At 44.7% G+C, this 279,010-nt stretch overlaps 6 protein-coding genes and 1 pseudogene across 24 annotated transcripts in view; 4 read left to right on the plus strand and 3 right to left on the minus strand.

Moving 5' to 3' along the window:
* Nucleotides 1–13,443, plus strand: part of NGEF (neuronal guanine nucleotide exchange factor) — a 102,469-nt gene extending 89,026 nt beyond the window's left edge. For 6 of the 7 annotated variants that reach the window (XM_073877047.1, XM_073877068.1, XM_025889373.2 and 3 more), the window contains 10 exons: nt 1,769–1,929; nt 3,219–3,371; nt 4,581–4,710; nt 6,961–7,035; nt 8,649–8,738; nt 9,760–9,923; nt 10,136–10,291; nt 10,992–11,071; nt 11,795–11,899; nt 12,458–13,443. In XM_073877047.1, coding sequence (XP_073733148.1) covers nt 1,769–1,929; nt 3,219–3,371; nt 4,581–4,710; nt 6,961–7,035; nt 8,649–8,738; nt 9,760–9,923; nt 10,136–10,291; nt 10,992–11,071; nt 11,795–11,899; nt 12,458–12,648 — 1,305 coding nt within the window. In that variant the 3' untranslated portion in view covers nt 12,649–13,443. The other variant, XM_073877062.1, reaches the window with a different exon arrangement.
* Nucleotides 13,444–15,308: 1,865 nt separating this feature from the next.
* On the minus strand, nt 15,309–22,754 carry SNORC (secondary ossification center associated regulator of chondrocyte maturation). 2 transcript variants are annotated; one of them, XM_025889390.2, is made up of 4 exons: nt 22,351–22,754; nt 21,882–22,013; nt 15,564–15,746; nt 15,309–15,476 (listed from the first exon to the last, which is right to left on the minus strand). In XM_025889390.2, the coding sequence occupies exons 2-4, from the start codon at nt 21,952–21,954 to the stop codon at nt 15,367–15,369; spliced, it is 366 nt and encodes a 121-aa protein (XP_025745175.1). In that variant the 5' UTR covers nt 21,955–22,013; nt 22,351–22,754; the 3' UTR covers nt 15,309–15,366. The 2 variants fall into 2 exon arrangements, with proteins under 2 accessions (XP_025745175.1, XP_073733188.1); XM_073877087.1 differs by lacking the exon at nt 22,351–22,754 and having other exon boundaries at nt 21,882–22,094.
* An 11,741-nt stretch (nt 22,755–34,495) lies between these two features.
* Nucleotides 34,496–172,852, minus strand: GIGYF2 (GRB10 interacting GYF protein 2). Of its 10 annotated transcripts, none has more exons than XM_073877099.1 (30): nt 172,725–172,779; nt 168,814–168,883; nt 166,953–167,018; nt 144,259–144,342; nt 133,186–133,315; nt 132,175–132,270; nt 125,057–125,168; nt 120,359–120,470; nt 119,457–119,497; nt 93,938–94,117; nt 90,365–90,582; nt 90,110–90,272; nt 89,838–90,026; nt 87,169–87,365; nt 86,028–86,187; nt 78,982–79,148; nt 75,772–75,863; nt 74,210–74,317; nt 73,094–73,194; nt 71,151–71,251; nt 68,479–68,640; nt 66,613–66,771; nt 63,556–63,792; nt 49,971–50,093; nt 46,809–47,012; nt 46,482–46,687; nt 45,164–45,318; nt 43,398–43,600; nt 40,806–40,953; nt 34,496–36,339 (listed from the first exon to the last, which is right to left on the minus strand). In XM_073877099.1, the coding sequence occupies exons 4-30, from the start codon at nt 144,297–144,299 to the stop codon at nt 36,272–36,274; spliced, it is 3,873 nt and encodes a 1,290-aa protein (XP_073733200.1). In that variant the 5' UTR covers nt 144,300–144,342; nt 166,953–167,018; nt 168,814–168,883; nt 172,725–172,779; the 3' UTR covers nt 34,496–36,271. The 10 variants fall into 10 exon arrangements, 9 of the variants coding, with proteins under 9 accessions (XP_073733200.1, XP_073733203.1, XP_025745205.1 ...); XM_073877102.1 differs by lacking the exon at nt 172,725–172,779 and adding an exon at nt 171,305–171,464; XM_025889420.2 differs by lacking the exon at nt 168,814–168,883 and having other exon boundaries at nt 90,365–90,564; nt 172,725–172,852.
* Nucleotides 57,368–58,061, plus strand: LOC112837274 (probable ribosome biogenesis protein RLP24 pseudogene; annotated as a pseudogene).
* KCNJ13 (potassium inwardly rectifying channel subfamily J member 13) lies at nt 105,096–113,586 on the plus strand. The gene is made up of 3 exons (XM_025889457.2): nt 105,096–105,209; nt 110,721–111,196; nt 112,964–113,586. Exons 2-3 carry the CDS (start codon nt 110,737–110,739, stop codon nt 113,584–113,586), a joined length of 1,083 nt encoding a protein of 360 aa, XP_025745242.1. The 5' UTR covers nt 105,096–105,209; nt 110,721–110,736.
* A 12,794-nt stretch (nt 172,853–185,646) lies between the features above and the next one.
* EFHD1 (EF-hand domain family member D1) lies at nt 185,647–229,114 on the minus strand. 3 transcript variants are annotated; one of them, XM_025889479.2, is made up of 4 exons: nt 227,797–229,114; nt 205,416–205,563; nt 196,559–196,693; nt 185,647–186,944 (listed from the first exon to the last, which is right to left on the minus strand). In XM_025889479.2, exons 1-4 carry the CDS (start codon nt 228,090–228,092, stop codon nt 186,810–186,812), a joined length of 714 nt encoding a protein of 237 aa, XP_025745264.1. In that variant the 5' UTR covers nt 228,093–229,114; the 3' UTR covers nt 185,647–186,809. The 3 variants fall into 3 exon arrangements, with proteins under 3 accessions (XP_025745264.1, XP_073733271.1, XP_073733268.1); XM_073877170.1 differs by lacking the exon at nt 227,797–229,114 and adding an exon at nt 226,576–226,694; XM_073877167.1 differs by lacking the exon at nt 196,559–196,693.
* On the plus strand, nt 202,877–203,647 carry LOC112807918 (small ribosomal subunit protein eS1-like). The gene has a single exon (XM_073880893.1). It carries the CDS (start codon nt 202,877–202,879, stop codon nt 203,645–203,647), a length of 771 nt encoding a protein of 256 aa, XP_073736994.1.
* Nucleotides 229,115–279,010: the final 49,896 nt, after the last annotated feature.

Consider the following 279,010-nt stretch of genomic DNA (forward strand, 5'->3'; position numbering starts at 1 on the left):
GGGCCGCCAGCGAGGCCGGTGGGACGTGCTTTCTGTGGCTTCGTCCGCTAAGTGGACCAGGCCGCCGTGACTTGGGGCTGCGTCTCCTCTCAGCCCAGGTCAGGTGCAGACCCTTGGGCACCTGGGAGACTCTTTGCTGCGGTGGCCCAGGCTCTTTGATGGGTGGACGACCCCTGGAGTAACTTCCCTGTGAACTTTGTCACCGTTGCTGGGCAGGCTTATGCTACCGCGTGTCCCCAACTTACAAACATGTCCCTTCTTTCTCACGGGGCAGCGTGGTGCTCGGGAGACCCATGGGCTGAGTCTCCGCTCTTCCATCATCCATGGGTGACTTGGGGGGCATTACATCGCCCCTGCATCTGGTTCCTGTGGTGAAACGGGAGCTCCTATATGCCCTTCCTGGGGGACCTGGGAGGATTCCTATTGAGTTTGGAACAAATGCTAGTCCCTTCCTGTCTCCTTCTGCCCGGCCTTCCAGAGCCCTGGAGTTCCAGCTTTCATTGCCAGAGCCTCGAGCCCTGCATCAGGGCTCTGGCCAGTGGCGGGAGGGTTGCAGTGAGATGTGGGGTGGTTGGGGCACGGGGAGGACCAGAGACCCGGTGCTCCTCCCCCTCCTGCTTCCACCCCTCCTCCGGCTGTCTGTGATCGTTTCCTGCGGCCGCTGTAACAAATGCATGGCGGGAGCCTCACTGCCCCCGAGGGCTCCGGGGGGCCGCTTGCCCCTTCTAGCTGCAGGTGGCCCTCGGCATGGGGCAGCGTATCCAGCTATGCCTTGTCTTCACATGGCCTCCTCCCCATGCCTCCGCGTCAGATGTCCCTCACGCGTCAGATAGCTCTCTTCTAAAGATACCTGTCATTGAATTTAAGAGTCTCATGCTCTACCGACTGAGCTAGCCGGGCACGTTAGATACCTGTTATTGGATTTAGACTCTCGATCCCCGGCGGTGTCCTTGACATCCTTCTGTAAAGTACTTGTTTCCAAATAAGTTCACATTCATAGGTGCCAGATCTTTTGGGGGGGGTGTCCACGGTTCACCCCACTACACGGTCCCTTCTGGGCAACCACTGTGGGACCCGAACCCGCCCTCAGGAAGGGTCGTTGCTTTGCTTGTGAGCAAGGGAGGAAGGTGAGCCGGAAGCTAGCGCCCTCACTCCAGAGAAGCTCCTCACCGGAGAGCACGGAGGCTCAATGATCAGGTAGCAGTCATGATACAGAATAAGGGTGCCTCCAAAAGGCTTATTAATTCTGGATTTCTTTTTCTTTTTCAAAACAAAAATTGTTTTATCAATTACATTATAAAATTAGACCGTGAAAGAAATGATAGATGCTCATTTTTCAATTTTCAGACAAGTTAAAGATACAAGTTGCTCCCCCTGCTGATATGTGTGGTTGACATCGTGGCCCGTGGCCCTCCAGCCGGCCTTGGGGGGCGTCCCCCCATAAGGATTTTCACACCCATTCTGCGCCAGAAGGCCATCTGCATCACCCTTAGCAGTTGCTGGGGCTCTGATAGATGACTGACCTCTTGGGTTTTCACCTGCTCTGTGTTTCGGGCGTTAGGTGGTCTCCAGTGTTTGATACGGGGAACCATGAGCACATTGTCTCTACCTTTTGTGCAGACGGGGGCTTGCTGCCAGTGTGTGGAAGCGGCCGCACGCCACGTGCCCTCGCACACACGGGCCTGCCTCTCTCTGTGTCTCTTAACTGGGAGCGCGGTAGACACCCCCTGCAAGGTGACCCCTGGCCCTCCTCTTGCCCCCGACACAGGCCATGTTCGAACTGGTCACTTCCGAGGCCTCCTACTACAAAAGCCTGAGCCTGCTCGTGTCTCACTTCATGGAGAATGAGCGTCTGAAGAAGATCCTGCACCCGTCCGAGGCTCACATCCTCTTCTCCAACGTCCTGGACGTCATGGCCGTCAGTGAGCGGTGAGCCACCTGCTCTGGGCTTTGTGGGGCCTGGCTTCCAGAAGCTTCTCCTCACCTGGGGCACGGCAGAAGCTGGTGGCGAGAGCTCCTTACACTGGCTTCTCTGCTTGTGTGTGTCTGGAATTATCTATAGTAAGACACAAACAAACACGTGAACCCAACCATCTGCCACCCCTCCCAGCAGGGCGGCAGATCATGTGCCCCTGGACAAGCCTGCTACCCGCAGACCCCTTCCCATCAAGCACAAGTGCTCCACGTGTCCCCCACCGTCAGACAGGTGTGTGGCGGGCGTCCTGACCAGGTCCAGGGGAGTCCGTGTGAGCTGCTCTTTATCCCGGTGTCCTAAAACCCTGGCTTGGCGCGCGCAGGGCCCCAAGACTGGACTTACGCCTTCTCCCTCCGATTAGATGGTGTTTGCAATAATTTGTGGCAGTGGCTTTGGAACCGTGCTTAGGTTTTGCCTGTGAAGGATGGGAGGAGCTTAACTGAAGGAGGAATAAACAACCATTCATCCATTCTTGCAAAGAAGAAAGGGACGCCAGTCATACTCTTAGGATAGAACTTACACTGACCATTTCCCGCTGGGCCACGGAGTCTGCGGCTCAAAGCGCAAAACTCAGCCTTTGGGTGCGCTGGGCCAGCCGCGCACGTTCAGATATGAAGCCGCGGTGTGGCAGGAGGGGTCCCTCCACCCCTGGGGCGCCCCGGGCACTCTGTGGGCCCCCCATGAGTCCCTCCTCCTCCTCACGGACACCCACCTCCTCCTGGCAGCCCCACGCAGTGGGCTCGGGCGCACGGTTGCCGAGAGATCCCTCGGCCTCTGCCACTTCACCCCGCTGGGGAATGGGAGTCTTTTTATTTATGCGTTTATTCATACTTTATCGTGGAGAATTCCAGACACGCAGAAGCGGAGACACCAGTGTGGCGAGCCCACCGCCAGCCCGGCGTCTGGGTCTGCCTGCGTCCCCACCCTCCCCACCACCCAGGGGATCCCGCTGAAGCGAATTCCCATCGTCACCTCCTCCGTGAGCACATCAGTATGTGCGTCAAACATAAGGCCCCTTCCTCTCTCTTTGACAAACACTCCTAATGCTGTTACGCACCTAAAAACACTGGACGAATAATTCCCTGATGTGACCAAGCGCGCCCTCAGTGTGGGCATCACGTCCTGCCGCGTCTGTGGCTTTGCCCGAGCCCGGCCCGGGGGCGGCGCCGTGTCCTGAGCGTCCCTGCCCAGGCGTCCTTAACCTGAGCCGCTGCCCCCGCCCCCCGCCCCTGTCCCGCCGCAGGTTTCTCCTGGAGCTGGAGCGCCGGATGGAGGAGAACATTGTCATCTCGGACGTGTGTGACATCGTGTACCATTATGCGGCCAACCACTTCTCGGTGTACATCACCTACGTCAGCAACCAGACCTACCAGGAGAGGACCTACAAACAGCTGCTGTGAGTGCACCCCCCCCCCGCCGGCTGCGGGCTGTCGCTTCTCCCTCCGGGACACCGAGCCGCCGTCCTGGGACCCCTGCTTTCCCGGGAGAGTCTCCACGCCTGGCACCTTCCAGGGGCTGCGGGGTCACGAGAGGAATGTTGACCCCAAGACCACCAGCCACGGCGCCCACCAGACCCGTGTCCGGAACGTCTGGGCTGAGCTCTGTGAGGCTTAGAAAAGAGAGTTTGAGGCCGGGAGGGCCCCTCGTGGCCCAGGAGGTCGGGAGGACGGTTTGAACTAGAGCCAAAGGCAAGGGTGGGGCCGGGGGGCGTGTTTGTGGCGGTCCAGCCACACCCTTGACTTCATTACTTATCTGCCCACTTGTCCGCCTCCCTGGGGTTCGGGTAGATGAAGTGATTTTCCAGTCAGTTGGCCTCTTCTGACTGCCTCACGCGTGTGTGCCACGCTCCGGTGACAGCTGAACCCGGGATGTGTTCTTAGCTGCGCTCGGGAGCACCAGAGGCCTCCCTGAGAAGTGACATCTGAACGTTCCACTCCCCCGGGCCTTGCCGTCCAGCCTCGTCGCTAATTGTGGAGGTTTTAAAACTTGAGCATTCGGGGGTTTGGTGTTTTCCGTCCAGGGGTTGAAAACTGGGACTTGAGGGAATCAGGACGCTAGCTCTGAGGACAAGCAAGCAGACAGGAGAACAGGATGCCGGCGTTGCAGGGCCGAGGGTACATGGTGCGCCTCTCGAGCGCAGGGTGTCTGGGCCCCAGGGGACGGCGGCGAGCCGGTGTCCCTGCTGACGTGCCTGGAGTCTGCGTCAGGGCGGCCCCCGCTCCCCACTGCCGAGCCACCGGCTCGTAGGTCTGGCAGGAGCGGCGCCGGGCCCTGCGGCCATTGTCCCCAGCCTGCTGCCGCTTCTGTCACTACGTGGGTTCACCTTGCCACGGTTCCCTGCTGGGTAAATCACCAAATGCCACGTCTGAGTCATAGACTTGGCCACACGAGGAATTCTTACCTTCCTACACACAACATATTTTTGCTAAGTTTTCACGGGCCGGGCATGTGAAGTCACTATTGTTATCTGGCTTGCACGTGAACAGTTGATATTCCATTAAAAGACAAGAACTCAACGTGTGTTCCGTGCCCGTGGGCTGTCTGGTTCCTTCCGATTCACGCCGCCTGTGAGCCAGAGACCCACTCTCATGTCTGTGTCCCCCAGCCAGGAGAAGGCAGCCTTTCGGGAGCTGATTGCGCAGCTGGAGCTGGACCCCAAGTGCCGGGGGCTGCCCCTGTCTTCCTTCCTCATCCTGCCTTTCCAGAGGATCACGCGCCTCAAGCTGTTGGTCCAGGTACCAGCTTCTCCCGCCCGACGTGCAGACCGGGCTCACGTATGCTTCTCCCGCTGCAGACCGTTTCCTTTGGTCGTTCCAGCTCTCTGCTAGCTTTCTAGGAAGTCCATTTGTTCCACAAACCCTAATGAAGCTCCTACTGTGTGCCAGGCAGTGGGGGACTCAGCCCCTATTCCCGGTGAGCCATAGTCTGGGAGAGAGATCGACAAGCACACACAAGTGAGAAGTGGTCATGGCTGTGAAGACAGTGAAACCGGGGGGGGGGGGGGGGGGGGGACGCACTGCCTGGCCACCGCCAGTTGGGGGCAGTCAAGAAAGATTCTTAGACAAGTGACATCTGAGCTGAGCACTTGGCTGACAGAGAGGAGCCATTCGGGTGACAGGCAACTGCTTATGCAAAGGCCCTGGGGCCGCCAGGTTCACAGGCGGGAGGGCCAGTGGTGAGCTGAGAGAATTTGACAGGAGTGCAGAGACATGGTGAGGCCAGTTGAGGCCCCGAGGGACCAGGTAAGATGCTGGCTTCATTCTTCAGCAGGATGGGGAGTCGCCTGATCGGACTGCCTTCGGTGAGCGCACACAACGCTGCCTGTGCAGAGTGACGGGCAGGAAAGCAGGAGGGCAAATGGGAGAACCGGTCAGGAAGCTATGGGAGAAAGGCAGTTTGGCCTGGGGGAGAGGCGGGGAGGGTGGGAGGTGGGGAGGAGGGGAGATCCTGGAGGGAAATCAGAATTGAGATGCCCACTTGCTACTCCGGGGAAGAGGGAGAAAGAGTCTGAGCTGGAGCAGCGTGAGGGATGACGCAGCCCCCACGGAGGCGGGGAAACAGGCTGGGGAGCATCAGGGTTCCGTGTGACCTCGCTGAGCTTGAGATGATGAGCCAGCGAATCTCCAAGTGCAGAGTTAAAGGGAGAAGTCAGCGCGGGGCCTCTCGGCATCCAAGTGGCATTTAGTGAAAGAGACCATCAAGGAAGGAGAGAAAGGGCTCCCAAGACCCAGCCCTGGGACACAGTGCCCAAGGAGGGGTAGGGGGAAGGAGGAAGCCCAGGAGGGCTGGGGCCAGGGAAGCCTGGAGAGGGGGACATTTCCTGAAAGGGGATCTCGTGCCTGCCACAGGCTAAGGGGCTGGGGGTTGGGTCCACCTGGCAGAGGGAGTGGATGGTGTGGATCTGGCCGTGGCTCTTTGGGCGATGAGCTGACAGGGTGACCTGGGAGCCACAGTTAGGGGAGCTCAGAGGTCGTTGGGGGGAGGCCAAAGTCCTGGGGCAGCTAGCTAATCCCTGGCAGCAGAGTAAGGAGGAGAGGTCCCAGTAGGGGAGGGGGGTACCGGGCCCAGAGGCCTGAGACCAAAGAGAGGGGCGTCAGAGGAAGCAACCCCCACCCCCTGGACAGCCCGGGAGGGCGCTCTTCGAGAACTCAGGGAGCACGAACCCAAGTCACAGGACACCGGTCAATGAAGGGATGTGTGTTGTTTTTTTTTTTTTAACTTGGAAAAACTGAAACAGAAGACAGGGGGGAGCATTTAAGAAATCATAGGAAAAGTGCATATATGGATATATAAAAATCTTAATTTTTATACAATGAAAACCAACAAAAGTAAGATCAAGACCTAGCTTAATGTGTTGAGGAAGCATGGGGGCGAGGGGAGGCCGGTGGCGGCCTGGGGCCGTCAGGGAAGTGTTCCGAGGAAGCGAGTCTGAGGCAAAGGTGATCAAAAGCCTCATTTTGTTAATTCATGAGAATCAAACAGTTGGGAAAAAAGCATTTTCATCAGTAAGACCAGAATTAACAAAGTCTCAGGGTCACTGAGACTCGGCTACAAACTGTAGTCCTAGGGGCCGGGCAGGGAAGCCCGCCCCCGTCCCATGCCCGCCGTGAGTGTTGTGCGCCCCCTGGGGCCAGGGCTGGCCTGAGCATGCCCGTCGCCTCTCTGGGGCCACCTCACTGGCGGGCCACCCCGCCAGCATGGGGCCACTGGCTTCTCTCTGGTCTCCTTGTTGAGCCCCCGGAGGGCGGGGGGATCTCGGGCTGCAGCTTAGCCTTCATGGTTAACTCTCTGCAGGAACCTGACTTGTGGTCACGGTTTTAGAGCCAGGCCCCCCCCCCCCGTGTGGGTCAGGATGCTCGGTCCTGGGCCTCCTGTGGGTTCTCCTGCGCCCCATTGGGCTCTTCGTTGTGCCACTGCCGCATGGGGGCGGGGCGGGGAGGAAACGCCACACAGGATCCAATTAATGCAGATTTTCCTGTGCTCAGAACATTCTGAAAAGAGTGGAAGAAAGGTCTGAGCGTGAGTGCACTGCCTTGGATGCCCACAAAGAACTGGAAATGGTGAGCTGTGCTTCCTCCTTCCTTTCTTCCCAATGAATGGTTCTCCTTGTCCGGACACCTGCCTTCTGCCCCCGCCTCCTCTGTCGCTGTGTCTTTGGAAATTGCAAATTCATTTTTAATATCTGCTTTTGCAACTGAAAAAGGTCATTGAGGGGCGCCTGGCTGGCTTGGTCAGGGGAGCAGGTGACTCTTGAGCTCAGGGTCACGAGTTCAAGCCCCATGTTGGGCGTAAAGATCACTTTAAAAAAAGAGAAAAGAAAAATCACTGAGTTCCCAAAACAGGTCAGGGGTGGCCTGAGCAGATGTCACTGTGCCAGGGCCGGCCCAGGCCGCAGCCGTGGTGACCTCTACTGCCCCCCACCGGCGGCCCCACTCTTGCCCTTGCCTGCTTCCAGTGTCTTCCCCCCTGTGACGCCGGAGGGGGCTGGATCTGGCTCTTCCTGTGCCCCGACATAGCCCCGCCCTGTGCTCTCCTCCCCACGCCTCTCCCCAGCCCCAGGCTGCTCCCCTCCTGTCTGCCCTGGGCTTTTCCTGCCCGAGACGGAAGACGCCATGTCCATGGCTCACCCTTGGAGAGGTGGTTCCTCCTGGGGGTCGCCAGCAGAGTAGGGGACGTGCAGGGGTCGGCATGTGTGTCCGTCCTCACTGCGAGCCAGCTCTTGGCAGAGGGGCAGGGGCCGCTCTGTCGTGCCCGTGACTGTGCCGGGCGAGAGCCTGGGGTTGGGGGGCCCTTTCCACTTCTTGTACCAGAGGCGGCAGCTCAGTGAAAGGACGGGCCTCAGCGGCCATCGGATGCCAGTTCTAAGCCACTTGGAGCCATGAGGGCTCCTCCTCACAGTTGTCTCCCCGGCCGGCCGCCCCCCTGTCCCTTACCAGTTGGCCACCTGATCAGGCGGGGGTTCATCCCAGCCCCCACTGGGCCCCAGAGGGTGAGTCCGGTGACCGTCTCCACCCACGAGAGGCCCGTGTGCGGGGGGCCAGGCTCTGTTTCTTAAGTTCTTCTCTGCTGTCACCTCCCTTTCTTTCTTGTCCAATGAAAGCTACACTTGCGCTTCTCATAGCTTACCTTTTTCTTAACAGAGGTGGATTTTTAGGGGCACCTGGCCAGCTCAGTCGGTAGAGCATGCGATTCTTGATCTCGGGGTTGTGGGTTTGAGCCCCTTCTTGGGTGTAGAGATTACTTAAAAAATAAAATCCATAAAAAATAAAGGTGGATTTTTTTTAGTTTATAAAAGTAATTCATGTTCAATACAAAAAAAAAAAAAAAGAACTGAGCAAGTGCCCAGAAGTAAAAGGCAGAGGGTGAAGACAGCCAGTCGCGTGCACCTCGCTGGTGGCGTACGCAGGTGCCGCCCTCGCACACCTGCTCATCCCACTGTAATCTTTGCAAAAAGCGATTGTGGTTTCCAAGCTGCTTTGCTCTCCAGTTTAGTGCATGTAAAATTATTGCAATTTTTAATGATCTCCCCCAGAATGGAGGGCCGTAGCGAAGAGCAGGCCAGCCAGTCTCCCTGCAGACGGTGTCCGCGCACTCTGGGGCCTGAGTGGACGGAGGCGGTGGCCGGGAACAGCTGGGTGCCTCTGGCCTCACGTGTTCTCCCCTCTTATGCCAGGTGGTAAAAGCGTGCAACGAGGGTGTCAGGAAGATGAGCCGCACAGAGCAGATGATCAGCATTCAGAAGAAGATGGAGTTTAAGATCAAGGTGAGCCTGCGCCCATCCATGTGTCCCCAGCCCAGCTGGGCTGGCCGGGGGCATCTCTGTCCCTGGTCGAGTTCCGTGATCGGCCACCCTTGCGTCTCAGTGCAGTGGCACCTTCGTTGACATCTCTCCTGGCACCCCTCGCTGCCCCTGCCTGTGCCCCCCCCCGCCCCTGCTGCCGTGACCACGCCGTCACATTGGCCTCTGCTTATCTTCTGAGTGTGCAAGGACCCTGGAGCTGCCTGCTCTCGTTTCTTGGCTGTGTGACCTTGAGCAGTTGACGTGAAGCATGTGACAAGGACCGTTCCAGGGATTCTTACATGGGGGGCGGGGGGGACTGAAAATCTGACAGCACTGACCAACCTCCCCCGACTTTATGTCAAGCTTCAGGCATCAGTGAGCCTGAAGGGTCCCTGGGGCCTGGTTTCTGGTGACATGAGCACACTGGGCCCACTGAGGGTCCCTGAGGTCCGGCTGTGTTTAGGAACTGAGCCCCCAGCTGTGGCCTTCTGGGCTCCCCCCATGTCTCCACCTGCTGCGCCAACCACTGGGTGCCAGGAGCCTCCCCCTGAGCCACGCAGCGGGTGCCTGCAGACTTGGCTTGCTTGTCGCATGGCACCAGGTTTTCTCCTCTCCCCTGTGAACTTGGCTCCCCCTCTGATTCTTCAGGTGCCGCCACATACACACACACACACACACCCGTGTAGACACAAGTCCACATAGACACGCTTAGAAACAAGCTCATACACGGCAGACAAACACACAGCTGCACCCAGGCGCAAATCCACCCAGCCACACACATGCCCGTGTACATGGGAGTGTGCACCCTCATGCACGCGCGCGCGTGCACACGCCCTTCCGCATTCGCCTGGCACTGCTCCATCCCCCCGTGCGGCCCCCCAATGCTGTTCCTCCAGTTAGCACTCCAGTGAGGCCAGGGGAGCCTCGGGAGGGAGGCAGGGGCGTGGAGGGACGCCACCGGCCTGACGCCGTCCCCCCCCCACCCCCACCCCCGCCCGGCCAGTCGGTGCCGATCATCTCCCACTCCCGCTGGCTGCTGAAGCAGGGTGAGCTGCAGCAGATGTCAGGCCCCAAGACATCCCGAACCCTGCGGACCAAGAAACTCTTCCGGGAAATTTACCTCTTCCTCTTCAACGACCTGCTGGTGATCTGCCGGCAGATCCCCGGGTGAGCGGGGGCTGCCCTGGGGGCTTGCGTCAGTCTAACCCCTTGGTCACCGTGGGAGGCGGCAGTCTGAGGGGCCGGGGGGACCGGTGTTCAGGTGGGGGGCTTCCAGGAGGAGGTGAGGAGTGGCCAGAACAGGAGGGCCAGCAAGACTGGGAGAGCCTGGGGCCTCCTTGGGACCAACACACCCACCCTGCCATCCCGGGTCCCCCCAGAGACAAGTACCAAGTGTTTGACTCGGCCCCACGGGGACTCCTCCGCGTGGAGGAACTGGAGGACCAGGGCCAGACGCTGGCGAACGTGTTCATCCTGCGGCTGCTGGAGAACGCAGACGACCGGGAGGCCACCTACATGCTGAAAGCGTCTTCTCAGTGAGTGCCCCGCACCGCCGGCCCTGCCCCTGACGCCCAAGGTGCCTCCGAGCCTCCTTCCCAGGTGGAGCAAGGCTCCGGGGCTCGGCACACGCCTGGGGCTGCCATCAACTGGGGTGTGTGTGTCTGCATGTGTCCCCTCTGGGTCTTGGGCTTTGGAAGGGCCTCTCCTTTCTGATGAGATGTAGAGCCCTTGGGGCCACGCTGACCAGTGCCCCACATCCCTGGGTGGTCCCAGGGCCATCTTTTCACCCCTCTGAGCAGCCAGGCCACCTGCCCTGCAGCCCCAGGGCTCTGGGAGGGACAGCCAAGGTCAGTGTGGACAGAGGTTCTGTGAGCCCCGTGTGATGCCCTGCACTTGTCCCCACTGGACGGAGCTCAAAGGTCACGCCCCCCATCTAGGTCCAGTTCCTACCACCCAGATGAGGACAACGACAGCCTTCCCCGGTTCCATGTCTGAGAGCCTGCGGCTTCAGGGCTGTTGGGGGTGTCTGGCGGGGGCGAGGGGCTCTCCCTCACCAGCTGACCTTCACGCGTGTCAGGGAGATTCTGTAGGGTTCCCCATGCCTCTCCCCTGGATTCTGGGCTCCCCCCCCAGCTGTCCTGCTGTGGCCTTGTGGGATGCCTGGCACCACGCCGGGGCGGGGGGCGGGGGGGGGGTTGCTCTGTGGTTTCGGCAGCGTCCTCCTCCATGTCCCAGGAGTGAGATGAAGCGTTGGATGACCTCACTGGCCCCCAACCGGAGAACCAAGTTTGTTTCCTTCACTTCCCGGCTGCTGGGTAGGTGCCCTCAGAGAGGAGGAGGCCGTCTGCGGGGGCGGGGGGGGGGGCGCGGCGGGGGCGGGGCGGGGCTCTCTGCGTTCTGATGGGGCAGTGCCTACGAGCCGGCTGTCCCAGAGGCCACGTGGCTTCCCCTGCCCGAGGGGCCTTGAACCAACCCAGAGGGACAACATCGGTGTAACAGCTTCACAAACACGTGGATGCTTAATAATGAAATAAGTCACTGGGTCTTAAGTGACAGGTCCCACAAGGAAACCAAGAGGAATTTGGGCCCAGAAGGCAAACGCCAGTGTTCCTTTGGGGTTGCCAGCTGTCTGAGAACCTTACAAACTATTAAAGGGTGCCGGCCCACCTGCCTCCGAGAGAGGCTGCTAGGCTTGCCTGTGCTTTCCAAGTCCTGGCCCTCCCACAGCTGCTCCCAGCACCACATCCCCGTCGGAGAAGTGCCCTCTGAAGTCCGACATAAGCCCCTCCTGGCCTCTTCATCCCTTTATGCATAGATCGTTTTTCTTCAGAGCCCCTGGCTGTTTTTCAACCACGTTCGCTCTGGAGCCACACCCCCTTCTCCCTCGAACAGGCCCTTTCCAGTTGCTGGGGGAGTCTGCACTGCTCTGTTAGGCGTGCCTGCCCTGCTGGCCGGGGGTGTCCAGGGCTTGCCGGGTCCGGAGCAGGACGGGCGACGGGGGGATGAGGACGTGCCACCTCCCTCTCTCCTGCCTTCAGACTGCCCCCAGGTGCAGTGTGTGCACCCGTATGTGGCCCAGCAGCCGGATGAGCTGACACTGGACCTGGCCGACATCCTGAACATCCTGGAAAAGACCGAAGACGGTGAGGCCTGGGGCTGGGTGCCTCTCCCACTCGTGCCACCCCTTCCCCACCCCCAGGACTCTGCACCGGTCTGAGGGATGGGGGGGGGTGCCTGAGCCCCATGGGCAGAAGCAGACATCACGAGGCTGAGGCTCAGAGACAGGCTGCCCGGCAAGAGGGTGATGGTGGCATTCCAGACTCCCAAGTGGTCAGCTTGGATACGTCTCCCTTTTGGGGGCGGCCTTGGGCAAGTCTCCTGGCTTCATGCTGAGAGGCAGACAGTTGCCAGGGGCTCAGGAATGGGTTCCAAAGCCAATACGTTTGGGACACACCGTGGCGCCCCAGGACCGCGTTCCCCAGGAGGGGGTCCGGGCAGTGCTTTCCCAGCTCCTGGGGAGAAAAAAATCCAAGCGTCTCCAGCAGCAGTTCTTTGAGCAGGTGCCCTCTGGAAAGGCCAGCGGGGCTCCTGCATCTCCCTCACCGCTACTCCCCGCACAGATGGGAGCCCTGGCCAGGACGGAGGCTCAGCCCTCAGCCTCACCCCCACGGCCTGACCCTTCCCGACCCGTCCCTACACAGGGTGGATCTTTGGCGAGCGTCTGCATGACCAGGAGAGAGGCTGGTTCCCCAGCTCCATGACTGAGGAGATCTTGAATCCCAAGATCCGGTCCCAGAACCTCAAGGAATGTTTCCGAGTCCACAAGATGGACGACCCTCAGCGCAGCCAGAACAAGGATCGCAGGAAGCTGGGCAGCCGAAATCGGCAATGACCCCCAGCCCGGGTCACCAGCCTGGCGGAAAGACGCGGGTGGACGGGCCGGAGCAGCTCCGGGCAGGCAAACCCCGAGGAACGGTGGAGGGGCTCTGGGGGGAGGCAGGCGCCTTGTGCAGGAGCCACCCCCACCCCCTCCCTGCCGCGTGCTGAGTGCTCATGTGTCTTGGCCCCCTCGCTTGCAGACAACTGGAGAAAGGGTGCCTACGTCTTTGCTGCATTTATAAACGAGAAAGGGTATTTTAAACAGTATTCTCCCACCTGTTCCTCTTGTCTCTTAGAGGGGGTGGAAGTGGACTGGCATGCTCCAGGGGCCTTCCCAGGCACTGGAAGAGGCCCCACACCCCGGGGTGTCCCTGGCCAAGGACAGGCTGGAAGGATTGTCATGACCCCCTGCACATGTCCTTCTCTACCCTGGAAGCCATTAGAATCCACCAGGCGTGCAGATGGACCGCCTTTGCCTGAGCTTGTTGAGCAGCCCTTGGTCTCCGATTCAAAGGACCGAGAGACCAAATGCCTCTGTCCTCCCCCCTCCCCAAGCCTCTGCCAGCCCCTGGCTGCACGGCCAGGCCCTGCTTCATGGCAGGCCTACCAGAGCTTGGCCGAGGGCCCATGCCACCTCTGGCTCCCTGACAAGCTGGATGTAACTTGTGTCTTCTGGCCCCTTCAGGAGCCCAGGTGTTGTGAGGAATGAATTGGCCACTGCATCCTGTATCGGTTTTGGTTCCGAGAAAAGCAAATATCATTTTTGGCTGCATTAAAAGAAGCATCATATATAAAATAACGGAGATGAAGCTCTGTTCTTTATTGCTCTGCTGCACACAGGAATGAGGCTTTTGGTTCTGGGCAGGGAAAGAGGAACTCCTTGCAAGGCCAAGGGAGTAGCATGTCCTGAAGGAGGAGGTTGAGGTGGCTTCCAAGACAGGAAAAAGCCAGGGTTAGGACCTCAGGGTGGAAGATTTGGACCTCAACTTGTGGAAGGATTCCAGAAACAGAAGATGCTCTTTGAGGGAGCTGGGGACACCCTTCTGCTGCAGTGGAAGTGAGAACGCAGGTTTGGGAGACCACAGTGCAACAGAGGTTGTCAGTGGGCAGTGATCCCACAGGAGATCTAAGACCAGGCATGGGGCCGGGGCTGCCTTCCTACCTTGGACACTTCATCCCACTTCTGGTGCTAGCAAGTTACCCAAAGACTGCAGCTCCTTGCCCAGCCCAGGTAACCCTCACAGATACCCCACCCCCACCCTTGATTCTGTCCTGAAGTGTGGAGGGTCTGGAATCTGACCCTGCCCAGCCTTGCATGCTTGGGACCACACTCTTTCTGCCAGGACACTCTTTCCTCCATGCCAGAACAGGCCTTTCGTTAGAAGCCCAGGATTTGGGTCAAGTGGGACTTTGTAGCGTCTTCCCACAGGCAACATGACTCCTGGCATCCTTGAGACCTGAGACCCTGTGAGAATTGGATGGATTTCTGGAAGATGCATACATGTGCAACACTCTGGCTCGACAGTGAGGGGCTGATGCTCATGGGGCCTCTGTGATACACCCCCCGGGGAGTACCCATACTTAAGTCCCCCAGCAGTGGGGGCAGGGGGAGAGGGGCCATTCCTGAGCCCTAAGCTGCTCTTGGGGGGTTGGGGGGGACGACCCTGGGACAAAGGGGAGGGGGTGACCACTGGTCCTGGCCCTTGTCCAGTTTATCTTCTTGAAGCTGGTAAACAGCATGCTGATTTGGATCACCTGCTCTAACTAGGGCTTTGGTTAGCAGAGGTTATGTGGAATGAAATAATTTAAACAGCTTCATGAGAACTGGTCAGTTTTAGAACAGTCCTTCCTAAGTGGAAACTTATAAAGCTCATGTGTTTGGGGCTCATCTGGAGAATGCAGGAGGAGAGAACTGGTCTTAGCTGGAGCAGGAGTGGTCAGGCACTCAGGGAAGCTAAGGAGGCCAAAAGAGTTGCTAGAAACAGTGAAAGAAGAACAGCTTCCCTCCACCGGCACCCACACCTAGGCCCAGGGTATCAAACCATCACGGGGTGTGCAGACAGTCCCTCCTCCAGGTCTCCAGTCTTCTTTTCCACTCCAAAGGGACGCAGTTCAGGCTTCTTCCCTGCCATGCCCTGAGCAGCTCAGCCCCTATTTTAAATCTCTCTCTCTCAATCATAAAAGCTAGGCTTCCCGGGAAGTGTGCAAAACGACATGACCTAGAAGGGAGAGCCAGGGCCAAACGCGGGGTTGAAGGGAGGCTGCCTGGGACTGTGGTCCGGTTGCTCCTGGGGCTCCCTGGGGTGGAGGGGTTCCCGGAGTTGCTGGAGAGACGGGTCTGGCGCTGCGAGCCCGCAGATGGGGCCTGGCTGACCAAGTCAAAGACGCCTCCGCCCCCCTAAACCTCCCCCGCGCCGCAAATAACGCAGGCTCTCGTTGGGAGCCCCCACGGCTCGGCCCGCCTCTCCTGCGCTCGCGCGGCCGCGCGTTAGTCTGCGCCCGAGCGCAGGGGGCGGGCCCTGGGCACTTCGGGGACGGGGGCGTGGGCTGCCGTGCGGGGGGGACCCCGCGCGCACTCGCGGCTCCCGCTGGCGCCCCCGCGCGCACGTGTTGCGATGTCGCCCGCCCCGCTCGCCCACACACGCACGCGCGGACACACTCGAGACACGGGGGCGCCACCGGGGGTGCAGCCGAGTCGCGCCGCGGTGGGGGCGCGGCCCCTTTATTCGCTTCAGGAGGCGGAAAACTTTCTCAGCGCGACGACCACGAGCGCCAGCACCACGCAGGTGGCCAGCAGGGCGGCGATGACGATGGCCGCGATGGCGCCGGGCCCCAGCGAGCCTGCGGAGGACGGAGGGCCGGTCAGCCCCGCGACCCCCGCCCGCCCGCCCCGCGCCCCCGCCCCCCGCCCGGCCGGCCCGCGCGTACCGCCGCCCTGGTCCAGACGCTCCCGCGCCGTGCTGTCCTCGGGGCTCGGCGCGGCGGTGGGGGCCGGGGGGCCGGTGGCCGCGGGCTCCCGGGCGGGGCTGGTGCTCTCCACGGGGCCCTCTCCCGACGGCAGCTCGGCGGGCTCGTTCCACAGGGTGGGCGCGGGCTCCTGCGGGCCCTCGGCTGCAAGGCCAAGGACAGGCGCTGGGGCGTAGGCCGCAGGGCCGACAGGGACGTGGGCCCCGCGGTTAACCGGCTGCGGGACTATGGGGTCAGCACTGTACCAGGCCTCCCGTTTCCCAGGCGCTCCAGGGTATCTACTGTGGCCAGGCTGCTCCCGAGCCCGGTGAAGACAGACTGATGGGGGGCGGGTGGAGACCAACAGGTTCTCCTAGTAAACAGCTGTGAGGACCCTGCGCTGGCGACAGAGCTTCGGGACTGCAGGGGCAGGGCACTTCACTCCGGCCCGGCCCGCCGTCCCTCATCTGAACTGCTGGGCTCTGCAAGCCTGGGTGAGATGCCTGACGCCTGTCAGAGACCCCTCCCCCTGCAAGGCAGGCAGGTCAGCCTTCACCCTGCAGAAGAGGCCAGGAAGGTGAGGCAAACTCTCCCTTCGGGAACCAGGGTCCCTGCCTACCCAGAGCCCCATGAAGGGACTACTCCCATGAAGGAGGTGGGGAGGAGAGGCAAACTCCTCCTTTGCCCCCCCTCCTTTGGCTTAATCTGGGCAGAGCCACACAGCCCCCAGGACATGGGGTCCAGCACCCACACATAATCCATGTTCTGAGGCTTAAACCCCAAGGGGACTCTATATCCTAAGAAACTGATGCCAGCATATTGCTGCTTCCAGACGGAACAGGGCCAGAGGGATGGGCAAGGGTGTCTGCGGTCAGTGCTAAGGGAAGCCCCAAGAAAGGGACGATGCCCCCCCCCCCGCCCCGCCGCCACAAGCTGGGGCTCAATGAGCACATCAGTCCCTGTGCAGCATTTTCTGCATTTCTGCTCATGGGTTGGGAGTTAGCAAGGTTTGGAGTACCCAGGGGCCTCAGGGAATGGGGGCAGGCTAAGACTGAGAGGACTGTGTGTTGGTAACCCCAGCCCCATACTGCTCCCCTCCCCACCAAGGATCCTGGTCTGAGGAGCCCCACAGCACTACCCCAACCCTGGACCCATCCATCCTTCCCAGACAGGAGGTCCCAGCCACCCAGTTAAAGTTCAAGACCAGAATGGCAGACAGTCTCCAGGCTACCCCTCACCGCCCCCGGCCCTGGCCATTGGCTTTAGCAGGGTCAGGGCTCCCCAGTGCCTAATCTCAGTTGTGATCCGAGGATGCTCAGGCCCCACGCAGTCCCTAGAATGGGCTCAGCGGGCATCACGACACACCATCTTGTTGGCTCCAGCTGCTAGGAACTCTTGTATCCCTGCCTCAGAGTTGAGAAAACCAAGGCTTGGCGGGGACACACACACACACACACACACACACCACACACACACACACACACACCACACACACACACACACACACACACACACACACACACACACTTGGCGGGGACACACACACACGAGTGCTGCTGGGACTCTAAAGCCCCCAGACGATGAAGTAGCAGGATACACTTCCCCAGAAACCGCCAGGGAAGTTGTGTCGTTCCTGCAGCTCTAGCCAGCCTGCCTACAGGTGCCTGGGGCACATTTCCCTCCACAGGCTTCACCCCTGAGAGCTCCCTCTGGCCCAGACAAGCCAGAGCCAAGCTGCTTTCGGACTTGCCGGCTTCCAGAGAGGGGCTGTTCTGGGAAGACACAAAGGGACTTCTGGTCTTTCCTGCTAACAGCGCCCACCTGGGGCAAATCACAAGGAAACATCAGCTAAACCCAAATTCAGGGTCAGTCTTAAAATAACTCTGTGCTTTCAAAAACATCCAGGTCAAGAAAGACAAAGAAACGCTGAGGAACTGTTTCGGATTAGAGACCGAGGAGGTTGAAGGCAGCATGTATTCCTGGATGGGGGCTGGGGGGCGCTACGGGGTTTACTGGGGAAGTATGAATATGTAGCTTAGATAACAGTACTATATCGATGTCCATGTCCTCATTTGGATAACTGAATGGTTATGTAAATATCCTTGTTCTTAGAAGCACTTAGGGGCCAAAAGGCATGAGGTCTACAACTTACTCTCAAGTGGTCAACATTCAGATGGGTCAAATGGGGAGACAGAGAGAGGAAGAAGAGCAAATATGGCAAAGGTGAATCTAAGAGCCTGCTGGAGTTACCGGATTATTTTTGCAACTTCGATGTAAACTTAGAATCTCTTCCCAATCAAACTCTCCAGGACTCCCCAGGCCCTGCCCCTGCAGCCTCTCCCAGGCCTGGGCTGGATCAGTTCTGAGGCTCAGCTTGCAGGCAGGGACCCCTGTCCTATTTCCCAAGGGTTACCCCAGCTGGCATCCCTTTTCAGAAAACAGACCTGGCAAGGAGGCCTCCCACGGGCAAAAGGTCCCTGGCACACAGTGTGGGGGAAGCTTTCCGCTAGTAGGGCCTGAAGCTGAACCAAAAGGTTGGTGTCTGGGGGCCACCCTGGCCCCCCACCAACTGCGAAGACCACCCTGTCCTCTGTTGTCCCTGCCTGGGAAGGCAGGGGTCTGCAAGCCTCATAGCTGCTATGGAAAGTGCCAGGCCCCAGACATGCCTGCCTCAGGCTCCCAGGGGCTGAGCCAGAGAAAAAGCCTGAGTATGTCCACTACTGGGCCCTGCGGTCTGGGGCTCACAGACTGCCGCCTGTCTTCCCAGATAAATGGACACGCCACTGGCCCCCACTTGCTCCCCATACACCCACGGCAGGGAGGCCACCACAGGGCTACTGGGTACCAGAGCCAGCCAACCTGGGTAGCATTTGGGGAATCAGCTGCCTGCAGCAAGCAGGGCCCAGGTAAGCATCTACCTCTGCCCTTTGCCAGAGCCCAGGAGCCATCTCTCGGGGAGAGTGGGCCACCCTCTGAGCAGGGCAATTGGGGGCGCACCCAGGCCTTCTCTCCTTCTCCCCCCTCGTGACCCAGCCTTACTCTGCTGCTCCCCACAGAAGCCTGGATCGTCCCTGCCAGACACAGTGGCTCAGGCCACCTCATCCCTGCTGTGTGTGCCCACCTCTAACCCTCCTCCAACACTCAACCAGTCCCTAAAGCTTGAGGGGCCGAACCTACAGGCTTCCAAATCAACACAGCTGGGTCCAAAGCCTGGCTCTGTCACGCTGTCACCCTGGGACCCCAGCAGACTGACTTCGCTCCCACCCTCCCCGACTTCATTTCCCAACCTGTGAAATGGAAGTTGGCCCATGTCTCTCTCGGCCCACAAGTAGTAACTGTGCTGTCACTGCCACCGTGAGCTGCTGCCTCGGCCCCAGGGCCTCTCCAGCCGGACACAGGCCAGCTGGATCTGTGTGCTGTGCAATCTGCTGCAGCTGACCATCACGGGAGACCCCCAAGGCCTCATCTGCACCCAAACAGCCAGGGCCCCAAAGGCCTGCCAGCTCCCTGCAGCTTATGCAGCCCCGAACTGCAGCCTGGACTCAGCCACCAGCCTTCCAGCAAAGGAGGTGCAGGTGCCAGGAAGAGGCCAAAGCCTTTTCTTATCCTCATCTACATGTCTCTGTATTTTCTCAATTTGCTGTAATAAAAGGGGAAAACAAAGTTTAAAGGCAATAACCCACTTTCCCCCCAAAATCTGCCTTGGGGAGCCCTAAACAGAAGCAGTTGTCAGGGAATTTGCCAGCAGGAGGGCCCGTCTGAGCAGGAGTGAAGATGAGGGAAGGAAAGAAAGCCAGGCAGAGGGAGCAGCACAAGCAAAGTCAGGGAGGATGGAGCCCACGGGCATGGACGGTGAGCTGTGAGCCCCAAGGGGGATGTTGGGTGCGGACAGAGAGGCGGGTAGGACCAAGGAGGGCCTGTGATAGACCTAAACTTAGAGGACCAGAGTTAGCAACATCCTGCGACTCTGACCAAGCAAACCAGGAGAAGTGGAGGGCCCGTGACACTGCCACAGGCCCAGGCACAGTGGGCTCTTCCCCAGCCCCGCCGCCTCCAGCCACCCTGCCTTTCAGTAAATAGGTTTGTTTAACACTCCCTCTGACCGCGGGGCCCCGAGGCCAGGCACCCGTGCTCACAGACTGCCTTTGTGCCAGCCATGAAGGGCCTTTTTATCCCTGCCCTGGCCTCCCGCCTGCTCAACCTGGCCTGCTCCCCCTACCCCAGTAGCTGCAGCCACAGGCAACCGACAGGGAGGGCAGCAGGCCAGGCCTGGACCTCAGCCACGGGGCCACTCCTTCCCTGCCTGCCTGCCTGCCTGCCTGCCTGCTACAGGACCCCAGCCCACCAAGCAAAGGGCAGGGGGCCTGCTAGACCTTCTACACACCTGCTCAGAGCTTCTAGCCCAGAGTGGGGTGGCTGAGGGCCTCCCAAACATCCTCCCTCCCAGAACGGCAGGAAGAACCACAGCCAGCCAAAACCCCAAAGACTCCGGGGTGGAGTTGACCTGCCTGTTCTCGGTAGGACACATGGAGGGAGGTGAGTCCAGGTGAGGTCCTAGAGGCGCCAAACACGTCCCCAAACATTCCTGTGGCAGCGGACAAAGCCCACCCACCCAGGCTGTGTATGCACAGTCTGATCCAGGCCTCTGGCCAGCATCCTGGGCTGGACGAGCTGGCTACTCAGGGAACGAGAAACTGCACAGAGCTCTCCAGGCGGCCCCAGGACCTGGGCAGCCAGGCGCCAGCACCTTCACCTCTACCCACTTTGACCACCAGGCAGGGGTGGAGTGGGGCGTAGGGTGGGGTGTGGGGGATCTGCAAGGACCACAGTCCCAAGATCTAGTCCATAGAAGATGCCACCCGATACTCAGGTCACTTTCCCAATTCCTGGGGCATCCCACCAGCCCCTCGTCTTGCCCAGCTGGCACATCTCCCACCTAAAGGGAGGCTGGGCACTTTCCCAGCCTATATGGAGAGGTGGTTCTGTCCCAAGACCACCCTGCACCCAGAGGGGCTGGGGACATTTATTCACGTTCCCCCAACATTTACTGAGCGCTCCAGGATGCCCGCCCCACCCTGAAAGCTCATGTGTCTGAATTTGGTAGGCCCACAGTCCCCCACAAGGGAGGCAGAGCTACTGACTGTGGTTATCACCATGATACAGATGAGGAGAGGTACAGAGAGGCTGAGACGCGGTTAGCAGACAGAGGAGCAAAGCCAGCCTTCTTCCCAGGGCGCCTAGAGGGGCTTGCACACCCGCAAGCAACTCACCGCCCCCCGTTTCTTCCTGGTGTTTGTGCCTGTGTGGCTGTCCCACCAGGCCTCACACCCCCAGCAACTCTCCCCAGGGCCATGCTCAGGTGGCTGGCATCCAGTTGCCACCCCTACAGATCCACAGACATTCCCCCAAAGCCCATGCTGCAGAGAAGGTCTCCAGGGGTCTCCCCACCCACACCTCTCTCCAGCCCCAGGACCCCCCCCCCCCCCCCCACCCACAGGGGCCCTGAAATACTTCTCCTACAGCCCACCTCACAGCCAACAGAGACTGCTTTCTTCTGGAGAAAGACCATCCACGACCTGTCTGTGCTTTTTCTCTCTCAGGCTTTGAAGCTGGCCTGGGCCAACCCCTCCCAGCAGAGGGCCCTAGAGCTATGCCCAGGCCTGGGGCTGAGGTCCAGGGAGCCTGCCATCCTGAGCCTATTGGGACCTTCCTTCTCACTGGACCCCAGACCCAGCCATTTCGACATCAGTACTGAGGCTAAGTCCAGTGTCCTCATCACGGTTTTGCTAAGGAGTCTCAGGCCCTGTGCTGCTCTTTCTGGAATTCTTCCTGGGCTGGGAACATAGTACTTGGGTACTCACTCTGGAAGGTCATTTCAGAAAGCCAGCACAGAAGGGCTTACAGGGTTAAAAAGTGAAACAGCAGGGCTCTGGGGCTTTCTGTCTAGGAGCCCAGGGCCTCTGGTCCCTCAGCTGTTTGCCCTAGGCCTAGTGCCCCCTCCTGACTCCCAGATCTGGAAGCCTTCAGATTTTAGCATGCTGGGGTAAGCCCCGTGTCCCCCAGGCAGCTAACATCCCTGGCCCTGCTCCCTACATCACCCCCCTGCTTCAGGGGCCATCGTCCCCACGGCTAGCAATTCCCAGGACATCGACTCGGCTCCTGGCAGCTGATCTCATAGGAGCCCTCCGCAGAATCACCCCAAACGGCGGCCATCTCCTGGGAAGGGCTTCTACCCAGTGGGCCACAAGGTGCTTCCTGGCCCTGGGCGGCTGGTGGCAGCAGTCAAGGGAGCACGCTTACCTGTGAGCACTGCAGGGGCCAGGGCCCCGGAAAGGAGCAGCAGTGCCATGCGCAGGGCCGCACGGAATGCCATCCTGGCCAGTGAGGGAGCGCGGCTGGAGAGCGGGATGCACCGAGGACTGAGCTAGTTAACTTCAGAGCGGTGGGAAAGAGGTATCAAAGGGCTGGGAAGGGTTTTCATCAATGCAAACTCTGTCCTCCTGGGACACCGTGCCCGCCCCCCACACATAAGCACGCGCACGCGCGCGCACACACACACACACACACAGTAGAGCTTACAGAACAGACTGCTTTCCTAACTCCAAAGTAGCCCCACCCTCAGAGAGGGAATAAAGAGGAAATTGCTCTTTCCCTCTCTCCCTGCCCCCAGCCCTCACTCTCTCTCTGTCTCTACCCCGCCCCCCGCAAACACACACTCCTCAGCCACTGGAAGTAAGATTCTCAAACTTCAATGTGCAAAAAGACTCACGCAGGGAACTTGGAAAATACAGATGCCTCCAGCACTCTGTATCCGAGGGTCATGGGTAGGCCCAGGGGTCTGCATTTTAGTACCTATGGCCCTGGCTCAAGAGACTGAAGCCCAGGCAGTCAGCACTGCACAGTCTGCTCACTTTGGGGCTCCCGATGCCTGGTGGGGAGACAATACTCAACAGACCTTGTTAATAACAGAAGCACTTTTAAAGCAGTTTCAGTCCAAACCCTCAGCAGCTCTATTTCCAGAAAAGCTCATGTCATTAAATGCCCTGTTTCTTCTTCTTGCTCTCTGTTCTCCCAGATGCCTGAGACTTGAAACACCACCTGTGTCCTCCTGGCATCTGTGTCCAGCCCGGGTCTGGTGCAGAACTTCAGCCCTACCACCCACGGCCTCCCCAACAGCTCCATGAGTATCTAAAAAGTATGTCCAATTTAATGTGTCCAAACCGACCTTGACTCCATGCCTCCCTAGTCCTGCTCGGTCAGTGGAACCCCAGCCCCTGACCTTCCACATGTCCTAGCCACATAATTAAAAGTTATCAAAGGTTTCTCTCTCCCTCACTCGTCTAATCTCTCAGAAAGTACTGCCAGCACCCCTTACCTCACACACTTTGTGCCCCCCAACCCCCCACCCCCATTCTTAGAAAAGCCACCTTAAAGGCTTGCCTTGGCCCTGCTCAGTGTTCCAGTCCACTGGTCTTGAATAAGTTCCCCCAACACACCAAACGTGGTCCTGTCTCAGGGCCTTTGCACTTGCTGTCCCATTTCCCAGAAAGCAGTTCCTCAGCTCATTACGTGGCTATCTCCTCATCACCATTCAGGTCTCAGCTCTGATCAGCCAGCTTCCCATCTACCCATCACATCACGTACTTTCTTCTTAGTACTTATATTTACGTAAAACTCTCATTTCTTTCTTTTTTTTTTTTTTTTGGTGAATTTTCTGAGGAATAACATATATACTGTGAAAAGCACAGATCTTATGTTTACAGCTTGAGGAACTTTTATGCGTGTATACACCAGGGCAAATATCACCCGAATCAATATGGAACATCTCCAGCACACCAGCCGGGTCCTTCCTGCCCCCCAACCCCGTCAGTGACTCCAAAGCATGATTCTGTCTTCTGTCACCATGGAGGAGTTTGGTCTACTCCTGAACTTCAAATACATAGAATCATAGGCTATGAACTCGTTTCTGGCTTTTTGTTGTTGTTGTTGTTCAACATCCTGTGAGATTCATCCACATTGCTGCATGTAGCTGCTCATTTGTTTTTATTGCTGAATAGTATTCAATTATATGAATTAACCATTCTTCTATCCATTTTGCCATTTATCTGTGTCCATATGGGTTCTTCCTAGAACTTCTATGAATCCAGCTACTGTGGATATTCTTGAACATGTCCTTTGATGAACATATCCACTAGCTTCTCTTGGTTATAAATCTAATGACAGAATTGCTAGGTCAGAGGGGAGGCAGAGTGTTTAGCTTCTGTAGATGCTGCCGAGCTGTCTGCCCAAGTGTTCGTTTATAAAGTTTATACTTTATAAGCAGTGTGAGCGTTCCAGGGGCTCCACATCCCCACCCACACCGGGCATTGCTAGCCTTTGGTTTTCTAGTCATCCTGATAGGTACGTAATGGTGTCTCATTGCAGATGCATTTCCATGACTGACACAGTTGAGCACCTTTTCATATTTAGTGACCAAAGGATATCCTCTTTTGTGAATGGTCTGCTCAGTTTTCTTTGCCCATTTATTAGAGTGGTCTTTTTACATTTATTTTGTTTGGTGTGTGTATCCAAGATAAACATCCTTTGTCAGATATAGGTAATGGTGCCGTTAGATGAAGTGTTCATAGATTACCTATCCCCACCCTGTGACTGTAAATTCCAGGATGGCAGGGGCTGTGTTTTATTCACCAATGCATTTCTAAAACCTAGCACCACCGTGTCCAGTATGCAACAGGAACTCAATATTTGGATTCAACCAGTTGGGATTTCTGGGATAGAGTTAACAGGGAGCATCTCCTCACTTGTTTATTCATTTGTGTTGCTTTTTTGCTCCCAGTCCCCCATCCTCAACTTTCTGTGCCCTGCAGTGTAATGTAGCAACATAACCCAGTCAGATCCCTACATGACACTTGAAACTTCCGTCCTAGCTGACTTCCTGTTAGCATCTGCCAATGGGAGGCGCTCTTGTGAGATGCAAGGCGGGAGGGGAGAAGTGACCCTTTCTGACAGCTAAGAACATCAGGGACTCAGGGTCAGGTGGTGGCGGCTTCAAGGGCAGCCACATCAAGTTGGAAGTCCAGGCTCTGGGTCCTTGCCAGGAGCCTTAGTTGACAGTGCTATGACCTCTGAGGAATCTTTCTCCAGTCCTGGCTGATGTCAGTTGCGTAGGTGCAGCTGTCAATTTATGAGCAACCTTCCCTTCCCTTTTTTGCTCCTTTAGTCCTTTAGACATCCTAAAACATATCCCTGCACTAAATCTCTTCTGTCTGAAATACCTAGAGTGAGCTCTGTATCCAAGTCAGATCCTGACCAATACTGAGCTTTGCACCTGGAATAGTCCTGAGAAACAGGCCCTCAAAGATGTGTTTCTGAGTTTGGTTCACAACCATGTTTGAGCTTGAACTGCAGGAAAAACCTCATTGCCAGTGGAAAATCTGATCTGGAAACGTATGGCACGCCATATGTTAAGACTTGTGGTTGTTTTTGTATGAAATGCCTATTGAAGACAAGGCTTAAGAGACCAAGTAGATAATGCATTTGATGTTTTTAGTGGTGATGATGATCAACAGGATAGTGAAATGAACTGGCTACTTTTTACTTCACTGGGTGCTCACAGAAAACGGTAAGTGCAGGCTTTAAATTTGAAAGCCAAGTCATGATCAGAATACTAGACTGTGGCAGTCTTAAAAAAAAGATATCTTATTTCTTGTGGATACAGGGCATAACTGGCTGCAAACCAGGCTCCAAGTTTGTGTGAGTTGCAGAACTACAGTCTTGAATTCACAGCTGTGCCAATTCTCTTAGGTGAAACCTATGACACTGATTGGAAAGGAGTGAAACCTTGAGATGTGGAATGGGGATATTTGGGTAGACTCAAACAAATCTGACTCTTCCACTCACAAATCCTCAGGCCTCCCCTGCAAAAGCAGCAGACTCCTTAGAGAAATGGCTAATGCCAAATCTGGGAAAGGAAAAGTAGATGATGAGCGTAGAACATCTCATGCCAAAGAAAGGAAGTGCTCAAAAAAATGATGGGGACATAGCGAAAGGACACAAAAGACAACTTGGAGGGGCACCTAATGAACAATCTGTGCATGAAAAATATTACCAAATTGTAACCTATAGTGTGTGTGTGTGTGTGTGTGTGTGTGTGTGTGTGTGTATGGAAAGCTCTTCCTTAGAGTGCTAATAAATATAAAAGGAAAGTTTGGCAAGTATTAATTGTTCAAGCAAGAATCAATGGCTGCTAAAACTAGTGGATAAAAGTCTGATGAGGAGGGGCACTTGAGCGGCTCAGTCGGTTCAGTGTCTGTCTTCGGCTAAGGTCATGGTCACAAGGTCCTAGGATCAAGCCCCACGTTGGGCTCCTGATCAGCCAGGAGCCTGCTTCTAACCGCTCCCTCTCCCTCTGCCCCTCCTCCCAACTCATGCTCTTTTTTTTTTAAGATTTTATTTATTTATTTGACAGTGAGAGAGTGAACACAAGCAGGGTGAGAGAGAGGGAGAAGCAGGCTTCCCGCTGAGCAGGGAGCCCGATGTGGGGCTCGATCCCAGGACCCTGGGATCATGACTTGAGCTGAAGGCAGATGCTTAACGACTGAGCCACCCAGGCGCCCCTCATGCTCTTTATTTAAATAAATAAAATCTTTAAAAAAAAAGTCTGATGAAGGATATTTACAAAGTCTCAAAGTATCTCCCATTTAAAAAAAAAAATCATTACAGTGGAGAAACCTGGAAGACACCACCTTAATCAAGTGATTAAAATTAACATCACCAGTAATGGTTCAAACCAACATCATCATGATATGGTACATCAAAGACATAACATCACTTCTGTATTATTCCTGCCCAATTGCATAATCTCAACCAAATCCTGAGAAAACACCAGACAACCCCAAATTGAGGGCATTCTACAAAACAACTGTCCTGCACCCTTAAATGTCAAGATATAAAAGACAAAGACAGAGGAACTGTTCCAGATTAGAGGAGACTCAAGAACATGACAACTAAATACAAAAAATAATCATGGATGGCATCCTGCATCTTGTTTTCTCCTTTTAAAAAATATTAGCGGAACAATTGGTGAAATATTAATGAAACCTGAATATTTAGTATTATATCATGTATTTCCTAATTTTAATAATTACACTGTGGTTATGTAAGAGAATGTCCTTGTTTCAACGAAACACACCCTGAAAAGGGGTAAGGGATATAATGCCTGCAGCTTGCTTCCAAACAGTTCATAAAAAAATAGTTACGGAGAGTCATTATTGAGAAAAACGGATTATCCAAAAAAACTGATAAAGCAGATGTGGTAAGATGTCAGCAGATGGGAGTGAAAGTCATGTTGGAATTCTTTCTACTGTTCTTGTAAGTTCTAAGTCTTGAATTATTCAAAATAAGGTCCCCTCTTCCCCTCAAAAGTCACTATTTTTCAGTGACAAATGCAATAATAGGACCTAGACAGTGACCACTGAGGAATGTTAAAACTGCTACATGAATGGTCAACAGAATGGTTATAATGGGTAAGTCAAAATGGACAGCCAGGCAATACCGCCTGCTGATGTGACGTGACCGTCGGGACACAACAGGATGTACACCGTGCAAGCAGCTAAGTATTCCTAGAGGGGGAGGGGAGAATCTGAATGTAGTCAAGCCTCTAGATCTGACTCCGAATTTACAGAAAACATGAGAGAGATGAACAAATGGACACTATAAAGATGCTCCTTGCTAACCCAAAATACAGGATGTTCCATGGATAAATGACCCATTTTTTCAACTTTGTTTTTGAGGAGGAACTAGATTGCACCAATGCAATCCATGACCTTCATTTTGATTTTGATTCAAACTTTTGTAAAAAGACACCTTTAAGGACGCCTGGGTGGCTCAGTTGTTTGAGCGACTGCCTTCGGCTCCGGTCATAAACCTGGAGTCCCGGGGTCGAGTCCCGCATTGGGCTCCCTGCTCAGCGGGGAGTCTGCTTCTCCCTCTGACTCTCCCCCCTCTCATGCTATCATTATCTCTCTCAATAAATAAATAAAAATCTTAAAAAAAAAAAGACACCTTTAAGACAATCTGAGAAAATCATATGGACTGGGTTAAGATATTATCAACACTGTTAATGTGATAATTGTATGTAGTCTTTTTATTCTAAGATTTTATTTGACAGAGAGAGAGAGAGTGAGCACAAGCAGGGGGGAGCAGCAGGCAGAGGGAGAAGCAGGCTCCCCGCTAAGGAGCCTGATGTGGGGCTCGATCCCAGGACCCTGGGATCATGACCCGAGCTGAAGGCAGCAGCTTAACCGACTGAGCCACCCAGGTGCCCCAGTACTCTTCTTTTTTTAAAAGGCATCCTTATCTGGGTGCCTGGCTGGCTCAGTCAGAACAGCATGCATCTCTTGATCTTGGGGTTGTGAGTTCAAGCCCCATGTTGGATGTAGAGCTTACCTAAATGAAACTTAAAAAAAAAAAAAAAGGCATCCTTATCTGTTACCATGCACATTAAAATATGTGACATATCTAGGATTTCTTACAATAGTCTACTGAAAGGGGCACCTGGGTGACTCAGTTAAGTGTCTGACTCTTGATTTTTGGCTCAGGTCATGATCTCAGGGTTGTGAGATCAAGCCCCATGTCAGGGTTCACACTGGGCATGCAGCCTGCTTAAGATTCTCTCTCCTCTCCCTCTGCCCTTCCCCACCCTCCCTCTCTTAAAAAAAAAAAAAAAGGCTAAGAAGAAAAAGGTGAAATAAAAACTGGTAAAATGTCAATTGCTGAAGCTAGGTTAGGTAGGAGTTTGTTACACTAGTTGCTTTACCTATTTGTGTCCCCCAAAGTTCGTATGTTGAAGCACTCACCCTCCAGTGATGGTGCTTAGAAATGGGGTCTTTGGGAGGTAATTAGGGTTAGATTAGGTCATGAGTGTGGAGCCCTCACAAAGGGAAAGATGATTTTTAAAAAGATCAAAAGATAATAAAGGATTAATATACAAAAGGTACAAAGAATTTTTTTTTAAAGATTTATTTCTTTGAGAGAGAGAATGAGATAGAGAGAGAGAACACGAGAGGGGGGAGGGTCAGAGGGAGAAGCAGACTCCCCGCTGAACAGGGAGCCCGATGCGGGACTCGATCCCGGGACTCCAGGATCATGACCTGAGCCGAAGGCAGATACAACCCAACAAATGGGCAGAAGACATGAACAGACATTTCTCCAAAGATGACAAGATAGCCAAGAGACACATGAAAAAATGCTCAAAATCACTCATCAAGGAAATGCAAATCAAAACCACAATGAAATATCACACCTCACACCTGTCAGAATGGCTAGAATCAACAACACAAGAAAAACAACAGGCGTTGGTGAGGAGGCAAAGAAAAAGGAACCCTCTTGCACTGTTGGTGGGGATACAAACTGGTGCAGCCACTGTGGAGAACAGTATAGGGGGGGGTCCTCCAAAAATTAAAACTAGAACTACCCTATGATCCAATAATCGCACTGCTGGGTATTTACCCAAAAAATACAAAAGCACTAATTCAAAGGGATACATGCACATCTGTTTACAGCAGCATTATCTACAATAGCCAAATTATGAAAGCAGTCCAAGCAGCCATCAATACATGAATGGATAAAGATGTGGGTGTATGTATACACACACAATGGAATATTATGCAGCCATAAAAAATGAAACATTGCCATTCACAACAACATGGATGGAGCTGGAGAATAATGCTAAGTGATGTCAGAGAAAGACAAATGCCGTATGATTTCACTCATGGAGAATTTAAGAAACAAATGAGAAAAGGGAAAAAAAGAGAGAGACAAACTAAGAAACAGACTCTTAACTAGAGAGAACTGATGGTTACCAGAGGGGAGGTGGGTGGGGGCATGGGAGAAATCGGTGAAGGGGATTAAGAGTACACTTATTCTGAACACTGAGTAATATATAGAATTGCTGAATCACTATATTGTATACCTGAAACTAATATAACACTGCATGTTAACTCTACTGTAATTAAAATAAAAATCTTAATAAAAAATAAATTTTTTTATAAATAAAATCAAAAGGTGGATAGACAGAAAGAGACATGAGATCTCTCTGCCACCCAAGGATGTAGCAAGAAGATGCCTGTCTGCAAACCAGTAAGAGGGCCCTCACTAGACACAGATTCTGCTGGCACTTAGATCATGGGACTTCCCAGACACTTCTAAAGACACTAGTCTACTGCGTACGTTTGAAATTTTTCATTAAAAAATAACCTAGGGGCTCCTGGGTAGCTCAGTCGTTATGCGTATGCCGTCAGCTCAGGTCTTGATCCCAGGGTCCTGGGCTTGAGCTCCGCGTTGGGTTCCCTGCTCCGCGGGAAGCCTGCTTCTCCCTCTGCCTGCTGCTCCCCCTACTTGTGCTGGCTCTCTGTCAAATAAATAAAATCTTAAAAAAGAAAAAAAAAACTAAACTAAACTTGGGGGGAAAAGCTAATTAAAAACAAAAGCTGCAATAATCTCAGGACCATTAAGGACTCAGACCCCTCAGGAATGAAGGTTCAGGTCACCCCACGGGAGCAGAACATGGAATGGGTAGTATGGAAAGAAGTTGTACAAATACCACCCACAGCCCTGTGAGCTGTCCAAAACAAGAACTGTATATATTTTATTTTGTATGTATATTCTGTATGTTTTATTCACTGCTTATTTTATGTATATTTTATTCACTGTATGTATATGTATATTTTATTCACCGCTTATTTTAGGTGGTATTACCCTCAAGAGGGTTTACTTTTTTAAGACTTTAAGTAATGTCTACACACGACATGGAGTTCCAACTCACAACCCCGAGATTAAGAGTTGCACTCTCCACCAACTGAGCCAGCCAGGGGCCCCTCTCCTTGCTTCCTTTATATATATATTTGTAGATATAAACCAATTTTTCTATTTTTCCATATTCATATTCATACACACACACAGAGTATCCAGGTGAGACTGTGTAAGTAAGTGAACTGGAGAGACATTAGGATCAACCTAGAAATGGACGGAATGACTGATGGGATCACTGGATATGGTATTAATGGTTTCCCTCCAATTACTGATCGATCCTTCAGTAACTTTATCTTTTCCCATTTTGCTACCAACCTTTTCAATACCAACTTTTTTTTTCATTTCTTTTGACTGAATATTTAGGGTGGTTTCTATTTCATGACGGGACCCTGCTCCGCTTAACGCTTAATTTCATGTTACCAAAGAGAGTCAGAAAATCAGGTAAGTGAGGGCTCAGTTGTTAAGCGTCTGCCTTTGGCTCAGGTCATGATCTCAAGGTCCTGGGATCGAGTCCCACGTTGGGCTCCCTGCTCAGCGGGAAGCCTGCTTCTCCCTCTCCCACTCCCCCTGCTTGTGCTCCCTCTGTCGAATAAATAAATAAAATCTTAAAAAAAAAAAAAAAAAAGAAAATCAGGTAAGTGACTGTGCCCTATGAGTCTCACCATACTTGCAATTCAGCTTCAGTCTTCTTCAGTAAAGTGCGAAGGATGATTATCATGCCTCATCCAGAACCCACGCTGGAACACAAGTGCTAAATCTGAAAACACACTGGGTCAGCGGTATGCTGCAGATCACACTGACATACTCCGGAGGTCAGAGCTGAAGGAAACCTCACAGATCATCAGGTAGGCGATGCTTCCCCACTCAGACTGTCCTGCCAGACACAGCAAGGCTGGGCCTTTCAAAACTGCTCTGGGTTCCCAGCTCTGCACAAGAATGGAAACAGAACCTGTTCTGGGAGCCTCCTCATTGGAAAGGCTGAGATTCTCAGTCCACAGGCCAAATTGGGGTAGTTGTCAGGATTCCTTTCCCATGGTCAACGTGCACAAACTATCCCAAATCTTTGCAACTTCAAAACATAAGACTAGAGAAAATTAGCATTAGAGACTGCTAACCACCAATATCCATTCTCCCCAGTTCTTAGAAACAGCACCCCAATGGTATTTGGGGTGGTAAAGCAGTCAACTAAAATGCTGAAATTTCCAGTCTTTCTTGCAATGAACTACAGTTACATATTTACGTTCGGACCAATAAGACTTAAGATGTTGGATGGGGCTCCCAAAAAAGCCCCTTAGAGGGCTGAGTAAGCAGGGAGGAGTGCTCCTTTGGCCCCACCCCACTCCTTCCTCCTCCCTGGAATACAGGGTTTGATGACTGGTGCTCTAACAGTCACCTTGGACCACGAATGACCGTGAGTATGGAAGCCACAATCAAGGATTTAAAAAAAAGAACCCAGGCCCCGGAGCAATATGCCAGCAATTCGGATTTTACTTGAGAAATAAACCATCTTGTTTAAATCCCTTTTTTTGCTTTTTGTCTTACATGCAACCAAGCCTAATACTGACCCACTGACAATTTTCAGGACCATTTCTCACACTAAAAGAGGAATTCAAAGGAAAAAATAATTTTTGGTCAAGGGACACTAATCTACCACTCCTACACCTGGGGGGACAAGTATACAATCTTTAAGAGATAAATGATGGCTCTGCTTAAGACCAGCTGGACTGAACTGAGTATTGAAGCTATTCTGAGTTTCATCCTCGTGATGTCATCCCTTTGCCAGCAACGAAATGGGGGCAGTGATAGATTTTAGGCTACAGAGCAACAATGAGGGAAAGAGCCCACTTCTCTTCCCTTGCTTCCCGGCATCCATGTGCTGTTCCTCCCATACAGTGAAGCATGGCTATACTGTTTTAGTTGCAAAACATTCCCACTAATTAATCTCTGGAGGGAAACCCTCCTCTCAAAGGTTCCTGGTCTGGAACTGGCACTACCAAGAGCTGTATAGGTTCTTCATTCCCAGGACATCCAATGACATCCCTAAAGTAAACATCACACATCTGGCTGCTTCCAGGTTCCCAGGCTCCCTACTGTCCCAGCAAGCAGTGCAGCTTCCTCATTAGAACTGCCTGCACTCAAGCAGGGTCAAAGCCATCTCCAGAGCTGGGCTCTTTCTTTTTCTCCATGAAACCTATCAACTAGGAGCCCAACTTCCATATGGAATGTGCTCCTGGCTGTAACACACTCTTTGGAATGCGCATGCCTAATGCTCCCATGAGGCAGAGGGAGTTCTACTTCCCACACTAGAAGCACAGGAGAGACTGCTTCACTCCACGGTAGCATTTCTGTCAGAGACTTTTTATTCTTATTAATAATGCAGAGGGCATTTTGCATAAAACAAATTCCAAATTCTTTATCTGATCAATTTAAAAAATAGTGTTTACTGGGCCCCTGGGTGGCTCAGTCGGTTAAGCCGCTGCCTTCGGCTCAGGTCACGATCCCAGAGTCCTGGGATCAAGCCCAGCATCAGGTTCCCTGCTCAGCGGGGAGCCTGCTTCTCCCTCTCCCTCTGCCTGCCTCTCTGCCTACTTGTTCTGTGTCAAATAAATAAATAAAATCTTATTAAGACTTATTTATAAAAAAAAGTTTATGAAAGGACACACTAATATCTCTTCATAAAATGGTTGCCTAAGAGAAATTAACTAAGATAAAGCCAGAGTACTATTATCTATCCTGAAATTAAAAAATAATCCAACTTATAACCAATGGAGACTGAAAACTCCTTGATGTACATGCATAAACTCATCTTATGCAGATAATTCCCCAAAGTGGCTGGCAACAACATTCCCCCACCCCACATGCTCTTCCTACAATGTGACCTTATTTCTTTCATCAAGGATGGAGAGGGTCCCATGTTCCCAGCCTCCTGAGTCTCAGTGGGTGTGTGGGGACTTTGACAGAATAAAAGTATCACAGAAGTGACACTATGTAACTTCTGAGTTTAGGTCAGAGATGGTGATGCAACTTCTGCTTGGTTCTCCTCTGGCGGGGAGCCAACTGCCACCTAAGAAGCCCACCTACTCTGAAAATATCATGCTGAAGAGGAATATATAGTTCCTCCAGCCATGAACCCAGCTGAGCTCCTAGCCAACAGCCAGAATCAACTGCCAGTCATATGAGTGATCCATCTTGGCCAGCCAACATTATCGAACTTTCCCAAGATTATCTGACCACAATCAGAGGAGGCCCCACAGGAGAACTGCCCAGCTGAGCCCTTCCCCAAAATCATGACTCATAAAATTACCAACAAAATTAAGGGGTTGCTTTAAGTAAGTTTGGAGTGGCAGCAAGAGTAACCAGAACACCAACTATCTAGGGGAACGTCTCCATAATCAAGCTATCTTGTTTGGGTATGTTTAAGCCTCCACATTAAAATAAGTAAAAGCAAACCACGTACAAAACAAGTACTTTAAAACTCAGAAAGAGTTAAGATAATTTGCAAGTAAGTTTACAGAAAGGGACATAACGTGGTGGTTGAAGTCAGTGAACAGATGAGACTGTGAAAAAGAGCAGGACTGAGACAGAAGAACATTCCTAGGGAAGAGTGGTTTCTTTCCACTAAGTGGGAAATTCCTCAAGGAGAAGCAAGGTTCTTGGTTAAGTAAATGGAATGTTCCGTGATAAAGATGACTTTGCTACCCCAAATCCACCTACCCCACCCCAAATGTGTGTTTTAATTTTGTATTTGTTTTTATTTTTCCGGCACAAGCACACAGTGGAGTCTAGTTTGGAAGGTGTGGGAAGGCTCTGGAAGGCACATTCAGAGGGTGTGTCTGTGGTATGAGGGCAGGAGACGATCCACGAGTCAGCAGAAAGGGACAGTGAAAGGAGTAAAGACATTTGGTCAAACTTACCCGTTGTTTATCTTGACCTCCACACTCCCAAATACAGAACCAGCCAGTGTTCCATAGGCTGGCAGGAAAAACCATGGCTGCCTCCATGTCTCAAGTGCTCACGTGTTTGGAGCCTCTTCATGGTGCCGAGAGAACGGTTTAGTGCAAGACTTAGCCTTGACAAAGGTGAGTAGAAGAGGTGCGCTCAGACAGGATACCACGTTTTATTTAAGTTCTTTTTTATTTTCCTCCACACTGGCAAAAGTTCCGAGGGAGCTTAAAGTTTTGTAAACATTTTAACTATCCCTCTTCCCCACCCCCCACTTTTGAATTTACAAAGCAAAGGAGAGCAGGAGTCCCAACTTTTAATGGTTCCCCATCTCCTCATGCTATTTGATCCAAAAACTATATACAAGTTTGTAGCAGTCTCTGTATAGTTATTGTACATGTTTGGGAGGGAGGGTGGGAGGGGGGCAAGGAGGGACAGGGAAAATGGTGATCCAAAGAATAAAAATAGAAACCAAATACAATCAGCCAAAACCAAAATGCTCTCAGAGCAACTCCAGCCTTCTTCAGGCAATGATGACAGAGAGAGAAGGTGCTCTACCAGGAGCCACCCGGACCACAGCACTTCTCACACAGGGACGGATGGTCCAATGGCTCCAGACCAAAGTGTGACTGGCGATTCCAGAGTGATGTTCTGCAGGGGCTGGGAGAGGCAGGAAGAGTGCTGGTCTATAAATAGGACTTGAAGACATTTATGACTGAAGTGAAGGGGTATTAGGAGGCCATGATCAGAAGCCAGAAGCAGGCTTCTCTTCTCCCATTCTCTCCCATCCCCTCCATCCCACTGCATTCTCCTGTGTAGTGGTTTCCATGGATGAAGGTCTTAAAGATGGTTAGGTTTTGTATGCTTTCTTTTCAGAAAAGGCAAGCAACTTGCCATTCCAGAATCTTTAAACAAAACCTTTTGGGGCCACAGCAAGACACACACGTAATGCTCTGAGGAACCAGATGAAATTCCGGGCTTTTATCAGAAGCAAAAGTTTATCCCTATCCAAAATGAAATTATACAAATTCATACATATGGTAAAGATCCTAGCTGCCTCTTAAACGAGACAAATATTCAGCAGAAAGGCCCAAAACAAACTGGTCCTAGTCCTCTGAAGTAAAAATATTTATGGGAAAAATCAGTTTTTGTAAGAAAGGAAAAATTAAGAATAAGTCCTTCTCCCAGGCCATAGGGTTTCCTCTGTCCAATCAGGTTGGAGAATGCCAAGGGAGAAGTCAGCTTGCTTGGAAGTCACTATCTAATGAAGAAAAACATGAATCCTTTCTCCAAAAGGATGCTCAGAAAGAACAGGCGAGGGGTGTGCAACATCAAACCAATCCAATCTAAACTCCACCCCACTCAGGGCCTCATTGATGCAATCCCAAAGTTAGCAGTGGCAATGCAACCTTCAGACTGGGGGCGCTCTGTCTTGTCAGACACTCAAGTCACAGTCCGTGGCATGGTGTTGCTGGTCAATGTCTGTTACCATTAACTCTCTTCATGACTGCACCAGTTAGACCCCTTGCCCTTACCGGGGGTTAAAAAGAAGAAGAAAAAGAATATAGAAAGGAAAAAGGTGACATAAGAAAGTAAATAGCTATTGGCAGATCCCAACACACTTTCTGGGACACAGTAGATGAAATCACGGCACAGTAAACAGGTGCTGCCCAAAATCAGCCTTGTTGGGGAGTAATCCCAACTGCCACCCCCAAGACACAGGGTCCGGTCCACTTATCTACAGTCTGAGATGCTCACCAACAAAAACAGTTTAAAGAATCTTGGACACAAAGGGCTAGAAGAAAAAGCCTGAGATGATCGGTTCTGTGATTTGTTGCAGAGTGATAGAGAGTAAATGGTGAGTAAGTGTTGTGTCCAAAGGTGGAGAATCCATGGTCAGCAGAGAGGAGAAGGAAGGCCAGTCCACTGGCAGGTGCTCAGTAGTCATCCAAAGTCTCGATTTCACCCATATTGAGTCGCTCTGATGAAGCATTGACTGAAAACCCTGCCGGAAAAAATTGGCAATGAGTGACCACATCCAGACAACCACGGGGCTCAAATTCCAGGCAGTGGGCTGGGATAGAAGTCTCTCCTGCTTTAGCCATATAGATACTAAAGGAAGGAAGAAGAAGGAAGGATAAAGGTCAGAGAGTGGTGTTCTGCTCTTCTAATGAGAGATTCTTTGTTTTTATGTATTTCTTAGGGTTCTGGTATAATTAAGTAGGGAGGGGAAAAAAAGAATTCCGAACTAGTGCGTTAGGGATTCCTGAGAAGAATCTGGGCTGTGAGCACATGTTAAAGCCAACTGAGGCTGGCCAGTGGGGAAAGTTCATTCGGGAGGTGAATCTTAACAGAGGTGGGGGCAGGGGAAGGACAGGAATAACACATACCAAGCACTTTATAACTACCTGACCATATGACTGTGAAATCTAAGTGGGAGTAATACTACTTCAGTCCCACTAACTACTGGGAATACATTTTTCCCCCCTCATTGGGTCAAAAACCTTTTCAAAGTTTTGGCTTTTGCTATTCGAGGGTAGGAGGCTTCAGGGAAGATCCACTACCAGATCCTTATAGCCCTCAGATGTTTTGTCACAGGGTAGACAGCACAAAAAGATTAAAGTACTTTGTTCAACTCAACCTATTACAGGTAGGCTTGCAAAGGAAAGGATTTCAGTTAGCCATATTGACTAACCAAAATGGAATCTGGTTTAGAGAAAGCAGTATAAGCACCACCACTGAAGGCGAGAACAGTAATCACAAACACTACTAAAGTTGAAAACCTAATCCCATCAGCCACATGTATGTAATTTTTCTATAACTCCATAATCAAAGATTGATAAAAAGCATTAACAGGGCTTCCTTGGAATGAATGACTCCCAAAGAGCTTTCAGTTCATCCACTGTAAATGAAATCTCAAACTGTTTCAGCTGCTATTTGAATATCAAAAAGTAAACAGGCAATGCTCTCCTATCTAAAAGCAGTTAATATTACTTGTGTTCTGCCCCCTCCTTTTTGCTCTTTAAATGTTCAAGTTTTCAAACAAAGACACATTTTAAATGTACCAATAATAAAATCCTATATAATAAAAATAGCTTATTTATATTATATTCTTGACTCAAAATATCATGATTTGAAAACATAAACGTGACTATTAACCAAGGAAGCTATGGTACAAGCTGCTTAGCAGGCCTAAGACTAGGAGAGGCCAGGGCTCCTAACCCCAGCCTCAGCTCTACCCATAAACAACATTGCCACAACCCACAAGACCTTTTCCCTTGAAAATAATGAAAGGCTTAGTATCCCTATTTGGAAATAACAGTTTAATTAGGTAAGTATTAAAACTTAAAAACCAAACAGCCTATGAAATGAGCTATTACTCTATTCTGAAGCAAGGTTTTGACTTCACATGTATCTCAGGAACAGATGAACTGTGATAAAAACGAGCTACATGTGATAAAAGTAGAAATGTAATAAAAACACAAACGGGGCGCCTAGGTGGCTCAGTTGGTTAAGAATCTGCCTTCCGCTCAGGTCATGATCTCAGGGTCCTGGGATGGAGCCCCGCATGGGACTCCCTGCTCAGCAGAGGGTCTGCTTCTCTCTCTCCCTCTCCCTTTGCCCCTCCCCCCTGCTTGTGCCCTCTCAAATAAATAAAAAAAAAACTTAAAAATACACAAACAAACTTAAATTTTAATCATGCAAAGACAGGAAAAAAGCAGCAGCCTGGGCCCCCCCGCCAAAAAAAGTTACTTGTTCATGACGACAGTATGTTGCTTACTGGGCTAAGCTTTTAGCAGACACAGTCTCACTGACCGGTCATAAAAGCATGTCTACTCCGCATCTGACAGACAGGAAAGCTCTGGGATCCACGAAGTACAAGACAATACAAAGGAGGTATTTAAGCCCACTTTGCCTGGCTCTAAGCACTACATTCTGTTAGGATCAGAACTGACTACGTCTCACTCGCATGATTTCTTAAGGTCTGAGGGGCTGTAAAGTATGACAGGAGGAAAATGCCATTGTGTGTGGACTATTTATCATATCCAAGTAATGGACGCTGGTTCACACTGGAATCTGGTAGCTCTAAAAACTACAGAGAAGACACAATGGAGGTGATGGATCATTAAAATGATGCTGGGCCTCTCTGATCGTCTGTTTTAAAAGCAAAGTTCTCTTTCGATCAGTGACTACTTTCTCAATGGATGCTTTCAGATCAAATTAGAACTGTCTCATTCTATGGTTGGCAAACTGTGACTGGTGGACATTTATTAATTTTTCCTCAATCTGTAAATCAATTAAAAATAGTAATAGGTAGAAATGAGTAGGCAAGGGGCAGAAATTAGTAATTATCAGAGAGAGATCTAGTTGAGCAGAAATTTTCATAAAAAGGTCCAAGCCTAGGGCGCCTGGGTGGCTCAGTTGGTTAAGCGACTGCCTTCGGCTTAGGTCATGATCCTGGAGTCCAGGATCAAGTCCCGCATCGGGCTCCCTGCTCAGCGGGGAGTCTTCTTCTCCCTCTGACCCTTCCCTCCCCATGTGCTCTCTCTCTCTCTCTCTCAAATAAATAAAATCTTTAAAAAAAAAAAAAAGGTCCAAGCCTACACAAGTGAGTTTTCTCAATATTCTGTTGAACTTTTACTTCCCTTTCTCTTATATATATATTTTTTTCTGTTCCTTCAACATATATACATTCCTTAAACTCTATTCCTTAAAAAACCTCTCATTCCCCTGAAGAGTGTTTTAAAAGAAAGTCCCTTTCTTTCTGGTGTCTGTAATAGGGATGGAGTTAGATTGAATATTCAACTCACAGAGCTTTACACCTCATTTTCAGAGGAACCTTTTCCCTGCAGCCTACCCTTTCAGTGCCACAGCTTAAGAGCAACAAGGAGCTTCTTGGCTAGAACCCACACCCAGAATTTCAGGGACACTTGTAAATCTGTATTTACCCACTTCTGTCAAAACTGGATAAAATGTTAGGCTGGTTCCATCTACTCTTAACATAAATTTCTAAGACAGGCAAAATAAATAAATAAATAAATTACAATTCTGAGGCAGAAGAAAACAGAATTTCACCAGATCTCTCTCTGTTCCCAAGCCAGCTTTCAGGCCCCAGTTCCAAGGGGCAATCCTCAAAGTTAGGTTTCTGTTACTGACATTTTGTTTTCTCCAGAGTAGGAAACCTATGAGAGAAGGCAGGGACCCTATGGAGGGCAGGGTAGGATGGCAATCCCCCTCCTGCTGTGCTCTCTTCTCTTTCACAAGGGCATCTCCACTTGAAGTCTCATAGGCATTTCACACTGGACCCACCCAACATACTTCAACTCCGTATCATTACCCCATAAGCCTGCTCCATCTTCCAGGGCTCATCCTTTTAGCAAGTGGCAACACTACCCATCCTGCTGCCCAAACCCTTCCATTCCTCTTGTCTTGCCAATTCAGTCTCCTAAGTTTCTAAAACCCATCTAATTCCTCCCCATCTCTAATACCAAAACCCTATTCTCCAGGCCACCAGGATCTTTCACCTGGTCTACATTGCAGCCTCCTAACCACTCTGCCTCCTGCCTGGGCCAACATCCCAACCTGCCATCTTTGCCAATATAATCATTCTACTCCAGACAGCATGGTTTTTAATACTCTACATTCATAAACAGAAAATCATTTTAATTTCATCATTGTCTGTGAGGCTGTTGGGCCAATTTAAGAAACTCAAACAGCCTGCATCTGCTTTGCCTAGACTGTTTATTATTCCAGAAACACCACTGTCTGTCCTTCCCGCCAGTCTTTCAAAGCCCCAATTCTGTTGTCACCATTTCCATGAAGCTGTCTTGTGTGAAGACTCTGGTTCTCAACGCTAGACGAGAATAGCTGTGGCTAACAGAAGAGTGGAAAGAAAACAGGCCTTCTCTGAAATCCCAGCCCCACTGCTGAACAGCTGGGTGACTTTGGAAAATGTTCTAAACCCTCAGGGCCTTGGTTTACTCATTGGTAAACTAGAACATGATCTCATAATGCAGAGTGACTCTGAAAATCACAGGTATATATATATACACATATGTAATGGGTTATCAACAAATATTAGTTGTTTGAAAACCTGATTGGATTTATGGTCAGCTTCTATACAAATCAGCATTTAAATTTTTACAACTTTTCCTTTTCTCCATTAGCATTATTTTCCAACTAAACTGAAAGGCCTTCTAGGGAAATTCATATTATATATGAAATAAGGCTTCAAAGTTTAAAGCACCACAGAGTATAAGTAATTACTTTTCTTGTTCCCTATAGCAATGAGGCATCGCTCTTGTACTGATGGGCCCAGTAAATATTACCTATTTCAAAGTGGTTTAAAAAATTAATTTTATATAAGAAATATTTCCCTTTATGAAAAACATTCCACGAGGAGACTCACATATAATACTGCTATAACCTGCACACCTCCAACACCCACCTGAGACTTTAGGCTTTGCTCACCTAATAAACTGGGATCTGCTCGGACCATCTTCTGCTTTTTCTTCTTCTTGCCACTTTGTACGGCCTCAAAATTGGATTGTTGGTTGTTGCTTTGATTGGTCTGAAATACTGAATGGAGTGCACTATGGTTCATTCCCCACACAGAGTCCTGTGGGATAAGATGTCACAACTGAGGTTACACAGTGGATGCAAGTGTGGCCCACTCTAAGAAAATGGTTGATTGGCCCTCACTTTATCAAGTATAAGATTAAAAACAGAAGTCTTATCATGGATTCTGGTAATAATGAAACCAAGGGGAGTCCACTGAGCCACCCTTTCCCTTCATTTAGAGTCAGACACCCCACTTAAGCACTGAGCCTCCAAAAGGCCCAACCTGGTTGCTCCAGGTTTTCGTCCCATTGTGACAGCACAGCTGTCGAAACCTCTCTGGTATACACGGAGTCCGTGCCATCCACTAGGAAATTAAATATACCGCAAATAATCACAACAGACCTCTGTACTCCAGCATAAGGTTCCTGTCTCTGAGCCCTAGAACAGGACAGCCTGCACACGAGCTGGCAGCACGTTACCAAACAAAACTAGGATCATGTGCTTTATTCCTATGGGCAATCCTAGAAGAAATCTGGTCCCCAAATATCCATACACTTGCTACCAACTGGTTCAACTATGAAACAGTCTACCAGCCATTCACACTTACCTGTTGCTCTTATTAGAGCAATTCATTTTAAACTGGGATCAGATTCAATGAGCTAGTTGCAGGCACAGGTAGTGGCAATGTGAGGAGGAGGAGTGGAGAAAGCACTGTGGAAGGACAAGCCTGGCTGCAGGCACATGCGCACGCATAGTGGGCCCCAACTTCCAATTTCAGCACACAGGGGCAGCTATTTCACAAACGTAAAAACTTTCTGTATTGCTCTACGATGTCTTCCCTTCTGATTATTTTTCCTAGTGCTGTTTATATTGACATTTTTCACTTAATCCCTGTTAGCCCATCTACTCAAATGAATTTTATTTATTTTTTTTAAAGATTTTGTTTATTTATTTGACAGACAGAGACACAGCGAGAGAGAGAACACACGCAGGGGGGGGTGGGAGAGGGAGAAGCAGGCTTCCCGCGGAGCAGGGAGCCCGATGCGGGGCTCGATCCCAGGACCCCGGGATCATGACCTGAGCCGAAGGCAGACGCTTAACGACTGAGTCACCCAGGCGCCCCAAATGGATTTTAAATGCCATGTACTTCACTATATCTTTTATATCCCCAGAAATGATCGATATAACAAACATTATCTCTAGCAGAATTATAGAATTAAAGGATATGAATATTCTTCAGCTCTTCATGAGCTTTGCCACCTCATCTGTCAGAAAACTTGTACAACTGATCCTCATTATTCACAGATTCCATATTTGCAAACTCACTTACTGGCTGTAATTTATTTGTTAACCCCAAAATCAAAACTTGCGGTGCTTTTATGGTTTTCCTGAACACGCAAATGTCCAGAGCAGTGAAAAATCTGAGTTGCCTGAGGAACACATTCCCAGTTGAGGTGGAACAGGGCAGTATTCTGCCCTCTTGTTTCGGTTCTCATATAGTAAACGAGCATCTTTTTCAGTCTCCGTAGTGTACTGATGTTCACATTTTATGCTTGTTGGTGCTGTCACTGTTTAAAATGGCCCCCAAGAGGAGCACCTGGGTGGCTCAGTCAGTTAAGCATCTGTCTTCAGCTCAGGTCATGATCCTAGGGTCCTGGGATCAAGCCCCAGGTTGGGCTCCCTGCTCAGCAGGGAGTCTGCTTCTCCCTCTCCTTCTGCCTCTGCCCCCGCTCACTCTCTCTCTCTCGTGTGTACACTCTCTCTAATAAATAAACAAAATCTAAAAAATAAAATAAAACAAAATGGCCCCCAAGTATTAAGTGCTGTCTGGTGTTCCAAAAAGGCTGTGACATGCCTTATGGAGAAAATGATGAGCTTCACTCAGGCGTCAGTTCTAGTGCTGCTGGCCATGAGTTCAGTGTTAAGGAATCAACAATATATTAAATAAGGCATCTTAAACAGAAACACACATAAAACAAAATAACGTATTGACCAGCTGACAAAAATGTTGTGATCAGAGGTTCCAAAAATCTAACTGGATGTTTTCCCTGGACCAACAGTTCAGTATTCGCTAATTCAGCTTTAGCAGCGACTTTACAAAACATAACTACCACAAATAATGAGAACTGACTGTACCTTTTACATCCCCATCAACAACATTTGACATGTCTGGCATGCTATGGTATTATCAATAGTGGGTACAGTGCATCCTGAGCACTGGAGATTTAACATTTGTAGGTTTTAACTATCCAAAAAAACGTACGGGTCTGTGACAAGTTGGAATTTGCAATTTGAAGCACATATACGAACCAAGGAAAATGCAACTAGTATGCCTAACAGAGAATGATTTCATTTGCTATTTGGGAAATTCGCAGAAGTCTCTGGACATATCATTTGAAATCTACCACATTTTAAGAAGCTACGGTCATCTGACATATAAAAACAGTATCTTTTAATTTTCATTTCTCTGGCTGCTCAGTACTTCAAGGTATTACTACTCACTCGCAGGGCTACGGTGCCAACACCACTGCCTCGTACCTGCTGCTGCTGCTGCTGCCGCTGGGTGGCTTTCTGTTTGGCGCGGCGCTCGAGGAACTGCTTCGCAAACTCCTTGGCCTCAGAGGTATCTCCTAAATAGGCCCTAATATAATCATGGACTTCATAAGGAGATTCTACTTCTTTCAGGAAAGAAACAAAAGTGGGAACTGCAACATGAGAGGGGAGAAGACATGAAGAGTAACAATGAAATATCACATGCAAAGACTCAGCTTCAGTTTTTATTATACTGTCACACCTACTGCCGACTCTAATGATGCAAACTTGAAAGGTATGCAGCTACTGTGTTAAATATTCTTTAACCTACTCTGCAGAGGACAGAAAAAAAAAAAGCCCACTGTCATTGCAATGCCCCAAATTATCTCAATAGCACAGTCAAACAAAGACACATCACGCATGTTTAGTTTCACTAAATGTTATGTTGATAAAAACTGCATGTTACGTTGACTAAAAACAACTGCTTGCCTACGACAGAAGTCATCTGGAAAGTCATTCTTTCTTTCTTTAAATTCAATCAATATTTATTAAGTGCTATGATGTGTGTCAGGCACCATGACAGATGCTAAAAATATAGCCGTACCCTCCGGGAACTTTCACTTTACTGAGATATCATATGTTTAGAGAGGGATTAAATGGAATATGCAAGTAGTGTGGTACAGCAGAAAAAGCACAAGTATCAGAGTTAGACAGACATGGGTTAAAATCCTGACTCTGAAATTTGCTCGCTGTGTGACCTTGATGAGTTATTTAACCAATCTGAGCCTCTGTTTCCTAATTTATAAAATGGGGATAATACCATCTACACTGTAGAGGTATCTTATGAAATTACCGCAAAAATTAAATAACTGGAATAACCTATGCTAACTGCTAGAAAGTGCCCAGCACATGATAGGTGCTTAATGAATGGTAGCTGGCCATTATTTATTATTTATTATTTTCCCCCTGGCTCTTTCAGACTGTAAGATATTGTTACAATGCTGCAAAGGAATTCTTCCATTCCTTTACTATTCTGTTTTTATAAGATTCTTGGTTTTAGTTAAGACATTGGAAGTGGTAACTTCAAATCAGCCAATCAGTTACAGGAATCCAAATCTTCCACACCAAGCTGACTGGTCTCTGGTTCAAACATCTGGGGTCAGGGCAGGGACTCACTTCCATCTAAGGCAGAGAATTCTCTTTGTGATCAAGTAACAATTAGCAAGTTTTTCTTCAAATTGCACTGAAACCTTCTCCACTCACTGGTCCTAGTTTCACTGTGCACAAAATAAGTCTACTTGCTCTGGCACATGATTCCCACCCCCACCCCCAAAGGCAGGAAGGGAAAGATCACCTCAGCCTTCTCTGGCCCAGGATGACCTTTGTCTCCACCATGAGTTACCTTTCTTTGGACTTGGCCTGGCTGGCAATGTCCCCCATAAAATGACCTATATGGAACAATGACCTCCTCTGTCCTGCACATTTATTAAGACAGCCTGAGATACCATTTACTTTTTGGCAACCACTGAGAACCTATTTGAGTACAGTATTACAGGACTTTTCTCACAAGTAGTACTTATAATACCATTAAAGAGTCAAGTTCTTATGGTAGATATAGGATTGGATCTCCATTAGCTTTCACCTCCTGAGTTTTGGCCCATCATTCCAATCTGTCAACCTCTTTGTGGGTCCTGCTCTGCCATTCCACATGCTGGGTTTCCCTCCCCAATTCTTACCATCCAAGTTATTTGCCGTATTAAGGGCATGAAGCATCTGTTCACACCACTGGGTAAATCCATCTTGGGCTTTATTTACTCCCTGAAAGAGCTTCAGCAACTTTTCTTCTTCTTCTACTTTCTTATTCTGCCGGTTAGACACACCTACAGATTTACTAAAGCAAAACAATAGGGCGATATTATATTCCCAGAAACTGTTACTATATGATTATACTACAACACCATAAACAGATAATGTCTTGGCAACACTGGATGGCTGTCCAGTAATCCAATGCTTGGGTCCAAAAACGAATTTAAAAAAAAAAAAAAAACTTCAAATATTTGGATTGGGGATGGGGGAACTTAATACCCTCTTACAAACTAGCCTCAGCTAATACATTCTCATTTGTGAAGATAGGGCTTCTTGCCAGAGAAATGATTCAATTCTTCCAATGTGCCCTTTGGTGAGTTTTTAAATTTTGCTAAGCCTCAGTTTACCCATCTGTAAAATGGTACTAATACTTCTCATAAGGAATCAAGATACTGTATGCAAAGGCCTGGCAAAGATGCTCAATAAGCTGACAGTTGTTTGGAGTCCTATTCTTAAAACTTTAGACCGTCAAACAAGAAGAAACAATCTGACAACACTACCATTTATTAAGTAGTTACTATGTGCCAGGCACTTCACTAACCACTTCGTGTGCATTCAATCTGTCCAACTACACCCATGAAGTCATCGTTATTATCTTCATTTTACAGATGAGGGAACTGAGGCTCAAAGAGTTTCCCTCTTGCCCAAGGTCACACAGGTCACACAGCTAATAAGTGGCAGTGCTGGGAACTGAGTTCACATATTTATCATTAAAACCCATGCTCATTCATTAACATTGCATACTGAGGACAGAAAGACAAAGGTAAAAGTGTAACTAATCTGTCATAAAAATATACAGGTTTAAGGACATTAGAGAGGTGTTTATAATACTGTAGTCTAGCTAACTTAAAAAAATATAAATTTCGAGAAAAATGCTAAGATCTAGAGAGGATCTTGGAGAAATGTTCAACAACAAAAATACACTATTCCTAATATTTATTAAGTGGTTACCATGTGATAGGCAATGGATTAAGTGCCCAGCAGTACAGAGCGCCCCTAGTAATAATACAGATGTGTTTCCATGGGGAAGAAAGCAATCACCAAACTACAATCTCCCATGCTTGGACACAGATGAAAATAAGCAAAAACTAAAGAACTATCTTTCCATGCCCACCCAGTACCCCACTCCCCACATGCCCCGTCCCCCAACCCTCTAAGAAGCGTAGGTTTGATCATTTTGAGCCCTACCTGAGACTGGCGTTGTTTTTATTTTTATTTGTAGGATTCCTAGGTCCCACCTCTTTCACTGCATCATCCCAGAATCCCATGTTGGAGTTTTTAGTGTCAGCATTACTCCAGATACTACTGACTAGGTCAGATGCCCACTGGTTAGGCGGACCAGTATTTATAGAGCCCCAAACAGAATTCCCAATGCTGGTGTGCAGGTTGGAATGCTGTTAAAGAAGAAGAGACAAATGATGCAGTTAACAATACTAAAAAGAGAGTCCACCAAAGTCAGAAAAGAGAACTTCTAACACCAACCCATACAATGAGTGCTTAGGAAGAAGAACCCACCGTATTGTTCCGGGCTCTGTTTGGCTGCTGGTGCTGCTGCTGCTGCTGCTTCTGCATCTGCCTGGCTTCTTCCTGCTGTATCTCCAGGAGCGACTTGGCAGTGCCTGCAGGTTTGCTGACAGTCCCCCAGCCAGACAGCTTCTGCTGCTGCTGCTGCTGCTGCTGCTGGAGAGCTTTCATCAGTTCCCTCTGCTGGCGCCTCTGCTGTTGCACAACAGTAAGCTAGCTTAACATTCTGGTTTTCAAAAATACTAGTTACTACTGTCCGGTATGGTAAATGGAATGCAAATACGTAAGAGCTATATGAAGTTAAACACGCAAAAGCGTTAGCTACTTTGCTGCAAATAAAGATGTAAACTGCCAGAGGTACTAAGAGAGAATAAAAAGATCAAATGCAGAATTACGTCTCAAAAATTAAGTAGTATTGTTGGTTAGGCACAGAAATGAAATACATATGAACTTCCTAAAGCCTTACCAAAATGACAGGAAAAAATATACTGTTATAAAGTATAAACCCATAAGGACAAAAAGAACAGAATAGATCCTAAAGGCTGAAAAGCAGAAAAATAACAGTACACAAGGGAATAGACCCAGTAAGTTGAAACCTAAGTAAAGGAAGCTCAGAAATAGGCCAATTCATCTAGAAAACTCAGTAATTAGAAGTGTGGGTAATAGAGGGAAAACTGCCTGAAAGTCTATAAAAAGTAGCAGGAAGGCCCCAGACTGCCTCCGTAACCTGATGCAGTTGGGATGCTATCTATTCCTCTCCCTAGCAGAAAACTGAACATTACTCTTTAGAGAGACTGAGCCAGATCGGTGATTACTGTGTGGGGAAGGTGACCCCCCAGCACAAAAGAATACACCTATAGATACGAAGAGATGGGAGGACTCCCCCAACAGAACAGCTCTGCCAGAGATCATTACAGCGGAGCCCATCAAGGTGTTGGATATACAGAACCTCTAATCCTATATATGAACAAAGAGCTCAGGATCAACAAACATTTGACCTGAACTTCTATGATGAAAGCCAAAGACCAAATCAAAAAAATGAAATTCGATGGAAAAAGAAACAAGAGAAGGGAAAATGGGGACTAGCTTTAAAAAAAAATATTAGTAATTTTAGAGAGGTAAGACGTGAATTCAATGAAAGAGTAAGAGGCTATAAAATGAAACACTAAGAGAACAAACTAAAGACTCAGAGAAATTCCAAATAAGATCACATACATTACAGTTCAAGAGAAGAATTAAAACATAAGATCGAGGAAATACTCCCATCAAAAAAGGTAAAAAGACAGAGATTAAAAACAGAAGAGAAAGGATGAAAAAATAAAAATCAGTCCAAGAGGCAACATGCATATGGCAAGAATTTGAGAAAACAGAACAGCTGTGCAGCAAACTAAGACCATCCAGATTTGAACAGGTTAGGGACTCATGCAAAGATTACCTCCAGGAAAAGAATGAAATACAATTAACTTAGGTTTCCCTACCTAAGAAATATCTACTGAGTAGCATTTTCTACCTCTTGAAGAGTATAGGAAAAACTTAACAGCTGAAAGAGAATTAATCAAATGAAAATACAGAGGTGATTAATCACTTTTTTTTTTTTTTTAAGATTTTATTTATTGACAGACACAGCGAGAGAGGGAACACAAGCAGGGGGAATGGGAGAGGGAGAAGCAGGCTTCCCACCGAGCAGGGAGCCTGATGCGGGGCTCAATCCCAGGACCCTGGGACCAGGACCTGAGCCGAAGGCAGATGCTTAACGACTGAGCTACCCAGGCGCCCCTCTTTTTTTTTTTTTTAAGATTTTATTTATTAGAGAGAGCGAGCACAAGCAGGGGGAGCAGCAGAGGGAGAAGGAGAAGCAGACTCCCCGCTGAGCAGGGAGCCCAGCGCAGGGCTCTATCCCAGGACCCTGGGATCATGACCTGAGCTGAGGGCACACACTTAACCGACTGACCCACCCCGGCACCCAAGGTGATCATTCACTTCTGACAAAGATGAACAAGCCAAGACCCGGAATTCCAACTCTGATGATCACTAGTATTTTTTCATTCAGCGGAGACCAGAAATATTGGAACAGTTTCTAGTCTTGAAGGGAGTGGTTATACCCTGCTCTGCATCTACTTGTTGATAGATAACCTTTTAGAAAAGAAACGATTTCAGAGAAAGTGGTCTCTTTTTTTAGAGGGTGGGAAATAAGGTAATTAAGGTGAAGAAACAGTATCACCCATTGGTAAGGTCAAGCATACTATACAGTGAACATGTACAGACAACTCCCCCTTCTCTTTGTGTAGCCATGGCCTTCAGTGAACCACACCACTCAGATCCAAAAATGAAAACTTGCATTCTCAAACAAACTGACTGCTCTGCCGCGAGTCATAGCCACATAACACACTTTCTGCAAGACTCTGCTACCCCATGCCACCTTTTCAGAGACCTTCCCAGATCACACTACCTGAAACTAGACAATCAATCACTACCACCAATTTTTATCCATCTCCCCTCAACCCAAGGGCAGGCTTCAGAGAATTTTGTCTGTCTTAGGACTCAGCCATATCCTCTGACTATAACTGAGCCGGTGTCAGCAAGTATGTGATGGATAGATGGACAGATGAATTAATATGGTACCTCAATGGCGTGCTGAACCAAACCATTTTACTTATTCATTTTCTTTTGTCAAGAACTATATTCTTCCTTTTTCCCCCTTTATTTCACTCTTCTATATCCTTCTTATCCTAATGATAAGCTACAGGATATAGACTTACAAGCAAAAAGACTTTATTTGTCATATTTAAGTTTTTCTAGCTAGTCAGAAAACCCAATATCCTCAGAGGGAAAAAAATGTTTTCTGCATTCTAAAAGTCAAATTTACAAGAAGGATATCTGCATAAAAACCATAAATCTGAAAAACCCATGTCCTTTTATTTATGAGCTACTTCCTCAGGAGCTTCAACAAAATGTTTAAGGTAAAGGAACATTCATGTTACCTAATCTTAATGTTATTCCTATTACAGGCTCAAGAGTTTAATAATGAATATCTAATTCAGACACACAGCAATTCTGACAATAATCATGATCTTTACTAACCACTCACCCATGATGCACACCAACTATTCTGGAAGACTGTTTGACGAGACCACTTTTACTTTTAAAATTTACCTCTTCTCGAAGCTGTCGTTCTCGTTCCTCTTCTAGTTTTTGGATTTCAGCCAATGACAGCGTTGCCTGGGACTGACACGCTGTTGTATTGGACTGCTGGCCCCACGTGGAAGAAGAGGGAAGCTAACAAAAAAGGAAGGCAGAAGAGTTTGTGAGGAAATGTACTCAGGAAACAGAGGCAATATTGCACATTTATGTACAGGCAGAATATTCATATTTCCTTCAACTCCTTTTACAACAATTCAAATTTCCTCCTACAATCCTTTTGCATTTTAGAATTCTCCCAGTTTGCTTTTTAAATTTTTTTTTGTCACAAGAGGCACCTGGGTGGCTCAGTCGGTTAAGTGTCTGCCTTTGGCTCAGGTCATGATCCCAGGGTCCTGGGATTGAGCCCCACATCGGGCTCCCTGCTTAATGGGGAGTCTGCTTCTCCCTCTCCCTCCGCTCCTCCCACCCACTCATGCTCTCACTCTAATAAATAAAATCTTTAAAAAAAAAATAGGATTTTTTAGGGCACCTAGGTGGCTCAGTCAGTTAAGCGTCTGCCTTTGGCTCAGATCATGATCCCAGGGTCCTGAGATCGAATCATGCATTGGGCTCCCTGCCCAGCGGGGAGTCTGCTTCTCCCTCTGCCCCTCCCCACTGCTTGTGCTTGCTCTCTCTCTCTCAAATAAATAAATCTTTTTTTATGAATAAATAAATTTTTTTTGGTCACTATCCCAAACCTAAGATTATTTTAGAACTTCAAATATACACAATACGCTTTTATTTGATCCTACCATTTTGGGATTACAAATTTGTTACATCCGGCATTGACACATACAGCAATATACAGATATAAAGAGAAAGAAGTAAACAAAAGAATCATTAAATTCTTAATGCAAGGAGGCAATAAACATTATATGCTACTTTCTACTGAAAGGTTGAAGGACAAGATTTCTGAAGGGAAAGCCAAGGTGGGGAGCTAATGGAAGGTGCTGAGCATAGTTCTTAATCAGTCTTTTATGAAAAAGAATCACTGTTAACCAGGCTGTAGCTTCTAGTCATGAGAACTAAGCTGTTTTTAATCAATAATTCTATTTTTCCTATCCTTTAAAATTACTGACTAAAACAGAGTATAAATATTTGGGTCCTGAATACTTTAATGTTCTCAAATCCCTGATTATTCTAAGGGAATCTCTTGGTCTTCTAGGCCAGAAAAAGATACACTTTAATTTTGAAATATCCAGTGGCTCTTAACAAACAAACAAACAAAACTAACAAAAACCAAATCTAAAAAGACTTGAAATATGTTTAATAAAAGAAAATATGAACATGGATCGAACAAAATGCCCAAGAAGCCCAAAGAAGAATGGCTCTACAGCAGAAATCTCCTAGTAAACCTAGAGCTAATCAGATAAGGGCACAAACAGTTTAAACTGTCACTAATATTACCAAATAAGTACTGATATTATCTTCAGCACTATAGAACATCATCGATCCTTAACATTTGGGGGCTAATACAATAGAGAGTAGGTGCATGTCTCTCAAAATGCACCCCTGCTGTAACGGGGGAGAGGTGAGGAGGGAAGCTGAGAAAGACTGGGGACTAGGTAAGCAAAGTCGAGCATAAATGAACCCCTATTATCCACAGGAAATGACACACTGGAAGGCACTATCAAAATCAAATAAGGCAGGGGCACCTGGGTGGCTCAGTCGCTGAGCGTCTGCCTTCGGCTCAGGTCATGATCCCAGGATCCTGGGATGGAGCCCCGCATCAGGCTCCCTGCTCAGTGGGAAGCCTGCTTCTCCTCTCCCACTCCCCCTGCTTGTGTTCCTACTCTTGCTATCTCTCTCTGGCAAATAAATTTTTTTAAAAATCTTAAAAAAAAAAAAATCAAGTAAGGCAGCAGATCTCAAACCTGGCAGCATCATCTGGCAGGACCTGTAAAAATGCAGATGGGTTGGTCCCACACTCAATGAATCAGAAGATCCAAAGGTGAGGCCAGATAATTTGTATATTTTATCATTCTGATGCAGACATGCAGCCAGGAGCTCCCAATGTTGTCTAAAAGCCCAGCAGATGTGTCACCCTAGCCTACCCCAGGAAACAATCTGCAGTCCTCTTCAGAACCTCAGCCAGCAGCAGAAAGAGATGCACCTCCCCCCCCCCCCAAAAATGGCCCCTTCCCCTTTCAGGTACCTCTGAGATCCTTCCCACTGCTATGCCAAAATATACTTCACTGTCCTCTCCCCTCATGACTCACAGGTCTGCTCTTTGGAATAATGCAGAACAAATCTGTCTTCCTCACGTGACAGACAAATGTTTGCAGATAGCTATCATTTTCCTTAAGTCTTGTTTGAACATAGCAAACAATATCCCATTGTTCCATAAACACTGCCTCAGAACATTTTCCAATTCAACCAACATCTTGTACTGCCCAGAGAACTGCAGTTTATCAATCATACTTTTCAGAACAACTCACTCCCAAATCAGAAACAAATAGGGAGTTTGGCACATTCTGTATCCCCTGAATGCCTAATATCCTTCAGTGATTTAAGAAAATTTACTACTTTCTTCTGCCCTCATATTGCTACCGTATTTTCAGCACTATTTTTTATTTTGAAAAACAACTGTTGTACTTCTAGTATGGCAGCATGAGGTGCATTGTACGCCCCCTCTCCCCAGCAAAACTGGTGAAAATTATTTTTCAAAAAATTATTTAGGGGCGCCTGGGTGGCTCAGATGGTTAAGCGTCTGCCTTCGGCTCGGGTCATGATCCTGGGGTCCTGGGATCAAGCCCCACATCGGGCTCCCTGCTCAGCGGGCAGTCTGCTTCTCCCCCTCCGCTTCTCCCCCTGCTCATGCTCTCTCTCTCTCTGTGTGTCTTGAATAAATAAAAAAAAAAAAAACAAAAAAAAATTATTTAGGGCGCCCGGGTGGCTCAGTTGGTTGGGAGACTGCCTTCGGCTCGGGTCATGATCCCGGAGTCCTGGGATCGAGTCCCGCACCAGGTTCCCGGCTCGGCGGGGAGCCTGCTTCTCCCTCTGACCCTCTCCCCTCTCATGCTGTTTCTCTCTCACTCTCAAATAAATAAATAAAATCTTTAAAAAAAATTCTTTAAAGCCTCTGGAAATGAACATAAGGGAATATAGCAATGAAGAAACATTTCTTCAAGACAACCTGCTAAAACTCCATAAGAACTGAGAGTCTGTGGTACTTGTACCAAGATCTACTCTCTTGGGACGCCTGGGTGGCTCAGTCGGTTAAGCATCTGCCTTCGGCTCAGGTCATGATCCCAGCGTGCTGAGATGGAGCCCCACGTCAGGCTCCCTGCTAAGCAGCCTGCTTCTCCCTCTCCCTCCGCGTGCCTGTCTGCCTACTTAAGATCTCTGTCAAATAAATAAATAAAAATCTTAAAAAAAGATCTTCTCTCTCAATTCCCAGTTCAACCAGACCAAAACTCCACTCCAGATGACTGTAGCTAAGAACACAGGTCTCCCTCTCCCCATCAGCTACCAGTCAGTGGGCTGGCTTCCCACAAAGAGCACAACATCAGCATTTCCCATCCAGGCCACAGCTAACTGTTGCAAAGACTAAGTTACAGGCAAGTAAGGCTGAGAGATGGGGGCTCCCTTCTTATGCCTAGCCCCCAACTTGTGGGATGGAAACTACCCCGAGCACAGTACTACTGGGACTACTAGGGCCCTGAGTGCCACTACCCTAGCTCAAAAGGAGAGGTAAGCCAAGAAAACCTGAGGCTACTGCCCCTTCCCCAAGGGCTCAATTCCTAAGCAGGAGTACCACTCAGAAAAGCAAACCACTGTTGCCAGAGCCAGAGCTGTGACTCAAGAGATTTTTGCCTTGGGATGGAAGTGAGGGAAACAGATTGGAGTATGGTCCCTAAAGGATCTGACTTTATTTGTAACAGTGTGTGGACAATGAGGAGTCCAAGCCAAAGGGCACTTTTAAAAAACAGCAGAGGCTGGGTGAAAGGCAATTAGGAGATTGGTAGATTCACTGGAGATACAGGTTAAACTGCAGGCCGCAACTTGGTCTCAGAGAACCAAGGAAAGAACTGAAAGAAGTTCTCCTAGGGTCAGAAACAATCCCAAAAACAGACCTCAGGAAGTATCTCTTCAAAGAAGCTTGAATTTGACTCTATCGGTCTGTGAAGCAATCTGTGCTCCAGGGCACTTCTGAGAACAGTAGAGCAAGTCAGGTAGCAATTAGTGGAGGTTAACAGCTACATGTAGAAAAAGATAATCAAAGACAGTCCTGCCAAAAACAGTGATCTGAGAGTGACTGTGGGCAAACCCAATGACATACCTCGCAAAGGAGCAGAAGCAGCAGAGGCCTCCCTGTTAGGGAGGTAGGGAGAGAGGGGGACTCTACCGAATTAATCCAATCAGTCACAAAACAATGCTGGGGCGTGCACTACAATGTTATCAAAAAATTCCAGGTTCCAACAAAATATTATGAAACATGTAAAGTAACAAGAAAGAATGGCCTATATACCAGGAAAAAAGTTGGCATCCACCTATGAGAGTGACCAGATGTCAGATTTAACAAAAACGTCCAAGTTTTATAAATATGTTCAGAGAACTAAATAAAACCATAATTAAAGTAGTAAAGGAAGGCATGATGACAATGTCACATCAAATAAAAAATATCAATAAAGAGACAGAGATTATTTTTAGACCAGAAGGAAATCCTGGAGTTTAAAAGCCCAATAACTAAAATGAAAAATCACGAGAGGAGCTCAAAGTATATCTGGACTAGCCAAAGAAATTAATGAAACTTGCAGATCAATAGAGATTACACAATTCAAAAAACAGAGAGAAAGAATGAAGAGAAACAAAAAGAACCTTAGAGAAATGTGAAATACCACTGAGTGCACCGATATGCGCACACTGCAAGTACCAGAAGGAGAGGAGAGAAAGGAACAGAAAAAATATATGAAGAAACCATGGCTGATATTTATTTAAAAACATTAATTTATACATCCAGGAAGCTTAACTATAATAAGATAAACACAGAGATCCACAGACATTACCATGATAAAAATGCTGAAAGCCAAAAAAGAGAAAATCTTGAAAGCAGCAAGAAAAACAAATTGTCACTTACAAGGGAATCAGCATAAAATTAACAGTTGACTTCTCATCAGAAACAATGGAAGCCAGAAAAGAGTGGGATAAGATATCCAAAGTCCTCATAGAATGAAATGATCAACAAGGAATTCTATATCCACTAAAACTCTTTCAAAAATAAAGTTGAAATAAAGACATTCCCAGATAAATTCAGAGAATTTGTTGCTAGCAGACCTGCCTTACAAAAAATATTAATGAGAGTTCTTCAGGCTGAAAGCAAGTGACCCCAGAAAGTAATCCGAATCCAATAAAAAAACAAAGAAAATGCACAAAAACAAATGTGTGGTGTGTGTAGAGTGTGTGTGTGTGTGTGTGTGTGTGTGTGTGTAAATATAAAACTTGTGTGTGTGTCTAAATAAGTAGATAGGCCAGAAGACAGTTGGGTTTGTAACAGAAATCTAACATGTTTGTCAAAAACAGCACAAAGGAGGTGAGTGGGAAAGAAGCTGTACTGGGCTAAGTAAATGACTCCATATGGTAACATGAATTCACAGGTACAAATGAAGAAAAGAAGAGATGATAAATAAGGTTATTTAATAAATATATAGTGATTTAAATCATTAAAGAATTAAAATGCTGCAACAGGAAATATTAATGTAAAAAAAAGCAGCTGCAGTAAAGAAAGAATAGAGGAACAAAAAAGGCATAAAAAACAAAGTAAAATGGCAGACATAAATCCAATTATATCAATAATATCACTAAATGTAAAAGGATTAAAGAATCCAATCAAAAGGCAGTGATTATAAGACTGGATACAAAAATAAGATGCAACTATATTGTCTCAAAGAGACACTTCACATTCAAAGGTACAAACAGGTTGAAAGTGAAAGGATGGATAAAGATGTATCAGGCACACAGAAAAAACAAGAGAGTTGGAGTTTCTAAATCATTATCAGACAAAATATACTTTAAAACAAAAAAATGTTGGGGGCACTTGGGTGACTCGTCAGTTAAGTGGCAGCTGACTCTTCTTCTTAGCTCAGGTCTTGATCTCACGGTCGTTGAGTTCAAGCCCCATGTTGGGCTCACAGTGGGCATGGAGTCTACTTTAAAAAAATGTTATTAGACATAAGGAGAGACATTTAAGTATAATAACCAATCCAGCAGGAAGACAGAACAACTGTAAATATATATGTGCCATACAATAGAGCACCAAAATACATGAAGCAAGAAATGGCAAAAATTAAAGGAGATGTAGACAATTCAGTAGCTTGACAATATTTAGACAATAATACTTAAAGACTTCATTACTTTAATACTCCACTTTCAATAATGGACAAAACAATAAGGTAGAGATCAACAAGGATCTAGGTGACTTAACAACACTATAAACTGGACCTAAAAGACATCTATATAGAACACTCTAGTCAATAACAGTAGAATATACATTCTTCTCAAAGAAACATGGAACATTCTCCAGAACAGACCTAAGGAAGGTAAAACGGGACATAAAACCAACTTCAATAATTCATTTAAAGGGAAAAATAGGGGCACCTGGCTGGCTTATTTGGTAGAGCATGTAACTCAAGCTCAGGGTCATGAGTTCAAGCCCTACACTGGGTGTGGAGCCTACTTAATATTAAAAAATAAAGTAAAAGAAAAGAAAAAAAATATAAAGTATATTCTCTCTGATCACAATGAAATGAAAGTAACAAAGAAATTTTGGAAACTCACAAATAAGTGGAAATTAAACAAAACACTTCTATATAACCAATGAGTCCAAGAACAAATCAAAACTTATGGGTGGCAGCTAAAGCAACACTTAAGAGGGAAATTTATAACTGCAAACGTCTATCCTGAGAAAGAACTCAAATCAATAGACTAACCTTCTACCTTAAGATACTAGAAAAAGAGAGCAAAGTAAACTTAAAGCAAGCAGAAAGAAATAATAAAATTAGAGAAGAAATTAATGAAACAGATAAAATAGAAAAAGATCAATAAAACCAAAACCTGGTTCTTTAAGAAGATCAACAAAATTTACTTAGCTTGACTGTCCAAGAAAAAAAGAGAGAAGACTCAAATTACTACAATTAGGAAAGAAAGGACATCACTACTGATCTTACAGAAACAAAAAGGAATATAAAGGAATACTATAATCAACTGTTTGCCAATCAGATAACCTAGATGAAGACAGACTCCTATAAAAGAGACAAACTACCAAAAACTTACTCAAGAAGAAACAGACAAGCTAAACAGACCTTTAAGAAGACATTGAGAATTCCACTCAAGACTAGCATCTGGTCAGTGGGAACCCACACGGTTTCAACATGTGTACTGAGAAGTGCTATTTCTGTTCAGGGCCCCTTCACCCCAGCCATGGCATGATGTTTGTCTGCAACAACTGCAAGGTACTCAGATTCTGTAAATCCAAGTCTCATTAAAAACTTTAAAAAGAAGCGCAATCATTACAAGGTCAGATGGAGTAAAGCATTCCATATAGCAGCTGGTAAGAAGCTTACAGTGGATAATTCATTTGAATTTGAAAAACACAGAAATGAACCTGCCAAATATGAGTGAGAGCTACGGTATAAAACTACTGATGCAATGAAGAGAGTTGAAGAGATCAACCACAAACAAAAAGCTAAATTTATAATGAATAAATTAAAGAAAGATAAAGAATTACAGAAAGCTCAGGACATCAAAGAAATCAAGCAAAACATCATCTTATCCAGACCCCTTCTGCAGGCAAAGGAAAGCAGCTGGAAGAAAAAATGGTGCAGAAATCACAACAGCATGTGGACATGGAAGATATTTCTTAAAAAATCTCACTAACCATTTCTATTAAGTGCTTTTGAAAATCTCCTTAGGAGACTAAGAACTTCTAAATTATTAATTTTAAATAAGGTCACTCAAATGAAAGGTAATTAAAAATACATCTCCCCTACACTGCTATCTGCAAAACATTAGATATTATGGATGTTAGACTGCATCTCCACTGTTAAGCCTTCACTGATAGTTACATTAATTTTTTTAAAGATTTTATTTATTTATTTGAGAGAGCTAGAAAGCATGAATATGCACACGTGGAGAGGGGCAGAGACGGAAGGAAAGGACAAGCAGACTGTGATGAGCACGGAGCCTGATGCGGGCAGATCCCGTAACTCTGAGATCATGACCTTAGCCAAAATCAGGAGTTTGATGCTCAACTGACTGAACAACCCAGGCACCCCCTATAGTTACATTTATGTAAGTCATGCAAATTCTCTTTGTGAATACAGAAGTGAAGTGTGGACATAAAATGGTCCTGCCATCTGGATAATGGCACCAGGCAGTATTTATGTAAGAACTAATGATAAAAATTAATGGCTAGTGATCTGTAAAATAAATTTTCTTTGCAGTTAAAAAAAAAAAAAGTAAAGACACTGAATTAGTAGTCAAAAAACCATCCACAAAGAAAAGCCTAGATGGTTTAACCACTGAAGTCTACCAAACATTTAAAGAAGTAATACCACTTTGGGGCGCCTATGAGGTTCAGTCTGTTAAGCGTCTACCTTCATGATCCCAAAGTCCCGTGTCAGGCTCCCTACTCAGCAGGGAGTCTGCTTCTCCCTCTCCCTCTGCAGCTCCTCCTGCTCGTGCTTTCACTCACTCTCTCTCTCTCTCCCCCAAATAAAATCTTAAAAAAACAAAAAAAAGAAGAAATAATACCACTTCTTCACAAGCAAGTCCAAAATATAGAAGAGGAAACGTTTCCCAACTATTCTTCAACGCCAAGCATTACTGTGACACCAAATCAGACAAAGACATCACAAGAAAGAAAAAAATTACAAGAAAGACCAAAATCTCTTATGAATAGGAACACAAAAATCCTCACCAAAATACCAGCAAAACAAGTCCAGCAACATATAAAAATAGAATTATATGCCAAGTAGGATTTATCCCAGGAATCCAACAGTGGTTCAACATCTGAAAATCAATTAATGTATTACACTATATTGATAGAAACAAAACAAAACAAAACAAACTACACGATCATCTCAACAGACACAAAGTATCTGACAAAATCCAACACCCTTTCAGGATAAAAATGCTCAACAAAGAAGGAATAGAAGGAAACCTCCTCAGCCTGATGAAGGACATCTGCAAAAAAAATCCACAAATAACATTAAATTTAATGGTGAAAGACTGATGAATGCTTCCTCCCCCAAGATCAGAAACAAGACAAAGATATTCAATTTGCTATTTCTATTCAACATTGTATTAGAGGTTCTAGCCAGGACAACTAGGGAGAAAATGAAATAAAAGATTGGAAAGGATGAGGTAAAACCATCTCTATTTGCAGATGACAAAATTTTGTGTACAGAAAATCCTAATGAATCCATTAAGAAATATTAATAAAGCAGTTCAGCAAGATTGCAGGATACAAGCTCAATATACAAATATCAATTGTAGGGGCGCCTGGGTGGCTCAGTCATTAAGCATCTGCCTTTGGCTCAGATCATGATCTCAGGGTCCTGGGATCAAGCGCCGCATCGGGCTCTCTGCTCCACGGGAAGCCTGCTTTTCCCTCTCCCACTCCACCTGCTTGTGTTCCCTCTCTCGCCGTATCTCTCTCTGTCAAACAAATAAATACAATCTTTAAAAAAATATATATCAATTATGTATCTATATACCTGCAATGAACAATCTGAAAATGAAATTTTGAAAACTCCATTTACAAGAACATCAAAAAGAACAAAATACTTAATAAGTTTAACAGAAGTAACACAAAAGTTATACTCTAAAAACTGTAAAATACTGAAAGAAATTCAAGAAGATCTAAATAAAAATCATCCCATGTTTATGGATCAGAAGACTTAATATTGTTAAGGTGGCAAAGCTCCTCAAATTGATCTACAGAGTCAAGGCAATCTCTGTCAAAATCCCAGCTGGCTTCTTCGTGGAAATTGATAAGCTCATTCTACAATCCATATGGAACTGAAAGAGACCCAGAATAGCCAAACAATATGGAAAAAGAACAAAGTTGGAGGACTCACACTTTCTGATTTCAAAAGTTAAACAAAGCAATAAAATATCAAGATGGTGTGTTACTAGCATAATGACAGATGTATAGACCACTTGAATAGAATTCAGAGTCCAGAAATGAAACCACGTGTCCATGGTCAACTGATTTTCAACTAGAATGTCGAGGCCATTCAGCAGACAAAGAATAGTCTTTTCAACAAATGGTGTAAGACAACTGGATAGTTAGTCACAAGCAAAAGAATGGAAGTCAAACCCTTACCTCATACAATTAACAAAAACTAACTCAAAATGGATCAAAGACCTAAACATAGCAGCTAAAATTACAAAAGTATTGGAAGAAAACATTGGAAGAAATCTTGATGACCTCAGATTTGGCAATAGTTTCTTAGATATGACATCAAAAGCTCAAACAACAAAAGAAAAAATTGAACTTCATAAAAATGAAAAACTTTATGTATCAAAGGACACCATCAAGGAAGTAAAAAGACAACTCAAATAACAGAAAAAATATTTTTAAATCATGTATCTGATAAGGGACTTATAATATCTAGAATATATAAAGAACTCTTATAATTCAGTAAGATAAACCTAGATTAAAAGCAGGCAAAGGATTTGGATAGACATTTCTCCAAAGCTACATAAATGGCCAATAAACACATGAAAAGATACTCGACATCATTTGTCATCAGGGAAATGCAAACCAAAACCACAAGATATCATTTCACACCTACAAGGGTGGCTATAATCAAAACATCAGATAATAAGGATTAATGAAGATCTGGAGAAATTTGAATTCCCATATATTGCTGGTGGTAATGTAAAATGGTACAGCCACTTTGGAAAACAGTCTGGTAGTTTCTCAAACCATTAAACACATAGTTCTCATATGGCCCAGCAATTCCACTCCTAGTTTATACATCTACATAAAAGCTTGTACATAAATATTTATCTATAACAGCAATACTCATAACAGCCAAAAGACAGAAACAGCTCAAATGTCCATCAACTTAGGAATGGATACACGAAAGCTGGCATGTCCATATAGTGGAATACCATTCAACCATAAAAAAGGAATAAAGTACTGATTCATGTTAGAGTATAAGTGAACCTTGAAACCATTATGCTAATTCAAAGAAGACAGTCACAAAGCACCACATATCATATGACTGTATTTATGTGAAATGTCTAGAATAAGCAAATCTAGACAGAAAATAGATTAGGAGTTACTTTGGGCTGGGGAGAACAGGGGGTAGGGTGTGACAGCCAGAGGGTGCTTTGCAGGGCCTAGGGTGATACTGAAAATGTCAAAATCCACATGGTGACAGTTGCACATATCTGAATATACTGAAATTATTGAATTGTCTACTTTAAATGGTCCAATTGTATGGTATGTCAGTTCTATCTCAATAAAGCCCTCTTTAAAAAACTTTTTTCAGGGCACCTGGGTAGCTCAGTCGTTAAGCGTCTGCCTTCGGCTCAGGTCATGATCCCAGGGTCCTGGGATCGAGCCCCGCATCAGGCTCCCTGCTCAGCGGGAAGCCTGCTTCTCCCTCTCCCACTTCCCCTGCTTGTGTTCCCTCTCTCATTATATCTCTGTCAAATAAATAAATAAAAAAAAAAAAAAAAAAAAAAAAAACTCCCCCCACCCTGCCCCGGAGAACCTTTAGCAATTCCTCATAACCACCTCAAGTTCTTTATCTTCATTCAGAATGTTTATCTGTAAAATATCTCCACAGTCCTGTGGCACCTGGGTGGCTCAGTGGTTAAGCGTCTGCCTTCAGCTCAGGTCATGATCCCAGAGTCCTGAGATCAAGCCCCACAGTGGGCTCCCTGCTCAGCAGGGAGTCTGCTTCTCCCTTTGCCCCTTCCCCTCTGCTCGTGCTCTGTCTCTTGCTCTCTCTCTCAAATAAATAAAATCATTTAAAAAAAAAAAAATCTCCCACAGTCTTTATTGGAAGGTAACAGGTCAAAACCAGACACACAAAAGACAGCCAGAGAAGCTAGAGATCTGGAAGTTACTTGCGCCTTTGTCTTCCCCCTTTATCCCCATAATCTTATCAGTCACCACATTCTATGACGTGGCCTCTAAGAACAGTCTTCTGACAGCCTTTTCAGGGCCCTGGAGCCAAAGATACATGGGTTCTAACACATGGCTCTGCTCTGAACTCTCAGCTGGACCCAAAGCAAGCTAAAACTAAGCTCCTGAACATTTTTCCTCTTTGGTAGAACATAGGTATCCACACTTAAGCTTTTAACGATGGTTGTAAAGATGAAATGATGTAACATATGAAAAGCTGTGGCCCAGTGCTTGACACAAAGCAAACACTCAATAATTACTGCTATCTTCAACTCCACCTTTCCAATCCTACTACCACCTTCCTCTCCTTCACCTGGACCACTCCCCACCAGCCCCTCACAAGCACTCTGCTCACCTCCAGTCCTGTTCATTACAAGTCCATTTAGTTCTCAAAGTGATAAATATTTGCTCCTGCAATCGGACAATGCTATTTCCTAGATGAAAACACTTCAGTGCCCCACTCTGTTTTACACACCTTTAAGTCCTAATTCTTTAATAGAGTATATACAACCCATGGTGACACAGACCCTGCCCACACTTCTCTCAGACCTCACTCGCCAGCAGTAGTAACTCACTTTTTAAATTCCCCCAAACACACCAGTGTTTCTGAACTTCATTCCTCTGCTTACACCATGTCTCCTCTCTCAAAAACCCCCTCCATTCTCCAAACTGCCTATTTAGCTTTTTCTTGTTTTTCATTTTCCCTCCCTAATGACTCAGTATAGAAGTTACCTTTTTCTAGGAAGCCTTTCCATACTTCCCATGTGGACAGTGTTCTCACATTTTAGAGCAAGCAGAAGAATGCCCTGGAGGCTTTGTTCAAACACAGATTACTGGGTCCCACCACCAAAAGGTTCTGACTTAGGAAGTCTGGGGTGGGACCTGAGAATCTGCATTCCTAACAAATTCCCATGTGCTCACACCCTGAGAACTGCCACCTCTCTCACTATACTCACCACTTTGTATTCACATTTCCTATTTATATGTCTTTCTCCCATGAGCTCCCTGAACATAGGGGACACTAAACCATACTGCTAACCACAGATCACATGTAAAGTTCTTGGGACCCTGCCATAAAGCTTCCTAATTACTCCCATTCCATCACTAATGCCACGACTTTATGGTCACCAAAGGCTTACTACCTGGCAGCCACCCCAGCTCTGTCTTTGTCCCTCAGATCCAGTCACTAAGTCTTGCTGGCTGCTTGGCTTGCTCAGTCGGTAGAGCATGCGACTCTTCGTCTGGGTCGTGAGTTCAAGCCCCACACTGGGCATGGAGCTTACTGGGGTGGGGGGTGGGGGAAGTACTAACATTCAGTACTAAAGAAAGCACACTGCTTTACTGCTACTGCCCCGACAGCATCTACCTAAAACTACCAGGCAAGGAGCCCCTGCGGCTGTGCCGAGGCTCTACCTTCATCTGAGCCAGCTGCTGCTGCTGCTGCTGCTGCTGCAACCTGCGGAGAGCCTCCTGCTGCTGCTGCCTCTGGCGCAGCAGCTCCTTCTGCCGCTGGAGCTCCAGTTCCTTCCTCTTCCGCTCCTCTTCTTCATGCCGGATTCGGGCTGCCTCCTCTTCCATCCGCAGCCGGTTCTCCTCTAATCGACGCTGGGCTTCTTCTTCTTCCCGAGCCCATTTTGCAGCCTCCTCTTCCTTCCCAGAAGAAAAAACAAAAGAATAAAATTTAATTGTGTTTAAAAAAAAAAATCTGAATCACTTTAGAAGGTTTCTGTCAAAAAACTATACAAGTACCAGAGAAAACAGAAACTCTGTTTATGATGACAAAAGGCAGAGATAAGTTTTCTTTTAAAATATATTTACAGTAGCTACAAAGGCTTGGCCTGCTTACAGGATAAAATTTCAATTTATTTGCTAAATTCTCCATGAAAGGAATGTCACTTTGAGTATCAGTGGTAAGCACTGATCTCTCTTAAGAGATCACCACCAACTGCAGCAAAGGTTCTGGAGACTGTTCCTATATTGAGGCAGAGCTAGCTTTTCAGGGTGCTGAACTTGAAAAGTTAACAAGACCTTGCAAGGACAGATTACCAGGAAAGCACCAACCAGTTCTGGAACCAGAGCAACCTTACAAGACCACTTAAAAATTCCATCCCTGATTCATACCCCTTGTGGCCCAGGAGTCCTTTGGAACATCTCTCCTCGAACCATTGTCCATCCCTCTACTACTCTGTCCTGTACCTTGGCTCATTGTCCTTCTGCTTTCCTTCTACAAAACCATTCCAGTGGGCCCTCTGGAACTCTCCTCACCCTCCTTCACAGAGTCTGCTTACTGTACCTACAATGCTGTGTTTTATTCAGATAGCCCATTCCCCTCCCTTCATTCTCCAGAACTCAGCAGGTATCAACCACTCTACGAGGACTTCCCTAGCCCTTAGGAGGTAGATTTCCCCTCTGCCATTTCATTTTGTCCAATTATACCTCGTCCTCTGTTTGCTCCTAGTCCACCCGTGGCAACAACTATTTCCTATCCAAAACCCATTCCTTTCAGGCTTCTTCCTTGGGGACAGAGGCTCTGTCACCTCAGACATCTAAAATGCCAGATTTCACATTTTAAAAAGCTTCCAGGGACGCCTGGGTGGCTCAGTCGGTTAAGCAGCTGCCTTTGGCTCAGGTCATGATCCCAGTGCCCTGGGACTGAGTCCCGCATTGGGCTCCTTGCTCAGCAGGGAGCCTGCTTCTCTCTCTGCCTGCATCTCCCCCTGCTTGTACTCTTGCTCACTCTCTCTCGCCCACACTCTCTCTAACAAATAAATTTTAAAATGTCTTAAAAAAAATAAATAAAAAGCTTCCAATGTAACTAGGGGCACCCATGTGACATGATTTAGGCCAAAGGAATGTCTGCTGGGAGGCTTCTAAGGAAGGTATTCCTCTGAAACAAAAGAAGTGTAAGAGAAGGAACATTCCCTTGCAGGCTGTACAAGGGCATGGTACCCAAACTCCTAATCATGAAGTGAAAAATCTGAAGTCAAAGTAAACCCACCAAGAAACACTAGAGCAGAATTTTGCAAAGGACCTGGATCCTTAATGATAGCACTGAGTTACCGCCTTATATCCTTGATATGGGATCTGTTGTTTAAACTATTTTTAAATGAATATTTTCATTGTGCACCTGAAAGCATCCTAACTGTGGCATTTATTTCTTGTACAATCATCAACAACACAGCCAGTGAGCTTCTTAAGGACAGAAACAATTTCTTTAAAACTTTCATACTCCACCAGGAAACAAGCACAATAACTGGCATATAGTAACTTAACTAAATATGTTAACTGTCAAATGAATAAGCCAAATGATGAACTGACATACAATCTACCCTTGAGGTCTATCTACCTCTAATATTATTTAGGTTGCTCAAAGAGTTTCAATCAAGAACTTAGGCAAAAGCAGGTAATGTCCAGCTTGTGTCAATCTACATGTATAAGTATGGACTGCCCACAGTGATTTCCTTCCAAAGAGCACAGTACATGGGGAGAAGAGTAACATTTACAGTGGAAAAACCTGACAGGCACTGCTGCAGCCAAGTGACCAGGGTCTACACCAGCAGTCATTAGTCCTGTTGAAAATATGTATCCTTGATATAGTGTGATGAAAATGGCACTTTGCCTCTGTGTGATTTACTTTCCAAACCCCGTAAGTCCAGTTTAATTGTAAGAAAAACATCAGATGAGTTCCAAAAGAGAGTTACCCTATAACATACGGACCATTATACCTTAAAACTGCCAAAGACCCTCAAAACAAGGAAAGCCTGAGAGACTGTCAAGTGAAGAAGCTAAGGAGACAACTAAATATAATATTTTGGATTTGGGATCTGGGAACAGAAAAAAAAACATGGGGGAAAAATTGAGGAAATGTGAAAACAAACTATGGATTTTAGTTAATAATAATATATCAATAATGGTTTAATGTGACAAATGTGCCATATTAATATAAGATAATAATAGAGAGAAAACTGTATTATCATCCAGATTTTTCTGAATATCTAATACTGCTCTAAAAATAAAGTCTACTAAAAAAAAAAATTCTAAGTTCTTAAACATTAAAAGGAAATGCTTTAGGGGTTCTGGCTGCCTGTAAGTGGCAGAATGACCTGGTTGGACTAGAATTAGATAGTGCCCATTGTTACACAGCCTATGAAAATACGAAGTAGCACTGAATAGTGCACTTCAGAAAAGTGAGAGTACCCTCAGGCAAAAGTGGTCAACTTGCAGATCTCTCATTTGGTTTTTTAAAGGGTAGGCCTTCTTTAGATTTCTCCCTGGTATTCTGGGGGTTTTTGGTTCTTTGATATTTTGTCCAGCTTCTGCAATTACCTTTGGGACAGTCATTACAAAAGTAGTAAGAGTCAGGTCTCTTCTAATAATTTTCAGTAAATAAGCTATCCTCCTATCCAAACACTTTCTAATCACAAATTCCTAGCTTCAAAGAAGCCATGAGAAGAGCAAACCATCTGTCACCTGCTTGCGTAACAACTCTTCCTGCTTCCGCCTTTCCTCCTCTTCTCTCCTCCTCTCTTCCAGTCTCCGAAGAGCTTCTTCTTGCTGTTGTCTTTCTTCCTCTTCTCGCTGTCGCCTTAATGCAATTTCTTGCTCCCTTTGGCGTCGCAGAGCTTCTTCCTAAATTTAAAAAAAAAAAAAAAAAAAAAGGTGTGTGTGTGTGTGTGTGTGAGAGAGAGAGTGAGAGAGAGAGAGAGAGAGAGAGAGAGAGAGAGACACACACACAGAAAGAAACAAACTCTGGATCTTGATTTATATATCCCATTATAACCTGAAAAGAAACAGACTATGTGCTGCTAAGGCTCTGTCAACAGTAAATATAAAAAGAATATAACCAGGATCTAGAGTAAAAAGAGTTGGGAAGTAAACATATCAACAATTAAAATAATTTGTATTTAAAATAGTGGGGCACCTGGGTGTTCAGTCGGTTAAGTGTCTGACTCTTGATTTTGGCCCAGAGGTCATGATCTCAGGGTTGAGGGATCGAGCCCCATATCGGGCTCCACACTGGGTGTGGAGTCCACTTGAGATTTTCTCTCTCTCCCTCTTCCCCTCCCTGCTCCCTTTCTCTAAAAAAAAAATAATAATAGTAAATAATAATAAAGATTCTCCCTCTCCCTCTGCCCCATCCCCACCACCCACCCATTAAAGCACACACACGCTCTATTCTCTAAAAAATAAACAAATAAAAATAAATAAAATAAAACAGCAGCAGTTAAATAGCACTACACTGAGAGTCCATCCTAGTTTCTACATTAGCTACTGCATTTACTAATTAACCCCAGAAAGGGCTACAGGAGGCCTGAGGCTTTGGCTTCTCTTTGGTACCATTAATCCTTATTTACCCACCCCCCCAAATCAACAGAGAACCCAGAACATAGGTCAAATCAACATAGCAACCAAAAATGCCTGGTGTGGTAGAAATAAGCTCTCTTGTCAGAAGTACTGAGCAAAGTTGTGTATTCTAGAATGTGTTCTGAAGAACGAAATCCCCCATGTCAAGTACAAAGAAAAGGGTCTCTGTCGCCTGGGTGGTTCAGTCGGTTAAGCATCTGCCTTTGGCTCAGATCATGATCTTAGGGTCCTGGGATGGAGCCCCGCATCAGGCTCCCTGCTTGGAGGGGACTCTGCTTCTCCCTCTCCCTCTGCCCCTCCCCACTGCTCGTGATCTCTCTTTCTCAAATAAATAAGTAAAATCTTAAAAAAGGGGAAGTGTCTCACTGTCAAAATTTAAGAAATACTGAGCAACACAGAAGTTAACTGATTTCTTTACTGCAATACTTCTTAGAGCCCTTACATGCTACTGCTGAGTGTAACCCTAAGAAATATTAGTAGTTCTAATCTAATCTCAGCAGGGACCCTTTTGTTTTCCACAGAGTACCTCTTGCGGCCAACAACGGGTATGAAATGTGAGATAAAGTGGACTTTGGGTCCATTACAGAGTGGATTGTTTCAAATGGGATTTGTAAAAATCCCAACAGAAAAATGGGTCCTGCACATGAACAGAGAATTCCCAAAAACGAAATATAAACAGCCAAAGTCCACAAAAACTGTTCATCATCACTGGTTATAAAGCAAAGACTCAGTTACTTCCGAAATCTAACTGAGAATATTCAAAGAAATCAACTCCGGTTATTTACCAGGACTGAAGCTACCCACCAGGGGCTGCTACTGGGTCACAGATATTTCTTCTAAAGGAAGTGAATCTCCTAAGGCTCTAATCCCAATCCTGCTATTAACTCCCTCTCAACCTCAGAGGGACCATGTCCCAAGAACCATGAATGCGGTTCAGGGCTAATTCTGGGGTCCGTGTTCTCCGAGGTGTACCTGTTTCCTTCGGGCAAGCTCTTCTTCCTCCCGCCTCTTCCTTTCTTCCTCCTGCTGCCTCCGAAGGATTTCCTCCTGCTGTCTCCGCAGTTCTTCTTGCCTCTTCCGTTCCTCCTCCTCCCGTTTTGCCCTCATTTCCGCCTCTCTTCTCTCCTGCTCTAGCTGTGATTGCAAGAAAATACTCTTAAAAACCTGAAGCCAGGGGCGCCTGGGTGGCTCAGTCGTTAAGCGTCTGCCTTCGGCTCAGGTCATGATCCCCGCGTCCTGGGATCGAGCCCCGCATCAGGCTCCCTGCTCGGCGGGAAGCCTGCTTCTCCCTCTCCCACTCCCCCTGCTTGTGTTCCCTCTCTCGCAGCATCTCTGTCAAATAAATCAGTAAAATCTTAAAAAAAAGGAAGAAGAAAAAGAAACCTGTAGCCAAGCAGAGAAACACTCCAACATCACCAACCTGTACCATCAGGAGAAGCTGGAAGATGCAGACACTACACCATTCACAGTTGCTTGTACTGCAAGTGAGTGATGAAACCAGCTCTGTAAGAACTCAGCTCTGGTATGTCGCAGTAGGCAGAACAGTGTCATGCTCTCCTAAACTGAATGGGCTCTCCCCCGACGTTTAGCTACCTCCTCACTCCACACTACCACATCCCATCTCCTAGACATGGGAGAAGGAGACCACCAGGAGAGTAACATCAGAATTCTCTTGGGGTGGCACTCTGCTCATCCCTACAAGGATTTTCTGATTCAAGATCTAACAGTGTGTCTACAAGGTTTTAATAGCAATGCTGTAAAGCTGCTAGTGTGAAAAATCACAGACTTCTTTAAAATTTGAAGACCAACCACTTAACAAATTCTATCATTTATAATTCCTAGTTACTAGTCCAATCCAGCACCTCATCTCCTTTCTCACTGCCACACGTACAGTTTAGGCTTTCACTTTCTCATCCACATTTCTAAAAGTCCCTTACTTGGTTTCCCGGCATCTGTTTTGCTCACATTCCCCAGCACATCTTAAGTTCCACCAAAAAAATCATTCCTGGCTTACACAGAACACCGTCCCTCACCCTGAGATAAATTCTAACCCTCTACCAGGACATGTGTGAGGCCTCATGACAGGCTTGCCTCATCTTGGCCTCCTCGCTCTTCACTTATCCCTCAGACACACGACGGCTCCAGGCCAGACCAAATTATCTAGCTGCTTCCTGAGCCAGTATGTTCTCATGCATTTCTGAGCCTTTACAGGAACTGTTTCCTTCAACTGGGTTAATCCTACTGTTCTTCAAGTGAAAATTAGTGCAGGTATTACTGCCCATCAACAGTGTCACCCAATTCCTGACACCCACCTCTCCAACTGGGTGAGAATAGCTAGCCCATGTGCTTTCCTGACTAACCTGTCACTAAGTGTTACGTGCCTGTGTGTCACTGCCCCCACCCACTTACACACACACACACACACCCCAGACACAAAAGATTGCAAGTTCCTAACCCTCCCTCATCATCTATGTGTTCCCAGCACAAAGCACTACAGTACTAGTACACTCTAAAGAATTAGCTGAATTATGGTCTCTTGCTCATTTATGGAGACAGACCATGAACCCTTTCTGTGCACTCTAAGGAGACTGTCGCTACCTCAGATGATAAGAATACATTAAGTATAAAATAGGAACAAGACTCTCCCAGAGGCATGAGAATTCAGAATCATTACAATGACACTAAGTGTTGATAAGACATCCTCAGCTGGAAAGTACTAAAAACCAAAATTCAAGATTCCCTGCTCCTCCAGAAGATGTGAATGGAACATGGGATCTAATGTTATGTTGAGCTTTTCAACCACATGTCTGGGGATAGTAAGAAATGTAAACTAAAACCGCTATAAAGGGGGCGCCTGGGTGGCTCAGTTGGTTAAGCGACTGCCTTCGGCTCAGGTCATGATCCTGGAGTCCCGGGATTGAGTCCCACATCGGGCTCCCTGCTCGGCGGGGAGTCTGCTTCTCCCTCTGACCCTCTTCCCTCTCATGCTCTCTATCTCTCATTCTCTCTCTCTCTCAAATAAATAAATAAAAAATCTTTAAAAAAAAAAAAATAAAAAAAAATAAAACCGCTATAAAGATTCAATGTGGTGGGTCTGCCTCCTGCTCAGGTCATGATCCCAGGGTACTGGGATCGAGTTCCGCATCGGGCTCCCTGCTCCATGAGAAGGCTTTCACTTTCTCCCACTCCCCCTCCCCCTGCCTGTGTTCCCTCTCTCACTGTGTCTCTCTCTGTGAAATAAATAAATAAAATCTTCAAAAAAAAGATTCAATGTAGGAACTCAAGCCACAGATCAAGGGTTTGATAAGCAATGCAGTGTATATTTTCCTAGGTCTTAGAATTTATAACAAGTGTTTATACCATGAATAATGTAATTAAAGTATACATCTGATCATAATCATTAATGTGTCAACCAACCAATCAATTTTAAGTGATTTAATTTAAACTTGTTAATTTTCATTGTTTGAGGTCTTTTTTGGGAAAAGCGGGAACAGTAAGGATAGAACATGAATGTGCTTATACCAGCTAAGTAACAGTAAACTAATAGGAAAAAGCAGAGTTAGCCAGAGAGAGACATCGGTAAACAAATGCCTATGTCCTACAGATGGAAAGTATGCACTGCTATGGAAGAAGGAGTTTCAGACCTTTGCAGCTTTGGCCTTCTCCATTTGCTGAAGCTGTTCAAGGGCAGGTCCTGGAGTTGTGGTGTCAAGGGGAAGATCCCATACACTACCACCTTCCCAAACTATAAGACAATAAGGGGAAAAGTGAAGGTTATCAGAGCTTACATACATGATCACATATCCACAAGCATTAATGAAAAAGCTGTTTCCCTGTCCCTGAATAAGCTCCATCATACATATCTGTGCTGCTTTTAGGTAGACTAAACTGCCAGTGGGCTCTGGTTTAAATCAATATCCTTCAACACATCTAGAAGGAAAGAAATTACCAGGCATTTGCTGGGAAACTAATTTCATCCTCAAAAAACCCTATAAGACGGGCACCTGGGTGGCTCAGTCGTTCGAGCATCCAACTCGAGCCCTGTGTCGGGTTCCACACTGGGCATGGAACCTGCTTAGGATTCCCTCTCCCCCTCTCCCGCTGCCCCTCCCCCACCCTCTGCTCTCCCTCTCTCTCTCTCTCTCAAAACAAACAAACCCTATGTTCATATCCCCCATCTTTACAGATGAATAAGCTACAGGTCAGGGGTAGTTTCATAACATTCCCAAGGACACACACCAAGCACGTGGCCATGACAGGATTTAAATCCCAGTGTATTAGATCCCAAAGCCCACAATATTTCCAGAAGCCATACAACCTCTTACTGCACGCCCAACAGAGAGTGGGGTCAAGAGAGGTATATAACTGTGAAACTAGAGAGCACTAAGTAGTTGCATAATATTGTGAATGTATTAAATGCCACTGAATTGCTCATCTAAAAATGGTTAATGTTATGTTATATGAATTTTACTTCAAAGAGAAACAAAGAGGTACAGTTGGAGCTGGGGAGGCCTCTGGAAAGGCTGGGAAGGTCTCACAAATGACAACAGGTCCTACTGACCTGCAAGGCACCACAGAGTCAGATGCAGGAGTAAATAAATAGATAAAGGCTTCTGAGTCTGCTTTCCTACTGCCAGCACAAGGTTTGCTGATACCACTTTCCAGCATTCTCTACTCCCTACAGTATTTCTATACTATAAATTATTGGTTGTATAAAAAGAATGGACTATTTGGTATCATACCCAAAGAAAGAAACTGTTTAATAAGGTACTTATAAATAGTCCCCCCAAAATTGGAGAATATTTTAACATCCGAACTATAAACGGCTACCAAGAAAAAATAAGGTACACAGAGCAGGGAAAGTTGATGAGGGATGATAATCAGTCCTTCTCCTGCTATAATCCCCAGGATCAGTGTTAGCAAGAGACTACCACCTGACAAGCTCAAGTGCTCTAAGAAAAACCCATCAATGCCTATGGTTCCTGAGAATTGTCAACACCAACTATAACCTCTTTTAAGGACTATCCATGGTTCAAACTACCTACCTCTGCAGGTATCAAACCTTAAAATCCATCAGTGTTCCACCAATATCAAGACTTTTTAAAAATCCCAGACCCAAATTTTCTAATTAGATGCAAAACGATCAGAGAATGAGATAGGGTGTTCACTTTAAAGCAGGCTTTTTTCATCCCAAAACTTCTGGGTACCTATAGTGTTAAGCTATATATTAACCCTTCACTCAAAAGAACAGATGTTTTTACTTAAGCTTTTTTTTCTTTTTCCACTCTGGCTGGCAGAAGAAGTCAAAAAACAATTCATAGGACTTTTCCACACTGGTTAGAGCAATATAAAGAGAGAGGCTGATTCAAATTCATGAAATTTATCTACTAAACACTTCTAGCAAATCCTTAACAGTATATTTTCAATAATATTTTCAATCCTTTGCTGGGGTCTATTAAAAAATGAGATTATTTGTTACTATTCAACATAAAACGGTTCAAAAACTGACACATTTTAAAAAAATTGAATTATAAAGTAAGAGTCTAAATCTTTGGAGTTACACTGAAGACCAAGCTCCAATTCTTACCTGTAGGCTGTGAGGCTGCTGGCTGAAGCTCCCAGATAGAACCAGTATCTGGCACCGACACAGACCTAGTTACTGAAGGAATGATGTTCTGATCAGATATTCTGCAAAAGGGAAATAAAAAAATCAACTTGTTCTTGTCATTTGCAAAAACAGATAAAGAGGAATTTCTACATTTCCAGGCTATTTGTCCAGAAAACTCCTTCATTGTTTTAACTAAACCATAACACTACCAAAATGTTTAGAGGAGGAACAAAGATAGAGGCCCAGTCATCAATACTTCTGAATCAAGGTATTAACAAATGTTGATTTCTAGATAATGCATATACCTATGGTCTTAAAAAACTCAGAATATGTCAATAAGAGTAAAAGAGGCAGCATGTTATAATGAAAAACCCATAGACCATAAGTCAAAAGGTCTTCATTTTAGTTCTGTCTCTGAAGTTCTCTGTGTATTATGTCAACTGAGTTCTTTAGCCTTTCAGTGTATCAGTTTATCCATCTGTAAACTGGCACCTTACCGCCTAATGTGCCCACCTCACTCGCTGGGTTAGGACTGAAAAGAGAAATGTGGAAGGTTTTGGTTAAATCGGACAGTAAAGTTTTTAAGACAGTCACGGATACCTCTGAAGGAAGTACAGCAAGTACTGCCCTGAATGATAATCTGAAACTACAGAAATTTAAGACTTTTAGCATAATTTCCTTTTCCTCAGACTTATCTTAATGGCTTTTGGGTTCTGAAAAATTTTTACTCTGTGTGGCAGTGTATCTTTCTTGAGATCTCATGGGTGAAAAGGAGATTAAACATCTAGACTATAATTTTTTTTTGCTGGTTCTGTAAGAATACATTGCTTTCCCAATATTGTCATTATTCTGAGGTTCTGATTTGAAATTTATCCTCTATAAGTAAAAAGATCAAAAATGTTTTATTGCCAGCTTAATTACTATTTTTAAAAGCTATATTCTGGTTTTACACACAATACACACATATGTGTCCTGTGTGGGTATTTTGATACCAGAGTTCACACATTATACTAAAATTTCCTTTCTTCTCTTTAACACACACACACACACACACACACACACACAGATACGACACATCATGGAATGACCACCTACCTCATTTTCAGAGCCTGGAACTGTTGGAGAAGAAGTGCCAACTGTTGCTGCTGCTGCGAAGACAGGGCTGCTTTCTGCTGCTGAGCCAAAACCTGTGCATATTGTTGTCTTCAAAAAATAAAATAAAGTGTAACCTGTCTATGCACATTTAGTACACTTTACTGATACTGAAAGACAAAGGTCAGTCCACCACCCCCCAAAAACATCATTAGAAATAGCTATCAAATAAATCTTAAAAATTCTTCATGATAAGGATAGTTACACAGAAAATTCTCTACTTCATTCTAAAAAGAACTGAACTTCTAGATAACATGCTCAAAGAGGACAGCAAAAAAAATTTACAAAATGTCAAAAACTGTCAAACTCCCCAAAAATATCAGAAAGCAAGTGAAAAACAGATTTGAATAGCTTCTTTCACATGAAGCACCTTTCGCAAAAATAAAATCACTTGTATAAAAATTCTGAAAATTTATGTTTCAGCTTGGAAAATTTTAGGTTAAGACTTTTTCTCACGGGGCGCCTGGGTGGCTCATTCGGTTAAGCGTCTGCCTTCGGCTCAGGTCATGATCCCAGGGTCCTGGGATCGAGCCCCGCATCGGGCTCCCTGCTCAGCTGGAAGCCTGCTTCTCCCTCTCCCACTCCCCCTGCTTGTGTTCCTGCTCTCGCTGTGTCTGTCAAATAAATAAATAAAATCTTGGGGAAAAAAAAAAAAGATTTCTCTTTCCCCAACTGGATGAGAGGTAGAAAAATTTTTTTCTGTAAAGAGCCAGACAGTAAATATTTTCAGCTTTGCAGGCCACATGCAATTATTCAATTCTGCCACTGCCGTGCAAAAGCAGCCGTAGACCACACACCAACAAAAGCGTGTCGCTGTATTCCTATAAAACCCTGCTCATGACAACAGAGATCAAGCCGGTTTGCCAATCTTTGCACCAGATGACAGCAAATCTTACTACTTCTACCAAAGGGACACATAATCTAAGTGATTCTGCCATCATTCCACACCAATGCTAACAGTATAAATTTTTACTTCTTTCCTGCCCTCTCATCTATGTTTTTTCACTGTGGCATTCAAAGTTGAGCTATTTAGGAGGCATTTAATTCTTAAAATGCTTTTGTTTCTTGCTTTAGGAGCTAAAGAGCGAAATTCTAGTTATGTGTCATTTTCTGCAAATTTCTGGTATTTAAGAAGGTAAGACCAAACTCCAAATATATAGTGGTAACATGTCACTAGCTAGGTGACTGAAGTATCCTATAAACTTTTAGTTCTCTGCTGTAAAAGGTGAAACTTGGGAGATTTTATCTAAAGGCACTTAGGGGCTCCTGGGAGGCTTAGTCGGTCGAGCATCAGACCCTTAGTTTCAGCTCAGGTCATGATCTTGGAGTCCTGGGATTAAGCCCCCATCAGACTCTGCACTCAGGGGTGATTCTGTGTGTCCCTCTCCCTCTACCCCTCCCCCTACTCTTGTGCACTCTCTCTCAAATAAACTCTTCAAAAAAATGTTTTTTAAATAAAGACACTTTGAATACTGCAGTGCACCCTACTGCGTTACTGCTCTTACTGTATTAAGAACTGCTGGTACTGAAGGTGCTGCATCTGGTACAAGGCTGTGAGCTCCTGCTGCCTGGTCAGTCGTTCCTGGTCCAACTCTCCCTAGGAGTGAAGGGGTAGGGGAAGAAACACCCTGAACAAATTGCAAAGAGCATAAAAGCCATTTACCACATATTATCTGAAAGCAAACTGAATCTCAGACCTTCACTTCCCACCTCCCCTTTACTCTCCAAAACACTCAACTATTACAAAAACTCTTAAAAAACTAAAGAATGCCATCTAGTGGAAAAAGGTGGTGTCTGCATTATAAGAGATTCCCTAGGGTGGGAAAGGGATCCTTGTTTCAGGGGCTGTTCTCTCCTCCTACCCTTGAAGTTAAATGTTGTACTGTACTCCAGAGTCACTACAAAAAATGTATTATTTCTCAGTGTTAAAAGTGGGTGGCTCAGTCGTTAAGCATCTGCCTTCGGCTCAGGTCATGATCCCAGGGTCCTGGGATCGAGCCCCACATCGGGCTCCCTGCTCCGCGGGAAGCCTGCTTCTCCCTCTCCCACTCCCCCTGCTTGTGTTCCCTCTCTCCCTGTGTCTCTGTCAAATAAATAAATAAATAAAATCTTTATTTAAAAAAAAAAGTGATCTGTAAATCTGGAGATCATGCAGAAATTAAGAGACTTAATTGTCTTTTGTCCCGTGACAAAGCTTTCAGAAAGGAGTAAAATTATCTGAAGTTAACGTTACAGTAGGAATTTGACAAGGGCCCATAATGAATATAGACAGCAGCGTAGAAGTATGTCTTGTTAAAGATGCTGAGAAGTTTTACATTAACAAAATATGAAAGAGCTTTGAAAATTATAACTTTCCACCCCTAAATTAGGTGTTTCTATTGCTATTAATGTATCATGAGTTAGAGGGGCGCCTGAGTGGCTCAGTCAGTTAAGTGTCTGCCTTCGGCTCAGGTCATGATCCCGGGGTCCTGGGATTGAGCCCCGCATCGGGCTCCCTGCTCAGTGGAGAGCCTGCTTCTCCCTCTCCCTCTGCCTCCGCCTGCCACTCTGCCTACTTGTGCTCTCACTCGCTCTGTCAAAAAAAAAAATCTTAAAAATATGTACGTGTGTGTGTGTGTGTGTGTGTGTGTGTGTATGAGGTTAGAAAAAATAAATTTTAGTTTGTGTTTCAAGTAACATAGCTGGAATTTAAATTCTGAAAAGTTAAAATTGGGAAAAGAATGAAAGGTGAAATGGAAGATAATAGAAATAATAAAAGCATAAGGGTGACACAGATTAAGGCAAATCATTAGTGAATAGTCTGTATCTTTATCGTACATAGACTATGCTTTGGAACAAAACACTGGATATACAATTTCTTGGGGTGGAGATCATTTGAAATTCGGGGACATTTTTCTTTCCAATTAAATACTGGAGGATGGAAGCTACACTTGGTTAATCTAAAACTTCTACATTTCCGGTGCCTGCGTGGTTCAGTCCTTAAGCCTTCGGCTCAGGTCGTGACCCTGGAGTCCCGGGATCGAGTCCCACTTTGTGCTCCCTGCTCAGCAAGGAGTTTGCTTTTCTCTCTGACCCTCACCCCACTTGTGCTCTCTCTCAAATAAATAAATAAAATCTCAAAAAAAAAAAAAAACCAACTACATTTCAAGGTACATTCATCATAAAGGTGAACTCTCTTCTTATCAGTGCCATTCAGGGCAACAGCAATAATAGCTGACAGAAGCAGAGCTTGCCATGGTTCTTCCCATAACTGAGGCTCAGCCCCTATAACTAGAAGTCAGGAAATGGGCTAGGGCAAACATGACAAGCTCCAAGGGATGAACTTTCAGCTCTGAAACATGCACGATAACTCATCCCAATTTCAGAAAAGGGAAATAGAGCTCAAACTTGGTATATAAGTTAAATATTTATACAAGAAGACACAATTCATTTTTCTTTGGATTTATAACAGAAATGTCAGAAATAATTCCCCTCACTGAGGAATCATCACTGTTCTCCAAATTATAGGAGGTCTCAACCCACCAGTGGATTGTGACATCAATTACTGGGTCAAGATCAACATTTATATGGAAAGGGAGGAAGGGAGGAAGGGAGGGAAGAAAATATGTGCATGGCAAAAAATGCTTTGTGAAACTTGTTTCACAAATATACACATAGAGTTATGAATGTACAGAGTAATGATATAAAACTCACTTATTTTACTACAGGCTGTGGCCAAACAAGTTTGATGCCCACTGTTCTTACCTATGAACCCCTATGACCATAAGAGAGTTTGTGTCCTATTTACCTTGATTGTATAAGAACCTACCACAAGGCCTAGCACAGGCCTTAACTATGTAGCTAATGAATAAATCAATGGTGATTGCTGCTGCAGTGACCCAGTGTTCACACTAAAGGTGTCTGGCTACGGCCACTTCTGACTATAGCAGCCACCCAACACTCCAACCTGGAGAAGGAAAAGTAAGGCACCCACCCATCCAAAGCCCTCCAAAAGGAACTCTATAGGGAGAAGCCCAGACGCAGCTGCAGAGGAGTAAGATTTCCCCTTCAAAGGTATTCCAGTGTCAGTGTACAAGGGAGGTTACATTATGATCCAATTTTTAGTTAAAATACCAGTAACTTATATTTAAAAAAAAGAAAAGAAAAAAGTATTCAATTCAAAATATTCCAAAGCACTAGAATTTTTTATTAGGAACATTTATTTGCTTTAAGGTAAACCTAAAATTTAGGAACTTCATGAGTCAGAAAACAAGAGGCAAAAAGAGGTAAGGGAAGGGAAGGAGAGAAGACTGTGCATCCTAATTAGAGGCAAAAAGGAACTCTAAAAAGTCAACTTAATTGAAGCACAGTAGATAAAGGTAAAAGCTCGAAGTGAGCTTAGAAAAATAAGGAGCCAGAACATGTAGGACCTGATAGGCAAAACAGGATAAGATGTTGTTTTTTATTCTATACCTGCTGAGAAGCTACTGAAGGATTTTGTTTCTTTAGAATTTGGGGGGGGGAGGTGGGGGGAGTGGGGTTGAACACAGGTATTTGAGTTTTGAAAAGATCGTTAGAGCTAAGTATGCAGTCTACAATCCAGACTGCCCATTGCCGTCTCAATTACTTTCAAAAAGTGCAGTTTCTTTCTCATTAGATGCAACATCTGGGTTGTGTTTACAAAGAGAAGCAAGGGTTTCTTCGTCTGTGTTCTGGGTGAGCTGTAAGGTACTTACCATATGAGGAGGGGGAGCTGGACCGGGAGAGAAGGGAACCCTTCCCCACATTTTCATGATATCACCAAGAGGCTGGAAGCTTTCATCACATGCTCTCTTCACCAATAAAGACATAGTAAAATAGCCCGCCTGAAACCATTCCGCCATCTCCTGATTATTGAAGGGACCTATAATAGCACCAATTAAACAGAAGGGCAATAAAAATTCTTTCAGACTGAAGAGGAAAAAAATATTTCCTGAATCTGATCCTTATCCAGAGGTACAACTTGTTTCAGGTGACACCTGTCAAATATTTTGTATGATATTTGAATTTAATCCATCTCCAAAGGTAGTAAAAATAGGGCTTCTAACTACTAATAATAAAACACAACAGAAATTGTTTTGAAATAAGATTTCTGTCTATACATCCCAAATTCTCTGTGGGCTTTAATTATTTTAAGGAGCATAATTGTCTACATCTCACTCAATCTCTACAAATTCATTTATCAGAAAAGTATAATAAAACTGAGAAGAGTATGTTTGTTACTTTACATTACTAAGGCATAAAGAATATAAACATGTAGGGCTAAATGTGCTTTCCTCTAATTTTCATTTTCTGCCAGATTATTAAAGGTTAGCAAAGTATAAATAATAATCTATTAAATTAAGATAATTTACAATTGATTTACCCAGGTATGACTAAATCCGGCCAGAGGCAGGGGTGCAATGACACTCTCAAGATGTTTTTACAATTAAAAATCAAATATTTTATACATAAAATTAACAAATGCACTCTGATCCATAACCATTAATTCATTCATACAGCAGCTATTTACTGAACACCAATTATATGGGTCTAGGCAGTGAGAATACAATACTAAATAAAACAAACCCCTAGAATGTCCAATCCTAGGAAGATGGAATAGATGTACTTGTCCCTGCTCCTCCTGCTAAATTCAACAAAAAACCCTACACATTATATACAAAAGAAGACTCTGAAGAGTAGGGAGAAGGCAGACTGCCTAGAACCTTGGGGCCTAAGAAAACACATAGTGGTGAATTCCCTGACTTTTCATTTTACCTCATGTATCTCAGATTTGGAGAAGCCAGTAACAAAAAACATGACTCAATATGTACAACAATTATATGTTATGTACAAGAAAGTCATTTCAAATATAATATAGGCAGCCTGAAAATAAAAGAACAGAAAAAGATATATTATGCAAGCGTTAAACAAAAAAACAAAACAAAACAAAAAAACAACAAAAAAAGAAGACTAGAGTGGCTATATTAGTATTTGATAAAGCAGACTTCAAAGAAAATTACCAGAGACAGAGAGGGATATTATATATCAATAAAGGGTCAATCCACCAATCCACAAGAAGACACAGCAACTGTAAAAGTGTATGCACCAAACAAAGCTATAAAAATATATGAAGCAAAATCTAGTAAAACTGAAGACAGAGAAATCCCCAATTACAGCTGAAGACTTCAACACCAGTCTAATGACAACTGACAGAACTAGACAAAAAACCAACAAGATTATAGAGCTCAACAAAACCATCAATCAACAAGGTCCAATTGATATTTATAAAACGCTCCAAGGACAGCAAAATACACATTTTTTTCAAGTACCCAAAGAACATACAGCAAAAAGAACTACATCCTGGGCCATAAATAAATCTCAATACATTTTTAAGAACTGAAATTATATATCATGTGTTTTTCAACCACAATAAAATCAAGCCAGAAATCGTTAACAGAAAGGTAACAGGAAACCAAACGCTTGGAAACTAAACACACTTCCAAATTATCCACGAGTAAAAGTGGAAGTCTCTTGGGGGCCTGGCTAGCTCAGGCAGAAGAGCATACAACTTTTTTTTTTTTTTAAAGAATTTATTTATTTATTTGAGAGAGAGAGACACTAGCGAGAGAGGGAACACAAGCAGGGGGAGTGGGAGAGGGAGCAGCAGGCTTCCCGCCGAGCAGGGAGCCTGATGCAGCCTCAACCCCAGGACCCTGGGATCATGACCTGAGCTGAAGGCAGACGCTTAATGACTGAACCACCCAGGTGCCCCAAGCATACAACTCTTGATCTCAGGATCTTGAGTTTGAGCCCCACTTGGGTGTAGACATTACTTAAATGTATTTTTTTCAAAAGGAGAGGTCTCATGAGAATAAAAAGAAATACACTGAACTCGGGGGTGCCTGGGTGGCTCAATTAGTTAAGTGTCCAACTCTTGATTTTGGCTCAGGTCATGATCTCAGGGTTGTGAGATCAATCCCCGCGTCAAGATCACATGCTGTGCGTGGAGCCTGCTTAAGATTCTCTTTACCTCTCCCTCTGCAACCCCCTCACCTCTCTAACTTTAAAAAAAAGAGGAGGGGGGCGCCTGGGTGACTCAGTCGGTTAAGGGGCTGCCTTCGGCTCAAGTCATGATCCCAGGATTCTGGGATCAAGCACCGCATCAGGCTCCTTGCTCAGTGGAGAGCCTGCTTCTCTCTCTGCCGGCCGCTCCCCCTGCTTGTGTGCATGCTCTCTCTCCTCTGACAAATAAATAAAATCTTAAAAAAAAAAAAAAAGTACACTAAACTGAATGAAAATGAAAATACATGTATCAAAATTTGTGGTACACAGTTAAGTGCTGAAAGAGAAATTGATGATACCAAATGCTTACATTAGAAAAAAAAAGTCTTTCAAATCAATACTATAAGCATGCACCCTCAAGACCCTAGAAAAAGAAAAGCAAAATAAACCCTAAGAAGAAGGAAAGAAATAAGAGCAGAACGCAATGAAACTGAAAACAAAAAAACAGTGAAAAAAATCAATGAAACAAAACTGATTCTTTAAAGAGATCAATAAAATTAACAAATCTGTAGCAAGACTGACAATGACAAAAGAGAAATGAACAAGTCACCAACATCTGGAATAAAACAGGGGCTATTACTACAGAACCTGCAAACATCAAAAAGAGAATAAGGGAATACTCTTAACACATAGATTTGACATCTTAGATGAAATGGATGAATTCATCAAAAAACACAAACTACCAAATCAACCCATATTAAATCAGTAATTTAAATAGCCCCTGTAACTATTAGGGATATTGAATTTGTGGTTTTAAAATTCCAAAAAAACGGGGCATCTGTCTGACTCAGTGGGCAGAACATGTGACTGTTGATCTCAAGGTCGTGAGTTCAAGCCTGGCCCATGTTGGGCATAGAGCCTACTTTAAAAAAAATCCCAAAAGAGAAGTCCCCAGATGGTTTCACTAGGGAATTCTACAAAACATTTAAAGAAGAATTAACACCAATTGTAAACAGTCTTCCAGAAAAAGAGGAGAAGAACTAATTCCCAGTTCATTTTATGAAGCTAATTACTCTGATACTAAAATGAGACAATGAGGATACCAAAAAAACTACAAAGCAACATCCCTCATGAACACAGACACAAAAATCCTTAACGTTACCAAATAGGATCCAGCAATATATAAAAAGAGTTATACAGCATGACCAAATGGGGCCTACTCCAAGGATGCAAAGCTGGTTCAATATTCAAAATGCAATCAATTTAATCCACCAAAGTTGCTAAAGAAGAAAAATCACAGGATCCTATCAACATATGCAGAAAAAGCATTTGAAAAAACCAATACCCAAAATCTCAAAAAATAAGGTACTTCCTCAACTTCATAAAGAGCATCTATAAAAAGCCAGCAGCTAGTATTACACTTAATTATTTAAGACTGAATGTGTTCCCCTTAAGATAGGAACAGAGGAAAAACAAGGCAAGTATGTCCGCTCTCACCCATCATATTGTTGGAATATATAAGGCAGCAAAAGGAAATAAAAGGCATAGATTGGAAATGAAAAAATAAAACTGTCCCTATTTATAGATGACAGTAATGTCTACAAAGAAAATCCTATGGAATGTAACAACAACACACTCCTAAAACTAATAAATGAGCTCAGCAAGGTCAGAGACTAAAGACAAACACCCAAAATTCAATTCTATAGAGTAACAATGAACACAAAGACATTGAAATAAAATTTACAATTACTCAAAAAAAAATCAAGTAGACATAAATCTTTTTTTTTTTTAATTTTATTTATTTGCCAGAGAGAGAGAGAACACAAGCAGGGGGAGTGGGAGAGGGAGAAGCAGGCTTCCTGTGGAGCAGGGAGCCCAATGTGGGGCTCGATCCCAGGATGCTGGGATGAGCCAAAGGCAGACATTTAATGACTGAGCCACCCAGGAGCCCCTCAAGTAGATGCAAACCTAATAAAGCATGTGTAGAATCTATGCTGAAAACTACACAAGTTCATACACTGGAAGACTCAACATGGGAAAAATGTCAATTCTCTTGAAAATGATAAAGAGGTTTAACACAGTTCCTATTAAAATCTCAGCAAGATATTTAAATACAGGTTTTTGAATACATTTATATGGTAAATATAGACAAGACTATTCTAAAATTTATATGGAAAGGCAAAGGAACTAGAAAAGCTAAAAAATGTTTTTATAAAAATAAACTAGGAGAAAAAAAAAACCGGGAGGAACCAGTCTACCCAATTTCAAGACATTATATAGCTACAGTAATCAAGACTATGATATTGGTGGAAAGAGAGACACACAGATCAGTGGAACAGAGGAAAGAACACAGAAACAGACCAACATAAATATGCCCAACTGAATCTTGACAAAGGTACAAAAGGAATTCAAAAGAGGAAAGATGGCTTTTCAACAAAAGGTTCCAGAGCAACTGGACATCTATCAGCAAAAAAACTTTGATCTAAGTCCCATTCATTACACAAAAATTAATTCAAAATAGATCACAGAGTTGGGGTTCCTGGGTGGCACAGTCAGTTGAGCAGTCTTGGTTTTGGCTCAGGTCATGATCTTGGGGTCACGGGATCAAGCCCCACATCGGGCTCCCCACTCAGTGTGGAGTCTGCTTGAGACTCTCTCTCTCTAAACTAAATAATAAATAATAATTAATTAATCTTTCAAAAAAACGATCACAGGCTTAAATGTAAAACAAAAAACTATAAATTATTTTGGAAAGGAGATTTTGGGATCTGAAGCTAGAAAAAGAATTCTTCTGTCTCAGACCTAATACCAAAAACACAATCCATAAAAGGGAAAAACTGATCAACTGGACTTCATCAATATTTAAAACTTTTGATCTGTGAAAGACTCCGTTAAAGAGGATAAAGAGATACAGACTGGGAGAAAATATATGCAAACTACATATCTAATAAAGGACTAGTATCTATATATAGAAATCTCAAAACTCAAAGGTAAAAAAAGTAAACAATCTAATCAGAATACAGGTTAAAAAACATGAAGAGGGTGCCTGCATGGCTCAGTCGTTAAGTGTCTGCCTTCGGCTCAGGTCTCCCTCTCCCACTCCCCCTGCTAGTGTTCCCTCTCTCACTGTGTCTCTCTCTGTCAAATAAGTAAATAAAATAAACTATGATATACCCATATCAGTGATGTACTTCTCAGTTAAAAAAAAACAAAGAAACACAGGGGCACCTGGGTGGCTCAGTCTTAAGCGTCTGCCTTCGGCTCAGGTCATGATCCCAGGGTCCTGGGATCGAGCCCCGCAACGGGCTCCCTGCTCGGCCGGAAGCCTGTTTCTCCCTTTTCGACTCCCCCTGCTTGTAGTCCCTCTCTCACTATGTCTCTCTCTGTCAAATAAATAAAATCTTAAAAAAAAAAAAAAACACTACTAATATATGTAACCACCACCTGTATCAATCTCCTGAGAATTATGCTGAGTAAAAAAAAAAAAACATTTTTCCATTTGATGGAAATAGATTCCATTTATGTAACATTCTTGAAATGACAAACTATAGAAATGGGGAATAGATTAGTGGTTGCCAAGTGTTAAGGGAGTAGATACGGATGGGAAGGAAATGGATGTGGCTATCCAAGGGCAACATGAGATGGAAATGTTTTGAATCTTGACTATATCAAAGTCAATATCCAGGCTGGATACTGTACTACAGTTTTGCATGAGATTACCAGTGCGGGAAACTGGGTAAGTAATACATAAAATCTCTATTATTTCTTACAACTGCATGTGAAGCTACAATTATCTTAAAGTAAATTTAATTAAAACACACACCCATGTGTTTTAATTAAAACAGAGTCCTCAACTTGGAAGCACACTTTGTCTCTCCAGTTGCAATCTCTAAAACATCAAATAAATGCTTTTGCTTGTTTTACCAAAAACAAAACAAAACAAAAAAACTCACACACACACAGTCCTGATCCCATGCACCTTACATTCTACAGAGATGTAAACAGATCATGAATAAATATATCCAGAGCCAGGCGGTAATAGATGCTATGAAGGAGAATAAAGGGAAAGGGTAAGGGGACTGAGTGTGGAAAAGGAGTTAGTATGCTGGAAAGAAGTCACAGGGTACACTTGGTAAAACAGTATCATGAAACTGACACTAACATAGTCAACCAATTTCACGTTATAATGAAGATTTCAAAAGCAGAAATGAAGAATCAACAAATGTCTTTTATAGCATTTTCTCCCCATTCTAATCTAACTTGTATTAGATTAACTTATAATATGTACAATCCTTTCTCCCACATTTTTAACAGGTCTTTATCATTTATGATGTCAACTCCACTTCAGCAAAACATTCAAGTAAGGTCTTCCAAGACCGCTGCCATCACCTTTTTATGGGAGGGAAACTGAAGTACAAAGAAGATAAAGAATTCAGCTGCCTAGTTAACCAGCTGGGTAGCCAGAATTCAGGGGTCTTGAGCATTTTGTTTACATCCCTATTATATTAGTAATCAACATTCCACCTTGTATTCATCAAATGATTTCCAGTGGACTGCCCTCCCCCCTCCAAAATTGTAAAGTACCATGGGAGGAACCTATAGAAATGCCATACACACACACATACACACACACACACACACACACACACAAAAACCTGTAAAAATGGACTGTTTTCAACTACTATGCAAATTAACATTAAATAATGACCATCTTACAGAATCTAGAGGTAATGGCTTCAAGTAGAATGGAACAAGCTACCTTGAATTTCTCCCTGAGGATCTTTGTAATACCACTTCTGCATTGCTTCATGCATCAATGGAATTGAGACTCCCTTAGCTCTGTGCTCTTGCAGTTTAGATGCCAGTCTCTCATCATCTAGTGCACTGTCTTGAAGATAAGCCACCATCTTCTCAGCTTGCTAATAGGGGGAAAAAAAAAAAGGATTGAGGAAACAAATGATCCCAAATTAATACTTGAACACATAATAAAAATGCCTACCTTTCTTGAATGACTTGACCTGTGAAAGGTTATTACTGTGCAAGAAATATGGCAGGCAACCATTTATTTCTTCCAACAAGGTCATATAATATGTACTGTCCCCATTTTATGGAGGGGGAAACTAAGGCCTTGGGAGGTCAAATCTTGCTTCAAGTCTCAAAATTATTAAGCAAACCAAACTGAGATTGAAACACAAACTGGTATGGATGAATGCCCAGGCTTCTAATCAACACACTAGTAAGATTACTTTTTAAACTAATAAGCCATTGGTAAATCCTGAAGCATATAAACTAAACCTGTCAAAACATGGGTGTGAATACAACAAAGACTCAATACAGTTACAAATAAAATCAAGTTTTACTGAGACACTGCCCTCCTTTCTTTCTCTCTTCAAGCATTTCCTGCCACCAAAAACCACCCCACCCCGAAAGAAAGAGAAATTCTTCTATAGAAAGCAAGCTATCATTTACTTTACATATAACAAAGGTATATCTAATCTTAGGAAAATCTAGAGACATAAATAAAATGTTAAAATCCTGAGTTTAACTATTTTCCCAGTTATACTTTAGGCAAAAAATGCAGAAGACGCTATGCCCATCCACAGCTGCTTGTATTTGCCATTTTTGGCATTCCATTAATTTCCAAAAAGAAAAAAGAAAAGCAAACAGCTAAGGGCAACCTCAGAAGAGAAAAATAACTTGACACAATGACTACTACATAGCAGAAACTTATAAGCATGAAATGATTTGAAAGACAATTACTCATACAAAAAAATACTAGATTTACAAACAACTTTTCCAGTACATAAAATCTAGCAAACAGAAGTTCCATTTCTGAACATTCATTTAATGCTTCCAAATTTTATGGCTGCTTGAGAAAAAAAGGGGTACATGATTTTTACCTGCTCCAAATGTTTGAGACCCTCTTCATCATCTGGCTCTGTGGAAACACTGCCCATCCCAGGCGCACCTACGACCGGCGTTTCAACTGGCCGGGGGGCAGGATTAGGATTGGGAACAGGCGGTGGAAGTATGAGGAGAGGAGAGGCTGTATCGGAAGGAATCTGTGACAGGGGCTGCTGGACATCAGAAACCAATTCTAAAGGAAGAAAACACAGAAAGATGAAAACCCTTTAAACTGTACAGACTCCTATGAAGAATGTATCATCAAGTTGAGCCATTCACTAAATGGGCTCAACAGAACTATGAATGTGTCAGGAACACTGCCGATACTGCTTATGGAGAAGTGTAATATTTCTCCCTACAGTGACGGAAGTACCTCTACAGAATGACACAACCTAAGGATTAAAAGGTATCTACAAGGTCCTTCTACGGTGCCCGCCTGTGTCACTAGAGCATCCGCCCAACAGTTAAACGTCTCCCCCTTGAAAACAAACAATCGGTCTAATCCCTTCTTTATAATAAGTCTCCATATAGCAGACCATTAACAAAGCACTGCAAATCTTCTCAAAAATACCGTAACTCATCATCAAAACTTTGCTTACACATATCTGCAATTATCTTGAATAAATACCTATTTCAGGTGATAATTAATGTAATTCAATACAGTACACTCTTTAGGATAATGAAGAGTATTTGGGAGTCAACCTGGACAGTGCAGGAAGTTCTTCTCAGTAAGAACACAGGCTGCAAAAGAGGTTCTGTGCTGGTCCCTATTTCTAGCCTCTCAGTATGCGGGCTAAAGAAGGGAAAGGGGATGGGAGTAATTAGATACAAATGCAGTTTCCCCTTTGAAACCTTGTTCGTTCAATTACAGACAGCTTCTCCAAATTCCTGTTCCTGTCCGGAACTCTTTCCTTTCTTTGCCAAACTTCTTAAAAGAACAGTCAATATACCACCACCCCCCACACCTGCTACACTAGGACTTCCACTTCTACCCTCCCAAAGAGAACAGTGCCTTAAAGTCCCCAAATCCAATGGCTTTTCCTAGTCCTCTTCATCTGACCTCAGCAGCCCAATCCTAAACTGAAACCTCCCTTCCTTACTATCCCTTCACTCTAGGCCACTCTTGCCTCTGAAGATTTTCCCTGGCTACTCTTTACCTACCCTCTAAAAAAAGGAATTTTCCCCTAGATGACAAATATACACATGCTTTATCTCCCTTCCATTCTTATCAATCTGGAGCTTTAATCTTTAATGCATATCTATGAATACACATTCTGGACTCCATCCTAAAATCTCCTAGAATAAGGTCCCAGGCATCTACATTCACGAGAATGAACCACAGGTAATTTGGGGGCACATCATAACTGAAAAATGACTACTAATATCAAACAGGTCTCAAAATGGACAAGTCCCACAGTGCCTGACAGACATTCAAATACTTGAATTCACTCACTAAGCTTTGTTCTAGACATAAAACTCTGAAAAGATATCCCTGGTTTAAGCCCTCAAAATATTAGTCTATTAGGCAAAAAAGATAATACAAGCATATCTTTATAATATTGTACTGCTATACCAGGAATGGTGCTGGTTGTTTAAGAAACAAGAGAAGATCGCTAACCTAGCTTGGGAACTTGGGGTGGGATGGAGTTTCAGGCACAGAGAACAGCATGTGCTAAGGCAACGAGACAAAAAAACAAGGCACATTTCAGGACCTAAGAGGCTGTGAGGCTGGGGAACAGAGTACAAAGGAGACAGAGATGGCACTGAAACCGTACGGAAGCAGGCAGATGCCAGGTCATGCAAGGGCTCACGTGCCATGTTAAAGGTGTGATTTCCTATGGTGACTCAACCAATTAACCCTTCAACATCAAGCATTACAATGTCATTTTTAACTATGCGCAAGAAGAAACACGGAAGTAAACATTAAAACTGCCTACTAAGCTATATGAGCAAATTAAAATCAAAACAGTATCATTGGAGAAGGCGATATACTTTAAGCTTATTCTCTAGCAAAGATGGTAGGACTTCCACAGATCCATCCATGTTCTTTTTGGCCTCTTTTGGAACAACAGCAATTTGGTATGCCTTCTGGACACACATCAACCACTATATGAAAGGAAGATACCTGTCTGATGTGGGGATCAAATTACTGCAGAGGATCCTAAACCCTGTCTGCTCAACTGATGCCAAGGTGGCTATGTCATAACACCATAGGAAGTAAGATTCCTGAGTTGTACCCTTGCTTCTTCTAACTCTGTTTTGGTGAATTCTGGGAAGAACAAATACGTGGGAAACACCATCTGACGGGGTTTACTGGTAAAATAATCTAATCCAATAATTTACCAATAGGAGAGGTTCTACAAGGCATAAACAGAAGCCCATCTTATCAGTGATCACTGGCCTGCCTGAGGAGAATCCTGTTTTATTTTTTTTAAGATTTTAAAATTTATTTACTTGACAGAGAGAGACACTGCGAGAGAGGGAACACAAGCAGCGGGAGTGGGAGAGGGAGAAGCAGGCTTCCCACTGAGCAGGAGCCCGATGCAGGGCTCGATCCAAGGACCCTGGGATCATGACCTGAGCCAAAGACAGACGCTTAACTGACTGAGCGACCCAGGTGCCCCCAGAATCCTGTTTTAGCTTGTCTACTCTCATAAATACATACCATCCCCTCTGCTGGGCACTTTGGTTGGTAGGCTAGTTTCCGTCTGACTCTCTTCCTCAGCTTTTTCCGTTTGCTCAGTTTGGGGTTCCTCTTTCCTCTCAAACTGTGGTGCTTCCTGAGGCTGATGGTCTGAAGGAGTACCTGGTCTAGCAGACGATGAGGAAGTCTGGGATGTTTCCTCACTAGCTTCTGTAACGTGAAGTATTCTTAAATTAACAACTTAGGAAACTTCTGGTTTGAAGAAGAAGGTAAAAGACAAAAATGAGCCTTACCAACTCCTACTCTATCTGTCTTCTCTCCCTCTTTCCTATTTGTCTTATCGGGTTCTTTGGCTTCTTCATTATGGCTGCTCTCAGAGTCAGAGCACTCCCCACCTTCCTCTACAGGCCGGAAGTCCATCTCCTGCTCTTCTGGAATCGGCTCTTTCTGTACTTTCTGTATCAAGAAAATAAAGCCAAAGGTCAACAATACCTTTGGCTTTGCTGGCAGGTCAGTGCCTGTCGTAACATTTACAACAAATTTCTTACCTTTAAAGAGAGGAATGCTCCAGAGGAGTCAAATGTGCCCATCTCTTCTTCAGCATCCTCTAAGCACCACTCAGGCAAACTATCCCGGTCATCGTCTATGCTTCCACTGCCAGAGCGTACCCGTCGGTAACCCCGTTCATCATCCCGATCTCGAAAATCAAACTCAAACCTTCGCCGTCGCTCCATGTGTTCCCGCCAGCCTGCAGAACGAGGGCCATCTGGGATGAGGAGGATACAAACCTTAGGAAATTTTTATGACAGTATTTGAGAAAAAAAAAAAATCACGAATACGAAATAAAGAAGAAAAGTATGACTGGCTGTGAATTCAAATGATCAACCTACTAAAGAGAAAATTGGGCAAATTAACTGAAATTCAGAGCTCAGCATACGTATGACATCACTAAGTGACAAGAGTGGTTATCTTCAGTAAGTACTGAGCCACACAACATACTCTAAAGCTTTGAAAGATAATTTTACACAAATCACTTTTAAAGGACACTTGATTCAAAGTATACACTTTGAATAAGCTTTAGGTATCTGATTGGAATGTCGATGAGTCATTCACATGGCATACTCCTAGTCCAGGCTTATAACACTAGATATCTCTCCACACTGAAGTCCATGCCTTCCCTCTGGCAGGCCTTAACACATTTCTTTCTTCTCATGAAAATATCATTCTTGATGTATAAGACCAACTCCCTGTGGCAAATCCTAATATCAAACTCATCATGCCTATTTGCTAGTGCCAAGATCCCATTTGTAATTCTGATTCCCAACAAAAAGGCATAGAATTACAGCACTGGCAGATGTCAGAGATATTATATAGCCCCACTATTCTAATTTTATAGTTTAAGAAACAAAAACTCTGACAGAAGTAACTTGCATTGTAGCAAAGCAGAACTAGAATCTAATTCTGCATCCTCTACTGCTTTTTCCACAATAGCATGCTTACTTTCCTTTCCCTTTACTCTCATCTCTTAATTCTCCCTAGGGAGTTTTTATTTCTGTATAATACCCCCAGGGACATTCCAAAATCCACCCCAGCATACTGTTTATTATATCTACTTTCCAACAGAAAAAATACTGCCTAAGAATAAAAGATGCCAGTTAAGGTATTTTGTTTTTCAAGAAAGGGGAACTCTTGTTAATATCTGACAAACCTGAGTCTAAGAGAGTCTTAAAAAGAGGCAGGTTTTAACCTATTAAAATTTTCTTTGACTGCTTTCTCTGTGGGAGATACACAAAAGAAATGAGCCAAAAAATTCAATGTTCTTACTACTGAGGCCCAATTTGCTAAAACCAGCAATCTAAAACTCAAACTGAAAATGAGAAGGCAAAACATTAAAATGCCCAACAGAGGTAGCTACTTATAAATCACTCACAAAAAAAGGTAAGAAAACATTATTCCCATCCTCCCCCATCTTTTACCTACAACAACTATTATATACTTCTATGAAAACTAAAGAACTTTATATCCAGATTGCTTAAATGCAAACCTAGAATCATCACTCAAAAGAAGTACTCATGATCAAATGCTGAATTCCAGAGCACTCCCTCTATTACTATCATTTCTAAACCGTCTGTTAAGTATGCACCATGATAGGAATCTATCCTTCTAGGCATCTGGCTCATGCTTTCCTCTTACTGAGTTTCTTAAGTTCAGCTCCCAGAGTGGATGCTTTGCTGTCCTTAATCGTCCCATCTCCCATACATATCCAGTTTTGAGCCCCACTTAAACCAAATGTAGAAGACACATCCCTAGCTTATGAAGACTAACCACTGCATTTTAACGTCTTACAATATCAGAATAAAAGTCTGCTACAATTTTTATAATATAAAAATTAGTAAAACCATATTTAAACATTTATTAATCAAATCATAAAAGAATAACTATAATCTAAGAAATGTTAAAGAGTAATTTATAACAACTGATATAATCAGACTTAACTTTTAAGATGCTGGTTGAAAAAACAGATGGTATTCTTTTAAAAAACGCTTATTTCCACTGTTTCTTCAGCCCCATATATTACATACCCCAAACTGTCTTTTAAAAATATATCAATAAAAAATTGGGGGAAATTGTTAAGTTAATAACAAATAAATCAGACATGGAAATTGAATATCAGAGAGAAAGATTTAAGAAAAAGAAAACATATGTCCAAAATCTAAGTTGTTGGGGTGAGGAAGGTCAGTGGTAGAAAATACACTAAAATTTTACTTTGTTTAACTAACTCTCTTTAATAGAATCGATATCAGACATTTGGGCTCACAAACACTGTTGGTCTTCTAAAACATTCACCTTGTTTGTTTTTGATCCGCTGGAACTTCTCTTCTCGCTCAGCCCATACCCTGTCCATTCTTTCACTGAATGCTTGTTGGGAACATAGTCTACAAACCCTTTTGCTTACAGGCAAGCTCAGCACAAAGTGCCGTGATGCCTTGAAGAGAACTATAACATCTGGTTGCCCAGCACACAGACTCATGAGAATTGCCTAGACAGGTGTGATGTGAACAATGCCCACTCATGACAGAAAACTCACCCAAGAGGCAACCATGAGGAGTTGGGGTAAAAGCATCAAAACTCTATATAAAGATTAACTTCACCATGTTTCTACCTATCCATAACTACCTAAAGCACTCTGAATGTTTTTATAATGTTTACTCAGGCTGAGACTAGTGATTTTGCTAATAACTTGATTTTAAAATGTAAATGAAAACAGTTTAATTATGATTTCTTCTACTAAAAGTTAGCTTCTTTGGCATATGGTTGATAATGAAAATAGTGTTATGCACATGAAATTCATAAGGCAAGTATTATACACTCTCTGTGCACTTCGGTTCTGCATGACCCCACGATTCAAACTACAGTGGCATCTGATTATCATGAGGCATGGAATCAGCACTTTGGTAGGGGATGAACTTTGACACAAAGCACCAGTGTCTTCAATTACCAGCATATCTAATGTCAGGGAAGAACAGTTTGAAGCATTCTTAAGAGTCAAACAGAAGAACTTACAAAACCACTAATCACTACTATTCTCTCTCCTTTTTCTAAAGTTAGGACAAAAGAATGAACTTATGATTATGTTTTTGACCTGGGTTTAGAGTTTATCCTTCAAATAAGCATAAATCACTTTTTCAGGACAAAAAAAATTGAAAGAATAAATCTTTTATTATACAGGAAAAGTACCCATTTTAGGGAGAGCACATATTCCTTAGTGAGCATATAATTACACATTTATAAGTTTTAAAGCATGCTGAAAAAAATACAAAGATTTAGTGTTAGGCAAAACCTGATGGAGACCCTCTCACATTTTTTGCAGTTAAAGACAGGTGCTTCCCATTAAACCACACTATCTGCTCCAGAAAAACAAAAATGATTTTCATAACTGAAGAGATACAGGGAATCTTCATACTGAAATTTTTTTGTAGTAATAAGACTGAGTGTGAGAACATAAATAATTGAGACCTCTCTTTTGTTTTAACCTGTTCATCTTTTCTGCTTAATCAGTAACAATTTCGACCAAATACTCCCTTATTTTGGTCCCTGCGCTCACTCAGCAGGAGCCTTACCAGGGCTGTGGGGCCGCCACCTCTCTCCATCCCGTCTCGGTCCAGCTAGCCGCCAACCTCCATCTTCATCCTCTCCATTTTGTTCTTCTCTAAAAATACGCCAGTTTTCACTTTCTGATCGTATAAATTCATGCTTTCTTCCCACCGATGTTGGTCCACCTTCCTCAAAATTTGGTCTCCCTGTAATGAAAATAAGGAAACATGTGCCTCAGCCAATAAGGATTCTGAAAGCAGACTGGAAGGTTCAGATCACGCTTTTGTGCAGATGTGCCTACTCCAATGCTCAGGAAGTGTGAATAACAGAACTGCTGCAGACATATTCATCTAGTATTGGACATGTTTCTTAAAGTGCAACATTCAAAGACTGGGCAATTCTTTTTTAAACAAATAATATGTGCATTATAAAGAGGGGATGCAATGAAAAGTGAACCAACCTACCTTACCAGCACATACTACTGTTTTTAAAGTCATACAAGAATTTTCAATTATATGATGCGTCTTTATTTATTTAAAGATTTTATTTATTTGACAGAGAGACAGCGAGAGAGGGAACACAAACAGGGGGAGTGGGAGAGTAAAAGCTGGCTTCCTGCGGAGCAGGGAGCCCGATGTGGGGCTCAATCCCTGGACCCTGGGATCATGACCTGAGCCGAAGGCAGACGCTTAACGACTGAGCTACCCAGGCGCCCCATGTCTTTCTTTAATTAACTTCTACTGGTGATTTTCTGCCCAAATAGGTATCTATAAAATTCAATCTATCTTTCATCCTAAAAAACACTGTAAACTCAAAAGTAGACAATGTGAACTATAATTTTTCATTTTCATTTACTCTAACATCTATTACATTATAGGCATACAAAAAATTGCTTCTGAACAGAATGCAAAACTAAGCTATGTGTAACCTAATGCCAGTCAAGAGTTCCATTAACAATGAAAGACAGCCTGGTATACCAAATGACTAAATTGGTACTTCCAAAAGATTAAGATAATTCCAAACTGTGCAAACAAATTATTTCTTTACTCACCATCCCACGTGTGCTAACATACACAATTCGTAACAGATTATATAAAATCTCACATTAAATTAGTTGAAAATCCAGAACATACACTGATATCTTCCATTTATAACCTATAGTTACCTATACTTCAGTAACAACCTCAATTCTTTGTACTAAACCACCATGAAAGTGAAAGAAAGTTGTACAGTCGCATCTGAAAATGAGGGAATTCTAATTTCTGGTCATCCTCTTATATTCCGTTTCATATGTATTAAGATTCAATATCCTGTCTGCCCCAACACTTACTAGGTTGTTACCACATATTATTCTTTTGAAGGATAAAATATCTGGAAATTTGCTGGGCAAACTACTACCTGCTTTCTTAATACAGCAGGCAGCCTCTAAGATAGCCCCCAACAAGCCCTGCCTCCTGGCTATTGTGTAAATTCCCTTGCCTAAAGTGTGGACAGCACTTATTGGCTAGCCCCCAACAAATGGAATACAGCAGAAGTGGTAAGATGTCAGTGCCAATTAAGTTAGAAATGACTGTGACTTCCATCTGGGATGCTCTCTCTGTGGCAATCCAACTGCCATGTCATGAGGCAGCCCTGTGGAGAAGCTCACATGGCACAGAACTGGGGCTTGCCAACAGTCACATCAGTAAGCATGAAAGCGGATCCAACCCCAGTCAAACCTTCAGATGACTACAGCCCTGGCTGACACCTTAACTGCAACCCTGCAGCCTCATGAGAGACCCAGGTCACAGCCAAACAACTAGGCCACTCCTTCTGACCTACAGAAACTGAGATAATGTTTGAGGCTACTAAGTTTTGAGGTATTTTGTTACACAGCCATAGATAATAAAAACACTCATCAAAAAAAAACAAAACACTCATTCATCCCGTTTATTCTTCATAACAATCCTCAATATTTGAAGTTATCTTGGGGCACCTGGATGACTCAGCTAAGTGTATGCCTTCGGCTCAGGTCATGATCCTAGGGTCCTGAGATCAAGCCCTGCCATCAGGCTCCCTGCTCCCCTGCTCAGCGGGGAGCCTGCTTCTCCTTCACTTGCTCCCCTTGCTTGTGCTCTCTCCCTCTCTGTCAAATAAATAAATAAAATCTTCAAAAAGAAAGTATTTGGAGGCACTGGGTGGCTCAGTTGGCTAAGTGTCTACCTTCAGCCCGGGTCATGATCCTGGAATCCTGGGAGTAAGCCCCATGTGGGGCTCCCTACTCAGGAAGAGCCTGCTTCTTCCTCTCCCTCTGTCCCTCCCCCTGCTCTTTCAGTCTCTCTCTCAAATAAATAAATAAATAATCTTTAAAAAAAATTTGAAGTTATTTTTCCTATTTTATATAAACTGAGAATACTGAGGCTCAAAAGGATAACATAAGAGAACTGTCCAAAATCACACTATTTAAATGGCATAGACAGGATTCAAATGTTAATCTTCTGACTCATTCAACAAATATTTATTGCACATTAAGTGCCAAGTTTTATGAATTCAAATACAGATATATGCCATGTCTGCCCTTGGGTTCAGAGGCCTTCCAGGTTCTCTTGCTCAGAATAAGAAGGGCAACCCATTTTACAAAGTACCACATCTATTATATGACTTGATGAAAAATGTAACTATACTCACAAAAAAGAAGCAAACTTAAGGAAATCCCTAATACAGGGGCACCTGGGTGGCTCAGCTGGTTAAGCATCCAAGCATCCAACTCTTGATTTTGGCTCAGGTCATGATCTCAGAGTCATGAGATTGAGCCCCACATCAGGATCCATGCTCCACAGGGAGTCTGTTTGAAATTCTCTCTCTCCCCTCCCCTCTCCCTCTGCCCCTCCCCACACCATGTTCTGTCTCTAAAATAAATAAATCTTAAAAAAAGAAAAAAAAAACAAAAACAAATCCCTAATACATAGAAAGATAAATAGAAACATACACAGATAAGTGATGGGAAATGGCTTTTAATCCACCAATCAATCACAAGCAATATGTGCCAGGTACCATGCAACGATTTGGGAATACAGTAGTAATCACATGATGGATGAACTAGACAAAACACTTTCTTTCACCTACTTTTACACTAAGCCTTTGAAAAACTAATGACCATAGCAAAGCAAGCAAAAGAGCACAAATGGCAAAATGCTTAACTCATCAAAAACTGGTCACTATAATTTTTTCTAACAGATGATACACTGCAAAAAATTAAAATTATTAAAGATAAAAATACTAGTAATCCCTCAATCTTAGAAACAGAACTCTATCTGTAGTTAGCTTTTACTTTACTTTTTTATAATTGCAATCAGTATGCCTACTATTTTGTATAGCAAATTCTTCTCTGTGATTAATACGGGTATACCTCGCTGCTTCAGTATAATCTACTACATTATCCCCCACTGGACATTCACTTTGTAACCAATTTTTGTGAACTACAGATAATGAGACAAGAATACCTGCTTTTCTGAACAATGTCTTCTGAAAAAAACTTCAAAAGACTGCAATTACTAGGTCAAAAGACAAGACTTCGTCCACTGCCTTTTTCCCTCAAAAAAAAAAAAGGGTCAAATCAACATACCATTTCACATTATTGACACTAAGTGCTGCTATCCTTTTAGAACTTTTACTACTTTAATAGTTGTAAAGTGCTACACTAATGTGGCTCAAATACGAATTTTTCATATCAAAGACTTTTCGTGTTGTTTAGTGACTTTATGTTCCTTTGTGTAAAGTGTTTATATTTTTTTCTAAACTAACAGCTTCTTTACCTTTGGACCTATCAGTACTACATATATTTTTCATATTAGTACCTAATAAGAAAAATATAAAAAACAGGATGGGGCAGGGGCACCTGGCTGGCTCAGTCAGAAGAGCATGTGACTCTTGATCTCAGGACTGTAGGTTCAAGCCCCACACTGAATTCACTGAACGTAGAGATTACTGAAAAATAAAGTCTTAAAAAAAAAAAGAAAGAAAAGGGCAAAAATAGGGAAAATATAGGAAGAAATAAAATCTGACTTTCCTACTTATTGAAAACTATCTTGTAATTTTCAACCCATACCTCATAATGTTTGAATGACTACGCCATACCTTGTTCCAAAAACGATCTGAGACCAGTATTTTGACGATAAAGAAGAATACAGTACTAAACAAAGAATAAAAATCTTGAAGTCACTACATCTGATTTTAAATTTTGGCCCCAATTTTGATCTATACACCATGACTTTAAAAAAAAAAAAAAACATTTGCAACAACGTGGATGGAACTGGAGGGTGTTATGCTGAGTGAAATAAGTCAATCAGAGAAAGACATGTATCATATGACCTCACTGATATGAGGAATTCTTAATCTCAGGAAACAAACTGAGGGTTGCTGGAGTGGTGGGGGTCTGGGAGGGATGGGGTGGCTGGGTGATAGACATTGGGGAGGGTATGTTTTATGGTGAGCGCTGTGAATTGTGCAAGACTGTTGAATCACAGATCTGTACCTCTGAAACAAATAATGTAATATATGTTAAGAAAAAAAAAAAAGAAGAAGAAGATAGCAGGAGGGGAAGAATAAAGGGGAGTAAATCGGAGGGGGAGACGAACCATGAGAGACGATGGACTCTGAAAAACAAACTGAGGGTTCTAGAGGGGAGGGGGGTGGGGGGATGGGTTAGCCTGGTGATGGGTATTAAAGAGGGCACGTTCTGCGTGGAGCACTGGGTGTTATGCACAAACAATGAATCATGGAACACTACATCCAAAACTAATGACGTAATGTAAGGTGATTAACATAACAATAAAAAAATTTTAAAAAAAGACCCAATTCCCAATTTAAAAGTGTGTAATCGGAGGGGGAGACGAACCATGAGAGACGATGGACTCTGAGAAACAAACTGAGGGTTCTAGAGGGGAGGAGGGGTGGAAGGATGGGTTAGCCTGGTGTTGGGTATTAAAGAGGGCACATTTTGCATGGAGCACTGGGTGTTATAGGCAAATAATGAATCATGGGACACTACAGCAAAAACTAATGATGTAATGTATGGCGATTAACATAAAAAAAAAAGTGTGTGTGTCTTGAGGTAAAGCTGCCTAAATTTACATGAACACCAGCCCATTTTAGTTCAAAAATTCAGTAACAAAGTTCAGATTTTGTTACTGAGTGCTCGTTTCCTCAACTGCAATATACTTTTTGATATGTCAAATATTACATAATTAATAACTGCAACAGAAAGATTAAGGTGATAACTTCTCCAGTAAACCAGGAAAAGCCAGAATAATATAATTCTAACATGCAAAACACCCCACATATAAGTGTAATGTAGGTGGAGTTCCACCTCAAGGGATCACTGTCATTTTTTTTTTTTTAAGATCTTATTTATTTGAGAGAGAAAGAGAGAGAAAGAGAGCACACAGAGGGAGAGTGAGAGGGAGAAGCAGACTCCGAGCTGACCAGAGAGCCTGACATGGGGCTCGATCCCAGGACCCTGAGACCACGACTGGAGCTATAGGCAGCCGCCCACCCAACTGAGCCACCCAGGTGCCCCTGTGCCCCTCTCTGTCATTTTCATAACAAAAGGGTGAAACGAATTCAAGAACTTTAAAGTGGACTTCATTCAACTCCTCCCCCTCCCTTTATGAAAACTTATTCCTGAAGTAGAACATTCTTGCCAAACAGTATATAAATCACAAATGTATAATTCAAAGAGTTTCCATAAAGCAAAAATGTCCACATAACCAAGATATTAAAAAAGAAAGTATCTGGGGCGCCTGGGTGGCTCAGTTAGTTAAGCTCCCTCAGCTCAGGTCTTAATCTCAGGGTTGAGTTCAAGCCCTGCACTGGGCTCCACACTGTGCATGGAGACTACTTAAAAAATAAAAAATTAACAGAAATAAAAATAAAAAAGAAAGTATCAGGAGCACTCAAAAATCTTCATGTCCCTCCAGTCAACCCTTTCCAAAGCAAGCACTATTTCTGACTTTCATCTCTGAAGATTAGTTTTGCCTTTTTTTAACTTTTTTATGCAAATGGAATATTCATTTATGTCTGGCTTCTTTCACTAAACATTATGGGAGATTCATCCACAATGTTACAGAGAACAGCAGCTTGTTCTTTTGCACAGCTATACAGGATCTCATTGTATGGATGGACCACAATATATTAATCTGCTGCTGATTTAGGTTGTTTCTAGTTTTCTGCTATACGAATTGTGCTGCTATGAGCATTCCTGGATACGAAATTTAGTATATGTTTGTATTTCTGTTGGTCTATGCCTAGAAGTGAATTTGCCAGGAGTGAAATAAGGTATAATCAACTTTAGTAAGCACTATCAAATATTTTCCCAGAAAAACAGTATTGTTTACCATTTTTTACCTGTTTTACTCAAACCTCTAGCAAACATCAACATGAGTGCTTCCTATATAGACAAACACAATTAAAGACGAAGGATTAAAAATAAAGAGGAGACTTAAGACATAGCATCCACCCCCCAGGTCCACAGCCCAGACACACACATGTAAACAAATGCATCCATTTATCTCATCTAATCATCATTTTAACCACAAAAATTAAGTTAAACATTACCATCTCTATTGTTCCTATGAGGAAAGGGATACCTGTAGGGGCAATTTCCCAAGGTCACATAGCTGAGTAGTGACCAAATCAGAAAGAGAACGTAAGTGTTCAAACTCCTAATCCTGGGTTTACTCACAAATTTAACCCACTGGAAGAAGGAAAAAAATTCTAGAAAAACTAATGGAGAAAGAGGAAGCTCTGGGATCAAAGTCTAAGAAACTCTAAAAGGGCAACAGACATACTATGCATGGTACAGCTTATAGACAAAGACTACCAACATCTCTATAAGGGGAAGATGGAAATAAATGTATTAATCTTCCAACAGAAATTATGTCAAGGGGCGCCTGGGTAGCTCAGTCATTTAAGTGTCTGCCTTTAGCTCAGGTCATGAACTCAGGGTCCTGGGACTGAGCCCCACATCAGGCTCCTGCTCAGTGGAGAGTCTGCTTCTCCCTCTCCCTCTGCCCTGAGAATGCTTGTGCGTTCTCATACATACATACATAAATGGAATGATGTCAAGATATATACCCCTGGAAAAAATGTTAAGGCCAATTTCTTCACTATAAAAATTTTATCCTAGAAATCATTTTGAGGGGGAAAAAATGACTTCAAGCACCATCTAAATATACATTTCCAATTATTACTAACATAACTAAAAATTACACCGCATGCAAGAACTGTTCTAAAACATCAAAATAAATCCTTTATCACCTAAGTGATTACAGTGTATTTAATTTGTATAGATTTGATGGGGAGTGAAAATGTCAAAGAGAATTAGATCTATATGATTTGTTTAAAAAAACACATATATTTGTGTATTACTGATATAATTTAAAATAAAAGCTAAATATTGGGCGCCTGGGTGGCTCAGTTGGTTAAGCGACTGCCTTCGGCTCAGGTCATGATCCTGGAGTCCCTGGATCGAGTCCCGCATCGGGCTCCCTGCTCAGCAGGGAGTCTGCTTCTCCCTCTGACCCTTTCCCCCCTCATGTGCTTTCTCTCTCTCTCATTCTCTCTCTCTCAAATAAATAAAATCTTTAAAAAAAATAAAATAAAATAAAATAAAATAAAAGCTAAATATTAAGTCATTCCCAGGCAATTTAGAGGATGCTGTCTAAAGTTTCTTTCATGTCTACAAACTCCAGAATTCCACAGTGGCTAGTGAAGGATACCAACATGGCCCTTCTCAGCATTTCAAACCAAAGTCCTCCTCCTTCCGTAACACCAGCAAATAAAGTTGAGTAACCAAATATTTTAGTTTACTTCTTAAATTCTTAACAGAATAACTTGTAAGCAAGACTGAAAAGTAAATATAATTGAATAATTTACAAATTTAATGCCTGACCCAAATATTCCTAACCTATAGTTCATAAATGAACTTGGGGGCTATGAATACTTGAACTAGAAGCACATATTATACTGGCATGTTTTCTTTTATCAGGGAAAAGGGTCTAAGGTTTTTTAAGAGTCTTAAAGGTATCTATGACCTCCAAAAGATAAAGAAACACAAATTTAAAATATATTTTCTTCTATTCAATATAGCAAACATGACCATTTTATAATCAAACTCTACTATCTATATAATACATGTTCTTTTATCAACAGTAACTGGAAAAGTGTAAAAGGTGCTAAAATGCAAATGTACGACATAAACATTTTCCCAATGGCAGTAAAGACTTGGTCATTTCTGACTTAATGTATTAAGTATGAATAGGATTCTTCTAAAAATAAAATTAAATTAAAATGTAATATTGGTTTTAGTCTGGTCTAATTGAGTAGACTTCCTAAGGAGAAAGAGCAGTAAAAGGGCACCTGTGTGCATGTTTGACTCACAGCCAAAAACGGTGTTTATGGAAAACTTCAGATGGAGCAAAGAGGCACTCAGCCAATAAAATCTACAGCTGTGAGACTTGGAACTTACAAGTGCCCAAACTCCAAAAGCAAAAGTGGAATTATGGGACAGACTTTGAAGCTTGTTTATGTGCAAATTTTTCTAGTACAAAACTTTGTATTCCTCTATTCGGATATATAGTCTCTGATCAACACTAAAAATATTTTCTAACACCAGAGAAAATAATGAAAGGAAATCCCATCCAAGTGTTGGTATTTACTTTTTTTCCCTACAATCAACTGTAAATAAAACTCAGGATGGCTAGGAAGGAGAAGTTTCAATCTTATATCCAGAGATTTGTAACTTTTCTCCCATCCTAACTCCTAAGAGGTTACAAACTGCTCCACTCATTAACATTGGTCCTGAAAACACAACAGTTCCTGGCTGGAAGAGACAGACTGAAGGGGCTGCAGCATATCAAAATCTCCTTGAAAAAATACCTCTTGTGGTTTGAATATAGCCCATATCCTACAACCCTCATGTTCAGTCATCTGATGGTATACACCCAGACGCTGCCTCAAATCTCTGGGGAAGAAGATGATCAGTAGATGGGCTTGAATGCAGAACTGGAAAGGGACTAGGCATCTTCTAAAGAATGCGAAATATACCATGTAAGAAAGAATACAGGAGACGGGGCTGAAGTTTTAAAGCTGGGAGATTATTCAAGTACATAGGTAGGACTCTACACTCCAACTACAGCATCTGTTATTCTCAAGTACAAGTTGGTACAGTTATGGACTATATACTAGATTACTTTAGCCAAAAAGAAAAATCAAACACCTTTAAGGGACAGAAATTTGAATTTAATAAAGAATAATGTATCTGGTCTTGGCACGTTGCTCAATCATAATTTTTAATAAAAAATAAATCAGAGAACAGTTATCTAGCACTTATGTTCATTCACAGAAGAAATGTTTTAGAGCCATCTCCAACTGAAAGCAGTAACTCTGTTTAGATAGAAGGGCCCATGTGTTTTAGGGTGAAGTTTATATACCATCTATACCAATACAATTTCATCTCAACTAACCTGGTTGAGGTTTCAACCACAAATGAACTAAACTGCTCAGGCTATTAAAATGGGAGTACTATGCTCCTGAGTGGACACTCCAAAGCTGGTCTACAATGTCCATACAATTAGCAACTAGCAATCACTGTCTAGAGACCATAGCAAGACTTTCAAATTGTAGAAACAGAGAAACCAGACCCTTCTTCACTTGAGACATTTCTTTCTTGACAATCATTTTGCCAAATCATTTTTGCCTTAATATATTCTGAAAGAGTATATTATGGAAAGAGGCTTCTAAGTTTGGTAAAATCCTTCACCATCTTGCTAATTATAATGTTGATGCAAGACACATGGCCAATACACTCCCATACTTTCCGAAAGGCAGTGTCACACTGTATTTGCTCTGGCTTTCTCTCCCCCAATCCATCAATTGTCAATTGATACAAAGTATAATTCCCTACCAGTGTGTGTAGGGTATAAGCATCACATCACAAGTCCCTACTTTATGCTTTTACCTTCTCTAGTTCTGAAGGTCAAAGTTTCCAATGCTGTGTCTGAACTTGTATTGAGATGTTTGGCATTAATAAAACAAAGAAAGAATTAATACTTTTTTTAATTTGGGGGGAGGGGAAGGAATCTACAAAGGCGGATTTCACCTTCTAAGTAGCATTATATTGGTCTACATTAATAATTTTCCCAGCAGGCCTTCTTCCATGATTTTACTTTGAACAATCACAGCCTTTGTTTCTTAGATCCTCTTACATGTGACATTTGATCAAAGTTTTAAAATCAGCAGCTAACGGAGGTGGAGAAAAGTACTGCTCAGTAAAGGCATTACACAAAGCCATCCCACAGCTCATTTCAAGGTTGCTACAAGCTGGATCACAGACATTTTCTAGCTAAACACTATTTAGACGTTAAGTTAAATTTTCTGTACCCTGAACACTACATCTTACTGCACATTACCATAATGCTTCTCAGGAAACCATCCCCTAGACATTACTAAAGCATGCTTTAAGAAAATTCTTCAGCTCCTTCACTTAGGTGTGTTTTTGAAAGATAAGTGCAAGGTACCAAACAATTAAGTTTATTCTTATTTAAGATCTCTGCATATAGCCTTTAAAAAAAAAAAAGCCTGCCTCCTTGCCCCTCCCCGCCAAAAATTCAGGTAACTAAATTACCTATATTACCAGTTCTAGAATTAGTGGTAGTCATCCTAGTGAGATGGAATATGAAAAGAAAACTAATAAAATCAATTAATTAATTCATGCCTAGAAGTCCTTATCCAAGGAAATCTTCCCCAAAGATATGGAGGGAAAAAAAAGAATAGTAAAGGCAGTATCTCACACTTCAACATGCTATATAAGGAAAGACGGCTGAAAGGAAATCTTGCAGGGAATTTTATCCCTTTGAACTTTCAAATAAACTCTTAAGTAAGATTATGCAAACTTACTAAAGACCGGTCCTGATTAGAGGGAAAAAATGCACCCCTTCTCCAAGTCAGTTCTGGAGGCTTTCTCCAGAATTGTTAAGGTTTGTGTTGGGTAAAGAAAGACCTCCTAACAAACCAGCATTCTTTTCCACATGATCAGAGCTAATTGGCCCCCCTGCAGACTAAGTGACCAATCACATCAGCTTCAGCTGAAACTAGCCCCCACGACATTATAAACAGAGGAATGTGAACTGTAAACCCAGTCCAAGAAGAGAACCTACAAGCTAGACTTGTAGATTAAAGTTACCTTATCGAAAAGACAGACTCTGCAAGTTTCCTCAAGACCTACCTGTGCACACACAGGCTGACCCAGCAAAAGAACTGGTGAGTACATGAAATAATATTCATTCTTATTTCTTTCCTTAAGGGGAACAGATAAAGAAATTGAGTGGCAAATAGGGACAGAGCTAGACATCGCCAACAGATTTTTAAAACAAAGATATTACCTTTACAGTCATACACTAAGGTTCTTCATTCTTTTTCCTTAAATTCTGAAAACGGAATAACAGCCCTACTGAAAGCATTACTAGAAATTTTCCTGTTTTATTAAATGCATACTAATTCCACATTATAATATAGAAATGAGTAGAAAGGCCTTAGAAAAAATTTAGTGGCTTGTTTTTACCCCCCTTCCTTGGCTTTTTTAAATATATACAGATATCTTTCTTTTGGAAGGGATAAAAAAAAAAAAACCAAAATGAGCGTACAAGAACAAATGACCCCCCCCAAAAAATTTTTAAGCCACAAAAAAGATGAATACCTAATTTTAAATGTCTTTTTAAGCACAGAATTATTAACAAAATTAGAAGATGCTTCTATAAATAAGTTAAAATATAAATGAATCTCTGACCTTATATAAGAGAGTTAGAACTCATACTGTTTGCCCCGATTATAGAAGGTAAGAGAAATGATTCTAAGATTCTATACAGTTTTTAACACCACTTGTAAACAAATACACAGTAATACTGTGATCATTTAACATTTGTATTTATAGCCTATTAACTGTTTAATATGAACTACACTACTACCTTACAACACAGCAACAGAAAAGACATAATTTTAAGTGCTACAAATCAAATGAATAAAATGAATCCATAACCTTGACAGCCACTGAAGCAGCCAAACTATCATTTTTATAAAGTAGTGTTTTTTTCCACCAAAGTCTGTAAATGAGCAAATACTTTACAGCCCACACACAGAGATACAAACAAACCTTCCCAAGCTTCAATTCTATTTTCTGTTGGGATCAGTTAGTGAGAATCATATAAATACAAACCAAGACAAAATACATTCAATGAATATTTGTATACCTGTGAAGATATAAAAATTACTTGGAGAGAAAATCTATATGTATCAGGCAACAATGTAATTTTTAAAAATCATACAAGCAGATGTAAAACCACATAAGAGAAAAAAGAAAAAAATCATCTAAAAAACCTCTGTCAGTTGAGGGAAATGGAAATAAATTTTAAAACTTGTAGAGTTTTAAGAGATCGTGTATTTAATTCCCTTCTATCTCTCTCTTCTTTTAATATAAGAAGCCTGGCCAAGGGGATTGGGTGGCTTGCCCAGCTGACACAGCTATGTAACCAACAGAGCCGGAGCATGGTTGGCTAGATTCCCCACCTTGTCTTCATTATACTAAACCATACTTCTACATGAATCCAGAGATGGACTCATTCAGGGTAATCCATTAAGTGGAGATTGAAATCTTATTCTCTCAACTACTCCACCTCCCAACACAATCTAAACAAAATTGAGTAATGGCTTATATATAAAAAGGAAATTGCTTCACTGTTTTGATATTAGCCTTGACATTCCTGTTCACAGGTTTTTCCATGTATTTAGTTAACTGCAAGAGAAAAAGAATGAAATTGTTGAAGCCTAGAGTGACTGTTACAATGTAGGTAACAAGTAACAATCCTGAAAAAGCCCAAATAATAATACTTTTGTTACCTGTAATATATACAGAAGGCTATCTCCCTGGGTAATGAGTTTTAGAACGTTATGAAGTAGGTTGAAAATCAAGAATCACGGAATTTCCCCCCCCAAAAAAACTACTGTGAAACAATCAGCAATTAGTAGCATTCACCAGGACAGTGGTTCCCTAATTGCAATAAGCACGCGGGTACAAGGTAAATGATGGGCATTTTCACACAGGCAGGAAGCAACGAACAACAAAAGTGAAACTAATACAATGTTACACACCAATTTCACCTCAAAAAAAGAAAAAAGAAACCATAAAGGATAGTGCAGGGGTTCACAACCTTCCTGAAGGCAGCCTACTACCGTTCCTTATTACATCCTTCTTCCTCTTCAAGTGTCAAAATGCCTTTTCTTTTATAAAATTAGTATGATATATTCTAAAAATTATTTTCTCACCTGGCAAAATGGAATTTGGCAATGCTATGTAAGAAGTCGCCTCTCCACATTTTGTTTTAATTTGTACTGGTTTATAATATACAAAAGATTACACTATGTAATAATTGTGGTTGTGCTGATCTTCAAATATTGTCTTCTTTAACTGAAAATATATTTCTTGCCTACAAATCATAGGTCTAAACCTAAACATTCCTAAAGACCAAATATTCTGTAATGACTCAAACAATTAACTAGTCCAATGGAATGTAGTATTGTTCACAAAGGCTAACCAGGATCAGAATGTCTATTTTTGAAGCAAAATAGCACTGACTCTGGACTTGGTATGGGATTCATTAACACTTACTACCTTTGGGATCCTAGGAAACTCACTATGCCTCAGTTTATCTCTAAAATGGGAATTATAATGGTACTTACTACAGTGAAAGTTAAGGAATATTATTAATAATAATAATAAAGCAACCAAGACTGAAAGGTTACTTTGCACCAAGGCATTGCCTACTGGCTTCAAATGAGTTAACACAAGTGTTTGGTATAATTCCTGCCACATAATAAAAAATATATACTGGCTAATATTATTAATCATTACTGTCATAAGAATCATGTATGGCGTTAACAATGATTTAAGACAGATACCTGAGATAATTACAGGGACCAGAAGAATATCTACTAGAAGTGCTAAAAATATGGCTGTCAAAGACTATCTTAGGAATATAATGCCAATCATCTTGGGAAAGACTTTTTCACCAAAATTTCTAAATAGCTTCTTGTAGTAAGAAAATTAACCTGTAAATTTAGCCAGATGTGGAGAATAATACAAATAATCTAAGGCCCCCATCTGCCTAGTGTTTGTTTCTTTCATCTCTCTATCCCTTGGCGACATCTGAAAAACAGGGTAATAATGTCTATCTTGCTGGGGCCCCTGGGTAGCTCAGTCAGTTAAGTGGCTCTTGATTTCAGCTCAGGTCATGATCTCAGGATCCTGAGATCCACCCCTGGTGTGGGGCTCTGTGACCAGCAGGGAGTGGGGGGATGGGGTCTGCTTGAGGATTCTTTCTCTCCGGCTCCCCTTGCCCCTCCCCCCACTCAAGTTCTCTTCCCTTCTCTCTCAAATAAATCTTAAAAAAAAAATATCTTGCTGAGATACCAAAGAATTAGAGATAATGCAATATAGAAGGTACCTAGCACAGTGCCTATGAAAATTTTATTACTGCTGTTTACTTTCAAAACGACAGAGATAAGGTCTCCTAAAACACTTAAAGACTCTAGCAAAATGAGTCATTAAATAGCTGTGCTGAGAAAAAAAATACCCTAAATGATAATGACCACTTGTTAGAATTATGAAGCATTAATGACCTAAGATTTTTTTTAAGTTTATAATATGAAACTAAAATGGTTATCCACTCTAAAAAATTTGAACCATTATCTCAGTGGATCCTGTTCCATCAGTAATTAAAATCTGAAGAAAATACAAGAGAATGTCTCTAATATCACCAATACATGTTAAATTAGCCTCAGGGAGGAAGGAAAGTATATACTCAGCTGGCCAATGTCCAATGACAATATCACAGGAAGGCAGTCTCCACAGCCCCAAAGTCTCTAGAATGCGAAGGACCCAGCAAACCCAAGCAACAACCTAGCTCCAAATGCCTCTAGTCCCCTTCTTAAGTGCCACTGTCATTCGAAAGGTAGTAAGGGAATAATGCAATACTCTCAAGAGCATCTACTTCTGAGGGAAGCAGCTAGGCAGTCAAATATAAACTCCTAGCACTGCATTGTGGCAAAAAGAAAGGGAAAGCAAAGCTGCACTTCCCATTCTGTTCCTGTGAGGCTCCACATAAAAGTTTTAAGACACTTCTGATATAAGCAAGAATCAACACATAGAAAGCATACCTTAGATTTCTTCTCACCACACAGAGAAAAGCATACGCACTGATTCATAGTTTAACTGTTTACAGATAAAAAACTGTACTAATTATCTTTTAAAAACTGCCATTTGGGGGGTGCCTGGGTGGCTCAGTCAGTGAAAGGGCTGCCTTTGGCTCAGGTCATGATCCCAGGGTCCTGGAATCAAGCCACACATCAGGCTCCCTGCTCAGCGGGGAGCCTGCTTCTCCCTCTCCCTCCGCCCCTCCCCCCACTCCTGTGCACGCACACAGACGTGCTCTCCCTCTTGCTCTCTCCAATGAATAAATAAAATCTTTAAAAAATTTTAAAAATTGCCATTTGCTGCCTTAATGGTTATTTTAGTTCATTAAACTTGAAGTTTTTTTTTCTGGCTTACTTACTTTCAAAACTAGTATTTATCGGGATAACTGGGTGGCTCAGTCGGTTAAGCGTCTGCCTTCAGCTCAGGTCATGATCCTAGGGTCCTGGGATTGAGCCCTGAATCGGACTTCCTGCTCAGCTCCCTCTGTCTCTTCCCCGGCTTGTGCTCTCTCACCATCTCTCTCTCAAATAAATAAAATCTTAAAAAAAAAAAAACCAAACTAGTATTATCTAGGAATCTCTGCCTAGAATTTATTTTTTTTCAAGAAAATAATTTTCTCCCCACCCCACAATCTAACCAGAATCTAGAATATTCAGATGATGGCAATCCATTAGACAGGGAAGGAAAGAATCCATGAAAATGGCCACAAAGTGACAAAAACAAAGCTATTCATAAAACTTTCAATAGGTTAATTAAAAAGCATATATTAGAACTATGGATCTCTAAAAGCTTAACTCTGTCCTAGCATGGAGTTTAGCTTCAAAACATTTGCAGAGTTTAACACTACATTTCCCTTTTTTTTTTTTTTAAGATTTTTTATTTATTTATTTGACAGAGAGAGAACACAGTAGGCGGAGTAGCAGGTAGAGGGAGAAGCAGGCTCCCCACTGAGCAAGGAGCCGGATGGGGGGCTCAATCCACCTGAGCCAAAGGCAGTTGCTTAACCAACTGAGCCACCCAGGCGCCCCTAACACTACATTTCCAAATGATTTCTAGTTATTTACATAGAGGAACACATATATTTAACTTATTTCCTTAAATTATGAATTATCCATAATAATTAATTATGAAAAGTTATTATTTACACATGTTTAGTCAAATCAGTACTTTATGCCTGGATTTGTGCAAGAAAGAGACAGGGGTGTCAAAGAGACATGAACCAAAACCCCAAACTTAAGGGATTTTGAAATATACTTGGAAATATTAAAATGCCAAAAAGTATTTTAACAGTCATTCCAGGAAACAATAAGAGATATCCTGAGGCAAGCCATGATTTGGTAGCAAATGAATGGCTTAGTCAATAAATGTCCCCTTGCATGAAGAGAAAAGAGAGCTGTCAGACCGGGAAAGCCTGCCCAGTAGCCAGGGAAGCATTCCAAAAAAAGGAGAAAGTGAATGAGGTCTCAGAATTTATTAATATTAACTGTAAAACAGTTAAGAGCTTATTAATTTATTCTTGGTTTCAGAAAATTACAGCCTGAGATGGATGGCAGTAATTGCAAAGTTATTGCTCCTCTCCTAACTCAGAGATACCGGAGGATGGTCACCAAGGATGGCCACAGCACACTTCAAATGGATGGTGCTCAAAGAGGTCTTGCATATCTGCGAGATGCTTGGGGAATCCTAATGGACATGCGCTGGCGCTGGATGATGTTGGTCTTTTCTGCTTCTTTTGTTGTCCACTGGCTTGTCTTTGCAGTGCTCTGGTATGTTCTGGCTGAGATGAATGGTGATCTGGAACTAGATCATGATGCCCCACCTGAAAACCACACTATCTGTGTGAAGTACATCACCAGTTTCACAGCTGCATTCTCCTTCTCCCTGGAGACACAACTCACAATTGGTTACGGTACCATGTTCCCCAGTGGTGACTGTCCAAGCGCAATCGCCTTACTTGCCATACAAATGCTCCTAGGCCTCATGCTAGAGGCTTTTATCACAGGTAATTGTTTTTGTTCTTAAAAAAATTGCAAGTGGTTTGGAGAGGGGATAATCAGTTATAAGCAACTGTGTTGTAGATTAATTTAATTTGCATCATTAGCAGGTAATATCGAAGACTGAAAAAAAAAGTCTATGGGCAAATGAGAGGTGAAATTATGAGAAACCTGACTTACACTTAAATTCTACCTGTTGGAACGCCTTAAGAAAAAAAGGACCATTATGACACTAACTTGCAATAACATCTTACACCAAAAAAATATTAACAAAAGGTCTAAAAGGCATTTTTCAGAGAAGCTAAATACTTTGTCAAATAAGTGGATAAATACGCTCAATGCATATTTTGACAATCATTTTACCTAACAGAGGAATTTGATTTTTTTCTCTTTACTGGGTTAGAATTTCCTCCTCTGAGTTTATCTGTTCAACATTTACTCATCATCAGTGAGCCTAGAGTACAATAGTCAGCATTATATTTAGAGATCAAGTAAGTATACACATCCTTACTGGAAATGTGGCCACAAAGATTATGAAATTTTATTTATAAACCTGATAACACGTAATCCTCTAAGTAAGTAGGGCTAGTGTCATTTTTATAAGTGATATATATAGTTTAAAAATCAAAAAACAAATCGAAAAGAAAACCTGGCTTTAACACACTATGCAATAATAATCTGAAAAGGTAAGTAAAGGGCCAAATGAAGGGTGATCTGGAATGAAGTCCAGTGTGCTGCCAACTGGCTCTATAATCTGTAACAAATCACTTAACTTCCCTGCAGGAGTTCTTAAACTGGGTCAGTCATTAGATAAAATTCAGGGGATCCATGAACTTAGGAAAAACTTGCATCTTTCTTCACTAGCCTCTAACTGAAAATTGCCATTTCCTTACACAGACAACAAAAAACAGCAATATTGGTTTTTACTGGTATCAGCAATATTGGTAACTTTGATACAAACAGAAATCAGATATTTTCCTATCACACTACAGTACTTTAAAAGTACACTATTAAACCCACCACTGTATTTTGTTTAATGCATTAAAAAAGCACATATGGTACTATAATTTTTTAAATGTTCAACTCAATTTCAGTATATTTGGATTCCTTCATTATGTATTTTATTTTTACGCATTTAAAGCATAATTCTGATAAGAGGTCCACAGATCTCTCCAGCCTGCCAACAAGATCTGTGGCACAAAAGTCGTTAAGAAATCCTGACCTACAGCTTAGGGGCACAAAGAAGATGCACTTTGAAAGGTACACTGAAATCACCTTAGAGCCAGAGCCTTCTAAAATAAAAAGGAGAGGAGGAGCTATATAAGTTTCAAAGTTAAAAAACTCCTCAATGTATTACCCTCCCTACCCCAAATCATTCTACTCTGAATCTAATTTCTACTTCAATTTGAAATAATCTCATTACAAATGAATTTCATTTATTTTGTTACTTTTTTTTAAGTGCAGGCAGAAATGTAATAAATGACCATTCTTTGATTTTTATAAGAAATGAGAATACAAAGTTACATTTCTATGTAACAAAATGAATTCTGCTTAACCCTTCTGAAATCATAGTTTTTAAATAAGGATGTATGTACATTTTGAAAAATTCTTCAGGCAAATGAGACTACCCAAATTAATGTGCTCATCAATTCTTGACTCACTTGGAAGGCATGGCACCAAGAATGTATAACTATTTGATACACCCTTCTCATTCAGAAAAGGTATTCATATTTCAAGTGTTTGTTCTAAAAAAAATTCAATGATTTCTAATTTAGGTGCCTTTGTGGCGAAGATTGCCCGGCCAAAAAATCGAGCTTTCTCAATTCGCTTTACAGACTTAGCAGTAGTAGCTCACATTGATGGCAAACCTAATCTAATTTTCCAAGTGGCCAACACTCGACCTAGCCCTCTGACCAGTGTCCGGGTCTCAGCTGTACTCTATCAGGAAAGGGAAAATGGTGAACTCAACCAGACCAGTGTGGACTTCCACCTTGATGGCATCAGTTCTGAGGAATGTCCGTTCTTTATCTTTCCGCTAACCTACTATCACTCCATTATACCATCAAGTCCTCTGGCTACTCTGCTCCAGCATGAAAGTCCTCCCCACTTTGAATTAGTTGTGTTCCTCTCAGCAATGCAGGAAGGCACTGGAGAAATATGCCAAAGGAGGACATCCTACCTACCCTCCGAGATCATGTTACATCACTGTTTTGCATCTCTCTTGACCCGGGGTTCCAAGGGTGAATATCAAATCAAGATGGAAAATTTTGACAAGACTGTTCCTGAACTTCCAACTCCTCTGGTCTCCAAGAGCCCAAACAGGACTGACCTGGACATTCGTATCAATGGACAAAGCATGGACAATTTTCAGATCTCGGAAACAGGACTGACAGAATAAGACGTCTCCATTACACCCTATTTTTTAATGTATTAAATATACCCAGCCAGTTATGCAGCTACTTTTCTTTCATATCTCATGTTTTCTCTTTTTTTAAATGCTGATTACATCTCTCTGATTACATCATGGTAATCAAGCCTATGCCCATAAAAATGGCTGAGCTAACAATACACATTCTGGAAATATAACATTCTACCTTACAAGTCTGTATCTGTGGTTAACTGCTGAAATCAATGCATCTCAACATGACAGATATTTATTACAGAAATGTTGGTGGATTTATTATAAGGTGGTATGATACCACTAATGAAGGTAAAACAGGACAATTAAGTTTAACACAGCCGAACTCTAAAATCAATCACAAATCTCTCATTTCATCTGTAAGTTGAAGAAACAATCTAGTCTTAAACCTAGCTCCCTGGGTAGAATGATGATTTCACAATATTTAATGAACATCCTTTTAAAACTGTTATTTTTTCAAGACAACAAAGATCATTCCTCTGGTTCTTCGTACTACAAAACTGAAGTATTACCCCCTTATTTTTTAACATCTAAGAACAAAAATTCACACAAACACACAAAAACAGCAAAGTATAGATTTATACATAGCTCTAAATGCATCTGCGCATGATATCCGAACACATGCACATGTACATGTATTTGATCAGATCAAGTAAGAGATCCAGCCTGAACTATGAGGTGGTATTTTTGTAAGGAGATGCAAAATTCTATCTACTAAAAGCTACCTTGCACAATAATCAAATCGTGATTTAAAAATTATAATCAACGACTCATCTGAATGGCTTCTGACCTAAGTAAAAACATTCCCTTCTTACCTATGATCTATTCAAAGGTATAAAAAAACATGACACCCTAAATAACTCAAAAATGCAAATATATTTAAGTTTTTGTAGATATAAAGGTTTAGTTACATATCATTCAAATAGGAAAAACATCTCCAATAGATAAAGCAAAAAAATTAGGCAACAAAGTATTTTCAAACCCAAATTCCTGTTTCCAACTTCAAATAGTTTTTTCTATAAACACAAAATGAGTGTTTATTCACCAGTAGGAGGTTGGACTAGATAAACTCTATTATTTCTTACCAAGTCTAATACTCCATGAAAATTATGCTCTCTCTGCTTCAATTTTTATTTTACATATACTTAGATGAAACCTTACCCTTACCTCCAGTTTAACTTAAAACCATTCTCTGCGTACTTTTCATTTCGATTTAAAAAACAAAAACAAAAAAAAACTGTCCTCAAGGTAAACAAAAAACAAGACACCCTATCAGAATTCAAGTAGATTCGTGGCTGCTCTTCTTTTCTGAAATTCCCCTTATTCAGGTTTAATAAGAAAAGTGAAAGATTAACCTCCCCACTGGTAATGATCCAGCCAGGAATCATCCCATGAAATAAACACGAGCCTAGTATAGGCAATCAGTCGTGAAGAGTAGGACAGAGCAGTAAGTCACATTTTTCTACTCTTTGACCAAAAGGAAAAGAAAATGAAGAACTCTGGAGTGGTCTAAGAGCAATACAGCAAAAAAATATCAAGGACACAGAAACTTAATTATTTTAAACGTTTGCTAATTGGAAACTTTAGGCATTCTTAAATGCTAGACCAACAGACTTTTTTTCCAACCCAGGACTGTCATAATACATACAGACAGCAAGAATTCTTATTTCTATAATAAAGTAACCAGATTCACCTAACTTGTGAAAATAAAGTAGTATCAAAAATTTACATGGTATGTTTTTTCCTAAGAGCTGTACATCATTTACACAGATCACAACTCCACCAGTTAAGTGAAGCTGCTCAAAGTAACACAAGTGAGCAAGATCTGGGATGAGTCTCCCTGCAGACACACAGCATGTTCTCCATTCAAGTCGCAGAGCTCTCAAAGTACACCATGTATGTATAAGCTCTGCATCTGGAAATTAGATGTGACTTCTAGAACTACACACACCCCAAAACAACTCTGTTGGTAAACTAATGCTACTTAATAAATGTTTCACAAGTAGACAACTAAGAAATGCAATCAAAAACTTCTGTCTAGGTGGTTGAAAGCTTCTGAAAGCACTGTTCATGATTCTTCTTCCACTTACTTCAGAGAATCACAGCTTCTACATTAAGGATTAAGTTTTCTGCCAAGATATCATTATCCTTTCAGGAGAAGGAAGTGCAAATTGAAAGAGGGGGAAAGTCCTGGGAGGTGGGAACAGCGGCTCTAATTCCTGGCTGCATAGCTCACTGACCTGGGGTACCTGGGAGTCCAGTGATGCTATCTTGGATACATGACTAGGAAGACCACACTGGAATTAACTTTAGAAGTGCTTTAGAAAACCAATATAGATAGCATAACAATCCCAACAAACTAGACAAGTAGTTACTAAAAATCCTAAGGTCTAGTTTTATATATGTGTAAGCCCATAATACCTACTCCTGGCAGCAGCCTTATAAACAAAAGCTGCTATGTCTACTTTAAAGTATTTCACACCAAAATGGACTAATTGGTATCACATTGGGCTGAACCTACTGGTATCAAATGGATCAATTTTTATTTCTTAATGATCTTCCAATTTCATCCTCACAGAATCATACTGTAGATCATCACTGGACCTGATCTCCCCCTCTCCAGCAACCAATTCTTACTGAATAGCAATTATAATTCCAGTGTTACAGGCCTTTTCCACCTCCACACTCTCCCTTATTGTGTTCACAGGAAATATGCAGGATCCCTGCCCAGATGTCTGTAAACACACCCATTTCTCTCCATATAAGAAGCAAATATATGATATGAACCAACTCTAATTTTAAAACCAACAAGTCATTCTGGGACCTTTAATACTCAAATTATCTTAATTTGGTATCACAGAACATCTCACAACTGACAAATATATCACTCTGTCCCAACAAATTACTTAGTACTGCCATTCTTGAAGAGTGCAAGATACAATTATGAGATTTCTTTAATCTATAATATTTTCAACGAAAGTGGATTACCTATAAAAAGAAAGGCTCAGAATTATCAGCACAGTTAATACAACCTAAAGTAAGCATCCTGTCAAAAAACATTCAGTAAAATTCACTATGATTTGAATATATATATGTGAAACCTGCCCTCATATTTTAGTAGGAAAAACTCTATATTCTTAACCACTTTACATACATTTAGCTTTATGGAACTCATCTTTTCAAAGATATACATATAAGGGCAAAGAAAAAAACCTATTTTTTAATAGAGAGTGGGGAAATTACCCAGACTGAATTAATATAGTTAAAATAATGATGAAAAGGGAACTTCACATTCTATCCAAACCACCCAAGTATGACTATGTGCTGAACAGTTCAAATCAAGCTATTGTCTTAACAGGGAAAACACTGCTTTCCCAGGTAACCCAAGTCATTTTCAGACAACTCTACCAGACCTTTTTAAGATTGTGTTGAGTTTCTGCCTCCTTAAACCTGCCCTTTAGATTCACACAGATCAAGTTTAATTCCTCTTTTATGATTGTTAAGTAAATATTTGCAGAGAGTAACCCTAAAAATCCTCCTCCCCACCCTGTCCTGTCCACAGTCTTGTCTGCTGTGTAAACAGCCCCGTTTCCTACATGCATCCCCCATCACAGGGGGTCAAATGCCCCAAACATCCTAATCCAACATATGGATCCCTTCCAGGTGTGGCCCCAGTACTGCACGCAATACTTAAGCTGTCCTGTGTCAACATAAAAAGACAGCGGGTGTCCCTAGCGCTTGCCTCATGAGGACACTTCAGTTCTAGTAAATGCTGCGCTCGGCACCGTCCTGCTGCTGGTTTAACATTGAGCCCGCAGTTAGCTGAGGAGGCTGTGCTTTTCCCCAGCAGGATGCTATGACACCATTACTACATATCTTCAATTCTAGAGTTTATGAGAGACTTCCTTGGCATTTTCTGCTGTTAAACCTCCATTTGATTAGATGTGATCTCTTGTTCCATCTTAATTCTTCTCTCAAGTCCCAGTTGTTCCACTCTACAGCTATCCCTCTACATACTGAACGATTTGAAAATCTGATCACACACCAACACTGTCATCTAAAGAAAAGGAATATTTATATAGCACCTTGCACAAGGCTTATCACAGGAATAGGAATTCAATAACTGTTGAACAAATAAATGAGTCCATATACTCTTATTTAATCCTAAAAATTCTGTAGGGCATTCTTACCTCCATTTATTATAAGACTACTGAATATCTGAGAACTTAGATTACTGGTTATCTTCTGACTTGAAACCCTATACTCTCTAAACTACCCCTCATTATCTCTCCATATTCACTGGAAAAAGTACTGAATCAGACAAGGATGGGAGAAGTCCTAAAAAATATCCCAAGATAGCATTTATCCAATAGTCTACCATACAAGTAAAGCCACGCAACTAACAATAGGTTATCTACCCAGTCTTCCAAATTTCTTTGTGCTACACTCATTTAACAACTTTTCATTATTATAAATACAACTGATCATTCCCGATGCCATGTTAATAAATGAGAAATTTCAATTACTGATATGCTAAAATGAATCTGATATGAAAACAGTGATGCAAAGTTGACTGTTACAACTACTAGTGTTAAAAAGAATCTGCAAATCGGGGCGCCTGGGTGGCTCAGTTGGTTAAGCGACTGCTTCGGCTCAGGTCATGATCCTGGAGTCCCTGGATCAAGTCCCGCATCGGGCTCCCTGCTCGGCAGGGAGTCTGCTTCTCACTCTGACCCTCCCCCCTCTCATGTGCTTTCTCTCTCTCTCTAATAATAAAATCTTAAAAAAAAAAAAAAAAAGAATCTGCAAATCAATCTGTGAGTGATTATTTACATACTTAACATATTTCTGAGAAATGTTTACTCTTATCAGGTGTAATCATGCTCTAGAGAACTTTTCTGGTACTTCTGGGAATTTGGAACTTGCATGGTGATTTTAATAACTTCAACATCACTGTGAATCAGCATTTCTTTTTCCTCTCATACATTAATACCTACTGGCAGTTTGGAAGGTAGTACCTTTAATCAGTCAGAAAGCCCATCTTAACATTTAGATTCTTTAATATAAACTGATTAATTCATCACAAACACTGAAATCTTGTTCTCTTACGACGTAACTTTTAAGTCAGTAGCTACTTTAACTATAATTTGACTGCTCTCATCTCAAAACAAGGGGAAAAAAAACAAAAAACAAAGATAATACATCAAAAAAAACAGATGAATAAAGAACTAAAGTAACTGGGATGCCTAGGTGGCTAGTCAGTTGAGCCTCCGCCTTCGGCTCAGGTCATGATCCCAGGGTCTTGGAATTGAGTCCCACATTGGGCTCCTTGCTCAGCAGGGAGGCTGCTTCTCCCTCTGCCTGCCGCTCCCCCTGCTTGTGCTTACTCTCTCTCTCTTTCTCTCGCTCTCTGACAAATAAAATCTTAAAAAGGGAAAAAAAACTAAAGTAAGAACATCCAATGCTCTCTGATATGAAAACAAACATTATTAGCATTTTCCCTATTTCTTCTCCCCCTGTGAGATGTATCTACATTGGGAACAGGGAGTGAACAGACTGAAAATTCAGTTCACAAGATAGCCTTAATAAAGAACATATGCCTTGCAAAGAACAAACCTAAAAGTTAAACAAAGGAAATCCTAATGGTTATGTTCATCACCCCTGGTTTTATACAAAAGAGCCCTCAAATAACCATGGAATTATAAATGCAAGTAATGTTACGACCCCATCTACTGGAGAAGGTGCAGGTAACTGAGTCAACTTCTAAGAAATGCATCCTTGAGCCTTGTTACGAACTATTATCATGGAAATCCAGATAAAAATACTTCAAAACAGTAAGCAAGCCTTACCTACATCTTTTCGTCCTGGTTTTTCAAAACGTCTGTCACCTCTAGAAAAGATAAAATAAGTTTTCAAACAAGACTTGAGAGTAACAGATTTCCCATCTGTGACACCCACTGCCCTTTGTCTAATAGCATTACTTTCTTTTTCAAATTATAAAACAAATGCATGTTTACTGCCTAACATTTGGAAAATACAGAAAAGCACAAAGATGAAAACAGAAATTTCCACTATCTCACTTACCAAAAGCTAGCTTCTATTAACCCAGAATTGTTCTTTTTGTTTTATATATTACAGATTTTTTAATTAGATACATGATTTATTTTAGATACACCCTATACGTAGTTTTATATACTGCTTTTAAAATGCATTTTTCCACATCATTAAATATTTTCAAAATCATCCTAACTCTAGTGGTTATATAATATTCTATTGTGTGGATATACCATTCTATAAGAAACCACACTGATATTAAGCTGTTTTGGCTTGTTTCTAAGTACATTATAAACATCATCACAGTGGCCATCTTCGTACAACACAAATTTGTGCAACTGCCCTCCCTCATCAATAGACGTCAGATAAAGTCACAAAGAACAGAGAAGATGCTCTAATAGCAACAAACAATAAAATGTCAATTGTCAATGCCTCCCACTGAATGCTAATCAAACAGCAAATCTGATTAACTATGAAATATCCATGCTGGCACTAATATTTGAACCTATTTATCTAGAATGCTTCTTCCTTTAAATAAGGATCATTTAAAAATTTCTTAAAGCTTGATACTCAACTAGCAGCATTTTTTTAAATGAAATTGTATAACTAGTGCAGAAGTATCTCCTCTATAGAAAGCAGAAAAACATGTTTTTTACACCAAGAAACCTTTAAAACAAGATCTGGATCTTTTAGTTACCTTTCCTCCCAGCTCTGTGACCTATGCATTTCCCTGCCACCTCCTCGACCAAACACACCCTCTACTTCATCAAAGCTTCTTTGGTAGAAACCACATTCACCTCTGCCTCTGCCTGAAAATAAGAAAACAGAAAAAATGATACTCAGATGTCAACTGTGGCACAAATTCAACACCAAAGATTAATCTTTGAAGTTCTGTCGCTACACAAAGAGGTCTACATTTAAACATTTAGCAAGGCCTGATGGATCTTTACCTGAGAAACCAATAATGGCACTGAAGAGGCTAGACCACAGGAGGTTGAAAGAAACACGTTAGAAACAGATGTAAGAGTCCCAGTCCCAATCCTGAACAAAAAATAGTATCAACATTCAGTTCTTTAATATAAAGGTTCAACAGTAAAATTCTAAGAAGATCAATAAACTATTACTACAAATTGGACCTTTTATTGGATTATTTTCAACAAAAATGAGAGATTTGGAGAGCTTGGGAAGAGAGCACATAAAGTATAAAAGCCAAGCATAAATGTTAAAATAATTTATCTAACTCCAAAGAAAATATAATTTAATAGGGTCTATTAACTTTGTGAACTAACTCCTTAAAGGATATTCCACAGCAACAAAGGCACTCTTTCCACTTTGCTCAAGTCTTCAAGTAAGAAAAGTATCAGGACTGAATATGAACCAGAGGGGCTGGTGAGAATGTGTCAAACGCAGGGATTGAGAGGCTCTAGGTGTTCAAGTATAAACTGGCCTTTACCGAAGACAATGTGGTTAGATCTATCAAAATTTGACTCAACGATTCTAACTACAATTCATCCTAACAGAAATACATGAATATGCAAATACATTTATATGGAGTTCGTTGCAATCTAAAACACGAGAAACGACCTAATCAATCAATCAATTAATTAATTCTGATAAAACAATTTGGGAGAACACTATGAAGCCACAGAAGACAAAACACTGACATTAAAAGAAATCTACATTATCCTACTGAATGACAAAAGCATGCTAAATAACAATACTTATAAAAATAACTCCACCTGTATAAATGATAGAACTGCACAGTTAGAGTCTGGAAATCCAACTGCTAGTCCGGGGGCAGAAAGCAATATGAACTTTTAGCTTTATACTTTCTGTGCTATGTGAGGTTTTCTCGACTAACGTGCACCATTTGTATTCAACACACAGGTCAGAAAACCGGGAAAGGGTGGGGAGTCCAGGGCTGTACTTCGATGAAATCTTAGCCATCATCCGTAGCTCAACTTCTTTAACAGTGTAAAACCACCCAAAGAAAAATGAAGATGAATCTCAAACAAAAGCATGAATGCATTCTAAAGCTAAAAACTGAGTTAAATAATTGTGGCAAATATCCAGTAGGATTTTTACTTTTTGCTTAAAATTTATCAACCTGACTCAGAATATAGTTGTACTTTATACAACCTTATATGAAATGCACACAATTATATGTGGGTAATCTTAGGAACAATGGGCACCCTTTTAACTAATCCAGATAATCCATTTCTTCATCTATAAAATGGAAGTGAAGACTAGGCTTGACTATAATAATCTTAAAGTTACCTTCCAGTTTTGTCAATCTAACTTTACATCAACTTAAAGTCGAATCCCAGTTTCAGTACCTCTCTCCTTAGGAAATGTATACATTTTATCTAAAATCCTAAAACAGTATAACACAAACATAACAGTGTGGTGATCTCCCACAATGATGATTTTTAGGGTGAAAGTCCCCTCTTCTAAAGAGAACAATTTTCTCAGGTAAACCATTAAGTACATGACATCTTGAAAACGAGTTTTATTTTTGAAATCTGAATATGAAAAGTAGCCTTCAGGTTGCCAGAAAAACAAGCAAACCACAGACAAAATATTTTCTGCCAGTTTTATCTAGCATCAGTACTGGTCCTCCTTATCAGACTAAAGCTTTATGAATGGGCACATAAAAAGAATCAGATTCCAGAGCTCTCCAGTTTGTAAAACATAAGGAACAATCTTCAAAGTACAGGGACCATAATCATCTATAAATATAGTTCTCATATAAGAAAAAGCAAGTATACATAACATGATGAATCTTTCATACAGCTAAGTATTTAAAGAACTGCCCTACTGCCTGAGATTTCACCAGATTACTTTGGGAGAATAAAATATACTTCCTTTAAAAAAAATACACACACACACACACACACACACACACACACACACACACACACACACCCCACTTTGTTTTAATGATGATGAAGACAAGTGGCTAACAACTGTGTAGATCTGCTATATTATTAAACATCTTAACCAGATAAAATAGAGAGATGACAACTTTGTTGGGGCGTTGTCAACAAGGGAACCGCTGTTTCCCCACCCATTTGTTTCAATTTTACTAGTTCATGATATTTAGAAGTCTAGAAGTCAGTCAATTATCACATCAAAGTTTCCTCAAGTTAAAATAAAGAGCCAAAATAATCATGTAATGTTAGCCCTGCCCATGAAAAACAAAGCAATAATCATTACTTAACCAACAAGTTAAAATTAAGTGCTAAGTGAAAAAAACAAAACCAGATTAATGGTCTTATGAAATCATTAGAAAAGAAATCAGAGTTCGGACAATGGTGTTAGAACTGTTTTTCCCAAAGTCAGTTCATTCATTTGCCTAGTTTCATGCCATTTGTTCACATCAATTTTAATTAAGTCACCACTTTTCTCACAGTATCTATCTTTTGCACATGCCCTGTTTAAATTCTGAATGTAGGATAATACGTGATAGCCCTCTACTTCAAAGAAATCACAAAGCAGGGAGAAATTTATCAATCTTTGTTTCTCGATACAGAATTTTTTTAAAGACTGTTTGGAGAGGGGCGCCTGGGTGGCTCAGTTGGTTGAGCGACTGCCTTCGGCTCAGGTCATGATCCTGGAGTCCCGGGATCAAGTCCTGCGTCGGGCTTCCTGCTCAGCGGGGAGCCTGCTTCTCCCTCTAACCCTCCCCCATCTCATGTACTCTCTCAAATAAATAAATAAATCTTTATAAAAAAAAAAAAAAGACTGTTTGGAGAGACTGGTTAGCATTTGCAGCACACAAAGTTGGTGATGACTTGAGGCACATAAAACGGCTGGTTTGGGGGGCCTGGGTGGCTCAGTCGTTAAGCATCTGCCTTCGGCTCAGGTCATGATCCCAGGGTCCTGGGATCGAGACCCGCATTGGGCTCCCTGCTCGCTGGGAAGCCGGCTGCTCCCTCTCCCACTCCCCCCTGCTTGTGTTCCCTCTCTCACTGTGTCTCTCTCTCTGTCAAATAAATAAAATCTTTAAAAAATGTAATGTATGGTGAGTAACATAATAAAAAATTATTAAAAATAAATAAAATCTTTAAAAAAATAAAAAATAAAACAGCTGGCTTGTGGGCCACACTTCTTGAGTAATAATCTCTGTAGGACTTACCCTAAAGAGCGTAAGAGGCAAAGCTGCCTGAGTGTAACCTCTCCCTGCTGCCAGCCTACCGTAGAAAGACACAGGAAACACCCAAGTAGGAGGCCAGAGCCATCTCCAAAACACCACTGCACCACCAAGATGCAAAGATCAGATGAATTCTGGACCAATGGAACCTAATTACATGGGGGAATCTGCACAGCCTGGGGAGCTTCTGAAGGGCATACACGCCTAAATCTTACCACCCAGTATTCTGTTGCAGAAGTAACTGCTGTTCTAGAGACTGACAAATTCAGAAGGAAAAACCATGTATACCTTGGTAACAGTAGCTAGCCTACAAGTGGAGAACTTTAGTTAGCCTCTTCATTAATTACCACACCTGCATTCCCACATTCTGAACGGATGACTGAAAGCAACCTCTTCACAGAAATGCATAATCTAATACAGTCTCTGTAAAGACTAGGTGTAAATTACTCTATTCATAAGGCATAACTTTAAGAAAAAATAATTTAGATATTCCACACTCTTGATCATGCCAAGCTAGGTGGTGCAGTATGTGGAACAATGGCACCTAGCTTTGTAGAGACCTAATTCTTCCACTTCTAAAGCACCTCTTCAAAAACTTACAGGATATGTTTAGGCTACTACTATGATTTAACCACCTTAAGAGGTAAATGCTAAATATTTATATTACAAACATCCTTATGGTGCAGAAAATCAATGAACATAAAACAGCAGACAGCAAAAAAAAAAAAAAACAGTATCAAAAAATAATTATTCTTCGGAGACACAAATCTATAAAATATAGGTTAAATAAGTGACTGCTTATTAATATTTGATCTACCTCTAAAATAGCCCTAGTACTGATGAGACAGCTTTTACTAAAGCCCGTTGCTGGAACTGGCACACCGCCTTATACAGAAACCCAGTGTCATGGAAGCCTGAGGGGACTTCAGTGCTGCGCCAGCAGCCAAGGCACTTCTAGGAGCTATGGCAAAGTGCAAGGTTCCCTGGGCATGAGGAATATGGATGAGGTTTTGCCAAAGTTAACTAGGCCATCCAGAATCCTCACACTCAAGAATTCCCTCCTCAGCTCCAAATCAGCGGGTATGGAGCAGATACACTGAGAGATGGTTCAGCAAACAAATGTTCAGGACACTTAGTATACAGTTAATGTCAAAGAGCAGTTTTTTAAAAATCAAGTATTAAAATATGTTTAAAGTGACTTCTCTCTCCCTCCATTATTACGTTTTCCGCACGAAAGCTCACCTCGCCCTCTTGAAGAACTTCGACCTCTAGGAGCCCCCACCACTGTTCCTCCTCCTCCTCGTCCTGTCAATCGCAGGACAGCGGCACTATTTACAGACATGGAAAAGTTTCTCTGCCAAAATAAAAAAGAAGAAAGAAAAGAAAAAAGGAAAAAAAAGTGGATGAAACAGATAAAACTGTATGGTGCTCTTTCCCATCTCCCGTTTCAACTATAAAATGCATCTCATTACTACAAGCAATGGGAAACCATAACTACACCACATCCTAAGATGATCCAAAACCTGATTTTACCTGTAAATCTCAAATTAACATTTCTGATCAACACTGACCACCAATGCGTTATATTATACTAGGTTCTGTGAGGAAATATTAAATAATCCTCTAAACACTGTATGTATCCAAAAGCAAATGGGGTAAATATGTGTTGTAATAGAGAAAACTTGGTAAAAGAAATCCAGTTTGAAAGGATTCTTTAACTAGTGAAAGGTGGAAACAAGAGATGGTCACAAAAAGTATGAATGAAGCGTAGCATGATAAGGAGGAAAAGAATCATTTTTGCCTCAGTATGATCACTAATGTGAATTAGCAACTCCAAGTAGTATTTAACAGAATGACAAGAATCATAAATAAGAAAGGGCCAAATAAGAATCAACCACCTTAATGGGGAGGAGAAAGGAATGCTTGAAAAAAATAAAAACCCCAATCTCTCAGTCATAAGCCTGAACCTGCACCCACAGCCAATCTGCATAGAGTCAAATACAGTACAATAGGAGTGGGAAACCTTCAAACATGAAGAGGAAGACACAAGAACATAGGAAGTCTGGAGGTGAAAAATGTTTAGTTGACATTTGTGGATAAACCGAAATACAGAGGTCTTAGGAAAAGGTAAAGAAAGAAGCAATTTTTAAAATCCTGAAAATGATCCATAAAATGTAAAAATCCAGGGGTGCCTGGGTGGCTCAGTCAGTTAAGCATCTGCCTTCGGCTCAGATCATGATCCCAGGGTCCTGGGATAAAGCCACACGTTGGGCTCCCCGCTCAGCGGGGAGCCTGCTTCTCCCTCTCCTCCCTACTCGCTCTTGATCTCTGTTGCTATCTCTGTCTCTCTCTCAAATAAATAAATAATCTTTAAAAAAATAAATAAATATAAAAATCCTGGCTATTTGAAGGAGAAATCTTCAATAGCATTTTAAACTCAGAGAATGTTGGAATATATGCTTACTTGAATACTTTCTGTATCCTTAGAACCTAACAGACATTTGTGCAAAAATGAAGAGCTGTGGTATAATGAAGAAAATGCAACTTCTGCATGGCTGTAGCTAACAGCCCTTCTGGCAGAGGGGCAAGAAGTGAGGCTTAAGAGTTGGATGGAGGGGGGCGCCTGGGTGGCTCAGTCGTTAAGCGTCTGCCTTCGGCTCAGGTCATGATCCCAGGGTCCTTGGGATCGAGCCCCGTGTCGGGCTCTCTGCTCAACAGGAGGCCTGCTTCTCCCTTTCCCACTCCCCCTGCTTGTGCTCTCTCTCTCGCTGTGTCTCTTTCTGTGAAATAAATAAATAAAATATTAAAAAAAAAAAAAAAAGAGTTGGATGGAGGGGCAACTGGGTGGCTCAGTTGGTTAAGCGTCCAATTCTTGATTTCAGCTCAGGTCATGATCTCAGGTTCATAAGTAAGAGTATGAAGTCCCAAAATCTAGATTCATATATTCTAACACTGGAAAAACAGAGCTCAGGGCTAAATGCATTATGTATGCCAGGATCCCATGCAGTTGAATACATTACTGAACATGTATAAAACTCAAATGTACCGATCAATAGGGTGCAGGGAAACTTGCATATGCTTTCCTATACCCTCACACAATGCAGTTGAAAGTGCAAATTTCTATCACCTCTGGAAGACAATTTCTCAAAGTATATTTAAATGTCTACACCCTTTGACAGAATTCTCTTTTAACAAATGTGAAAAATCACAAAAGCAGAAAGATCTTAAACTGCAGAACTGTTTGTAAAATCAAAATTGGGAACCACCTGAGTATAAACCAATGGTAGCTCATTTAAAAATCATGGGGCGCTTGGCTGGTCAGTCCGTAAGAGCATGCTTCTCCTGGTCTTGGGGTCATGAGTTCAAGCCCCACATTGGGCAGAGACCTGACTTAAAAAAAAAAAAAAAAAAAAAAAAAAGGCACATGGCCATCTACATGTGGAATTCTACAGAGCTGTTTAAAAAAATGAGGCAACTCTATTTATTAGATTGAACCATATGAACTCGCTTATATTCAACCAATTCTGATCCACAAAAACTGCAATTTCGTATGGTCAACCAAATGTATAAAGATATAAAGCACAGCTGTAGTAAGGAGCACAGAAAGGCCAGATTGCCTGAAACTGAATTTTTGTTCCTTTATTCCACTTCTCTGTGCTAATTTTCCTCATCCAGATAAAGTGGATAGAACAATATTTACATCTACTTCATGGGTCGCTGCCAGCACTTAACACATGACATGACAAGTGCTTACAACAGTGTCTGACACATTAAAAGCTAAACAAGTATTTGCTATCATCTCAATAGATGTTTAGGTGAAAAGAGTGAAGTGTAGAACGTTATGCACAGCATGCTGCCATTTATGTCTATGTGTGTTTTTAGGAATAAATATGTAAGTAGTTGCACACTTACTAACTACCCCTGAGAGAAAACACAAGAAAATGGAAACTGGCTACTCCTGAGGAACAGTAGGTAGGCAGAATTAGGGTGATTCACACAATTGCTTTTCACTATATGTGCTTTTTGAATTTTTTATATATATACATGTACTACCTATTCAAAAATTACATACAGTAATTTTCTTTGATGTCAAATAAATAAAACACAACAAACAATCTAAATTAGGTAGCAGCTACTAAAGAGTCATGGCTCTCAAACTAAGAAATATGTTCAAGGGAAATGCCAAACCAAAACAGTGACTGGATGTTTAAGCATCAACGTCGTTTTAAGAAAACTTTTTTCCAGGGCAGCTGGCTAGTTCAGTCAGAAGAGCAAACGACTCTTGATCTCAGGGTTGTTGAGTTCAAGCCTCACAGTGGGTGTAGAGATTACCTAAATAAACTTTTTTAAAAACAATGTATTTTTTTCCTAGCTCTATTTTATACACACATGCAAGCACACACACATATATATACAAAGAGGACAAAATTAGCTTGCATTTCAAAGATAAAATATCCCTTCAGGAAATTTAATATATGCAACAAGAAGCTATTTTAAGTTAGTAGAAATATTCACCGCCCCGATGAGGGTCATGGGGTGAAAAATATGCAAAATTCTAGTCTTCAAATATCTAAACAATCCCTAAAGGGGTTGCCTGGTCATCCAAAGGACAAACATCAAAATGTTCATTAATCTTTTGCCAGCTTTAAGCACTGCTCTACTTTAGCATTTTTTTTTTAACATTTATTTGAGAGAAAGAGCAGGTACATGCGTGCAAGTGGGGGGAGGGGCAGAAGGAGAGGGAGAGAATCTCAGGAGGACTTCCTGCTGAGCACGGAGCCAATCTCACCTCCCATGAGATCATAACCTGACCCAACATCACAGAGTCTGAGGTATAACCAACTAAACCACCCAGGTGACCCTATTCCAGCATATTTTATAAACAAAAGATACCAAAATCTTAAAATAAAAAAAAAAAAAAAAAAGGGCGCCTGGGTGGCTCAGATGGTTAAGCGTCTGCCTTCGGCTCAGGTCATGATCCCAGGGTCCTGGGATCGAGTCCCGCATCGGGCTCCCTGCTCCTTGGGAGCCTGCTTCTCACTCTGCCTCTCTCTCTCTCTTTCATGAATAAATAAATAAAATCTTAAAAAAAAAAAAGATACCAAAAAAGTGTCAGGAAATTCAAAATGATACATTTTAAATGAGTCCAAAAATAGACCCTGATGATCTCCTGTAACTACCATAATCATAGTATCTATCCAGATCTTATTAACACCTTAAAATAAATCTTTCCATTATAAAAGCAGAATGAAGATTTACCCCCTTAGTCATTCCACAACTACTTTCGTTGTGTAGGTATAGTCCAAACCTGACTCTTTTCCAAATTGTTAACCAAAGGTTCCCAACAGCACTTATTAATGAATAATCTTTGCTTTTTCAAAAAATTTATTTGGCACTTACTAATTTCTTAGAGGTGTTACAGGATGTTTCTGGATGAATCAATTACTCATTCTGTTGATTAAAATGTCTATCATGTTTTGGTAACTAGAAGCAAGTCCTCCTCCCTACACATTAAAAAGCTTTTCTGGCCCATTTAATCTCTAAGAAACCTAGGAAATAATTAAAAGAAAAATTAAAAGAAATTATTAAAAATGTATATAAATATCTTAAAAATCACAAGATAATCACAAAAGATTAAAACCGGTAAACCAAGGCAATGGTCAGAAACATGGCAGGATGTCCACTATCACAACCATTGTTCAACACAGTACGAGAAGTCCTAGCCTCAGCAATCAGACAACAAAAAGGAACAAAAGGCATCTGAATCAGCAAAGAAGTAAAACTCTCATTATTTGCAGATGATATGATACTTTATGTGGAAAACCCAAAACATTCCACCCTAAAACTGTGAGAACCCATACAGGAATTCAGTAAAGTGGCAGGATAGAAAATCAATGTGCAGAAATCAGTAGCCTTTCTATACAACAAGACAGAAGAAAGAGAAATTAAGGAGTCGATCCCATTTACAATTGCACCGAAAACCATAAGATACCTAGGAATAAATCTAACCAAAGAGCCAAAGAACCTGTACTCAGAAAACTATAGAATACTCATGAAAGAAACTGAGGAAGACACAAATGGAAAAATGTTCCATGCTCATGGATTGGAAGAATAAATACTGTGAAAATGTCTATTCTACCTAGAACAATCTACACATTTAATGCAATCCCTATCAAAATACCATCAACTTTTTTCAAAGAAATGGAACAAACAATCCTAAAATTATGTATGGAACCAGAAAAGACCCCGAATAGCCAGAGGAATGTGAATAAGAAAAGCAAAGCTGGTGGCATCATAATTTCGGACTTCAATCTCTACTACAAAGCTATAAGCATCAAGACAGTACGGTACTGGCACAAAAACAGACACATAGATCAATGGAACAGAAGAGAGAACCCAGAAATGGACCCTCAAATCTATGGTAAACTAATCTTCGACAAAGCAGGAAAGAATGTCCAATGGAAAAAAGGCGGTCTCTTCAACAAATGGTGTTGAGACAATTGGACAGCCACACGCAGAAGAATGAAACTGGACCACCTCCCTACACCACACACAAAAGTAGACTCAAAATGGATAAAAGACCTAAATGTGAGACAGGAATCCATCAAAATCCTAGAGAACACAGGCAGCAACCTCTTCGACCTCGACCACAGCAACTTCTTGCTAGACAGGTCTCCAAAGGCAAGGGAAACAAACACAAAAATGAACTATTAGGACTTCGTCAAGACAAAAAGCTTTTGCAGAGCAAAGGAAACAGTCGACAAAACCAAAAGACAACCGACAGGATGGGACAAGATATCTGCAAATGACATATCAGATAAAGGGCTAGTATCCACAATCTGTAAAGAACTTGGCAAACTCAACACCCAAAGAACAAATAATCCAGTCAAGAAATGGGCAGAAGACATGAACAGACATTTCTGCAAAGACGACATCCAAATGGCCAACAGACACATGAAAAAGTGCTCAACATCACTCGGCACCAGGGAAATCCAAATCAAAACCTCAGTGAGATACCACCTCACACCAGTCAGAATGGCTAAAATTAACAAGTCAGGAAACGACAGATGTTGGCGGGGATGCGGAGAAAGGGGAACCCTCCTACACTGTTGGTGGGAATGCAAGCTGGTGCAGCCACTCTGGAAAACAGTATGGAGGTTCCACAAGAAGTTAAAAATAGAGCTACCCTATGACCCAGCAATTGCACTACTGGGTATTTACTTCAAAGATACAAATGTAGCGATCCGAAGGGGCACCTGCACCCCAATGTTTATAGCAGCAAAGTCCACAACAGACAAAGTATGGAAAGAGCCCAGACGTCCATCAATAGATGGATGGATAAAGAAGATGTAGTGTATGTATACATATATATATATATATACATACACAATGGAATACTACTCAGCCATCAAAAAGAAAAAAAAAGAAATCTTGCATTTGCAATGACGTGGATGGGGAACTAGAGTGTATTATGCTAACCAAAATAAGTCACTCAGAGAAAGACAATTGTATGATCTCACTCATATGTGGAATTTAAGAAACAAAACAGGATCATAGGGGAAGAAAGGAAAAAATAAAACAAGACCAAATCAGGGAGGGAAACAAACCATGAGACTCTTTATCACAGGAAACAAACTGAGGATTGCTTGGGGGTGGGGGGGATGGGGTAACTGGGTGATGGACATTAAGGAGGACACATGATGTAATGAGCACTGAGTATTATATATGACTAATGAATCACTGAACTCTACCTCTGAAACTAGTAATACATCATATGTTAATTCAATTTAAATTAAAAAAAAAAAAAAGAATGGGGGCACCTGGGTGTCTTAGTTGGTTAAGCAACTGCCTTTGGCTCAGGTCATGATCCCAGGGTCCTGGGATCAAGCCCACATTGGGCTCCCTGCTGAACAGGGAACCTGCTTCCTCCTCTCCCTCTGCCTGCCGCTCCCCCACTGCTTGTGCTCTTTCTCTGTCAAATAAATCAATAAAATCTTAAAAAAAAAAAAAAATGCATTGGTGAGAATTCAGGTTACCAATTACTTCTGAAAAAACAATTTTTCTGAAAAGGCCCTACCTCCCAAAAATACCTATCTACTCAAATAAATTATAAGAGATGGTTCCCATTGTCCTTAAGGATCTAGAAACATCTCCTTACCTCTATATAATACTCAAAAAGCTTCAGAACTAAAGCAGATTCTCATCAACTAAGACAGGCATCCACACTTTCAAGTAAACAGAAAGAAGAAAGCAGACCTGTGGGAATGGAGGGCCTTAGGGCCTAAGTAGTAACTTCCTATTTTCATGACTCGGTGGAAAGGAACAAGGGTTTGACCTAAGGCTCAAAGATAGGCACAAACCTGTTCTTCTTCTGTAAAGGGTACAAGAGCCAACGGAGGCAGGGGCTCCTCCTGTAGGATAGGCAGAAATTCTTTATCCAGTAGGTCTGAAGGTATCTGTATGACCAAATACATGACCATGAAATTAATGCTATCCCTCCAATTACAAAAATTAAAATCCAAGAAAAAACACTCCTTAGTCTTTATCTTGGTGATTATTATAAATATGGAGTAAAGCTTATTCAACAACAATTACCTTTAGTAGTACTTACATACTCTAAGAGGGTCAAATATTAAAAACCCCAGGCACCTTCCTCTTCCTCCCATCAGACCACCACTTTCAGATTTGATATACAGCACTAACTCTGGTATTCCAGAGTACAGAGCGGAAGATTAAAAATCCTCACGTTTAACTAAAGGCACAAGGTACTAAAGAGAGTTTCATGAACAATTTTATCTGTCCTTAGCAACCATCATTAAAATTTGAGATCCCCAATCCATTAATAAAAGTAAAAACAAAGTATATTTTAAAAATACAAAATACCTCTCACTAGTCAGACAGTAAGTGTACTTTACACTGTTTGGGTTTTGATAATTTATAAATCACACAAATATATATTTTAATATGTTCTCTCAACTAAAAATTGTATATATTTAATACAAAAAGGGAATGAAGAAGAGAAAGCTCCTCTTCTAACTTCTAACTGAAGAGTAAGAGGTGCAACAAAGAGTCTTCCATTCTCAGCCATCAAATTGGGATAGAAATAGACATGAAGGAGGCATTAAGAGGAAATTAAAGTATTAAGTACTGAATATTCTCCTGCTTCCATAAAGCTTTCTACTCCCGTAACAAAATCTTAGGTCTTCTCTAAAAACTACAGAGCTCCTTACACTTACAAGATGCTCTGTCAATGACTGCCGGTTTCAAAGCAGGAAAAAAGAGAAAAACCATGGGTACTTCAACTATCAATACATCATTGTACATACCCTGAAATCACATTCATAATTCTGAACTGTTTACTTTTCTCTTACCTTGTTATCTTTAAGGAAAAGTGCTAACATTTCTTCTCGACCATAACGATAGTCTGCTAATTTATACTTCGGCAAAGCTGGAGAAAGAGGAGGGGACGTGACACTCCCACCACTGGACAGAGCTCGGAGCCTAGAATAGAAGAGACATAAACTATAAAATGGAAGTGTCAAATATTCTGGCACTAAGAACTTTTATTTTTATACACTATGAAAGTGTTCATTTTAGTTCTTTAAAAGAACAGAAAGAAATCCCATTTTCTCAAGGTATCTAAGATTTTAGCTTTAACATAACCTGTTGTCACAGCACATTAAGAGAGCAGTTCACTGAGAAATAACTAGACAACCATGTGGCAACTCCTTACCTAAAAGGTTATCATGGCATGTCCCTGAGAAGTCTGGGGGTGAAGAGGTGACACTTTTTCAAAATCATAAAAGGAACATGATTAAAACAAAGGTGAAATATCACCTTATACCTATTAGATTAATAAGAATTAATAAATCTGACAATACCAATTAATAAATCTGGAATACCAGTTGTTAGTAAGGATGTAAAACAATGGAAACTTTCAAGTAGTATCTGTGGGATTACAATGGAACCACCACTTCAAAGAATGACCTGCTAACGTTTAATAGTAATATTTGTTAAATAACAAAGTATGCTTATATAAAAGAAAAAGCGAAACATAGAAGCTTATAAAAAAGATATACATGTAAACCTGCAAATAAATTTATACTGTTTAAGAACACATATAAAATGTAGCAAAAGTATAAAAACAAACATGAATTGACAAACACAAAATTCAAGATAAGGTTCTATCTGCAAAAGGAAGGAGAGTATAAAGGCTGTTTTAATTATACCTGCAATGACTTATTTTCTCAACCATGCTGTATAGAAATGTTTGTTACAATTTTATACTTTTATGCCTATAGTATTTCATGGTTCATTTTTACTGAAGGTAATTAATGATCAGTATACTGAATTTGAAAATGCAGTGAAGGGTTAAAATACAAGAAAAAAATTTTAAGTTGTATTTACTTCTAGGAAAAAATAAAAATATACTCCAAGAGAAATGGAACTGGGGAAAGAGGAGCATTTATAAGATTCTTTTATTTAGGAAAAAAAAAAAGTTGGAGGAACCTCAGCAAAAAATTGCAAAAATAAGATCCCACTGAAACACTGTGTCAAACAGCAAGTAGCAAAACTACTATCAGCAGTAGCTCATTATCTGAGGACTGTCTGAAGTTCTATAAAGTAATTAAGTATCAAGGGTAAAGGGGACCAAGGTATTTTACTTCAGTAGCTTAGCCTAAAGGAAAATTCAACAGAAGCATTAAAATATATTCCCCAAATTGCTAAGCTTTATTCACAAAAGCAAAAAAAGGAATGATCTACACATTTAAAAAAATATGAAGGAAAGCAGACATTTCTTGCATGTTATTCAAAGTTATATATGCATAAATATAAAAATGTGTTTACATGTACAATGTAATACCAAAAATAAAGGAGGGGGACGTATTAATAAACTCAAGACTGTTAGGGCATTTTTTCAATGTTTCGATCTTCTCTTTCTACTTAAACATTTATGGACAATTTTGAACATATATAAGAGCATCAACAATTACATAACAAACTCCCACATACCATACTCACCCAGCCCCCAAATCAATAAGCCATGGCCAATCCTGCTCCTTCTACCACTCCATCTAACCCTCCTCTGATACTATTTTGAAGGAAATCATATGCTTTCAAAGTTTTGAAGTAAATTGTTTTCACGATTTTTGCGGGAAAGTTTTGAAGGGAAGTTTTTCATCAGTAAATACTTCAGAATGTTCTCTCCAAAAGAATTTTTTCTAGTCTGGACTTTGCTGATTTTATCTCTGTGATATAGCTTAACACGTTGCTCTGTTCTCTGCATTTCATGTACATTGGTGACAGGATGTAAAGACCTGATCAGCTTTGAAAAGACTTCTTCCATGTAGTGGTGTGTTATGCCATCAGGAAGCACATACTGCCTGGTTGGTTTTTTGAGTCTAGCAGTCCCTGACGAGCAATGCAACCAATGCATAGGTCCCCAAGTTCATTCACTAAGGTTACAAAGTAACTTTATTCTATCATTCCTTCTTTATTTATTAGCTGGAGTATTTCTACAAGGAGAAACTTCTCTCTTACACTATTTGGTATTGTTACCCAATAGTATAGTTCATATATGAAAGAAAAAAAAGGTCTTGATTGTTTTAGTTTTCAAATTAGGGACTTAATTCAGTAGCATCTTCCAATGATAACAAATTTTCTTTTTAAGATTTTATTTATTTATTTGACAGAGAGAGACACAGTGAGAGAGGGAACACAAGCAATAGGACTGGGAGAGGGAAAAGCAGGCCTCCCGCTGAGCAGGGAGCCCAACGCGGGGCTCGATCCCAGGACCCTGGGATCATGACCCAAGCCGAAGGCAGATGCTTAATGACTGAGCCACCCAGGCGCCCCAACAAATTATTTTTAATTAAGGTATTTCACCGTAATTATTCTTAACAATATTCAAATTCTCACCTTTTAAGTAGGCTGCACACCTAATGAGGGGCTTGAATTCACAACCCTGAGATCAAGAGTCACACGTTCCACTGACTGAGTCAGCCAGGTACCCCTCAAATTGTCTCTCTGACCAGTGGGAGACTCTTCAGGTTGGCTCCTAAATCTTTCTGACACAACCCTAGCAGTCTTTAACAGCTTTTTTTCTATCTGGTATGTCAATATGTTCCAGGCATAGCTTGTATTATTTCTTGCCTCAGACCTAGAATCAACCATTTCTCCAGGGAGCCTGATTCTGTTTAATACATATTAAAAGCGCAATCTGGGTGCTAGGAGTGCTTATTGCTATTAGGCTGGTCTTTTGTTTTCTTTCCAATTATTCTTAGACTTAGAGGTCATTTAGTCCAACTCCTGTAAGACAGGTTGGACCAACCAGGTAAGAAAACAACATACACATGAAAAAGTGATCCAACCACTGCTGAAGGACCTTCCAGGAAACTACTTTCCATCAAATTCATGTAAAGTTGGGCTTTTTCCTGAAAAAGTAGAATTAATACCCACTGAGAACTGAGGCTGGGAATTTTACACATGAATTACCTCATTTCATTTAATTCCAGCTTCACAACAACCCTAGTAACAGACGAGGGTTAAACAACTTGCCCACACTCACAGCCAGCAAAACAAAGATTCAAACCTAGGTTTTCATGACTAAGAAGATCAAAACCCAAAATTTTATTTAAAATAGGCAAGGTTTGAGATGCCTGAGTGGCTCAGTTGGTGAAGCATCTGCCTTCGGCTCAGGTCACAATCCCGGGGTCCTGGGATCGAGTCCCACATCGGGCTCCTTCCTCGGGGGGAAGACTGCTTCTCCCTCTCCCACTCCCGCTGCTTGTGCTCCTGCTCTCGCTATCTCTGTCTCTGTTAAATAAATAAATAAAATCTTTAAGAAATAAAATAAAATAATAAAATAAAATATTAAAAAAAAAACTATGTTAAAGTATTTTTCTTATACTAAACCAATATGCTTGCCAATAGTTCCTACCACTAGAGGGCACATCTAGCTTGCTCTTTGAAGTGAAAATCATTCCAGTACTGGCAAATAGTCAAGATGTCTCGAGAGACTTTCCTTCTCCTGGCTCAACATTACTAATTTCTTTATCTGCGCCTCACAAGGTTTCAAATCCACTCACCACTCTGGTTCCCTTCCAATGGACCCTACTCCCACCACCCAAGGATTGAATGTCCAATGTTGAGGACTGAGTATTTCTAATAAGCACCAGACCTATTAATAACATAACTAGAGTGCATTCTCAAGAGATTCCTCCAGCTACTGTGAAGAGAACAGACAAACCAAGGCAAACTAAGATAGTAGCCTGAGTAAGGAGAATTGTGCATTACTCAATAATTGGCAAATCCTGTTCCAAGTCCCTCTCCACCTACAGATATTCATAAAAGCTAAAAACATACCTAGGTAATATCCCTCCCTAAAAACCCACCAGTGATCTTTAACCTCTCTTGGATCTTGCTCCATACAACCCTCTCTTCTAAAAATTTAATCCCTCCCTATCTGCTTTCCCCTCAGTCTCTAAATATATCTAACAGTGATTTAAAACCCCTTTAATGCAGCATCCTCATCTTTCCTCTTCATTTCGGCAACATCTCCACAGCCATACTTCCGGGCACTTCAAAACCCAGCGCAAAAAAGAAACAAAAAAACACACTGGCAAAATCTGGCTTCTCCCCTACAACTCCACTGCTCCAGTAAAGTTCATCAATAACCTCACACAAATCCAAGGGACAATTTCCTATCTTTGTCACCTTCTTTCTGGTCATATTGAGATGTGTTTAACACAAGAGGCCCAGTTCTAATATGAGTAGTAAGAACTGATGGGTAGGATTAGAGGACCTTCTAAAACCCCATGTTACCCCAAAATCTTCACTTATTGTCCCAAATCCAAACTTCAGCTTATGAAAGCAATTTTGAGTGTCAATGTAGATGTGTGAAGCTGTAGGAATCAAAAACCATTTCTGGGTAAGCTCCTGATTCTCAACTCCAGCTCTAACCTCTTCCCTAGAGTTTAAGGCTTCTATATACAATCACTTAGAGCCTCTCAGCTTTAGCTTTAATATGCCCCAAAGCCTACTCATCAGTTTATTCATCCCAACCCCCTTCATCACCTTAAGGCAGGTAAGGACACTACCATCTACTCAACCATCTCCCATACCCAATTACCACATCCTACCAGTTTTAGATCCTAAATCTCTCAAACCATCCTGTGGATCGACTAACCCATTATTATCCACACTTTTCTTTCCTACCTGGACTGCTACAACAGCATCCTAAGTGATACAACTAGTCATCGTTCATCCTCCACATTACTACAAATGTATTTCAAATGCAAACCTGAATAAAATGTTCCCTGATTAATAACTGCTCATTGGCACACAACAATCAAATAAAATCCGGAGCTTCTTAACACAGAAAGGCTGCCTCCAAGCTCATCTCTCCCACACTTCACAGTATAGTAAAGATGTCTCAGAATTCCTCTCTTAAACTTGCTGTTTCCCACCCCCTTGTCTTTAGACACGCCTTTCCTGCTATCAGGAAAATTTTATTTTTTCAAACCATTTTCACTTATGGGGAGGGGAAGACTACTGGGGGAACAGAGAGGTTAAGTGGAAGGAGGAGAAGGAACAGATGAGTCAGAATGAAGAGAATGAGGAGTTGAAAAGAGAATGCAAAGGAGAAAAGGAGAGAGAGCAAAATCTTCAAGACCCTGGCTAGACACAAGTACCTGCTCAGCCCTCACAGAACTAACTGGCTAGTGGAAGAAAAAGCTAATAAACAGTCATACAAAAAGACATACAGATATTGAAGGATTTTGGAGAAAAACTTGACCCAATTTGTATCTTAAGATTGCTCTGGCTGCTGAACAATGAGAAGAATGGAAGTCAGAAAACATCAGGCCACTCTTGCAATCAATCGTTTATGTCAGAGATGGTGGTGACTTATACTAGGGTGACAGCAATGCAGGTGGAGAGAAATGAACAGATTCAAGAGATATGTTGGAGATGAAACTGACAAGGCACTATGATCAACCAGATGTACAGATACAGAAGTAAAAGAAATAACCAGGATAACTCCAAGACTTTGGGATTGAGCAAATGGGCACACTGTGGTATTTAAGATTAAATAAAAGAAAAAATTTAAAACAGTAAAACTCAAGCTCAGTTTCAGAAAAGTATGAAGGGGAGCGCCTGGTGGCTCAGTCGGTTAAGCAACTGCCTTCGGCTCAGGTCATGGTCCTAGAGTCCCGGGATCGAGTCCGGGATCGAGTCCGGCATCGGGCTCCCTGCTCGGCAGGGAGTCTGCTTCTCCCTCTGACCCTCCCCCCTCTCATGTGCGCTCTCTCTCTCATTCTTGCTCTCTCAAATAAATAAATAAAATCTTTAAAAAAAAGAAAAGTATGAAGGCTAAGATGTTTATAGGCATCCAATAAGCAGCTGAATATCCTACACTTCACTACACTTCCTTTACATGTTGACATTATAGTGAAATTATTTACTGTCAGCTTCCCCACCACATAATTCAAAAGTAGGTACCATGTCCTTCCAACTTTGTTGCCTCAGCACCTAACACAAGACAGAGAACGTGGGAGGTACGTGAGAAATGTTTTCTAAACAAATCTTAATGTTCTCTTCTAAGATACACCCCTAGGGGGCGCCTGGGTGGCTCAGTAAGTTAAGCATCTGCCTTCGGCTCAGGTCATGATGCCAGGGTCCTGGGATCAAGCCCTATGTCCGGCTCCCTGCAGCAAGGGAGTCTGCTTCTCCCTCTCCATCTGCCCCTGCTCTCATGCCCATGCGCTCGCTCTTTCTCTCACTCTCTAATAAAATATTTAAAAATTAATAAAAAATACACCCCTGGATAATACCAAATTACTTATCCCTTCAGACTGCACGGATGTCTTTCACTCTTTTTGAAAACTGGGATGATTTATGCATCCCATTCTCCAAAACTTCCCTCATTTTTCCCACAAGCCCACAAAGATACCTAACCCAGCAATGTCAGGTTTTCCTTCTTTGCCCTCACTTCTCCCCATTCCCATGAGACTTGAATGCCTTTGTTCAACATTTACTAAGTTAGCCTATGTTCAGTATGCTAGGGTAAACAATGGGCTTACCAAAATTGAGAAATACAGTGCCTTTCTTATGTTCTTTTCTGAGTAAGGTAAACACGGAGACACAACACAATGATGTAACTATTTTCACACTGGTATAAACAAAGTGCTTTGGGGGAAACAAGTGCCTCACTTTCTTGCAAGGAAAGACCTGGGAAAACCTCCTTAAGACCACGAAGATGAGATAGAAGAAAACCTAAAGGAGATTCCTCGGCTCCTTCCCCATAAAGCCAGGTGACTATCTGCAATTATTTCCTGTATGATAAATTCCTTTATCACCTACATTTATCTATTTACAATCCTCAAAAAAAAAAATCCCCAAATAAAAACAATAATGAATTTGTTTTGTTTTGTTTTTTAAATGTCTTTAAGTATACATACAAATATTTACAGGAAAAAAGAAAATAGGAGGATACAAACCAAAATGTTCACGATGGTTCTCTGGATGGTAGGATTAAGGATAACATATATTTTTTCTTTTTGTACTACGGTTTTCACCAAGGTTTTCAAGAATAAGCATGAATTGGGGCACCTGGGTGGCTCAGTCGTTAAGTGACTGCCTTCAGCTCAGGTCATGATCCCAGGGTCCTGGGATCAAGCCCCGCATTGGGCTCCTTGCTCCGCAGGAAGCCTGCTTCTCCCTCTCCCACCCCACCCCCTCGCTTGTGTCCCCTCTCTCGCTGTCTCTCTGTCAATTAAATAAAATCTTTAAAAAAAATAGAATAAGCATGAATTACTTTGCTGCCAAAAGCAAACAAAAAATTCCAAAAAAAAGAAAAATCCAAAAAACCTAAATCTACCACATTTAAAACAAAAAAAAATTTTTTTCTTAAGGTAGTACTTAGTGTTTTGTCAAGGGTGAAGTAAAGAGGCAGGGGATGCGAATTAAATTCACACAACCCTTCAGGTGGTCAATCTATCCATACATCATCCAAAGCCTTAAAACTGCAATTTTTGATTTAATAATTCCACTTCTAAGGAATTATTCCAAAATAAATACTCAGCAATACTAACAAAACTGTTCAAGGATGTATACACATATTTATAATAGCAAAACATTAAAATGAGCTTTACTTTCCAACAACTCATTCACTCACTGAATATTTATTGAGCACCTACTATAATGCAGGCACTAGAGATACAGCAGTGAACTGTACAAAAATTGAGACCAAAGTACCTGCCCTCAGTGGAGCTCACAGTCTAGTGGGAGCTGGAGGATGGGATATAAATAATAAAGAGTAAGTGAGTAAAATAGTTGCCATATTCTATTTGGGTATAGACCATTGAGAAAAAATTAAGCAGAGAAGGAGAATAGGAAATAAGGGGTAGGTATTATATATAGAAGGCAGTAACATTTGAGTAGAGACTATTGTTTTATTCCTAGAAACTATTTACTCCTCCGTTAAATCACACCTTTTTAAATTGCTTCGGTGATTATGTAATACGTATCTTTATTCTAAATACAGAGAGAAGCTAAGACCTAATGATTCCACAGACCTACCTTAAAAAGTCCATGTATATGGTCATTCATGGTCTGTCTCTATCACAATTTTCTTTTTTAGGATTTTATTTATTTATTTGAGAGAGAGAGAGAGCAGGAACACAAGCAGGGGGAGTGGGAGAGGGAGAAGCAGGCTTCCCGCCGAGCAGGGAGCCCGATGTGGGGCTCGATCCCAGGACTCTGGGATCATGACCTGAGCCGAAGGCAGACGATTAACGACTGAGCCACCCAGGCGCCCCTCTATCACAATTTTCAACATTCTTCCATCTTCACTACATTCCCAAGTACCAGTAAATCTGTTCATTTCATCCAACTCTTATTGAACATTTATGTTTTACATCATAAAAATGATCTCAGTAAATAGAATAAAGCATCACTAAATTAGTTTCTGTATGGTTCAGAGTTACACACTGATGGAATGCAATCACTCTAAATTCTGATTCTCAGGTATTCTGGACAGAGCTCCTTACCTCAAGTTCCACAATGAATGTAATATTACATGCAGAGAAACACAGTAGCAGCTTCTATTCATATTGCAGCTTCTAGCTCAGGGTTACCAGAGTTACTTCAGGGTCTCATATATTCCCTTTGCCAGAAAAAAATTTGATAGATACGACAAAGGCAGTGTGCCTACTTAGACCTCCACTCCTCGGTTTAAAAGCATTTCAGATGACTAAGGGAAGGACCCTAAGTTCTCATAATGCCTGCAGGGTAACAATTAGGTAAAGCTATTGTTTAAGCATGGGACTGGTAACTGTCCTCTACTAAAGTTACTTCACTTCAAATTCTGTATAAAACCTGGGCTGATCAAACTAAACTTCAGAGTACCAGTGAAAAAATGTGTATAGTGCTACTGATAGACTGGGTCAATGACACAATGAAATGACTTTGGGAGCCCATGGTTTAGGGCAGGGGCCAAAAAACTTTTCTCTGCAGAAAACCAGAGAGTAAATATGTAAGCTTTTTAAAGCCAGATGGATGGCCTCTGCTTTAACTACTCAACTTTGCCACTGTAGTATGAAAGCAGCCAGATAATACGGAAACAAATGGGTGTGGCTATGTTCCAATAAAATTTACTCATAAAAACTTTATTTATAGTCCCACAGGCCATAATTTGTCAATCCATGGTATAGGGCAGCAAGCTTAATGTGTACTGACTCTAGAACATCTCCAGCAGTTTTTCCTTTTGTTTAGGTTAAATTCCTAGTTGTCTCTTTTTCTTAAAGAGGGGGGGAGGCAACTTCCTTAAGTTAGCTGAAAAGTTTAATCATGTTTTTACAAAGAAAGTGTGTAAATACAAAAGAGAAGCAGTTACAAATTCTAGGTAAAGGCAGAAGAGTTACACACAAAATGCTTTACAAAGTGAGCTATAGGATTTAAACCCACCTTATAAAGAAAGTCAGTAAGATGTGAATAAAGATTTAGCTACAAGAATGTTTAACATAAATATTTTTATAATAATGAAAAACTGAAAACAGCCTATATATGCTACATCTAAAAGACTAAATAAATGATGGTACATCATACAATGCAACCATTTAAGATAATAGAAAACATTTATTGATAAAAAAAGATACTTTTGAAGTGGTTATTTTTTAAAGCAGGTTACAAAGCTGAATGTACAGTATGATCCCATTTTTGTGAAAATAAATGTACATATACACAAATAAGCATACATAAAACCACCTGCAGAGATAAACTAACCTATTTACAGTGGTTATATCATGGATGATAAAATTATGGTGATTATATCTTCCTCTGGCTTACTTGTAATCTCTAATTTCTTTAAAAACATATACTAATATGGTAATAAAATTATTTTTAAAATACAAACTAAGAACTAAAACAGGTACAGCATTACTTAGGTCAACATTTTCAAAATAAATTCTCAAAGGAGAGAAGCTGCATCAGTTCTTAGAACTTCAAGTAGTGATTTCTCCTCAGTCTCCAAATGCTAGCTATAAGGGCCAAGAAAATTTAGGAATTACATATAAAAAGAAATGCATAAAATAAGTTAATAAGTGTCTTCAAACAGAGAGTTACTACAGAAGTCTGCATCATTTTTCACCTGAACAATCAGGAATGTTTAAGACACCTATCTACTTTATATACTGCCTCTGCAATAGAATAGAAAAAGCAACTATTCATGCCACTGACGAGAGGATCTTCAATCACCAACATTGGGGGGAAAAGAAGAAGAGGGGGGAAAAGTCACACTACAATGTGATGGATCTCAAAATTCCATGAGAATTCCATATTCAGGGTCCAAACACATCTGTAAGAGACTCAAAGGTCAATTAATTGTTATTATGGCAAATGCTATCCCAATCTTAGATGAGCTACAGTTAATAGCCAGTATAATTCTGGACCACCTGTCTAGCCCATCAATAAAATAAAATTCAAATAATAATTCAATAAGAACTATATTTTCAAATAAGTCTATGAATAGCACTCACAAAACAGCATTGTAGCAGAAAACATACACAGATAAAAATGTTATAATTATATGTAAAATTTTATATACACCTAGACAAGGGCTCAAATGAAAAAGCAAGTAATTTGCTAGGGTGGTGGGACTGCAGGGAGTCGATTATCATTACATAACCATTATCAGTAAAACACCAGACCAAGAAAATTCCATTATCATTACAAAACCAGACCAAGAAAGTTTTTTTAAATACAGAATGCAGTCATTAACCAAACAGTAATTTATTCCTAGATAAGCTACACTGATTTCAACTAGGCACAAAAATCAACGTCTCAAAAACGTACATTTATAAACCACCCAACATCTGTACAAATACCTTACTACTATACTAGTAGTATATCCAATATCAAATAGGATGAGATTTTGGAAAACTCACCATTCAGGCCCAAAGTTCAGTGTCTGCGTTTCTGCTGCCATTATTTTCCGTATTTTTACAATAGATTTTTATATGTGGAGAAACCTGTTAATGAGAAAAATATCTCCATACAGTTAATCAAGAGTAAATGCAGAATTCCAGCCCACAAAGTCTATCTAGGGTGTTCTACTTATTCCCTGGCTCCATTTAACCAAAACCAACAGAATGAGATTTTTTAATCCCTGTTTATACCAGGATAGCAGGCAAAGTGAAATTCATAAACCACCTTACATTTCAAGTCACCATCTTCTTAAGTTTATCTGGGGAAAGTAGGCATGGTATAAGATGAAGCCAATGAGATAGGTAGGAGCAGACCATGCAGGGCAACAGGGACCAAATTAAGGACCTTCTTCATTAGCCACCAAGCAAAAGGGAGTGAATGAAGGGTAACAGACTTACATTTTAATATATATCACTTCCTTGCTCTCCCATCACCATGAGGTATATTAAAGATTCTTAAAATAAGCATCCCCCTTCCTACAGCACAGCTTCCACTACAACTCTCCCCACTTTCTGCTTAGTATTTTATACACTAGTGATTCTTTAAAAAAACTATCTTGAACCATCAAGTTAAAATAATTCACTAATAAATTTCATGAGTGAACTTTCAAAAACCATTTTAAAATATCAGAGCTTAAAGTGAAGTCAGACAAGAAAAGACAAATACTGTAGGATATTACTTACATATTGAATCTAAAAAAAAAAAAAAACACAAACTCAGAGAAACACAGAGTACAGTGGTGGTCACCAGGGGCTGGGAGGTGGGAAAAGGAGGGAGGTATGTGGTCAAAGTGTACAAAGTTCCACTTCTGGGGATCTAATGTACAGCAAGATGATTACAGCTAATAATACCATATTATATACTTGAAAGTTTGTAAGAGATTAGATCTTAAATGTTCTCACCACAAAAAAGAAATAATAAGTATGTGATGGAATGAGGTGTTAGCTTTATGCTATGGTGGTAATCATTTTGCAATATAGAAATGTATCAAATCAATACACTACATGCTTTAAACTTATACAATGCTATATGTCAACTATATCTCAATAAAGCGGGGGAAAAAAGAGTATCACTGCTTAAAAATGGAAAATACTGTAAATACTATAAATATACTGTAAATATCTCCAAGATAAATTCACATCATCCTTTTATTTCTGTTTAGAAGATCTAAAAATGATTGACTAGAAAAAAATGCCTCGCAGCACCTAGCTGGCTCAGTCAGTAGAGCATTCAACTCTTGATCTCGGGGTTGTGGGTTCAAGCCCCACGTTGGGTACAGAGATTGCTTAAAAATATTAACTAGAAATTGGTCAAAAATGCAGAAAAGGCAAAGTAAAACTATGTTAACATCCATAATCAGCTATTAATTTATCTGCCTTCTGGGAAAAAAAGAAAAGGGGGGAAAGCCTAGCGGGTGGGGAAAAATACAAAATAAAAGTAAAAAGTAATTTATCCGCCCTCCTTCTGGAAGGTATTTCTAGCCCTAGTTCCACCCTGAGGGCTCCAGGGAGACACCCATATTCTCTAACTTAACTCTGATTCCCTGCTACCTGGCCCCGCAAGCTTGCACACCAGACTCAAGCTGAGATCAACTCAGTGCCCTCCCTACCTCTTAAGCAACTGGTATTTCAAAACAAAACAAAACAAAACAAAACAAAAAATGTAAGATACATGGTTTTCCACATTTTAACCTCTCTGAAATTGGAATACATCTTAGTGTCCTGTTACCACTGCTCTCACCCAAAGGAAGCTGTGCCACAGCTGTCACTGTCGGCCCAAGGTAAACTCGGTCATAGCTGTTTACTATCATCCTTTAACTGTATTGTGGCTAGTACCCAACTTTAAACTGTTGCTTAAAATGTCTCCCAAAAGATTATAAAATGATTCTAAATTGAAACGAAATGTAGTATATAATAGAAAAGAAAGCAAATACAGCAACGGGATATTAGTGAAGTAACTTTGTCATCAGAGAAATGATTGTGAGTGCCTTACGGAACCTGAGGAAAAGAACCAAAAAAACCACATGTAGATGAAGCTTGTTACAGTTTGCTACTGAGACTGGACAATGCACAACCCACATGTGGCCACATGCACCAGCCCCAAAGTATTTAAAGGGGGAAAATTAAACAACTTAGACTTAAGAACTTCAGAAGCACCAAATCACTGAATTTCAAACTGATGAGAAAACAATGGAGCAGTCCCCCAAGAAACATTTATTTTTTTTTAATATTTTATTTATTTATTCATGAGAGAGAGAGAGAGAGAGAGAGGCAGAGGGAGAAGCAGGCTCCCAAGGAGCAGGGAGCCTGATGCGGGACTCGATCCCAGGACCCTGGGATCATGACCTGAGCCAAAGGCAGACGCTCAACCATCTGAGCCACCCAGGCGCCCTGAAACATTTCATTATTAATACCCTTAATAACATGACACTACATTGGTGGGGAGAGGGGAGGAAGGAAACTTCCATAATCCTAAATTTTTCATTATTTAGAAGAATCAGACATAATATGTAGAAATTTGAGGAATACCTTAACCAATTTATTTCATTTCTATTCTCTCTTTAACATATACACAAAATATATACCATATAATAAAAATCTATTACACTTATTTGCTAAATAAGTTTAAAAGAACTTTTTTAAAAATGTAAAATAGGGGCGCCTGGGTGGCTCAGTCGTTAAGTGTCTGCCTTCAGCTCAGGTCATAATCCCGGGGTCCTGGGATAGAGCCCTGCATCAGGCTCCCTGCTCAGCGGGAAGCCTGCTTCTCCCTCTCCCACTCCCCCTGCTTGTGTTCCCTCTCTCACTGTCTCTCTCTTGCTCTAGCAAATAAAAAAATAAAATAATGGGCACCAACCAGGCTGGCTCAGTTAGAAGAGCATGCAATTCTTGGAGCACCTGGGTGGCTCACTCCCTGAAGCGTCTGACTTCAGTGCCAGTCATGATCTCAGGGTCCTGGGATCAGCCCTGAGTCGGGCTCCCTGTTCAGTGGGAAGTCTGCTTCTCCCTCTCCCTCTGCCTCTCCCCCAGCTTGTGCTTGTTCACTCATGCGCGCCCACGTGCATGCGTGCATGTGTGTGTGCGCGCGCAAACTCTCTCATATATAAAATCTTTAAAAAAAAAAAAAAGCACAGAAACTCTTGATCTTGGCCATGACTTCGAGCCCCATGTTGGGTGTAGAGATTACTTAAAAAATAATTTCAAAAATTATTCAAAAAATGCCTTTTGAATCTAAAAATGTAAAATAAGAGAGCCATTGCAGATGACTGAACAAAAAAATGTAAAAAATTTTAAGTAATTAAAAAACTCTGTGGCAGAGCTTACTTCACAGTATGATTTCTTCTTTAGTAATACATAAAGAATCGCATAACTGATGCATGTTAGATTCAATTAAATTATGGTACATTCCAACTGAAATAACTTGCCAAGGTAGTGATGATCAGAGCCCAAGAAGGTGCCCACTGTAAATCAATAAAGGTATTCTGCTTATACATCATCCCTGTGACCATATTTGGCATAAATTAATTCACTGTGGTTTTAAAAAGTATGTGGACCTACTTGGCTAACAAAGACCTGCAGAGACTACATCAACTATAAGACTTTACTGTAACACAAAACATCTTGAAGGAGTGTTTTTACTACCATTTTAAACCCCACCCAGCCAAATGTTTTATATTCAAACCCCTGTGGGACCTTGACCATTGGAAAACAGCTCTGAATTTATAAAACAAGTCAAGATTTGAACCAGATTGAATTTACAAGGCAAATAACTCTCCATTAAAAACTGAATTATTTGGGGGCGCCTGGGTGGCTCAGTTGGTTAAGCGTCTGCTTTCAAGCGTCTGCATTCAGCTCAGGTCATGATCCCGGGGTCCTGGGATCGAGCCCCACATCGGGCTCCTGGGATCAAGCCCCGCATCCGGCTCCCTACTCAGCGAGGAGCCTGCTTCTCTCTCTCCCTCTGCAGCTCCCCCTCTCTCTCACGCTTGTGCTCTCTCTCTCACACACTCTCTCACGCTAGTAAATAAAATCTTTAAAAAATAACAAAAATTAAAAACTGAATTATTTGATAGTTGTGAAAATATTAAAATCGCTTACAATTAAAAAAAAATTCCCCCTTTTAAATTATTAAAGTGACAAAGGTCTTGGAAGCACAAAACTCCATGGGCACTATTACTAGAAAGGATGCAAATGGAGTCCCTAGAGTTGTGTAATGCCTAACCTTCCCAACTGCAGGGAACAGTCTTGAATTACAGGAGAAGCCTTAGGCAGTATCTAAGGAACAAGTAAGGAAATCCTGTTCCTGTTCCTGTCCTGTTTACCATTCCACCTATAAACCTTCCAGGTAGTGCCAAACTACCTACCATACTACACAAACATTAAAAGCTATCTTTTTAATGCCCTGAGTTGGAAACCTAACTACCATTTATAACACAGTTTCCATAAGATTACTTCCTAAGATAAAAATTTCTGAAGAACTCTTAAGAACCTGTAAGAATAATCATCTGTGATTTAATTATCCACTAAAAAGACCTGTCTTACACAGAATGGTGTTCCACTTGTTCTCTTTTATGAATTAAAACAGGAAATCTAAAAGTCATGACTGTTGAAGAAATCTCATTTAAATGCTTAACAGTACTGTAATCTCTAATTCTGAATTCCCCACCTCAGACTGCTCCTTCCACATCCATTTAAATGACCCCAGTTGGAGTGCATGGGTGGCTCAGTTGTTCAGTGTTAAGCGTCTGCCTTCAGCTCAGGTCATGATCCCAGGGTCCTGGGATCGCCTTGTATCCGGATCCCTGCTCAGCAGGAAGCCTGCCTCTCCCTCCCCCACTCCCCCTGCTTGTGTTCCCTCTCTCGCTGTGTCTCTGTCAAATAAATAAATAAAATCTTTTTTAAATAAATAAATAAATAACCCCAGTTCTAATGTGTTTATATATGTACTAGAGAGACTGTCTTACCCAATGCCTCTGAATTATAAATTAGTCAGAATGGAAACAGGGCCTATTTCTCAATTGTCCTTTCTAAAGGATGCAAGGAGATCCTGAAATGCATAGGTTCCACCTTGAGCTAAATGTTGTCAACCCAAAGCCCCAGGAGACTTGTGACCATCAGAAAACAGCCCGGAATTGTTACAGCAAGGCAGGATTTGAACCAGACTCTGGATGCTGTGCTCTTCTGCCTTTCTACATTGCCTTTTCTTGAAACTCTCCTTTTCCCTCCGTGACCAACATTGTACTGGTATTGTTTTTCTATCTTCATTTCCTTCCTATTTAGTTGCCATTCCCCAAAAGTTTCTCTTTTCTGACTTCCCTCAGCATACTCATGGTTTACTTAACTATAAACTGTTTAGATATTGTCTTGAACCTTTTTTAATCTACGATGGTATTCTCTACCAGTACTTAGGGTAGAACTCTGCCTACTAAATCACAGGGTAACGAGGAACACATGGGGATTGGAGTGTCATTATTAACAAGAGCAATGAAAAATTCTCCTACAAATTTCCAGACCCTGGAAAGCCCCCCCCCCCCGCTGTGAATTACAGATTTGATTTTTTCTCCCATGACCCAGATGGCATTTCCAACCGCCTGATCCTCCTAGATACCTACCTCACCAACAACTGATCAAGGTACCATTGTTCTCACAGTTCAGTAGTCAGCCAGACTCAAAAGCACAGAATCATCTGCAACTCCTTCCTCCCTGCTTTCTTATATCCTGTCATTTTGTCTAAAATTTGGTCAGTTCCTCCTTCAAGAGTCCTCTTGCACTCTCCTTTCATTATAGTTAAGCCTTTGTTAACTCATGTTTGGATTATTACAATAAAATTTCTAATTTGCTTCCTGAATCACCCTCTTTAACTACTCACAACCAACAAGATCATCTTCCTAAAGCACCACTTTGGTCATGCCTACCCCTCTGTAGAATAGTCAACTAAACCTACCATGTATGGGGCACCTGGGTGGCTCAGTCAGTTAAGCGTCTGCCTTCAGCTCAGGTCATGATCCCAAGATCCTGGGAACGAGCCCTGCATTGAGCTCCCTGCTCAGTGGGGAGCCTGCTTCTCCCTCTCCCACCCTGCTCGTGTTCTCTTTCTCACTCTCTCAATAAATATTTTTTTAAATTTATTTATTTATAAATAAATAAATATAAATATTTATTTATAAATAAATAAATAAATATAAATATTTATTTATAAATAAATAAACCTACCATGTATAGCAAAACTCCTGGTATTTCAGGTCCCTACCAATCTGATAAACCATAGCTCCTCAACTGAATCTCCTACTGTTTCACCTCCTAACTCAAGGCCAAATGAGAACTTTCTACTCTCCACTGCATTCTCCTTCGTCTGTGCTTCTGTTCACGCCATTCCTTTGCCCCGAAAGGACCTCCTTGCCCTCCCTCCCTTACAATGGCATGCATAAAACCAAGGTCCATTCAAGTATCTACTCCATTTCCTCAGAAGCAGCAGCACTGGTCCCTCTGGAAAGGAAAATCTAAACAGAGAATGCAGAAATGGAATGGAACCTACAGAATTCAATACTGAGGTGCACTGCTTTTTCAATCTGTATATAAAGCTTGAAAGTAAAGAGAAAATAGAAAAATAAAATTTGGGAGGAAAGACACTCATGGTTTTGGTCAAAATGAATGCACACCTGAGAAATACCCCAAAAGACCATTAATATAGACTTTGAACTCCACGACAGAGTCAGGATGGGGATGAGAAAACAGATTTGGAAGTAAATCTACGTAACTATAACCAAAAATTGAATGAAACTACCCCAAAGCAGAAGTCAAGCAGGGACAAGCTAAAGGGACAAGAACAAAGCCCAGCAATCACAATGCAAGAGTATACTGGCAAGAAGAGAAAAGACCACACAATGAAAGATCTTTAGCACTAACCTTTCACCCTATCATGGACTCTCACTTTCTCCACACTCACTGAATCTATAAAACAGATAGGAGAAAGAGCCAGGATCCTTGGGGGAGATTATCCATTTGTTCAATAAAGCTAAAAACTAAAGTGAAGATTGGTAAATTAGTGGCCATATCATAGAAGACTTTATATTTTATCCCAAGGGCAATGAAAGGCTATAAAAAGATTACGGCAAGAAAATGTCTAGGATGAAATTGGTACTTTAGGAAGATCATTCAAGATGCCAGGAGGAGAATGAATTAGCAAGATCTAAAAGGAAAGGAGGGGTGTTAAAAATTCAGCAGATATTGTGGAAGCCAGACCTACATACCTATATAGAGAGAGGTGGTAATAACAAATAATAACTACATTCGCTGACATATAAAGATGCCAACAACATATTAAGTGTTCAAGGCAGGTTACAGAGTACAGAGAATACGGTAACATTCAACACATTCTAAAATATATTCTTAGTGGATATATATAAGTATGTCCCAAGATGTTAATATTTACTTCTGAATGGTAGAATTATGGATAATTCTCTTCCTAGTAAGTTTCTAATTTGTGTATACAACAAAGATAGTACTGGCACAATTTTTTTTCTATAGAAGAGTTCAAAAGTTTCAAACACTGAAATCAAAAAAGAGAAAGACTGAAAAGTCTTCATTGGCTTCCACAATGAAGTCATTGGTGACTCGAAGAGTAATTATAGAAATGTGGTAAGGGGAGGTGCCTGGGTGGCTCAGTCGGTTAAGCGTGGGACTCTTGATGTCAGGGTTGTGAATTTCAAGTCCCACATTAGGGGTACAGTTTAGGTACATATATACACCAGAAAATGTGTGTGCAAGCAGGGTATTAATAATTACACAGAGACAACAGGAATAAACCAGGCTAAATGGTTACCCTAGCAAAAGAAAGAACAGGCCATGAATGCAAGAGAATAAAGTTCCTGATTCTGCCTACTGACACAGCTACCACTATGCAGGGAAATGTACGGGTAACCTCAGAGCGCCAAAGAGAAGGCAAAATTATCAAGGCAGGATGGGCTTCAGTTACCTTAATAATGCTGAAAAACAACCTATGAACAGTTTAACATATGAAAATATTTAACACAAGGGTGCCTGGGTGGCTCAGTTGGTTAAGCGACTGCCTTCGGCTCAGGTCATGATCCTGGAGTCCCGGGATCGAGTCCCGCATCGGGCTCCCTGCTCAGCAGGGAGTCTGCTTCTCCCTCTGACCCTCTTCCCTCTCGTGCTCTCTATCTCTCATTCTCTCTCTCTCAAATAAAATAAAATCTTTAAAAAAAAAAAAAAGAAAAGGTTTAACACAAAAAAATAACACTTCAGAAACCTCAATAAAAATTCTTGGAAAGGAATGAAACCGTGAGACTGGGTCAATGGGAGAAAAAAACTCAGTGGTTATGGAGATGAGACAACAAAAAGGATGAAAAACCCGATGGACTTTCATTCATCTCATGACCTCACACGTGACATAGCGGCGTTAGCAGGTCTCAAGAATTCTGAGAACAAGTCCTGGTCCTAGCATCTCTGAAATATAGAAGCACCCAAACCTTTGAGGAAGGAGTCGGAAAAGGACATAAAGTGGACATAATGGCATAAAGTGCTCCTGACAGAATGCATGCAAAATATTCTTTAGTTCAGAGACCACCCTATTAGCATATCTTTCTCATGCCAAAACCAACTATGACAGAACAGAAGGTAAGGTTCTCACCTCCCTCCTCTGACCTTTTCTCTCCTTTGGCTACTCCATTTCTGGGATAAGGACCTCAGACATAGGTCTACCCTCAAATTTCTGAGAGTTGACTTAAAAACAGCTGACAAAATATTCCCAAATAACCACTCTTTCAGACCTGTCCATTATTCAAAATTCTTTATAAGAGAATTCAACTAATATATTCCCTCTGTGATTAACACCAGGAAATTGGTCTTCTTTGATAAACTGCATCCTGTACTTAACCATGAATGTGATATAACCTGGACTTTCTGTCAACATCTTAACAATTCTGGGTTACATTAGCCCCTACTAGCAATTATTTTATCTCTAATTACTAGTATAATTATTTTCCTTTTCCTCTGTGTATTTTTCTAGTTTTCCTGGGTTCCTCAGCTCCCCTTTGGGACCTCATCTATCACTGTGTGCATGTGAGTGCATGTTTAAGAGAGGAGAGAGAAGAAATTAATCCAGCTCTTTATTGTTGGGTTTGCAACAAAGAAAAGGGAGACCTTGGCCTCTCAGCTCTTAAGTCTACCATTTTCTCACAACCTGGCAGTGTCAAGAAGCCAGACAACTTCTGGGCACACACAATCACTATTAACATGAAGGAGCTGCAGATATATGTAGTTTAAGTCCTAACTGGAGAAACACAGCAAGGAGAAGCCAAAGCGGAATCAGAATCCAGCACAGCAGCTAACAGTTCGACCCTGAAAGTGTTCCCTGATACCGCTTCTAGAACTCATGACAAACTGATTAACTACCACTACCAACAATTCAAAACATGTACTCCCTTAAAACCTCCTGAATCTTTCTTATAAAACTTGTCCACTCCTGCAAATCTCCATCTCCTGGATATGTAAAACTTAGCCCCCAAAAAACTATGGCAAATCTGGGATGAAGTCCAGGCAGTACTATGCATAGTCTGACAAAGACTACCAGAATGAACACCTAGGAACATGAATCTGCCCCCACACTTCCTTACCTCCATTTTCCCAAGGACAGAAAAAAGAGCTACCCTTCTAGCACTCCTCACATACACAGTCCCAAATAAATGAAGAGTTCTGTCCCCATTCCAGCAGCAAACTATTTTTACCTTAGCCAAATCTGGATTAAGATAACACAATATTAATAACTCCATTAGTGCAAATTAGTTCAACCACTTCAGAAAATAGTTTGGCAATATCTATCAAATCTAAATGTATATCTACCCCATGATCCCATAATCCACTGCTAGATAAATATTCAAGGGAAATTTTTACCAAACGACAAAGATAGGATAGTCATAGTAGCTTTATTCATAATTACCAAAAACATTGGCTACTATGTTCATCACTGCAAATGATCATCAACAGAAGAATGAATAAACAAACTGTAGTGGAGCTTCAAGGAATAGGTGGTATGCCAGAGAGGGCACTGAAGCTCTGTACCCATTCCCACATACCTTGCCCTATGCAACGCTTCCATCTGGCTGTTACTAAGTTAGGTAACATTATTAATACTGAAAGAAATGGACACCACATGCCTCCTGATGTGATGCATTGAGAAGAATACAGCAGTATTTGTTACATTCCTGACAATAATGCAGAAACTGAAGATCATCTTGAAAAAACATCAGATATACCCGAACTGATAGACACAAAATCAATCAACCATACTCTCCAAAAATATCAATGTTATAAGAGTCAAAAAAACAAACAAAAACTGAAGAATCATCCCAGATTAAGGGAGACTTAGATATAAAGACCAGGTGCCTGTACAATTCTTAATTTCATCTTGAACCAACAAAAATTACACTGTAAGAAACATTAAAGAGACAACTGTAATAATTTGAATAGGAGTTATGGGTTAGGTAACAGTATTGTATCAATGTTAATTATGACTCTGAAATTTTTACTGTGATTATGTAGGAAAATGTTCTTATTCCTAGAAAATAACACTGAAGGAGCACCTGGGTGGCTCAGTTGGTTAAGTGTCTACCTTCGGCTCAGGTGGCAATCACAGGGTCCCGGGATCAAGCACCATGTCGGGCTCCCTGCTCAGTGGGGAGTCTGCTTCTCTCACTCCCTCTACCCCTCCCCACCACTTGGGTGTGCACCTGCACACGGGCTCTCTCTCTCTCAAATAAATAAATAAAATCTTAAAAAGAAACACAGAAAATAACATCGAAGGGGTGCCTGGCTGGCTCAGTTGGTAGAGCATGGAACTCTTGATGTCAGGATCATGAATTCAAGCCCAACACTGGGCATAGAGCTTACTTAAAAAATTGTAATAGGGGCGCCTGGGTGGCTCAGTCAGTTAAGCATCTGACTCTTGATTTCAGCTCAGGTCACAATCTCAGGGTCGTGGGATCAAGTACCATATCAGGCTCCCTCTCTCTCCCCCTCTCCAACCCTCCCCCCCAAAAAAATAATTAAAAAAAAAAAAAAACCAACACCACTGAAATCTTTTTTTTTTTTTTAAAGATTTTATTTATTTGACAGAGAGAGACACAGCGAGAGAGGGAACACAAGCAGAGGGAGTGTGAGAGGGAGAGGCAGGCTCCCCACTGAGCAGGGAGCCCAATGCGGGGCTCGATCCCAGGACTCTGGGATCATGACCTGAGCCGAAGGCAGACGCTTAACGACTGAGCCACCCAGGCGCCCCATCCACTGAAATGTTTTAAGGGAAAAGAAGCATGAGGTCTATATCATACTCTCAAATGAAAAAGAAAAAACTTATATAAAATGTTATATATTATAAATTATGTTAAGAATTACATACATACATATATGCACATACAGAGAAAGAAATAAATGATAAAGTAAATATAGAAAATGGTAAAAACCATTGACTGAACTACATGAAGAGTACACAAAAAAATCTTCATAATTTTTGGCAACTTTTCTGTAAACTTCAAATTATTTCAAAATAAAAAGTTAAACTGTTCATAAAACAAAAACTCAGCAATAAAAAAAAAGAACTACTGATAACAATATTGCATGCATCTCCGCAGACATCACATTCGGCAAAAGAAGCCAGCTACCAAAGAACATAGATCGTGTGATTCCTTTGATACCATGTTCGATAGATAAAGTAATCAAAGGTGACACATGTCAAAAATACGCTCATCAGGGAAGTAGAACTAGTACTAAGAAGGAGAAGAAGGAACCTTCTGGAGTGCTGGAGATGTTCACTAATCTTGATCTAATTGGTGATTACAGAAGTATATACATATGTAAAACTTTTCCAAGTACATACTTCAGATCTGTGCACCTATTTACTATATTTTATACCTCAATTTAAAAAAAAGGTCAAAATTAGGGGCACCCGGCTGGCTCACTCAGTAGAGCATGCAATTTTTTTTTTTTTAAGTAGGCTCCATACCCACCATGGAACCCAACATGGGGCTTGAACTCACAACCCTGAGATTAAACCCAAGGCAAAATCAAGAGTCGACTGCCCAACCAACTGACCCACCTAGGTGGCCCTATTTTTTTTTTTTTTTTTTTTTAAGTAGGCTCCATGCCCAGCACAGACCCCGACACAGGGCCCGAATTGACAGCCCTGCGATCAAGATCTGAGCCAATATCAGGAGTCAGACACTTAACCAACTCAGCTACCAAGGTGCCTGGATCATGCAACTGTTGATCTCGGGGTCATAAATTCGAGTCCTATAATGGGGGTAGAGATTACTTTAAAAATTAATAAATAAGGATGCCTGGGTGGCTCAGATGGTTAAGCGTCTGCCTTCGGCTCAGGTCATGATCCCAGAGTCCTGGGATCGAGTCCCGCATTGGGCTCCCTGCTCCTTGGGAGCCTGCTTTCCCTCTGCCTCTCTCTCTCTCTCTCTCTCTCTGTCTCTCATGAATAAATAAAATCTTTAAAAAAAGTTAATAAATAAAATAAAATGAAGCAAGATTCAGTACTAGGCTAAAATATGTAGGTCTCAAAATGCATTTTTTTTTCAAACTTCAAAAAAAGCTAAGTAAAACAATGAAAAGGAACCATGAAGGAGAACCACATACACCACATCACTCATCTTTATAAAGACAGGAAGCAATCTTATAAAAGCAGCACATTCACTCAACAGAATACAAGTACAATGAGGTACGCACACAAGAGTATAATTCCGCATGTCATTAAAACACAAAGATAGAAATGAAGAAATATTAGTGAGGTGAGATTAATGATTTTATCCCTATTTTCATAACTTGCAACAATATTCTTCGATTACTTTTATGACAAAGCAGATCTTAATTCTCACAAAAAGTATTTGCCTGGTTTGTATGAAATACTTTTACAACCCCAACATAAATGTCAGAGAAGTTAATAGCAGGGCACCTGGGTGGCTCAGTTGTTAAGCGTCTGCCTTCAGCTCAGGTCATGCATGATCCCAGGCCCCTGGGATGGAGCCCTCCTCTCTCCCTCTCCCTCTGTGTCCTCCCCGCTGTTCGTGCTCATGCATGCACGCTCTCTCTCTCAAATAAATAAAATCTAAAAAAAAAGAAAACTTTAAAAAAAAAGCGTTTTAAGATTTTATTTATTTGGGGGGGCGGAGAGAGGGAGAAGCAGGCTCCCCGCTGAGCAGAAAGCCCAACAAGGGGCTCAACCCCAGGACCCTGGGATCATGACCTGAGCCGAGGGCAGATGCTTAAATGACTGAGCCACTTAGGCACCCCAAAAGTTATATTTTTTTGAACATTAACTCAGTTTAAAAATCTATTTTAAGGGGGTCCCTGACTAGCTCAGTCAGTGAAGTATGCAACTCTTGATCTCAGGGCTGTGAATTCAAGCCTCACACTGGGTGTTGAGACTAAAAAAAAAACTTAAAAAAAATTTTTAAGGTACAAAAATAAAAGGAAACTCTTCTCCCAACTATTACAGCAGGAAACACTATTTCCTTTTGCACCAATCTGATCTTCATTTTTTAAACATGCAAACTTTTTTTTTTAAGGTGGGCTCCATGCCCAATATGGGTTTGAACTCATAAACCTGAGATCAAGAGTCAAATGCTCTACTGACTGAGCCAGCCAGGTGCCCTAACGTAAACATTTTTTTTTTTTAGGATTTTATTTATTTATTTGAGAAAGAGCAAGACAGCACAAGCAGGCGGAGAGGGAGAGGGACAAGCAGACTCCTAAATGAGCACAGACCCAACGCCTGGCCTGATGCCAGGCCCCCAAGATCATGACCTGAGCTGAGGTCAAATGCTTAACTGAGCCACCCAGGTGCCCCAACATGCAAACATTTTTGAATAATTTTGAAAATATGATCTGTTAAACATTTACTGATGGCAAAACTTCATGAAGCAAAACTAGACTTCAATTATTCATTTTATTACTATACAGTTAACGCTAGGAAAGGAACAAAGAATTTTTTCCCCAGAAAAATCATCAAAACTCAAAATAATTATCTATATCTATCTGGACCATACATTATATATGAAACCTTGCAAAATACTATTTATTTCTCGTAATTACCCTTTTTATGGCACATCTTCAAAAAAAATTATAGATGCTCTGCTGGCTTTTCTCCTCACCATAAAAGAAATTTAAATTCCTAATTTACAGTGTTCTGATAATCACTGCAATCCAGCACAATTTGAATCACTACCCATGCCATGAAACTAAGGTCAGCTTTACTCCTAACAGCCCCAGAGCAAAAACAACCCAAATGTTTATCCACAGATGAATGGATAAACAAATACTGTACAGTCATACCCAATATTCTCAGCAATAAAAAACTAATTACTGATACATGCAACAACATGAATGAATCAGACATTATGCTGAGCAAAAGAAGCCAGACCCAAAAAGAATACATTCTGAATAATTCCATTTATGTAAAATCCTAGAAGAAGCAAAATTAATCTACAGTCACAGAAAATAGATTCAGTAGTTAGGAAGGGAAAATGACTGCAAAAAGTAGAAGGAAACTTCTACGGGTGATGAAAATGTTACATATCATAATTGTGGTGACGGTTATACAGGTATATACATTTATCAAAACTCATCAAAATGTACATTTAATATGAGTGCACTTAAGGGCGCCTGGGTGGCTCAGGTCATGATCCTGGAGTCCCGGGATCGAGTCCCACATCGGCCTCCCTGCTCAGCGGGGAGTCTGCTTCTACCTCTGACCCTCCCCCCTCTCATGCTCTCTATCTCATTCTCTCTCTCAAATAAATAAATAAAATATTAAAAAAAAATATGAGTGCACTTAAAATAAAGGCATTTTATTCTATGTAAATTATACTTCAAAAAAAGGTGGGTTTAAAAAGACTAAGCTTACTAAAAATAGACTGCCTCCCTCAGAGAGTAATGCATTCCAAGACTAACATTTTATATTTCTTTTATGTTAAATCATCTTTCTTTAAATTGATTAAAATAGGGGCGGTGCCTGGGTGGTTCAGTCGTTAAGCATCTGCCTTTGGCTCAGGTCATGATCCCAGGGTCCTGGGATCAAGCCCCGTGTCAGGCTCCCTGCTCAGAGGGAAGCCTGCTTCTCCCTCTCCTTCTCCTCCTGCTCGTGTTCCCTCTCTCGTTGTGTCTTTCTCTGTCAAATAAATAAATAAAATCTTTAAAAATAAAAAAAGGGGCACCTGGGTGGCTCAGTTGTTAAGCGTCTGCCTTCAGCTCAGGTCATGATCAAAGGGTCCTGGGATCGAGCCCCGCGTCGGGCTCCCTGCTTGGTGGGAAGCCTGATTCTCCCTTTCCCACTCCCCCTGCTTGTGTTCCTGCTCTCCCTCTCTCTCTCTCTCTCTCTCTCAAATAAATAAAATCTTTAAAAAAAATAAAAATAAACAAATAAATAAATAAATTGATTAAAATAAATGTTAGGGGCACCTGGCTGGCTCAGTCAGTGGAGCATGCAACTCTTGATTCTGGGGTTGTGAGTTCAAGCCCCACACTGGGTGTAGAGATTAATTACAAACAAAATCTTTAAAAAAATTAAAGTCTTGGATAAAATTTAAAACTGAGGAACACTGTCTAGAACTGTGCTATCTTATACAGCACCCTTTAGCCACATGTGGCTATATGAAGTAAAATTAAATAAAATTTAATTCAGGTCCTCAAGGGAGAGGAAAGAATGACTTTACAGTGGACAAACCTGACAAGGAACCGAAGTCAACCATATATCAAGGTAACATTAACAGTGATAAAATCTCACTGATAGTATGTGCCCTGGCACTTTACCTCTGTGGTCTTCTTCCCCAAAACCCTTAACCCCACTCTAATTATGAGAAAAACATCTAAATTCCAACAGAGGCATTCTACAAACACACTTGACCAGCAAAGCCTCAAAACTGTCAAGACTATAAAAAACGGAAGTATGAGAAATCACAGCCAAGAGGACCCTATGGATCCATGACTAAATGTAATGCAGTATCCTAAATGGATCCTGCAACAGAAAAACACACTAAGTAAAACTAAGGAAATCTGAATAAACTATGGACTTTAGCTAATAATGATATAGCAGTACAGATTCATTAACTGTAACAAATATACCACAGTAATATGAGATGTTAGTAATAGAGGAAACTGGGTGTGATATACTTGGGAGATATCTGTACTACTCAGTTTCTTTGTAAATCTAAACTGTTCTTAAAAATAAAGACTATGGGGGCGCCTGGGTGGCTCAGTTGTTAAGCGTCTGCCTTCGGCTCAGGTCATGATCCCAGGGTCCTGGGATCGAGCCCCACATCGGGCTCCTTGCTCAGCAGGAAGCTTGCTTCTCCCTCTCCCACTCCCTATGCTTGTGTTCCCTCTCTTGCTGTGTCTCTGTCAAATAAATAAAAAATCTTTAAAAAAATAAATAATAAATAAATAAAGACTATGGGACACCTGGGTGGCTAAGTCAGTGAAGCGTCTGTCTTCAGCTCAGGGCATGATCCCAGAGTCCTGGGATCGAGTCCCACATTGAGCTCCCTGCTCCCTCTACCTGCTACTCCCCGTTTGTACGTGCGCGCACTCTCTCTGACAAATAAATAAAATAAAATCTTAAAAAGATAAAAAACTAAAAATAAAGACTACTAGGGCACCTGGGTGGCTTAGTTGGTTGAGCGTCCTAATCTTGGATTCAGCTCAGGTGGTGATCTTGGTGTTGTGGGATCGAGCTCTGGGTTGGGTGGAGCCCTCCCCAGGGTGGAGCCTGCTTGGGATTCTCTCCTCCCTCTGCCCTTCCTCACACTCTCTCCCTCTCTTAAAAAAAAAAAAAATAATTCTTTTTTAAGATTTTGTCAGAAAAGAGAGAGAGGGGTGGGAGACAAGCAAGGGGGAAGGGCACAGGGAGAGGGAGAAGGAGAAGCAGGCTCCCTGCTGAGCAGGGAGCCCGATGAGGGACTGGATCCCAGGACCCTGGGATCATGACCTGAGCCGAAGGCAAATGCTTAACCAACTGAGCTACCCAAGCATCCCTAAATACTTAAAAAATAAAGACTACTATTAAAAAAAAAGACTACTGTAAAAATAAGGGAATTTGAGTTGTATTAACTTGAAGTTTTTTGGACTTAAATGCAATTCGTTCCTCAATCACAGTAACCACATTTCAGGTGCTCAACAGTCATAAGCAGCTAATGGCTACAAGTATTTGATGGTACAGATTTATAGAACATTGCCATCATAGCAGAAAGTTGTTAGCGCTGACGTAGAAGACTGATTTTACAGGACTATTAGAGACTATTTTATAACTAATCACAACTTACGAACAAATACATATCTATCCAAGCACTAAAAACCCTCACTGAAATCTAAAAAAACTCAATGTTTATTCCAGTTTCTATTTCAAACCATTACTTATTTTTTTAATGCTTTTAAAAAACAGGGCGCCTGGGTGGCTCAGTTGGTTAAGCGACTGCTTTCGGCTCAGGTCATGATCCCGGAGTCCTGGGATCAAGTCCTACATCGACCTCCCAGCTCAGCGGGGAGTCTGCTTCTCCCTCTGACCCTCTCCCCTCTCATGCTGTTTCTTTCTCTCTCTCTCTCAAATAAATAAAATCTTTAAAAAAATAATTAAAATAAAGAACAAAAACAAAACACCTATGTATCATACGTAAATAGAACATTGAAAACTGTTCCACTCCCCAGAAGAGCAATTCAAAGTAATGTCTTCTGAAACTCTTTCAAGGTATCCATGATGTCAAAACTACTACTATAACAATACTAAGATATTATTTGTACTTTTCAGTGTTGGCACTGCACTGATCATGCAAAGCAGTGAAAGAGTAACTGACAAAAAGACCTGGGTATTTAGCAGACATTTTTTCAAAAATGAATGAATTGACACTGTCACTTGTTCAAAAACAAAACACAAAACAAAAGCAATTGTCAGTACTTGTTGCCAAAAATAAAATCTGAGCTTTCAAGCAAAATTAGAATTTTGGAAAACTATAGGATGCCTGGGTGGCTCAGTCATTAAGCGTCTGCCTTCAGCTCAGGTCATGATCCCAAGGTCCTGGGATCGAGCCCAGCATCGGGCTCCCTGCTCAGCAGGGAGCCTGCTTCTCCCTCTCCCACTCCCCCTGCTTGTGTTCCTGCTCTCGCTGTGTCTCTCATTGTCAAATAAAATCTTTAAAAAAAAAAAAAAAAAAGAATTTTGGAAAACTCTTCACCATCATGGGTTTGATCGGTTTTCCAGTACTTAAGACTTTCCCAATAATTAAAGGCTTTCCTGATGGGTAATGATTTATATGAATGCAATTTTTTGATACTGTGTTATATAAAATATTCATTTAAGGTGGGAGATAGACCAATGGATTTTAATGTAACAAAATATAAAAAGGTGCATTGATATAATTCAAATTTCACATTACAACTAACCTTTAAAAACTATTTGTCAAATTTTGGTGTACAAGAATAACTGCAATTATTTGGAAAAGATCTTAAAATATTCCTCCCTTTTCCAACTACATAAATATCTCTGTCAGGATGAATGTCCTTCCCATACTTAACTAAAGTAATAAACAGCAACTGATTGAATGCAGAAGCAGATATGAGAATTCAGCTGCCTTCCATAAAGTAAGACATAAAAGCAATTTGCGAAACGGTAAAACAACGCCACTCTTTTCACCAAATTTAAAAATATTTTAGAAAATGGTGTTTTTCATTAAAAATATGTTTATGTTGGGGCGCCTGGGTGGCTCAGTCGTTAAGCGTCTGCCTTCGGCTCAGGTCATGATCCCAGAGTCCTGGGATCGAGCCCCGCATCAGGCTCCCTGCTCCACAGGCAAGCCTGCTTCTCCCTCTCCCACTCCCTCTGCTTGTGTTCCCTCTCTCGCTGTGTCTCTCTCTGTCAAATAAATAAATAAAATCTTTTAAAAATATATATATATTTATGTTAACATGTAATGAGATTACCATTATTTTTAAATGAAGAAATCGTTTTAAATTTTTCAATAATACAAACACGTGGAACTAAAATCAAAAGCTCTTTGGGGTCCTCAACTTTTAAAAGGAGAAAGGAGTCCTAAGATCAAAAAGTTGAGAATGTCTATCTCAGAGAAAAAGAAAAAAATGACAAACAAAAGAAATATATAAATTAACTTAGAATAAACATACATACCCTGAAAAGCATTATCAAGAGGCATAAAATATCACTGACAAGAACACCAAGATCCAAAATGCGACACTTACTTAAAAAGTATCTAGGTCTTAAAAATGTATCTTTTCCAAGGACAGAGAGACTTTTCACATTTTGAAATTTACTTATATGATTTTTTGATTGACTCTGTCACTAGGTTATAAGCCCCATGAAGATAGGTCCTTGTGTTTTTTGCTCACCACTCTGGCTAGCCCAGGACTCATCACAAAGCAGCTATTTAAATATTGGTTGGTTTGAGAACAAAACAAAAAAAACTTACAAAGAAAACTCACTGATGTCTCTATTCAGATTATAAGGATGAAATTTTATAATTAAAATGTACCTATTTACATAGCAATAACAATAAAAGCTACCATCTATTGAGAGCCCATTTACTGGGTGCCAGGCATTACACAGGGCATTTTAGATTTTTAATTCCCACAACCACTATGGAATATACTTTACAGGTAAAGGAAATAAGACTACAAGAGGTTAACTTATTTATCTAAAGTTACAAGTATTAATTAACAGAAAATTAAACCTACATTTCACTGCCTTTTTTTTTTTTAAGATTTTATTTATTTGACAGAAAGAGACCGCGAGAGAGGGAACACAGCAGGGGGAGTGGGAGAGGGAGAAGCTGGCTTCCCACTAAACAGGGAGCCCGACACAGGGCTCGATCCCAGGACCCTGGGATCATGACCTGAGCGGAAGGCAGACGCTTAACCGACTGAGCCACCCAGGCGTCCCCATTTCACTGCCTTAAAAAGCCACAAACTTATCACTACATAATGATACAGTGCTCAATACTGCTTGATTACCTTTTTTTCTCCACTTCCTTGCAATTTTCAGAGGAATTCATTTCGTGGAAGTCACTTTTTCTCCTTTTCCCAATCTCCCACTCTGTTCCACTATCCTTCAACTGTATCTACCCCTCTGCATCACTAAATTAAGCAATATAGTAAGCCCTCTGGGTAGGGAAGAGAATAGATTCTCCCAACACACTATCAGACACTTCATTAACAATAGTGGAGGGACACCTGGGTGGCTCAGTGGTTAAGTGTCCGCTTTCAAGTCATGATCCCACCAGTCTTGGGATTGAGTCCCGCATCAGGCTTCCTGCTCAGCAGGGAGCCAGCTTCCCTTCTGCCTGCCACTCCCCCTGCTTGTGCGGGCTCTCTCCTCTCTCTGCCACATAAATAAATAAAATCTTAAAAACAAAAAAAACGGAGAAATAGTTTAAAAAGACTAAAGAAGAGTGTCAGGTTGCAAAAGATAAACTAAGGCTCTCTGACCCACTGATCTTACAGGATGGTTTCATATGCAGTCCCTCAATTAACCATGGTGTGGGCGATATCACCTCAGTCCTCAAGGAGCTAACCATGAGAGCCCCTGCATATGACCATGCCTTCAAGGCCTGAGCCATGATTTACCAATAAGAAGGTACCGGGACAGTACCTCTGCCAATTCTTATCAGTAACTGCAACCAAAACACCAATACGGAAGAGACCAGAGTTCCCAAGACTTCCTCCAGGCCCAGGAAAACTTGAAAAGGAGCTTTGTTCTCAAAGAACATATTGGCCACAATATCACTGTAAGAAGAAAAGCTGTAACTGTCATTCTCCCCACAGCTTCTGACCAATATGTAAACATTTCTAGTTTTCTCCCTTTTGGTTAAAGAACAAAATTAGCAACCAGTAACCTATTCTAGGAAAAATTACAATGCCATAAACATTACCATGTCATTGATAATCTCATCACAAGCCAATGTTTTCCTGAGAGGGATCCCCAAAGCCTGTGGAAGTTTTATATAGATTATGTGGAAATCTTTTTAAACCTCACAAAGCCTTAACTCAATAAGCCTGAATATACCTTACCTCAAAATCCAGATTAAAGAAAACATACATAAAGAGAAGGCTATTCTACCTTAAAAATGAATTCAGCTGCAATCTGCTGAAGAAACCCTGGCTAAAAAAAAATATAGGAACTCTCATCTGTGGCCTGTCACTGGATACATCACTCTACAATACATAACTTTTATTAGTAATCCCTAGGCTTTGCATCAAAAATCTCAATATACTAATATACCAACAAGATTTAAGTCATAAAAAAATGAACTAATTAGATGTCACCAAGTATATACAGGCTATAAACAAAAATAAACAGGGCTTCAAAACGCTCCATTAAAAAAAAAAAAAGCTTGCTTCAGTACTACCTAATAATTCTAAAATACAAAAACATTTCAATACAAAAGTTTATACTCTATCTCACTGATTCTTTCTCAACAGTGAAAAATCCCTGCTACCATTCAAATAATGTGAGTATATGTTCACATATAGCAAGTCCCACCCTTCAAATTCTCCATGGCTTCCTAATACTCAAGGGTGCTTAATACTATAAAAAGTACCCAGAAATTGAAATTTATAAAAGCAGTCAATGAAAAATAAATAATCAATGAATTTTTCCACAAACCAAGCCTCTCACTTGCTTATGTTCATTTGCTAAACCTTTTTCACAAACACTCCTCTGAATCTCCCTAAATCAAGAACTTTTGTTAAAACATTGCACTAGGAAGTTCAAACAAGGATGCTCTATGAGACCTACTGGGCCTCACTGACCAAAAAATATGCATATATTTTAACTCTTCAGGACGTATAAACTGAAACTGCCAACCTATCTACAGGGAATTTTTCTAGGAAAGGAAAAACATCCAGAAGGTTCTGTGGGTTTCTGCCTAGAAGAGCCAACACTACACATTCTCTGCAACCTGCATCCACTCTTGGAAGTGGGATCTTTCAATTATGTTTGTACTTCTAGACTCCAACCCTATGGCCGTACTAACTAGACCAATGACAGAGATTTGGACAAACTTCAACCAATCAAATTTTCCCTCCGAAGAATTTGAAACATGGACAATGAGTTAGTAACCAGTTGGCTAGTGGCACTAGAGCTTGAGTTCATATGTGGCTCCAGGAATAAAGTGGTGATTTTCTTCCCATGTGTTAAAGCAGAAAAACGACAGCTTATGAAGACAATTAAAGCACGCTAAAAAGAGACAAGAGAGGACACTGACTAGCCAGCAGGGAGGTAAGTGCTATCTGGACTGTCTTGGCTCTTCGATGTTTCCCAGTTTCTGGTTCACGTCCTTCATGAACACCAACAGCCCTTGGGTTCTTTAAGATACCTCCTTACTCCTGCCCCCAAAGCGTTCCTCTTCCTGTTTCACGCCATCAGAAAATCATTACAACAGTTTAAGACACAAATTCCATACCAGGATCAATGCAGAAAGGGCATGATTATTCTTATGGTTCATAAGAAATCTGAGCAGTACCCGAAAAGTTATCTATAACCTCAGGAAAAAAACAGGACAAAAACCCCTGAAACCTTAAATGCAAAAATTATGTTTGCATAAGCCCTCAGCTCTGTGCTTCCCTTCAACACTCACCTGTTCAAAAGTTCTGCTGGTTCACAGCAGGAGGTGTGAGCAGACTTTGTTCAGGTCCTTTTAACACTGTAAATAACAAAAGTATTAAAATAATTGACCCAATAATCAATCTCTTAGGAAACTTTAAAAATATAATTTCTTATCATGAATAGTTTTAACAGGAAATGGTTCCAAACCTGGTTAAAATATTAGAATCACGTTGTGTGCTTATAAACCAACTTCCACTTTCCTAACATTTAGAGTCACTCTCAGTAGCTCTGGAGTGCAACTAAAAAATACATGTTTTTAACAAAAGTTCTAAGTGATTCGGATGAAGCTAACAGATGAGAGTCTAGGAAATATAAGGTTTAGGAGAGTGATTACTTGGGGTTTTCATTCAAAACCACATTACGGGGATTTAGTATTAATTTTTAAGCACACCTCATAGGAAAATGACAGCCAGCAACACAGTAATACAGGATATATCCTACGCAAATTAGTGACCCCAAGAAATATAACCACTGCCAAAATGCCCAAGTAGCAAAGCTCCAGGTGTCCTTTCAGATGCAAAATCACAAACCTCTTTTAAGGATCTACTGAGACAGCATCTTAAAAATCCACCGGATGGGGCGCCTGGGTGGCTCAGGTGGTTAAGTGGCTGCCTTCGGATCAGGTCATGATCCCAGGGTCCTGGGATCGAGCCCCGCATCGGGCTCCCTGCTCAGTGAGGAGCCTGCTTCTCCCTCTGCCTGCCTCTCTGCCTACCTGGTCTCTCTCTCTCTGTCAAATAAATAAAATCTTTAAAATAAAATAAAAAATCCACAGGATGGGGATATTTCAAATGACAAGAAGGAGTGGACTGAAACACAGTAACTTCAAGTGGTTTCTCAGCTAAAATCAAATAATGCTTTGAATGCTATGAGTCAAAAAACAGTAATTACAAATTAAAGTTGATAATTTTATTAACAGCAAAAAAGCAACGTAAGCCACTTCTGCCCTGTGATTTAATTTTGCAAAAAAAGTAGCCATGTAATTATAATGTCCTAAAGGTCAATCAACTTTATGCACTTAAGTCTACTTTTATAAGGGCATGCAGAAGGAAAAGAGGGGAATACAAGGTAATAAAGTCTTCTCTGGGCCTAACTCAAGAGAACAAGCTCTAGAGTATCTCCTATTACAAGTATAAATTAAGTTAAAGTTCTTTGTAATTAATGAAACTCCAAAACGATAAAGAAAATATAGTATTGTGTACTTTAGTTACTTGAAGTAGGTAGGTATATAATAGGTTGAAAATATTTTTATAAACTTAAATTGTGGTCACTTAAGGGAATATTCTTTTGTTTTTCAAACCTCCCCCATCTTCTCCCTCAACCTCATACAAAAAATTATAAGCAATTCACGGTGCCTGGCTGGCTCAGTCAGTAGAGCACACGACTCTTGATCTTGGGGTCGTGAATTCAAGCCCCAAGTTGGGCACAGACTCTACTTAAAAAAAAAAATATATATATATATATATATATTTATATATACACACGCAACTCAACAAAGGTATCATTCTGCATTCTTGTATAATTAATTAATCTACTATATTTCTCAGTCACCTGAGAGCATAAAAAATGAAAAAATGCTATCAGGTCAAAAAATATTAGGACTCTAACTATAAGTAAGCTTGCCTATGGAGTGAAAATCTACTTATATATTTAAAAATATGTGACTTTTCAGGACATTAAAAATGAATGGAAATCCTAGAACTTTATCACCATAAAATCCTAGAGGAGGGTTAAAATGGGAAAAATAGGTTTGGGTTCAAGAGTTTTACAATGATGACCAAATAATGTTAAGGCAATTCAAACTGCTGAAGGAAAATGGACATTTAACTTGCCTCTAAGATACCCGGATTAACACCAACATAGGCTGTAGATTCAACCTAATGAGACTGGTCCCACTACAATCTATAAGAAATAGAATAAAACAAAGTACTGAAAATTTAATCAGCAGGGGATAACAGAGAACTACAAATGAAGTCAGTCTTTGAAAATGGCACAAATCAAACATCTTTTAGAATGGCAAGGGTAAAAGGGACAGGAATAATCTTTTCACCCAAAAAGTCCTCCCAGACAACAATCACTTATCAGTAGTGTCATCTTCCAGTGTGAAAGTCCACACACACACACCAAAAAAACATACGGAGTATTAAAATGCAGAGTCATGAGAACAAATGAGCTGATATGACATCAAAGACAGAATATGGAAATGTCATTTCAAAAATTCAACAAAGGAACAAGAGGGAAAAAAGCAATTCGTTAAAATACCATTTCATCCCTACCACTGCCATGTCTCCTTTTAGACAAGGAGCTCTGCTCACACCCTGAAGTTGTAATTCCTCTCTTCTCATGAGCTTCAAGCAAGCTATGACAAATTATTTTTCATATATGCAACTTGACTCACCAGCAAGAGCATTTCAAAACCAAGATACTAAATTCCTCAGGTGAATTAAAATGAAAGAAAACATTTTTGAAAGCTCAGTAATAAGCATATGGAGATAAGCTGGACGGGAATCAGGAAAAAAAAATTCCAAAGAAAAAAGCTTCTAAGTATCAAAGAATTGGAGAACTAGTCCGAAAAGTAAAAGTGGAGAAATAAAAAACTCAGCACAAAAAGTTCTATACATGTAAAATTTATAAAATACAAATTAGTGGAAGAAACCCTGAGAAATTTAAAACTAGGCTGGACAGAACAGAATTAAGAGAAATTCTTAATTCTTACTAATCAGATTAAGAACGTAAATTAAGGAACGCCTGGGTGGCTCCGTCGGTTAAGCCTCTGCCTTCGGTTCAGGTCATGATCCCAGGGTCCTGGGATCGAGCCCTGCATCAGGCTCCCTGCTCCGCGGGAAGCCTGCTTCTCCCTCTCCCACTCCCCCTGCTTGTGTTCCCTTTCTCGCTGTATCCCTGTCAAATAAAATCTTTCAAAAAAATTCTTTTAAAAAGAACAATGTAGGGCGCCTGGGTGGCTCAGTTGGTTGAGCGACTGCCTTCGGCTCAGGTCATGATCCTGGAGTCCCGGGATCAAGTCCCACATCGGGCTCCCTGCTCAGCGGGGGGTCTGCTTCTCCCTCTGACCCTCTTCCCTCTCATGCTGTCTCTCATTCTCTAATAAATAAATAAAATTAAAAAAAAAAATTTTTTTAAATAAAAATAAAAAGAACAATGTAAGTTAATATGCTGATTCAATCATTCTTTCAAGTTATATTTCTTAATGATGTGTCTAAACTTCAGAGCAAATTAATTTCCCTACATTTTCAAATATTCAGAAATATTCCAAAGATCCCCTTCTTTGAAAGCAACTCCTTTTGAGAAATCTCTTAGGCAGTTTATCACCCATCTCATTTAAAAACGTTTAAGAAACAGGGCGCCCGAGTGGCTCAGATGGTTAAGCGTCTGCCTTCGGCTCAGGTCATGATCCTGGGGTCCTGGGATCAAGTCCCGCATCGGGCTCCCTGCTTCTTGGGGAGCCTGCTTCTCTCTCTCTCTCTCTCATGAATAAATAAAATCTTAAAAAATAAAAATAAAAAATAAAAGTTTAGGAAAGATATTTCATGGCAATTTCCTGAGATACGTTATATGAGCAGCCTGAATTTTTCCAAACTGGGGTGTAGCGTGTCATATGGAGGGAAGGGGATTTGGGCATACTGGCCCAAATCTCCAGAATCTGATCTCCCTTTCTAATAGTCACAAGAGGCACGGAAAAAATTTCTAAGTCATTGAATAACCCCTCTCATCTTAGTACCAATGAGTAAGGTACACATGTTCTATTGGCCTCCCTCTCGCTTGTGCCCCTCTGGCTAAGCTACCCTCCATATTTTTCCCAGCGTATGACCTGCTCCCACTTCAGTTTTTGCCTCAGTTATCTTTGCCCTAGCTTCCCTAGCCTGGAGCATTCCTTCTCCACACACCTACAGGAATTGCTCCTTTACCGGTGTCAGGTCCTTCCTCAAACATAAGCTTCTCTATGCAGCCTTTCCAGGGCACTCTACTTAAAATTAACAGCCCCCCCCCCCAACAAATTAACCCCAAATCCCTATCATGCTATTTCCCTGTCTCATTTTTTTTTCCACGTCATTCACCACAACACTATATATTTTACCTGAGCTTTTATTTATCTGTGTAGAAATGAGCTCCACTGAGAAAGGAATTTTTGGTCTGTTTTGCTCCCAACACTCAACAGTGTAGTTGTCAAATAAATGAATGCACGAATGAATGAATAAATGGAAGTACATAGTCCCTTCCTCTTCCTCAGTCTCAAAATCTTAAAATGCCCTGTCAAGTATAGAAAAGGTGTAAAGCCCTTGCCCAATAAATCATTACCATTACCAGTGTACTCAATGGTGATGTAAAGAACTGTGTGACATTTTTCCAGATACATGCAACTTCTAAATTTTTTTCCTGGTGTCCTCTACTGATGTCAACACCTGATGTAACAGAAAAGCACATATTCCATCCAGTTTGAGCACTCCAAAATCTGGTACACTAACTGGGAAAACATAAAATCATCAATGAATGAGGGAACACATTTGTGCTCTAACCAAAATGGACAAACTCTGTAAGGCTAGAACTGCAAATATTAGATGGATGAAAGTTAATGTACAGAAAGGACTGACAAGAGGAAATTGTTTGAAATCTAAGAAGTCATTAGATTCTATAAAGGAAATACTACAGGAGAGAACATCTTCCCTGCACACAACACTGGGAATCCAAACTGCCTATAATTCAAGATATATAACACTGGATAAGAAACTGTTCACAGCTTCTGGCCCCATCCTCAGTTTCTTGTAAGTTTAACTGGAATACTTACCTTCCTTACAGAGAAACTAGGTGTGCTTAAGTGCTTTAACTTTCAGGAAAAGGAAAAAACACAAAACACAATGCTACATAAATGCAAATCAACGTTATTGCTTCCCAAACACGATCATACAAGCTGCTGCTTTCATACACCCTCCTCTGGTCGAAAACATAAATCTGATTTATGTTTCAGTCACAAAACTGAAGTATTCAAAGTGCTTCGTGGGAAACTGCTGACACGTAAAGACTAATGCCCATTTCAACCTGACGTGAATGTTCGGGTCCCAAAGCTGCCTCGGGCTTGACTTTCCCAACCTCGTCCCAGGTTCAGATCATGGCTCCACCTTGCCTAAGGCCTGGTCCAGACCCAGTCCTTTCGCGACGGAAGGAGTCTCCCCAGTGCAGATGCTCGGTCAGGAAGGCGAAGGAGCACCTCCCGGAGGCCAGGTGTGGGGAGGAAGACCGGCAGGAGCAGCTGTCTGGCCGAAGCAGCTGTTATTCCCGGCACCCCCTTGCTGGGCGGGTGGCCGGCCCGGGGAGCAGGTAGCAGCAGAAGGGAAACCCTCTGGCCCCGAGCAAATCGGCCTGACACTGCCCACCCCACCACCCTCTTCCCTTCCCCGACTCCCCCCGCGATGTCAACGGGCCCTGGAGCAGGGGGCTCCCGGGCTCGGCGACCGAGACGCGCCCGGGCCCGGCGTGCTCCCCGCCGGCGAGGAGGCTCCCTCCGGCCCCGCACCTGACCTGTCCCCTCGCCTGACGCCCGAGCCGGCCGCAGCCGCTGCCGGGGCGGCCTGTGGGTGTCCATGCGGCTGGGCCGGGTCGGGCCGGAGCGGCGAGGACGCGAGGGCGGGCGGGAGGCCCCGGCGGCTCCGTGTAGGGTGGCGGGAGACGGCGGAGTCGGGGCGCGAAGCGGAGCCGGGCAGGGGAGAGAGACGGAGTCGCTGGTTACCTGCGGTCCGGGACAGGGAGTCTCAGAACCCAAGTCAGTCCTCAGCCTCAACAACACAAGATGGCCGACACGTCGCCACGCACATCACGTGACAGCGCGCTCGTTCCGTCACGCCCCTTGCTCCGCCCCCGCCCCGCCTCACCTCCCTACCCGCTTATCCAGCCTCCCACATCCTTCCTTTCCGCTGCCCCCCACCCCTCTTCCCCGGACACGCCCCTGCCTGAGCCCCGGATGCCGGGCTAGGAGGGGGCGGGGCTGGGGCAGGGCGCAGGCGCCTGCGGGTTCCTGGGATGGGACTCCCAGCCTGCCCTTGAGTTGAGTAGAGTTGGTGTCCAGAGTTGGATCCCGGCCAGACACCCTGTGACTCACCGTCCTATGCACCCAATCCCGAGCCCGTTCGCAGTTCAAAAAGCTCTTCATCATTTACGAGCTGATTTTCAACAGCAGAACTTTTCCACAGCTTTTCACCCAGCATTTTCCTGCCCGTTTGCCATCCTAGAGAAAATGGTGAAACGACAAAAGCTGAAATTTAAAGCAGTTAAACTCTGCTTGTTAACGGTTCTGGTAGAACTGGAAAACTCATTCTAGAGTCTTGAAATGTGACAGCTGAGGACTACTCCGACCCCCTCCTGGTACCGTACCAGGGGCTATAACCCTTTTGCCTAAAAATCTCCCTTCTGGGGGTTGGCAGATAAGATACAGGACACCCAGAAATATTGGGGACATATTTCCACTGAAAAGTTACTCGTTTTTCTGAAATTCGGATTTAACTGGGCATCCTATATTTTTATCTCTATATCTGACAACTCAACCCTTCTCAGATCATCCCATTCTTCTTTGTGTATCCAACCTCTCCGTTTCTTTTAGGATCCTTCTCAACAGTTTTTTTTTTTTTAAAGTAGGCTCCGTACCCAACGTGGAGCCCAAGGAGGGGCTTGAACTCATGACCCTGAGATCAAAACCTGAGCTAAGATGGAGTCCCTCGCTTAACCGACTGAGCCACCCAGGCGCACCTCAACAGTTTTTTAAAATACTCAAAAGTTGAGCTGACTGGCTCAACAGGTAGAGCATGCAACTCGTGATCTCAGGGTTGTGAATTCAAGCTCCATATTGGATATAGAGCTTACTTTAAAAAGTAAAAAAATAAAATACTCAAGGGGGTTGGGGGGATGGGTTAGCCTGGTGATGGGTATTAAGGAGGGCAAGTTCTTTTTTTTTTTTTTTAAGATTTTATTAATTCGTTTGACAGAGAGACACAGCGAGAGAGGGAACACAAGCAAGGGGAGTGGGAGAGGGAGAAGCAGGCCTCCCGCGGAGCAGGGAGCCCGATGCGGGGCCGGATCCCAGGACCCTGGGATCATGACCTGAGCCGAGGGCAGACGCTTAACGACTGAGCCACCCAGGCGCCCCAAGGAGGGCAAGTTCTGCATGGAGCACTGCGTGTTATACACAAACAATGAATCATGGAACACTACAACAAAAACTAATGAGGTAGGGCGCCTGGGTGGCTCAGTTGGTTAAGCGACTGCCTTCGGCTCAGGTCATGATCCTGGAGTCCCGGGATCGAGTCCCACATCAGGCTCCTTGCTCAGCAGGGAGTCTGCTTCTCCCTCTAACCCTCTTCCCTCTCGTGCTATCTCTCATTCTCTCTCTCTCAAATAAATAAAATCTTAAAAAAAAAACTAATGAGGTAATGTATGGTGATTAACATAACATAATAATAAAAAATAATAAAAAATAAAATACTCAAAGTTCTTCCATCTTAAAAGTTAATAGAAAAACTACAATTGCCCCCCCCAACTGCCTCCCTACCTCTCTGTTCCCTTTCAAAGCCAAACTACACAAACGTTATTTATACTCACCCAATTTCCATACCCGGCAAGCAATCATCAACTACTCCAATGTGGCTTCTATTCTAATGCTTGCTCTTAGATACCTCAACCCACAAATGGATAACTGGAGTTTTTCAGTCCCGATCTTGACTTAGAGCTTTCCCATCTTCAGTGTGATTGACCACTCCCTATTATCTGCAGTACTTTATTCCCTTGATCTTTATGTCCTTGCTGCTTAAAATGTGGTCAATGAACCAGTAGCATTAGCATCCCTTGGAAACTTGTTAGAAATGCAGAATCTCAAACAGACCCTTCACAATCTCATTCTGCTGAACTCTAGACCCATATCATCCCCTTCCCCTTCATTTTTCTCCTGAACTTATTGCTTCAGATATGCCCATATTTAAAGGTCCTCAGAGGTGCCTAGTGGGCTCAGTTGGTTAGGCATCCCACTCTTCTTTTTTCCTTAAGATTTTATTTATTTGTTATTTATTTATTTATTTATTTATTTATTTGAGAGAGAGAGAGAGCATGAGCAGGGGGAGGGACAAAGGGAGAGACAGACTCTCCGCTGAGCAGGGAGCCCGCCTTGGGACTCAATCCCAGGACCCTGGGATCATGACCTGAGCCAAAGGCAGACACTTAACTAACTGAGCCACCCAGGCGCCCTAGGCGTCCCACTCTTGATTTGGGCTCAGATCAGGGGATTGAGCCCCCATCAGGCTCCACGCTCAGCATTGAGTTTGCTTGTCACTCTCCCTCTGCTCCTCCCCCCTACCCCAGCTCACACCACTAGCTCACTCTCAAATGAATGAATGAATCAATCAATCAATCAATCAAATCTTTTTAAAAAATAAAGGTCCTCAGGGGTGCCTGGGTGGCTCAGTCGGTTAAGCGTCTGCCTTCAGCTCAGGTCATGATCCCAGGGTCCAGGGATCAAGCCCCGCATAGGGCTCCCTGCTCAGAGGGAAGCCTGCTTCTCCCTTTCCCACTCCCTCTGCTTGTGTTCCCTCTCTCGCTGTGTCTCTCTCTGTCAAATAAATAAATAAAATCTTAATAAAAAAATAAATAATAAAGGTCCTCAAATATGCCACTCTGTTTTAGCCTTTGCACATGCTATTCCCTCTTGTTACAATGTCTTTCCCAACATTTACCCCCCCTTGTAGCCAACCTGCATAACTCCTGCTCATCTTTAAAAGCCTAAATCAGGGGCGCCTGGGTGGCTCAGTTGTTAAGCATCTGCCTTCAGCTCAGGTCGTGATCCGGCTCAGGTCGTGATCCCAGGATCCTGGGATCGAGCCTTGCAGTGGGGAGTCTGCTTCTCCCTCTCCCCCTGCTTGTGTTCCTTCTTTCGCTGTGTGTGTGTGTGTGTGTGTGTGTGTGTGTGTGTGTGTGTGTCTGTGTCAAATAAATAAATAAAATCTTTAAAAAATAAATAAAAGCCTAAATCTTATGTTATTACCTCTGTGAAGCTTTTTTTAATCCCCTCCCTTAGACCACAGACCTCACCCCTTGAGCTGTTATTTTTAAGAAAAAAAGCAATACTAATGCTTGTTACATGCTAACCACCTCATTAAGGGCTTTACTTTCATCCTCTCTTGTAATCCTGAGGATGGCACTTTGGAGCACTAAAAAAGCCAACTAGGCACCTGGAAGAAGTGCTTACCTTCTCCAAATCCCAGCCAGGACTTTCTAGCCCAGGCTGACTGATTACTGAGCCCAGGTCCCTAACCAGCTTGCCATGCAACGTCCACCTCTCTCATGCTGTGCCACCTGTGCCTATAATTTTATATATTTTTAAATTTTATTTTATATATAAAATTTATATATGTAAGATATAATTTAAATATATATATTTAAGGTATAATTTATATACAGTAAAATGCAGCATTTTTCGTGGCCATTCTGCAACTTTTTTTTTAAAGCTTTTATTTATTTATTTGAAAGAGAGAGAATAAGAGATAGAGAGCACGAGAGGGAAGAGGGTCAGAGGGAGAAGCAGACTCCCTGCTGAGCAGGGAGCCCGATGTGGGACTCGATCCCGGGACTCCAGGATGATGACCTGAGCCGAAGGCAGTTGCTTAACCAACTGAGCCACCCAGGCGCCCCCATTCTGCAACTTTTGACAAGTGCATACAGGTGTGTGTAATACCACTAAAACTGAGGTACAAAATAGTCCCACCATCCACTAGAGTCCCCTCAATAACCCTTTGTAGTCAGCACTAACCCCCACTCTTGGCCCCTAAACCACTGTTATGTTTTCTGTCCTTATAGTTTTGCCTTAGAATATCATATAAATAAAAACATAGAGTATGTAGCCTATTGAGGCTGGCTTCTTTTCACTTAGCATAATGCACTTAAGATTCAGCCATACTGTTGCTTGTTTAAGTACTTTCTCCTTCTCCTTCTCTTCATGAGTAGCATTTCATTCTATGTATTTGCTTATCCATTCCCCTGCTGAGGGACATTTGGGTTGTTTTCAGTTTGGGGAGATTATTAATAAAGCCATTATAAATATTCACAAGCAGGTATTTGTATGAACTTAGGTTTTTATTTCACTTGGATAAATACCTCAGAATGAGATTGGTGGTCATGTGGTGTTTTTAACTTTATCAGAAACTGTGAAACTGTTTATTCAGAGCGCCTTAGCCACATTTTTCGCCCCAGAGTAAAAGCTTCTAGAGAGCAGGAACCAAATCTAAGGGAAGAAGAGAAAGAGGAGGAGGGGGGGGGAAGGAGTCTTTGACTTCACATCCTCAGCAGCTGGCATTGTCCTGGCATACAAATACCTACAGAATCAAAGCAATTCTTGATTATTATCTACTTCTCAGGAAGGGTGCCTTCCCCTTCTGGTATTCACTCTGTCTTTCCAGTGTTTCATTAGATGGTGGTTTGTTTGTTTGTTTGTTTGTTTGTTTTAAGGTTTTAAAATTCATTTGACAGAGAGAGACACAGCGAAAGAGGGTACACAAACAGGGGCAGAGGGAGAGGGGGAAGCAGGCTTCCCGCGGAGCAGGGAGCCCGACGCAAGGCTCTATCCCAGGACCCTGGGATCATGACCTGAGCGGAAGGCACAGGCTTAACAACTGAGCCACCCTAGATTATGGTTTTAAAGTTACAAGAGTAGACTGACGCCCACTCTAGTCAGGGATAATAACAAAGTTTCACCTTTATTGTATCATTGATAGAAACAGAGAAGTTAAAAATAAAAATCATGGGAGGGGGAAGGAGTAAGGAGTTTAGCCAGAAACAAGTTTAGTATGTAACAAATACTGGTTGATCCATTGCCACAGATTGTATTTTTCTAAAAATGGCAACACCAATATTGTCCATCCAACATACTCCTTTAGAACCTTGCCATTACCCTTTCCAGAGGTAGAGTCTAATTCCCCTCCCCTGGGGCCGTTATATATAACTGACAGAACATGGCAAAAATGAGAGGAGATAACTTCCAGTGCTAGATCACAAAGGTGATAGAGCTTCTACCTTGTTTGCTAAAACAGTCTCTTTCGAAGCAAGGAGCTGCCAGATAATAAATCCAAATGGTCTGAGGTCACCGTTCTGTGACCTAGACTACGAGGAGAGGCCCATGTAGTTGTTTCCAGCAACAGCCCCAACTTGAGTTTCAGGGCTCTGGGCTACAGATCTGAGGGTCATCCATAGAGGGGAGATCTTTGAAATCATGGGGAATCACCCACAACAAGCAATTGCAGAAAGGAAAAGTATGGAGCTAAGGCAGGCTCTTGGGAGGAGAACACACAGCTGGTGGGCACAGAAAAGTTATAGGTAGGACCAGGTTAGGGGCAGGAGCCAGTCTCAGAACAGAGGGAGGAAGAAATTGATGGGCAATGCTAAATCTACAGAACTGTCAAGGAGTCTGGGGCTGGGGAAACAGCCATTGAATTTGGTGTCTACAATTGTCTACATAGCAGGAAGAACAGGTTAGGAAAGAGTAGGAGATAGGGAAGGGAGGATGCAGAAGTTTGGAAGTGGATGAAAAGGGAGGGTGGATTTGTGAAGTGAAGTGAAGAGGGCAGTGGCCACTGAGATTGGGCCCCTAATTAAAAGTGTTGCATACCCAACTGAAAACCAAAGAGAAAACACAAGTAAGAGATTGGGGGGAGAAACAGAGGCAGAGAGCTGAGCAAACATCAGGGAAAGGCTGCTCAGATGATAACTATGGAAACAGATATATTTTTATGTTTGAAAACATTTTTTATTATGAAAGTACTTGCATAGGGCGCCTGGGTGGCTCAGTTGGTTAAGCGACTGCCTTCGGCTCAGGTCATCATCCTGGAGTCCCGGGATCGAGTCCCACATCGGGCTCCCTGCTCAGCAGGGAGTCTGCTTCTCCCTCTGACCCTCTTCCCTCTCGTGCTCTGTATCTCTCATTCTCTCTCTCTCAAATAAATAAATAAAATCTTAAAAAAAAAAGAAAGTACTTGTATATTTCAAATTCTATTCTCATTTCTAACCTTCACATGTATACCAAGAAAATTAAATCATAAAAAATTATCTCGGAGTACAATTAATGTATCCTTTCACGTAAATGGCCCACCATGTGTCCCAAAATGTTTTTCGTTTTCTCCTGAGTCTTTTGCATATTTCGGACTTCATATTGCAGCTGTCTCAGAGGGTTCCCACATGGATGTACCACTGCCCTTCTCACTTTCATGGTGGTCAGACAGTTTCCTCTCTTTTTTATTAACTGTTGTTAAAAATAGTAGTAAAGCAGTACATGCTTATGGTTTTTAAATTTTTAGAATGCACAAACATATATAAAGGAAAAAATTTAAATCCCCCCAAGACCTACCCAGGACTCAGGTTCTCCCCCACTGATGTAACCCACTGTTGACAGCTCTGGGTATGGCTTCCCCAAAAATGTTGTACACATAGACAAGTATGATGTGCTTGTCCATTCTCAGCACCACGAAGTGCTGAGGATATGATGTTTGCCCAAAATCCACTTGATCTCTGACCCATGCCCCTTAGCCTTCATGGGCAGAGCCATGATTTTGTATCTCCCATGTAAAAGAAACAAAACAAAACACCTAAGAATTACCATGCATGCTGCTCTGTCCCTAACCTTTTTCCAAGAAATGATATGCCCTGGCGTCCTCCACGTTTCTTAAATGACTGCCTAGCAGTGTTCATTTACATGTCTGTACCATAATATACTTAATCGATCCCCTGCCTGATAGACATCCTCATTGTTTCTGGTAGTTTTGCTATTACAAGCAATGAAGTAATGAGTATCGCTCTAAATATACCCTTGTTCATGGTTATATTTACCGATAGGATAAATTCTCAGAAGTAAAACCCCTCGATCAAACTCATGAGTATCTCTGCAATCGGCAGCTGCTACTCCTTCACAACTATTCTGCGTCTGAAATACTTCCCATGTTTGGGTGAAACAAAAATCTTGGCCAAAGGCAGAGCCTGCCTTCCTTTACAGAAGACAAACTGTCCAGATACTAACCGTTCCCACCCCTAACACATGGGCACATGACTGGACTCAGCCTCAGACTCTGGACCTGGATGAAGAACCTGAAGAAACAGGGACACCTGAGTGGCTTAGTCAGTTGGGCATCTGACGCCTGGTTTTGGCCCAGGTCATGATCTCAGAGTTGTGAGATCGAGCCCCGCGTCAGGCTCTGTGCTAGGCATGGAGTCTGCTTGTCCCTCTCTCTCTACTCCTCCCCCTTGCTCACTCTCTCTAAAATAATTAAATAAATAAAATCTAAAAAAAAAAAAAAAGAACCTGAAGAAACAGGACACCCCAAAGTTCTGGTCAACCAGGGCAGTGGCACATGTCTGGCTGGATCCCATGGTGTGCTTTAGGTTATAGTCTCAGTCACCTGGCCTCCTGCCGGTTTCCTCAGGTTGATCCCCCAACCCTACTAGTAGTGATCTTGTGAGCTCCTCAGTATCTTTTCAGTCAGCTCCTCTTCTGCTGAAATCAGGCCTGCTTAGATCTTGCTACTTGCAGTTAAGAACCCTGACTGATTCTGTCGTAACCAGACTCCAAGATGGCTCCCAGTGAGTCCTCCAATCAGGCTGACTTAGGTAACCAGGAGGATATTGAGGAAATAACAAAGTGTGATTTCTTTTTTTTTTTTTAAGATTTTTTTAAAAGTAATCTTTCCACCCAATGTGGGGCTCGAACTTACAACACTGAGATCACTCTAGGGGCACCTGGGTGTCTCAGTCAGTTAAGCATCTGCCTTCAACTTAGATCATGATGCCAGGGTCCTGGGATCGAGCCCCACGTGGGGCTCCCTGCTCAGTGGGAAGCCTGCTTCTCCCTCTCCCTCTCCGCCTGCATGTGCTCTCTCTCTCTGTGTGTCAAGTAAATAAATAAATAAAATCTTTAAAAAAAAAAAAAAGAGTTGTACACTCTACTGACTGAACGAGCTAAGCACCCCCCAGAGTGTGATATCTGAAGCCAGTTTTTAAAAGACATCACAGCTTATCTCTGCTCTTTTTTTAAAAAAAAAATATTTTATTTATTTATTTGACAGAGAGAGACAGCGAGAGCAAGAACATAAGCAGGGGGAGTGGGAGAGGGAGAAGCAGGCTTCCCGCTGAGCAGGGAGCCCAATGTGGGACTCGATCCCAGGACCCTGGGATCATGACCTGAGCTGAAGCAGACGCTTAACGACTGAGCCACCCAGGCGCACTTATCTCTGCTCTCTTGTCTCACCTGTTTGAGGGAGGCCAGCTGCCATGTTGTGAGGACACTCACACAGCCCAGTGGAGAGGTTCATGTGGCAAGTGACTGAGTCCCCTGGCCAACAGCCAGCACCAACTTGCGAACCGTATGATGGAGCCACCTTGAAAGGGGATCCTCCAGCCCCACTTGAGCCTTCAGATGACTGCAGCTCCAACTGACGTTTTGCAGCCTCATGAGAGACCCTGAAGCTAGAACCACCTGCTTAAACTGCCTCTGAATTCCTGACCCTTGGAAACTGTGTGAGATGATAAATGTTAATTATTGTGTTAAGCCACTAAGCTATGGGATGATTCATTAAAGCAAAGATAAATAACTAATTTTTGTTTAGTTTTCTTAAAGATTTTATTTATTTATTTTTTTCTTTTAAAGATTTTATTTATTCATTTGACAGAGAGAGAGAGAGCTAGAGAGGGAACACAAGCAGGAGGAGTGGGAGAGGGAGAAGCAGGCTCCTGACTGAGCAGGGAGCCCGATGCGGGGCTCGATCCCAGGACCCTGAGATCATGAACTGAGCCGAAGGCAGATGCTTAACGACTGAGCCACCCAGGCGCCCCAAGATTTTATTTATTTAAAAAAAAATTTTTTTAAGATTTTATTTATTTATTTGACAGAGAGAGACACAGAGAGAGAGGGAACACAAGCAGGGGGAGTGGGAGAGGGAGAAGCAGGCTCTCTGCTGAGCAGGGAGCCTGATGTGGGGCTCGATCCCAGGACCCTGGGATCATGACCTGAGCCAAAGGCAGATGCTTAACGACTGAGCCACCCAGGTGCCCTTTATTTTAAAATTTTAAAAAAGATTTTATTTATTTATTTATTTGACAGAGAGAGAGTGCGCACAAGCAGGCAAAGCATCAGGCAGAGGGAGAGAGAGAAGCAGGCTCCCCGCTGAGCAGAGAGCCCAACGTGGAGCTCCATCCCAGGACCCTGGGATCATGACCTGAGCTGAAGGCAGACCCTTCACTGACTGAGCCACCCAGGCGCCCCTACAATTTTCAATTTTTTTTAAAGATTTTATTTATTTATTTAATTGAGAGAGAGAGAATGAGAATGTGCTCTCTAGCACATGAGGGGGGAGGGTCAGAGGGAGAAGCAGACTCCCTGTTGAGCAGGGAGCCCGAGTGGGACTCCATCCTGGGACTCCAGGATCATGACCTGAGCTGAAGGCAGTCGTTTAACCAACTGAGCGCCCCAGGTGCCCAGTCTACCAAATTGCCCTTCAAAAGGGCAAGAGCACTGTGCACTTCCACCAATACCATGTGGCAGAGTACAAAAAGTGATTGGTTTCAGAAAGGATGCAGGGGAGGGGAAACTGACCCGATAAGGTCTAGCCTCAGCACTTCCCTAAGCTGTGGAACCCTAAGTTGCCCCCCAGGACCTCCCACCAGCACAGGACCCCAGGGATAGCTATGGAACCACTGTTCCTATAAGTCAGCCCTGTGGTCAGAGATGTGGCCAGAATCCAGTCTGGTGGGCGGGCAGGGTCAGCATGCAGAAATCTGAGCAGGGGCAAGGCCACAGGTGTCGCGTCACGTGATCCAGCGATCCAGCCGGGAGGGCTCAGCAAGGGGCAGCTGCAGGGGGTGTGGCAGGTGGGCAGGCCCTGCGGCAGGAATCTCCCTGGGCTGGTGGGGTCAGGAGCCTCAAAAGAACAAAGTGAGAAAGAAGGCACCTGTGCTTGGGGCCAAGGCAGCGGCCAGGACTGGGCCACCCGGGCCCGGGATCCTTTGCCCCTGACTTTGGAGACCCAGGGCTCAGGAGGAAACAGGAGTGCAGTCGTGCAAGGGGGAACATAGAGGGGGAACCAATTACGTCCTGAGCCTAATAAATGCCAGGCTTGGAATCGGCCAGGTCGATGATCATAATCTGTGTTTTACAGGTGAAGACTGAGGATCAGGGAAGCTAAGCTACTAGCTTCTGCCTGACTCCAAATACCATTACATCACACAGCCCCCAGGGCAGAGGCAGAACTGGTTGATTTGTTCATTTCCCTATTGCCCAGTCAAAGCAGGGCCTTTGGGGAGTAAACTCATCACTTTTTCAGTGAGAAGGATGTCCCCATCATCTCCACTATCCTCACTTTCAGAGCTCTTCCCTCAGGCCAGGATCCCACGTGAGGGTGTTTAGAAGGTGTCTGAGTCGGTGATAGAGGTCCTCCCTTACCCACATCTGCTGCGACAAACCTGGTTTGTCCTTATGAAACAAACAGGCAGGGGAGGCTGTCAAGGACTGAGCAGCATGCTAGGCCTACCGCAGTGGGTAAGGCAGAGTTCCTGCCCTTCAAGTTCATTATCCAAAGAGAAGTGAAGAGAAGGGTATTGCGTAATGCCATAAAGATTACACTAGAGAAAAAACAGAACAGAAACCCCAAGGAGGGGCACCTCACCTAGCCTGGGGGCATCAGGAAAGCTTTCTGAAGATAATCTCTGAGCTGAGTCATCTGCAATGAGTCCTTTGCCAGGGGAAGGGAGGGAGGGAGGGCCCGGTGGAGGAAGACAGTCGTGCATAGCCATCAGGAGCCCCACTTTCTAGGAACTGCTAGGTATCGTGGGTACCTGGAGCGAGGTTTGAAAGGAGAGAGGGAGGAGGGGCCAGCAATGGGACAAGACAGGTGAGCGGGGAGGCAAAAATTGAAGGGGAGATGTTGGGAACCAATGTTATCCTAACTGCAGGGTGGACCATCCAGGCAAAATGAGGGCAGCGAAAGCAGCCGGGAGGCCATTGCAGAGACCCAGAAAGAACCAATGAAGTCCACGGCCACGGAGGGGAAGGATGGGAGCTGCGGGTGAGAGGCAGGAAGCGAACAACATCTAAAGGACTCTGTGATCGAGGGGCTGAGAAGTCCTATCCCTGGTCTCCAGTTACATGATCCAATTATTTGTCCTTTTTGTCTTCAGCCCTTCTGTTACATTTTCTATCATTTGCAACCACGAATTTTTAGCTCTTGCGTGAGCCTAGCTGTCCAGAGAGGCAAGTGGATGTTTGAAGTAATTACTGTTGTCTCCATTGCTTATTTTTCGTTTTATCCATAGACTTTCTTTTTTCAAAGCAGTTTTATTTTGAACATTTTACTTATTTATTTGATAGAATAAGTGGGGTGAGGGGAAGGGCAGAGGGAGAAGCAGACTCCCCTCTGAGCAGAGAGCCCGAAACCGGGGCTCGATCCCAGAACCCTGAGATCATGACCTGAGCCGAAGGCAGCCACTTAACCGACTGAGCCACCCAGGCGCCCCTAGCGCAGTTTCAGATTTGCAGAAAAACTTGGGAGAAAGTACACTTCCCTTTACCTCTCTCCCTGCCCCCGCCCCGTTACTAACACCTGGCATTAGCGTGCTATGTTTGTTACAATTGATGTGCCCATATCGATACATTATTAACTGAAGTCCACAGTTTACATTAGGGGATGCTTTTTAGTGTTGTGCATTCTGTGCATTTTGACCATGTATAATGACCTCTATAGGATCACTATAGGACCACGAAAAATCCCCCGTGTTCCACCTATTCATCCTGCTCTCTTTCCCTCTCAAAACCCCTGACTTTTTACTTCATGGTTTTCATAGTTTTGTCATACCGTGTGTAACCTTTCCAGACTGGCTTCTTCCACTTAGCAATATGCATTTTAAGTTTCCTCTGTCGTTTTCAGTTTTTTTTTTCATTGCTAATATTTCTTTTCATGGCTGAATTAATATTCCATTGTACAGATGTACCGGTTTATCCATTCACCTACCGAAAAACATCTTGGCTGCTCCCAAGTTTTGGAAAGTAAGAAATAGCTGCTATAAACATTCATGTGCGGGTTTTTGTGTAGACAGAGGTTCTCAGCTTGTTTGAGAAAATGCCAAGCACGCTTCCTGGATTGTATGGTCAGAGTGTCTCCATCCCTTTTTCGTGTCCACTTCCTCGGGTGGGGAGGTTGGAGGGTGACCCTACCTGGAAAAACAATGCCCAAGAATCGTAGGTCTTGGTTTTGTGCAAAAACCGAAACGATCCTCCCTGGGGAGCTATGGGTGTTCTCTCAGGAGAGAGGTCCTTACTCAGGTCCCCAAATGCCCCAGAATCTATATGGGAAGGAGGGAGGGGTCATTGGCCCTCATCAGAGTTTCAAGGGGTCTAGGAAGCAAGAGAATTTAAGCTGCAGATTTCACCTATGGCTGAGAGAATCCTCAGTGACGGGAAGGGGGTGAGCGGCTGACACATGACCTCAGTACGCAGAATGCCCCTGAGGAAAGCTGACCCTCTAGTTACCACTCCTAACTCTACTTCCAGGAGCTGGTGTCAGGAGCCTGGGATGGATCTGACCCCTGCAAAGAACACTCTCCTCTCTCCCCCCAAATCAAAGAAGAGTAGAAGCACATGGATGTGATGGCAAAGTTCATTCGCACAGTTTATTTAAAAAGAGACAGCTGTAAAGTAGAAACGCAGATGTTTTCCTGTTGTAAAGACAGCAGTTACAAAAGAGAAGTAATAAATATGACGCTGGGAAGTATTTTTAAAAATACAGCAAACCCCTGGTATCTGCGAGCTATCCCAAGAACGCACAACATATAAAAATTTGCACTGGGTGTAGAACAGCATCACCTCAACATCTTGGGAGCAAAAGTTGGAAACTGGCCAGATGAGGATGGTCATGACTTTGGGGGTTTTGAAAAGCTCTGGATTTGTCACTTGGGAATGTAGGGGTCTGCTACAATATAATTTGCATAGTCAGAATTAACAGGGATTCTTCTACACATTAGTATCACTTCTGATTTTTCTTTTGCTCTTACAGGTGAGTAGCACAGTATTTAAGAGCAGGAGGAAAGGCTGAAATGAGAAGACATGAATGGAGGGGGTAATGAAGAGGGTGGGTCCATGGGGAATGCTACAAGGACTAGAGAAAGGTGATAGGAAGGAACAGAATGTTCAATTTTTCTACTATTTTGTCATCTCAGCAGCATGCCACTCCCCCTGTTGAAGAGGGGACAGGCAATGGTCCAGCCTGGTTTGCCTTCAACCTCACCATCATCAAAAGACCGAAGAAGCAAAAGCAACTGGCAGAACCAGGCTCAGAATGAAAACAGGGAAGGTGGATAAGAAACAAAGGGGAAGGGGACCCAGAGGGGAGAGGGGCAGAGAATTACCCAAGAAAATGGGGTGACATTAACATCACAGCCCTCCAGCGGCTATCTCCTCTGAGGACCATCAAAGAAAGAAATATCTGCACAAATTAACATTCTTTGATGCAGAACCGCAAAGGGACAAGGAAAAAGTACAAAATGCCAAGTAGAGGCACGATCTGGCTACAGCAGGGGGAGGGCGGGAAAGAGAAGCAAGGGGGGCAGCTGGCTCATCCCAGGACCCTGGGGAGGGGCTCCCACACAGGGACGAGGGCCTCCCCTGCCACCCCATGAGGCTGAGGAGTTTGCATCGGGTGGTGGGTGTGGAGGCTGGTTGGGGGGCGGGAGTGGCGGGGTGAGGATGCCCAGCCAGCTCTCTCGGGGGCATTTGTGAGGCACCGTGTGGATGGAGGTCAAGGTCGCCCGACTATGTGCTGAAAGCAGCCTTGAGCTCCCGGAAGGCCGCTTGGCGGAGCCTCCTCTTCTCTTCCTCCTGCTTCCGCTCATCTTGCTCCGCTTTTAGCTCAGCTTCAAACTTACTGGCACAGGACAAAGCTTGGACCTGCAGCAAAAACAAACCAACAGACTGAGGGAGTGGGGGAAAACTTGGAGATGGAGCAGCCCATCTAACAGAACTCAGTTGGCTGGGGCCATGTGACAAGGGAGCCTGGTCCTGCTTCGGGGCAGGACCCCCTCACCCCCCAGAGCAAAGACTCCTCTTCAGAAGTTGACTTCATCCATTACTGAGGATGCCATCGCTTTATTTGCCACTGTGTTATATACATGGTTCTACCTGCTAGGGCTGGTCTTTCCACTTCACTTCTTTTCTGGGACACTGTTTAATATCCTGCCTATTACCCACTTCTATGTCAACCTTTAATTTCACAATAATATTGTTTTATTCTAGCGGGGGGGAAAAAACAAAAACCCAAACCAAATGAACTCCCTGCTGGGATTCTGATTGCAACTGCACCATTCTGCCAGTGGCAAACAGATACCTTTACAATGTATCAATCATTCTGGGGGCGCCTGGGTGGCTCAGTCGGTTAAGTGGCTGCCTTCGGCTCAGGTCATGATCCTGGGGTCCTGGGATCGAGCCCCACGTCCGGCTCCCTGCTCAGCAGAGAGCCTGCTTCTCCCTCTCCCTCTGCCTGCCACTCTGCCTACTTGGGCTCTCTCTCTATCTCCCTGTCAAATAAATAAATAAAATCTTAAAAAACAAAAAAAACAATATATCAATCATTCTGAATTGACTTCTGAATAGTATGTGTTTTGGGGGATGTTGTGAATGGGATTTAGTGCCAATTTCTTTAAACCTAGTTTATCTGTAATTATACCGTTTCACATACATCCATCTTAAAACCCTCTATTCTGGAACCGATGCAAGTTTTCCCGTCTCAGTGTCTCATCAATTTGGTAAAATTCCCAAACCCACTGGGTCTGCACGTTATTTTAGTAAAGATTGCCAAATTGCTTTCCGAAGTAGCTGTTCCAGTTTACACCCCCACCGTCATGGAATGTGAGTACTCATTTCCCCACAGCCTCGCCAACGTTTATCAGTAATCTTTCTCCTGTTTGCCAATCTGATAGGGAAAAAAACCCACAAACCTGGCATCTTCTTTTATATCCTTTTTGCTGAATTACCCATTTCCCTGGGGTTTCCCACTTCTCCATTCTTTAGAAATTTAGACTTAGTCCCGTTACATATTTCTCAGTTATTTAGTCTTTTGCTTGTCTAACTTCACGGTATCTGAGGCCATGGGAATATTTAAATTTTGATGTAATCAAAATCTTCAACCATCCATTCTGGCTTCTTTCTCTCTCTCTAAGTAGGCTCCACGCCCAAGGCGGGGCTTGAACTCACGGCTCAAGACCCAGAGAACAAGAGTCACATGCTCTACCAACTGAGCCAGCCAGGCGCCCCATGGCTTTTCTCTCTTCTGTCATGTTTAAGGTCTTCTATATCCCAGGGCTCTAAACCCATCTTCCTCTCATATTTTTCTAGTTTTATATTCCCATTCAGCTCTTAAATTCACCCACACTGTATGTTAGTGAAGGAATATATACAATAGAAGGATTTTACTTCATTTTCCTAAGTGGAGAGCCAATTTTCTCAACACCCTTTTATTGAATAGCCCATTATTTTTCCACTGATTTGAAAATGATCTTCTTCATGTCCTAAATTCCCACATGAAGAAGGTCTGTTTTTACTATTTTCTATCTTGTTCCACTAATTTTATTCCCGCACCTGCACTGCATTATTTAATATTACTGCTTAAGGAATGCCTTGATATTAATGAGGAAAGTATTCTCCATTATGCTGACTAAGCACATTGTTGTTGTTTTTTTTTTTTTAAGATTTTATTTATTTATTCGACAGAGAGAGACACAGTGAGAGAGGGAACACAAGCAAGGGGAGTGGGAGAGGGAGATGCAGGCTTCCCGCTGAGCAGGGAGCCCGATGCGGGACTCGATCCCACGACCCCGGGATCATGGCCTGAGCCGAAGGCAGACGCTTAACGACGGAGCCACCCAGGCACCCCAACTAAGCACACTCTTTTCACATTTTTATTTATTTATTTATTTATTTATTTTACGATTTATTTATTTATTTATTTGAGAAAGAGCAAGCGTGCATGCGTGTGAGTGGGGAGGAGGGGCAGAGGGAGAAGGGAAGCAGACTCCCTAACCCCAAGCCCCCAGCACAGAGCCCAGTGCAGACCCATCCCACAACCCCGAGGTCATGACCTCCGCTGAAATCAAGAGTACGATGCTCAACCGACTGAGCCACCCAGGCACCCCTATTTATTTTTTTAAAGTAGGCTCCACGCCCAGCATGGATGGAGCCCAACATGATGCTTGAACTCATGACCCTGAGATCAAGACGTGAGCCGAGATCAAGAGTCAGACGCTTAACCGACTCCGTCCAGGCACCGCTTTTTTCATATTTTTAAATGTCTTCCTATGAATGAGTATTAAACTTACCAAATGTTTTGAGATTATCTCACTGAAATGATCACATTTTTCATATTTGATACCTATGAGATTTTTAAAAATTACCCCTGCAGTCTTAACATAAACTTCAAATGTTTTAAGATTCTCACAGCTATATTCATTACATTAATATTTTTTCTGATGTGTTTTTATTTGATGTTATCAGAATCATGATGGCTTTAGAGAATGAATCTTTTTCAGTATGTTTGAATTAGTTTGGGACATTGAAAAAAAATGTGTAACATTGAAGAATTAATCCCTAAATTCCCCAGCTTAACCGTTTTTTTTGGGGGGGAGGGAGTTAACCTAAATGCCTTTACAATTCATCACATTGTCTACCTATTATCTCAAATTTATAAAAAAGCATTCCCTTTCATTCAGTATTTAATGATTTTAAATCAGTGTGTCCTAACCTCTATTTTTTTTTTTTTTAATTTTAGGTAGACTCCAAGTCCAACATGGGGCTCGATCCCTGAAATCTAGAGTTCCAACGTTCTATCGACTGAACCAGCCAGGTGCCCTGACCTCTCACTATTTTTAACTAGCATGTTCCTGGGTCCATCATCTTTTCTCCATCATGAGCTTCCACGTTTGGGTGTCTCCTTGTGTATTCTCTGGTTCACTCATTCACTTCCCTGCCAACGCGGCTGAGATTTACCGTTTCTGACAATGCTCTTTTATCCTGTCCGTTCTGGTTTTCAATCCATTACCTCTTGGGTAGCACAGTGCAGATTCTCACATCTCAATGAAAAATGGTAACATCCGTTCCTACATTCTCCCTGCACTGCACAGGGGTCCATGTCTGAACACAGGATCTCTCTGACAATTATTAACCACAAAGTCTTATGCTTTTACTCTTTCCGAATCAGAATCCCTAGGGGTAGGGACTAGGAAATTATGTTTTCAAAATTTCCCAGGTACTTCTTAGGCACTTGAGGCCCTGCTCTGTCCCAGACAGTTCTCTTCTGGCTCCCTACATCAGAGTCACTAGAAGACAGATTTAATTGCCTAGAGTAGAGCCCGCTCATGCTGGCTCTCATCAACCTCTATCCCTGGACTCAGGCCGAAAATTTGGACCCCAAGTCCCTCTGTCTAGCCCTGACACCTCTCCTCACCTTTATTTATTTTTTTCCTTGTTTGGTTTTCAGGAATTTTATGAGCTGCTGTTAAATATTAAAAGTTAAAAAAAAAAACAGGGACGCCTGGGTGGCTCAGTCGGTTAAGCATCTGCCTTCGACTCAGGTCATGATCCCAGGGTCCTCATCGGGCTCCTTGCTCAGCAGGAAACCTGCTTCTCCCTCTGCCTGCCACTCCCCCTACTTGTGTTCTCTATCTCTCTGACAAATAAAATCTTTAAAAAATATATTAAAAGTTAAATTATATAAATCTATAATTAAATATTAGAAACAAAAGAAATAAATATTACAAAGTCATTGCTTCCTGATTATCTTGCTACATTTTACTCTTTCTGTTTTGGAGGTTGTCTGTTTCAGTTATATCTCTAAGGTGGGAATCCTACACAATAATGCGCTGTGACTCCAAATCCACGTTCAGCAACATCCTGTTGGAAGCTTGAAAGCAACCCTAAACTAATGGGAGTATTTACACCTTGGAACCCAACAAAATGCTACAAAGTAGGGCTTCATTTATTGTTTCACTGACAATCTTTTCTTAAGAAAGTGATGGGAAGTGTTAAAAATGCAGACTAAGCTGAAAAATGTGTAGTGTCTGTAGCCTTTCTATTATGAATAGCTCCAAAGAAATTCAGGGAATATTCTTCCAGTACTTGAAGACTATTACCAATTTGGCAAGCGGGCACCTGGGTGGCTCAGTCAGTGAAGTGTCTGCCTTCGGTTCAGGTCATGATCCCGGGGTCCCGGGATGGAACCCCACATTAGGCTCCCTGCTCAGCAGGGAGTCTGCTTCTCCATCTCCCTCTGCCCCCCCCATGCTCTCTCAAATAAATAAATACAATCTTAAAAAAAAAAATTCAGCGAAGAAGTTGCTCACATCATCGAGGAATGAATGAAATTCTGACATATGTCCCTTCACTTTTTCTTATGAATTAACTTAAACAAAATATCAACCAACATTCATGTTGGACCTAGATTCTTTTGTCAGTTGCAACCATAGGCTGACAACAGATACAGAGCCCAGCAAAAATCAAGGAGCCATTCTTTGAGAATCAATAGACTATGTGGAATTTACAATTAAAGTAGTATATACTTTATTATTTGTAAATTGTGTGCTATCTATCCTTTATATCATTAAAATTTATAATAAACGTAGGCATATATGTACATGCATACTCTGTTCGGAGAGCCAGTTGCTGAACATTCACCAACAAACCACTGTCTAAGCCTCAATGTCCTCAGCTGCAGAGCAGGATGCTACCACCTCCCTCCAGAGTGTCTGTGTGAGCGTTAGATAAGGCATAGGCCTAAGGCCCACCTGTCCACTACTGCTGGTCAGGTCAGAGGGCGAGAGGTCCTTGTAACTCCCTCACGTGGGGTCCTTGTTCTGCACTATAAAAGTCTACCTCTTGGGGCGCCTGGGTGGCTCAGTAGGTTAAGCATCTGCCTTCAGCTCAGGTCATGACCTCAGGGGCCTAGATTCGAGCCCCATGTAGGGCTCCCTGCTCAGCAGGGAGTTTGCTTCTTCCTCTGCTTCTGCCCCTCCCCCTGCTTGTGCTCTCTCGCTCTCTCTCTCAAATAAATAAATAAAATCTTAAAAAAAAAAAAAGTCGGGACACCTGGGTGGCTCAGTCGGTTAAGTGTCTGCCTTCGGCTCAGGTCATGATCACAGGGTCCTGGATTTGAGCCCCATGTAGGGCTCCCTGCTCAGCAGGGAGCCTGCTTCTCCCTCTGCTCCCTCTGCCTCTGCCGCTCCCCCTGCTTGTTTTCTCTCTCTCTCTACCAAATAAACAAATAAAATCTTAAAAAAAAAAAAAAAAGTCCACCTCTCTCTTTGATTCTATTGTCTGTGAGTCCCGCCTCGACAATCACCCCACTCCGTGTCTTCATGTTTTCTTCTCTGTGGACCACTTCCCTGGGCTCTAAAAACACACCAACATCTGTCTACTCTAGGTTTAAAAACGACAACAAACCAGAAGTTCTTCTCTAATCCCAAGCTACCACCCCCACTTTGTCCAGGCCTCCTCTGCCAGTCATCTACACAGAAAAGTCAGGCTGTTCCTCCCCAGTTCCCACTCAACTCTTACCCTACTGCCAACTGCCCTCCACAGGGAACCTGGTCTCTCAAAAATCTCCAGCTGACCCGCGTGCCAGACCCAAGATCCCCAGTCTGGCCTCATCTGACTTCAACTTTTCTTAAAAGTGCTCCTGTCCTCCAAAATGGCATTTTCCTCCAGGGTTTCCTTGTATCTCCGCTTACATCCTTCCCCACAGTCCAGTCACCGTTGCGTTCTACCATAGTCACTCTCCTCTAATTCTTGAGGTGCTACTTGTATCTCGTGAAGGCAGATCCCACGGTCTGTGTAGTCGGGCGTCCATGAAGGATATTCCGTTCCTCCCTTCTCCCGTCCTCCGAGACGTTCCCCTGGCACATGGCCCGAGGGTCTGGGGAGACGGACCCAACCCTGGGCTCCAGAAGAAAGCCCAGTCAGGGTAATGGTATTCCAGCTCTTGCCAGTGCTTGGTTCAGCAACGGACAAGTGTGAAAGAAGATTATTCCACGACCCTCAGTATCTAGCGTCCCCATCCTTCCTAGCAGCAGAATCACAGCTGGGCACACAGATCCCGAGGAAGAAAGGCATTTGGTATTCTCCCACGCAGCCAGGTATGACCAAATTTTGTCCCGCAGAACACGAATGAAACTATTTGCAGCCCTTCATTTTTTTTTTTATTTATTTAAGCAATCTCTATACCGATGTGGGGCTCAAACCCATGACCCTGAAATCAAAAGTCACATGCTCTTCTGACTGAGCCAGCCAGGCGCCCCCATTGTGCCTTTCAAATGAAAGGGCATATACCATTCCCTTCCTTAAACCATTCCCGTGGAGGGGGGCATTTCCGTGTCTTGATTTTTTAAAATATCATCACTCCCTCTCTACACAGCTCCACAAGCCTAGTCCTAGTGGCATTTTTTTTTTTTTTACTATCTACCTCCAAGCTAGCAGTCATTAAGTATGACTCCAGCTTCTCCCCAGGCCAGTCCATCCCCAGTACGCAGCGCTGCTCAGGTGGAGGCCCTCCAAGGGCCCCCGGCACCGGCAGCCATGTGTCCCAAGCAAGGCTGTGCAGAGCTCAGTCAGCTCCATGGTACCTGGGCCCTACCCTGGAAAATCCCAAGTAGGTCTCAGGGCGGGGGGGGGGGGGGGGGGGGGGGGGCAGGGGAACCTGAGAAGCTGGTCTGCAGATAATTCTGGTGGTTAGCAGGCTGGGGAGGCCTGACCTTCAGGGGAGACCAGAGCTCCCTGTACAACTGCATCCGGTGTGGACGGGGGCCAGCCTCCCAACGTTCTTTACCCTCTGTGCCTCGGAGCCTTTATGCTTGCTGTTCCCACGGCAGGAACGCCCTCCCTTGATTACAAGGTGAATCCCCATTCATCTCTGAACATCTGTCGCAAATGTCAGCTCCTTGATGGCCCTCTCCCAAATCGGCGTGATGATGCCTTCCATTCGTCAGTCATGCAAACATTTAGTGAGGGCCATTATGAGCCAGGCTCTGTAATTACAAAGATAACACACCTACTCTGCCTTTGAGTCTGGGTTGAGGAGGCAGACATACAACAAGTTCAAAACATTTCGTTGTTATTCTTTTAATCTTTTCTCCTCCTTATAAAAATCATGCACACACATTATAAAACTATTCCAAAAATATAAAAAAGAAGTCCCTCAGTCAGTCATAGCTATTACTAAGACTTGGGTATGTAATTATCCAGGTTGTATTCAGTATTTAACAAAATTGGGTTTCAAACATAATGTTTTGCTTCCTTTGTTTTGGACATCTGTCCACACACGAGTGCGGCTGCACCTCATTCTCCAATAGCTTCAGGATGTGCAAACGGGCGGGCGTGCCACCAGGGACTCAATTCCCTGACGATGGAAGCTCTAGTTGTTTCCAATTTTTCTCTGTTAATGCTGTATAAAATCCCTGTCTACACGTCTATGTTTATTTGCATGAGTGCCTCTAAGGGGTAAAATCCTAGGGGCAGAATCCCAGAAGTAAATGACACGAAGCATTCACAGCTAGCCCCAAACTGCTCTCTGAAAAGCTGGGACAATTTCTGCACTCTCACCAAAAATGTCTGAGAATAGGCGAGGGGCAGAGGGAAAGGTAGAGAATCTTAAGCAGGCTCCATGCCTGTCAGGACCCGAGCCAAACTCAAGAATCTACCGAGCCACCCAGGCGCCCCTTGAACAGATACATTATAATACCATTTCTGTTTGTAGTAGAAGCACACAGAAGTGGGTGGACTTTCTCAGGAAAAGCAGCCAAACTCTGCTCCCTCCACTCTTTAAACATGGAAGGAGTTGAGTTTTCTAGGAAGAGGCCTTTGGGTTGGGTATTCCAGGTGGAGAAATAGCAGGCACTAGGCCCCAGTGGTGAAAAGGCATGGCAGTTATTTGAAGAAATGCGCACGGGGTGGAGACCAGAGCAAGGATCAGAGTTGGGTTACAAGATTCTTCATCGTTCCCAGAGACTTCTTGCAGCCTTTAACAAGAGCATGGTATGCTGAGTTGCAGCAGTGGCCCCAAAAAATGTCACATTAAACTTGGGTCTCAATCTTAGGCCCCTGCCCAAGGCATCATGAAAGATCCGCCAAGTGTTGGCTCATTGGGCAATGAATGGAGAGGACCCATCCTTCCAGAATTCACCCACCCCTCCTCTCTATTCCCTCTCTTTCAAGGCTGAGAGTTTGTTTTCCTCCCTAGACTATGTGTGTCCTGGGGAAGGCAAGGTTTGTCTATTACCTCCTGGTGAAGGAGTTGTATTTCCAGAGCTTAGTGTGCCTGGCATTGCCAGAACTGTGTTGAACCAAGGCTAAGTCATGAAGGAAGGGCCAAACCACTTTCAGGATTGGACCCAGGATGCTAGCGTTGAAGGTGCCATGAGTGGTTGGCCTGTCCCGAGAACCCTGAGATGAGGGCAGGAGGAATACAGGTGTTAGGGGCCCGCCATGATTCACCGTCTACATATTGGCAGAATGATGCCTGACATGGTCTCTAAGTGGCATCACGGGGATGTAGGAGACAGTGCTACTCAGGGGCCAGCGTGGCCAGGATGTTTGCCAGGGACACTGTCTCTCTGGGCACACTCCTGGAATAAGCAAACACTTCCCAAGAGGCTGGCTTCCATCTGGGATGGGAGGGAGTCCCAACAGCTCCTATCACGTATCGAGTGCTCACAGTGAGCCAGGCACTTGCTAAACACTTTCTATAGGTGAGCTCATTTAATCCTCATAGCCATCCTATTATCACCCCCATTGTACAGATGAGAAAACTGAGGCACAGAGCGGTAACAGGGTCAGTGGAGGAGACAGGATCTGACCCCAGGCAGTGCTCCCCCACTGCGCTCTACTACTCTGGCTGACCGGGGCTTTGAGGGGCTCTCTGAATTCTCTTTCTGCAGGGGTGCTCTGTGGAGATGAATATGACAGTGCCCAGCCAGGGGGAGGCTCTCCAAAAATGTTTGATGACGGGATGAATGTGTGAATGAATGGAAGCACCCAGAAGGGCTCTGGGGCCACGCACTGGAGACTGCTTCCCAACCCCGAACCACTGTCAGTGGAGCACGTACTGATTCCAATCGGAGCAGGGGGCAGGCCACCGGGGCGCCCTCCTCTGGCCCCATTGTTCACTTGTTCACTTAAGATGTAAAGGTAGAGGCATCTGCTCCAGTAATTCAACTGTGGCTTGGGGCAGAGAGGAGTTCTTTTGGGAAGTCTGGATCCAGAGTCGATCCGGGAGCCTCGTACCAGCAAACCCATTTGGATCAGAAACCAGGATGGAACGCACTTACCATCTGATCGTTTTTCCATTTTGCTTCGCATTTTCAGGTTGCATGCAGACACACTCATCCCCCTTCAATCACACAATACGCACACTTAAGCTATTGCTGTTCTGCTTGTCCTGGGCGAGTGAATGAAGGAGACACTGAGCTCCTGTTGGGCAGGGTGAAGGGAGGGAGGACGGTCCTGCACAAGAAGCAAGCACCCACCTTGGCTTCAAAGAAGTCCTTGGCACCTTTGACGCCCTCCTGGGCCACATCGATCTCGGAGAGCTTGGCCAGCGCCATCAGCCCGCTGTCCTCCCCCAGCTCCCCCGCGGCGGCCTTGTGGAATATGAGCAGGAACTGCAGGGAAGGGTGGATCAGAGCCCAGGTCAACCTCACGGAGACTCACAGCGATCCCCGCCAGCCCAGGGGAAAGTCATGAGTGCCAAGAATACGAAAAAGGGTATAAATATGTGCACGGGACCAATTATTTTTCCCTTATCACACTGTCAAAAATAAATACATGCCCATTTTCCACAAGAACGTAGGGAAATGGGCACCTTCGTATCCAGTGGAAGGAAATGTAAACCGATTCAAATTTTTTGGAGGGCACTCTGGAAGTATTTACCAAAAATAAAATGCTTTCACCTTTCCAACCATTAATTCCACTGCCGGGGCATCTGTCCCTCAGAAACATTTGCACAATAGTTTAAGAAGCATTGTCTATAAAAGCAAAAACTTGGCAATGTCCTAGTTTTTGGCCACGAAAGAAAACAATCCAATAGACCTACATGAACTACTTTCTTAAAATTAAATAATCTCGATGTTTTTTTAATCATCCATATTTTCTGTTTGTGTCCCATTTTTGCATTAGATTGCTTACTTTTGCTAGTGTTTTCCTTTAAAGATTTTATTTTTTAAGTAATGTCTACATCCAATGTTGGGTCAGAACTCACAACCCTGAGATCAAGAGTCACAAGCTCTACCAACTGAGCCAGCCAGGCACCCCTCACAAGTGTTCTTCTTTTCTTTTTCTTTTTTCTTTTTAATAACTTTTTATTTATTTATTTATTTGTGACAAAGAGAGAGCCCAAGCAGGGGGAGCAGCAGAGGGAGAGGGAGAAGCAGGCTCCCTGCTGAGCAGGGAGCCCGACGCGGGGCTCAGTCCCAGGACCCAGGGATCATGACCTGAGCCGAAAGCAGACGCTTAACCAACTGAGCCACCCAGACATCCCCTCACAGGTGTTTTCTAAGAGATCTTTATAGAACGTGGTATGTTTCAAATACTTCAGCTATCACTTACCTTTTCATCGTATTTATGATCATTTTTGACTTTCAAAAATTTTATATAAATTATCAGTCTTTTCCTTCTCTCTCCCCAGTGCACCAGGGTTATGCTGAGAAAAACCTTTCTTGCCACCAAGGTTACAGAAACAATCACCTATGTTTTTGTCTATTGCTTTTATGATCCCGTTTTTTGTTAAACGTGTAAATATTTAATCTTTGAAATTTATTCTGATCTATCCTGTGAGGTTGATCATTAACCCTATTTTCTTCCAAATGCTTAGTTAGCAATCCCCACACCATTTATGGAATAATCCACCCTCTTCCTCCAGATTCCAAAGGGTGGCCTGAATGCATTAATCTTTTTTTTTTCCTGAATGCATTCATCTTTAAAGCCAATTTGTACTAAAGCCTCCAAAGGATAGATGCCCGCCCCCCCCCGAATATATTTTTAAATAAATAAGCCAGCCTGAAAAGGCAGGTCTCCCAGCTTCTAGCCCTTCCCCCAAGGTGATTTTACGACTTTTACTTCTCTAAAGAATTTTGGTGAATTTGTCAAACAGCTGTTGTCCAAGCTTCTATAATTTGTTTTTCCAAGTCAGCACTGAAAGAGGCCTCTCCAGGTTTTAGGTGCTACATAAAACACATGTGTCTACAGGGGAATCTTGTGTTTTCGGGGTTTTTTTTCTTTTCTTTTCTTCATGACCATCCCCTCTAAAGAATGGCTTCCCCAAGGGAAAAGGGCATTACCTAAAGTAGACTGAGAGCCAAACAACTCCAACGGGCTTTCCAAATTCCAACCTGGCTGTGTTTTCTTGCCAAGACTCTTAGTCCCTAGAGGGAAGTGTGTTTCATTAAGTGGAAGGCTCAGCCTCTACCACCATCACCCCAAACTGCCATGCGAATAAGCCTTTCTTTGTAATTCTTGCTTCAGATTTCTTAACTCCACTGTGGATGCTGCCACATGAGAAGCAAGGGGTGAAGCAAGATGCTCAAAGACGTGTAGCTTTGTACAAGCTGCCGGGGGCCACTTGACTCCACAGAAATGCCACGTTCATCCACCTGCAGCTTCCAACTTCCTCACTAGAGGCCGGCAAAGGCTCAGTTTGCTGCAGACTATCAGAGCCAGAATAAGGGCTCCAAGTCTCGGAAAACAAGCCCTTGGGAGGTGAGGCTCCTGAGAACAGGATGGAGGGCAAGGGGGCTTGGGGGGGGACGGTTGTAGCCAGCTCTCATGGAAGAGAATGCAGCCGCCAAGATGCCAGCACTGGAAATGTGAGCCATTTGCAGAGGGAAGGAGTGAAAACCTGTCCCTCAGCACCCTCCCACCCTTAAAATATTTACAGCTTACAGAACACCCACTATCCCTCCCTTGCTTCACAAGGCCAATACAAAACGGGTAGCCCCTTCACACTGGGAAGGCAGCTCTAGAAAGATGGAGCATGACCCCAGCCTAGCAACAATCCAAGTGACCTTGGTTGGGGGGGGGCATGTCTCCTTATCCCTGAGGCTCATTTTTCTCACATCTACAGTGGAGGTGGTATTTACAGGCGGGCTTAAAGTACTCCTCATGGATCTTTTTTTCCCATGTGTGCTCACTCTCTCTGCCAGCTCACAGAGGACCAACAGCAGCCCTGTCATAACTTAGGCGTCACCCGGCCCCAGCCAGTTAAAGGAAAAAAAAAAAAATCCAGCTCAACCTGAAAATGTTCAGCCTTCCAGAAAAGCATGCCAGGCATTCTCATTTGATTTTATTATAATCACCAACTCCTGAATGACAATTTCTCCAACTGCCCAGCCTTGTTTGTCTTCCTATTTATAGTCCACAAAGACTGGTATGTTGTGGGGAATTGGAAAGTGTCCTAGCTGTGACTATGAGCAAAGGGGGGAGGGGGGAGAGAAGCAGCAGAAAACAAAGGAACAGAAAGAGGACTAACAAAGCTAAAACAGTGATTTCAGACACGAGCTATCAAATGCTTCTGATAAATTTAAAGAATTTTTCAACTTGGGGCGCCTGGGTGGCTCAGTCATTAAGCGTCTGCCTTTGGCTCACGTCATGATCCCGGGGTCCTAGGATCGAGCCCAGCATTGGGCTCCCTGCTCCGCGGGAAGCCTGCTTCTCCCTCTCCCACTCCCCCTGCTTGTGTTCTCTCTCTCGCTGTGTCTCTCTCTGTCAAATAAATAAATATATAATCTTTAAAAAATTTTTTTTTAATTTAATTTTTTTTAAGTAAACGCTACCCTTAACATGGGACTCGAACTCAGAACCCCAAGATCAAGAGTCACATGCTCATGTCCACAATAGCCAAACTGTGGAAAGAGCCAAGATGTCCATCGACAGATGAATGGATAAAGAAGATGTGGTATATATACACAATGGAATATTATGCAGCCATCCAAAGGAATGAGATCTTGCCATTTGCAACAACGTGGCTGGAACTGGAGGGTGTTATGCTGAGCGAAATAAGTCAGTCAGTCAGAGAAAGACATGTATCATATGACCTCACTGATATGAGGAATTCTTAATCTCAGGAAACAAACTGAGGGTTGCTGGAGTTGGTGGGGGGTGGGAGGGACGGCGTGGCTGGGTGATAGACATTGGGGCGGGTATGTGCTAGGGTGAGCGCTGTGAATTGTGCAAGACTGTTGAATCACAGACCTGTACCTCTGAAACAAATAATGCAATATATGTTAAGAAAAAAAAAAGAAGAAGACAGCAGGAGGGGAAGAATGAAGGGGGGGAAATCGGAGGGGGAGACGAGCCATGAGAGATGATGGACTCTGAAAAACAAACTGAGGGTTCTAGAGGGGAGGGGGTGGGAGGATGGGTTAGCCTGGTGATGGGTATTAAGGAGGGCACGTTCTGCGTGGAGCACTGGGTGTTACGCACAAACAATGAATCATGGAACAGTACATCAAAAACTAATGATGTAATGTATGGTGATTAACATAACAATAAAAAACTTAAAGAAAGAGTCGCATGCTCTACCAACTGAGACAGCCAGGCACCCTAAATTAAAAAAAAAAAAAAAAGTTAATTTCATGGTTCTGACTGGTAATGCAAATACTTGCCCTGAATTAGTTAGCACTCTAAGATTGCAAGTGACAGAAACAAACTTGTTGACTTAAGCAAAAAGGTTTCTGTTATATAAAAACGCTGACTTAGGGCGCCTGGGTGGCTCAGTTGCTTAAGCGACTGCCTTCAGCTCAGGCCATGCTCCTGGAGTCCCGGGATCGAGTCCCGCATCGGGCTCCCTGCTCGGCAGGGAGTCTGCTTCTCCCTCTGACCCTCCCCCCTCTCATGTGCTCTCTCTCTCATTCTCTCTCTCAAATAAATAAATAAATAAATCTTAAAAAAAAAAAACGCTGACTTAATCTTGCAGGAACAGCCACCTACAGAACCAGATTTGCAATACTTCACCCCAATTTCAAATTCCTAGGACAGGGAATCTAGTGGACCTAGTCTGGTGAGGGTCCATCCATGGTCCGATCAGCAATGATGAGGCTGATGGGCAACCCAGCACAGCCAGGGCCCCACCCAAGGGAGGGTAGAGTAGGAGAAAATGGAACCCACAATTCCCAGTACTGACAGGTATCCAGTAAACCCATCACTCAACCTTTGTACAAAACCACCACACATCTGGCCTTGGAGCAATTCTTCTTTAAGAGAGATATCATGGCGGGGCACCTGGGTGGCTCAGTCGGTTAAGTGTCTGCCTTTGGTTCAGGTCACCAGCCCTATATGGGGCTCCTTGCTCAGCGGGGAGTCTGCTTCTCCCTCTGTCTGCCGCTCCCCCTGCTTGTGCTGTCTGTCTGTCAAATAAATAAAATAAATCCTAAAAAAAAGAATAATAATAGGGCACCTGGGTGGCTCAGTCATTAAGCATCTGCCTTCGGCTCAGGTCATGGTCCGAGGGTCCTGGGATCGAGCCCAGCATCAGGCTCCCTGCTCAGCAGGAAGCCTGCTTCTCCCTCTCCCACTCCCCTTGCTTGTGTTCCCTCTCTCACTGTGTCTCTCTCTGTCAAATAAATAAAAACTAAAAATAATAATAATAATAATAAAGTAGGCTCTGTGCCCAATGTGGGGCTTGAACTTATGACCATGGGATCAAGAGTCACAAAGAGTCACATGCTCCACCGACTGAGCCAGCCAGGTGCCCCCACATGCATTCTTTTCATAATTGGAAAGGAAATGGTTTAAAAGAAAGAGCAATTGCTTTGTACACTGGGGGAAAGTAGCATAATAGCACTTAACGGAGACATCCATTCCATATCAAAGAGCTTTTATGTGGACGTGACCTGCTTTGGTCAATTTAATCCAAAGAGAAAGAAAGAGAACCGAAACATTCACTAAGCACCTACTAAATGCCCGGCTGTGAGGGAAGAGCCGTACAAGTGAGCAATTTTGTCTGTCTGGCAACCTGGCCCCCATGTGATGATGATGGTGGGACCGCGGGCCACGGGGCCCTGTGGTGCATGACCTGGACCCAGCCAATCCTAGTCCCCTGAGTGCAATGACTGGTCAGGAGGTGGGCACGTGTGCCTAGCAGCACCATTCAGAGGCCAGCTGAGACTGGTTCAGGCCCCGCGGCTGCTAACCTGGGACCGTGGAACCTGGAGCTGCTGGTAGCCATCTTGGCAGGCATCAGGGAGAACACGCAATGTGGAAAGAAAAGGTGAGGTGGACACAGAAGAAAGCACGGTCGAGGTATGACCAGAGAAAGATGCTGCACTACTGTGCCCAACGCACTTCCGCTTCTTCATCTCCCAGCTCCGGAAGCCGAGAGTTGTTTGTTTGTTGTTTTCCTGTGTAAACGAGCTGGCATTCTCTGTCACTTGCCATCAGGAGTTCTAACTGATTCAGGCATGGAGGGAGGACTCCCTTCTCACAACAGTCCTGAGGGAAAGCTATTAACACCCCTATTTTTTTTAAAGAGTTTATTTATTTATGCAGAGAGAGAGAGAGAGAGTGCGAGTAAGGGGGAGGGGCAGACGGAGAGGGAGAATCTCAAGCAGACCCTGCACTGAGTCCACAGCTGGACACGGGACTCGATCCCACGACCCTGAGATCATGACCTGAGCCAAAATCAAGAGTGGGATGCTTAACCAACTGAGCCACCCAGGTGCCCCGTAAAGACAGAAAAACTGAGGCTCAAGAGTAAAATAACTTGGGGAGCCTGCTAGAGATGGGACCACAGTGGGGCTCTCAACGACAAAGGACTGACAGGAGTCTGCCCTTTTGGCTCCTCGAGGAGCGCCATGGCGGTCGGCAAGAACAAGCGCCTGACAAAAAGCGGCAAAAAGGGAGCCAAGAGGAAAGTGGTTGATCCATTTTCTAAGAAAGATTGGTATGATGTGAAAGCACCAGCTATGTTCAATATAAGAAATATTGGAAAAACATTAGTCACAAGAACTCAAGGAACCAAAATCGCATCTGATGGCCTCAAGGGTCGGGTTTTTGAAGTGAGCCTTGCTGATTTGCAGAATGATGAAGTTGCATTTAGAAAATTCAAGCTAATTACTGAGGATGTTCAGGGCAAAAACTGCCTGACTAATTTCCACGGCATGGATCTTACCCGTGACAAAATGTGCTCCATGGTCAAAAAATGGCAGACCACGATCAAAGCTCATGTTGATGTCAAGACTACTGATGGTTATTTGCTTCGTCTATTTTGTGTTGGTTTTACTGAAAAACGCAATAATCAGATTCGGAAGACCTCTTATGCTCAGCACCAACAGGTCCGTCAAATTCGGAAAAAGATGATGGAAATCATGACCCGAGAGGTGCAAACAAATGACTTGAAAGAAGTGGTCAATAAATTGATTCCAGACAGCATCGGAAAAGATATAGAAAAGGCTTGTCAGTCTATTTATCCACTTCATGATATCTTCGTCAGAAAAGTAAAAATGCTGAAGAAGCCCAAGTCTGAATTGGGAAAGCTCATGGAGCTTCATGGTGAAGGTAGTAGTTCTGGAAAAGCTACTGGGGATGAGACCGGTGCTAAAGTTGAACGAGCTGAATCTGTTTAAAAGTCAGACATTTAATGGTGACAAATAAAAAAATCATATTTGTGATGTTTAAAAAAAAAAGGACTGACAGGGATGTCACTGAGGCTTTGGTGGGGGGGGGGACAACCTACAACAGGAACACTTCAGAGATTTTCAAACCTCTGATGTCCACCTGTGGGCATTTCTGTGGGAAATGGCCAAACCTGTAGCTAAGCGAAAGCTAACTAAGCATCTTGGATTCAGGGAGGAGCACGTCTGGGTGGCTCCTGGGACTGTGTCTCAGCTCGGCTGGTGACCTGCGCAGACCTCCCAACACCCTCTCGATTTCTGTTCCCCACAGGTCACAACTTTGCCACAGAGGCTCTTTCCCTGGTGTTGCCTCCAAAGCTTCACCCACACGAAAGCTTTTACCTTCTCTACCCCAGGGATAGCTGGGTTGAAAGAGCCAATGCCTAGCGCAAATGATACAAAGGAGCCAAACGAGAGGCCAGGGAGCCAGAGGGACAGCTGTGAAGACAAGCGTGGCAGCTGACGACGGGAGGCCGTGGGCACCGAGCCCGCCACCCAGGTCCGGCCTTGAGCTGGAACGTGATTTCAGGCCAAGTGCTGACCATTTTGGCCCTCTAGCTCCTTAGCTCTGAAACGAGAAGGCTGGCCTAGAATATCCTGAGGGTTATGCCCAACACAGGTTTTCCGTGATCTTCTCTCTCTGCATGTGCCAGTCCAGGAAATGAATTGAAGGGGGGATCTGGAGTTGATTTGTGGGCAGTGAGAGGCAAGGCCAGTTTCACCACAGCTGGGGAGAGGACTTGTTGCTGCCGGTTCGGCCCCAGGGACCTCAGAAGGATGTCCACGGGCCCTCTCTAGCCTGGAGAGAGGACCCGTACTTGGCCAAAGCCCTCACCATCAGAAACCAGGATGCTGGAACTCCACTGTTTCTGGAATAACCAAGGTTACACACCAGGAAGCAAGGACAGCGCTCTCTATTCCCAGCCCCCGAGGGTCCAGCTGAGATGTGACAGAATGGGACTGTAGCAGCTGGACTAATGCTTGGAGCTTTGAGCCCGGGTGTTGTCCCCAAACCTGTTCTAACACCAGGGCACACAGACACATCTGGAGACCTCGCAATAAAACTCAAGCACATAAGGCATGGAACCCTTCTTTGTGGGGCTGCATCCCTGCCCTGGAAGAAACCCAGTGTCCCCGAGATGTCCTCCCCAAGATAGAAACGGGCCTTATCACCAAGTTCTCACACATTTAGAGATCAGACTTTGAATCTACTTGCACTCTTCCAGAAAGATATCTGTACATACAAAATTTTGCCTGCAATTTCAGTGATTCAAAGGCCAAAAAGCCCGTTCTTGGATTGTCATGGGGACACAGGGAGCTCCATGAACACGGAGTAAGACCCTCTGTTTAATTCCTTTTTGACTATCTTTATGCTTATTATAAAAGTTGAAAGTTTTGATATCTAAAAAAGTATAAAATCATAAAACTACCAAAACTTTGCACCCACACATACCCACTATTTGGTAAACATCCTTCCAGATTTCTCCACACCCAAACATTCACCCAAATGAGGTTGTCCTACCCACAGTGACTCTCTGTCTGCTTACCGAGCACTTTCCCATGCCAGCACTGCAGTTCACTAGCTTTTTAAAGATATTTTTAAAGAACTCTAGGTTAACTGTCCAATCAGTGCTCGGGAGAGGCCAAAACCACTTGTGCTCCAGGGGCCCGTAACTGTAAGGTTCCTCTCGGGGGCCCTCCAACGCAGCGATTCAGGTACCTCGCGGAAGCTGAGCTGGCCGTCGAAGTCCTCATCCACTTCCTTGATCATGTTTTTCAGGCCCAGGTGGGTCTGTGGGGCCCCCAGCTTCTCCATCATCAGCTTCAGCTCCATCAGGTCAATGAAGCCGTCCCGTCCAGCGTCGTACCTGCAGGGTCGAAGGAAGGATGCTGACAAGGGACCACCATGGCCAGGACCATCAGATACTTGTCACTCTCCCAAACACGTAATTCTTTTGGCCTCACTTACTGGAAAATAATTGTCCCCTGCTGCTTTGCAGTGCCCACTTGGGTCACCAGATCAGAAGGGACCCCCTTCTTGAAATGCCTTCAGGCACTGCACGACACGATTCAAAGGGGATCCTCTATAACATGGCGGTTGTCAGGTCTTGTATCCCCTTAACAAGGCCATACGTTTGGGTCCCTGCCTCCCCCGCTTCCACAAACCCCTCCGTTCATCCTTCTTATTCTTTTTTTTAAAGATTTTATTTATTTACTTATTTGAGAGCGAGCAAGTGAGTGCGAGAGAGTGGGGAAGGAGCAGAGGGGGAGGGAGAAGCAGACTCCATGCTGAGCAGGGAGCCCGACTCAGGGCTCCATCCCAGGGCCCCGAGACCATGACCTGAGCCGAATCAAGAGTCAGATACCCAACTGGCTGAGCGCACCCAGGCGCCCCTCTCCATTCATCCTTCCGCTCTCCTGCCTGTGGAAGCTGGTTCCCACCCTTGCACGCGGCTGTCCTGGCCCCGGCTCTCTGGCACGCTCATCTAGCCTCCAGGTCCAAACAGTCACCTCTCTGTGAGTGTCTGCTGAGAGAGGACCTGGCTCTGACCTGTTGGCCGGGTTTTACCACAGAGCCAGCATCTCTGCTGGTGTCCCTCCAGCCCCCCAGTTCCCTGCCTGGAAACAAACCCAGCCTCACCACGGAGGAGGGATCCTTCTTCAGGCTTCTGTTCTCTGCTTTCTGCCAACCTGTCCACCCCCTACTTCTCCACACACCTGGGCTGTGACAGGGTTTTCTTACCGACCCCCCGGCCCTTCTCCCTCCAAGTCCGTCCCATTTTCTGCTCCTCAGGGATCCTTGTTGTTCAGGTATGAACACCTTGCTTTACAAAGCAAATCAGTTCACAGTAGCCAAAAGGTGCAAACAACCCAGGTGTCCATTTTTGATGAACGGATAAACAAAATGCAGTACATCCATGCAAAGGAATATGGCGTATTTATACAATAGGCTATTATTCACAATAAAAAGGAGGGAAAGTCTGACACACGCTACCTCGGGGAGGAACCCTGACAACAAACGGCAGGGCTGAGAGAAGCCAGACAGAAAAGAACAAATACTATATAACTGCGCTTGTCTGAGGGCCCGAGAAGAGTCATATCATGGAGACAGAAAGTAGAACAGTGGTTACCAGGGCCTGGGGAGTGACTGTTCCGTGGGTCAGCGTTTCAGTCTGGGATGAGGAAAAGGTCCGGAGACAGATGGCGGTGAATATACACCGAACGGCACACCTCCATGGTCAAGGTGGCAAATTTTATGTGTATTTTTCCCCACAGTAAAAATAGATAAGCCAGTCAGGCTCCTTCACTATCTCTCTCTCTCCCCACCCTCCCAACAACAAAAGCCCACCATTGTTGGCACCCACACCACCACCCACCGAGGAATGCAGCTTGTGGGCAATCAGAAATCTAACCCTGAGCGCTGGTGGTATTTCGAGGCCCACGTGGTCAGGCCAGAGATGAGGCCCGGCACTCCCCGGCGGGCTCTGTTTCAGCCACAGCAGCCGACGCATGCCATTCCTCCCGCCGCCCGGGATGCACCTCCCACCACCTCGCTGTCCTCAGTGGCCTCTCTGTACTTCCCAAGCTCAGGGAGCTGCCCCCTTCCTTCTCTGAGAGCCAACAGCCCCATTGTCGGTCCTCCGGTACTCAGCAGATGCCGCCTCCCCCTCGCTGGATATTTCCTAACACAGCAGCTCTGTGTTCCCACAATGCCAAATCCCGAAAGAAGGGGATCCCAGCCCTCCCCAGCCTGTGACAGTCTTCTCCACTGCAGGCCGGTCCCACACGTTGCGGGATGTGGGCCTGGTCGGTTGGTGGGGGGAGGGGGGGACCTAAGAAGGTCAATGGACCTAAGATCCCACACAAGGACAGGAGTGGAAGGAACCAACAGTATCTGGCCCCGGGAAGCAGAGCACAGTCTTCCCATGATGCATTTAAACTTTCCACAAACATTCCCAAAGAGCAGTAAGAGCTGGGCTCCATGCGTGGACATGACAGAGCTAGACTTGAACCAACACAGGGAAGAGCTTTCTGGCAAAAAGAGCCAACAACAATAAGACCTGAGGTAAGAAGAGTTCTTACAAAGAGGCTGGAGGGACAGTCTCTGTTACAGGGAGTCCTAGTCAGAATAAACAGGCTTCTATACTGTGGAACTTTCCAGAACCTTCGTATTGGTCATCTGAAACCTCCCGCAGGGAAACAAAGCACACAGACTCATCGGATCACACAACCCTCTGTGTTCAGGAACTTTCCACTAGAAGTAGGCACGGCTCATCTTGGCAACCTGGTGTTCTAAGGAAAACACTTTGGGAAACACCTCTCTGAACAATTCAGGGTTAGGAGGACAGGTGAGTTAAACTACCACAATGGTACCAGCCATGCTGGGATCTTGAATAAATGTCCTCTGCCCACCGCTCAGCATCTAGTGTGTGTCTCAGCAAAGTCTGCAGAGAGGAGGAACAGAGGGGAGTACTGAAGGGCAGTGCATCTAAGATGTGACTCCCTGGGGGCAAAAGGAGGATGGAAGAGACAAGAACGGGTCAGGGAACGTGCAGGAATTGGTCCTCACCCAGCGGGGGGAGAATGGACTGGGGGGCCCTGCTCACGTAACCCTGAGCAAGTACAGCCTCCCCCAGCACGGTGGGGCTGGCGCTACGGGGTCATGCACTGGGAGGGGCTCAGACATCAGCCTTCTGCATCTCTTCTGAGGTTCTGACCGATAGGAGTCAAGAAGGCTCGGAAAAGGGGCGCCTGGGTGGCTCAGTCGTTTAAGCGTCTGCCTTTGGTTCAGGTCATGATCCCAGGGTCCTGGGATCGAGCCCCACCTTGGGCTCCCTGGGAGCCTGCTTCTCCCTCTCCACCCTGCCCCCACTAGTGCTCTGTCTCACTCTCTCTCTCTCTGTGTCAAATAAATAAATAAAATCTTTAAAAAAAAGGGGGGGGGGTTTGGAAACCGCCCTTCAATACTCCTCTCTGCAAACTTTCTGTTAGGCCCACAAGCCTGAGACATTCTCCAGGCCTAAGAAAAAGGAGAAATATTTCAGAAAGGGCCTCAGCAAAGTCTGGAAACAGGTTAAAGGAATTTAAAGAAATCTTTAAATGGGTAGAAATCTTTCAACGTGACCACTTTGGTGAGTCAGGGCCTGGAAGCAGAAGCCCAGCACCCCAGTGGGCAAGTCCCAAGTAGAGGGAAGGGGCCCAGGTGCCGCTAGGCGGGCCGGTCTGGGTGGTGCAGCAGGCCATCCGCCCGACACGGGAATAAAGCCGGCATGTAGATGTGGGGAGGGACATCTCCAAAGCCAAGCAGGGCTGGGAAGAGCAGGGATCACTCCCCGACACTCAGTAATGGCCGCCTGCCTTCATCCCTCCCCGAAGCACGGGCCGAGGGCCAGCTGTGGTAAGCCCTGGCAGGACCATAAGGCGACACACTAGTGGTGTCCTCACCCCTCCGTGTGGAGCTGGGATTTATAATTGAGAAGTGCATCCTTCCCTCTTCAAAGTGACCCTCTCTACAAGGGCTGGTCCATGGTCACTTCCTTCAGGGCCTGGCTTTGCAAGACAGGCAGGAAAAACCTCCCAGATCCCCTTCGTCAATTCTTCTGTTGTATTTGTTCCTTTCAAAGCACCCAGCGACAGAATGGGCCGTGCATGCCGTGGGGCTCAAAGCACCTAATAGCTCAAACTGGCCTGCTCTGCAGTTCCCAGCACACTGTCTCATATGCCCATCCTTTTCATCTTTACACCAGCCTTATGAAGAATTAATAGTAGCCGCCTGTGTTTCTGGTTTATCGAGAGCTTACTAAGCGTTGGGCCCTGTGCAAAATCACCTTGTTTAATCCGATAGTGCTGTGAAGTGGTCATTAGTCACCCCACTGGATAGATGGTGAAAGCAGAAGTATGCAGTGAAGCCACTTCCTAAGGATGAGAACGAACCTGGGACTTCCCAGCAGACCCCTGGCTTTACAGGGGAGCAGGGAAGGCAGGGATGGTCATTAACTGAGTCTCTACTACATGCCCCACAACTCGGCGGGGGAGGGGGGCAGAGTGCACACTCAATGTCCCCAACAAACAGACCACTATTGGGACTGTCAGATTTACACCTTTTACAATTTATACCTGAAGACTCTGGCAGAAATGGTAGGAGCCACATTGCTGAGTCCTGAACGTGCGTGGATTCTGATTCTGGTCTCAAAGCATGGTGCAGTAGACCACTCAAAAATGCAAAGGCAGGGCGCCTGGGTGGCTCAGTTGGTTAAGCGACTGCCTTCGGCTCAGGTCATGATCCTGGAGTCCCGGGATCGAGTCCCGCATCGGGCTCCCTGCTCAGCGAGGAACCTGCTTCTCCCGCTGGCCCTCCCCCCTCTCATGTGCTCTCTCTCTCTCTCTCTCTTTCTCTCTCTCATTCTCACTCTCTCAAAATAAATAAATAAATTTAAAAAAAAATGCAAAGGCATTCATTTTGGACCAAAAGAATACCCGGGTTTCCATCTTACAAACATCTGGAGAAACAGTCTCACCAGGCAAGCCCTTCAAATACATTTCATCTGATTCAACCCTCCAGCACTACTCTGAGGGGTGTGGGACTGTCTGGCTTATGGAGACATGGGGGCCCATTGAGGTCAACCAGCCCAAGGTCACTAGGTCCACCTAGGTTAACCAGGAGGAGGACCCCCTCGCCTAATGCCCGAGCCCACAGCCTGAGCCCTGGGCTGAGCAACCCAGCCACCAGAGTTAATTTGGGGGTGGGGAATAAGACTTGATAGTCAGGCAGTCCTAAAAGAATGCCAAGGTTGCCCCTCAAAGCTAATGCAGAGAGATTCCCGGGGAAGTATGTTATTAAAAAGATAAAGGCCTTTCTGAAGGCTGTAGGACTTCCTTATTGCATCCCATGGTGGGTGTGGCTGCAGGAAGCTGGAGGTGACAAGAAGCAGCGGCCTTCAAGGCTGGGCCAGGGGGCAGAAGTCATCTTTAGCATGCTCAAGCCCCTCTCCACAAGCAGCCCAGTGTGGAAGCCCCATTAGACAAGGCCATGTGCCAACTGGCTAACTTACCCAACTTTCGTGCCTGTGGAAAAGGTGAATGCAGTCAGATTCCTTTCCTGCATTCTGGAAACCTCCTTTGCCTCCTCCCCCGCCCCCAAGAAAATGGTATCAACTTCCTTTTGATTTGGAACCCAGCCCCATGGAAAGGGAACGGCACCCTACAACAGCCTGCCTGGGTCAGACTCACTGACCAAGACACCCCCCAGGTCCCCAACCCCTGCCACCGGGGACAGAAAGCCTTTGCCAGAATGGGGTGTGAGACCAGGCTTCCGGGGAAACCCCAGGCCCATCTGGGGCTTGCTTTCTCCCTACAAGCCTTGCCTAAACCTGCATTCCCCTCCCCCTACTTCAGACCATCAAAATATTCCCTTTCCCTCCCCACAAGTTTTTTTTTTTTTTTTAAAGATTTTATTTACTTATTTGAGAGAAAGAATGAGAGAGAGAGAGAGAGAGAGAGCACAGGAGAGGGGGGAGGGTCAGAGGGAGAAGCAGACTCCCTGCCGAGCAGGGAGCCCGATGCGGGACTCGATCCCGGGACTCCAGGATCATGACCTGAGCCGAAGGCAGTCGCTCAACCGACTGAGCCACCCAGGCGCCCCCCTCCCCAGAGTTTCTGTCTTTCAAATGCTTGCAGACTCCTTGGAGTCCCCCTAAGCCCTTGGCTCCCCCCCTACCAACATCATGGCTCCTAATACCAGTTTTTTTCATTAATTTAAATTTTAACCCAGATTTTTCTTATTGATGGCAACCCAGGATGTTAAAGAAAAACCACCCAGAAACTCAAGCCCCTGCACTGCACCCTTATTTGCTTCCTGGGGTGTCCTTCCAGCCCTCCTCTGAATTGGTGAACTTTCCCCGTGTTTTTTACTTTACAAGATCTTCAGTCCCCGTCGTCTTTATACTCTCCAGGATCTGCTAGGAGACCCTCTAGTCCCATCAGCCCTGGCGACAGCCCTGCAGACACGGGCCGGCGTTGACACCCAGCCCTGCCACCCGCTTGGGAGACACTCGGGCAGGGAGATAACGCACCCACACTCCGCCCTGGCACCCAGTGAGCAGCCAAGGAGAGAGAGCTATTTTTAAAAGGACTACCTGTCTGCTGTCATGAAAACGAAGACGGCTTCCAGGGCTCCTGGCTCTGAAGAGCTGCCCTCTCTCGACTAGGCCTCACACAGTTGTCAACATCTTTAGCATTCTGGCGGAAACCCAAATGCCCAGCCTGCCCAGGCCTCTTATGCAGAATCTCCATGAAGCCCAAGCTCAGTGACAGCCCAGCCCAGCCTGTGGGAGAGATCCGGTCTCTTGCCAGGGCTCACTCGGAAAGGCTCTGTACTGACTGGGGCCGTCCCTGGATGGGGGGCTGGGGGAGGGGGACAGGCTGAGATCCCTCACCAGCATGCCCACCGCTGTGGGTGCCCAGGCCCTGGGAAAGCGCCTGGCCTGGCCCCAGCAAAGGTCCACTAGGAAGGGGACAGGGGCCGGTGTCCAGTGTCCACCCAGGGCTCAGCCCCTCCTGGTTCCATGAATCACTTGCTCTCTCAGCTTCCACTGTGCAGAGCCCCTGGGTTTTCTTGGTTTTCCCCTCACCAGAATAATCCTGCTATTAAGGAAGAAAGAAGCCATCCAGCCTTTGTGTGCCAGAGGCTCAGCCATCAGAATCTCCCCAGGGATACCGGCGGGTGGCGGGTGGGGGGAGGGGAGGCGGGGGGTTCTCAGGAGGATGGCAGTGCCCCAGAAAATGTCTTAGTGTTGAGAGGATCGCCCCGGCTTTTCTTTTTCGTAGAAAGGCCTTGAATGGAAATCATGTAATGCCTTTTGCAACAGGCAGGCACAGGCTACTCTGGGTGTGGTCCCTAGACCAGGACCTCAAGGTCACCCAGGATTGTTAGAAATACAGAACCTCGGTCCTGCCCCAGACCCGCTGAATCGGAACCTACACTTTCACCATACCCTGTGGTGCCCAGGCACTTTCAAGTCAGAGAAGGGCACGGTGTCAGACTATCCCCAAAGCCAGTGGCCTTTCCGGGGGCGCCCTGGTTCTCCCTGTGGGTGTCTCGAACTGTGCCTATCCAGATGAGTCTCATCTGGATAGATGAGGAGTTAAGTCTGTACAAAAGCCTGAGCCCAGAGTCTTTGATTTCCAATCAGTTCCTGGCTCCCCGACCCCATCCATCCACTCACTCACCACCTGGCTCCCGTCTACCTGGGGCTTCTCCAGAGCAGAAGGAGAGCACAAAGACCAGTCCCGGCGGGCGGGCAGATGTACAAAGAGGCCACTGATCTGGCCGGACCGTGGGCAGAGCCGGAGCGGAGGGAGGCGGCTGGGGCAGAGGGGCAGGAACTAACACGAGCACACGTGCAGAGCCAAGGGAGGGGGCCACTGTCGCCAGTCCGGTCCAGAGGTGCCAGGATGTCCCAGAAGAGGGGAGTGGAGCCCACTCCCACAAGGCATTCTGGGAGAGCTGTGTCTTCCTAAGGGCAGTGGGGCTGGGGGCTGGGAGCAACCTCCAAAGAGTTCGAACCAGAGCAGCGGCCTCAGAAAGCTGCTTCTTCAGAAGGCCCTCTCAGCTCAGGGCGTGGGATGGATGTTTCCCGGGGCGCGGGCCCAGCTGGGGAGCACACACTAGGCCTAGCTATGGAGGGATGGAGGGAGGCTGATGGGGAGGTCGGGGGGTGGGGTAGGGCACAGGCTACGTCGGCGGTGGGGGCTCACTTTTGGCAAATATCCTTCCTTTTCTGGTAAGAGGCCAGCACCTCCGCAGGCTGCAGGAGGCCGGTGGAGGTTGAGTGCCAAGTGCCACTTGGCACCTCCCACCCATCAGCCACAGCATCCTGCAGCCTCATTTCATACTCTGGCCGGCAGTTCATAAAGCAAGGTGGGGAGGCAGGACAGAGAGGCGCAGGGCCACCCCACTGTGTGCTCAGCGCCTCACAAGACATCAGAGGGGAGGCAGTGCCTTCAAGAGAATCCGGGACATCCGCTTTGTCCCAAATGCATGCAGGGGAGTGCACTGCCCCTGCCAGCCCTGTGGGTTCAGGAAGAGAGGGCAGGGGATGACCTCCCAGGACGGCTGCTCACCCTACCTAGGTCCCCCCCCCACCCAGTGGGGGGAAAATAGGGAGGTTTCTGCTACATGCAAATCCTCCCGCTGATGCCAGCTACTCAGTGTGGAAACAAAGCGACCGGAATCCCATGACCACCCTCAAGGGAACATGCCAGTGACAGCGAGACAACAGGTCAGCAGTGCCAGGTTGTTTGGCCACAGTGAAGGCACCAATGCCAAGAACCCTCTGAGCAAGAGTGACCCGCTGGAGAGGGCTCGGCCTCAGAAAGCTTGACTCAGCAACGCCAATATAACAGGCACAGTTCGTCTATTAGAGCTCGGGGGCTCCTCACAAGGAAGGCGAAGGACAGCAGTGGCCACAGTCCCCTGGTTCAAAGCCCTGGTAACACTGTATGCTGTGTGTCCCTCCCTGGGCAAGTTACTCTAACTCTCTGGGCTTCAAATCCCTCCTTTGTCCAGTTGTTGCCAAGATTAAAGGAAGGCCAGTAAGCACTCAGCTTATCAGGGCGGGCTCACTTTTAGTTTTGGCTGATTTTATCTCATTAAGAAAAAGACCCTAATCCTGGGGTCTAGCCTTGGTCCTTCTGAAATGGGGGCACCCTTGCTGGGCTTGGGTAAGTATAGGCGACTGGGGCCTCAGTTTGGGAACAGGAGTGGAGTGAGTGGATCTGGGAATTTAAAGTTCCGGGCAATCCATCCAGAAAGGAGAGGGAGGACCAGGGTGGTGAGGGCAGGGCACTGGCACTTGGCGTCCCAAAGCCCGCCCTGAGCAATCCCCAGTGGAGGCAGTGGGGAGGCCAAAAGGGATCCTCTGAGCAGGAATGTCAAAATGAGCAAGGGTCGGGCACCTGGGTGGCTCAGTCGGTTGGGCGTCTGCCTTCGGCTCAGGTCATGACCCTGGAGTCCCGGGATCGAGTCCCGCGTCGGGCTCCCTGCTCGGCGGGGAGTCTGCTGCTCCCTCTGACCCTCCCCCCTCTCTCTGTCTCTCATGAATAAATAAATAAATAAATCTTTAAAAAAGAAAAAATGAGCAAGGGTCAGTTCTTTGCTGTGAAGATGCGGTCATGGGGTCGCCTCCCCTCAGCTCCCAACACTTCCTATAAAAGTCCTGGGGGGCTGGGAACAAGGCCAGAGGTGCCCCTGTAAAGCTCATTCTCCTGGGAATTCCCAAGAGCCTTGTGGATCTCCGGGGACGATCCCCCCAAACAACCTGAGGTTTCCACACCAACTCAGTCAGGCCCGGGGCAGCCCCCGCAGTGCCCCACCCCTCCTCCACCTCAAACCCAGAAGTCAGAGAAGACAAATGGCAGGTGGAGGCCCTGAGGGAAGGGGAAGCCAGGGGCCCGAGGCCCAAGGCAAGTGGACCGTGGGGGACTCAGCCGTCCCTCCAAACGGGAAGGAAAAGCACCCGGGTTGGCAGCCTCTGGGCCGCGGGTCTCCCACCCCCACCCCACTACATCCCCGCCGGCCAGTCCTTTCCCTGAATCCCTCTGCTGGGCCGGCACCACCTTCAATCCAGCAGCCCTTTTGCGGGCCGAGGGACCTGCGGGCCCTCAGTGGAAAAAACATGGGGCTGGAACCAGAGGGACCTAATTCAGGCTCTGCCTGCAGGCTGAGTGTTCACACGATCTCGGGGACAACCTGAGGATGTGGTCGCTTACCTGTTTCCACATCTCACTTTCAGACCTGTGTCTGTGTGGCCCGTGGTCGGTGGTGCTGCTAGAGGGAACCACACAGCCCCGGCAATGGCCCCCCTTCCTCTGATGGCCCCGTGGGCTGCGAAGCACCCCGGAGGCAGCAGTTAGGGCCACAGTGCAGCTCAAGGCAGAGCTCAGACCCCTCTTCAGAGGTTGAGACACCCCTACCCTGGCCCTGGCCCTGGGGTGGGCATGGGGATTGGAGGAAAAGTTAGCCACATTCAGGCATAAAGACCGCTCTCTGCTTTCCCAGAGCAAACTCTATGGAAAGGGAGAGGAATGTCACAAGAATCGACCACGACTAAATGCAGTTGATTAGAAACTGGGGGGTATGGGAGAGTCAGGGGGAAGGAATGGGCAACAGCCCAGTAAGAGCGGAGCCAGCGGGGGCAACCAGTAAGAGAGAAGAATGCACCAGCCAGCTGGGGCTGGCCTTACAGGTTATCACGAGGAGCCTGGACCTCATCCCATGAGCAACTGGGAGCTACTGAACGTTGTATGTTGTCCCCCACCCACAGAGGACTCTGAAGAGGGAAGCAAGTCAATGAGATTCGGGCTCTGGCAAGAGGTCACAACATGGAAGATGGCTGGGGGGAGGCCAGCTGCCCCAGGCCTGGTGGTCAGGCAGCCTCCAGAGGCTGTGCCACCCCTGGCCCGGCCTGGCTATGCAAGGAAGGCTAAGATCTGGAGCCTACGATGGGGGTAGTAGTGACGTTAATGAGAGAGGCTAGTGGCACAGGGAGCAAGAGTGTAGGCCTTCTGGGTTTGAAGCCCAGTTCCACCACTTACATGATGTGTGATGCTGGGTAAGTTCCCTAGCTTCTCTCTGCCTCAGTGTCCCCATCTGTGAAATGGGCGATGCTAACAGTACCATGCACGGTGCTTACAATATGTAAATGCTAGGAGCAGTGCCTGCACAGAGTAGGTACTCGACAAGTGGTGGCTGTTCGGTGTTTTGGGGGGAGCCCAGCGCTCAATAAAGTTGACCATTGTGGGGTGGGGTGGGGGGAGCATGAGGCCCTTAGGGAGGGACAGGGAGACCCTGTCACTGAGGCCAAGCAACGCAGCGCTGGGCAGGTTCGGGGGCCAGCACTTCTCCAAGGCAGAGCTCAGCAGGTCCCCCTGGGCGTAGAGCCGGGATGGTGGGCAGCCGGGTCTTGTCAGTAGAGTGTTGATGCCAGGCCTGCTGTCCCAGGCTTAAGAGTGTTCCCTGAGCAGCGCCGGGTGGCCTGGGGTCCCCCTCGGAGGTGTCTTAACCCCAGAGCTGGCATCTGCTGCAGCCTCAGTCCATCCTTCCCACCAGGAAGGGGCAGCGGGGCCAGCCCTGGGGACACAGTTTATAGGTCCTGGACAATGTCCTCCTACTTCCTGCAAATCTGATCCAAGCTGGCAGAAGGCTAAGCACCTATCGTCCCCCCAGAGGCAGCCATGCCGGGGGAGAGACCAGGCAGCCACACCACTCACCATTTCAGAATCAGACCCCAGTACGACTGGCAGGAGTCCACCGCTCCTCACCCTGCCCCCCGCCCCCCGACACTAGGGCTCTGCCTGGTCAGGAACCAGGAACTGGCACAAGGAGGCTGCTGACAGCACTAGCAACCCAGTCTTTACCTCCAAACCAAAGATTTTACCTCCGTCCCACAACATAGTGGGGCAGCCGGGCTAAGACGGAAAGACAAGAGAACCAGGCCTGGATACCCCTTCACATACCCGTCCACCCACCCCTCGCACAAGAGAGGGGCCCTTAGCAACACAACACTAGGAGCCGCTAAAAGGAAGGAGAGACATCAACACCTGTGACTCCCAGCCAAGATGGTGGCTGGCCCCATGCACTCACTGTCTCTCCCCCTGGAGACCCTTCAAAAAGGAGAGGAATCAGAGATATAAGAGTCATGATGATAAAGAGAATACAGGAGGTTTCGGGAGGGGGGGCTTGGGAAAAGGGAGGTATCAGCAAACAGTTCTCAAATACAAAAAAGCAGACTAGGAATGTAACTGGCGATTCTGCCCAAGGAAGCCCGTTGGGCCCTCCAAAGCCAGAGGCGAGGTGGCGGTGTTCAGCCCAGCTCTTTGTCAGGGGAAAGGGTTACTTGGGGCAAAAGTAGGAGCTTTACGGAAAGTTGGCCTCGAGGACAGCTGACACAGACACAGCCCCCTCCCCAGCCCCAAATACACGACACTCTTAGCTGCCAGGGATCTACAACCACAGGAAAAGAGAGATATCAAAGGGGCTCTGGATTAAATGGCGGCAGTGAGTGTCCCAGAGGAAAGACCTCTACATTCAGGCATCCAAGAGCTCCCAGTAATGGGCTGCTCCCTGCCTGGTCCCCAGAATCCAAGCCTGCTTCCTAAAGCCCGTCCCGTACATACAAAAACAAAGATGCCACGGTCAGGAAAAGGCCCAGAAGGAGCACTGTTGCGCCCCGCCCCTCCCTTCCTCCTTTCCAGAACCCCCATTTTGGCCAGGTTCCTGCCCCTCAGGGAAGGGCAGTCACTGACTGGCCTGGGTGGGCCCATGACCCAGTGCCAGCCAAGGGGATGCCAGGGGCTGGTTTACGGGATCCGTCTGGGAAAGACTTCCTCACTCATTAGAAGAACCGTAGGTCTTTCCTGCGTCTGATTTTGTCACAGCTGTGTGTGACTTGGGGAGCCTGCCATCTGGCTACCAGCCCCCAGATGCAGGCAACACCAGGACTGGGGGTACAGAGGATGGAACCCAGGTCTCTGACAGCAGCCAAGCATGCCGAAGGGCCACCCCTGCCCTCCGGACTCCCTGTTATACGACAGGATTCCCCACTGATGAGCTCAGCGCAGGGTTTTCCATCCTCGGACTAACACGAGGAGAACGGCATGGGTAGTCTCAGCACGCATGTTCAGGAACTGGCCCCTAATCTGATGGTGGCGACCCCTCGGAAGAGAAAAGCATCAGGCTTCCACCCTCCGAGTCACAGTATCTGTTATTTTTAAGAGATTTTGAACAGGGACATCATACTTTCACAACAACAACAAAAAAAATCATTTTCTTTTAGTTGTGAGAGTCTAGTCTGTTCCCTCCAAACCAGTGGGTCTCAGCTTCAGGGAAACGGGCCTTAAACCCCATCGAGAAGCTGGATCCCCTCAGCAAGTGGGTGCCCGCAACTGGGTACATGATTGCAGAGGCCCCGAAGAGCTGAGGCGAAGAGCTCCTGCCCTAGCCACGGGGCTCAGGGAGGGCAGACGCCCAAGGCCAAGGTCTCTGCCACCAAGTTAGCTTTTGCTTTTCCTTTTCGTCTGGAGGTTTTTTATTTATTTATTTATTTTCTTTAAGTCTTTCTAGGGCTTGCCCACAGCCTGGCTCAAACACCTTGGACCACCTCTCAGGGGAATTTACACCAAGGCAGCCCTTCCCAGGGGACAGTGTCACACTGGGGACCCCAGGGCCGGGAGGCCAGCGGCCGGGCCCCTTCGCAGGCAAAAGAAGCAGAGGCATTTGTGGCCAGGGCTCTGGGCTCCCTCCTCTGTTCCCTTCTGCTTCCGCCTCTTTTCTCCTCAAGGACCTGAGGCCTGCCTCAGGGAGTGAAACCCAGAAAGGGGATGAGAGAGACCAGCCCGGATTCCCAGGGCTTGGGATTCAGAAGACTCCAGAGGGACTTAATTGCCTAGAACAAGGCCCGGCAAACTACAGCCTGCAGGCGAAATCCTGCGCCCCAAGTCTGACGGGAGCACAGCCTTGCCGGTGGGTACTGTAAATGGCTGGTTCTGCCTCACAGAGGTGAGGTTAGTCCCCCCGCAGCAGGGACCTGAGGACCCACAGGCCAAACAGCTTTACTGTCTGACCACTTACTGAAGGAGTTTGCCCACCCGTGGCCTCAAAGGAAACGAGAAGGTCAATTAGAAGGTCATACAGTCCATCCCCCAGGCTCCCAAAGTCGGATCACCTGCATCCCAGTGAAGCCCCCAGAGAAAAGGGCTTAACACCTTCCAGACAATTCTTTCCATTTCTCAGCAACTCCAACCACGAGAAAGCTTTCTTCTCTACACTGAACCAAAGCTGTAGTCTCCTCTTCTGGTGCCCGCCATGGTCAAGTGGGTCCCCACCGCACTCCAAGCTGTCAGCCGCCATCCTCTGCCTTCAGGACCCTCAGTCCCAGGGCCTTCAGTGCTTCCCTGTCTCAAGGACCTGGATCCCCTCCCAGTCCTGGCTGGCTGCTCTTCCCTGGCTATGTCCAGAAAGACCAGGACCCCCTACCCTGAATGCAGCAGCCTGGAGTCACAGTGCCCCCCAGCATCTTCACAGGGGCTGCTAGGCCACACGAAGCGTCTTGCACACGTGTGCTGGATGGCTTTTTCCAGGGCCTGCGTTCCTCCCTGTCAAACAGCATCATTTAAATCCAGCTCCCGTCAAGTGTATTTGAGCTTCTCAAGGGTAGTGACTCCTCGGGATCAGTCTGCATAAGCAGCCCCCAGCAGGGGCTTCGCTGAATGAGTGAAAGAATGAATGATGAATAGCTCATACACAGGAGGTAAGAAGGAAGCCCATCATCATCATCATCATCATCATGGTACCCCAGCGGATTATGGTGAGCCAATGTATAGACATTGCTGGCCGTGGGAGCCCAGAGGTGGGAACACTGGGGAACGGGTCACAAAATGTCATGCAGCCTTGGAACCAACGAGTCCCTGTCTGGGGTCCATATTCTTGGCAGGTCGCTGACCACAAATCAGGTTTCATCCTGCAGGATGGTGTGGTCCTTGCTCCAACGACTCAGAGGCCCCTGCACGTGGGCCCTCCGAGGAGCACCTAGGATTTAGGACCAGCAGTGCTCTTGGATCACCAACACTGACGGGACACAGGAGCTGAAAGAGGCTCTAGAGGCCGGATTACATCATGCGGGGGAGATGAGCCCCGAGAGTGTCAGGGTGAGCGTGAACGTGGGCACGTGTGTCGGCATGTGTGAGCACATGCGGGGGCACATGAGGCACAGATCTTCGCGAAGCAGGAAACTGAAGGCAGACATGTGCCAAATCTGGAGCGTGTGCGGGGCTCCTCCACGGAGCACGTCTTCCCCGGCTCACAGACAGACCTGGCAGCCACACCTCCCAGGACCCCAATTGCTCAGCTCGTTTTTACAGACCCACTGGCTCAGCCGCATCATGAAACCACACGCCGCGTAGCCCGGTGGAAATCAGACCCTCCTCCAACCCAACGGAAGAAGGTATCTCTATCTACTAGCTGGACTCGGGGTATAACAGAGCTAGAGTACACATGAAGTTAGAGTCCCCTAGACCTCACAGCTTTGAAAGCAGGCACTTGTGACCTGAGCTTGCAAGAGAGAAGGGGAAAAGGACTTTTTTTTTTGCATAATATAAGATTTTAATAACTCACTGAATTTCAACCTCAATTGCTCAGTCTCAAATTCCTCACTCAAATTCCCATAGCATGGGAAGGCTCTGTAAGGAGGGTGGAGGAGACTTCCCAGAGAGAGACGTGGGCAACAGGGAGGGAGGAAAAACCCCCAGCAAAGATCTCGCTGCCAGGAACTGCGGAACGCCCTTCCAGCCCACCTCCACGGCGAGCAAATGGAAACAACCGTGCTTGAACGGGGCTGAGAAATAGTTCTAGTTCCAAGTCAAGGTGCCTTTCTGCCAGAAGTCCAGGCCCCAAAACAGAAGCCAGCTGGGGTTCTGGCTGAACGCCCGCCAGGAATTCAGACGAGTCCAGGGTTCTCTCGCCTCACCCTCCATTAGCCAGGGTCAAATGTGCAAAATCCAGTGCAGGTGAGGGAGTGTCAAATCTAAGGCAGGTCACTGTGGACTGAAGCCGCAATTGGGGGTCAGAAGCTCTTGCCTTTCTCTAAGCGGGGAGAAAAGCACCTGGCTTCCATTTATTTTCATGCACATTTCCCATCTTCCAAGTCAATTCACTCAAAAGATGCACCTGAGAGTGGGTGCGCTGTCTCTCCTCCCCCTCCCCCTCCTCCCCAGTAAACCTCCTCAACCTCACCTCTACAGCAAATGCCTCCCCTCCAAGTCTACACCCCTTTCTCCCTCCCCAGTTCCGTAACATCCTCGCCTTTCCAGGGCTCAGCGGTGATGCAGGTGTTGGAGGGGCGGCCATGACGTCACCATTTCGGATTCTCCATAAAAAGACAATTCTCCCAGAGCCAAATGCTCCTCTTCCCACCCTCCCTTTGGGGGAACTGGAGCACAAGCTCTGAGTATAGCTGCAAAAATATCGAAGGCACATTCAAGTTGGCTGCATTTGGGTCCTGCCCTTAAGTGGCTGCCCTCGGTACCTCCCTCTGCGAGAGGCCCCTGGAGACGCCCGGGGGGTAATTAAAATTTCCTGTCTAGCCCTAACCTCCACCAGCTCGTGTTACAGCCCTGGACACACACACACAGAGTCAGTTTCTTTTGGGCCTTCTCGCTCTTCATTTAAAATCAGGCCACTGTTCTCTTGGCACGGGCTATTCAGTAACACACTTGGAAATAAGAGGGAACTTTCTCTGGCCAGGCGGATGTCGTCTCTGGCTTCCCCCACTCACTCGAAAATTCTCTTCCTCCTACCACACACCATTTGGGAGCCAGGCTCATGTGCGGGAGGCCCTAAGCATACGATGACAAGTGACCCCCAGTCCAAGACCCCAACATGCTCATGAGCTGGGGAGGATCCGGTTTTTCCCCAAACCTTGACAATGAAAGAAATCCCTTTCTTTTCTTTCTTTCTTTCTTTCTTTTTTTTTTTTAGCAAAACACTTTCAAATAGGAAAATCAAATGTAAAAGATCAAAGCCCGTGTTCTGCAGTATCTGCATGAATCTCTCTAGCCCTGAACAAAAAGAACGGGCATACTTTGTACCATCAAGTCAGGTTCTGAGTGAACTAAGGCGGTATCAGAGCCTGGATCTAGAAACTCTGATTAAACAGAAATTCTTGCTGAAAGTAAATGCACTCCTGGCACGGGTGGGGGTGTTCCATTGGTTTTGTGTTTTGTAGTTAGATGGCAACTCCATTTCATCAGGACGGGGCTGTGGGAAGACTGGTCCCCTTTCTGCTAGGGGTAGGGGAATCATGCTGGCTTTCTTTAAGGCTCTGACATCCCCAAATGTGGGAGCCTCCCCCTTCCCACCCCCCACTCCCTCCACTCAGAAGGCCACGAGGAGCCAGTCATGGGGCCACATGGACTGGGCAACTCTGCTCACTTGCAGTAACGGGTTGAATAGCCACAGCCCTCCCCCATTCACAGCCACCCAGACCCTCAGACTGTAATCTTATTTGGAAATAGGATCATCACAGATGTAATAAATTAAACTAAGATGAAGTCATACTAGATTAGGGTGGGCCCTAAATCCAGTGACTAGTGTCCTCACATCATCAAGAACACCATCAAGAACACCTGACCAGACATTAGCAAGCTGGAGTTGGGAGCAGGGCCTATAAGCCGAGGCGTGCCAAGGCTTGCTGGTGACCACCAGAAGCTACAAGAGGTACGGAAGGATTCTTCCCTAAAGCTCTGTAGCTAGCAGAGCCATGCCGAAACCTTGAGTTCAGGTGCCAACCTCCAGAAGGCCGGAGAATACGTTCATGCCGTTTGAAGCCACTAGATTACAGTACCTTGTTAGAGCAGCCCTAGGACACTCCACTCCTCCAGCAATGGAGCGAGTAACTCCCATCAACAGAGCCTGGAAGGGCAATAAGGAAGGGCACAGCCCCAGCGGGACCAATTGCTCAGCAAGCGGCCAGGGCACCGCTGTCCAGCTCAAAGTGCAGGAGAAATCGACTTCAAAGGATAATTCAGACATTGCAAAATGGTTTTGGATTTTTTTTTTAAAGATTTTATATATTTATGTGTGTGTGTGTGAGAGAGAGAGAGAGCGAGCACCAGTGAGGGGGGGGTGCCCAGTGGGAGAGGGAGAAGCAGACTCCCCACTGAGCAGGGAGCCCAACACGGGGCTCAGTCCCAGGACCCTGAGATCATGACCTGAGCCGAAGGCAGATGCTTAACCGACTGAACCACCCAGGCGCCCCTGGTTTTGATTAAGCAAAAAAAAAGGCAACATGAAATTTGCACATCCACCCAAATGACAGCTGTGTGATCGTCTGAAACCGAGTGACGCCAACCTCCTGGGCCCTCACCGTGCGCCCAGCACGGAGCTAACTGCTTCACATGCATTAGCTTATTTAATCCCCACAGTAACCCGACAAGCACCGTACTGTTCTATCCTCACTTGACAGAAGGGGAAACCGAGGCACAGAGCTTTTCAGTAACCTTCTAGGTAGCAAGCAGTAGAGTCGGAGTCTGAACCCAGGAAGCCTGGCTCCACGTTCCAGCTCTTCACCGCCTCGGCACTGCTTCTGCAGTGGGTTAAGTCTGGAAAGCCAGGCAATGGGAAATAAGCTGGGATTTTAACACGCTTAGGCTTTTATTTATTTATGTGTAGAAAAGCAAAGGAAAAAGGAAAAGGGACCAAGAAGCCACGCTTTGCACGCTTTGATTGAGGACAGAGGCACGGTAATGACCAGCACCGGCAGGACAGTACCGAGCTGACACCCTCACAGGGCAGGAGGAGAGTCAGGGAGGGGTCGCGGGGGGCAGTAAGGGCAGCTGCAGAGAGGGGTCAGTGCGGGAGTGGGCACGGGGGCAGAGGAGTGAGCCATCGGGTTAAGAGGACCTACCTATGCATAGTTTAAAAGTTGCTGGGTGTTTGTTTGTTTTTTTTTAAGCCATGTAGGACAGCAGGAAGAACCCATGAAAGAGGCCCAGCAGGGAGTCAGGGCTGGGCTGTGGGCAAAGCTGGGACCAAGGAGCTCCTCAGCAGGCAGCGGAGGACCAGCCTCAGGCCAGGCGGCAAATCCCCGAGTGCCAAGCCCCACAGCAGCCTTTCCAGGTGCGTGGGGGCCCAGGGCCTGCCCCAGCCTGGGCAAGGGCAGCTGGGGCAGGCGGCCGCTTGGGCTGATGGGCTCAGGCAGAGAAGGTCCCAGAGCCAGCTGGCTATCTGGAGCAGGGGTGGAGGTGGCAAGGGGGCAGGGAGCCGGCGGTGGTCGGCAGGGGGACTGGCCGGACCTAGTGACCGCAGGCACGGCAGGGCCCCTTCACAACATGAGGGGTTGGTCCATCACCGAGTGTCACTGCCACATGCTGAGCCGTGTCACAAGTAGCCAGGGAACAAATCTCCCAACCCAGGGCCCGCTGACCCTGGTGGGGTAGGGACAGCCAAGTTCCGGCTGCCTCCCAGGTGTGGGAAACGGGCAGACGCACCCAGAGGGAATACCAACGAGTTCAGAGCGTGGGTGCTGAGTTTGTGGAAGCTCGGGCATTGGGGCCATGCAATCCCTGTTTCTGTGGGGTGTGGGGAGCCTGAAGCCGGGGCCGGGCACAGGGACACAGGGCTGGAGCCAAAGTGGGGGCCCGATGTGCAGCAAAGGGCTCCCCCCTTCGGGTCACATGCCATCTCAGCAGGTCACCCATTCATCTCCCCAAAACCAGTTGAAAGGAACAACCGCCCCCATTATTCAGATGAAAGGATGGAAGTGGTTAAGCAACTTGCCCACGGTCTACAGTCACAGCTAATGACCCCGGAATAAGGGGGCTATGTCCCCACCCACCCCCCACACGCATGATGCATAACTGTGTCTCGACACCAGGTTCAGGGGGGCCTTTCCGAACACAGTGGGAGAAGAAAGGCAGCACTCTCCAGGGGCCCCTGCGCCGGTGGCCACGGCAGCTACCTGGCCCTCATGCGAGGGTAGCTGTTGTGCCCATCTCACCAGCAAGAGAACCAAGACTCAGAGGCATTATGGAGCTTGCCCAGGGTCACAGATCCTGGGCCCCGGCAGCCCTATGTCTGTCCGAATCCAAAGGTGACACTGTTCCCCTTGCCATGCTGTGTCTCCGGCTACTGCTCAGCTGACTCTAACCGGAGGGGCCGTGCTGCTTCTCCCGCCTTCGGGACACAGGGGGGTGATTCCCAGGAAGGCTTCTATGCACCAGTTTGGGCCTCGGATCCCACACCCTGATGACAGGAGCTGCCAGTCCTGCCACAGCAGACTCATGGCTGATGGGGAACAAAGCAGCAGGCCTGAGCCTGCCCACAATCTGGGTCCAGAATGACCCATGAAGGTCATTCACAGCCAAACCAGCACTTGACCCTCCTTCCTCAGCAAGAGCCCCAAAATTTGCCAGTGAAAGCCATTCTTCCCCACCGCCAGAGCCCCTGCTGCTAGGGGTGGAGGCCAGACTCCTCACTGCAGGGGTGGGGCACATGGCTCAGGCCTGGCCAGTTGGAGCCACAAATCCCCCTGGCCACAGCAGTTGGTTCAGAGCCAGTAAGAAACAATAGTAAAGCTAAAAATAAAAAGAGAGAAAGAGACAATAAGGCCTTTGCTGTGGTTACTTTCCCTCCGGACTTACTGGAGCTGCTGTGGCCAGGCTGCCACCACCAGGGTTAAGCCACCTGAGAATGGGGACAACAGAGAGAGGAAGCTGGCTTAAGAAAATGAGAAACTAAGCACTGATAACATCATCTGAGCACCTAGGTCCAGCCATTCCTGACTCCAACTGTGAGCCAATTAACCTCCTTTTCGTTTACGCCAATTTGGTTGAAAGTGACAGAAAACGCAACCTAGAATTCTGCCTGACACCATAGCTCTGGAGAGCTATCATGCAGTGCCATGCGCACGCGGGGACCCCGGACCACACACTGCCTTCCCTTCAGCTTGACCCTGTTTCCTCGTGGATGCCACCTCGCTTGAAGACCCTGTGTGGACTCCCCGTATTACCCTTAGGCAGCCAACAAACAAACGAACTTATCCTTTCACAAATTGCTCTGCAGAAAAAAAAAGCATAAATAAATAAAAGAAGCCCAAGTCTATATACCTCAAAGCAACCTGAAGATGGAGGTCCCCGAGATGCAGCACCCGCCAATCCAGCTGGACTGGGAGGAACTGCTGGGCCATGGGAGCGAAGAAGCCAGAGCAGTCATCCCTGGGAATAAATCAAAGGGGCTCCCACAAACCATTCACCCATTGCTCTTCCATCTCCACCCCAGACACACCACCCCCAACTCAGCCTTCCTTAATTACCCAAACTAGACCCACCAGGTGTGAACACCGGAGAACAGTGCCGGGAAGCCAGGGAAATCAGGGTGTGGGGGGAGGCAGAGGAGGCAGGGAGGCTCCGAGAGCCAGCCTCTGCTGACCTCCACAGAGGCCGAGGCTGGACGGCAGCCCAGCCTCAGGAAGGGGCCAACGCTCTGGCCACACAGTGCCGGCCACAGAACCTTTAAATAGAACCTCCACGCGGGAGGACAAACACATTCCAAGCGCTTTTAAAAACGCCCCAAGCATGACCTGGCCGGAGGCCTCTGCTCCCCCAGGCATTTTTCCGGTCTTGGCCCAATTCTGGAAATAATATTAATAGCTCGGTTAGGAGCTTTAGGGTGTGCAAAATACTGTATGGCCTTAAAAGGCAGGGACGATTACTGCCCTCACCCTCCAGATGAGGAAACTGAGGTCCAGGGACCTCCCAGAATGCAAGGCCGAATAGTGGGGGCTCTCGACGCTGCCTCCAACGCCCAGCAGCTCCCGGGCTCGGCGGGGCTTGCACCGCGGGACAGGAGCGAGCCCCCGTCCGACCGGCCGCCGGCTGCTACGTCCGGTTCCGACGGGCGCCTCCTGTCCAAAACGCAAGAAGGGGTAGAGCAGACATGACGACGCCGCCGGGACGCTCCCTGGACACACTCGCCCCAGGAACGTCCCGATCTTTTGCAACGAGTTTAACCAACTCTCAGTTCTCAGCCTCTGTGGGTACATCAGACCCCGCGCGGCAGCCAAGGATAACTTTCCTCTTTTGTTTTAAAAGATAAAAGGACAATGGGGCTAATTTCTCCCTGGGGAGATAAAGCTGGCAGGTGAGGCGCCGCGCGACTCCGTTTCCTAGAAGCTGCGCGGCGGGCACATCTCGCCACCGGCGGCGGAGGGGGCGGGACCGGCCGTCGGGACCCGGGCCCTGGGACTCAGGGGAACTTCGGAGCTCAGTCAGGGAGAGCTGCGGCCACCGCTCTCGGTGGCCCGGCCAGGTCTCCCCCCCCGCCCCCCGCAGCGCCGGCACGGGCTCCGGGCGCGCAGGATCTGGGGGCGTGGGTTAAACGCTAAGGGTACCCCGCATCTCCTAAATTATCCCACCCTGTCCCACCAAAGCAGAGCCGGGACTCCGGGCCAGAAAGACCCGCCCACCGCCACCTCCCCGCTCCCTCCCTCTCGGGTCCCCGGGAGCAGGGTCCTCCCCGGCGCACGGCGCAGGGCGGCGCGGGCGCTCACAGCTTGAACTTGCTCTCCAGGTCCTTGATGAGGCGGCGGCTGAACTCCGGGAACTCGGTGTAGGGGTTGAAGACCTTGCAGCGGCGAGGCCGCGCGGTGCCCTGGTTGATGTCCAGCCGTCGGGTCAGCTGCGCACTCAGCTCGGCGTCCGCGCAGGCGGTGGGCGCCCAGGCGGGGGACTCGGACTCCAGCTCCAGCGCGGCGAAGGCGCGGGGCGCGGGCTGGGGGCGGCCCTCCTCCGCCTCTTCCCACTGCAGTCGCCGCTGCAGCTTGAGCGCCAGCTCCTGGCTGGCCATGGCGACGGATCTGGGGACCCGGGGACGCGGAACCCGACGCGGGGACTGGCGGACGGCGCGCTCCTCGCGGGCTCGCGGCTCTGCGACGCTCTGCCCCGGCGGCCGGAATCCGGCGGTTGGGTGGAACCGCGGGCGGGGCGGGGCCGCGGCTTTAAGGAGGCGCGGCGGCTGGAGGAGCCGCCCGCCCGGCCACAGGCCGCAGGTGTCCTCGCGTCCGGGGGACGCCTACCCGGCTGCCCGCTCCCCGGGACTCCGGACTGGAGGCTGACCGCCCCTCAGGACGGGAAGTGGACCCTCCGATCAACTCCGACCCTGCAGCCCGCGCCCGCTCGGAGGGATCCGGGGGACCCCGCGGTCCCCGGGGAAACGGCGGCGGTAGAGTTTCGCGACCGTTCGGGCGGTTCCTCTCTCGTTCCACAGACGTACACCGACTGGAGGTGCTCGCGGCCCAGGACAGGCCGGAGGGGGGAAAAACCGAGCGCCCCCGGGTGACACCCACGCGCTCCCGTGGCTGGAGGTGGCACCCACGGGTCGCGAGGTCTGGGAGTGGGAGGCGCCCGCAGGGAGTAGGGAGCTGCGTTTCTAACATTTCATTGAAAATAAATGTTGCTTAATACATTAGATGTTAATTAAAAAACTAATAAAAAGAAAAAAATGAAATGTTGCTAAAACATACTAAAATTACTAAAAACAAAGAAGCAAACAGAAAAGAGAGCAAACAGGGGTGACAGAAGTGGCTCCCCCAGAGGCGAGACACCCGCGTAGCTTCAGGGGCTCCAGCTTTTTCTGTGAAACACACAAGAAAAGAAAAAGAAGCTCAAGAATAAATAAATAACAGCCTTTTTAACAAGCGGGTAAAACAAGTATAGTCGTCATTCTCCCCAAGGAAGGCTGATGCAGATGGCTATTACATCAGCCAAGCGTTGTAAACACCGGTCTGCCCCAGCCTGGACTCTCCCTGCTCTGGCCACCTGGTGGGCTGCTGTCCCCAGCTTGTCTGTGACCCCAGCTGAGCTGCGGCCTGCCGGGGGTGGGGGGGGGGGGGGGTTGGGGCCATCTATAGAGGCCTCATGAGAAAAAAAAAAAGTTATTTAGGGGCGCCTGGCTGGGTCGGTGGGAAGAGCCTCCACTCTTGATCTTGGGGTTGTGAGTTCCGACCCCATGTTGGGTGTAGAGATTACTTAAAAATAAAACAAAATCTTAAAAAAAAAAACCTAATAGCTTTGCCTTTTCTTTCACTTGTGAATAGAACATAATATTGAAGATTCTCATGTTACTGAGAGTGGATTTTGTTTTTTTATTTTTAAAAGATTTTATTTATTTATTTGACAGGGAGAGACTCAGTGAGAGAGGGAACACAAGCAGGGGGAGTGGGAGAGGGAGAAGCAGGCTTCCTGTGGAGCAGGGAGCCTGATGTGGGGCTCGATGTGGGGCTTGATATGGGGCTCCGTCCCAGCACCCCGGGATCATGACCTGAGCCGAAGGCAGACGCTTAACAACCAAGCCACCCAGGTGCTCCTGAGAGTGGATTTTGAATGCAATTCAACTTTGTCACTTAAGTGTTTCTAAAGGATGAAGCACTCTTTTTTACAGCTTTATTTCATGTTTGGACATGGGCAAATACCTGTGATACCATCACTGTGATCGAGGTCATAAACATATCCATCACCTCCAAAAGTTTCCTTGTGTCCCTCTGGTTTTTGTTTTGGGGGGTTTTTTGGTAAGAACACTGAATATGAGATTTACCCTCTGAGATTTTAAAGTCTTTGTTACTACATGCTCTAAGTGGACAGTGGATCTCTAAGGAAGTACTTTTTGCATGGTGTGCATATGCAATATGAGCTGTCATCTGGGTGCCACTTAAAAGGCATATCACCTGCCAGGGACAGAGTTTGGTGGCTGTGCCCACCAGGCATCCCCCCAGCTTCCCTGCCACTGAGGTAGTAGAGGAGGATGGAACACCTCCTAGGCCGTGCCCGCCCCTGGCAGCAAAGCCGCAGATACCCATGATGCTCCCCAGGCAACACCTAGCCACGCCTAAGAATGAAGTCTCAATATCTCACTAGTGACCCAAGGTGAGTCACCGTCACTGCCATGGCTTGGAAAAGCCCCATTCCCCATCTCCCCTTTTCCAGTGTCCAGCTGGGTACCTGACACACTCAAAACATGATTGCTGAATGATGGGTTAACATCAGTATTTACTGTGCAAATATGACCCACGTTTTGTAAAATAAATTTTTTTTAAGATTTTATTTATTTATTTGACACACTCAGAGAGAGAGAGAGAGAGCACAAGCATGGGGACCTGAGGCAGAGGCAGAGGGAGAAGCGGGCTCCCTGCGGAGCAGAGAGCCCCAATGCGGGGCTCGATCCCAGGACCCTGAGATCATGACCTGAGCTGAAGGCAGACGCTTAACGACTGAGCCACCCAGGCGCCCCTGTAAAATAAATTTCTATATAAAAAAGAGTAAAGGGAAAGGGACCAAATTATGAACAGTTGTAAATGCTAGAAGTCAGATCATTTCCATTCTCTTTTTTAATTCTCATTTTTCTGAATTTTTTATAGTGAGTGTATAAACTGTTATAATCAGAAAACAAATGTTATTGTTTAAAATGACAAGGTGCCAGAGGGTGGATATTTGCTATAGAGCAGCTGGAAAGTGCCTTACCCTATGTCATCCCATGAGCTTGTTAGCCTTCCTCCCAGGCAGCCAAAGGACGATCTGCATTCCGTAGGAAAACCAAATGTGTTTTAACTCTTTTTCACAGACTTCTTTTTCAGTGATTGCTGTGTAACAAACCATCCCCAAACCTGGTGGCTCTAAACAACATTTACTTTGCTCACAAATCTGCAATTTGGGCAGAGCTTCATGGGAAAAATGTCTTTTCTGATCCATTTGACGTAAGGAAGAGCAGTTCCAAGGCAGGGGGCAGGAATGAATCTGAAGATTCATTCCCGGGGCGCCAGGGTGGCTCAGTCGTTGAGCGTCTGCCTTCGGCTCAGGTCATGATCCTAGGGTCCTGGGATCGAGCCCCGCATCGGGCTTCCTGCTCAGTGGGAGGCCTGCTTCTCCCTCTCCCACTCCCCCTGCTTGTATTCCTGCTCTCGCTGTGTCTCTCTCTGTCAAATAAATAAATAAAATATTAAAAAAAAAAAGACTCATTCCCTCACAGATACAGAATTGATGGGGGCTAATGCTGGGTTCTTCCTTAGGGCTGTTGGCTGGAGCACCTACACATGGCCTCTTCATATGGCCTAGGCCTCCTTATAACATGTTGGCTGGGTTGTCTTTTCTCTTTTTTAAAGATTTTATTCATTTATGGGGGGAGGGGGTGAGGAGCCAAGGCAGAGGGACAAGCAGACTCCGTGCTAAGCACGGAGCCCGAAGCAGGGCTCAATCCCAGGACCCTGAGATCGTGACCTGAGCAGAAATCAAGAGTCAGATGCTTAACCAACTGAGTCACCCAGGCGCCCCGAGGGAGTTGCCTTTTATGATATAGGCTCCGGAATCACATAGTTGAACTCTGTTGGTCAAGGCAGTGACAAGGAGAGGGAATATAAATCTCCACCTCTCAGTGGAGGAGTGACAACATCACATCTAAGAATAGCCAGTGAGATGGAATACATACTATTGCGGCCATCTTTGGAAAATACAATTTGCCTGTTCTCGCTCTGCAGATCCCTGAGGGATTGAGTCCTATCCCAGTTCTGTGGCATCTGGACAAGAACAGATATGTTTTTCAGGCCGGATGGGTTGGCACAGGTCTCCAGGCCCGCTGGGAAGGGCTGACCTGCAAGTCACAAAGATGGAATGAACTGACTTCCAGAAAGGAAAAAACCTTTCCAAGAGAGCAGAAAGCTAGGGACACTTCCATCTCTGGAGGCATTCTGCCTCCTGCTTGTGCTTGCATTACCGACTTTTTTAACAAGTCAAAATCTCAGGGCTCTGATTTGTTTTAGAGGAAAATGTTTGGGGGCACCTGGGTGGCTCAATCAGGTAAGCATCTGACTCTTGATCTCAGCTCAGGGCTTGATCTCAGGGTCATTAGATCGAGCCCCGCATTGGGCTCCACGCGGGGCTGAGCCTACTTAAAAAAAAAAAAAAAGGTTTATCTTTTAAAAATCAAGTCATTGTTGGGACACCTGGGTGGCTCAGTTGGTTAAGCGTCTGCCTTCAGCTCAGGTCATGATCCCAGGGTCCTGGGATCAAGCCCCACATCGGGCTCCTTGCTCATCAGGGAGCCTGCTTGTCCCTCTGCCTGCTGTCCCCCCTGCTTGTGCTCACTCTCAGGCAAATAAATAAATAAAATATTTAAAAAAAAGAAGTTAAAAAAAATTTAAGTCATTGTTGATGCCATGTCCTCTTTCCGAGTTTCTTCGTGCCATCCCTCATTGAAGTGAAAATATTCTTTTTGGGGCGCCTGGGTGGCTCAGTCGTTAAGCGTCTGCCTTCGGCTCAGGTCATGCTCCCGGGGTCCTGGGATCGAGCCCCACATCGGGCTCCCTGCTCAGCCGGAGCCTGCTTCTCCCTCTCCCACTCCCTCTGCTTGTGTTCCCTCTCTCGCTGTGTCTCTCTGTGTCAAATAAATAAAATCTTTAAAAAAAATAAAGAAAATGTTCATTTTATTTCATTTTATTTTATTTTATTTTATTTTATTTATTTGACAGAGAGAGAGAGCATGAACGGGGGGAGGAGCTAGGGGAGAGGGAGAAGCAGGCTCCCCGCTGAGCAGGGAGCCCGATGTGGGGCTTGATCCCAGGACCCCGGGATCATGACCTGAGCTGAAGGCAGATGCTTAACTGACTGAGCCACCCAGGCACCTGAAGTGAAAATATTCTAAAATTAGACAGTGATGATGATTGCACAACCCCATGAATACATAAAAACCACTGAATTGTACATTTCAAAAGGATGAATTTTGTGGTATGTGAATTATATCTCAATAAATCAGGTATTTCAAAAATGGCAATAATAATTCATTGCCTCAATATAAATGAGAAGAACATTGTTTTCCATCTTTGTATATGTCTTTTTTTTTAAATTTTTTGAGAGAGAGAGAGAGAATGTGGCAGGGGGACAGAGGGAGAGAGAGAATCTCAAGCAGACTCTTCACTGAGCATGGAGCCCAAAGACGCAGGGCTCATCCCAGGCCCCTGAGATCATGACCTGAGCCGAACTCCAGAGTCGGACACTCAACTGACTGAGCCACCCAGGCATTCCGAAACTCAAATATTATTGATAGCAAATACTACCAATTGTTTCCCCTAAAGTGACAGGTTCACTTTGTTCATTGTTCAAGAAAGGGTCTCCAAATACCCCACTGTGAATAACTGTAGTTCATGAGTTCTTTCAGGTAAGAAATAATGTTCCCTGGGAAAGGGGGCTAGTTCAGCTCAGAGCTCAATCACTCATACAAATGCTTTTCTCCGGATGACTACCACACTTTGGTCTTTAGCAGAAGTGCCTTATCGTCTACTTCCCATTTCATCACACCAAATATTAACTAAAAAGACAGGTACTGATATCAAGGAACAGAAAAGAAAGCCCCCAAATAAACCCACACTTATATGGCCAATTAATCTACGACAAAGCAGGCAAGAGCATACAGTGGTGTCGCGGAAGGACCTGTCAGCACTGCTAATTCACGAAGCCAGCTGTGAACCCCGGTGCTGCCAAGTTCAGCGGCTCCCTCCCTGGGAATCCCACGGGAACTGGGCAAGTGGAAAGCGGTGCTCAGGGCTGGGTTTGCCAACGCTGTTGCTGAACAAACTCAGATAAACTCATCGCAACAGACACTAATAACTCAAGAGATGAGGGTTTGGAAAAGAGCACAGGAGAGCTTTATTCCAGGTGCCAGCACCCAGGGTAGGTGGCAGGCTCAAGCTTTAACAAGTGGCAAGAGGGACACCGAGGGTTTTACAGGAGAGGATCAGGGAGGTATGCGGGAGGGGAAAGAGTGCGTGGTCACGGGGGCGGGGGCAGGGCTGTGAGTGTTCCACCCTTGATCTTGGGCAGGGAAGGGGCCTGTGGGGTGTGGTCTTCCAGGCATTTCCGTTGCTATCAGGGCTTTCTGGCCTGGCCCTTAGAATGTTCCAGTCATTGTCAAAGCCTCAAGAAAGTGTGATGAGAAATAACTGTTGGGGTCCATCGTTGAGCAAGTGGGGCTCACTGACAATGGGGAAAAGACAGTCTCCAGCAAGTGGTGTTGGGAAAACTGGACAGCTACACGCAAAATAATGAAACTGGACCACTTTCTTACACCATACGCAAAAATAAGCTCAAAATGGGTTAAAGACCTTAATGTGAGACCTGAAACCACAAAATCCCTAAAAAGAACACATAGGCAGTAATTTCTTTGACATCAGTCATAGAAACATTTTTCTAGGGGCGCCTGGGTGGCTCAGTCGGTTAAGCATCCGACTCTTGGTTCCAGCTGAGGTCATGATCTCAGGGTCCTGAGATCAAGCACCCTGACCAGCTCTAGGTTCAGCAGAGTCGGCTTGAAATTCTTTCCCTCTTCTCTCTCCCTCTTTGCCCCTCCCCTCAGCTCACATGAACGTACTCTCTCTGTCAAATAAATAAATAGAATCTTAAAAAAAGAAACATTTTTCTAGATGTGTCTCCTCAGACAAGGGAAACAGAAGCAAAAATAAACCGTTGGAACTACACCAAAATAAAAAGCTTCTACACAGGGAAGGAAACCATCAGCAAAACAAAAAGGCAACCTACTGAATGGGAGAAGACATTTGGAAATGATATATCTGAAAAGGGGTTAGTATCTAAAATATATAGATAACTTATACAACTCACCACTAAAAAAACCCCCAAATAATCCACTTAAAAATGGGCAAAGGACATAAATAGACATTTCTCCAAAGAAGACATACCTTCTGGTCAACAGACACATGAAAAGATGCTCCATATCTATCAGCAGGGAAATGTAAATCAAAACCACGATGACATATCACTTTACACCTGTCAGAATAAAAACCATAAGAAATAACAAATGTTAACAAGGTAGTGGAGGAAAAGGAACGCTTGTGCACTGTTGGTGGGGGGTAAATTGGTGCAGCCACTATGGAAAACAATATGGAGGTTCCTCAAAAAATTAAAAATGGCTGGCTCAGTTGGTAGAACACGCGACTCTTGGTCTCAGGGTTATAGGTTCGAGCCCCACATTGGGGGTAGAGACTACTTAAAAAATCCATTTTTTAAAAAAATATTTTATTTATTTAGTTAGTTTGTTGACAGAGGGAGAGAGCTCAAGCAGGGGGAGCGCCACCCAGGTGCCCCTAAAAAATAAAATCTTAAAAAAAATTAAAAATAGAAATACCATATGGTTCAGTAATTTCACTACTGAGTATTTACCCAAAGAAAATGAAAACACTAATTCAAAAAGATAAGAAGTACCCCTATGTTTTTTGTTTGGTTGATTTTGTTTTTGTTTTAAAGATTTTATTTATTTATTTTTAATGTTTTTTAGATTATATTTATTTGAGAGAGAGAGACAGAGATAGTGAGAGAGAGAGCCCGAGTGGGGAGGAGAGGGAGAAGCAGGCTCCCCACCTGAGCCGAAGGCAGATGCTTAACTGACTGAGCCACCCAGGCGCCCGAAGATTTTATTTTTAAATAATCTCTACACTCCACCTGGGGCTTGAACTCACAACCCTAAGATCAAGAGTTGCATGCTCCACTGACTGAGCCATCCGTGTGCCCCTGCACCCCTATGTTTACTGCAGCATCATATGCAATAGCCAAAATATGGAAGCAACCCAAGTGTCCATCAACAGATGAATGGATAAAGAAGATGTGTTGTGTGTACACACACACACACACACACACACACACACACACACACACACACAGGAATATTACTCAGCCATAAAAAAGAATGAAAACTTGCCGTTTGCAACGACACGGATGGATCTAGAAGGTACAATGCTAAGTGAAATAAGGCAGCCGGAAGAAAGTGATTTCGCTCATATGTGGAATTTAAGAAACAAAAGGGCAAATCAGGGGAAAAAAGAGACAAAATATCGGGCTCTTAACTACAGAGAAAAAACTGGTGGTTGCCAGAGAAGAGGTGGGGGGGAGGAGATGGGTGAAACAGGTAGAGTGGATTACGAGTACACTTATCTTACAACCATTTAAAAAAACTAATTAATTGGGGCGCCCGGGTGGCTCAGTTGGTTAAGCCACTGCCTTTGGCTCAGGTCATGATCCTGGAGTCCCGGGATCGAGTCCCACATCGGGCTCCCTGCTCGGCAGGGAGTCTGCTTCTCCCTCTGACCCTCTTCCCTCTCGTGCTTTCTATCTCTCATTCTCTCTCTCTCTCAAATACATGAAATCTTAAAAAAAAATTAATTAATTGGGGTGCCTGGGTGACTCATTCGGTTGAGTGGCCGCTGTCGGCTCAGGTCAAGATCCTGGGGTCCTGGGATCAAGCCTCAGATCCCTGCTCAGCGGGGAGTCTGCTTCTCCCTCTCCCCCTGCTCCTCCCCACAATGCACACTCTCACATGCTCATGCGCTCTCTAAAATAAATAAAATCTGTTAAAAAATTTTAATTTAAGTAATCTCTACATCCAATATGGGGCTTGAACTCACGACCCTGAGATCAAGAGTCTCATGCTCCCCTGACTGAACCAGCCAGGAACCCCAAGAGTACACTTACCTTGATGAGCACTGAGAAATGTATACAACTGTTGAATCATTATATTGTATGCCCAAAACTAACACTGTATGCTAATTCTACTTCCATAAAAAAAAGAGAGAGACATGTACAGACGGATCAGAATCTAATAAAATTAAAAATTCTCCTTCATCAAAAACATTGTCATGTGGAAGGTGAGGCTGACATGCACTGGTGCAGGAGCGCCCGGCTCCAGGGGTCCCAAGCAGACCGGTTTTGACCACTCACCACTAACAAAATCCAAAGGCAGAGGGACAGGCGGTGGTGAAGTAAGAAAGGAGTTATTTCCGTGAGACCCTTTGCCCGCAGGGTCTTTTGCCTGAGTGATGAGAAAAGCTGGAAAGAAGGATTCTCAATTAGAAAGTTTGAGGTCAAGGGGCGCCTGGGTGGCTCAGTTGGTTAAGCGACTGCCTTCGGCTCAGGTCATGATCCTGGAGTCCCGGGATCGAGTCCCGCATCGGGCTCCCTGCTCAGCAGGGAGTCTGCTTCTCCCTCTGACCCTCCCCCCCCTCATGTACTCTCTCTCTCTCATTCTCGCTCTCTCAAATAAATAAATAAATCTTTAAAAAAAAAAAAAAAAAGAAAGTTTGAGGTCAAAATGGAGGTAGTTCAAGTCCTCTTTGAAAACTACATTAATAGGGCGCCTGGGTGGCTCAGATGGTTAAGCGTCTGCCTTCGGCTCAGGTCACGATCCCAGAGTCCTGGGATCGAGTCCCACATCGGTCTCCCTGCTCCTTGGGAGCCTGCTTCTCCCTCTGCCTCTCTCTCTCTCTCTCTCTCTGTCTCTCATGAATAAATAAATAAAATCTTTAAAAAAAAAAAAAAGAAACGAAAACTACATTAACAAAACAAAAGAAAGGAAAACAAAACAAGAAACAGGAGGGCCTTAAGGTGAAGAATACGAGGATTCTTAGTAGGGTTTGGTGCCACCGCCTTGATGTAGGCTAAGGGGACATCAGCTTTACCCAAATCTGCTTTTATGCCATTGGTGCAAATGTCAACACATCGGAAAAGGTAAATGATGTCTTAGTATCACAAAATAGTTCTCGGAGGTCTGTGGACCACATTTTAAGAGGTATGACTCTACCTTATTTCTTCTAATGGCGGCCAAGTTTTCTATTGTTGTGTGTGTGAGCCGAAAGCACCCAACTCATCCCCTGTCAGTGGGCATTGGGACTGATTCTGCCCTCTGCTGTCCACACGGAACCTCAGTGAGTGGAGCGTGGGCTCCCCTCCTTTGCAGCATTTGGGTTAAAAATCAAAACACTATTCATGCAACTAATCTGAACTCACAGCCAGGTTCCCTTGTAGGTGTTTTGGGCTGTTCTCCATGATGAAGGATAGTTGGGAGAAAGGCAGGCAGGGACAAGGGCCCCCACCCTAGAAGGAAACCACCCTTGAAAGGATTTTACACCACCCTGGAAGGAGCCCTCCACCCTTTCCCATGTGATGGGTAGATGACAAAAACCTGATTGGGTGGCAGGCACACGGAGGGTTAATCAGATTAAAACAGCCCACCGACAAGCACAGAAAAACCCCTAGACTTAGAAACTCCAGTGGCAACCCCCTCTGGGGTCCCCTTCTTCAGGAGCTTTGTTGTATCACTCAATAAACCTTACCAAACTCTCAATAAACCTTGCTTTGCTGCCCACCACTCTTCATCTGGTCTCCTTTTTCATTCTTCCAAGAGGTGTGACCAAGAACCGGGGGGCACTAAAGGAAAAGGAATCCTGTAATCCCCAAAACATAACAAGGTCCCTGCTCTCAGGGCCTGCGTTGTAGGTCAGGCGGTGGGGGGGGGGGGGGGGGGACAGTCAACAAAGATAAATGAAAACAAATGGTATATTAGTGATGATAAGGACCAAGGCAGAAATAAAGCAGAGCCAAGTATAAGATGTGGGTGGGAAATAGGTTGCAACTTCAGGTAAAGTTGAAAGGGGACTTGAACTACCTCCATTTTGACCTCAAACTTCCTAATTGAGAATCCTTCTTTCCAGCTTCTCTCTTAATTCAGGCAAAAGAAGCCTGCGGGCAAAGAGTCCCCTGATGGGCACCAAAACTACCCCCTCAGGCGATAAGGATTGCCCTGAGCCAGGAGGACCCTGCAGGACTGACCCCAAGACGATGATGGATTTGCCCTTCACTGCCCGCCTGCATGTACCCACCGACCTCTGGCCCACATTTTCCTCATATAAACCTGGAAGTATTTTCGGCACTTCGGAGACAGTCTTCGAGCCGCTAGCCCGCTGTCTTGCTGGTGCTGGCCTCACTGAAACAATTCCTTTCTTGCTTCACCACCGCCTGTCCCTCTGCCTCTGGATTTTGTCAGAGGCGAGTGGCCGAACCTGGTCTGCTTGGGACCCCCGGAGCCAGGCGCTCTTGCACCCCTGTGCCCAGCTTCAAAATGGCCAGGAGGAGTTTCCTCTAGGAGGTACATTGAAATAGTGTGAGCAGAGTGCTCAGAATGTCAACAACCCAGGCTGGAGGAATTGCTCCCTGGATGTCAGCATCCCATCTACTTTCTTCTAACTCTTCCCCTAGAAATGTTTCCCAAAGACACTCAAATTACTTCAGCCTTTTCTCCAGGGATGTCACCCCAAGAGCAAGTTTCAGGTCTTTGTTTTTGTTTGGGAAACCCTGAAAGTGACTCCTATCCGTCCCCAGGCTGGCTGCATAGTCCCCAGTGGAAAGCCCACGGGCACTACCTAAATGGGTTTTCTCCCCTTTCTCTTAGAATCCCTAACCACACCTTGCCCCCACAGGACCCCCTGGCCAGGCCCTGGAAGGCCCCAGCCCGGCACGGTGGCAGAAGAAATTCCTAGCAGAGAACTAGGGAGCAAAAGCTCGGGAGCTTTTTAAATCTGATTCCCAGCCCCAGGTCAGACCCAGAGGCTCCAACGCCACATGACGCCTGGTCCCCAGGCCCCTTAGGCTCCAGGCACCCACGTCTGCGGCCTTGGGGACTCATCAGGGAGACCCCCCCCCCCTCAAGGGGGCAATGAGCTCAGACTCGGGTTCTCTGGGTGGCCTCAGCATTCTGTTCAGAGGACAAAGAGACTCCAGATGGTGAAAGCTGCTAACAGAGAAAATATTCACCTCCCTATTTCTCACCTGATAGAAGCGACAAAGAACCAGGAGTGGGTGAAAATGAATCCTACAAGGTTGGACCCTCCCACTGGCCTAGGGATTCCTGGCAGGGGCTGTCAGAAGGTAATACCCCCTGCCCCATCTTCTCCCCACCTAAGCCCTTCAGAGTTGGTGCCACCCTGGGGAGTCTTTTCCTCCCAAAGTTCCCCGAGTCAACTGTTGGTCCCGCCCCCTGAGATACCTTGATTCTCTCCCCTCACCCCGACCTCAGGCCAAGCCGGGGCAACCCAGGGCAATGGGTGGCGAGGCCTCCCCTTATGGGGCCTCGCCCAGGCAGGGGGATTGGTCCAAATCAGTGCTGCCCAAGAGAAACAGTGCATACTTTTTATTTTAGAATGTGTGTTTTGTATTTTAAATTTTCTAGTAACCGCATTTTAAACACAGTCTAAGAAAACAGGTGAAATTAATTTTCACAATGTTTTATTTAACCCAACACATGCCAGATATTATCTTCCTAACATGTAGTCAATATAAAAATATTAATGAGATATTTTACGTTATTTTATTTTGTAGCACAGCTTCAGAATTTGGGGTGTATTTTATAATCCGTCCAGCCACATTTCCAGCACTCAGTAACAGCTGTGGCTGCTGGCTACCCTCTTGGATAACTCCGGACTAAGAAACAGGTCAGAGCTGTCTGCTCCCTGGCTCTGACCCTCAGCTGGGGAAATGTGCTGAGACATTCCTGTCTGGCGTCCAAGCCCTCTGGTCTGAACCCCTGCCATTTGACTGTTCCCCAAAGCACAAGGTACCCGGATCCGCCCAAATCTGACCCAGGGCTCCATGGATGCCGGATCTTTTCTGGGATAATATCCGAAAATAAAGACCAAAGTGTGCCACCAGTCCCAGTTCCCTGGGTGTCCTTACTGGTTTCAGTCTGGGGCCCCAGCAGCAACTGCGGGAAGCTCATGGGTGTGGGTGTAGCCTGAGCTTCAGAGGTTTGCCTTGTTGCCAGGAACCCGCTGATGGGGCCGTTTCTTAAGAAGTTTGAGGATATTGGGGCACCTGGGTGGCTAAGTTGGATGGGCATCTGACTCTTCATTTCAGTTCAGGTCATGATTTCAGGGTCATGGGATCGAGCCCCACGATGGGTTCCATGCTCGGCTTGGATTCTGCTGGAGATTCTCTCCCTCTCCCTCTGCACCGCCACCCCCCCTCCCGCCACATGCTTGCTCTTTCTCTCTAAAAATAAATAAATAAATCTTTAAAAAAAATGATTCTCTCTCCCTCTCCTTGTGACCCTCCCCCTCCCCCAAATAAATAAATAAATCTTAAGAAGTTTGAGGACATTATACTTCATTAATACCCCAATATACTTCATTAATCCCCCAAGTTCTCGGACATTCTTTACATGTAGCACAGGATAAGATAGCCTAAACTATTTTTGTTTCTTCCCTTTAGACACGGAACCAGGAGCCCTCAGTCATGGGGACAGAGGTGGGAGGAGGAGGCCAGTGGTGTAAACGCTGGCTCTGTCACTCAGAGGCTGTGTGACTTTGAGTAAGTTACTTGACCTCTCTGAGATTCTGTTTTCTCATATACAGCAGAGGTAATACTACCCACCAGACATACGAGGATGCTGTGACAACTGATTGCATGTAAAGCACTTAGCAGGTAATGAATTAATGTCACCCTGCCGATACAGGTTGTTGCTAAGTCAAGCTTTGATTATTGATCATGATACGGGTAACAGAAAGACTTGTATTAGCCGCATCTGGACAGAGACCCTTTCGATATCATATGAACTGCGTGGTTTTTTAAAAATTAAGGCAAAATTTAGGAACACCTTGTACCCATTAAGTAATCACTCCCCAAACCCTCCTCCTCCCAGCCCCTGGCAACCACTAATCTGCTTTCTGTCTCCATGGATTTGCCTATTCTGAATATTTCACATAAAGGGCGCCTGGGTGGCTCAGTTGGTTAAGCGACTGCCTTCGGCTCAGGTCATGATCCTGGAGTCCCTGGATCAAGTCCCGCATCGGGCTCCCCGCTCAGCAGGGAGTCTGCTTCTCCCTCTGACCCTCCCCCCTCTCATGTGCTCTCTCTCTCTCATTCTCTCTGTCTCAAATAAATAAATAAAATCTTTAAAAAAAATATTTCACATAAAAACAAGCATACACTATTAGGACCCTTTGTGTCTGGTTTCTTTCACTTTTCATCATGTTTTCCAGGCTCATCCAAGTTGTAGCGCATGTCAGCACTTCATTCCATTTTATGGCCGGGTAATATTCCTTTGTGTGGATGCACGACTGTTTGCGTCTCTGTCCATTTATTGCTGGACATTTGAGTTGTTTCCCTTTCCTAGTTATCATGGCTAATGCTACTGTGAACACACACGTACACGCCCCTCAGGATTGGAACTGCTGGGCCATATGATAATCCTGTGTAACATTTTTGAAGAGCTGCTTGAGTATTTTCCATAGTGGCAGAAACCTTCCTCCCAGCAACGTAGGGGGGTTCCAATTGCTTCATATCCTTGCACCGAGCATTCTTTTATATATATATATATATATTTTTTAAAGATTTTGTTTTATTTTTTTAAGTTTTCTTATTATGTTATGTTAATCACCAGACATTACATCATTAGTTTTTGATGTAGTGTTCCATGATTCATTGTTTGCGTATAACACCCAGTGTTCCATTCAATACGTCCCCTATTTAATACCCATCACCAGGAAGATTTTATTTATTTATTTGACAGAAAGAGACGAAGCGAGAGCAGAAACACAAGCAGGGGGAGTGGGGAAAGGGAGAAGCAGGCTTTGCGCTGAGCGGGGAGCCCGATGCGGGGCTGGATCCTGGGACCCTGAGATCATGACTTGAGCCAAGGGCAGACGCTTAACGACTGAACCATCCAAGCGCCCCGCACTGAGCCTTCATAATACCAAGTAAAGGAAGCCTTAAGGAACTGGCATGCACATAACATTCCATCTCCTGTGCTAACATTTGTTAATGTACAGTACAGACATTGGGATGTACAGGCAGTTCACCGAAGAGTCAGCCTGAATGGTCAATAAACGGGGACCAATGCTCTGCCTCACTGCTAATCAGGGAAACGAGATGCAAATTCCAACCACAATGCAAGAGCATTTCCTGCTCATTGGATTAGTAAACATTAAAAGATCAGACGAGGGGCGCCTGGGTGGCTCAGGCCGTGGAGCATGAGACTCTTGATCTCAGAGTCGTGAGTTCAAGCCTCACATTGGGTGTGGAGCCTACTTTAACAACAAAAAAAGATCGGCCAAAACTTAGCTTGGCTGGATGTGGACAATAAGTATCCTCATACACCACTGGCCGAGAGTGTAAATTCACACAAACATTTGAAGATTCACACAGTTTACTACTAGTAGGTATATATCTTAGAGGAATTCACACAAATTCAGAGATAAGAATCCAAGGAGACATGTTTAAAAATATTTATAGCTACTATGATGCCTGAGTGGCTCAGTCGGTTAAGTATCCGACTCTTGATTTCTGCTCAGGTCATAGTCTCAGGATCATGGGATGGAGCCCCACATCTGCTCCGCACTCAGCGGGGAGTCTGCTTCTCTCCCTTTCCCTCTCCCTCTTCACCCCCCCAGCTCCTGCTCTCTCTCTTTAAAGTAAATAAATAAATCTTTAAAATTATTTATAGCTATTGGGGCGCCTGGGTGGCTTAGTCATTAAACATCTGCCTTTGGCTCAGGTCATGATCCCAGGGTCCTGGGATTGAGCCCCGCATCGGGCTCCCTGCTCCGCGGGAAGCCTGCTTCTCCCTCTCCCACTCCCCCTGCTTGTGTTCCCTCTCTCACTGTGTCTCTCTCTCGTCAAATAAATAAATAAAATCTTTAAAAAAAAAAAGAAACATTACCCCAAAATATGGCAACTGGGCATATTGAATATGTTTTAAAGATTTATTCTTTTTTTATTTGAAAGAGAGAGAATGCGTGGAGAGGGGAGACGCAAAGGGAGAGGGAGAGAGAGGTTCTCAAGCAGACTCCCCACTGAGTGCAGAGCCCCATGTGGGACTCGATCTCACAACCCCGAGACCATGACCTGATCCGAAATCAAGAGTCAGTCGCTTAACAGACTGAGCCAACCAGGCAACACTTGAATATTTTAAACTGAAGGAATTCAAGAAAGGGAAGGCACAAGAGGAACTTTTTGACCTTCCCCTGAAGCAAGTCAAAGACCCCAGGTGAGAGGTGCCCTCCCGATACCCAGAGGAAGGAGTGTCCTTACTGCCAGGACACCAAGAGGAATCTGAACAAACCAGCCTTGTTTTCCCCAATTCACTATCCTGAGTTCACACCCCTTAGTCTTATTCCGTTTTTCCATGATTTTTCACTCTTCGTCATCATCAGATCCAGCATCAAAACGTTCAAGTGTAGCTTTGGGTCTACATTTTCTTGTGAAGGCTCTCATGTCACATGGGTTAGCCTGGTGATGGGTATTAAGGAGGGCACGTACTGCATGGAGCACTGGGTGTTATACGCAAACAATGAATCATGGAACACTACATCAGACACTAATGATGTAATGTAGGGTGATTAACATAACATAATAAAAAAAAACTTTACAGTAGATACATGCATATGCTTTTCTTCTGTTAATCTGTCTTTTGTTACAGAAACCCAGCCAAGAACCTAGAAGATATTTTCTCCCCTACACCACACTGTGGTAGGAGGCAAAAAATGCAAACAACCCAATGAATAAACCACAGGTATATCCATCAATTTGAATGACTCACAAAAATAATGTTGCGTGAAAAAGTTGCTAAAGATGAAGTATATTCTTATGGATATACCAAAGAGAAATGCACACGTGTGCACTGAAAGACACATATCATATGTTCACGGCAGCTTTTTAAAAATATTTTATTTTTTTAAATTAAATTTTCTAATATTTTAAAAAGATTCTATTTCTAAGTAATATCTACACCCAACGTGGGGCTTGAACTCAGAACCCCCAGATAAAGAGTCACATGCTCTACCGACGGAGCCAGCCAGGTGCCCAATGGCAGCTTTATTAATAAAAGTCCCGGAACTCAATAAGAGATCGAAGAAAAGAATAGCAACAACTTTCTGAAAGCGACCACTTTCTGGAAGGTAGGATGTGCGGAGAAGTGAATCCGAGGCGATATACGGGAGGATAGACGGCGGGCGAGGGGGCCTCCGTCGGCCGCTTCTGGCAAGTGCTAGAGCCGCGGAGCACAAAACAGGAACTTTTAGAAGCCAGCTCCGCTGAGGGACGTCGCTCCAGTGGCTAAGCGGGGGGTGGAACCCTCGCGGGACAGTGTGGTCTCAGGACCCTCGGGGTCACAGAAAGACCGGGGGTGCCTGAGTGCAGCAGAGCTCCCAGGTATCGGAGCAGGGAAGCCGGCTGCAGAGACGGAGCCGAGGCGCGGGCTCTCAGCTCAGGGTGGCCATAAACCGTGATCCGCGGCCCAGTCGGGCCACTGTTCCTCCAGCAGGGACCCAACAAGCGGCAGAGCCGGGGAGACTCCCCTTCCTCCCCCGGGAGGAGCGGTGCGGGAGCGCACCGCAGGGATCTGCTGGGTTTGGAGACTCCACACAGGGTCGGGTGCCAGAGATAGCAACGCTCGGTCACAGGCCGGGTGAGCACGGAGTGCGGCCGGAGACCGGGGAGACGGGAGTCATTACTTTTCTCTGGGGGTGCACTGAGGAGCGGGACCCCGAGTTCTCAGCTCCTCCGGGCGGAGATTGGGAGGCCACCATTTTCACCCTGGTCCTCCAAAGCTGTACCGAGAGCTTGCAGGGAACAAAAGCTCCTGAGAGCAAACCCGAGCAGCTTGCTTAGCCCGGACCAACAAGGGCGGGGCAATTCCGCCTCCGGCAAAGACATTTGGGAACCACGGCAACAGGCCCCTCCCCCAGAAGATCAGCAAGAACAGCCAGCCAAGACCAAGTTTACCGATCCATGAGAACGGCTGAACTCCAGAGCTAGGGGAATTTTTACCATAATTCTTTAGTCTTTCAAAGTTAATTTTTTTTTACTTTTTTTTTTGAATTTTTCTTTTTCCCTTTTTCAACCAACATCTTATCAATTCCTTATTTAAAAAACATTTTTTATTTTTCATTTTTAGAGTCATATTCTATCCCTTCATAGTAGTTACCCTTATTTTTGGCATATATATATATATATATATACACATATTTAAGTTGTTCTCTCTTTAAAATTTTGAGATACAGTTTCCTCTAACAGATCAAAATATATCCTAAATCTCTAGTGTATGGCTTTTTTCTAGTCTCCTGCCTGATCACATTCTCTTCCCCCCTTTTTTTCTTTTTTTTTTAAATCCTCTTCTTTCTTTTTTCAAACAACTTATCAATTCCTTTTATAAAATTTTTTATAATTTTCATCTTTACAGTCATATTCCATTCCTTCAATGTATCAACACTTATTTTTGTTTTTCTTTCATTAAAATTTTAGTAGGCACTTTCTTCTAACAGACCAAAATACACACAAAATCTAGTGTGTGGCACTGATCTATGTGCCAGCGTGATCATATTTGATCATATTCTATTTTTTTGTTTTGTTCTGTTTTTGTTTGTTTTTATCTTTATCTTTTTCCTTTTTTTCTCTTTCTTTTCTCTTTCTTTCCCTTTCTTTTCCCCTGGTTTCAGGTCTTTTCTGATTGTTTAGAGTATATTTGCTGGGGACGTTGTTACCCTGTTAGCATTTTGTTCTCTCGTTCATCTATTCTCCTCTGGACAAAATGACAAGATGGAAAAAATCACCTCAACAAAAAGAACAAGAGGTAGTACCGACTGCCAAGGACCTACTCAATACAGACATTAGTATGATGTCGGACCTAGAGTTCAGAATCATGATTTTAAAGATACTAGCTGGGCTTGAAAAAAGCATGGAAGTTATTAGAGAAACCCTTTCTGGAGAAATAAAAGAACTAAAATCCAACCAAGTCAAAATCAAAAAGGCTATTAATGAGGTGCAATCAAAAATGGGGGCAATAACTACTAAGATAAATGAGGCAGAAGAGAGAATCAGTGATATAGAAGACCAAATGATGGAAAATAAAGAAGCTGAGAAAAAGAGAGATAAACAAGGGCAGAATTTGAGAGATAAGCGATACCATAAGACAGAACAACATTAGAATAATTGGGATCCCAGAAGAAGAAGAAAGAGAGGGGCAGAAGGTATATTGGAGAAAATTATAGCAGAAAACTTCCTTAATGTGGGGAAGGAAACAGGCATCAAAATCCAGGAGGCACAGAGAACCCCTCTCAAAATCAATAAAAATAGGTCAACACCCCGACATCTAATAGTAAAACTTACGAGTCTCAGAGAAAAAGAAAAAATCCAGAAAGCAGCTCGGGAGAAGAGATATGTAACCTATAATGGTAGAAATATTAGATTGGCAACAGACCTATCCACAGAGACCTGGCAGGCCAGAAAGGACTGGCATGATATATTCAGAGCACTAAATGAGAAAAATATGCAGCCAAGAATACTATATCCAGCTAGGCTGTCACTGAAAATAGAAGGAGAGATTAAAAAGCTTCCAGGACAAACAAAAACTAAAGGAATTTGCAAACACGAAACTAGCCCTACAAAAAATATTGAAAGGGGTCCTCTAAGCAAAGAGAGAGCCTAAATGCAGCATAGACCAGAAAGGAACACATACAATAGACAGTAACAGTCACCTTACAGGCAATACAATGGCACTAAATTCATATCTTTCAATAGTTACCCTGAATGTAAATGGGCTAAATGCCCCAATCAAAAGACACAGGCTATCAGATTGGATTAAAAAAACAAGACCCATCGATATACTGTCTGCAAGAGACTCATTTTAGACCCAACGTCACCCCCAGATTGAAAGTGAGGGGGTGGAAAACGATTTACCATGCTAATGGACACCAAAAGAAAGCTGGGGTGGCAATCCTTATATCAGACAAACTAGATTTTAAACCAAAGACTGTAATAAGAGATGAGGAAGGACGCTATATCCTACTTAAAGGGTCTATCCAACAAGAAGCTCTAACAACTGTAAATATCTATGCCAATTTGTGGGAGCAGCCAATTATATAAGGTGTGGGAGCTGCCAATTATATAAGGCAATTAATAACAAAAGCAAAGAAACACGTTGACAACAATACAATAATAGTGGGGGACTTTAACACCCGCCCACCCGACTGAAATGGACAGATCATCTAAGCAAAAGATCAACAAGGAAATAAAGACTTTAAATGACACACTGGACCAAATGGACTTCACAGATATATTCAGAACATTCCATCCCAAAGCAAAGGAATACACATTCTTCTCTAGTGCCCATGGAACATTCTCCAGAATAGATCACATCCTAGGTTACAAATCAGGTCTCAATCGGTACCAAAAGATTGGGATCATTCCCTGCATATTTTCAGACCACAATGCTTTGAAACTAGAACTCAGTCACAAGAGGAAAATGGGAAAGAACTCAAATACATGGAGGCTAAAGAGCATCCTACTAAAGAATGAATGGGTCAACAAGGAAATTAAAGAAGAATTAAAAAAAATTCATGGAAACCAATGAAAATGAAAACACAACTGTTCAAAATCTTTGGGATGCAGCAAAGGCAGTCCTAAGAGGAAAGTATATAGCAATATAAGCCTTTCTCAAGAAAGAAGAAAGATCTCAAATACACAACCTAACCCTACACCTAAAGGAGCTAGAGAAAAAACAGCAAATAAAGCCTAAACCCAGCAGGAGAAGAGGAAATAATAAAATCAGAGCAGAAATCAATGAAATAGAAACCAAAAGAACAGTAGAACAGATCAACGAAACTAGGAGCTGGTTCTTTGAAAGAATTAACAAGATTGATAAACCCCTGGCCAGACTTATCAAAAAGAAAAAAGAAATGACCCAAATCAACAAAATCATGAATGAAAGAGGAGAGATCACAACCAACACCAAAGAAATACAAACAATTATAAGAACATATGATGAGCAACTCTATGCCAGCAAATTAGATAACCTGGAAGAAATGGATGCATTCCTAGAGCTGTATCAACTACCAAAACTGAACCAGGAAGAAATAGAAAACCTGAACAGACCTATAAACACTAAGGAAATTGAAGCAGTCATCAAAAATCTCCCAACAAACAAAGCCCAGGGCCAGACGGCTTCCCAGGGGAATTCTACCAAACATTTAAAGAATTAATACCTATTCTCCTGAAACTGTTCCAAAAAATAGAAATGGAAGGAAAACTTCCAAACTCGTTTTATGAGGCCACCATTACCTTGATCCCCAAACCAGACAAAGACCCCATCAAAAAGGAGAATTACAGACCCATATCCTTGATGAACATGGATGCAAAAATTCTCACCAAAATACTAGCCAATAGGATCCAACAGTACATTAAAAGGATTATTCACCATGACCAAGTGGGATTTATCCTTGGCTGCAAGGTTGGTTCAACATCCCCAAATCAATCAACGTGATACAATACATTAACAAAAGAAAGAACAAAAATCATACGATCCTCTCAATAGATGCAGAAAAAGCATTTGACAACGTACAGCATCTTTCTTGATCAAAACTCTTCAGAGTATAGGGATAGAGGGTACCTACCTCAATATCATAAAAGCCATCTATGAAAAACCTACAGTGAATATCATTCTCAATGGGGAAAAACTGAGAGCTCTCCCCCTAAGGTAAGGAACGTGGCAGACATGTCCACTCTCACCACTGCTATTCAACATAGTATTAGAAGTCCTAGCCACAGCAATCAGACAACAAAAAGAAATCAAAGGCATCCAAATTGGCAAAGAAGAAGTCAAACTCTCACTGTTTGCAGATGATATGATACTGTACGTGGAAAACCCAAAAGACTCCACCCCAAAACTGCTAGAACTCATCCAGGAATTCAGTAAAGTAGCAGGATATAAAATCAATGCACAGAGATCAGTGGCATTCCTATACACCAACAACAAGACAGAAGAGAGAGATATTAAGGAGTCGATCCCATTTACAATTGCACCCAAAACCATAAGATACCTAGGAACAAATCTAACCAAAGAGGCAAAGGATCTGTACTCAGAAAACTATAAAATACTCATGAAAGAAATTGAGGAAGACACAAAGAAATGGAAAAACGTTCCATGCTCATGGATCGGAAGAACAAATATTGTGAGGATGTCAGTGCTACCTAGAGCAATCTACACATTCAAAGCAATCCCCATCAAAATACCCTCCACTTTTTTCAAAGAAATGGAACACATAATCCTAAAATTTGTATGGAACTAGAAAAGATCCCGAATAGCCAGAGGAATGTTGAAAAAGAAAAGCAAAGCTGGAGGCATCACAATTCCGGCCTTCCAGCTCTATCACAAAGCTGTCATCATCAAGACAGTATGGTACTGGCACAAAAACAGACACATAGATCGATGGAACAGAATAGAGAGCCCAGAAATGGACCCTCAACTCTATGGTCAACTCATCTTTGACAAAGCAGGAGAGAATGTCCAATGGAAAAAAGACAGTCTCTTCAACAAATGGTGTTGGGAACATTGGACAGCCACATGCAGAAGAATGAAACTGGGCCATTTCCTTACACCACACACAAAAATAGACTCAAAATGGTTGAAAGACCTAAACGTGAGACAGGAGTCCATCAAAATCCTAAAGGAGAACACAGGCAGCAACCTCTTCGACCTCAGCTGCAGCAACTTCTTCCCAGAAACATCGCCAAAGGCAAGGGAAGCAAGGGCAAAAATGAACTATTGGGATTTCAGCAAGATAAAAAGCTTTTGCACAGCCAAAGAAACAGTCCACAAAACCAAAAGAGAACCGACAGAATGGGAGAAGATATTTGCAAATGACATATCAGATAAAGGGCTAGTATCCAAAATCTATAAAGAACTTATCAAACTCAACACCCAAAGAACAAATAATCCAATCAAGAAATGGGCAGAAGACATGAACAGACATTTTTCCAGAGAAGACATCCAAATGGCCAACAGACACATGAAAAAGTGCTCCACATCGCTCGGCATCAGGGAAATCCAAATCAAAACCTCAGTGAGATACCACCTCACACCAGTCAGAATGCCTAAAATTAACAAGTCAGGAAACGACAGATGTTGGCGGGGATGTGGAAAAGGGGAACCCTCCTACAGTGTTGGTGGCAATATGCAAGCTGGTGCAGCCACTCTGGAAAACAGTATGGATGTTCCTCAAAAAGTTGAAAATAGAGTTACCCTATGATCCAGCAATTGCACTACTGGGTGTTTACCCCAAAGATACAAATGTAGGGATCCGAAGGGGACGTGCACCCCGATGTTTATAGCAGCAATGTCCACAATAGCCAAACTGTGGAAAGAGCCAAGATGTCCATCGACAGATGAATGGATAAAGAAGATGTGGTATATATACACAATGGAATATTATGCAGCCATCCAAAGGAATGAGATCTTGCCATTTGCAACAACGTGGCTGGAACTGGAGGGTGTTATGCTGATCGAAATAAGTCAATCAGAGAAAGACATGTATCATACGACCTCACTGATATGAGGAATTCTTAATCTCAGGAAACAAACTGAGGGTTGCTGGAGTGGTGGGGGGTGGGAGGGATGGGGTGGCTGGGTGATAGACATTGGGGAGGGTATGTGCTATGGTGAGCGCTGTGAATTGTGCAAGACTGTTGAATCACAGACCTATACCTTGAAACAATGTAATATATGTTAAGGAAAAAAAAAAAAAGAAGATAGCAGGAGGGGAAGAATGAAGGGGGGGAATCTGAGGGGGAGACCAACCATGAGAGACGACGGACTCTGAAAAACAAACTGAGGGTTCTAGAGGGGAGGGGGGTGGGGGGATGGGTTAGCCTGGCGATGGGTATTAAAGAGGGCACGTTCTGGGGCGCCTGGGTGGCTCAGTTGGTTGGGCGACTGCCTTCGGTTCGGGTCGTGATCCTGGAGTCCCGGGATCGAGTCCCGCATCGGGCTCCCTGCTCGGCGGGGAGTCTGCTTCTCCCTCTGACCCTCCTCCCTCTCGTGCTCTCTCTCTCTCATTCTCTCTCTCTCAAATAAATAAATAAAATCTTTAAAAAAAAAAAAAAAGAGGGCACGTTCTGCGTGGAGCACTGAGTCTTATGCACAAACAATGAATCATGGAACACTACATCAAAGACTAATGATGTAATGTACGGTGATTAACATAACAATAAAAAATTCTTTGTCAAAAAAAAAATAAATAAAAGTCCCAAACTGCAAACAACCCAAACGTCCATTCATGGTAAAATGGATAAATAAATTGTAGCAAATTCCTGCGATACAATTCTATACTCCAGTGAACACGAACTGCTTGAACACATAACACGGGGGACTCTCATAAACATAAGGTCTGGAGAAGGAAGCTGACATAAGGAATATATCCTGAATGTTTATATAAAGTTTGAATTAAGCAAAAGTAACATTTACTGTTAGAAGTCGAGGATGAGGGTTGGGGGAACGACTGGGAGGTGGCACAAGAGGGTGCCTGGGTTCCTGGTAGTGTTCTGTTTCTTGATCTGGTTGGTTGCTAGAAGTGGTTTGCTCTGCAAAATTTCATCAAGCAGTATGTTCCTGACCCGTGTACTTTTTTTTTTTTTAGAGGCTTTATTTATTTGTCAGAGAGAGCAAGAGAGAGCGAGCATGAGGGGGCGTGGGGTAGGAAGAAGCAGAGGGACAAACAGACTCCCCGCTGAGCAGGGAGCCCAATGTGATGCGGGACTCGGTCCCAGGACCCTGGGATCGTGACCTGAGCCGAAGGCAGACGCTTCACCGACTGAGCCACCCAGGCGTCCCTCGGTGTGTACTTTTTTGGATTTATGTTTGTGGTGGTTTTAAAACAGGACCACAAATGACGGGACATTCCTCCCATTGAGAGTTGGGTCTAGGTCCCCACCCCTTGAACTTGGGTGTGCTCTTCTGATGGGTGGATCTAAAGATGCTGATGGAAGTAATGTGACGTCACTTCTGAAAAGAGGTCGTAAAAGGCCAAGCTGCTCCCTCCTTGCCTGCTGGGAACACTCCTTCTTGCCACCCTGAGTCACCCTGCAAGACAGCTGGCTACTCTGAGCTGCCAGACTAGAGGTGCCACCCGCAGGGCTGTAGCTGCCGGGCCCAGCGGAGGCCGTCCAGCCCAGGAGCCACACAGGAGTCAAGAAATCCTGTGAGATGGGTACTCTCTGGCCAACCCCGGCTCCTCCAGCTCCTGCCAGCGAGGTGGCCCCAGCTCAGGTCCCAGACATTCTGGAGCAGAGAAGAGCCACCTTCCCTGAGCCCAAACTCCTGACCGGAGAGCCCACGAACATAATAAAATGGTGGTAGCTGTTTTACATCACCGAGCTTTATTAAAATTGTAGTAAAAAACACATAAAATTTATCATCTTTTTTCTTTTTTTTTAATTTATCATCTTAATCATTGTTAAGTGTACATCCCAGTTGTGTTAATTAAGTATATTCACATAGGAAGCACCTGGGTGGCTCAGTCAGGTAAGCGTCTGCCTTCAGCTCAGGTCAGGTCATGATCCCAGGGTCCTGGGATCGAGTCCCCGCTCAGCAGGGAGCCTGAGCTGCCCCTCTGCCCCTCCCCCTGCGCATGGTCTCTCTCTCTCTCTCTCTCTGAAATAAATAAATACATAAATAAATAAAATCTTTAAAAAATAGTATATTCACATAGTCATGCAACAGATTCCAGAACTTTCTCATCTTGAAAAACAGAAACGTTATGCGTATCAAGAACAATCCCCCTTTTCCCCTCCCTGCTGCCCGAGGCAGCCACCGTACTTTCTGTGTCTATGAATCTGACTGCTCTAGGAACCTCATGCAAGAAGGATCATACATATTTGTCCTTTCTTTGTGACTGGCTTATTTCCCATAGCATCCTGTCCTCAAGTTTTATGCCAGCGGCAGCATGTACCAGAATTCTCTTCCTTACCAAGACTGGATAATACTGTTACACGCATATACCACATTCTGTTGATCCATTCTTCCTGCTGATGGGCACTTGGGTTGCCCCCACCTTTTGGCTGTTGAGAAGAAGGCTGCTGTGAACAAGACACCTCACTAGTTTCCAGGTGGTTCCTTACATCACAGCGAACACCTGCAATAACGTTGTGACTCAATAAAAGCTACAGAAAAAAAATGTGACTACACTTAAAAAAAAAAGTGTTACCCAGCAAAGCATTCCTACTAAGATCAGGCAAAAGACAGATGCTCAGGGAATGCAGCACCGTGATCTCTTCTTGAAAAAACAAGCCTTTTCTGTGCGAGACGGCACCAGCCAGGGATAAATCCAAATAAATAAGACCGGGTGTGGAGAAGCTATAGCGGAAGGTCTGGGAGGCGAGTACCAAATCTACTTAAATACAAAGATTAAAGAAAAGAGGGAATCACAGTTCCTTGGGTGGGTATATATGATACAAACTTTGACCTTGTAAGAAACAGATATGAAAATACATACTATAATTAGGTGTAACTTGTAGGACTGTATATAGCTATCCACCTAACCACCTTTATGAAGATGGTGGGGCAAAGTCAGATGGATTGTGACAGAGTAATGTCTTCCTCTAAATATCAGAAAAGCAGGGACACCTATGTGGCTCAGTCAGTTAAGCATCTGCCTTTGGCTCAGGTCATGATCCCAGGGTCCTGGGACTGAGTCCCGCATCGGGCTCCCTGCTCAGCAGGGAGCCTGCTTCTCCCTCTGCCGGCCACTGCCCTTGCTTATGCTTGCTCACTCTCTCTCTCTCTCTCTCTGACAAATAAATAAATAAAAATCTTAAAAGAAAGAAAAGCAATCAACTGTATCTACTATCGAACTCTGCAGGGGGTTTTGTTTGTTTGATTTTGAATAATTGCAAAAACAGCAACAAAGAACGAGTGATTGATTCTTCTGCCCTGATCCTTGGAAAGGGCTCAGCACTGTCCTTCATGCTCTTCATCAAACCCCCCGCCGCCCTGAGGTCTGCGAAGTATTTGCTCCCTTCACCGAGGTTCACAGAAGGCAAGTGCCTGACCCAGAGGCACCCAGCTGGTGCGGGGGGGGGGGGCAAACCTAGAGTGTCTGCTGTCTGATCCTGAGCCCAGCCCTGAGCCCATCCCTGCAGGCCTGCTCACCCCCCACCCTCCCCCAGCCTTGAAATCCCTCTCCTCCAGTAAAGAGTGTCCAGGACCAGGTGCTAGGGGGCCAAGTCAGCTGCTAATTGGGGTGACCTTGGGAAAATGGCCTACTCTCAGTTTCCACATCTCTAGAATGGATCTTTTGTTTTTCATTCACTCATTCAATAACAGCAGCTGAGGGACCCTTTGTGTCAGGCCCCGGGGTCACAATGGGGCAGAGTGCTGTGATGCAGGGAGCCCTGGGAACCTCTGGACAGCAAGGGGTCAGGGAAGGCCCCTGGAGGGAGGAAGGACACTGGAGCTGGTAGCTTGGCCAGGCCAGGAGGATGTGTCCACCAAAGGGAGCAGGCCCAAGGCAGAGAAGGGAGCCCTCATGGGGGGTGGGAAGGTACCCCAAACCCCGGTAATCTGGATCTTTTTTTCTGCTACTTTCCATTCATTTTGCCTACTCTAGAATTTGATATAAACGGAGGCATATAGTATATGCTTTTTTTTATGTCTGGCTTTTGCCATTCAAAATGATTTTGAGATTCATTCGTGTTGTTATGTGCATCAGTCTGGCAGTCTCGGTTTGTCTTTATGGCTGAATAGTTGTCCATTGTGTGGACACACCCATTTATCTACCCATCATTCATGAGGGGTGCTCTCGGCCAAAGGCTTTTGTCCCCCCCAAATTCACATGTGATGGCATTTGGAGGTGATTAGGTAATGAAGATAAAGCCCTCCTGAATGGGTTTACTGCCTTCTATAAGAGACCCCAGAGAGATCCCCTCCCACCTCTGCCAAGTGAGGACACAGCAAAGAGATGTCCATCCATGAACCAGGAAGCAGGCTCTCACCAGACATCAAGCCTGCCAGCACCTTGACCATGGACCTCCCAGCCTCCAGGACTGTGAGATCTAAAACTCTGTTGTTTAGGGCGCCTGGGTGGCTCAGTCGTTAAGCGTCTGCCTTCGGCTCAGGTCATGATCCCAGGGTCCTGGGATCGAGTCCCACATCGGGCTCCCTGCTCAGCGGGAAGCCTGCTTCTCCCTCTCCCACTCCCCCTGCTTGTGTTCCTGCTCTCACTGTCTCTCTCTGTCAAATAAATAAATAAAATCTTTAAAAAAAAAAAAATAAAAAAAAAATAAAACTCTGTTGTTTATAGGTCTCCCAGTCTCTGGCATTTTGTTACAGCAACCCAAATGGAATAAAACAATGAGTATTGGGGTTGTTTTCAATTTGTGGCTATTACTGGTAAAGCTGCTGCGGAAATTGGCATATGAGTCTTCGTGTGGACATATGCTCTCATTTCTTCTAATTACCTAGGAATGGGATGGCATAAGTAAAATGTTGTGTTTCAATATTTAAGAAACTGCCAATCTGTTTTCCAAAATGGTGTCATATTTATATTCCTAGAGAGAGTTGTATGAGAGTTTCGTTTCCTCCATATACTCGATACTTGGCACGGTTGGTCTTTCAAATGGTAGCCATTCTAGTGGGTGAGTAATGGTGTCTCATTGTAGTTTTAAGTAGTATTTCCCTAGTGACTAATGATAGTGGTCAGTTTTTCTTGTCTTTATTGGCCATCCCTGTATCTTTTTTGGTGACATGTTCAAACCTTTTGCCCGTTTCTTTTGGGTTGTTTGTCTTATTATGGAGTTGTAAAAGCTCTTTATGTTTTCTGGTTACACGTGCTTGGCCAGATATACATATTGTGAATATTTTTCTCCCAGTCTGTGGCTTAACCTTTTAATTTTCTTACTGGTGTGTTCTGAAGTTCAAGCTTGTTTTGGTGTCAATAAAATATCCAAAAGAGGGAGCAATTCAGTGCAGGGGTGGCGCTCCAAGCCCAGCAGATTGGGCGTCGCTCAGAAATGAGGATGAAGTGAAGCTGGAATGCGCAGACTGTGACATCATAACTCCCGTCCGGTGGTAAGGTTTCCACGCTTTGGGTCTGGCCGGTCAAGGGCCAGGCCGGCCGGGTCTATGCTGGACACTGCCCCCTGCTGGCCGCTTGCTCCTTTGGCCCCCCAGGGCGCTGGCTGGCCTGAGGAAGCCTCCACCGAGTTGGGAGAGCGTGGCCCCCGGAGGTCTCAGAAGGCTGCCCCCTGCTGGAAGCCACCGGGAGCCACCTGGCGGGTGGGTTTCCCAGTCAGCTGGCCGGGAGGTTGCTGGGACCCCCCCCAGGGCGTGGGGGCCTCCTACCTGCCCTCTCCCCGGGATGTGGGAAAGGCTTCCTGTTGGCAGCGCATCGCTGGGACAGTTCTTGCCTCGGGGGGTCCAGATTTAGTTCTTGGAATCCCTGACGCATGGGACCGGCAGCCCTGCTCTGCCCACGGGAAGGAGGCCGGACGCCGACGTGGCTCCCCCTGGCCGGTGCGTAGCTGGGAGCACCGCTGGCCTGCCTGCGCTCTCTGCCATTAGCTCGACCGACTGCCACACAGCGCCCGGTCCTGGGCTGGGCCTCGTCAAGGATTTCCTCATTCCCCAGGCGACTGGAGCCCTTGAGCTCTGGAAGGTCTTATCCCAAAGGTAGTATGTGGGGCTTTTGGGGGGGGGGAACAGCCCCCTCCCAGGATGCCACTGTGGACAAGGGTGCAGAGCTGGTGTCCTCTCTCTGGACCGGCTCACCAAGGCTGTCATCTTCTCAGGATGGATCCCCCTCCCAGCGTGCTTGTGGGGTCAAGGGACCCTGGAGACCCAGTGGGCAAGGGTGGGGGTCCCAGTGGGGCAGGTCATCATTCTAGTCCTCTCACCCCTACAGATGGGGTCTGGAGCCTCCTCCCTCTGGGTCTGAGACTTGTCAGCTGGGTCCTGTAAGCTGCAGGTGGATTCTCAGGGACATAGAAACAACAAAAGAAGATGGAAATTGGGGGCACTTGATCTTCCTCTTGCCCTGACCCTGCTGGCATGTTCACCTATGGACTCTTCTAGAATATTTTTGTTATTATTATTTTTTAAAGTAGGCTCTGCGCCCCATGTGGGGCTCAAAATCACGACCCCGAGATCAAGACCTGAGACCAGGAGTCGTCTTGGAAGTCCCCTGGCAGGGCACAGACCTCAGGGTCCCTGGATCAAGGCAGGCCAGACTGACCAAGAGGCCAGCTCCCCTCACTTCCTGCCTTCCCATAAACAGTACCCCATGTGAGCGGAGTCCAAAACAAAGGACCTTCCCCACGTGTCAGTGAAGGCGCCCGTCTCCCTGACCTATCTACCCACATCCTACGGATCCAGAGATCCACGGTCTTCCCTCTGCCCATCGCCTCAGAGGCCTTTGGATTTTGGCTGCATCCATTTGCCGCACCCTGCGTTTCTAGGTCCAGCTCTTCAGGTGAGGTAGGGCATCGTCCTCCTGCTGGCACCCCCCCCCCCCCCCCCCGCCTCAGACACACACTTCTGCACTTACCCACCACCCAGAGCTGATGGGCTGCAGGCAGGCTCCCCTGGAGCCTGTCTGGCCCAGTGACTGTCCTGCGGCCATAAATGAGCAGTGGCAGACAGAAGCAAGCTTCTGTCTGAATTGCCCCCATTTCCCTGACCCAGGGGCTTTGGAGAAGTATTCCACAGGACGGAATATTCCCTCTTGATATGTGATGGGGCCGCTCTGCCCTGAGCCCTCGCCCCCCACCTTCAGGGATGCAAGGGTCTGGAGAGGTAACTCATCTTGGGCCCTTCTCCTCCACATTCTAGAGGGAGTCGAGTGGATGACAAGTGACTGCAACAACCTTGGTGTTTATTCTCTTAGATAAAGTGGACCTGGAGAGACCTCGCCCACCCCTCACGTGGCCAGTTACCTGTAGACACTTCTTCGGTGCTCACCCGGAGAATCTTTGTGTTGTTTGCTTTCTAGCTAAAGGGAAATAGCAAAAAAGGAAAAGATTTGTCGTGTGTTACATTCAGCCGCTGTCAGAAATGGCCAGGGGCTGGGGCCCACAACCACAGGCAGAGTTAGATTGTTTCTATCTCAGGAAGGACAGGTGAATCTCACATCAAGGGAGGTGAAGGAGCAGGAAGCCCCAGGGGACATGGAAGAGGCTGGGCACGACCCAAATGAGGAGCACCGAGCCTCCCTCCTCAGCTGCCCATAGGTTTAACACCCATCCAGGTGGATGTAACCCCTGTGGTAATGATTACATCTGGGGGGCTCTGGGGGGCCTTAGTCAATTCATCTCTGGATCCCTGGTCCCCAAAACAGTGCCCGAGACACTTGGCATTAAAAAAAATAACAGTGACGATGAAGGAAAGAAGGAATTAATGAATAATTGGACTGGAGTTTTATATCACTCAACCTTGCCTTCCTTGATCAGAATATGTTTAACTATGATACATTTAACTTTGTTTCATTTTAAGAGACTTTATGCTTCTCATGCTTTAAAAAAAAAAATCTTTGGGGGCATCTGGGTGGCTCAGTTGGTTAAGCGACTGCCTTCGGCTCAGGTCATGATCCTGGAGTCCCAGGATCGAGTCCCGCATCGGGCTCCCTGCTCAGCAGGGAGTCTGCTTCTCCCTCTGACCCTCTTCCCTCTCGTGCTCTCTGTCTCTCATTCTCTCTCTCTCAAATAAATAAATAAAATCTTTAAAAAAAAATCTTTGGGGCGCCTGGGTGGCTCAGTCGTTAAGCGTCTGCCTTCGGCTCAGGTCATGATCCCAGGGTCCTGGGATCAAGTGTTGCATCGGGCTCCCTGCTCAGCCAGGGAGCCTGCTTCTCCCTCTGCCTGCCGCTCCCACGTACTTGTGCTCTCTCTCACTGACAGATAAATAACATCCTTAAAAAAAAAAACAAAAAAAACTTTGTCTTGTAAGAGGTTAAACCTATCCAAATGCATTATGATAATGAATATATTTGAAGTTACTTTGTCATTGTACTTTATGCTTTTTCCCCCTGGTCTTTCCTTTCCTCTCCTCCTCTCTTTTGTTATGAAACTCAAGTGGTGTGTACATACAATATATTTAACAATCATTGGTCTTTATCTCAGATGTTGAATGGTTAATATACCTCCACATACATTAGCAACTACCATATTGTTTTTTGAAATCATCCTTTATAAAAAAGTAATGAAATGTTATGCCTGACAGCTGCTAAACCAGTCAACTGCATTATCATATTCCTTCATTTTGAGCTTTTGCTTGAATAAACATTTTACTATTTCTTTAAAAAAAAGTCAAGTGCTTTTTTTGTTGTTGTTTTTCTTTTTCCCTAGCAACTGCAATGTTATTCCATTGGTGGTTGCCTTAACCTTTGTTTCGCCTTAAATTTTTAAAAAGAAAGAAAAAATATCTGAATATATATGTATATACATATATACACACACACATATATATGACATGCTCCACGGACTGAGCCAACCAGGCGCCCTCGAACTTATATCTTCTTGATTAACAATGTCCAGAATAAAACACATTCCTTGCCCGCCCACCTGGATAATTGAGATCTGGCACACTGCAGTTCTCTCCATATTTGCTCGAAGAACTTGCGGGTTCCCCCGCCGTGGACGGGGTGTCTACGGTGTGCAGACACAGTCCCAGGCGCTTGGACCGCTAGCTGCTAACGGGAACATAATGAAAGCTCTCGTTCAACGAACCCCCAGTGGGCGCTGCGCGCGATGCGGGGAGCTTTACACGCACCGACTCGCTTCAGTTCCCCAGACTCCCGCGGGCGAGGATCCGTCTTATTTCGTCTTCCCGGTAGCCTCACTCTAGCTGGAATTGGAATCTCGGTTTTAGAAATAAACCGTTCCGGGACGTCCCCAGCTTGCGGTGGGCCGCGGAGGCGGGCCCCGTGCACTCCCCGAGCGGGCAGTGCGGCGCGGCACCTGCCCAAGGCGTCTGCGGCCCCGCGCGGGCCCCTCACGCACCTGCCCCGGGGGAGCGCAGGGGAGTCCGCACCTGCCCAGAGGTAAGGAGCGGGGGCAGCGAAGTGCCCCCTCTCACCGCTATTCCAGGTGAGAACGATTGTGGACTTCGACACCCCGGCCCCCGACTGCAGGAGGCTGCGGGGTCTGACCAGCCTTCAGTTAGCGATTCTCTCTTCTACCAGGATAAACCCCAGCGCGGGTTTAAACCGGAGATTTCAAACCTCACGCCCAGCAGGGAATTTAAAACTGGCAGTGCCACCTAGGGGCATCTCTGAGGAATGACCGCGTCCAGGCACCCAGCCAGACCAGAAACTGGATGGTTAAATACTGTAATTGAAATTCGCTGAGAATAGAACTTAAATGTTCTCACACACAAAGTAAGTAATACTTATGTGAGGTGATGGATGTGTTAATTAACTAGATGGGGGAGTTCTTTCACAATGTATTTGTACATCAAATCATCATGATGTACCCTTGAAATATTTTCCAATGTTAAAGATTTTATTTATTTTATTTTACTTTATGTTTTTTAACATTAAAAAAAGATTTAAAAGATTAAATGATTTTATTTATATATTTATGTATTTATTTGAAAGAGAGAAAGAGAGCACAAGTGGGGGTAGGGGCTGAGGGAGAGGCAGAGAGAGAAGCACATTCCCTGCTCACGGTGGAGCCAGCCTGGGGCTCCATCCCAGGACCCTGAGATCATGCCCTGGGCCTAAACCAAGAGTCGGAGGCTTAACAGACTGAGCCACCCAGGTGCCCCAGAAATATATTATAATTTTAAATGTCAATTATACCTCAATAAAACTGAAATTTATTTATTTGTGTGTGTATATATATATATATATATATTTTTTTTTTTTTTTGGTGGGCAGCAGAGCAAGTTTATTGAGTGATAGCAAAGTGCTAGTACAAAGCCCCCGAGAAGGGAAGGGACCCAAGAGAGTCGCCCAATAAAACTGAAATTTAAAAAGAGAGAAAAATTTGCCGCTTAATGTCAAAAATTACAGACTTTCAAGCTTGAAATAGGCTTTAAAGAGCACCTACAGTAACCCTCCCATTTTATGTCTGGGGACAGTCTCTCCCACCTATAAGGATGATGCTCCCAGTATTACAGGCCATGACCTGAAGAGATTACATAGTGAAACTTTGGAGAAATGCCCCTGTTAAGAATAAATCATGAAGGGCACCTGGGTGGCTCAGTCGTTAAGTGTCTGCCTTCGGCTCAGGTCATGATCCCAGGGTCCTGGGATCGAGTCCCGCATCGGGCTCCCTGCTCCGCGGGGAGCCTGCTTCTCCCTCACCCACTCCCCCGGCTTGTGTTCCTGCTCTCGCTGTCTCTCTCTCTGTCAAATAAATAAATGAAATCTTTAAAAAAAAAAAAAAAAGAATAAATCATGAAAAGGGGCACCTGGGTGGCTCAGTTGGTTGAGCTTCCAACTCTTGATTTTTGGCTCAGGTCATGATCTCAGGGTCCTGAGATTGAGCCCTACGTCTGGCTCCACGCTTAGCATGGAGTTGGCTTGTCCCTCTCCCTCCGCTCCTCCCCCTGCTTGGGCGCGCTCTCTCTCTCTCTCTCTCAAATACCTAAGTAAAATCTTTTTTTAAAAAAAGAATAAATCATGAAAAGGGAGAAAGACAGGAGCCTGAATATTTACCTGCACCTAGTATGGTTTCTGTAAGCACACCTGGACTTGAACCTGGCCAGTCCCAAAGATCATGTGGTTTGGAGCACCCTCTTCTGCATATCACCAATTTGTCAGTGGACCCTCTTAAAATTTGCTTCAAAGACTGAATAAAATTCATTATGCCCATAGCATTTGTTCATGTATGCATTTCCATTCATTCAGCAAATATTTAGGGACGACTCCCTGTGCCAGGCCCTGACTGGGCTTTGTGCTGGAGATTCAAGGAGCACACACTGGTCTTGGGTTCTTGGGCTCAGAGCATACATGGTGGAGACAGATACCAGGAAAACATTCCCATCAATGCACACTAACTGATACACGGCCAGGATGAAAGGTAGGACAATGAGAAAATATCGCAGGGGCCTTGACCTGGGAGGTCAGGGAGAGCTACCCATAGGAGGTGACTTTCCTCCTGAAACGGAAGTTTGGAATTAAACACAATGTCAGGCAGTGGGGCCTGGTGTGTCAAGGGTGGCGCCCCCAACCAGCCAGGGTGCTAAGGTAGCTGTGGCCATTTGTCCACTGATGGGGGAAGCTGTCAGCAGTGAATTGCTGGTGGAAACAGTTTACCAAGAGGGGTAAGAAGCAGGACCCCATTTACAAGTTTTATCAAGGACTGTTAGTTGGAGGTCATTTTAAAATGGAAATTTGAGAAATTCTATCATCTTTGTCATTTCTGTGTCAGTTTATATTGTCTGATTTTTCTCCAGGCTAAAGGTCACTTTTTTTTTTTTAAGTAGGCTCCACACCCAATGTTGGGCTTGAACTCAACAACCTTGAGATCAAGAGTCACGTGTTATGCTGACTGAGCCAGGCAGGCGCCCCTAAAGGTCACCTTTTACATCTTATTCCTATGCCAAGTAATTTTTTACTGGATGCCAGACATTGTGAAATGTGTGTTTTGGGCTGTTGGATTTTGTTGTGTTCCTTTAAAGAGCATTGGAGTTTTTAGGGAGGGCAGTTCATTTACCTGCAAATCATGTTGATTTTTTTTTAATTCGTTGTTCTTAAGTTTTTAAATTTTTGTTTAAGTAAACTCTACACCCAATAAGGCGCTTAAACTCATGACCCCGAGATCAAGAGTCACATGTTCTTCTCACTGAGCCAGCCAGGTGTCCCCACTTTGAACTTGAGATTTGTTTTTAAGTTCTTTCAAGATCGGTCTGGAGTAAGTCTTCCCCCTCTGACTAACCCCACTTTTAAGGTGTGGCCCGTCTGGGATCTCTACTGAACATCCTATGCATCAATGCAATCTCCTACCTACTTTGGTGGGTAGGAGCTCAAACAATTCCTAGTTCTTACCAGTTTGGGGGAATTGTTCAGCTTATGGCTCTGCAGTAACTGTTCTTTTCCTGGAAAGCATTTTTTTTAAAGATTTTATTTATTTATTTGACAGAGAGAGATACAGCGAGAGAGGGAACACGAGCAGGGGGAGTGGGAGAGGGAGAAGCAGGCTTCCCTCCGAGCAGGGAGCCCGATATGGGGCTCGATCCCAGGACCCTGGGATCATGACCTGAGCCGAAGGCAGACGTTTAACGACTGAGCCACCCAGGAAGGCATTTTTGTCAGGCCCTGTGGCGTTTCTCCATGTGCAGGTACAAATTGGTATTCGGCCAAAGACTCAAGGGACCCTGTGCAGAGTTCCAGAGCTCTGTATCTGCTTCTCTCTCTTCCTCCCAGCTCAGACCTGTCCATTCTTGGCCTCTCCAAACTTCAGTTTGTGTCTCTTCAACTCAGCGAGGTTGCGTTTCCCTTTTGTGCTTAGTCTGGATTCTACTTGTTGGTGCAAAGCCTGGGAGGTGGTACTTCTTTGGTCTTGACTCTCATTCTATGGTTTCCCTGGAGTGGGCTTTAATGTAGCAAAGCTGCATGACCGCCAGATGGCGCTGCCGCTCCCATTACGTTCCGCCCAAAGGCTCAGCCAAACGCGCAAACATCAACGCTCTTGGCACCGAGTATAGGCAATCAGGCGCTTCATTGATCCCCACCACGTGCCAGGCACTGCTCCGGGTTCTTCGGGACTTTAGTTCACTTGATCCCAATAGAGCTTCAAGGGGTGGAGCATCATTACCTTCCCAGATGAGGAGCTGACGTTCACAGCGGTCCAGTGTGACCTGCCTGAGGCCATGTAGCTAGCAAGCCCAAAAGCCGGCTGACCCTAAAGCCTGTGCCGGCTCCACCTGCCCTGCACAGCTCCACCCCCCAACCCCCCAGGGATTGCACTTCCGTGTTGAAATTGTTTTTCTAGATAATGGGGTCACGGAGAAGTCATGGTGAAGGGAGGCTGAGACTTCGGGGGCCATGTTTTGATGACTTGGTCCTTATTTTGCTAACATCCCTCCAAGATTGGGGGGCTGTGGCTTAGTGTTTGGGTGTCTGACTTCATCACCAGCTGAGGAGACAAACGGGACACTGGGAGACATCCAGGGAGCTGGGACAGACCCTGGAGGGAGGGGTCTGCTGAGGAAGGGGACATCCTGGGGCATCCTCACCTCTTCCTAGGCTCCACAATTACTGGATGCCCAATCTGCTAAAATGTTTCCTTTCTTGGAGCCTCAGCTTCCTTATCTGTAAAATGGGATCACAATCATCTGGCTCTCAGGGTTTGGAAGGACAGAAGGAGAGTATGTATCAAAGACTCAACTCTAAAGTGGTGTCAGTGCTCCCAAGAGAGCGTTCCAGGCACGACCCGGAAAGTGCAGCTAGGGGAAGCATGCCCAAGAACACCAAGGGGACTTGCAGGAGCAACAGAGGGCTGCCCAGGTTTCCAGTCCAAGCCACACGGGGTGGGAGGGACTCTCACAGACCTGCAGAATCTGGGGTGACAGTGATATGTTGTGCCGAGTGGGCAGGTGGGGAGAGGAAGCGAGAGCTGGGCACTAATCTGAGATCCTCTTGGTGGGAGAAGCCAGGAGAAGGAGGGGCCGAAGGGGAGGATTTGACTTCTGGCCCTGGGAGGAATGGAGACACCGGGGAGGGAGCAGGGGGCCGAGACACCCACCCAGAAAGCCGAGTGAGATGAGCCACCCAAGGCCAGGAAGAATGCAGAGGGTGCAGGGGTGGGTTCTGGGGTCCAGGAGAGAGTGGGTGCCTGCTGGCCCAGGAATTTGTTGTTTTTAGCTGGGACGAGAGAGACCAGCGCAGAAGAAGGTAAATTAATGCTGAAGATGAGGGAAAACACTCATAGCAGTCCTGCCACGGGTGCAAAAAGCGTGTAGATGTTCCTAAATCAAATCCTACATTGTACATGCACACACGCACACACACACACACACACATCCTACAAAGCCAAAAAACAGAATAAGCTGGTTTGCAGTAAAATGTGGTTATAAGAAAAATATACAAACACAATCTCTGTTCTCTCTACCACAATTTCATTAAAATGTAATGAAAAAATATATTTGCAATAACAACAAAAAATATGAAGTACCTTGGAATGAATTTAACAAAAATGTTGTAGGATCTGGATTTAAAAATTTTTTTTAAAGATTTATTTATTTATTTGAGAGAGAGACAGAACGAGCAGGAGGGGCAGAGGGAGAGGGAGAGAGAATCTGAAGCAGGCTCCCCACTGAGCACGGAGCCCAACGTGGGGCTCGATCCTGAGACCCAAGAGATCATGACGTGAGCTGAAATCAAGAGGTGGATGCTTAACTGACTGTGCCACCCACGTGCCCCAGGACATGGATTTTAAAATGAGCAAAGTTAGGGGCGCCTGGGTGGCTCAGTCGGTTAAGCATCTGACTTCGGCTCAGGCCATGATCTCGGGGTCCTGGGATCGAGCCCCACGTCAGGTTCTGCACTCAGCAAGGAGTCTGTTTCCTCTTCCTCTGCCCCTCTGCTCCTCCTCCCACTCGTGCTCTCTCTCTCTCAAATAAATAAATAAAATCATTAAAAAAAAGAAGAAGTGATTCCAGGCAACACCAGGAGGAGGGTGTGGAAGTGAGGCAGGGGAGGGAAGCGGGTGTTATGAAGCCACTCTCCACTGGGGGCAACTGGAGCTCAATCCCACCAGGGAACTCCGGGATACCGCGTAACACAGGCTCCCAAGGTATCCCAGTCAAGAGGCCAAGAAGCAGGGATTTACAGGGCAGCTCCCTATCCACCATTAGATGGAGGCTGCCTCCAGGCGCATCTACCAGCCGGGGCTTCCAGTTTGCCCGCGTGCTGGCCAATGTGCTCGCGCAGCCAGGAGAAAAAAGTCCTGAGGCAGAGACTCCTGCTCACAGCCGGCAAGAGCAGCCTGCTGTCTGGGGAATGAGTGCCCAGGGGCTCCAGGCAGGGCACCATCGCGGCTGCCACAGCAGCGTAGGCTGGTCATGGTGCTGTCTGAAGCAAATACAAGGTGCACACCCTCCGACCCTGCACTTTTTTGGGGGCGGGGTTCCCTTTTTTTTAGTTTTAAGTTCAATTAATTAACAATATAGTGTATTATTAGTTTTAGAGGTAAGAGTTCAATGATTCATCAGTTGCATACAACACCCAGTGCTCATTACATCACGTGCCCTCCTTCATGCCCACCACCCAGTCACCCCATCCCCCCCACCCCCCTCCAGCAAGCCTCAGTTTCTTTCCTATGCTTAAGAAGTCTCTTATGGTTTGTCTCCCTCTCTGGTTTCATCTTGTTTTATTCTTCACAGATGTTTTTGTTTTTTTTGTTTTTTTGTTTTTTTTTTACTAACCAGAATCATGCTGTATGTATTGTTCTTTGATGTGCTTTTTGGAGATGTTCTCAGCCTAGCACACTCCTTTTATCCATTCTATATTCCACAGAAATAGATGTTTGGGTCGCTTCATTCTGCTGTTATAATTATTCCCACTTTTGTGCACAAACTTGGGCACAGGGGCTGAAATTTGAGGGGAAGAGTGTCAATTTGAGCCCTTGGCAATCTGAGGTGAAGGCATGTTCTGATGGCAGCTTATCCTAAGGAAGCAGGGGATGGTGTTTCTCAGCGCAGAGTGCCTCTGTGGGTTAGAGCCCAGGGTGTGGGGCCAACCTGGGGCAAGTATTTCATGTCTCTGTGCTCCATGGAGCTCCTCTGTCAAGGAGGCGTCAATCAGCGCCTGCCTCAAGGGCTGGTTGGGAATATAGGCAAAGGGCTTCTACCAGGGATGCCCAGAGTAAAAACACTTGGATGTTAATTGTTATTGAAAGTAATGCCCTTGGTAACAAAAAGTTAGAAATTAACATCCTTGGGGCACCTGGGTGGCTCAGTTGTTAAGCGTCTGCCTTCGGCTCAGGTCATGATCCCGGGGTCCTGGGATCGAGCCCCACGTCGGGCTCCCTGCTCAGCGGGAAGCCTGCTTCTCCCTCTCCCTCTGCCCCTGCTTGTGTTCCCTCTCTTGCTGTGTCTCTCTCTGTCAAATTAATAAAATCTTAAAAAAAAAAAAAGAAATTAACATCCTTCCATAAAGACTATTGAGTGTATTATAGCCGTTCACAGGGTAAATTCTAACATGGCCATCGAAAAGCCGGCTCAGTTGGTTGGGCGACTGCCTTCGGCTCAGGTCATGATCCTGGAGTCCTGGGATCGAGTCCCGCATCGGGCTCCTTGCTTGGCGGGGAGTCTGTTTCTCCCTCTGACCCTCTTCCCTCTCGTGCTCTCTATCTCTCATTCTCTCTCTCAAATAAATAAATAAAATCTTTAAAAAAAAAAAAAAAGAAAAGCCCACAGCACTACAGACTATAACCACAGATCTAGATGTTCATGATACATTGTTAAATAAACCAAGCCCTTTACAAGACAGAATGTATACTTGTGCCCTCGGTCGGGGTGGGCTCCCTGGCTTTGATACTGTACTGTGATCGGGTGGACTGTTACCAGGGGTAGAAGCTGGTGAGGGGGACAGAGAACCTCTCGGGACCACTTCTGCAACTCCTGGTGAGTCGATGATTATTTCAACATAAAACACGAAAACAGGGGTGCCTGGGTGGCTCAGTCGGTAAAGTGTCTGCCTTTGACTCAGGTCATGATCCCAGGGTCCTGGGATCGAGCCCCGCATCGGGCACCCTGCTCAGTGGGGAGCCTGCTTCTCCCTCTGCCTGCCGCTCCCTGTTCTTGTGATCTCTCTCTCTGACAAATAAATAAAATCTTAAAAAAAATAAAAAATAAAACACGAAAATGAGAAAAACCTAAAGAATAATCCCATCTATGAGAGATCTCTAATATGTATGCGCTACAAGTTTACACACTTTGGTAGTAAAAATATTGTTTCCGGGGGTGCCGGGCTGGCTCAGTCAGTAGAGCATGTGACTCTTGATCTCGGGGTCATGAGTCTGAGCCCCATTTTGGTTATAGAGTTTACTTAAAAATAAAATCTTAAAAAAAAAGAAGAAGAAGGTTCGAGAGCCTTTTTTTTCTTCCTATCTGTACTTTCTGTAATGGACCAGTTTTAGGTGTGCAGGAAAAATTGAGCAAAAAGGCTCAATTGGCTCTCCCCAATTTCTCCTATTTTTAACATTTTATTTAGTGTGGTTATATTTGTTGCAATTGACAAGCCAATATTGATACATTGTTATTAACTAACATCCATAGTTCACAGTAGGGTTCACACTTGTATTGTGCATTCCATGGGCTGTGATAACTGTCTAGTGAATGAGCAGAAGGAAAAGGGTATGCAGAGAGGCACCTAACAATGGTGCTGTCCTCGGGTGAGGAGGGAAGCTGAGCCCAGCAGGGCACTCCAAGGGGAGGGGCATTGGGTTGCCTGAATGGGAGAGGGGCTGTGGAAGGGAGGGCACCAGCAGGAGGTACTTAGTGAGCCCTGGGCCTCTGGGTCTTGGGAGAGAAGACAGAGGCATGACAGGTGCAGGAACGGTTGATATCTTATGTCATGTTGACCTGTGTCTTGAGGAATTTCCTGTGTAGCTCATGGTGGGTTTCAAAGCACCCCTGTCTACCCCTTCCTGGCAGCTGCATTCTGGAAAAAGTTACCACCAAGCCATCATTTTATAAATAAGCTATGAGCATGTCCCAGGAGGCCAGGGCCTCAGAGCCTGGACATTTAGCACCTCTGAAGCCAAACTGGCAGGCTGCCTGTTGCCACTGGTTGCCAGGGCATAACTCTCCAGCCAACACCAGCCTGTCTGACCATTGCTAGGGTAGCTATAGGAGGCAGCAGATTCCACCCCCTCCTCCCCCCACCTCACCCCTTTAGTTCTTTTTTTTTTTTTTAAGATTTTATTTATTTATTTGACAGAGACCTAGCGAGAGAGGGAACACAAGCGGGGGCGGGGGTGGGGGGAGGGAAGGAGAAGCAGGCCTCCGCCGAGCAGGGACCCCGATGCGGGACTCGATCCCAGGACCCTGGGATCATGACCTGAGCCGAAGGCAGATGCCTGACGACTGAGCCACCCAGGCGCCCATCGCCCCTTCAGTTCTGACTCCCAGATTCTAGGATTGATTGGGGCCTAAATAGCCATCTTGTCTACCCTTGGGATGACCCATTTGTTCTTCTCTTAATTTCACACCAATTGCCCCCTCTGTTCCTTATATGCTCTGATCATCAATTAAAAGGTCTTTTATATTGCTTGTGGTGGTTTTTGCAAGCCTCAGCTCATCTTGGACTTAAATCTTACCAATAGTTGTTCCAGAGAGCCAGCTTAGTCTTGGTATGGTGCCCTTTTCCTGACTTTTTGCCATGATTTCTGTTGATCTGTGATCACCTTAGCATGTCTTAACCGGGGAGGGGACAGTCCAACCACCGGCCCATCAGTGGTCCACAGCTGGTGGGGGTGCCGCCTACATTTTAGACTCCAGCCCCCTGACTTGGGCAGCCCACGCAGAGCGCGCCCAGGGTGGGGGATCAGGAGGGGCTCCTTGATGGGCAAAGTGGGCTATGCTTCCTATTCTTGGGGCTGCCCACCTTGTCCCCTTTCTGCTGGTCCTTCAGGAGCCGCACCTCCTCTCTGGGCTCTTTACCGCCTGCCACTTGGGGTCCCAGCACTTTTCCTCCTGCTGTGGTCTGGGAGGAGGGACCATTTGACCTCATAGCATGGTCTTTATTGACCTGAGCTCACAAAAATGTTTCCCTTGTACCAACTGGGGCTCACGTTCATTTCTTGTCAGGCTTATGAACTTGCTCTGGAGAGCAGGAACCCAGGCCCCGCCTTGGAGCAAGATCCAGGAATTTAAATCAAGCATCACCCCTCGTGCAAAGTTTTGGAATTTTATTTTCAAATTATTTTATTTTATTTTACTTTTAAAGATTTTATTTATTTATTTGAGAGAGAGAGAGAAAGTGGGGCAAGGACCAGAGGGAGAGGGACAAGCAGACTCTGTGCTGAACCCAGAGCCCCATGCAGGGCTTGATCGTATGACCTTGAGATCATGACCCAAGGTGAAATCAAGAGTCAGAAGGTTAATGACTGAGCCACCCAGGTGCCCCTGAAATAATTTTAGATTTGTACGATAGTTGCAAAGATAGTACACAAAGTTCCTCTATACCTTGCACCTAGTTTCTCCTAATATTAATATCTCCCCTAACCATGGCACGCTGATCAAAACCAAGAGATCAGCGTTGGTACACTACCACTAGCCAAACTTCAGACTTCACTCAGATTCCCCAGGTTTTCCACTGATGTCCTTTTTCTGGTCCAGGACCCCACATTACATTCAGTCATCATGTCTCCTTAGTTTCTCCTAATCTATTAGTTTCTAGGTCTTTCCTGGTCTTTCATGATGCTGATACTTCTGAATAGTCCTGGTCAGGTATTTTGGTATTTTGTAGAATATCCCTCATTGTGGGCTTTTCTGATCTTTTCTCGTGAGTAGACAGACAGGTTATGGATTTGGGTGAAGAAGGCCTCAGAAGAGAAGTGTTGTCATCACATCCTATCAGGGTACATGGTACCAATAAGACCCACCCTGATGCCGGGTATGCACGTATCTATATTTACGGTGGTATCTCTCTGTGTAGGTATGTGTGTGTATTAAAGTAAACATATGGGGCGCCTGGGTGGCTCAGTCAGTTGAGCATCTGACTCTTGATTTCGGCTCAGGTCATGATCTCGGAGTTGTGGGACTGAGCCCCACATCAGGCTCCTCACTCAGCAGGGAGTCTGCTTCTCCCTCTCCCCCCTTGTACTCTCCCTCTCAAATAAAGAAAATCTTTAAATAATAAATAAAATAAAGTAAATATAATCTCATATCGATGTCTTCTCCTCTAACCTGGCACTACAGGGCTCATTCCAGCATCTCATATCATTTTTTTAGGGTTTTATTTATTTATTTGAGAAAGAGAGAGAGCATGAACAGGGGGAGGAGCAGAGGCAGAGGGACAAGCAGACTCCCTTCTGAGCAGGGAGCCTGATACGGGGCTTGATCCCAGGACCCCGAGATTCCGACCTGAGCCGAAGGCAGATGCTTCACCAACTGAGCCCCCTAGGCGCCCCTCATATGATTTTCACGGGCTCTTTGCTGGCAGTAATGGATGCTGCAAGCTGTAGGAAGGCTACAGTGAACTGCAGTTCTTCCCGGAGACCTTGGCTTTCATCTACACATGCCCTTTACCTGGCGGACACTTTGCTAGCAGACATTGGACTCATCAACATGAGTTGGCACATTGCCGGAATGACACTTCTGAGCCCAGGCTTGGGCCTAGGTCCACCCTGAGGCTTCAAGTGGTCTAAGTTGATAACTGCCCTGGAGCCACTAGCTGAGGCTTCAGGCAAAGGTTGGGAGGTGTGTGAAGGTAGGCTCAGATGAACCACATGGGCTCTTGGTCCTCTCGGTCTTAATTCATGCCCCTGCCTCCCTGTTCAGGGTAGAGTAAATGAAGAGGGACTTCAGCTAGGACAGTGATTTGTTAGGATCCCTGGTGCCTGGGCCCAGACACTGGTGAGTATCATGCAGGGCTGACCGAGGTGGGTCCAGGGAAGGGAGGGTGTGGTCCAGCTTTACCCTGACTTTGGTGTCCCTTTGAGCTTCCACTATGTTGGCGGCTGGGAAGACATCACTGCCCACACACCTCGCCCCTCCTTCCTGGTTCTTTGGCCTCCCCTCTGCGGGCCGCCTCTCCGTGCCCACTCTGAGCCCACCCTCTGGTCTTCGCCATCTCCTGGAGCCACTTTTCCTGGATCCTGTGCCTGTGGCCCTTCCCTTCTAGGCTTCTGAGACTCCTCCTCTGTCTGCTGTTTAGCCTTCTTTGCACCGCCCTCCCCGCACCGCATTCTCCGCCATGAGCCCTTCTTCCCGCCTGCCATGGGTCTCTCCGCCAGTCATGAAGTCACCAGTTGCCATCCCCCTTCTCCGGTCTGTGCTCTTCATTTTCAACCTCACCAGCTTGGCTGGTTCCTGAGCTTGGAGACCCTGATGGGACCTGCTCCTTCCTGGTTTGGAGCAGTGAGCCAGGCCCTCCTTGGACATCCTGCCATGCCGGTGCAGTTGGTTTCCATCTCCCCACCAAGGCTCTCTCTGTGAGGCTTCCAAACCTTTGCCCTTCTCTGTGAGTAGATCCAGAGAAGTCCTTTCAGGTATGATTCCAACTCCAGAAGTCATACAAGGAAAGACTGGCCAGTCCGAAGAGATAGCAGCAAGACTCTGGGTGTGGAAACATCGGGCACCAACAGCCTCTACTGGTCGTTGATTTCACGGGGAGCAGATGGAGGCACTCAGCAGCCCAACAGATCAGAGCAGAGCATTGTCCAGAGGACACAGTGATTCCTGGACGGAGAAAGGAACTGAACATGTCAACAAATCGTGGCCAGAATCCTTGCTCACATGGTCCAGAGGGATGGGAGACAGTGGAGCTGAACCTACCATCAGCCACCGCAAGCAGGACACGTGGTAGCTCCTCCCACTGGGAGGAGAGGGAAAAAGTGTTCACATTGCCCTTATGGCATCTTGTCTTCTTAAACCCTAGAGATTCCATAATAAGTTATACAGGCAGCCACTTTAGAGCCAAACTTACCTGCACACAACAGATTTGCTGGTTAAGAAGATACAGCTCATCCTGGACTCTCTTGCCCATCCTTGGCCACCAACAGAATAGTAGCTTCATCCCACCACATCGGTTAAGCCACCCTGGCCTCCTTGCTATCTTGTGTTGCTTCTTGCATTGGTCAAGCTCATGTCCCAAAGGGATAGTCTCCTTCATACACAAAGAACTCCTAGAAGTCATTAAGAAAAGGACTATCAAGTCAATAGAAAAAACGGTCAATATGTGATCAGAAGAGCAAATACAAATTGTTCTTAAATATATGAAAGAAACTCAACCTCACTTATAAGAACAACACTGACATTTTTTTTTTACCTATCAGAATTAGCATAAATCAAAAAGTTTTATAAGATACACTTTTGGCAGGTATTTGCTTTCTTCTCCCAATTCCAGCGTGTGTGTGTGTGTGCGTGCGCACACGTGTGTGTAGGGGGCTCCCCACACCAGCAAGCAATGCTCAGACACCAGCTAGGCATCCTACAGTTCAGCTCAGTTCTCACACTGTCTACCTGGGGATGTAATCAGGTCCCACAGGTAAAGGGTTCAGTCCTGAAGACCGCCCTCCACTTTCAAACACCAATTGTCAGCCCAGCACATCACCTGTGCTTCTGAGCGGCTGGCTGTTAATCAGAGGTCCCTACCTAACCCTTCCTTGAGTTCTATGGATTTGCTAGAATGGCTTGCAGAACTCAGAAAACCTATTAACTCACTAGATTATCAGTATATAACAAGGGAATTAAAGGAGATGAAGAGATACAGTCCCTACCAAAGGCGCTTCTGTCCTTGCGGGGTCTGGGGCCCGACATAGTGGCACTTGGAAGCATGCTGGTTACCAAACCCCCTCCTTTTTGAGTGTTTATGGAGGCTTCACTACACAGGTATTCACTGAATCATTAGTCATTGGTGCTCAACCTCCAGCCTCTTTCCCTCTCTGGAAATCATCTATTCACCGCTGGTTTCCCTGGCGACCGCCCCAGCCTTAGCTGCTTTACAAAAGCCACTCATTAACATAACCCAGAGGTGGCTGAGAAGGGATTATTGTGAATAACAAGACACCCATTCACCTTTGTGGTTCTGAATAGATTTCAGGAACTGAGGACAGGAGACCAAATATTATAATAAAAGATGCCCCCCTCTCCCCCCCCCCGCCGTTGCTCGGGTTTGGGGAGCTGTGAGCGAACAACAAAAACTATCAAATATATATACAAAATATATTTTGGTTAGCTGAATGACCAAATACATATATTTCTTTTTCTCTCTCTCTCTCTTTTTTTTAGAGAGACAGAGAGTGCTAGCCTGGGGCAGGGGGAGAGGGAGAGAGAGAATCTCAAGCACGCTCCGTGCCCAGCAGGGAGCCCAACCCTGAGATCAGGATCTGAGCCAAAACCAAGAGTTGGACGCTTACCGCTTACCAACTGAGCCACCCGGGCGCCACTCTATTTTTCTTACAAGTCACAGTATCATGGTGGGGCCATGAGGAAGCAGGCATGGCTGGTGAGCGTGTAAGCTGGTGAGAAATTTGGCCCTAATTATCAAATCCATCTATTCTGGGACCTAGCCAGCGATTCCATTTCTAGGAATCCATCCTACAGAAATGCTTATACATGTGCAAAATGATGAGGATATATACAAGTTAGTTATTGCAGGTTTCTTCCAATTAGCAAAAGATTGGAAGTAATCCAAATGTGCATTATATTAAAGGGACTGACTAAAAAAAAATCGTACATCCATACACCCTACCCTACAACATTTATGCCTTTCCTTGTCTTCTTTAACAGGATTAATATATCTTGGCTCCAAATTCAGCATGGCATTTAATGGAGACCATTAGAGGCATTCCCACCAAGTCAGGAGCAAGAGTGATGGCTCACTCTTAGCAGCACAATTTAAGAATATACCGGAAGTGCCAACCAATGCAATCTGGGAAGACAAGCCAGAGGTATGCAAATCGGAAAGGAGAAAGTAACACTTTCACTATTAGAAGATAAGATTATCCATATACCTGGAAAATCCAAGCAAATCATTGGAAACAACCACTACAAACAGCAAGATTTTGTGAATTCTCAGTGAACAAAATTCAAACACAGAAATCAACAGTCTCACATCGCTTGCTGTTCCGGGATGATGGGCCACGGGTCAAACCAGGGAACCCTGTGAGCCCAAGCCCAGAGTGGCACTTCATTTGCTGTAAAATGAGGTGTTTGAGCAGAAGCCGTGCTGTGCACCACGGTGATGACTTCGGCATTTTGTAAGTCAGCTTTTGGCAGAGATGTTCTGGGCAGTTGGTGTCTGTGGGTGCCTGCTCCAATCCAGCCCTGTTCAGAGACAAGGGAGTGGCCCCGCCAGCACAAACACAGCCCCATCAGGAAGAAATACAGGCAGTCCTTCAGTTAGAAGGGCCAGGCTCAGTCCAGTTGATGTGAAATGTTGGGGTTTGGGAGGGAACAGTTGAAAGAATTTTTTAGATGTTTTCGGTGCAAGAAAGGTGGTTTTATTAAAGCACAGGGAAAGGACCCGTGGGTTGAAAGAGCTGCATAGGGTCATGAGGAGTGACTGATTATATACTTTCAAGTTGGGAGGGGTTAGGGACAGTGTGAGTCTCTAAGGAATTTGGAAGCAAGTTTCCAGGACCTTGAGGGGCTGGCTGCTGTAACGGTAAGTTCATTTAGTACCATCTGATAAAACCTTAGTCAGGAGACCCTTCAGATGGACATCAGGGGGCCCATAAGCTTGGAGAATGATTGCTAACATATATCTGGGGGGGATGCGGGCTGGTAGAGATAAAGGACGTTTCCGGATGAGATTTTTACATGTTAAAGAAGACTTACAGGATCCTGGAGGTCAGGCTAATGTCAAGCTAGGTTGTCTTTTGCCTCCAGCCAAGTATTCACTTTGAGGCCGTTGAGTTCCTGGCAGAAGGTCACTCTGCTTTTCTCAAGTATTGTCAATGGGCTGTGAAGGAAATTTAATTATTTTTTCTTCTACATTTCTTTTACCTTTTGTTCTCCATATCCGGGGTGAGTTACTACCTGGGGTGGGGCTGTGGAGGCTGTGGTAGGGGGAGGGGGGAACACCTGGATGACAGGAGGGGAAGTTGCTGGGGGTGCAGGGAGACGTCACGTTGTCCTCACGAGACATGTGACTTTCTGCAAGGTGCTAACCTGTTTCTTCATCTCTTAAAAGGGGACCATAATAATCTACCCACAGGGCATGCTAAGCGAAGCGTGCATGGGAAATAATCACAGTGCCTAGCATAACGGACTGTTGGGAACTGGTACCATTTACCGCCAGCCTCACCGACAGGGACACCTCCAGCACGGAGCCCAGGTCTGTACTTGCAGAGTCCAGGTGAGTGAAGGTTACCCGACCACTGGCCTGAGCCCCCACTGACTACATTTGAACCCCCAATCCTCCAGGTCTTGCTTCGTCCCTGGCCTTCCTGGGATGCTACAGCCCCACCCGAGCGCTCCCACTACCCTCTGCACACCTCCCTTCACACCTCCCTTGCTGTGTCCTGGACCTTGTCCCCTTCAGACTGTGAGTTCTGGGAGGGTGCTGCCTTGGGCTTCCGGCTCACCTCTACCAGGCAGCTGTTTTTTTGCAGCTGACACATCAGAGAGCTGCTGGGATGGAGATGGATTATTCGTCCAGGACACTTGAGCTTGAGTCAGAACGATCTCAGAGGGGAGCTCCATGTCAGTGTCATGTGGAACTAGGCCTGGGTAAGTGTCAGGGCTGACACTTTCAACTGGCACCAAACAGGACTGTAGCCAAGGGAAAGCAGACCCAAGGCCCAGGGGCAGGAACAAGGGAAGATGAGAAACACTAAAACACAGACTACCCAGGTCTCTGCCAGGGGACAGAGCTCAAAGAAGAGAAAAAGGGCTGGACTAGTCCCAATGCCCTCTGGCAAACTGTGTGAGCAGATGCGTCTTCTGGATGTGGACTTGCACTCCCTGTCCATAATGCTTTTCCCAGCACAACCACCTGTGGACTGATGGAATGCCCTATTTACCAGCATGGCATTCTACATAGTCCTTGTAATTAAAAAAACTCCTTTCACAGCAAATGAAGTCAGGCCATGGACTTGTGATCACGTACCTCACAGGTTTTGCCACATCTCTCACCACACAGAAGCAGCTGGATAGAGTGAAATGGCCTCTGGAAGACTCAGCCGTGATGCCGCGGGGAGACGGTATACTGCAAGGGCCGAGTTCTACCTTAAAGGCTGCAGTATAGGCTAGGCGTGAATCTACTCTCCTGTAACCGGAATTCGTGGGGCCAAGGAATCAAGGGAGAGGAGTAGGAGTGGTTCCTCTCACCACTCAAAGTGGCTCTGCTGGCTTGGAGGTCTTGGTTTTCCAAGGAGGAATGTTTCCACCAGGGAACAGATCCATGGCTCCACTGGGTTGCACACTGAGGCTCACCTGGCTATTTGGGGCTCATCAGGACACTGAACCAACAAGCTAGTCAGGGGATTATTCTACTGGCTGGGGAATATTCTGGAGGGGAAACATGCATGCTGCTACATCACAGGGGTGGGGAGGACTGTGGCTGGAGCCCACAGTCCTGCCCTCTAGGTCCCTCTTAGAAATTGCAACGATGAATGAAAAACTAAAAAAATAAAGGCAGGACAATTAATTCAGACCCTTTAGGAATAAAGGTTTGATCAACCATGCCAAAAAAGAACCCAGCTGAGATCCTGGCTGAGGGCAAAGGAGACGTAGACCAGGTAGTGGAAAAGGCAGTTATAATCAACTCCACAAGCGTGCGTGCACGCGTGCACGTGCACACACACACACACACACACACACAGACTTCCTTCTCAGTATCTCATGCAATTTCTGTTGGAAACTAACTTTACTGTTTAGTGTTTAGGTAGCATTCTGTGATTCTATATTCTATTCAGACGAGACTATGACTGGATAGGAGCAATCAGCATGACTCAGAGATCCACACGATTGCTGGGCTTTACGTTTCCTCAGTTTGGGAGAGAGTTAAGTCCATCTTCTTACAATGAGTTGCATCTTGGACAGAAACAGAGTAGCTTTTGTGATATTAAAGTTCAAATACATGTGGAAGGCTGTGTATAGACGCTGTGCAGCTAAGGGGCAGGGCTGTACCAACTACAAGACCTTGTCTCTCAGCTTCACACCCAGCATTTTTAACTGTTTTTGTGCAGCTGGCCACAGCACTCTGCAAACATTTCTGCTTTGCTCGGTGGTATCCTGTGGGATTTCTCCAGCAGGATGCCCGGGAGGGAAGCTTCAGTGCTGGAGGAGGAAAAGGGACCCCAATCCTTCCCGTTCCTACAGCATGACCCGTTTGCTGCAACTCCATCCAGGGGTTCTCCATCTTCAACACACTCAGAAGCAGCTCAGTCATGCCCATCATGCCCGTCAGGCCCGCAGACACCCCAGCACCAGGAGAGTGGCTTCCACCCTAAGGCAGCTCGTCCTGGAGCTGCTGTCTTCTTGATTCTTCCTTTCTTTTTGCCTTT

The sequence above is a fragment of the Callorhinus ursinus genome, unplaced genomic scaffold (genome assembly GCF_003265705.2).
Source record: "Callorhinus ursinus isolate GAN/ISIS: 27379988/994484 unplaced genomic scaffold, GSC_fseal_2.0 scaffold2, whole genome shotgun sequence".
Lineage (NCBI taxonomy): Eukaryota > Metazoa > Chordata > Mammalia > Carnivora > Otariidae > Callorhinus > Callorhinus ursinus.

Coding starts and splice junctions, on each gene's coding strand:
- SNORC (XM_025889390.2), bottom strand. CDS start 21,954: ATGGCATTCCGTGCGGCCCTGCGCATGGCACTGCTGCTCCTTTCCGGG. Junction 15,747..21,881: donor GGCCCCTGCAGTGCTCACAG/GTAAGCGTGCTC, acceptor TTGGCCTTGCAG/CCGAGGGCCCGCAGGAGCCC. Junction 15,477..15,563: donor GCGTCTGGACCAGGGCGGCG/GTACGCGCGGGC, acceptor CGTCCTCCGCAG/GCTCGCTGGGGCCCGGCGCC.
- KCNJ13 (XM_025889457.2), top strand. CDS start 110,737: ATGGATGGCAGTAATTGCAAAGTTATTGCTCCTCTCCTAACTCAGAGA. Junction 111,197..112,963: donor GCTAGAGGCTTTTATCACAG/GTAATTGTTTTT, acceptor TTTCTAATTTAG/GTGCCTTTGTGGCGAAGATT.
- GIGYF2 (XM_025889401.2), bottom strand. CDS start 144,299: ATGGCAGCAGAAACGCAGACACTGAACTTTGGGCCTGAATG. Junction 79,149..86,027: donor TCCTCAGGGAGAAATTCAAG/GTAGCTTGTTCC, acceptor GTGCTATTATAG/GTCCCTTCAATAATCAGGAG. Junction 68,641..71,150: donor AGAAGGCCAAAGCTGCAAAG/GTCTGAAACTCC, acceptor TTGCAATCACAG/CTAGAGCAGGAGAGAAGAGA.
- LOC112807918 (XM_073880893.1), top strand. CDS start 202,877: ATGGCGGTCGGCAAGAACAAGCGCCTGACAAAAAGCGGCAAAAAGGGA.
- EFHD1 (XM_025889479.2), bottom strand. CDS start 228,092: ATGGCCAGCCAGGAGCTGGCGCTCAAGCTGCAGCGGCGACTGCAGTGG. Junction 205,564..227,796: donor CTGGAGAGCAAGTTCAAGCT/GTGAGCGCCCGC, acceptor TCGACCCTGCAG/GTACGACGCTGGACGGGACG. Junction 186,945..196,558: donor AGGACTTCTTTGAAGCCAAG/GTGGGTGCTTGC, acceptor TTTTTGCTGCAG/GTCCAAGCTTTGTCCTGTGC.